The following is a 274300-nucleotide window of genomic DNA, read 5'->3' on the forward strand; positions in this document are numbered from 1 at the left end:
GCATTTAATAAACGTCAATTAAAATTACCTGCGGCAACGTTATGGGTAAATATGTTATTACATGTGACACTCAATTTGATTAATTATTGCATGTAAATGATAGGTTGCTAGCACTTACTATTTATAAAAAAATTGTGGTTTAAAATATTTAAATTTCTCTTGATTTAAATTTGTTGAAGTTAATTAAATTCGACATATTTTACATAAAATTAAACTATAATAATTATTTTTCAGGTTTGATTTTAATATTTAATAAATTAAAAATTTTAACAATTTTTTGAGTGAAAATGGAAAGTGTTTACAACGCGAGGTTACCACCTCTGTCGTCTCACGGCCACAACCCCGCTTCGATTTCAGGGTTGCCAAAACAGTTTGTAAATTCCATGCGCACTTTGTTCGATATCTTGGACGACGAAAATGCCGGACTCGTACCCTTAAGTGAAATAGAAAGAAGATGGAGAGACGACGCCGTGCCAAACCTACCCGGTGTTTTGGACTCTCTGCGCGCAGTGGCGCCACCTGACGGACTGCTGTCTTTTGAAATATTTGTATGGGGTCTCAGGTCGGCATTGGCAAGAGCCAGGCAGTGCCGAGAAATGGGGAAGGTTAATATTAACCACAGTTTTAAGAATGCGCTAAGAATAGACCAAGAGCCGACTGTGTTGCCTCCGTATTATTATCAAAGCCGAGGACCGGAAAAACCAACGCAATTTGGAGCAAAGATCAACAACGTATTTCGACAAAAAGATGCTCATGTTGAAAGTAAGTTAAATATATATTGTAAAATGCAATTATAAGTGTCAGAATATTAAAAAAAAATTTATGTAATTATTTGTTTGTTTAGGCCTTAGAAGTGGTTCCTACAACGTTTCAAAGTACAATCAACGGCAGCCAATGACATGGCAGGACAAAAATGACGTCACGTTTGGTCGTTATCCAATGAGAAATAACAAACAAATACATTTTCAGCCTTCGAACGAAGGGCAGTATCGAAGTCGTTCTAGCGGAAACAGGCCGGGCCACAGAAGGTCAAACAGCGGACCAATCACAACGGCAACAGTAAGTTCATGAACTTATATAAGTTTTCTAAACTGTTTTTAAATAAATGATATATAATAAAAAAAAATTTAATTTAATTAATAGATTCTGCCTAGTCCACAAAAATCATCTTGGCCTCACGACTACAACTCTTACAACAAATATGATGTCAAAATGGGACTTGCCACTAAGTTTGCTGCGGAACGAAGCCCAGAAAATCTCTCCGACAAGGAAAACAAAGACGACAGTATTATTAAAAAGAAGCTGGCAAACGAGGACAGTCTTACTGGCAGTAATATATGCGACAAGTCAATAAATAGTCTCAAATCTGACCCATGCAGCAGCCTTAGCAGCAGCGCATCACCTGTCAGCAGTGTTAGCTCGAACAACCGGTCACGTGAGAAAAATGATGACGTCATGCACGATGACGTAGCGTCTCAGCTATCAAGTAAGAGTGATCTCGACAACGTGACCGCTAATACTTTGTTTATCAACGCTGACAGCAAAAATTCTTTCAACAAACCGATTGGTTTATCAGGAAAATATATTGGCTTAACTGGTACAATGCAGCGAACCAAATCTGCAGGAATTATTACGTCACAATACGGAAGTCTACGTCGACCAGCTATGTCCACTCCAAACACAATGATCACATCTGCATCCGAGAACAACTTTACATCAATAACTTACGACCCAAGAAGGCGGCAAAACGGGGTGAAGTTCCATAAAAAAGAAGGTATATCTTCTGCCCAGAGGCGTCAATACGCAAGCGCTGGAGAGTAAGTACTGATTTAGGAAATATAATTGTGTCTTAAATGTTTGCAATACATTAATTTTTTAGTTTTGTTACGTAGAAGCGGTGATGAGTCTCACAATCGTGTTTTTCAACACTACCGCACATCATCGGGCGAAAGAAAACGATCAGCGGGACAAGAACGCTCCAAAGACCGCGCTGGACCTGACGGATCGGGACGCCGGTGCAACAGCGCATCCCCGCCAGAACTTCCGGTCCAAAAGTCGGCCAGAAGTTCAACAAATCCCGATCTCATCGAGGAAAGAAAAGAGGTGACGCCAAGACCAAAAAGCACAGGACCAGAGAATCAATATGATCCAAGGCAATTGGTCTTGCCACCACCTTCAGCTAGGAAGAATAGCAGAAAGGCTGCCTCGCCTAATGGTAAGTTAACTTTAATATACTAACACTTAAATACCCATAATCACTTCTGTATAATAAATGTTAAGGGAACATTTTACTACCCTGGGGTATATTGTGCAATCGGTTACTTAGTTTTGTTTGGATCTGGATATTAGGGTCATACGGTTTTCAAGAACCGTGACATAAATTTTGGTTGAAAAATTGTTAACATTAAGTTTAAAAGTTCTGGTTTTCTTTCCGGTATGAAATGATAAATGTTGTCTGTTGCATAGTTAGATATTTCTTGTCTTGGGTAATTAAATTTGTTGATAATTACTAAAAGTTATATTTAATTATGTTTTAGGGTTTAACTTTTTTGCTATAGTAAAACGAAATGCACTTAGAAATATTTTAATTTGGCGTTTTTGAATTGTGAAAATCTATTTCGAAAAATTGAAAACTATTTTTCTTAACTTAAACTTTGAACGAATGACGCGGCAGCGGTTCGAGGATAAAGAGAAATGCACATTTTTGTAATAAATACCTGAACGGTTTACACAGTGCGGTAATTACTTATGGCTGGTTTTCTATCGTCTGCTGATACAGACATGATAATGATCACGAGATATTAACAGGTGGCTTCAAAACTTAATTTTCATTACCAGTTTTTACATTTTTAAACATTTGTTTATATTGGGTTTTGACCTAGTACTATCCATGAGCTCTGACTTTATTTAGCTTGTATGTAACGCTTATGATAAGTTATGCTTTTGTAAATGTAACGTATACTTAATTGCCTTGTATTGTTTATTACGAAACACTTTGTAGTGGTTTTTAAGTGATCGGTTGTAACTGTAATAAGATTTGGTTTATGATTTAACGTAGGCAGATATGCCCGACAAATTTTATCGTTATTTCGGATCTTCGTTTTCAGCCTAATATAGATTTGTTATTTAAATATTTGGGAAATACGTGAAATAAAATACATATGATCCGGTCAAAAAAATTTTAAAATCCCTTTTGAAGATTTTTTTGATCTAAGATATGTCTTTTTTATTTGTGCTTAAAAAAATTATATATATATTTAAAATATTATTTTAAAACTGTTTTGGCAATTGTAAAAAAAACATATCTGTCTGCAATTGCAGGATGTAAATCACCTTTCCCGGATGTTTTTGTACTTTTAAATATCAAAGGCTTGATTCATCATCTGTTGTTCAGTTCTAAGTCAAGCAGTTGCGTTATTTTTGAAGCGTTTGCGAAAAAAAACTGTCAAATATCACAACTAAAGTATTTTTTTTTAAAAGTGTTTGCCTATAAACAAGACACCCCATTTTTTTAAGTGTTGTTAAAGTTAAAATTGTGCATTGTTTGTTTGTGCATCAAAGGGAATTTAATGCCAGCAACACACACTTCTCCTTCTGCATAACTTAAATGTTTTGTCCTTTTTCCATGCCCTTATAAACCAAAGCACGGTGGTTTAGGGTAATTTTCCGCATTTTTTAATGTTTATTTCTCCTTCAAAAAAATCTCGTTGAATTTTAATTTGTTTATGTCCGGAATTAGTTGGGATTACTTTATGCGGCGTAAACACTTACTTGAAAAACACAGAAAGGCCATAAACAAATTAACGTATTTAAATACATATGTACTTAAAACTAATTTATTTACCAAACTAGGTTGCTCTTAAAAATTGTAAAATTTACTACATTTTTGGCATTAATTTTGTTGCACGTAGTTTAAAAGTGCATACTGCAAACATACCAATACAGTTTACACATAAAAACTTATAAAAGCATTTTTCTGATATAAAATTTGGTGTTTCTCTTTGATTTGTTAAGAATATTTATACATTGTTGAAAAGCAATACAGACCTGTTTACAAAGTCGTTTTATAATCCCATTATCCCATGTAAACTGTCAACTTAAATTCTGCTAGATAAAAGAGATTTAATGACTTTTCACGCGTAATTTAAGCTGCTTAGTCGAATTTTAATGAACACATTACCAAGTCGATGGCATTTCGTTTTAAAGTCAAACAGCGTACTTTACAAGTTTTGTTTATTTTTGTGTTGTTGTTTAATTTGTACGGGACATGTATTGAGAAGTTTTAATTAATAATTACTTTGCAACTGTTGTTTTTAAATGGATTCTATTCCAAGAAAGTTGTGGTTTCGTAGATTAAAATATTTATAATACATTTTTCTGTACAATAATTTATTATAAAAAAACTTTTTTTTCAATTTTCGTTATTGATTTTAGGTCTACAGAAATCGAGTGAGTACCGTGACCCTGCTAACCCTGCCACATACGCCACCATGGGAAGGAGGAAGAGTGGTAACAGCAAGAGAAGAGACCCACGACGCCACACAGTGGCAAACGGAATCGATTACAACTTGGTAAAAAATAAAAATTATGCACATTTTTTTACAAATGCTACCGTTTGTTTAATTTTCCTTAATTTAAATATTAATAAAGAAACAAAAACGAATTTTGAAGTAAACTCTTATTTAATATTTCATGTTTAGTATATATACACAAATGTTGTCTTATTGAAAACAGACATTTAATGTATTAGACAGTGTATAAAGAAAACTGGTTTTTAAAAAAATTTAAGTATTTAATTTACCGCCATCTGTTTCACACTTAGTTTTATAATTAAAACCCATTATTACGTCATAGTAAACCAATAATCATATCTATTGTTAAACTGTCCAGACTCTTTATCTAAACACTTGGAAACGCCCATGCTTCCTATTGCATTGTGATAAAACAATCGCGCATTGTTTCGCAACAATTAACTATTACTATTGGTTAACTATATAAGAAAATTTAATTTTGTAGTTTAATTAGTTAAAATAATTTCATTGTAAAAGTTTGTAAAATGGGTAGAAGCGTTATAGAAAATTACTCACTTTTATATGGGCAAGTTGGCATCGATAATGTAGGTTATTACTTTAGAATTTGTTTTCAAGTTTAAATTTGTATTACTTTTTGAAACTTTATATTTTTTTTTTGATAGATTAAATGCATTAAGCAACTCGAGCAAGAAAAGGACGTTATATTGCAAGGTATGGACGCGTTAGATCGGGGTAAAGAATGGTTCACTCGCCGGCTTACCGACGTTCAAGAACGGCAGATGAGGCTTTCAAACGTCGGGGTAAAATCAGAAAGTTTTAGCCCGGAAAACGACCTGGCTTTGTCTCAAAACGAAATTGACAACTTGTTAACTAAAATTTCCAAAATGCAGAGATTAGTTCAGTCGATGACTCAACAAAATCTTGAGGTAGAAAAATAACATATCTTTTTTACACTTACTAAATATAAAAAAAAACAGTAAATACATTTTTAAGTTAGTACCACTTATAAAAACTAAATTTTTATGTTTTTTTAGACATCCCCAGTTTCAAAAAATTCAAATAGAGATTCACCACCAGGTTTCGTATCGGCGCTAAGAGATCAAAATCATATTTTAACAAATGTAAGTAATAACTGAATATTAAACTTAAAACATATTTTAAAACAGTTCGAATTGTTAATTTTAATTTATTGTATTGAATATTTAAAATGTATTTTATTTTATTTTTAAACAATTTTTTTTTAATTTTTTTAATTAATTTTTTATTAAAATTTTTTTAGGAGGTTTCCCGCCAAACCGACCAAATTAGTCAACTAGAACGCGAGAAATCTGTTCTAGTTCAGCAATTATTCCAAGCAAAAGCTGAAGCCCAATGTGTTGACGGTCAGGTCAATACCTCGATTTTTATCTAAAGTTCAAACATTTTATTACTTTTATCTAAAATTAGTTACGTACAAGTGTTATATAAAAGGCATAAAAACAATTAGAAAACGCCACACTTTTTTATTATTTTATCTACTTTACCTAAAGCCATTAAATTTAAAAAGAAAAGGACATTATTTTTTGTTATGTCATAAGGATATGAAAAATATAGTAGGTAACTTTATTTTTATGGTTATTATTTTATTGTGATGTTTTTTTTTTTAAATCATCAATAGTTTAAAATCATATGTAAGCGTGCTGATTTATTTGCCATAATTTGATAAAAAAAATACAAAAATCATTTAAATAAATTTTATTGCTTATCTTACTTTTCTATTATTCTATCTCTTTTGATGTTTTTTTCCAAGTTTAGTGACATGCTGTATATTATAATTAAGTGTTGTTGCTATTCTACTTTTTTTTCTTTAATATTTTTAAATTTCTTGTTGTGGTTTGAGTTTTTGAGCAAATATAAATTAAACACGATTTTGTGCTTTATTGAAATTTCCAGCAATATTTAATGACCATTTCCATATAGCTATTTAAACTAAGAAGGATGTAGCATGTAGTAATGGTTAAATTAAGACAATTTGGTATTAAAATTTAACAAATAAAACTATTGCTTAATTGAAATAGCACAGACCACAAATGTAAGGATTATTTTTAACATCGGACCTTAATTTTTTATATTTAAAATTACGGTTTGAGAATGGGGGCCTCCCACTTAACGGAGGCCTCTGGACAGATCTTGAACTGTTTTATTTTGGTTTAAATTAAGTTAAATAATCAAATTTAGTTAGTAGAAAAATTGAAGTTTAGTGATTTAAGAAAATTAAGTATTTCGTTCGTGGTGTGTTTAAGCTTTGATTTTCGGTGGAAGTGTAGATGTTTAGATATTCTGAGTTTTTTTGCCTTGTCACGTGAAAATATTTTGTTTAGTTTTAATACGCTTGGAAATATGTTTATGTGTAAATTATTGTTTAGTTAAGCTTTAGTTTTGTGCTGAAGAATGGACTTTAAAAATTAATTTATTAATGTAAATGTGTTTTTAAACATGTTAAAAATCAAAAATGCTAACCAATTTGTGGTAACACTATACAAAACTAATTATTAAGTTCTAAACAGCATTGGCTAAAAAGTAGCCTAAATTCTTTTACACTATTCAATACAACTTTATATAACACGTTTACACAGCCAAGGTAGGGTAGTTATAAAACCAAATTCTTGTTTTTAAAACGAATTGTCCTGAGGTTTAACTTAGGCAGTAAAATGCGACGACTTGGTTTTAACACAACACGCTTAAGGTTAAATTTGTATAAAAAAGGCATCAGCTGTGTTTGAGAAATAACGTTGTTTTGCCTTTATATTGTACTAGTGTTATTTGTAAATTGTTTTATTGAGACTAAGATGCATAAACTCCTTATATTAAACTTGTAAGAAAATTCTTTATTAGTTTTTAGAATTTATAAACATTTCCAATTTATAGCAAAAACTCAATTCATTTTAAATTTTTAATTTTGTTTCAGAAATGTATTAACCAAATGTATATTGACATGATGAAGAAGTGAAGGATTACACAAATTTATTCCGGGAAACGCAGTAGAAGCAAACAAATATATAAACAATGATGGTAAGTTACGCGATTTTTATTTTTCTAAATTAAATTTTTCTGTTCTAGTTATTGCATGAAAATGTAATGTATATGTTACAGTTTTTTAACGATTTTTGTCATGTGTACTGTTAGAAAATTGTTTTACCCTTGTGCACTTTTAGTGTTCATTTTTTAAATATTTGTTTATTTTTTTTGCCAATAAATGTCTACAAAAGTTACGCATTCTATTTTAAAACGATTATATCTTGAAGATTTTTTACCTCAAATTAATAAATACAATTAGTCAAATGATAATAATAAAACAGTTAAATATATTAATTGTGTAGTTTTGCATTCAACTTTGTAATATTTAACGTGATTATTACATAGTATTGTATAAAGCATGGCATTAAAAGTAACAGTGTTTTTACGAAACAAATTGGCCATGGATTTTGACCAGTAAAGTCATGTCAATTTTATTGAACACATATAGTTTACTTGGCAAATTTTGAATCGACATTTTGTTGTAGTATAAATATTTTCAATCAACCATTTTCTGTAGAAGCAAATATAGCACAAAATATTCATAATTTATTAGTTTAAATTATGTATTTAGCAAACTTGTACCAAGCTTAATATTATTACACTGATTGATAGGAAATTGATTTACATACTTTGTTCATTTGCAAAGCTGAACTACTACAGTAACTAAAATTAAACACATAATTGAGATAGAAACAAAAAAAATTTTGTTTTGTTATTTTATAGTCATTAATTATTGCACTGGTTAAAGTTGCATAAGTGTAAATCATTAAAAATGAATTACTATCAATAAACAGTATGCAAACCTTTTTATTGCTGGAACTATCAGTTAGAATAAACTTTGATTTATTTGTATATTAGCCATACTTAGCTCTTTCATGATACGGAACTACAGTTGCTGTTGCAATTCCATATTTGATATAGACTTTTTCTTTAAACATTGCAATTCAGATATATTTTAAAACAAAATAATCCTGTTTTAAAATGCTTTTGTAATTTATATGGAATCATTAATTTTTAATAAGATTGAAATCATAAGATTATATAATAGCATATACTTTAACACATTAGGTATCCACATTAAAAAAAACAAATTGGGTAGACATAATTTTTTCTAAGGTTTCTCGATTTTTTTTTTGATTTACTGCATGACGTAAGCGTTTTACCGCATGACGTAAGCAACGTTAAGGGTACACAGGTACATTGGTCACAAAAAAACTAATGCTAACAATAAAAAAAAATTATATCAAAGAATAGTTTTATTATAAAAATATAAGCTGTACCATATACACACATATATATATATATTAATAGTACAAGTTTTTATTTGCTTTTAATGTAATTGACTTTAAACATTCGTGGTTGTAGGGTTTTGTTATGGTCTGTTGTGGTAACGCACCGACAAACAATTTTGAAAGTTGTCCTTTTATAGGAAATTGCGCAAGTATATTAGCCTACCTTCAACACACCTTTACGACTTTGAGCTAGCAGCCTCTGATGACGTGATTCTCATAAATAACACACTGATTAAACATTTTTGTGCGCATAGGTGAATAAAATCTTTAATGATTTGTTTAGTTAGATTAAGAATTTGATATTTTAATTTATTTTTATGCACATTTACCGTTTACTGCGGCCGTACTAAACGGTCGTTAAAAGCAAGTGTAAACTCTATAACTTAAAATCAAATAAAGATTTTCCAAAAATTAAACAAAACAAAATAAAACACACCTTTTCGAATGACTTCATCTAATAAATATAAAGTAAAACTGCTTTTAGTAATGTAGTTGCTGTTCAACAGACGTTCGGGCACATAGGTTATGCAATTTTAAATTAATTTACAATTTAGGTATTTAAAACATAACAAATTTTTTTTGCTTAATTTTAAGCATTTAATTTTTGTTGTTTTATGTTAGGAAGCTAGCGTTAAACATGTAAAAAAAACTTAAAAAAAAAATTTTTAAATAAAATTTTAAACAATTATATTCAGAATTTTTATATATTTTAAATTGAGTTTTGTAGTATAAAAAAAATGAAATTAGTTGTTTTCTTTTTGGTTTTGGTTGGATATACTAATGGGTTCCCTTTTCAATTGCCAATGGACTTTTACAGGGGCGGGGTAAGATTAATTTGTTTATAGAAATTTGTAGATTTTAAATGGCTTCATATTTGGTTGAAAAACAAAACTAAAGGTTTATTAATTTTTTGTCTTTTTAAGATCTTGGATAGAATGATGAATTTTCAACGACCGAGAGAAACTTTTTCAAGCGACCGTAAATATAAATTCTAAGTTTTAAAATAATATAAAAATTTTATAAAGGATTTTTTTTTAGTTTTTAAGTTATATTTTATAGCACTTTGCCCAAATTCTGCAAATTCCGCACCCTTTGAAAAACCCGGCGATTGTGATCATTTTTATCAGGTAATAATTATTAGAAAGTTTTTAATTTCTGTATAAAAGGTTTTTATAGATAAAAATTAAACAATTAAAAAGTGGTAGTTAATAATGGGTGTTTTTTTAACAAAGTGTTCAAATGGTGTCCTTGAAACCAAACCTTGTTCTCCTGGGACTGCATTTAACCCAGCTATTGGAGTTTGTGATTATCCTGAGAATGTTCCTGGTTGTGGTTCCTACGATGGTAAGTAATATTTTATTATAAAGTTTATTGGTAGACATGTGAACTGTTGAAGAAACTTTCTCCCACAGAAACCTTTTCATATGACCGCTAATATTAATTCTAAATTTAAAAAAATAACATTGAGCACTTAAAAAATTTAAATTTAATTTTAAAATTACATTATGTAGCACTCTGTTTGTCAAATGGGGATCCTATAAGTTCCGAACCCTTTGAAAAACCTAACGACTGTGACCATTTTTATCAAGTAATAATTATTCTTTTATTATTATTTTTTGTGTAAAAAAAATAAATCCTTTAAGAATTTTTTTAGTTTTAAAGAAAAAATCCATTAATAAAAAAATTGTAAAAAGTAATTAGTGTTTTTTTTAACAAAGTGTTCAAATGGCGTTCTTGAAACCATGCCTTGTGCTCCTGGAACTGCATTTAACCCAGCTATTGGTGTTTGTGATTGGCCTTACAATGTCCCTGGTTGTGATTCATCAAACCCTTCTTACGATTGTGAGTAATAGTTTGTTTTAAACGTTGAACAAGCTAACTTTATAGTTTACAAATTGTTTACTTTTAAGATCAATGTATGGATGTTCATGGACAGCCTATAAGTACAGGTCCATTCGAAAAAGATGGCAGCTGTGATCAGTTTTACCAGGTTCTACATTATAACAATATTAAACTAGTATTTCAAAATTTTATTATTTGTTAAAATAGTTTTTATTCATCAGTGTTCCAACGGAATTCTTTATACTCACGATTGTGCTGGTGGCACAGTATTTAATCCCTCCATTAATGATTGTGATATGGAGGAAAATGTGCCTTCATGTAGCTTTGGAGGTAGCGGCAGCAGTGTTGGAAATCAAGGCAGTGGTTCCGGCAATGGAGGCTCTGGATCTGAAAGCAGTGGCGCTGAAAGCAGCGGCACTGAGGGTAGTGGTGCAGAGGGCAGCGGTTTTGAAAGCAGTGGCGCTGAAAGCAGCGGCACTGAGGGTAGTGGTGCAGAGGGCAACGGTTTTGAAAGCAGTGGCGCAATCCTTAGTGGTAATTGAAATATGCTTTTAATTAAAAATTGCATTATTTTATTTTAGATACTATCCCGTCTTTGGTCGGCATTTTAATTATCGAAATATGGCTTTTTTAATAATATTTGTCTGCATTAATTTACAAGCGCATTACAAATAGTTGTTTTATTTTTTTTAAATACCTTTACATTGTCAATGCAGTTGTATATATCGCCCACTAAGCGTCATCAAAGATGTAATTAATACGTATAATTTATGTTTATTAACATAATTATTACATTAAAATTGTTGCAGAACTGTGTACTGATGATCAAGGAGGTCTAATATCAAGTGAGCCTTTTGAAAAACCTGGCGATTGTGATCATTTTTATCAGGTATTGTTCTATTTTTAGTGGACCATTACTATATTTAAAAATTATAATTCAAGCTGTTGAAATTAAATGATTTTATGGTTATTTATTGTTTAGTGTTCAAGCGGATTTCTTTATGTAATACCATGTGCTCCAGGATCAGTGTTCAATCCTGACATAAAGGAATGCGATTGGCCCAGTGAGGTACCCGGTTGCGAGGATAAGACAACAACAAGTATTGTTACCACAACCTTGCCAACAACCACGACGGCACCATATTTAACAACTACAAAAGCAAAAACAACAACAACGACGAGTACATTATTTCCTACAACCACAAAAGCAAAAATCACAACGACGACAGCCACACTATTTCCTACAACCACAAAAGCAAAAACAACAACAACGACGAGCACACCATTTCCTACAACCACTAGAGCAAAAACAACAACGACGACAGCCACAACAATTCCTACAACCACAACAATTCCTACAACCACAAGAGCAAAAACATCAACAACAACACCCACACCATTTCCTACAACCACAAAAGCAAAAACAACAACAACGACGAGCACACTATTTCCTACAACCACAAGAAAAAAAACAACAACAACGACAGCGACACCATTTCTCACGACCACAAGAGCAAAAACAACAACGACGACCACACCATTTCCCACAACCACAAAAATAAAAACAACAAAAACGACGACCACACCATTTCCCACGACCACAAGAGCAAAAACAACAACAACGACGACCACACCATTTCCTACAACCATAAGAGCAAAAACAACAACAACCACGACCACACCATTTCCTACAACAATCACGACCACACCATTTACCGATGGAAGTGGTGCGGAGGGCATTGGTTCAGAGAGCAGTGTAGCAGAAACAAGTACTGTTACCACAATATTTGCAACAACTACCACCGCACCAATCCCTACAACCACAGCAGCACCACTTACTACAACAACACCTCTAGGAGTATCACCTATAACAACTACAACTACATTGGCACCTCTACCAACTACTACAATTTCACCACAATGTGCTGATAATGCTGGCAATCCAATAAGTAGTGAACCATTTGAAAAACCTGGAGATTGCGAACATTTCTACCAGGTAAAAATCTATAAAAAAAATCTCGATTTAGCATTAAAAATAATAGGAATCCAATTTCTTCAGATTTTGCACATAATAAATACAGAAAATAAATTATATTTCAAAATTTTAAATAGTGTTCTAATGGCATACTTTACGAAATGCCATGTGCCCCTGGCACAGCCTTTAACCCAGCTATTGAATTTTGTGATTGGCCTAAAAATGTACCTGGTTGTGGTGCAACAACTACAACACAATCAGCGACAACTACAACAACATCCCCATTAGATGGTAAATATTTTACGACGTTTTTAAAAGATTTCCATTTGTTGTGCTAAAATATTTAAATAATTAAAATGTTTTTAACAGATCTTTGCGTAAATAATTCTGGCGATCCAATCAGCAGCGACCCATTTGAAAAACCCCATGATTGTGATCATTTTTATCAGGTACAAAATAAAAAAAATATAAGCACTATAGCTATAATAAATAAGTAAAGTTTTGTTTATTTAATTAAAATTTAAGAGTTTACTTTACACGATCAAATTTTTTTAGTGTTTAAACGGTTATCTTTACACCATGCCATGTGCCCCTGGTACAGCATTTAACCCAGCCATTGGAGTTTGTGATTGGCCTCATAATGTCCCTGATTGTGGTGCAACAACTACTACAAAAGCACTAACAACAACCACACCTAATCCGTATCATGGTAGACATTTTTCTATACAATATACACTAGGTTTTATAAATCTTACATGTAACAAGAATTAAACATCAAGTTTTACAGATGATTGTGTGGATTCGAACGGTAATCCACTAAGCGGAGCTCCTTATGAAAAACCTGGAGATTGTGATCACTTTTATCAGGTCAATTTACTATTTGAAAAAACCTGTTTATCTGTTTTAATAACATATTTTTGTCGTATAAAAAATTAAACAAATTTAGTTTTCTATTTGTTAAAACAGTGCTCAAATGGTGATCGCTACACCATGCCATGTGCTCCTGAAACTGCTTTTAACCCAGCAATCGGAGTTTGTGATTGGCCTTCTAATGTCCCTGGTTGTGGTGCAACAACTACAACGCAAGCAACTACCACAACTACCGCTTCTAATTCTTATCATAGTAAGCAAATTAAGATCAAGTTAAAATGAATTACTAATATTTAAAACCGTATTATTTAAATAATATTGTTTTACAGATGATTGTGTGGATTCGAACGGTAATCCAATAAGCGGAGACCCTTTTGAAAAACCTGGAGATTGTGACCATTTTTATCAGGTCAATTAATATTCGGTTAGCCTATTTTAACAAAATATTTTTATTGTATCTAATATACAATAAATTATATTTTACTTGTAAAAACAGTGCTCAAATGGTGATCGCTACATCATGCCATGTGCTCCTGGAACTGCTTTCAATCCAGCTATAGAAGTTTGTGATTATCCTTACAATGTTCCAGGATGTGGTTCATTGAACGCACCAGGTTTTAAACATTGTTTAACTAAAAACTTATTTGCTTATTTTTTATTTCACAAAATTTGTTGTAAAAGTTTGGTTAAATTTCTAAAAATTGATTTAAGCTTGTAATTTACTTTTAGTTCCGACATGCCAAGATTCAAGTGGCGCTCCGATCTCAACAGGTCCCCTTGAAAAACCTGGAGATTGTGGACACTTCTACCAATGCGGAGCCGGTTAGTATGGAACAACTCTTTGTTTGTTATGTCAATTTATAGCGGGAAAAGTTTCTGATTTTAAATTTTGTTTTAAGGTATCTTGTACACGCTGCAGTGCGCTCCAGGAACAGCATTTAATCCTGCATTAAACGTATGCGACTGGCCGTACAATGTTCCAAACTGTTAGTAGTCCGATTATACAGTTTTTTAATTAACACCATTTAATAACAGATTTTATTAACGATACACAGCGCCAGACAATATCAATTAATTAATACACCATGTTATTATAGTTGATTATTTAACATAGTGGCTGAATAGTTTTCGTTGTGATTTTATTGTTGTACTTGCGGTATAAATATAATTAATTTTTCATCATTTTTTACTTTTATTTTTGTACTTTAACTTATTATAACTTTTTTACATATGTTGTGTCTTGATCGTTAAGATAAAAGTTGTAGAAAGGTTTTAAAAAGCAATTTTGTTTTGGTGAATTGTTAAGTGAAAAATTTAATATTAAAAATGTCCAAATATTGAGTCTCAAAAAGTTAGAGTATTTAGTTAATTTATTTTTATTAATAGGTTTATTGTTAATATAATTTCATAACTATTAGTAAATATTTAAAAAAAGAAGTCAACTGATTTATGCAATTGCTTCATAGCTAAACATAATGTTGTTACTCTAAAATTAATAAAACCTGATTTATGAATTATAAATAATCTGTTTGTTTTAAAGGCCGTGATTAAAATAAATGTTTACCAGACGTTTATGTAAGTTGCTGAGGTTTCTGAAATTTGTTAGTTACAAAAAAGTGAATTAAATGTTGCAATGTCTGTGTTTGGCGACATAAATTAAAATTTGTTAGAAGTATTTATACTTCCGGCAAAAACAAAATACTTAAAAATTTTCACCATTAAATTAATGTGAAAATATTTGTACAAAGGTTATATTTAGAATCACGAATGGTCATTAGGTATTTTACTGCCCAATTCCTTGTTTAAAAGTTATGTCAAATCAGTTCATTATTTTAATACCATGTCCAAAAAATTGTTGAGTAGTAAAAACGCCTATTCTCCCCTTACCAGAATAACTGTATTAGTCCATTCAGCATAAATGTTCACTAATAAAGTTATTTTGAAGGTCGGTTTGTAATGTAAACAACTGTTTACGTGTTTCTCCAAACTTTAACGAGTTAAACTAGTGAACTCAATTACAAATATGTGGTTCAACAATTTATAACCAATTTTAAAACTATTTTTAACTATTACTTTGATCCTATAAAAGTAATTTTAATTTGTAAACAGCGTTTTTAGTAATTTTGTTTTATTCTGAATATATCATGGTATTTACATAATGCAGGGCGTATCGATAAAAGCGTCGACGTACACGTAAGATTTAAATATTAAAACAGTTGTTTACATTAAAAAAAAGATTTCTAAACAAACAGGTATGAAATTATATTAACAATGAACCTATTAAATAAAATAAATTAACTAAATGCTCCTCCCAATATTTGGACATTTCTTAAGGTAGCAGCCTCTGATGACGTGATTCTCAACACACCTTTACGACTTTGAGCTAGCAGCCTTTGATGAGGCGATTCTCATAAATAACACACTGATTAAACATTTTTGTGCCCATAGGTAAATAAAATTTTTAATGATTTGTTTGGTTAGGTTAAGAATTTGGTATTTTAATTTATTTTTGTGCACACTTTACCGTTTACTGCGGCCGTGCTAAACGGTCGTTAAAAGCAAGGGTAAACTCCATAACTCAAAATCAAATAAAGATTTTCCAAAAATTAAACAAAACAAAATAAAACACACCTTTTCGAATGACTTCATTTAATAAATATAAAGTAAAACTGCTTTTAGTAATGTAGTTGCTGTTCAACAGACGTTTGGCACATAGGTTATGGAAATTTAAATTAATTTACAATTTAAGCATTTAAAACATAACAAAGATTTTTTGCTTAGTTTTAAGCATTTAATTTTTGTTGTTTTATGTTTAGTATGCTAGCGTTAAACATGCAAAAAAAACTTAAAAAAAAAGAAATTTTTAAATAAAATTTTAAACAATTATATTCAGAATTTTTATATATTTTAAATTGAGTTTTGTAGTATAAAAAAAATTGAATATACGTCTATGTAACAGTCTAACAAAAAATGAAATTAGTTGTTTTCTTTTTGGTTTTCGTTGGATATACTAATGGGTTTCCTTTTCAATTGCCAATGGAATTTTACAGGGGCGGGGTAAGATTAATTTGTTTATAGAAATTTGTAGATTTTAAATGGCTTCATATTTGGTTGAAAAACAAAACTAAAGGTTTATTAATTTTTTGTCTTTTCAAGATCTTGGATAGAATGATAAATTTTCAACGACCGAGAGAAACTTTTTTAAACGACCGTAAATATAAATTCTAAGTTTTAAAATAATATAAAAATTTTATAAACGATTTTTTTTAGTTTTTAAGTTATATTTTATAGCACTTTGCCCAAATTCTGCAAATTCCGCACCCTTTGAAAAACCTGGCGATTGTGATCATTTTTATCAGGTATTGTTTTATTTTTAAACTAGCGGATCGTTACTGTATTTAAAAATTATAATTCAAGCTGTTGAAATGAAATTATTTTATGGTGATTTATTGTTTAGTGTTCAAGCGGATTTCTTTATGTAATACCATGTGCTCCAGGATCAGTGTTCAATCCTGACATAAAGGAATGCGATTGGCCCAGTGAGGTACCCGGTTGCGAAGATAAGACAACAAAAAGTATTGTTACCACAACCTTGCCAACAACCACGACGACACCATATCCAACAAATACAAAAGCAAAAACAACAACAACGACGAGCAAATCATTTCCTACAATCACAAGAGCAAAAACAACAACAACGACAGCCACACCATTTCCTACAACCACAAAAGCAAAAACAACAACAAGGACGACCACACCATTTCCTACAACCACAGGAGCAAAAACAACAACAAGGACGACCACACCATTTCCTACAACCACAAAAACAACAACAACGACGACCACACCATTTTCTACAACCACAAGAGCAAAAAAAACAACAACGACGAGCACACCATTTCCTACAACCACAAGAGCAAAAACAACAACAACGATGAGCACATCATTTCCTACAAACACAAGAGAAAAAACAACAACAACGACGGGCACACCATTTCCTACAACTACAAAAATAAAAACAACAACAACGACGACCACACCATTTCCTACAACCACAAGAGCAAAAACAACAACAACGACGAGCACATCATTTCCTACAACCACAAGAGCAAAAACAACAACAAAGACGAGCACATCATTTCCTACAACCACAAGGGCAAAAACAACAACAACGACGACCACACTATTTCCTTCAACCACAAGAGCAAAAACAACAACAACGACAGCTACACCATTTCCTACAACCACAAGAGCAAAAACAACAACAACGACGACCACACCATTTCCTACAACCACAAGAGCAAAACAAACAACAACGACGAGCACATCATTTCCTACAACCACAAAAGCAAAAACAACAACAACGACGACTACACCATTTCTTACAACCACAAGAGCAAAAACAACAACAACGACGAGCACATTATTTCCTACAACCACAAGAGCAAAAACAACCACAACGACGGCCACACCATTTCCTACAACCACAAAAATAAAAACAACAACAACGACGACCACATCATTTCCTACAACCACAAGAGCAAAAACAACAACAAGAACGAGCACATTATTTCCTACAACTACAAGAGCAAAAACAACAACAACGACGAGCACATCATTTCCTACAACCACAAAAGCAAAAACAACAACAACGACGACTACACCATTTCTTACAACCACAAGAGCAAAAACAACAACAACGACGAGCGCATCATTTTCTACAACCACAAGAGCAAAAACAACAACAACGACAGCCACACCATTTCCTACAACCACAAAAATAAAAACAACAACAACGACGAGCACGCCATTTCCTTCAACCACAAGAGCAAAAACAACAACAACGACAGCCACACCATATCCTACAACCACAAAAATAAAAACAACAACAACGACGAGCACACCATTTCCTACAACCACAAAAGCAAAAACAACAACAACGACAGCCACACCATTTCCTACAACCACAAAAATAAAAACAACAACAACGACGATCACACCATTTCCTACAACCACAAAAATAAAAACAACAACAACGACAGCCACACCATATCCTACAACCACAAAAATAAAAACAACAACAACGACGACCACATCATTTCCTACAACCACAAGAGCAAAAACAACAACAAGAACGAGCACATTATTTCCTACAACCACAAGAGCAAAAACAACAACAACGACGAGCACATCATTTCCTACAACCACAAAAGCAAAAACAACAACAACAACGACTACACCATTTCTTACAACCACAAGAGCAAAAACAACAACAACGACGACCACATCATTTCCTACAACCACAAGAGCAAAAACAACAACAAGAACGAGCACTTTATTTCCTACAACCACAAGAGCAAAAACAACAACAACGACAGCGACACCATTTCCTACAACCACAAAAATAAAAACAACAACAACGACGATCACACTATTTCCTTTAACCACAAGAGCAAAAACAACAACAACGACGAGCACACCATTTCCTTCAACCACAAGACCAAAAACAACAACAACGACAGCCACACCATTTCCTACAACCACAAGAGCAAAAACAACAACAACGACAACCACACCATTTCCTACAACCACAAGAGCAAAAACAACAACAACGACGAGCACTTTATTTCCTACAACCACAAGAGCAAAAACAACAACAACGACAGCGACACCATTTCCTACAACCACAAAAATAAAAACAACAACAGCGACGAGCACACCATTTCCTACAACCACAAGAGCAAAAACAACAATAACGACGACCACATCATTTCCTACAACCACAAGAGCAAAAACAACAACAAGAACGAGCACATTATTTCCTACAACCACAAAAGCAAAAACAACAACAACGACGAGCACATCATTTCCTACAACCACAAAAGCAAAAACAACAACAACGACGACCACACCATTTCCTACAACCACAAGAGCAAATACAACAACAAGAAAGAGCACATTATTTCCTACAACCACAAAAGCAAAAACAACAACAACGACGAGCACATCATTTCCTACAACCACAAAAGCAAAAACAACAACAACAACGACCACACCATTTCCTACAACCACAAGAGCAAATACAACAACAAGAAAGAGCACATTATTTCCTACAACCACAAAAGCAAAAACAACAACAACGACGAGCACATCATTTCCTACAACCACAAAAGCAAAAACAACAACAACAACGACTACACCATTTCTTACAACCACAAGAGCAAAAACAACAACAACGACGAGCACATCATTTCCTACAACCACAAAAGCAAAAACAACAACAACAACGACTACACCATTTCTTACAACCACAAGAGCAAAAACAACAACAACGACGAGCACATCATTTCCTACAACCACAAAAGCAAAAACAACAACAACGACTACGCCATTTCCTACAACCACAAGAGCAAAAACAACAACAAGAACGAGCACTTTATTTCCTACAACCACAAGAGCAAAAACAACGACGAGCACTTCATTTCCTACAACCACAAGAGCAAAAACAACAACAACGACAGCCACACCATTTCCTACAACCACAAGAGCAAAAACAACAACAACGACAGCCACACCATTTCCTACAACCACAAGAGCAAAAACAACAACAACGACGACCACATCATTTCCTACAACCACAAGAGCAAAAACAACAACAACGACGAGCACATCATTTCCTACAACCACAAGATCAAAAACAACAACAACGACGAGCCCACCATTTCCTATTTCCTACAACCACAAGAGCAGAAACAACAATATTTAATTTTTAATTAATAAGCAAAGGCTAAAAAATACTTCCAAAATAATTTTTTTATACATTTTTCACTTTACCAATATCGATCACTTTAATACGTACAGCAAACAAGACAATATTTAACAGCGACCAAAACGCTATTAAATCATTCAAGTGTAAGAACGCGTTAAACTCCCATTGATCGAGTATTTTATAACAAACAAAAAATAATTAAATAGTATTTAATTAGAGTTAAATTATTTATTTTTATGATATTATTATCATATTAAACCACTAACCAAAATTTGAAAACACAATAACAATCTTTGTTTTATTACAATCTTTAATTTTAATGAACAAACACCTATTAATTAATAATTAGTGACGAAAATAGGAGGTTTGGAACATGATCTTATAACAAACAACATACTAAAATTTCAAAACTTTTAATATACTAGAACAAAAGTTATTTTGAACCAAAAATTTGAATAAGTAAGAATAAAAATAACTAGAATTATTTGATAAATAAAAAATGGTTCGAAATTATTTAAATATTTTTAAAATTAATCTTTATTGTAAATAAAATTATACATAAACATTACTTAATTAAAAATGTTAACTGAACTAATTAATCAAATATTACGTATACCCTTTTTTAATTATTAGACTCAAAAGTTAATTTTTTTCTTTGTTCTGCGCTTAAATAACAATGTCTAATTTTAATTAAATAAACAAGCATTTAAATATGATAAACAAACAAAAATTAATTTTTATTTCGTTTATATGTAACTTATATCATAATATACGATTGCCCAAGATTTAAAAAATTATAACAATTTTAAAATTTTAATAAACAAACACCTATTACTTGGTAATTAGTAATAAAAATTAAAATTTTAATTCATTTTTAAGTTACCAATAGCATGATATACAATTAACCAAAATTTAAAAAATAAATAACAATCTTAAAATTTTAATAAACAAACACCTATTAATTAGTAATAAGTGATAAAAATTAAAATTTTAATTCATTTTTGAGTTCATAATATTATGATATACAATTGACCAAGATTTGAAAAATTAATAACGATTTTTAAATTTTAATAAATAAACAAGCAATTAGTAATTAGTCATAATTAAATTTTGAGAATAAAAAAGATTGGAACACAATATTAATATAAACAACATACTAAAATTTTAAAACTTTATATAAACAAGATCAAAAGTTATTTTAAACCAAAATTCGAATAAGTAAGAAAAATAAAAATAATAATAAAAATGACAATAACAATATGTTTCGAAATCTAAGATTTCGAACCATAATAAATATACGGGCAATAACAATATGTTTCGAAATCTAAGATTTTAAACCATAACTACATTGGCACCTCTACCAACTACTACACTTTCACCACGATGTTCTAGTGGTGAACCATATAAAAAACCTGAAGATTGCGAACATTTCTACCAAGCAAATCTATAAAAAAAATCTAGATTTAGCATTAAAAATACTGGGAATCAAATTTTTAAAATTTTTGCAGATTACTAACAGAGAAAATAGATTATATTTTAAAAATTTTTAACAGTGTTCTGATGGCATACTCCATGTAATACCATGTTCTTCAGAAACTGTTTTAACCCAGCTATTGGAGTCCGTGATTGGCCTTATAATGTCCCTAGTTGTAATGCAACAACTACAACAACAACGTCTACAACGACAACAACATCTCCATTTGATGGTAAATATTTTACAACGTTTTTAAAAATAACCATTTGTTGTGCTAAAATATTTAAATAATTAAAATGTTTTAAACAGATCTTTGCGTAAATAATGCTGGCGATCCAATCAGCAGTTACCCATTTGAAAAGCTCCATGGTTGTGATATTTTTTATCAGGTACAAAATAAAAAAAAATATTAAGCACTAGCTATAATAAATAGGTAAAGTTTTGTTTATTTAATAAAAGTTTAAAAGATTCACTTTATACGATCAATTTTTTTCCCAGGTATTGTAGTTTGTGATTGGCCTCATAATGTTCCTAGATGTAGTGCAACAACTACTACAAAAGCACCAACAACAACCACACCTAATCCGTATCATGGTAGACATTTTCTATACAATATACACTAGGTTTTTTAAATCTTACACACAACAAGAATTAAACATCAAGTTTTACAGATGACTGTGTGGATTCGAACGGTAATTCAACAGGGAACTGCTTTCAATCCAGCTATAGAAGTTTGTGATTATCCTTACAATGTTCCAGGATGTAGTTTATTGAACGCACCAGGTTTTAAACATTGTTTAACTAAAAACTTATTTGCTCCTTTTTTATTTCACAAAACTTGTTGTAAAAGTTTGGTTAAATTTCTAAAAATTAATTTAAGCTTGTAATTTACTTTTAGTTCCGACATGCCAAGATTCCAGTGGCGCTCTGATCTCAACAAGTCCCCTTGAAAAACCTGGAGATTGTGGACACTTCTACAAATACGGAGCAGGTTAGTATGGAACAACTCTTTGTTTGTTGTGTCAATTTATAGTGGAAAAAGTTCCTGATTTTAAATCTTGTTTTAAGGTATCTTGTACACGCTGCAATGCGCTCCAGGAACAGCATTTAATCCTGCATTAAACGTATGCGACTGGCCGTACAATGTTCCAAACTGTTAGTAGTCCGATTATACAGTTTTTTAATTGACACCATTTAATAACAGATATTATTAACGATACACAGCGCCAGACAATATCAATTAATTAATACACCATGGTTATTATAGTTGATTATTTAACATAGTGGCTGAATAGTTTTCGTTGTGATTTTATTGTTGTATTTGCGGTATAAATATAATTAATTTCTGATCATTTTTTTACATTTATTTTTGTACTTTAACTTATTATAACTTTTTTACGTATGTTGTGTCTTTATCATTAGGATAAAAGTTGTAGAAAGGTTTTAAAAAGCAATTTTGTTTTGGTAAATTGTTAAGTGGAAAATTATATATTACGAAATGTCCAAATATTGAGCTTCAAAAAGTTATTGTATTTAGTTAATTTATTTTTATTAATAGGTTAATATAATTCCATAACTATAGTAAATATTTAAAAAAAGTAGTCAACTGATTTATGCAATTGCTTCATAGCTAAACATGATGTTGTTACTTTAAAACTAATAAAACCTGATTTATGAATTATAAATAATCTGTTTGTTTTAAAGGCCGTGATTAAAATAAATGTTTACCAGACGTTTATGAAAGTTGCTGAGGTTTCTAAAATTAGTTAGCTTAAAAAGCTAACGTAAATAGAATGTTGCAATCTCAATGTTTGGCGACATAAATTTAAAACTGTTAGAAGTATTTATACTTCCGGCAAAAACAAAATACTTAACATTTTTCACCATTAAATTAATGTGAAAATATTTGAACAAAGGGTATATTTAGAATCGCGAATGGTCATTAGGTTTTTTTACTGCCCAATTCCTTGTTTAAAAGTCATGTCAAATCAGTTCATTATTTTAATACCATGTCCGAAAAATTGTTCAGTAGTAAAAACGCCTATTCTCCCCTTAGCAAAATAACTGTATTAGTCCATTCAGCATAAATGTTCACTAATAAAGTTATTTTGAAGGTTGGTTTGTAATGTAAACAACTGTTTACGTGTTTCTCCAAACTTTAACGAGTTAAACTAGTGAACTTAATTTACAAATATGTGGTTTAACAATTTATAACCAATTTTAAAACTATTTTTAACTGTTACTTTGATCCTATAAGAGTAATTTTAATTTGTAAACAGCGTTTTTTAGTAATTTTGTTTTATTCTGAAAAAGCGTTGACGTACACGTAAGATTTAAATATCAAAACAACCGCAAAACAGCAAACAAAATTACGTAATCTAATACAAAATTACATATTAACGACAATTACATTTTATTACAGTGTTTTGTGTCAGTTGGCCAATAAAAAAACTATTTAATTATAAGGGGAATCAAACTTGCATTCCTGTTTAATGAAAGAATTAAACATGACTTTAAAAACTTAGTTCGTGACGTCTATCTTTAGTTATTTAAGATGTTGAAATTTACCGAAGTTTGTCATGTTTGAACTAATGTCATTAATTTGTTGTCTCAGGTCGGTTGTTATAACGAAAGTACTCAACCGATCCGCGTTACGCAAACGCTGTTTTATAACCCGGATACGCCCAAAATGAAACATTCTTGCGCTGTAAAGTAAATTTTACAGATCCCAATTTGCAACATGAAAATCTTAAGTAAAATTTCTACTTTGCTTTAATATAGAAACTACGAAACAAATTTTTTGTTCTATAAAAACTTTTGTCATTTCTAACTATTCAAAAAAAATTATTCTTTCCAAAACTGATTACATTACAACATCCTTTGAATCAACAAAAGTATCTATACTTGCTCCGATTTGTTTTGGAAGTATTTTGAATAGATTTGTTAATTCTTTTATGTGTCGGTCAGTCAATAAATATTGATTTAATTAGTCACTAAACTGTTATTGTATGCATAATTAGAAACCATTCAGGAATTAGAAACTAAATATTACCCAAATGTGATCTTCTATTCATTAAGTTTGGTGACGTAATTTTTCATATTGACGTCATAGCATTTTTCAGAATTGTTGATTTTATTATGTATCACAGAGATAAAAAAATCAAAATGGTTATTTTTGGACGACTATAACGCCTAGCCTAATTATTAAAAAATAAAATATTTGTTTTGCAAAGCAATTATCCTGACATGTGATTAAAAAGAATAAATCAACAAAGCAACTTTAAAAAATCTTTGCCTTACAAAAGTGTAAACGTTTTATGATGTCATATGAAGCAAATATTGCGTTTAATTAAACACTTTCTCTTGTTTTTTAATGCACCTTTTATCTTAATGAAATTTACAATGTTGACTGTTACTGTGATACACTTGATACATTTAAAGGTTATGTTTGTTTAGGTTATTCACGCATTTTGTAAATTGACAATTTGACATAAATTTCGCCCTTTTAAACTCTTTTAATAAATCAAGCTTGGTTATTCGCTACCACGTAAACACATACTAAAATAAAATTAGATAATAAATCACATATTTGTTGGATACATTATTTAATTGAGAAAGTAAGTTTTCTAAAAAACATTTTGTGCTTTGAACGAGTTTTGTTATTTTGTATTAGTAATTTACAACCTTTTTTTTTAACAAATATAGGGCGAGGTCGATGTTGTCCCGATGTTATCCTCAATAATAATTTACAGATTCGTCATTACTTGTACTTTACGATCGGGCATTTTATATAAATAAAACCACCTGGGCAAAAGGTTAAAAAAAGTTTAAATTTTATGGCGCAAAGTTACGGTTTAAATTCCTGATTTTATGATTTAACTTATGCACAAAAAATATATATATTTTATATATGTAATATTCGAAAATACAAGTCTCAAAAATTTTAAATTTTTTAAAGCAACACACAAAAACAACGATATTTAGGTTATTGCAAACTTTAAATTAAAAAAACTTGTCAGCATTGTTGAAAGTTCGTTACGCATGCGCCAACGTGTTGATTAGACATTGTATTAGGCAGTAAACTTATTTTGGTAAATTTCGAAATTTCTCGAAAAAGAAATGATTAAACCCAGACAACTTTCTGGTTGTCAACACATTGGCCAATAGCGTACACAGTCAGCGAAATGTGTACCAAGATTTTATATCAAAAGTTACGACTCGAGCAAACAAAAACTCGGGCGCAGTTGGTCATTGAGAATTTCCTATAAACAGTTAGACAAGACGCACGTTCGCTCTAAGCAAACACTCGAATCTCCTATAAATTGGCTACCGCTCGACGATTCACCAATACGAAAAGATACACCAAGACAAGAAGAACCTTTTTAATATAATATTAACTGAACAGGAGAATCAAAAAAGAAAACGTTGCAGTAACGTACCGAAGATGAAACTTGTACTAAGCTTAGCCTTCTTGATTGGAGTTGCTGTTTGCACCCCACTCAGGGAAGAAAATAACGTTCCACAAGTGAGTTGCTTACTAATTTGTTAACAAATTTAACAATTTTTTTTTAGTTTTTAATGAATTTTTTATATTCAAAATATTTATTACTATGTTTTGCAGAGTTTAAACAGAAACAAGCGAGCCGCTTTGGATCGTAAGTATTTCAATTTAATCGTATACCACAAATTAACAAGATCTAATATTAAAATATAATTTTTTTTTAATATATAAAATTTTAAAAATAACGCTTTTGTTTTTGGTTGGAATATAAAATTATTTTTTATAATTTAGCATTATGCCATAACGCCGGCACTCCGATTAGCGGTGCCCCATTTGAAAAACCAGGAGATTGTGATCACTTTTATCAAGTAAGAAAATTTTTTTTTTGAACTAACATGTTAAAAGAAAAAAAAAAAGGATTTTAAAAATAATATTTATTTTTTATAGTGTTCAAACGGTTATCTTTACACCATGCCATGTGCCCCTGGTACAGCATTCAACCCAGCCATTGGGGTTTGTGATTGGCCTCATAATGTTCCTGGTTGTGGCGCAACAACTACAAAACCAGCACCAACAACTACAACAACCGTCAAGCCTTTTGATGGTAAGGCAATTTAATTTGGCTTTATATCATTGGTTGTAAACCATTAAAAATGTTTGCAACTATAGGTTTTTTAGATAACAGAAAAATGTTGCAAAACGCCTTGCGCAGAAATATTTCTTGTAAGGCGTTTGCTTCGCCAAAAGTGCTTTTTCTAAAGTTAACAGTCGCCTTGCAAAGCGTAGTTTAGTAATATTTTAAGATATTAAAATAAAATGAATGCGAAATAAAAGTGAAATGAAACTTTAAGCTAATTCGAAAATTTGTAAATAATTTTAGGTTTATGTTTGGACGCAAATGGCAATCCACAGAGCGGAGATCCATTTGAGAAGCCAGGAGATTGCGACCACTTTTATCAGGTATTGGGTTGATCTGATTACATCATTATAGCTTACATGCTTATAAATACTTTTTTAAATTTTAACCAAATTTAAAAATTTGGCTAAAAATGACCGAGAAACCCTACAGACAAACTTGCACAAATACCAAATTAGTTGCTAATTTATTAAAACCTTAATTTATAATAAATTTTATTGTCCAGTGTTCCAACGGTTATTTACATACAATGCCCTGTGCTGATGGAACCGCCTTCAATCCAGCTATCGGAGTCTGTGATTGGCCACATAAAGTTCCAGGGTGTGGTCCAACCACTACAACACCAGAACCCACAACTACAACAACTGCCGAACCTTTTGATGGTAAGACAAATTGGCTATATAGTATTAATTTAATACTTCTAAAGAGATCGCAGCAATAGGTCTTTTTGCTTACATTTATTGTAGGCCTAAAATTATGCAAAAAAATGTTAAAAAGCGCTTTGCGCAGAAATATTTCCCTTTGGCGCCTGATACCCCAAAAGCGCTTTATCTTAAGTAACCAGTTGCATTTCAAGACGCTCTTAAAGAAAATATTTCGATTTATTTGAACACAATAAGTGCGGATAAAAAAAGAAATGCAGCTTTCGGTAAAAAAATTGTATATTATTTTTAATAATATCAGAATAGCCAAATCGAATATTTGTAAATAAATTTAGATTTATGTTTGGACAATGCTGGAAATCCACAAAGCGGAGATCCATTTGAAAAACCTGGTGATTGCGACCACTTTTATCAGGTATTGGATTAGTCTGATTACATTATTATAACATACTTAAATATCTTTTATTTACCGCAAATCTAGGATTAAGTTTGTTAAAACTGATTTTTCTACAGATAAACCTGTAGAAAAAATAATTTTCTAAATTTTCTAACTTTAAATATAATAAATTTTTAATTGTCCAGTGTTCCAACGGTTATTTACATACAATGCCCTGTGCTGATGGAACCGCCTTTAATCCAGCTATCGGAGTCTGTGATTGGCCACATAAAGTTCCAGGATGTGGTCCAACCACTACGACACCAGAACCCACAACTACCACAACCGCCGAACCCTTTGACGGTAAATTAATTTTTATTTTTATTTACCAGCGCTAACGCACTGCTTTTCGGTTTGCATAAAGTAAACATACGCATAACCAAGGAAAAACTAAATTGTAAGAATCCATTTTTTCTAACCAGATTTGTGTTTGGACAACGCCGGAAACCCTTTTAGCAGTGGCCCGTTTGAAAAACCTGGAGATTGTGATCATTTTTACCAAGTAAAAGACATTAAAAAAAATATCAATTATTATTGTGTTTATGCATGTATTTGTATTAAACATTCTGAAAATACTTTTGTTTGACAAAAGTAACAAATATATTAATAAAATAACAATTTCAATATTTTCTTGTTTTTTAGTGCTCTAACGGCTATCTTCACATCATGCCTTGTGCCGACGGTACAGTTTTTAACCCAGCTATTTCGGTTTGTGATTGGCCAAGAAATGTTCCCGGCTGTGGACCTTCAACAACCCCTGCACCAATAACAACACCAGATGTGACTGTTCCACCATTCGATGGTAAGCATTTACATTGTTTCATAATTAATTTAAAATACGACTATAGTAGAGTTAGTTAATATGGTACAGCAGCACCCCAAAATATATATATATTAAAACGATCATAAAGATTTTTACTGTTATATAAATGCCTGAATATTTTTCAAGTAAGGTTTCAAATGTTATTGACACATCTTTATAATTAAAATTTACACTTTTATTCTTTTTTATTCACAGATTTGTGTGTGGATAATGCGGGTAATCCGGTTAGCGGCGATCCATTTGAAAAACCAGGAGATTGCGACAATTTCTATCAGGTTAATGGCGTCTCTATTATATTTCTATCAATACAAAGAAATATTCCTTATTGTCAATTTTTAACGTTATTTTTCACTTAGTGTTCGAACGGATATCTTCATGACATGCCATGTGCTGATGGAACTGCTTTTAACCCAGCTATTGGAGTCTGTGACTGGCCTCACAATGTTCCTGGGTGTGCCGTAACCGGATCTGGTGCTGAAACAACTACACTTTCTCCTGTTACACCTCCTATATTTGATGGTAATTTGTAAAACAACTTTTACGAAAATAATGAAATTGTGAAATAAATTACCGCAACTGAAATTTTTCTTACACGGGCTATAAGAAATGACTTTTTAGTAATCTTTTTTGTTATTTGTAGCTGAATGTTTGGACGCTAATGGAAATCCAGTTAGCGGTGATCCATTTGAAAAACCAGGCGATTGTGATCACTTTTATCATGTAATGATGTTTTTTTATATTAACATAAATACACACATGACTTTAGACATATACAAAGCGTTACAGCGACATGTCTACGTAATAAAAATACTTATTTCTTAAATTAACAATTTTATATAAATTTAGTGCTCTAACGGATATCTTCACACCATGCCATGTGCTCCCGGAACTGTTTTTAACCCAGCTATTGGAGTTTGTGATTGGCCAAGAAATGTTCCTGGATGTGGAGGAACCGATCCATCAGGTGGATCAGGTGTTGATCCAACTACGCAACCTCCCCTTACAACTCTTCCATTTGATGGTAAAGTTTGTTTCTTATTAAATAAATAAACAAAAAAATACAATATTTAATATAGTTCTAGCAACAAATTGTGTGTTATTTTATTATGGCATATTTATAAAAATAAGAAAAGCTAATCTTCGTTTATTAAAAATCGTAGTATCTGGTATAAATGTTATTTAACAAATCAGTTTTTAATATTTGTAAATAATTTTAGATTTGTGTTTGAACAATGCTGGAAACCCAATTAGCGGTGATCCGTTTGAAAAACCTGGAGATTGTGAACACTTTTATCAGGTAAACATCAATAGGTATAACAAAGCAATCAAGTATGGGTTAAAAAATATTATTTTAATATTTAACTGTTGCCAAAACCAACTTTAAAAAAATGATTTTAAATATAGTGCTCCAATGGATATCTTCACATCATGCCATGTGCTCCCGGAACAGTTTTCAACCCAGCTATTGGAGTTTGCGATCATCCCGAAAATGTGCTTGGATGTGGAGGAACTGTACCTCCTCCAACGGATCCTCCTACTGACCCACCAACACCCCCAAGTTTTGATGGTAAGTTTTGGAAATTAAATTTAAGAGTATAAAAAATATACATGTTAGTCATACATAGGCTACCTTTAATTTATTTTTTGCTAACTAATTTTTTGTATTGCCATCTCAGATGATTGTATCGATGCAAATGGAAACCCGATCAGCGGAGCTCCATTTGAAAAACCTGGAGATTGTGACCACTTTTATCAGGTAAGCTACCAAGTGTCTGTTATAACATTTTATAGTTTTGAAGAGGTTATTTAAATTCTTCTTAATTTATCTTTAGTGCTCAAACGGATATCGCTACACCATGCCATGTGCTCCTGAAACTGTTTTCAACCCAGCTATTGGAGTTTGCGATCATCCCGTTAATGTTCCTGGATGTGGAGGAACTGTGCCACCAACTACGACTGTTCCACCCACCATCCCACCAGCAAAATTAGATCGTAAGTATTAACAGCCATTTAAATATTACCATCTCTCTTATCCAACTGTTGTAGGTTGACAGTTTTTTTTTAAATAGGAACGTACACGTTTGTCGTATTAAAGTAAATTTAATGAATTTGCTTTTTAGCCCAATGCGAGGATGCAAATGGCAATCCAGTTAGCGGATCTCCGTTTGAAAAACCAGGCGATTGTGACCACTTTTACCAGGTAATTTTTTTTGAATATAGTTTTGCCTATAATTATAACTCTTTTTACATTAATGTGTGTAAATGAAAATTGACTTACATTATTAAATGCAATTAACAGTGTTCAAACGGTTATCTTTACACCATGCCTTGTGCTCCAGCCACCGTTTTTAGTCCAGCCATTGGAGTTTGTGATCACCCTTGGAATGTACCATCTTGTTATGCGCCACCACCTGGTAGGTTAAATAGAGAACTTTCTTACCAACGTGCCTAGTTTTGTTACCTTTAGACTTTATTTGTGCATGTCTCTAAAACTTTATTTTAGCAACTTTTTGAACTTTCTTTTGTTGCCAGTATACTAGTATACAACACCTTTCGTTCTTATAGCTGTTTTATCGAACATGTCTTAATAATTTACTTTCTTGCTCTTTGCCTTTTTTCTTTTTTTGGAATGGTTTCAGCAGCCTTGGATAATCTGTTCAAGTTAAGCAAGAGCTGACAGCATGCCATGGATAAATGGAAAGCTATTAAAGGTAGTTAAAGTCTAAAACAAAAACTGCTTCTTGTTTCATCTAAAATATAATTTGTGCTGGTTTAAATCAGTAAATATCCGTAGTACGCAGCATGTCTAATTTGCACAGCTAGATTTAATTTTATGTTAGAAAGCATGCATGTTAAAAAGCACTATTTGTCATGCACTGAAGTTATACATTGTTTTTTATATTCAATTTTCAGATTTTCTAATATATTATGAACCATATCTGTGATATTTATTTTAAGTCATAAAACATCAAAGGTTTTATATGAAACACTTATGAAGTTTTATTATAATAATTCTTTGCCATAGTTTGTCAGAAAATCATCTCTACAACGATTCGTCTTGTAAGTTTTATTGAATATCGAACTTTTATTTAGAGAATGACGACCAAGAATGTACACCACAGTGGAGCACATGGTACAACACACATCATCCCAGTACTGAATTAAGTTCGGGCGACCGTGAAACCATTAAAAAAATCACCGATCTTTTTGGTGATATTTGTTTTACAAACGAACAAGTCATCACTGATGTTCAGTGCGCATGCGCAGCAAATGGGGACAGTTGGTTAACCAGTGGAGATATAATGGTATGTTTTTACCCAGAATATAATAAAATATTTTATTATAACTTTTGGCGTATTCTACACAATAAACAGTTTTTACTAAAAGCTATTAGATTTTTTATATATATTTAAACTTGCTTGCAACTGACTTAATATATTTGATTTTATTATAATGTAATTATTTATGTTATTGATGTGTTTTTAATTTATTTTTAGACTTGCTCAAAAGAGACTGGTTTGGTTTGTGAAAACCGTGATCAAACCAGTGGATATGCTTGCCTTGATTACAAAATTCGATTCCAATGTTCTGCAACATGCAAAGATTCTAACAACGGTCCTACGATCTAACATTTCACACTTCTTTTTTTCTTCTTCTACCTACTTACTTACAAAAAAACTTTTTTTCATTTTATTTTATTTTTGTTTTTTTTATTTGTAGTTCCAACATGTAAAGATGCAAATGGAGGACCTATTTCAACTGGACCTTTAGAAAAACCTGGAGATTGTGGTCACTTCTACCAATGTGGAGCAGGTAATTCTTGTTTATTAAAATAAAATTTGTACCAGAAATATATATTTCATTGAACATTCTTAATATTCTCGTTGTTTTTAGGTATTTTGTACACAATGCCATGCGCTCCCGGAACTGTATTTAATCCAGCATTGAGCGTTTGCGACTGGGCCTACAATGTCCCAGGCTGTTAAATCAAAGTAAGTAATATACTTTTTTTTCGTTAAATAAATTATATATACATAAATATAATAAACATATTAAAAATATTTATTTTATTTGCAGGCATCATTAATACCCCTCACAAGTTCATAAAACACCATTTTCATTTTTGTTTTCGAATTTATTTTTGTGATATAAAAATTCTTTTAATTTGTAAATGAACTATTTATTTTCTATTAATTTACTTGCTCAATATCTATAACTTATTGTTCAACCCCATCAGCAGTAAACGATTAAGAAAAATACATTTAATTGTTTCATTAATTTCTGTTTTGTTTTTGTATAATTGTACTGTGAGCTTTAACTTATTTATGCTATAAACTTACTTTTGTGGTGATATATATGTGTGGCTTGATTTATAAACAGATACTATTTTAAGTAGAATGGCAATTTGCGAATGCCTTTAATCCAAAAAAGCTTATATACCAAGCTAAACTTATATATTCACTAGTTAAAAGTTATGTTTTCATGTTCGTAAAAATGCGCTAAAATTGTTTTTAAAACTGTTTAAATATTTATTGAAGACAAGTTCGGGTAAAGATAACTAATATCAAAAAGGTATATTAACCCCTTTTCATAAAGGTTTGCAAAAAAATCTGTTTACAAAAAAATAAAATAGGTCAACTAAAAGCGTTGTTGCTATTCGTATGCGTTTTCAAGCTACGTTAAGGCAAAAAAAAACGCAAAACGTCTTATTAATACATTTATTTTCGCTCTCATATATATCTAAACTGATGCAAAAAATTAGATAAGACAGTTTTGCTGATGTTAATAGAATAAGTGAGTTTAGGCAATAAGTGCTTATTTTTTTCTATTATGTAATTTACGATGTTGACAGCATTAAATTTAAAAATTTAATGTTAATTATATGACTTTTTACGTTGTACAGATTGCATTTTGTTAAATTTAGCAATTTAGTTAACGAATGATGGCTTGTTATGAAAAAAATAACCCATTAACCACTTCGAAGTGGGTTGAAAGATGCGCCCTGTCTGCTGGGGTATTTTTCATTGCCTTTTAAAAAATAGTTCGATTTGTTAAAACATAATTATTACTTTAATTTATTAACATTAAAGGTTAGGTTATAACATTTAATTAATTAAAATTTTAATGATTTTAATTTAGTTTCCATTAATTGCTCGAGCGTTAATAAAAATATGCCAGAAAATAAAGCGCATCTTTTAACCCACTGCGTAACGGGTATTTTTTTCCACTTTGAAGCGATTAATTGTGACCTAATATCCTGAATCTACAGACTATTTGTACTTGAACCCTTTGCACGATTCTGCGTGGTTATCTATAACCACATAAACAACCATTTTTCTCCATAACGCATAAAAAATTTAAATATAAGCTTTATTGTGACATTTATTATCTTTAAATGCTGTTCTGTTTTTATATAATTGTACTGTGCGCTCAAATTTAAATTATGCTATAAACTTACTGTTGTGACATATGTGTTGATTGATTTATTAACAGATTTGATATAAAGCAGAACATTTATAAGCCCTTAATTAATATAAAGCTTTTATACCAAGCTAAACTTATATATGCACTAGCTAAAGGTAATGTTTTTGTTGGAAAAAATTTAAATTTTAAACTTTAGTCTTAAATAATTTACGCAAAGGAAGTTTTAAAAATTTGATTATCAAAAAATCTTTATGTACACTTAGCCTAAGCCAATTATATTCACCTATTACAAGGCTACGTTTAAGTAAAAAAAAACGTAAAAAAAACAAAATGTTTCTTTGCCTAAAGAGCCTAACTATGTATGTGAGTGCTTTAAAGGCATTTAACTGTGTTTAATTTTGTAGAAGCTTGTGTTTATACACTGTTTTACAGTCTTATCAGTAAACCTTTACATTACATTTTCAGATTACGACTTTACGTTCTTTTAAGTAAGTAAATTAGTAGACTTTTATTGCGGTTCCAGCATTTGCTTTTAGTTATGTTTAAATGGAAAATATATTATTTGTAAGTTAGTTATAAGAGTCTTAGTATAAACATTGAAACACTACTTATCAATTGTAAGTTATGTTTATGCAGATAGCAGATGTATATTTTCATATAGCCCTTGACATGAGTATTCCTAGAAATTAAAAAAGGTAAATTTTATATTTCTTCGTTTTGATCAAAGGTTGTTCTTTATTACGAAATTATAATTTTGTATTTAACTAAGTGTTAGTGGTGTTAAGGTCAAAAGGCTTGGTAGATAATGAGTTTCCATAAATAACCGAGCAATTCAATTTAAACACTTATATATTTTAAAATATGTAATCAAAAGGTAATTAACGACATCTTGTAAGGTTCATATGTAGTTCAAGATGTTTATGCAAAACATAATTTAAAATTCTGATGCCTTATATAAGTACCTTAACGTGGAATGGTTATTACGAAACTTTTGTAGGTTAAGTATTGCGAAACACCATACACAAGATAGATATTACATTTTCCATATATGGTTCGCACCGTCTATAAACTTAATTATGTATTTTCATGCGTTCGGTTTGGTGCACTAATTTTATCATAAGATTAAAGCAGTTAATAATACTATTGTGTTTTCAATGTACATTTAATAACTAGCAACTATTTGGTCTGATATATCACTATGAGCAAAACGCTTTTTTATGAACAACGTTGCATTTTTATTTGACCTACTTTAAATTTTGTTTGACACGTACATATATCAATGATAACCAATCTATAAAAAGATAGTTAAGTGCGAAAACCAATATTCATTAGTTTACGATGAAGCACGCCTATCTATAATCCGGAAGTTGAACTTTTGTAAAGTTTATTCTAAGTCTTAAAAATATAATTTAGAAAAACAATTGATTATAATTAATTTAACATTAGTTCCGACTACTTATTTAAATAGATTGCAAAATCGTCAATTCTCTTTACTTATCTGGTTAACCAAGTTTCCTTAATTTGTTTGCACATCATTAAGTTGTATTTGTTTTGTAATATAGCTTCCTTTAGTTTAATATTGTATATGATTGCACTTTGTTTTTAATTATTTTAATGCAAAAATCTTATTTAAATTACTGGTACGCAAAGCGTTTTGAAATGTTTTATGTTTTTAGGATTTTTGCACTTAAATTTTTTTGCTAAACAAGACACTATAGTTGTATATTTTTCATATTTTTGTAATGGCAAATATGACTAGACAGATATTTAAATCAACAATTAAGCAACTTTTAATTGGTATTAATTAGCTTAGAAAACAACAGACGGAAAAATTTCCACGAACAGACAATTCGTCAAACTTGCTACTTTTGAGGACACTTACAAGAAATGCAAATACCGAAAAACTTTCCCGGTCGAGGGTTTTATCAAAATGACATTACCCAACTGCAAAGTCAACAATCAAGTTGGCTATAAAACGCCAGGCAAATTGAATATAAAATCATTATACGAACTTCAAACTAAGAAAGAAAAGAAGAAAAAGAAGCTTGCAAAAACAAATGAAAAAAGTTATTGCAATTATCGCCTTGGTGGCGGGCATCAGCTTTGCGGTACCAGTCAAAGACAAAAGTTCAGAAGAACAAGTAAGTAATTAAATTAAATTAATTATTTAACAACCTCAATGCCTTACTAATAATAAACGTTTTGTCCAGATTTCTCGCTTTTTAACAAGTCATGGTGGACAGTTAGATCGTAAGTATTTTTAAAAAACAAAAAAAAAATTTTAACGTTCTGATTAATTTTTCTATTTAAAATTTAGACCGGTGTTTTGATTCGAGTGGAAGACCATTAAGCGGAGATCCTTTTGAAAAACCAAACGATTGCGATCATTTCTACCAGGTAAAATGTGTAATATTAGCACACGTAAGATCGCAGTTATTTATCTACTTCAAAACAAGATACAAAATATTTAGGCCTAATAGTTTAGCATTGTAACAAATACTGCATGCTAATTTTTTGATTTTAATTTAGTGTTCCAACGGCTATCTTTACACCATGCCGTGTGCTCCTGGAACTGCCTACAACCCAGCCATCGGAGTTTGTGATTGGCCTTACAATGTTGCTGGATGTGGAGGAGCTGCAACTTCACCTCCAGATCCAATTGTACCTCCAACTGTTGATCGTAAGTTTTTTTTTGTGCTATTAAAAATATCAAAAAATAAACACAATGTTTATTTTATTTGCTTTGTTGTGTAGTTTTGTTCACTAAAAAATATTTACACAAAAATTGCATTGAATTAACAATTACATTCTGGGTTAAGTTATTTTGCTAATAGCTGTAATAAATTAAAAATATTTTGCATTTCTTCAAAGCTGAATGTATTGACAACAATGGCAATCCGTTTGAAAAACCTGGAGATTGCGATCACTTTTATCAGGTATGTTGTAAAACAGTTTACATTATTTTAACTTAGGCAACATACATTAATATACTGCGTTAAAATTTTCACCGCCAACATTACAATATATTTAAAAAATGTTTAAAACTTGAAACAAAAAATAATTTTTGTTGAATATTCAAACTTTAAATTATAAACATATTGTTGATTGCTTCTAGTGTTCCAACGGATATTTATACACAATGCCATGTGCTCCTGGAACTGTATTTAACCCAGACATCGGAGTTTGTGATTGGCCTTACAATGTTCCTGGTTGTGGTGTAACAACTACAACATCAGCTTCTACAACTACTACATCAGCACCAACAACCTCTGACCCAAATGGTAAGAAAATTGCACTAACATTAGTTCATCGTGTCTTGAAACTATTTTTAATTTACTCTGAAAATATGTTTTTAGCTTAAGTTCAAAATGCGTTGGGCCGTTTTAATTTTTGTCAACCTCTTACTTAGGTTTAACGTTTTTTTTAATTTTTGCATAAATATTACGTAACGATTGTTAATACAAACATATATTAATTTAACATTAAATATGGTTACAGTAGAAGAAGAAAATTGCCCTAAGTTAAATATTTTGTTTTGCTTTTAAGAAAATATGATAGTAGCAGTTTATTTCACTTTATTATATATTTGTATATGTATTTTTAGACCTATGTTTAAACGCAACTGGTTATCCAATTAGTACTCCTCCATTTGAAAAACCTGGAGATTGTGACCACTTTTATCAATGCGGAGCAGGTCAGTCATGATAATTAAAACGTCACGACAACCAGATAATTTTTTGGCATTAAACACGATTAAAAATTGAATTGTTTTTAGGTATTTTGTACATTATGCCATGTGCTCCTGGAACTGCTTACAACCCAGCCATCGGAGTTTGTGATTGGCCTTACAATGTTGCTGGATGTGGAGGAGCTGCAACTTCACTTCCAGATCCAACTGTACCTCCAACTATTAATCGTAAGATTTTTTTTTAATTTTAAAAATATTAGAATAATATACACAATGTTTATTTTATCTACATTGTTGTGTAGTTTTGTTAATTAAAATCATTCGTTTAGATCAAAATTACATTCTAGGTTAAGTTATTTTGCTAATTGCTGTCATAAATTAAAATTATTTTGCATAATTTTAAAGCCGAATGTATAGACAATTCTGGCAATCCGTTTGAAAAACCTGGAGATTGCGATCACTTTTATCAAGTATGTTGTAAAACAGTTTACATTATTTTGACTTAGGCTACATTGATATACTACGTTGATATTTTTTACCGCTAACATTACGATATATTTAAAAAATGTTTAAAACTTGACATAAAAAATAGATTATTTGCTGAATATTTAAACATTAAATTATAAACATATTGTTGATTGCTTCTAGTGTTCCAACGGATATTTATACACAATGCCATGTGCTCCTGGAACTGTATTTAATCCGAGCATCGGAGTTTGTGATTGGCCTTACAATGTCCCTGGTTGTGGTGCAACAACTACAACACAAGCAACAACAACTGAAACTCCATTAACTGGAAATCGTAAGATATTTCGATGTTAAGTAAAAATAAATTTGTGTTATTAAAGTTTTTTTAAAACACTTTTTAAACAAAACTACTTATCTATTATATCTGTTTGCTCGCAATAGTGCTTTTGAAAAAAAAAATAAATGCAATGGCTTTCGATTATCAATTACATTTGCTTTGTAGCTTCTCCATGTGTGGGTGAAAATGGCGATCCGATTAGCGGTGATCCATTTGAGAAACCTGGAGATTGTGACCACTTTTATCAATGCGGAGCAGGTCAGTCATGTTTATTAAAACGTCACAACAACCAGATACTTTTTTGACATTAAACACGATTAAAAATTTTAATAATTTTAGGTATTTTATATACAATGCCATGTGCTCCTGGAACTGTATTTAACCCAGACATCGGAGTTTGTGATTGGCCTTACAATGTTCCTGGTTGTGGTGTAACAACTACAACATCAGCTTCTACAACTACTACATCAGCACCAACAACCTCTGACCCAAATGGTAAGAAAATTGCACTAACATTAGTTCATTGTGTCTTGAAACTATTTTTAATTTACTCTGAAAATATGTTTTTAGCTTAAGTTTAAAATGCGTTGGGCCGTTTTAATTTTTGTCAACCTCTTACTTAGGTTTAACGTTTTTTTTAATTTTTGCATAAATATTACGTAACGATTGTTAATACAAACATATATTAGTTTAACATTAAATATGGTTACAGTAGAAATAGAAAATTGCCCTAAGTTAAATATTTTGTTTTGCTTTTAAGAAAATATGATAGTAGCAGTTTATTTCACTTTATTATATATTTGTATATGTATTTTTAGACCTATGTTTAAACGCAACTGGTTATCCAATTAGTACTCCTCCATTTGAAAAACCTGGAGATTGTGACCACTTTTATCAATGCGGAGCAGGTCAGTCATGTTAATTAAAACGTCACGACACACCAGATACTTTTTTGGCATTAAACACGATTAAAAATTGAATTGTTTTTAGGTATTTTGTACATAATGCCATGTGCTCCTGGAACTGCTTACAACCCAGCCATCGGAGTTTGTGATTGGCCTTACAATGTTGCTGGATGTGGAGGAGCTGCAACTTCACCTCCAGATCCAACTGCACCTCCAACTATTAATCGTAAGATTTTTTTTTTAATTTAAAAAATATTAAGATATTATACACAATGTTTATTTTATCTACTTTGGTGTGTAGTTTTTTTTTATTTCAATCATTGACGTTTACATCAAAATTGCATTGAATTAACACTTACATTCTAGGTTAAGTTTTTTTGCTAAATGCTGTAATAAATTAAAAATATTTTGCATTTCTTTAAAGCCGAATGTATAGACAACTCTGGCAATCCGTTTGAAAAACCTGGAGATTGCGATCACTTTTATCAGGTATGTTGTAGAACAGTTTACATTATTTTAACTTGGGCTACATTGATATACTGCGTTGATATTTTTACCGCCAAATTACAATATATTAAAAAATGAATAAAACTTGAAACAAAAAATAATTGGTTTGTTGAATATTTAAACTTTAAATTATAAACATATTGTTGATTGCTTTGCTTCTAGTGTTCCAACGGATATTTATACACAATGCCATGTGCTCCTGGAACTGTATTTAACCCGAGCATCGGAGTTTGTGATTGGCCTTACAATGTCCCTGGTTGTGGTGCAACAACTACAACACAAGCAACAACAACTGAAACTCCATTAACTGGAAATCGTAAGATATTTCGATGTTAAGTAAAAATAAATTTGTGTTATTAAAGTTTTTTTAAAACACTTTTTAAACAAAACTACTTATCTATTATATCTGTTTGCTCGCAATAGTGCTTTTGAAAAAAAAATAAATGCAATGGCTTTCGATTATCAATTACATTTGCTTTGTAGCTTCTCCATGTGTGGGTGAAAATGGCGATCCGATTAGCGGTGATCCATTTGAAAAACCTGGAGATTGTGACCACTTTTATCAATGTGGAGCAGGTTAGTCATGTTTATTAAAACGTCACAACAACCAGATACTTTTTTGACATTAAACACGATTAAAAATTTTAATAATTTTAGGTATTTTATATACAATGCCATGTGCTCCTGGAACTGTATTTAACCCAGACATCGGAGTTTGTGATTGGCCTTACAATGTTCCTGGTTGTGGTGTAACAACTACAACATCAGCTTCTACAACTACTACATCAGCACCAACAACCTCTGACCCAAATGGTAAGAAAATTGCACTAACATTAGTTCATTGTGTCTTGAAACTATTTTTAATTTACTCTGAAAATATGTTTTTAGCTTAAGTTTAAAATGCGTTGGGCCGTTTTAATTTTTGTCAACCTCTTACTTAGGTTTAACGTTTTTTTTTAATTTTTGCATAAATATTACGTAACGTTTGTTAATACAAACTTATATTAGTTTAACATTAAATATGGTTACAGTGGAAATAGAAAATTGCCCTAAGTTAAATATTTTGTTTTGCTTTTAAGAAAATATGATAGTAGCAGTTTATTTCATTTTATTATATATTTGTATATATATTTTTAGACCTATGTTTAAACGCAACTGGTTATCCAATTAGTACTCCTCCATTTGAAAAACCTGGAGATTGTGACCACTTTTATCAATGCGGAGCAGGTCAGTCATGTTAATTAAAACGTCACGACACACCAGATACTTTTTTGGCATTAAATACGATTAAAAATTGAATTGTTTTTAGGTATTTTGTACATAATGCCATGTGCTCCTGGAACTGCTTACAACCCAGCCATTGGAGTTTGTGATTGGCCTTACAATGTTGCTGGATGTGGAGGAGCTGCAACTTTACCTCCAGATCCAACTGCACCTCCAACTATTAATCGTAAGATTTTTTTTTTAATTTAAAAAATATTAAGATATTATACACAATGTTTATTTTATCTACTTTGGTGTGTAGTTTTTTTTTATTTCAATCATTGACGTTTACATCAAAATTGCATTGAATTAACACTTACATTCTAGGTTAAGTTTTTTTGCTAAATGCTGTAATAAATTAAAAATATTTTGCATTTCTTTAAAGCCGAATGTATAGACAACTCTGGCAATCCGTTTGAAAAACCTGGAGATTGCGATCACTTTTATCAGGTATGTTGTAGAACAGTTTACATTATTTTAACTTGGGCTACATTGATATACTGCGTTGATATTTTTACCGCCAAATTACAATATATTAAAAAATGAATAAAACTTGAAACAAAAAATAATTGGTTTGTTGAATATTTAAACTTTAAATTATAAACATATTGTTGATTGCTTTGCTTCTAGTGTTCCAACGGATATTTATACACAATGCCATGTGCTCCTGGAACTGTATTTAACCCGAGCATCGGAGTTTGTGATTGGCCTTACAATGTTCCTGGTTGTGGTGCAACAACTACAACACAAGCAACAACAACTGAAACTCCATTAACTGGAAATCGTAAGATATTTCGATGTTAAGTAAAAATAAATTTGTGTTATTAAAGTTTTTTTAAAACACTTTTTAAACAAAACTACTTATCTGTTATATCTGTTTGCTCGCAATAGTTCTTTTGAAAAAAAAATAAATGCAATGGCTTTCGATTATCAATTACATTTGCTTTGTAGCTTCTCCATGTGTGGGAGAAAATGGCGATCCGATTAGCGGTGATCCATTTGAAAAACCTGGAGATTGTGACCACTTTTATCAATGTGGAGCAGGTTAGTCATGTTTATTAAAACGTCACAACAACCAGATACTTTTTTGACATTAAACACGATTAAAAATTTTAATAATTTTAGGTATTTTATATACAATGCCATGTGCTCCTGGAACTGTATTTAACCCAGACATCGGAGTTTGTGATTGGCCTTACAATGTTCCTGGTTGTGGTGTAACAACTACAACATCAGCTTCTACAACTACTACATCAGCACCAACAACCTCTGACCCAAATGGTAAGAAAATTGCACTAACATTAGTTCATTGTGTCTTGAAACTATTTTTAATTTACTCTGAAAATATGTTTTTAGCTTAAGTTTAAAATGCGTTGGGCCGTTTTAATTTTTGTCAACCTCTTACTTAGGTTTAACGTTTTTTTTAATTTTTGCATAAATATTACGTAACGTTTGTTAATACAAACCTATATTAGTTTAACATTAAATATGGTTACAGTGGAAATAGAAAATTGCCCTAGGTTAAATATTTTGTTTTGCTTTAAAGAAAATATGATAGTAGCAGTTTATTTCATTTTATTATATATTTGTATATATATTTTTAGACCTATGTTTAAACGCAACTGGTTATCCAATTAGTACTCCTCCATTTGAAAAACCTGGAGATTGTGACCACTTTTATCAATGCGGAGCAGGTCAGTCATGTTAATTAAAACGTCACGACACACCAGATACTTTTTTGGCATTAAACACGATTAAAAATTGAATTGTTTTTAGGTATTTTGTACATAATGCCATGTGCTCCTGGAACTGCTTACAACCCAGCCATCGGAGTTTGTGATTGGCCTTACAATGTTGCTGGATGTGGAGGAGCTGCAACTTCACCTCCAGATCCAACTGCACCTCCAACTATTAATCGTAAGATTTTTTTTTAATTTAAAAAATATTAAGATATTATACACAATGTTTATTTTATCTACTTTGGTGTGTAGTTTTTTTTTATTTCAATCATTGACGTTTACATCAAAATTGCATTGAATTAACACTTACATTCTAGGTTAAGTTTTTTTGCTAAATGCTGTAATAAATTAAAAATATTTTGCATTTCTTTAAAGCCGAATGTATAGACAACTCTGGCAATCCGTTTGAAAAACCTGGAGATTGCGATCACTTTTATCAGGTATGTTGTAGAACAGTTTACATTATTTTAACTTGGGCTACATTGATATACTGCGTTGATATTTTTACCGCCAAATTACAATATATTAAAAAATGAATAAAACTTGAAACAAAAAATAATTGGTTTGTTGAATATTTAAACTTTAAATTATAAACATATTGTTGATTGCTTTGCTTCTAGTGTTCCAACGGATATTTATACACAATGCCATGTGCTCCTGGAACTGTATTTAACCCGAGCATCGGAGTTTGTGATTGGCCTTACAATGTCCCTGGTTGTGGTGCAACAACTACAACACAAGCAACAACAACTGAAACTCCATTAACTGGAAATCGTAAGATATTTCGATGTTAAGTAAAAATTTGTGTTATTAAAGTTTTTATTAAAGTTTTTTTAAAACACTTTTTAAACAAAACTACTTATCTATTATATCTGTTTGCTCGCAATAGTGCTTTTGAAAAAAAAATAAATGCAATGGCTTTCGATTATCAATTACATTTGCTTTGTAGCTTCTCCATGTGTGGGTGAAAATGGCGATCCGATTAGCGGTGATCCATTTGAAAAACCTGGAGATTGTGACCACTTTTATCAATGTGGAGCAGGTCAGTCATGTTTATTAAAACGTCACAACAACCAGATACTTTTTTGACATTAAACACGATTAAAAGTTTTAATAATTTTAGGTATTTTATATACAATGCCATGTGCTCCTGGAACTGTATTTAACCCAGACATCGGAGTTTGTGATTGGCCTTACAATGTTCCTGGTTGTGGTGTAACAACTACAACATCAGCTTCTACAACTACTACATCAGCACCAACAACCTCTGACCCAAATGGTAAGAAAATTGCACTAACATTAGTTCATTGTGTCTTGAAACTATTTTTAATTTACTCTGAAAATATGTTTTTAGCTTAAGTTTAAAATGCGTTGGGCCGTTTTAATTTTTGTCAACCTCTTACTTAGGTTTAACGTTTTTTTTAAATTTTGCATAAATATTACGTAACGTTTGTTAATACAAACCTATATTAGTTTAACATTAAATATGGTTACAGTGGAAATAGAAAATTGCCCTAGGTTAAATATTTTGTTTTGCTTTAAAGAAAATATGATAGTAGCAGTTTATTTCATTTTATTATATATTTGTATATATATTTTTAGACCTATGTTTAAACGCAACTGGTTATCCAATTAGTACTCCTCCATTTGAAAAACCTGGAGATTGTGACCACTTTTATCAATGCGGAGCAGGTCAGTCATGTTAATTAAAACGTCACGACACACCAGATACTTTTTTGGCATTAAACACGATTAAAAATTGAATTGTTTTTAGGTATTTTGTACATAATGCCATGTGCTCCTGGAACTGCTTACAACCCAGCCATCGGAGTTTGTGATTGGCCTTACAATGTTGCTGGATGTGGAGGAGCTGCAACTTCACCTCCAGATCCAACTGCACCTCCAACTATTAATCGTAAGATTTTTTTTTAATTTAAAAAATATTAAGATATTATACACAATGTTTATTTTATCTACTTTGGTGTGTAGTTTTTTTTTATTTCAATCATTGACGTTTACATCAAAATTGCATTGAATTAACACTTACATTCTAGGTTAAGTTTTTTTGCTAAATGCTGTAATAAATTAAAAATATTTTGCATTTCTTTAAAGCCGAATGTATAGACAACTCTGGCAATCCGTTTGAAAAACCTGGAGATTGCGATCACTTTTATCAGGTATGTTGTAGAACAGTTTACATTATTTTAACTTGGGCTACATTGATATACTGCGTTGATATTTTTACCGCCAAATTACAATATATTAAAAAATGAATAAAACTTGAAACAAAAAATAATTGGTTTGTTGAATATTTAAACTTTAAATTATAAACATATTGTTGATTGCTTTGCTTCTAGTGTTCCAACGGATATTTATACACAATGCCATGTGCTTCTGGAACTGTATTTAACCCGAGCATCGGAGTTTGTGATTGGCCTTACAATGTCCCTGGTTGTGGTGCAACAACTACAACACAAGCAACAACAACTGAAACTCCATTAACTGGAAATCGTAAGATATTTCGATGTTAAGTAAAAATTTGTGTTATTAAAGTTTTTATTAAAGTTTTTTTAAAACACTTTTTAAACAAAACTACTTATCTATTATATCTGTTTGCTCGCAATAGTGCTTTTGAAAAAAAAATAAATGCAATGGCTTTCGATTATCAATTACATTTGCTTTGTAGCTTCTCCATGTGTGGGTGAAAATGGCGATCCGATTAGCGGTGATCCATTTGAAAAACCTGGAGATTGTGACCACTTTTATCAATGTGGAGCAGGTTAGTCATGTTTATTAAAACGTCACAACAACCAGATACTTTTTTGACATTAAACACGATTAAAAATTTTAATAATTTTAGGTATTTTATATACAATGCCATGTGCTCCTGGAACTGTATTTAGCCCAGACATCGGAGTTTGTGATTGGCCTTACAATGTTCCTGGTTGTGGTGTAACAACTACAACATCAGCTTCTACAACTACTACATCAGCACCAACAACCTCTGACCCAAATGGTAAGAAAATTGCACTAACATTAGTTCATTGTGTCTTGAAACTATTTTTAATTTACTCTGAAAATATGTTTTTAGCTTAAGTTTAAAATGCGTTGGGCCGTTTTAATTTTTGTCAACCTCTTACTTAGGTTTAACGTTTTTTTTAATTTTTGCATAAATATTACGTAACGTTTGTTAATACAAACTTATATTAGTTTAACATTAAATATGGTTACAGTGGAAATAGAAAATTGCCCTAAGTTAAATATTTTGTTTTGCTTTTAAGAAAATATGATAGTAGCAGTTTATTTCATTTTATTATATATTTGTATATATATTTTTAGACCTATGTTTAAACGCAACTGGTTATCCAATTAGTACTCCTCCATTTGAAAAACCTGGAGATTGTGACCACTTCTATCAATGCGGAGCAGGTCAGTCATGTTAATTAAAACGTCACGACACACCAGATACTTTTTTGGCATTAAACACGATTAAAAATTGAATTATTTTTAGGTATTTTGTACATAATGCCATGTGCTCCTGGAACTGCTTACAACCCAGCCATCGGAGTTTGTGATTGGCCTTACAATGTTGCTGGATGTGGAGGAGCTGCAACTTCACCTCCAGATCCAACTGCACCTCCAACTATTAATCGTAAGATTTTTTTTTAATTTAAAAAATATTAAGATATTATACACAATGTTTATTTTATCTACTTTGGTGTGTAGTTTTTTTTTATTTCAATCATTTACGTTTACATCAAAATTGCATTGAATTAACACTTACATTCTAGGTTAAGTTTTTTTGCTAAATGCTGTAATAAATTAAAAATATTTTGCATTTCTTTAAAGCCGAATGTATAGACAACTCTGGCAATCCGTTTGAAAAACCTGGAGATTGCGATCACTTTTATCAGGTATGTTGTAGAACAGTTTACATTATTTTAACTTGGGCTACATTGATATACTGCGTTGATATTTTTACCGCCAAATTACAATATATTAAAAAATGAATAAAACTTGAAACAAAAAATAATTGGTTTGTTGAATATTTAAACTTTAAATTATAAACATATTGTTGATTGCTTTGCTTCTAGTGTTCCAACGGATATTTATACACAATGCCATGTGCTCCTGGAACTGTATTTAACCCGAGCATCGGAGTTTGTGATTGGCCTTACAATGTCCCTGGTTGTGGTGCAACAACTACAACACAAGCAACAACAACTGAAACTCCATTAACTGGAAATCGTAAGATATTTCGATGTTAAGTAAAAATAAATTTGTGTTTTTAAGTTTTTTTAAAACACTTTTTAAACAAAACTACTTATCTATTATATCTGTTTGCTCGCAATAGTGCTTTTGAAAAAAAAATAAATGCAATGGCTTTCGATTATCAATTACATTTGCTTTGTAGCTTCTCCATGTGTGGGTGAAAATGGCGATCCGATTAGCGGTGATCCATTTGAAAAACCTGGAGATTGTGACCACTTTTATCAATGTGGAGCAGGTCAGTCATGTTTATTAAAACGTCACAACAACCAGATACTTTTTTGACATTAAACACGATTAAAAATTTTAATAATTTTAGGTATTTTATATACAATGCCATGTGCTCCTGGAACTGTATTTAACCCAGACATCGGAGTTTGTGATTGGCCTTACAATGTTCCTGGTTGTGGTGTAACAACTACAACATCAGCTTCTACAACTACTACATCAGCACCAACAACCTCTGACCCAAATGGTAAGAAAATTGCACTAACATTAGTTCATTGTGTCTTGAAACTATTTTTAATTTACTCTGAAAATATGTTTTTAGCTTAAGTTTAAAATGCGTTGGGCCGTTTTAATTTTTGTCAACCTCTTACTTAGGTTTAACGTTTTTTTTAATTTTTGCATAAATATTACGTAACGTTTGTTAATACAAACTTATATTAGTTTAACATTAAATATGGTTACAGTGGAAATAGAAAATTGCCCTAAGTTAAATATTTTGTTTTGCTTTTAAGAAAATATGATAGTAGCAGTTTATTTCATTTTATTATATATTTGTATATATATTTTTAGACCTATGTTTAAACGCAACTGGTTATCCAATTAGTACTCCTCCATTTGAAAAACCTGGAGATTGTGACCACTTTTATCAATGCGGAGCAGGTCAGTCATGTTAATTAAAACGTCACGACACACCAGATACTTTTTTGGCATTAAACACGATTAAAAATTGAATTGTTTTTAGGTATTTTGTACATAATGCCATGTGCTCCTGGAACTGCTTACAACCCAGCCATCGGAGTTTGTGATTGGCCTTACAATGTTGCTGGATGTGGAGGAGCTGCAACTTCACCTCCAGATCCAACTGCACCTCCAACTATTAATCGTAAGATTTTTTTTTAATTTAAAAAATATTAAGATATTATAAACAATGTTTATTTTATCTACTTTGGTGTGTAGTTTTTTTTTATTTCAATCATTGACGTTTACATCAAAATTGCATTGAATTAACACTTACATTCTAGGTTAAGTTTTTTTGCTAAATGCTGTAATAAATTAAAAATATTTTGCATTTTTTCAAAGCCGAATGTATAGACAACTCTGGCAATCCGTTTGAAAAACCTGGAGATTGCGATCACTTTTATCAGGTATGTTGTAGAACAGTTTACATTATTTTAACTTAGGCTACATTGATATACTGCGTTGATATTTTTACCGCCAAATTACAATATATTAAAAAATGAATAAAACTTGAAACAAAAGATAATTGGTTTGTTGAATATTTAAACTTTAAATTATAAACATATTGTTGATTGCTTTGCTTCTAGTGTTCCAACGGATATTTATACACAATGCCATGTGCTCCTGGAACTGTATTTAACCCGAGCATCGGAGTTTGTGATTGGCCTTACAATGTCCCTGGTTGTGGTGCAACAACTACAACACAAGCAACAACAACTGAAACTCCGTTAACTGGAAATCGTAAGATATTTCGATGTTAAGTAAAAATAAATTTGTGTTATTAAAGTTTTTTTAAAACACTTTTTAAACAAAACTACTAAATATTATATCTGTTTGCTCGCAATAGTGCTTTTGAAAAAAAAATAAATGCAATGGCTTTCGATTATCAATTACATTTGCTTTGTAGCTTCTCCATGTGTGGGTGAAAATGGCGATCCGATTAGCGGTGATCCATTTGAAAAACCTGGAGATTGTGACCACTTTTATCAATGTGGAGCAGGTTAGTCATGTTTATTAAAACGTCACAACAACCAGATACTTTTTTGACATTAAACACGATTAAAAATTTTAATAATTTTAGGTATTTTATATACAATGCCATGTGCTCCTGGAACTGTATTTAACCCAGACATCGGAGTTTGTGATTGGCCTTACAATGTTCCTGGTTGTGGTGTAACAACTACAACATCAGCTTCTACAACTACTACATCAGCACCAACAACCTCTGACCCAAATGGTAAGAAAATTGCACTAACATTAGTTCATTGTGTCTTGAAACTATTTTTAATTTACTCTGAAAATATGTTTTTAGCTAAGTTTAAAATGCGTTGGGCCGTTTTAATTTTTGTCAACCTCTTACTTAGGTTTAACGTTTTTTTTAATTTTTGCATAAATATTACGTAACGTTTGTTAATACAAACTTATATTAGTTTAACATTAAATATGGTTACAGTGGAAATAGAAAATTGCCCTAAGTTAAATATTTTGTTTTGCTTTTAAGAAAATATGATAGTAGCAGTTTATTTCATTTTATTATATATTTGTATATATATTTTTAGACCTATGTTTAAACGCAACTGGTTATCCAATTAGTACTCCTCCATTTGAAAAACCTGGAGATTGTGACCACTTTTATCAATGCGGAGCAGGTCAGTCATGTTAATTAAAACGTCACGACACACCAGATACTGTTTTGGCATTAAACACGATTAAAAATTGAATTGTTTTTAGGTATTTTGTACATAATGCCATGTGCTCCTGGAACTGCTTACAACCCAGCCATCGGAGTTTGTGATTGGCCTTACAATGTTGCTGGATGTGGAGGAGCTGCAACTTCACCTCCAGATCCAACTGCACCTCCAACTATTAATCGTAAGATTTTTTTTTAATTTAAAAAATATTAAGATATTATAAACAATGTTTATTTTATCTATTTTGGTGTGTAGTTTTTTTTTATTTCAATCATTGACGTTTACATCAAAATTGCATTGAATTAACACTTACATTCTAGGTTAAGTTTTTTTGCTAAATGCTGTGATAAATTAAAAATATTTTGCATTTTTTCAAAGCCGAATGTATAGACAACTCTGGCAATCCGTTTGAAAAACCTGGAGATTGCGATCACTTTTATCAGGTATGTTGTAGAACAGTTTACATTATTTTAACTTGGGCTACATTGATATACTGCGTTGATATTTTTACCGCCAAATTACAATATATTAAAAAATGAATAAAACTTGAAACAAAAAATAATTGGTTTGTTGAATATTTAAACTTTAAATTATAAACATATTGTTGATTGCTTTGCTTCTAGTGTTCCAACGGATATTTATACACAATGCCATGTGCTCCTGGAACTGTATTTAACCCGAGCATCGGAGTTTGTGATTGGCCTTACAATGTCCCTGGTTGTGGTGCAACAACTACAACACAAGCAACAACAACTGAAACTCCATTAACTGGAAATCGTAAGATATTTCGATGTTAAGTAAAAATAAATTTGTGTTATTAAAGTTTTTTTAAAACACTTTTTAAACAAAACTACTTATCTGTTATATCTGTTTGCTCGCAATAGTGCTTTTGAAAAAAAAAATAAATGCAATGGCTTTCGATTATCAATTACATTTGCTTTGTAGCTTCTCCATGTGTGGGTGAAAATGGCGATCCGATTAGCGGTGATCCATTTGAAAAACCTGGAGATTGTGACCACTTTTATCAATGTGGAGCAGGTCAGTCATGTTTATTAAAACGTCACAACAACCAGATACTTTTTTGACATTAAACACGATTAAAAGTTTTAATAATTTTAGGTATTTTATATACAATGCCATGTGCTCCTGGAACTGTATTTAACCCAGACATCGGAGTTTGTGATTGGCCTTACAATGTTCCTGGTTGTGGTGTAACAACTACAACATCAGCTTCTACAACTACTACATCAGCACCAACAACCTCTGACCCAAATGGTAAGAAAATTGCACTAACATTAGTTCATTGTGTATTGAAACTATTTTTAATTTACTCTGAAAATATGTTTTTAGCTTAAGTTTAAAATGCGTTGGGCCGTTTTAATTTTTGTCAACCTCTTACTTAGGTTTAACGTTTTTTTTAATTTTTGCATAAATATTACGTAACGTTTGTTAATACAAACCTATATTAGTTTAACATTAAATATGGTTACAGTGGAAATAGAAAATTGCCCTAGGTTAAATATTTTGTTTTGCTTTTAAGAAAATATGATAGTAGCAGTTTATTTCATTTTATTATATATTTGTATATATATTTTTAGACCTATGTTTAAACGCAACTGGTTATCCAATTAGTACTCCTCCATTTGAAAAACCTGGAGATTGTGACCACTTTTATCAATGCGGAGCAGGTCAGTCATGTTAATTAAAACGTCACGACACACCAGATACTTTTTTGGCATTAAACACGATTAAAAATTGAATTGTTTTTAGGTATTTTGTACATAATGCCATGTGCTCCTGGAACTGCTTACAACCCAGCCATCGGAGTTTGTGATTGGCCTTACAATGTTGCTGGATGTGGAGGAGCTGCAACTTCACCTCCAGATCCAACTGCACCTCCAACTATTAATCGTAAGATTTTTTTTTAATTTAAAAAATATTAAGATATTATACACAATGTTTATTTTATCTACTTTGGTGTGTAGTTTTTTTTTATTTCAATCATTGACGTTTACATCAAAATTGCATTGAATTAACACTTACATTCTAGGTTAAGTTTTTTTGCTAAATGCTGTAATAAATTAAAAATATTTTGCATTTTTTCAAAGCCGAATGTATAGACAACTCTGGCAATCCGTTTGAAAAACCTGGAGATTGCGATCACTTTTATCAGGTATGTTGTAGAACAGTTTACATTATTTTAACTTGGGCTACATTGATATACTGCGTTGATATTTTTACCGCCAAATTACAATATATTAAAAAATGAATAAAACTTGAAACAAAAAATAATTGGTTTGTTGAATATTTAAACTTTAAATTATAAACATATTGTTGATTGCTTTGCTTCTAGTGTTCCAACGGATATTTATACACAATGCCATGTGCTCCTGGAACTGTATTTAACCCGAGCATCGGAGTTTGTGATTGGCCTTACAATGTCCCTGGTTGTGGTGCAACAACTACAACACAAGCAACGACAACTGAAACTCCATTAACTGGAAATCGTAAGATATTTCGATGTTAAGTAAAAATAAATTTGTGTTATTAAAGTTTTTTTAAAACACTTTTTAAACAAAACTACTTATCTGTTATATCTGTTTGCTTGCAATAGTGCTTTTGAAAAAAAAAATGCAATGGCTTTCGATTATCAATTACTTTTGCTTTGTAGTTTCTTCGTGTGTGGGTGAGAATGGCGATCCAATTAGCGGTGATCCATTTGAAAAACCTGGAGATTGTGAACACTTTTATCAATGCGGAGCAGGTTAGCACTGTTTGTTGATATTCTAACTACTAAAATATACCTTTTTTTGGCATCGAACACACTTTATAATTCTATTGTTTTTAGGTATTTTATACACAATGCCATGTGCTCCTGGAACTGTATTTAATCCAGACATCGGTGTATGTGATTGGCTTTACAATGTTCCTGGTTGTGGTGCAACAACTACAACAACAAAAATACCAACATTTACAACAACCTCAGCTGATGACTTTAATGGTAATTATTTTAGCTTAAAAAAATTTGCAAGCTCAATTCCATTAATAAATAATGTGAAAATAACTTGTTTTATAGATGACTGTGTGGATTCGGAGGGTAATCCTATCAGTGGACCTCCTTACGAAAAACCAGGAGATTGTGATTACTTTTATCAGGTAGACTAATTATTTTATCTTTTTTAACTTAATTTGTTCTATTTAACATCTTAAAATTAATTTATTTTTAGTGCTCGAACGGAGAACGTTACACCATGCCATGTGCTCCTGGAACTGTATTTAACCCGAACATTGGAGTTTGTGATTGGCCTTACAATGTTCCTGGTTGTAGTGCAACAATTACAACAACAAAACTACCAACACTTACAACAACCACAGCTAATGATTTTGATGGTCATTATTTTAGTTTGACTAAATATGGTAAAGTGAATTTAAAAATTGTGGTGTTGAAATTATTCGTTTTACAGATGATTGTGTGGATTCGAATGGTTATCCAATCAGTGGACCCCCTTACGAAAAACCTGAAGATTGTGATCACTTTTATCAGGCAAGTCTTCTCAATTTATTAACGTATACTTTAACTGTTTGATGCGACTACGTAAAATTAAATATTTATGAACAGTGTGGAGGTGGTATTCGTTACACGAAGCCATGTGCTCCCGAAACTGTTTTTAACCCAGACATCGGAGTTTGTGATCATCCTTGGAATGTCCCCGGTTGTGGTGCAACAACTACAACAAACATATCAACAACTACAACACCCAAAGCTGATTCTTTTCACGGTAAAAACTTTAGTTTGACATAATATGCCACAGCAAATCTATAAAACAATGATGTTAAAATAATATGTTTTACAGATGACTGTGTGGATTCGAACGGTTATCCCATTAGCGGACCTCCTTACGAAAAACCTGAAGATTGTGATAACTTTTATCAGGTAAGCCACCAAGTGTCTTATATATTGTATACCATTATACACTTATGAAAAAAATTTCTAGATTCTTAAATTATTTTTAGTGCTCAAACGGATACCGTTACACCATGCCATGTGCTCCTGGAACAGTTTTTAACCCAGTTATTGAAGTTTGTGATTGGCCTTATAACGTTCTTGGTTGTGGAGAAACAGCTACTCAGGAACCTCCTGTTACTGTTAATCCGACTCAACCGCAACCAGAAATTAATGGTAATTCGTTTTAAATTCAAACTTTCAGTTTTTGTGTTTTGTTAATATAGCACATTAGTTGCAATACAGTTGAATAAATGTATTTTTATTTCATTAAACTGATATGCAAAACCAAGACTAAACAAGTGGTTTTATTTGCCTGGATTGTAAAATTTAATTTTTTATGCTCGGACTACTGTGCAACCGAGCCAAATATAACCTATACACAAACTTTTTTTAAACACACGTCAGTTTCTCACTCTCTTTTTTCTTTGACAGAAAAATGTCTAGCTAGTATTGGCTTAATGGCATTGGTTTAAACATATGTTTTTTTTTAGAAAACCTCTGCGTAGGCGTAAATGGTGAACCACTTTCGACAGACCCCTTTAAAAAGCCTGGAGATTGCGATAATTTCTATCAATGTGGCGCTGGTTAGTGCATTTTAAATCGTCCTTTTAATTAGTAACAAGCATATATGGAACCTTATTGTAATATGTTTTTTTTTAGGAATCCTGTACATAATGCCATGTGCTCCTGGAACAGCTTTCAACCCCAACCTAAAAGTATGCGACTGGCCCTCCAATGTACCAGGCTGTTAAAAGGCATAAAGTATGTATTCAACTTATTATCTTACTTACATGCATACTGGTTCAATATCTAATTTAGTTTTTAATTTTATTTTGTTTCAGGTTTTCTTGTTATGAACGGATATATTGCAAACCTTTTTTTTTATATAGAAATGATTTTCAACTTCCAATTATTGTATTTATTTTTTTTAATTTTTGGTAATTTATAAAGGTGTTGGTTTAAATAAAATATACGAGGTATACATGTAGTCTAATTTCTAAGCACTGTTTTGGTAAAATTAAATATTTAAAATCCAAAGTTCGTTAGATTTTTTTGGCGAAATTTAAAGTAACACCAAACATCGAAAAAGCTTAATAATTAGGCCAGACTTTTTAAATAACTAACTAATCTCCAAAGAATAACATGCAGCAAGGACTTTGCAGTTTAAAAAAAATAAATGTTTATTAAATAGTGTGTTTATTAAACATTAAGTACAATATGTTTATCAGAAGCCAAACTGAAAATTAAATTATAAGAAAAAAAACAATGCAGTTTACAGCATTAGATTGTTTTTAGACAAAAGTTTGTAAATGAAAATATTGACAAGACTTGAGGATAGCGACCTTTAAAAGTGGGAGAAAGTGCGTCTAAATTTACCCCTACTAGACAGAATTGATCTGTTTTTTTAGTACGATTGCGTAAATAGGATTTAACACGGGTAACTGCAATTGCCGGCGGTTGGTTACTGGTAACTTTTAAATATCGGTTCGTGCGCAGATAAAAAAACAGTAGTCTGAGACATTAAAGGGCTATGTGCGCACGACCTAAATACGAAGTTTAAAAACAAGTTTGAAAGCTTTAAAAACATATGTTACAAATAACATTTAATTTAACAACACGCAAGCAAATAACATCTTACGTAACCAAAGAAGAAAAATAGGTTTTGGTGTATAGAAACGTTACCATTACTTTATATAAAAATAATGTAGAAGTTACTAATTGAGACATCTACTAAAAAGCATGCCGGTTAATTTATTTTTGCATTTTGAAATTTTTCACCTAATTGGGTATGTCAAGTATTTTATCAAGTTGTTTTTATTAATAACAAACTTATTCCAGACCAAATACGTTGAACTGCGTTTATTTAATACAAAAACAACGGATGTTATTTCGCGAGTTTCTTTCATTTTTGGCCACATTTGTCTATGATGCAATTTGCATCATCAGCAGTTTAATCACGTCATTAAATGAGGGGGATTTAATTGAATAAATTTCAAAGCAACTTTGTATGTGTGTGTATGGAGTTTCCGGTAATTCAGACCAGTTGGCAAACGTTGTATAACCAGTGATGCAGTTTTTCCGTTTGAAGCGATAAAAAGCGCAAGGTCGGCATCTTTTCGTCGCAAACTGCGCGTCTGTCTCGGCGCTTTCGTTCCGGGTTCTTAGGCAGGCACTGAACCGCCGTGCTACTCAACAACAAATCGAGCTACAAAATTTCCTTGTTTTGCATTCGAGTGATACATAATCGCATTCGGGCAAAAGTTAAAACACGTGTTTTTAGAGCAAGATACTTCTAAAAAAGTAATGTCGAAATGTTAAGAAAGGCTTGGCATCGTAAAGATAGAGTTTAGCTTGTAATATATTTACGAAAACTACATTGTGCAATATTCAATATAGATTTAAATAATTATTTAATCCTTGAATTTTTAGACTTTTTAAACAGCATACTATTAATAAAAGTCAGGTAACAACGACTTTAGGTTTACTTTCTGCTGTGTTGGGAACGTTAACTTTTCGATATGAAGTTGACCACCCTTGCAGCATGTATTGCTGTATTGACGGCCACAAGCAGCGCAATGCCCATGTCATTTGGCCCATATTACCAACAAGGTAAAAATTATAAAGTTAATAAAATAAAAAAATCGCTATGTACATTAGATATTGGTTTTTATCATTTACTTGCATTAAAAACGCGAAATTACGTTTTATATACATGTATGCTTGTATGTTTAACTTAATGTTTTATTAAAAGGTTATGGGACTTCGGAACCAAGATGCAGAGATAATGGAAATGAGTATAAACCAGGCTCAACGTTTACAAGGGAAAGAGATCAAGCTACTTGTACTTGTTCATTCGAGGATTCAGTAATTAGGGTAAGATGTACTATACCTTTTCGACGGCGCACGGACACTTACAACCCAAGTTACAATATACCAAACAATAACTATAACCAAAGGCAAATTACTCCAGGTACTTTCTATCACATTTTTTTAATGTTTAAAAAAAACAAATCGAAATTAATTTTTTTTAATTTTTGGATTAACTTACTTAAATTGTTAAGGCTCGTGCGTGTACGAGGGACAAACGTACCCGCTTGGTCATAATTGGAGAATGAACGTTAATGGGGTGATGATGGATTGCTCTTGCAATACAACTGGTTATCTTTATTGTAGTTCGAGCACACAAAGGACAACGGTATATTTAAAAATTTGTTTAAGTTTTAAACAACCTAGATTTTGGAATAATTTTAATTCGTGTAATTTTTGTCGGTGATACAGTATTAAAATTTAACCTTTAACTTATAAAGTTAGAGCCATCAAAATTATGCAATATGTCTAGCTCATTTTTTCGCTTGACATAATCTGTATTACAAAACTGCAATAGTATAAGCAAATAAATGATCCGTAAACGCCTTATAACCCTTAACCGACAGCAATTTATCAGTTTGAGTTATTGTAAGTATAAATATAATTAATTTATTGTGCGTACTTTTTGCAATCCGATTTTAATGTTGTGATGTTAACTTGTTTTTATAACTTTTAACAGCACTACCAATCTAGTGTAACGACCGATACAGCAGATATTCAATGCAGGAGCGCAGTTCACAGAATAGGAGAAAGCTTTATAGTCCGACAAGCTGGCGGATATTACTCCTTGTGCGTTTGCAACAATAATTATGCCGCCGATTGTTCAGGTAGTACTGACGTTTGCCTAAATGTAGATACCCGCACGTGTTTTTATATTCATTTTACAGAGTAAATATTCGGATATTAAAGGTCATTTTTATAGAAGATGGTTTGAGTAAAAGGCGTTAATAGAAAATGGCTTATTTTTGGTAAAGTCGGGTTCTGGTTACATAGTTTTAAGTTAAACGTCTATTCGATGGTTTTGGTGATGCTTCAAGTGTTTACTAAACATCATGTTTTACTATATGTATCGCTATGTTCCTGTCGCATCATCATAAAACGTACAAGACTGACAAGTTTTTGCTTATTAGTACAAACTACAACAACCAAAACCAAATTACTTATTTTCTTGTTTTTAGTTCTTACCGACACCAGACAAGACTGCCAGTTTCCCTTTGAAGAAGATGGTCGTTTGTATTCGACTTGCCGGTCACGTGACGGAGTGACGTCATATTGTTTTACAAATAATTTCGGCGGCACAGCAAGGTGTCTAACAACGTTGCAAGGTACTACGACTGTTTAAAACCTCACTTACAATTCGATATACATTAAAATATTCAACAAAAAGTTAGCAAATATTAAAATTTTAATTTTAATCATAATCTGATTTGGTATTTTCGAATTACTGTATACCAATTAAAAAATAATTAAGTTATTGATGACCCCCAGTTTTTCGTTAATTAAAATCTTCATTTTTTCTGTTATAGAAATATTTATCTACCATCAATACGTGGTTACTTACGATGGAACTTCAAACGGGGCCATTTGTCATTTTCCGTTTACTTACGACGGGGTTGTTTATTATGAGTGTGCTACTACTTCGGGTCGAAGAAGGCCCTGGTGTGCAACTACTAACAATTACCAAACCGATCAACGATATGGTTATTGCGAAGGTAAATTTTAAATGATTTAAATTCAAATATCAGTAATTAATTAAAACTTAAAACAAAGAATGTATTTTGTATCTGTTGTTATCCATTTCAAATTTGAAAGGCAGTCGCTAAAATAAGGTGTTAAATTCAACTTAAAATAAATTATTTAAACCATATAGTTATAGTACCTATTAAAATAGTTTTACGTGTTAGCCTTGTTTAAATACTGTATTGGTTTGCGATATGTCGCTTTATTGTGCCGATAAAGAAGAATTAAATGCGCTACTTATTTTAGGGCAGTTTTATCAAAGTGAAACAATTTTCAATCAACAAACTTGCAAAATTATTTACCCTTTCCCGTGTAGTAGTTTTATTACTCGCTTAAAAAAGCATAAACAATCACTATTTACCCATTTTAAAGAACAATCTTCAACAAATTCGGGAAGTACTTCATATTCCCGGGTTTTCAATCAAATCGGAGAGACAGCCAGACTTGAGTGTCGGTATGATGATTCTGTAGCGGGACAACCTGATGTCAAGTGGTACAAGTTGGTGATAGAGACAAATGCCAGACAACTCTTAGGCACATTTGATGCAAGCAGGGGAACTGGAGTAGTGGTAAGTTGTTGTTTGAATTGTTTTTTAAACACTGGATAAAGGTCAGTTGCGGCTATATTTTAAAGCTTAACGTAAATGTAGACGTAAACAAAATAATAACATTTATTTTACATAATTTAGTTGGGTAGGGTATAATTTTAAAATTTTTTTAATAATATAGGTTACAAAAATTTATAATACACCTTATTTTGTCATGGAATTTAATTGAGTTTGATTCTAAAATAATTAGACCAATTCATAGATTTTGAATTTTCATTTAAAATGTGCAAAATCCATTGTTTTATTTTTTTTCCAATTTTAGGCACCCGCAGGCACTCGTTTGTATCAAGGCAGACTTTCGTTGCCAAGTTCACGCTTCTTGGAAATACAAGATATGAAATATGGTGATGCTGGCACTTTTGAATGCGACGTTTCCTATCCTGGCCAAGGCGGTCGCTACGTTCAAGCAGAAACTTCATTGGTTTGTTGTTATGCTTTTTATTTCACTCTAAGTAATAGTATATCGTTCATAAAAAGTTTTTTGTTTGTTTGTTTATGTGCACGTTACATTAAAAGTTTAAACATATTTTTTTAAAAATACTAAGTAACTACATTTTTAAGAAATCATTTTATGTTAAAGATCTTCTTTTTTAGGAGTCTATACCGTCTTTAGCACCTGGCCCTTATAATATTCACTACGAATACTACCCGACAATTCGACAAGTTAAGTTGCTATGGGAAAATCCAGAGACAGATTTTGACAACATAAAAATAAGATACAAAGACGTAAGTTTAACTTAGAAAAAACTTTACTTTATTTTAAAAATTAAGCTAATCTAATAATGGATAATCAACTATGCTGATACACTTTTTATTTTTTTACTAGAATATTTTAAACTTGTTAAAAGTTAATGTAAGTAAGTTTGACGTACAACCTAGTTTAAAACTGTAATTGGTCTGACTTGAGACTCAGTCTTGAGTTGCATTATCTAGTTTTGGATATTATTGCCGAATTATATCAGTTGTGTTATATTATCGGCAAAGGGAGTCGTTTATTAAAGATGCTACGGTATATAGGTAGCAAGGATCAAACTTAGAAACCTATGTTGTAATTGCAGGTTATCCTTACTACTTTAGTAAAATTGCCCAACGTATGTTAAATTCTATTTAAACTATTAATTTTGATTTGAATGTAATTATGCTTATATAACAGGGAAGAAGAATTTACAGAGCAAATCTCGGAGCAAACGCCAAAAGTTTTATTACATCAAGATTAGTACCTGGACGTGAATATACTATATGGGTATATGCTGTCACCGACGGTGTAGACTCACAACCCGCTACATTTACACTTACATTACCTGATATGTCAATTAGTAAGTTCAAACAAATTCAACATGTTTAGTATATAACATAAACAAAATAACTACAATTTTTTTTTAACGTTTAATATTCATAAACTTTTACATTCAGCTAAGAAAACATTTAGCTTTTTACTGCTTTTTAAAAAAGTTAAAAATAAAATAATAAATTCTTTTTTGTTTTGATAAAGGTAATACCCCGGTGTTCGGTCAATCTGGTCAAACGACCCCTTCTGAAGCCCAACCACTTGTTCACATTCCGACAGAAAACCAAATAACCCTCAATTGGATTTCTAATCCTTTCAGTGACGCGCAGACATATCCAACTTGTAAATGCTAATATTTTTTTACATATGTTATTTTTTAATTAGTAAAGTAATCTGTGCTATGAAATACCTATGTTTGTATAACATACATTTTAAGAATCGGTGTTCTGTATGTCTTTTTAACTAAAAGTGTACAAATTTATCTTGAACGTAAACTTAGCGTTGTATCACGATTCTTAGTTATCAATATCATCATCTTTTGCATTTATTTTATTTTAAGCTTGGTTGATCACATATGAAGATGCTATAACAAATGAAATACACACCATTCCTCTTTCTTCATCTGCAAATTCTTACACAATAGAAGAACTCCAACCAGGAAATAGATATCGAATTAAGCTCTTTGCCTTACTTGACGATGCTAGAATTCAAGTACATTTTTTAAATTTGCCAGTAGAATAAAAAAATTAAACATCTTGCGACCTATAGTTAATAAAGAAAAAACTTAACCTTTGTCATAAAGTCGACTTTCCTACTTTAATAAAAAGTTTATTTTTAAAAGTTGTAGCTTACTTTCTTTTATTATACAGGTTGCTTCAACAACTGTTGACACTGAGCACAGACCAATTGAAATTTCAGGAGCGCCTAACATTGATTTTGCTACCCCGCACTCAGTTAGACTAACATGGAACGTTCCAGAAGAACCAGTTAATTATTATGAAGTATCTTACAAGTAAAACATTACCTTTAAATATGAATTTTAACTTGTTGATGAAACAAAAGATCTTGGTGACTTGAAAGCATTTAAGGTGGGATCGGCAGCGTGGTGTAGTGGTAAGACACTTGCTACACCACTATGAGGTCGTTCGTTCAATTCTCACTGCTCTCATGCTGTAGCGCCCTTGAGTAAGGCGCTTTAAACGGTATAAACTCCTGCTGAGCCAGCACTTAATTAGCAGTCTAATTACTGGGCAATTAGACTTTTCAACATCGAGGATAAAGATATATACATAAAAAAAATTAAAACTGGTTTTAGTTGTTTTAAGTTAACATAAATAAAAGTATAGATGTAAAAAGATACTTAAAAATATATTAAAAAAAGATTTTAACTAAGTTTTTTTTTATTAGGGCTTTGGATGGTCTTCCTAACACTCCGCGTACAATAGAAACAGTTAATTTTCCTACTTTTACTTTAAATTACTTGCGACCAAACCAGGCGTATGATATATCAGTAACTCCAATAAGGTAAATTTTCTTAAATAAATTATTTAAGTGTTTTGTTCAATTAATTTATTTAAAAATAATACTTTATGTATTTAAATAAATATACAAACATGATAGTTATACAAAATTAAAAAGAATCAACAAAAAAAATTATTTAAACTTGTGGCAACCTTTTTTCTTATACAGCAATAGTCGTCGTGGCGTTCCATCGACTGTAACAGTCACAACTCCTGGTTCCGATTGGTCTCCTGAAACTCCACAGGGTCTTGTTCTAAATAGCGAGACCCGGAATTCGTTTAGAGTCAGTTGGAACCCTGTTCAACAACCTAACATTAGATACAAGTACGTCAGTTACCAGTTTGTATTACAATTCCAACCTTTAAAGTCATAAAAGGTTTAAACTACACCTACAAATTGCACTCTAAATAAAGAACAATTTTTAACTCAATTTAACTTTAGGTTAACCTATCAGCCTCTAAGTGAAGAAAATATACGGGCTCCAATAGAACGAACCACAACCAGAACCTCGTACACTGCTACCTACCTACAGGGTGGAGTCGAATACATAGTTAAAGTTTACGCAGTTGTTGATAACCACCAAGGAGAACCAGCGGTTGCAACTACTACTACTAGTAAATACATTTTGTTAAAAAAAATTTTAAAAATATGTTTTAAATTAACAAGAATTTTTGTAACTTCTAATCTATGTTACGTTTTTATTTTTTTTAACAACAATAATTTGAGTTATTTTAAAGGAATTTTGATAGTGTTTTTAATAGATATAAACATATTGTTATAACATTAATATTATTTTTTACTTGTTTGCGAATGACTACCAATTAACCTTTAGAAATATTTAAAAATATAAATAACGTTTTTATTTTAGTTGATGAAGTTTGTAGAGTGAACAATGTTTGGTATGGTGCAAACGAGAAATTCTACAAACGAAATCAAGCTGGCTATATGCAAAATTGCACTTGTTTCAAAGCTGTTAACGGTGGAAGATGGAGCTGCGACCCAATAAGTAAAACCAAATTTACAGATTTGTAAACTAATAGGTTAAAAATTAACAAATAGGTTAAAAAAGATTTTTTAGTGTGACGTGGCTGTTCATTAACTTATAAATCTAAAGTTTGTAACAATTGAGAGATGATATACATTATTTCAAAATAAAAAATTAATATTCAATTTTGAGTTTGTATTGCTGAGGGAAGAACATATACAGTCGACCAGACTTGGACACAGACAAGTCCATCTGGATTAGTTTACCAAAACTGTGTTTGTAAATTACAAGGAGCGGACTGTGAGGATGGAGGTATTATTTCAATCTTAAAATAAATGCATATTTTCCTTTGATGAACATCTTATTTTAGCATTAGAGTATTTACATGTTCAATATCAAGTATGAAAAACATTTGCATACTGCTATATTTAATCTTAAAACTAACGTTTGCTTTTTTTTTACAGACCCAGTACCACAACCACAAAGTGGAGTAGCACGTGGTACAGTTGGTTCTTCGTTAGTATTGAGTTGTCCTCATAATTCTGGTCACCTTAGACTGACAGTTAGGTGGTTTAAAGTACATCAGAATCCGCCAAGCACGCCCATATATGTTTATCATGGAGAACTGGCGTCTGGTCATCAGGTATTTTTAATTAACATTCTAGTTTTACACTTTTATTCTAATTTGGTCAACTTTTTTCTTTAAAATTAATTTTGATTGTTAAAAATTCAATGCCACAGGAAACTTCTGCTGGAAACTTACATGGCAGAATGGAAATGTTAGACTCTGAAAATCTCAAGATTGAACCGTTATTAAGCAGTGATGTAGGAACATATGAATGTATTGTTACTTTTCCTAATGACCCAACCCACCCAGTAACTCACCGCACTAGAATATCACTTGTAAGTAAAATAGGTTTAAAAGATGTTTTATTTTAAACATTTTAAGACATTTATTAAGTGGACTTAGTGCAAATTGCGTTTACAAGATCATTTAGTACGATATCAAACCACTAATATTACAAAAATAAGCTAAAGTTATATTTATATTCATTATAAAATAAACGATTTACAGAGTGCTAGGCCTATTGTTCCATCACCTGGCTCAGTTTCGATCCCAGCTAAGCCAAGATTGTTGGAGTCGTCTGACAACACTTTGTATTTAACTTGGGAAGAAGAACCTAGTGGTACCGCAACAGGATACTTGATTCAATATAGGTAGTTACTTAGAAATTTAAATATATCGTAGTTAGCATTTTTTAGAACGAAAAATAATGCACCAACACAAATGCCTATTTTGCAAACTGTTTAGCACTTATACTTTCTTTTTTATGTTTAATACATTTAATACATTTTTAATATTTTTTTGCTGGTAATTGAGGTAATCAAAATGTGTAGTTAAACTTATGTCCTCTTAGGGACATATACGGTGAAAACGGTGATGATGGAGAACGAGTTGTTTATAACACAAGAGTAGAATTGTCAGGACTTCATCCTTCCACTACCTACCGTATTACCATCATTCCTTTAGTGTAAGTAAAAATATATAGTTGTTGGCATACAAATAGCCTTCACAAACTGCTAATTAATACTAGCTCTTAGTCCCTATCCATTATTCTGGGTTTATGTTAGAAATATTTGTTAGAAAATAATTGTTTTGTATTTTACCATATGTATACGTTATAGAGGTGAGCAAAGAGGTGATCCAGTCTCAGTCATTGTTTCAACGAACGACCAACCTGAAGTCACGCCCGAAAATGATCCGGTACCTATTCCGGTCACCACACAGGCACCCGAACCAGCTCCAATAATAGCACCGAGATCTCCACTGTCAGTAAGATTCTATGACAAGCAAAAAACTTCGCTACGTGTCGTCTGGGATGTTCCTTACTACACTGAACCGATTGACCACTTTCTGTTAGTTTTTTACCCTAATATAAACGAATGATTTATTTCGATTTATACTTAAATAAAGGTTTTAAAACATTTTTTTATTTTTAGAGTAACATACAAACCGCAGGGAAGTAATGAGCTTCCAAATGAGGAAGAAACAAATAGACTTCAGCTACCCGTGTATGGACTTGAACCCGGGACCCCGTATTTGTTTACAGTTTCGGCCGTGCGTGATGATTCCCAAAGTGCTCCAGTTAGAGGGGTTGTTACAACAAGTATGTTAAATAAATATTTTTTATGCGAGACACGGCAAACTATTATTAGCAAATAATGACTTATTGAAGTTAAAAAAATGTATCACTTTTTTATTTATTTTATTTAGACCCAGTCGGTAGTATTTTAGTTCAAACCTCAAATAGGGTTCGTCAAGTCGATGGTTCGGATGTAGCACACATGATTTGTAGGTATGATGTAAACACTCCGGGAAACCCTATGGTCACGTGGTACAAAATGACACCAGAGAAAACGGAGATTTTAAGCTTTAATACATCTGCACCCGAAGGCAATCAGGTAACTTGAGAAATAAAAACTTTTTAGAAAAGGTCTTTCAAAAAAAATTACAGAAATCTCTAAATTTAATAACTGATATTTTTTCAATTATAATTTTTAATTTATAATGCTGGTTCTTTCGTTTAGGTTACCATTCCCATTACCGCTGGTGATTTAAGGGACAGGCTCCAAACCACTGCTTCAACACAACTCGTTATTGAAGACTTGAAGTCATCTGACGACGGCACATACTTGTGTGAAGTTGTTTATCCAAGTGGCTTTGGTTCTGGGCAAACTAGAATTGATATAGGAGTTCCTTACCCTGTAAGCATAACCAATGAACAAGTTGTTAAAATGATATTGAATCACGGACTTTCGTTTACAAAATTTTAAACAACAATTTGTATTAATTACATTATTTTCTTCAAGTCTGTTTTAATTAACGAAACTAGTACTTAGTTATTAAAAATAAATTTGACGTTAATATGTTTGGTTATAGCCTGTGATCACATCTCCAAGTGATGGGTCAGAAAATACCAGTTATATTTTGTCATGGAGAGTGGAGCCTTCCCCTAGAACGGATACTTTCCATATAAAAATTCGACGAGTAGGTTTTTTTTGAAAAATTTCTTTTTTTATAATGTATTTAGCCAAAAAATTTTAAGGTGTTTTAAAATAAAACTTGGGATTATTTTAAAAGGCAGTACAAAAATCGTATTTTTTAAACCTTTTTCTTAAATCAAATGTTTACTAATTTTGAAAATAATGTAAATAAGTTGATGTTAAACTTATAGAGGGGATCCACTAAAAAAACCTATTCCGAATTTAACCCACGTGGAAATGCTGGCTCGTTTTTATTTCGAGGTTTGAGACCAGGTAAAACATACGAAGGATCGGTAGCTGCAAGAAACCATAACGGGATGTCTACAGCAACACCTTTTGAATTTACAATTCTTTCATCGGTACAAAAAATATATTGACAAATAATTTTAATTTTTATATTGACGAATAATTTTTTTAAATAATTTTAATTTTGAAATTAGGCAATGGAATGTAGTAGTTAATGCAAAAAAATATACTTGGTTTAAGGTCTTTTAGTTCTATAACAATATAGCTAAAAAAAACTTGTTGCAAAATAGTTTTATGATTTTACCTAACCTACAAATTTTCGATTCACAAGTTTTGTTTACGTCGTATTTAGCTATAAACATTGCCAAGATTAAATGTTTTTGTATTACTTAGGGTGAACCTGATTCACCTACAGGAGTTCGGGTTGTCAGTTCAGAAGGAGGACAAATTGTTTTGGGGATAGATGGACCTCGTGATAAAGTTCAAATTTACCGCGTTCGATATGTTCCAAGTAATAATATCAACAACGTGCCAGAAAAAGTATTCGACTCTTTAAAAATTAATAATAATAATAATAATAATAATTTAAAAAGCAATACGTGTATATTATTAATTTAGACATGTGCTTTAATATGTTTTCATGTATTTCTTTTTTATTTCATTTTTTCTATTTTGTTTTATCAAATTTCTTTTATTGTTTTTGGTCCAACAAGTTTATTTACTTAAATTGGGTAGGCTAAATACTAGTTAATATTTGGAAACCGTTTTTTTAAATTATTATTTTTGCGCTAATTGAATTTAGACGGTCGACACCTCAGGACCAAACAGTGATGTGGTCATTACGGACTTTTTACCAAACACCAAATACAACATGGTAATTACTGCGGTGAACGGAGTAGCGGAATCATCTCCATTAAACGCAAAAATGACAACACCCAGGGTATGTGTATTACCTCTATTCCTTATTACAAACAAGGCTTACTTTTTCAAAAACTTTAATTTATCCTATAAGTAACTCATCTCTGAACAACCAGCCTAAAAACAATTTAAGCCTCTTTTATTTATGTTAAAAAAATAAGAAATATATTTTTTAGGTTGGCTTGTCCAGTGTGAAGTTATCTTTGGTATGACTTGTTCTCTGGTTGAATTTACATAAAACTGTTTAAAAAAACGAAATACTTTAAAATTTGTAATTTAAAATTTGTTAAATTTAAGACACCACCCCCAGCACCAACCGGTATTAGAATAACAGATCTTCAACCAAGAGAAGTATCCTTCGAAGTCGAGGGCCCATCTCGTCGAGTAAATTATTATCTCATTGAATTTAAACCACGAAACGTCAACGAACCTAGAAGGGTGGGTATTAGAATACAAATAAAAACAAGTTATTTATACGTTGCTATTTTATCATTTTTTTATTTGATATATGATGTTATTTTATGATAATAATTCTTCTTTATTTTTACGATAAGATTTCTGAAACTCGACCACGCGAAGTTGTTACAGTATATTTGGAACCGGATACGGAATATGATTTTAGGATTAGAGCTGTAGATACTGCTGGCATACGTTCTCCATCATATTCTCAACCAATTACTACACCAAGGGTAAGTTAAATGTTTTCTATGTTAGATAATAAAAGTCGAAGAAAATTACCCGGTTTTAGTGTAAGTCAATACTATTTGCCATCTTTTTTTACTTGTAAGCCGTTACGTGTGTCAACATATAAATTTTAAAACAGTTAGTTGCTGTAACCAACTGGTATGTTTATGTTAAAAAAAATGTTTGTAATTTCGGTTTTGCAGGAGACCAACCCACCAAATCCTCCTGTTAATTTTGTTCAAGTTTCACCAAGGTCTGACTCGGTAAGGTTAGAGTGGTACGGGAATCCATCTAATGTGGATTATTACACTATACAATATCAAGCTGATGGCGACACCATTTCTAAAGTAAGTTTTAAAAACATTTAGCGGTAAATTTCAGAAAAATCTTTATAATACATTATGCTCATTTTAAATTAGTGTCCGAAAAAAATTACCAACTTTTCATGGTTTTAGACGGTACAAACACCAGGGCTTCAACAAAGTGCTACAATTCCGTCGTTAATACCAGAAACAAATTATAGATTCTCTGTAAGGGCTGTTGGTCCTGGTGGTCATTCTTCACCTATTATTGCAACGACACAGACTTTGGTAAATGAGTGTTTTAAAGCAAAAGGGTCAAACATGTATTTTTAGGGCATATCTTTTAATTTTATTGTACAAAAATAAAGATGTCGATAAATAATTGAATCACAATACTTGTTGTGTTCTTTAATAATAAGATAGTTTTAAAACTTTAACGCAGTCGCCTGCGTCTCGACCCAGCGGAATAGTGCTCGAAAATACAACCCCAGATGAAATAACTTTTGTGGTTGAGGGCCCGACTGATCACGTGGATAATTACGTCATTCGGTATCGACCAATCGGCGAAGAAGATGTAAGACTTTATGCTATAGTTTATTAGATCTTAGTAAAGCGTAGTTTTTTTGGTAAACAGGTTTTTTATAATGTATTTGTTTGGTTATTGTAGTCTAAATTATCTTTAGTTTACGGAGATAGTTCAACCCGACAACGAGATTACCCTGGACAACCTAATTCCTGGTCAGCAATATGAAGTTGAAGTTCATTCTGTATACGGACCCGAAACTTCGAACCCAGTCACTCAAACTTTCTGGACTGAAGATGAAGTAAGAATTTAATTATATTTTTAATACTTGATGAATTCTAAAAGAGCAAGTTTTACATAAAAGCTTTTAATGGATTGGTTTAGTAATAAAACACATAATAATAACGTAAAGTTATAAATCTAAGTTTAAAATGTTGTCATGCAGTATATTTATGCGCTTTTTAAATAATGTAGTTAGCCCATTATTTTTTGTATTGAATGAATGTATATAAATAAATAACAAAAATAAGTTAATATTTGTATAAAAAACATCAACTTTAAATGGTTTAATGTATTAAACAACTTATTACTCCTAGTATTATGGTGGTTACTTTAAAAGCGGTATCAAATTAATATGGATAGATGTTGTAACAAACAATACGTTTTAGCCTATTCCTACTCCACCTACGCGACCAAATGGTATAACTTTACTTTCCCGGTCACCACACCAAGTTGTTTTCCGTGTTGAAGTTGGAAATAATGACGTTGACAACTTTGAAGTTGAATTTACTCCAACAGACGGGGACGATACTCTGCCAACGGTTTGTTATAAAAAAATGTGTTTTTCCTCCTTTTTATTAAAAGATACTATCTAAATTATTGTGATGAAGATACGTATTTTATTTTACGCTTACTTTTTTCTATTGTTATTAGGTTTTTTTATTAACTTGATTAAATTATTCTCATTATGAGCAAAATATGGAAGTTTTAACAATTTTTTTAAAATTATTTTAGTCATTTTCAACTGATGACTCTAATCCTGATATAACGTTGGATTACTTAGAACCATTAACAAGATACAAACTTGAAGTTCAGTCAGTTAAATCTGATCTTAACTCTGTACCGATCGTCACTTACTTTGTTACCGAAAGGGTAGGGGATTTGTTCTGATAATTTACACTTAAATTTGAAATTTTTCTATAATGAATTGTTAATTTTTATCTTATAATACATAAATATTCAAAACTTGATTAATAACTGTTTTTTTTTAATCAGACTTAATGCATATATTCACATATCCCGATTTTAAATTCGTGAATTTTTAAGTTGCCAGATGAAGATGAAACTCCAGTGGAAACAACTTCGGAGGAAACAACAACAACACATAGGATTACCAGGACCACAACGCCGGAAGCAACATCTGATGACATTACTCCAAAAAATTTGCACGTTACAAGTTTGGGGGTAAATGATGTGACACTACAGTGGACTGCTCCAGATAACACTGCCGCTGTGTGGCGCTTTTTTATTCAATTTCGAGACACTGCTTTTGCGGGTTCGCAATATCGGGTAGGGCTAATTAAGTCACCAGTTGCTATATTTCTAATTTTTGTGCGTATCTGTTAAATAAGTCGTTTTATATTTATTCACACAGCAGCGCTATATTTCTGTGGATACTCCCTATACAACCTTGTCAAGGTTACATCCTAACACAAATTACGAGGTGATTCTTGAATCAATTGGAAATGTCGGAGAATCTTCTGACCAAATTACTACAACTTTTACAACGGTATAGCTTTACAACTTTACAAAACAGTTTTAATATATCGTATAACTTTATTTGTGTTTAGTATGTCATTGTAATCATTGTAATCATTATAAGATGAAGTGCTAAACGTGGTTTTAAATAAACTGGCGCTATTAATATGATGTTAACTAATAAACAATCAATGTAAATAGCTTCCTGAGCTAACGACATATACAGCTGACACAAGAGAATCAGCTCCAGTACGTAGAACAACAGAAACAGCTGCTGTAACAACTACAACAACTACTTCATCATCTACTGTAGAAACGACAGCTACAACACCTGCAACATCTACTTCAGCTACAACAATTACGGTGATTCCAAGACGTGCTTCGACTCGTACTCCTAAATTTGAGCCAACTCCAGAATACGAACCTGAACTGGATGCGCCACAACCTTTGACTGGACCTAAGGGCATGTCTGTTGTGCGAAGGGGTAACAAGAAAGCGACAATTAGATGGACACCAGCAGATGAGTCAGATGATGTTGATGGCTATGTTGTCGAGTACAAGTCAACTTTTAATCGTCACGACGCCCCAGAGGTTAGAATGCAAAACTTTTTTTTTTATATTTTAAACAGTTAAACTCTCTGCCAGTTGTTATCAGTAAATTGTATCATGATTTGTATTAATCCATTTTTAGGTAAAAACAATGAGCGGTAATGCATCAATAGTACAGTTGACAGATCTTGTTCCAGGAACTGAATACCAGGTGAAAATTTATGCAATGAGAAATGGGGAGCAATCTGAACCAGATACAGAAACGTTTATGACGCTGGTAATTTATTTACTTTAAGATTTATATTTTTTTTATCTATAAACGTAAGACCTCGTGCGGTGGTGCCAAGTAACTAATTATAGGGCACCAGGACTGTGTTAATTTTTTTCTTGGTATAACAATTAAAGTTGCAGTGAGGACCTTTTACAAACTAATGACGCTTTTAAAATATTTTTTTTAATTAAGCTTAATTCTCCTGGCCGTGTTAGAGCAACGCCGATGGACAACCAGATTGTAGTTAACTGGGACAATCCTGAGGGTCCGAGGACTGGAACTAGATTTGAATACGAAAAGGTAATATATTCGAATTAAACTTATGAATGACAGTATTAAAATTTCGATTTGCAATTTTTTTCAAATAAAAAAGAGCTAGAATAAAAAATTATTTGTAAAATTTAGGATGATGGCCCAACAAGAGAAATTCTACTTTCTCCTGAAAAAGAAAGCTTCATCATCCCAACAAGTGGATCGGGTAACACTTTTACGATTTCCGTTACCGCGCTTGGTAGAACAATTGAAAGCACACCAGCTACACTTACAATTCATACCAGGGATTTCAGTAAGTAACATATTCAAAAAAAACTGTTATTGTTAGGTAATTACTTCAAAAACGGTACTCTTTTTTAAGATTTTTTTTTGTTGATCTCTTTATACTAAATATACAAAGCTAAACTACTAGCTACTTTTTTGTGGATAAAGTTGAATTTTTGATATTTTAGCACCAATTGAAGGGACTCCAGTTACGTTTCATGATGTTACAGACAATACTGCTGAGATTCGATTTGACAACACTAAAGTCGTTTCACCGGAAGGTAAATTTTTTAATATTATATTAAGTTGGTCTAAACATGTAAAACAAATTAACAGTATTGCAAAATCGAAGCATATTTTTAAGTTTTTATTTTAATTTTTTTTTTAGAATAGTTTTAAATACGTTTGTGCCTTTGGATACTTATATACATTAACTAAACAATTTTTTTTTGTTAGGTTGGGTGATAAAAATTCAAGATAAAACTGATGGAATTGTTGGAGAACCAATTAATCTTCCAGTCAGTTCATCTTCTTATCCTTTGAATAACTTATCTCCGGGTCACGATTATACGGTTATTGTAACTAATGCCGATGAAACACAACTAGTAAGTGTCGTTTTAGTATTTTACTTAAAATTAATCAAAAAAGTAATAAAAAATAATTGTAAATTTGATTAAAAAAAACAATCACATTTTAATTCAAAATATTGCATAATTAGATTAACTAAACTTTGCATGCATTTTTTTACTTTTAAATTGGATAAAGTATAATCTAATTTTTAGGTGGGGCAAAGTGACTTTGTGACGAAAGCTGACAAGCCGAAAAATCTTGAAGTTTCCCACGTGTCTCCTGATGACGCAACAATAACGTGGGAAAGCCCCGACGCTCCAATCAACGGATTTGTTATTCAATACAAGTAAACAAATTAAAAAAAAGAAACTTTTTTCTAAAATAGCATTGAAGATAAAAAAAATTGTAAAATTTTATTTAAAACTAATGAAATGTTATAATATTTTGTTTGTTTACAGACCTGTAAATGAAGATCGTGAATTTACAGAGGTTCCGCTTTCAAAATCAGATAATTCTTTTATTCTTTCTAACCTACAACCCTCAACCTTATACGAAGTAAACGTATTTCCTACATACATCGACAACTCAACCAAGTTAGTTATTCGTGTCCAGTCTAAAATTTTAAGCCAAAAATAGCCACTGTTTCAATAATTATTACATGCAATGTCGAAGTGGGTAACTTAAGGTCTGTTAAGTTAAATATACCAATCTTTGTTTTAACAAATATATTGAGCAATGTTGAAGTAAATAAATTAAGGACTGTTAAGGTGTATATAAAACAATGCTTATATTAATCAAATACATCAAATAATGTTTTAATGGCTGTAGAAATCCTGTAAATTTTATATATTTTAAGTAGGTAAAACTTACTTCTACACAAAAACAACCTATAAATACAAAATACCATACTAAAACATACGATTATGTTTTTATGTACTTAGGCGCTATCAGGAGCCTGGCATTTCGGCTGTGCAACATTTTACAACTTTACCAAGAGGAGTTGAACCAACTCCAGGAACCTCTCCCGATACTGCCCCAAATCCTCCTTCTAATATCATATTTAATGAAGTAACTGATAACTCGGCAAGAGCAAGATGGCAACCCTCACCCGATCTGGATGTTTCATTATACGGGTAAACTTGTCTTCACAATAAATTTTTGTAAAAGTTTTTGTTTTAAATGCAAAGGGTTAACAATGTACACTATGTTGCAAAATAAGTTATATGTTTTTGAATTAAATTTTTTTTTGTATATATCTTTATCTTCGATGTGGGAAGGTGGAATGCGTGACCTTAACATAAAGTAACAACTGTTACCCTGACCCAGTCTCGAGTTGCCTGTGGCAGTTTGCAATATTATAGATTATAATTACCCGATAATTATGCTGCTGATTAAGTGCTGGTTCAGCAGAAGTTTATACGGTTTATACGGCCTTACTTAAGGGCGTCACAGCATAAGAGCATGGGGGATTTAACTCGCGACCCTATGAGGTGTAGCCAGTGTTCTTACCATTACACCACGCTTCTGGTTTTTGATTTTAAATGCAAAAAACTGTCGATTTACATCATATTGCAAAACAAGTTATATATTTTATTATTTAAATTGTATTAAAAATAACTTCGTATTTATACAGTTAATATTTGTAGAATTACTCTGCGTGAGGATGAAGGGAATAAATATGTGATGAGCGTCAATCTTCGAAACTCGTTTGCTTCTTTGACAGGTTTAAAACCGAACACACAATATCGCCTCTTTGTTCAATCTATTAGGGATAATAAACGAAGTATTCCAGTGACTGCTAATTTCTACACAGGTAAATTAACTGTCAACAAAATATCGCCAAGTAATTGACTACATGCCTATTTTAATTTAAACTGGATAAACTTTATGTAACCGACAAGTTGTACACTTAAAAAGATATTTTAACCTAAAGTTAAGACTGTAGTTGTTCGCCTTTTAATGAATTTGGTTACAGTTTTAAAGGTATCAGGTAAGATAGGCAATGCTGTCATAGTACATAGCTTTAAGCCTGGCCCTTATAACCACGCTTTATTAGCACAGCTAGTTAAAAGAAACTACGAAACCTATACGTTCTAAAAAAATTAAAAAAAAAACATTAATAAGAAATACGATTTTATTTTAAGGTTCTAACAAACCGGAAAGTGTAGTTATCACCAATGTTACTGATTCATCATTTGATGTTAAATGGACACCAGAAGAGCCTGAAAACCCACTACTCACTGGCTATAAAGTAAGTGTGGTTGAGCAAGACTCCAACAACGAACCTGTTGCTATGGATGTAACACCAGACAACACAGATGTGGTAACTTAAATTTTATTTAAAAAAAATTACTAGAAAAATTTTTATGTCATTTGTATTAATCTTTTTTATATGTAATTTACATTTTTAGATATTTTATTTTTTTTTAATTTTAATTCTTGAATTTTTTTTTTATTCTTTACTGTTCTACTTTAGACTATACAATCACTTCAACCTGGCACGTCATATACAGTCTCTGTGACGTCACTTAGCAACCACATGGAGTTGGAACCGGTTGAGAAAACTGAAACGACCCGACTACCCGCTCCTGGCCGATTGTATTTCAGTGATATTACTCATGAATCGTTTGACGTCGATTGGGATCAACCCAACTCTCAAGTAACAGGTAAAAACGTTACTTTATTGGAATGTTAATGATTAGATTACAGATTAGATCACAATAATATTTATAACACATATAAAATTTGAGGGTGGATAGGGTAAATATGGGTAAAGAAACTTCTTTTTTTGTAATATTTTAATAACGACACTTTTTTGTAATATTTTAATAACAATTTGAAAAGTTGCTATCTTAAAAGCGACTTTTAAAGTTATATTACAAAAATAAATTTTGCATGTTTTTAATTGTTTTCTAATGTTTCAGAATACTTGGTAGAATATGGCAGAGAAGGAACGACCGATTTTAAACGTGAAAACGTTCAGGACGAGACGACCGTGTCTTTGGTTGATCTCGAACCTGGGACCAACTACATCGTTAAAGTTTCTTCCATCTTTCAAAGACGAAGAAGTCATCCAATAACTGATTCGCAAATGACTTTGACTCCAGTTGGTATGTTTAACACTTTAAAATATTTAGTATAATGGACGCCATTTTCTATGATAATATGTTATATATACATATTACAGTTAACGTCCTATTAGCTATTTAGATATTTTATTGCTCATTAGTAAAACTGCATGATCATAATTGTTTTTTAAAGAAATTGCTCAACCAGAAAACGTGGTTGCCTATGAAAGAATGCCGAACAGTATGGTTATTTCATGGGAACCAGATCACCAGAGAGAACATCTGGTTCGAGTTACAGATCAAAACAACACGGTTTGCAATTTTTAAACTAGTACTTGGCATACCAAATTTAAAAAATTTTAGTCATTTAAAAAAATTGCTTGAATTTATTAATTTTAGCCGGTCTTTGATGAGCGAATACCTTCCGATACGAGCGAGGTAGCTGTGTCAAATCTTCTGCCAACAACTGAATATGTGGTTTATGTGGTTGCAGTCAATCCAGATACCTTAGCTAAGAGTCCACCTGTAGTTATACGTCCAAGGGTAAAACAAAATCTAATCTTTATAAGTGCTAAAATTAAAATAAATATTATCGGGTAATTTAAATGTAATGTGATTATAAAATTTACAAGTTTTTACACAACCAAAGTTTCCCACAATTAACATATTTTTAACGGTGTTTATTATTTTTAGACGAAACCACCTCAGCCTCAAAACCTTCACGTAGCCGAGGCTGGTCCACAATTTGTTGTTGTAGAATGGGATTATGTTAATATTGATGGCCAGCCCCATTTAGGTACCATTTTTTACTTCTAAAGATACTTAATTTAAGTTTTATCTGAGCAGTAAATGGAAGTATTAATGCTATTTGAATGTTCATAAAACAGATTTTAGGTAAATCGTATATGCATGCGCTTTGCTAAATAACTATATAACATATCATAGTCTAGCTGCTTGACATATACTGTGTTATAGAATATTATGTTCGTTATGTACCTGAGTTGGGTGGAGAAGAACGAGCAGGTGTTGTGCAAGAGAACGCCGTCGAATTACAAGAACTGGAACCTGACACATTGTACGTGATCACAGTTCAAACCAAAGTCGACAACGATCTAAGCATGGAAACTATACTCACTGTAACGACAGATGACGGTGCGATTTTGTTGATATACCCAATATGTGGTACATCAACTTACCCTATAGGCTATATAACATGTTAAACAACCTGTTTATTTATATTTGGGTGATTTATTTGCAGATTCAGTGATCTACGGATCTCCGCAAGGAATAGAAGTTAATCACGAACCAGAAGAGGGCAGTAACGGGTATTTGGTCACGTGGGAACCGGTTGATGAGTTTGATGGTGGATATGTGGTAATTTGGAAAACAAAACTCACATTCTCTTTCCACTATCTTGTATTTTTCTTAAATATTAAAGTGTTGTTATATGTGTGTAGGTTCGCTATAAACCAACAGATGGTACAAGAGACTACGTAACGCTTGTCACCGAACCAGGAGTTACATCTCAACGTATAACTGGTTTGGAACCTGGAACCGATTACGTTATTGAGGTTGCACCGGAAAGTGAAAATTCTGAGTATTCGTTTGGCGAAAACACATTTTCAACAGGTTTTTTTTGACTTGATTAAATAATTACTTCTATGTTTGTATATGGGCAATATTATACTGCAAGTATTTTTTTTGTGTATAGTCAGTAAATTTTTTTGGTTTTCTTACAGTTGTACCAGCTCCCTACGAAATTTCAGTCACCAACGTTGGTGTAACAGAGGCTGACATTACTTGGGAAGCACCAACGTTATATCCAATAACACATTACCAAGTTTCACTATATCCATCTTCAAGACCTGAAGAAGTAATAAGACATGTAGTTGATGCCAGATCACCTCTATCAGTCAGGCTTACTGGTAAAAACGTTTGCTCTTTTTAATATATAACATTAGGCTGTTGTGCATTTATTATTGTTGTTCAACTGTGGAATAAAACGTATCTCATTAAAAAACATTTGTTTTATAATTCTTTTTTTGTTATAAGATCTTGAACCCGACACGCATTATCAAGTAGAAGTCACTTCAAATATAAATCTGCTGGAAAGCAGTCCAGCAACTGAAGAATTTAGGACAAGTAAGAATATATCTTTAATAATATACCTAATTTCAAGATGCACTGTGTAAAGTTAAAAATATTTATTTAGATATAGAGTTTGGTTGGTTATCTTAAAAGGCTTGATTTTAATTTTTTTAAGTTGTTTTGTTTAATGTAGTCAAATTTAATATTATGATACATTAAATCTTTCCCCGGCACCCTTTTAAATGTAAAAACCCCTTTTTATTTTTGTATAGAAATAGAATTACCTACTAACTTTGATGCACAAATACAACCTGATTCTGTTACAATTACTTGGGATGAACCAGACAGTGAAGACGATTTTTCCTACGAACTCACTTTTCTTGAGGGTGGTCGCAGATTTAAAGTCTTTGCGGATAGACCAGAATACATTTTAAGCAGTAAGTTAGCATTTCAACATTCGTTTTTTTAACAGACATTTAACTAGTTTTTAATTAGTAAACAGTTTTATTTTATCATTTCAACACTTTTTATAAAAAGGTCAACCACTTAAATATCAAGTTTAAAATATAGAATATGATCGACTTGACACTAACATTTAAGTCTATCAAGTCTTATATTTAACACCCGGTTTATTAAATTCATTTTTTTAAAGTTTTCTCTTAAGTAGTTAACTCATAGTTATTTGTGTGATGTTAATCATTAAAAATATAGTTCTTGATGTAAATAATGTCAATTGGACTTAAACTGATAATTCTACATAACACCAGTAGTAAAATTTATTAAATTTTAGATCCACAACCAGACACGCCTTACACTGTTGAAATCGCAGCCATCAATCGTAACAAAAACACAGTGTCGTCTCCGTTAAGTGGTGAATTTTTTGTTCCTGGTCCTGATGATTACGAACCAGAAGGCGATCAACCAGAAGGCGATCAGCCAGAAGGCGACCAGCCAGAGGATGAACCACCCACAACTGCAAGTGAAACCACAGCATCTACAATAACTCACGCGGCTCCAGTGCCCCTCTCAACAACGACTGAAGTTCATCCAGCTCCATTGGACTCGTCTCCAGCCGAAAACGGGGATGTTAGGGTGCGATGGCAGGCGTATTCGGGCCCCGTGCAATATTACAAGGTTGTATACCGAGTGTTGTCGTCAGGAAAAACAAATCAGGTATAAAATGTTTGTAATACCAAAGTGTATTTATATATGCAAAAAAGCTTAATTCGTGCAATTTTGTGGTTTTTATATTTATCTCCGATATGCCTAGTGCTCTGACAACCACATTACGGTATCAGTCTATTAACGCCCAAGAACAATTTATTGATTTTTGTAGGTTGTTATTCCGGCTCATTTGACTAACGTGCTTCTTAATCAATTGCTCCCCGGCAAAGATTACGTGGTTGAGGTCTCAGCTATTTTGCATGACAACAGCGAGAGACAAATTGGCCAACTTACCCTTGAAAGTAAATTGTGACACTTTATAAATATTAAAACTTCTTGTGTTCAAACTGTTTATATATATACTTATCGTTATGCAAAATATATATTTAAGTAACATAAGAGGTTGGGTGGAATGACAATATTAATTTTAATTTTCTTATTAAAGGCGACACAACGCAGAGGGACAGATCTGCGATAATTAATTGGGATCAAACTAACTCTGCCTACAGTCAATATAAAATCGTCGCAACACCATTGGATAATTTACAAGTATATTTTATTGTTTCTTGATTTGTTTTAACAAAATTAAAAGTTAGTAATATTTTTGGATGTTTTTGTTCAAAACAAAATTGCAAGTGCTTTTTAGAGCATCAAAATGAGATTATTTCTAATTGTTTTTACACAATATTTTTTAGTAAGACATGCTAACAATATTTTCTTTTATAGGCTACTGTAAGAACATGGCAACTGCCAGGCACTCAAACTAATGCTGAGCTCACCAATTTGTTTCCCGGAACGAGATATAGTGTGACAGTCGAAGGGTTAAAGAACAACAAATACACTTTGTTAAACGAGTTTTTCATTAAAACAAGTTTGTTATTTAAGTATTGTAATATCAGATTAACTGTTAGTAAAATATTGTGTTCCGAAATCTAAAACTACTATAACTTGAATCTTATAAATATTACCTTGGTATAAATGTAATTTATGTGCTTTATTCAGATGTTGACACACCAACTGATCTAAAAGTAATCAAAACTCAACTCACAACAATATCCTTGTCGTGGAGCAAGCCTCTAGCTAATATCACTGGTTACAAACTGACTTACCAATTAGGTAAATAATGATTATATTATAGTCTTAAATGATTTTAATATTATTAATTTTGAGCATTGACTTTTCTATTCTATGTTGACATGTATATACCTATATTAAAACATAAAATAATTTCAGGCGAAACCGGACCTGAGACTGCATACTTGCCTTCGCCGCTAAAGGACGCTACACGTCACACTTTAAGGACTTTAAGTGAAGGCCAACTGTACATAATAAGACTGTACGCCGATTCACTTGGTAGCGAAAGTGCACCTGCAATAATAAGGGCTGAAACACTTGTCCCACAACCTAGAAGGTATTAAGTAATTGCTTATAATGTTTAGTTATTACATACATTATTTAAAGATTGGAATTTACTAGAGAAAGACAATTTTTTTAATCTTTTCTTTAACCTGTTAAAAATAATTTGTTTAATGGGTTTAATTTTATAAAAACTAAGATACTTTTTTAAAATGTTAGCTCTATGCCTTAAAAATTTAGTAAAACCATAAAAATGTCTCTAAATTGGAAAAAAATTAATAACTTTACAAAACATTACCCTATTTATCTTGTTAACGGGGTTTTATAATTTTAGTTTCCGTACAACTGGTGTTACGGCTAACCTGGCAAACGTCACTTGGATCAAACCAGAAGCTCAAATCACCCATTACACCATAAGAGTGGTAGGCCCGGACGGTATAAATATCAAGGACAACGTTAGATTAGGTTCAATGGCGGATTCTTATCTTATTAGAGATTTGCGTCCAGGTTGGTAAAATAGACTTTCTGCATTTACAGAAATTTTTTTTTTAAATTTTATATTATTCTTACTTTTTGTAATTCAATTTAACTATTGTAAACAGGTACCAAATATTACGTATATTTGACTGCTTGGATGAATTCAGTTGCTTCCCATCCAGCGTATCGAAATGTTAGAACTCCAGCTTCGGTAAGACTTTTAATAATTAGTTTTTTTATTGAAAAATAAGAAATCGTTTAAATGTTTTGCAAAAATTTGTATGATAATTAAATAAGTTTACTAAAATTAAACCATAAAGTAACATTAGTTACTCCGACCCAGTCTCAAGTTGCCTGTGGCAGTTTGGGATATTATATATTATTGCCCGGCAATTGTGCTGCTTTATGTGCTGGCTCAGTAAGAGTTCATACCGTTTATAGCGCTTTACTTAAGGGCGCTACCGCATGAGAGCAGCAGGGATTAAACCAACGACCTCATTTATGTTGAATAAATATAATACGAAGTTTATTTTTATTCAAATATCTTTAACTGCTTTACAGGGAGATCTTTTTAAACTTATAATTTTACTGTAATATAGATTCCACACGTTAGCACCTTGACTTCGGTTGAAACTGAGAGTCATGATGGATTTAGATTATCGTGGAAAGGGAAATCAAAGAAAGTTGAAGGTTGGATTATTGTAGTCGAACCTGAGGACGGAAGTGGATTTCAAAGAGAAATTAAAGTTGATCGATTTACAAAAAGGTAACAATGTTAATAAAAAGGAGCATATAGTGACGATATAAGTTTTTGTAATACTATTTGTTAAATTAAACTTTTTGTATTTATTAAATATTAATTTTTGATTATGTGCATTAAATATTCTTTTACTATAAATAATAATTTTTAATAATGTAACATCGAAAAAACTTTTACACTCGTTGAAAATCTTTTAAATTTATTTTTTGTTTTTAGTTACAATTTAACTGGTCTCCGAGGCGACATTTCATACAAAGTTACAATCTATCCGTACAGTGGTTCTCTACGTGGAACCCCGTCAATAATAACTATTCCAGCTCAACCTGGTTTCAGTGGAGGAAGTTTATTAAGGGTACAAGAACATCGTACCTTTACTTGGCGCCTAAATGTACCAAGCATTTCATCAGACAGCATTACTCTAAATTGGAATCGCCCGTTTGACGACGTCCAAGGTAAATAATTCTAAAATAAAGTATTTAATAAATAAAATTTTGTCCGGTTGTGTGGTGAACCTGTCATGGATTCGACCTAAAAGGTTTGGGGTTCGAACTGCACCAATGTCACACTATTTGCTTTTGAGCCCAGCGTTCACGAATAGCTTAAACACGTCTCAATAGCACACCCTTACTCGACAAAAACATCAAAAACCTATCCCTTTTGAAGTTATGAAAAAAAATATATATATCAAACATCGAAAAAATTATATTAATTTAAATTTTGATTTAGATATATTTTATTAACAAATAATTTTGCACATGCAAAACAATAAAGATAAGTAATGTAATAAATTTGTTCTTCGACTTACAGGTATAGAAAGTTATCATTTACGATACAAGCTCCAAGGTGAACCTGATTCTTCTTACATTGACGTCATACCCCAACCTCAAAATTATGATACAAGCGCAGTTGTATCCGGTCTTCACCCTGGTCAAGCATATACAATACAACTAACAGCAACACGAGGTAAATTAACTGTAAATTATTAGCATCTACATTGAAATAAACTTATTTTTAATTAAGTTTAACTTTAAAAAAGCACGCCCAAAAATGTTTTTGGGGATTTCTAAATTTTTGTATTTGTAAAATGTGTTTAAATACTTTGTATTTTTTTATTCAGTAAAGACCTTCCATGGCAAACATTTTCATTTCATTTTAAACATAAATATCGTATATTGCAAATACAAATCTCGTATAGTAACATATATATATTAATGTATATTATCTTAAATATAGTAAGCGGTCAAGATACATATCGCAACACATTGACTTTAAACGTTACAACTCTTTTACTTCCACCAACAAACTTTTTTGTCGAACTTGGTCGAGGCGAAGCAACATTTAAATGGAATGCACCAATAACGGTATTCTAATATGGCAACTATATTCTCAAATAATTAACCAATTTGCAACCTATAAAAATTTTGATTTAACCCTAATTAACTTTTGCCTATTTTTTGACAGAGTGTGGACAACTACATTTTACAATACAGAGAAATTATTCAAGGAGTTGAGACCGAGTATCAGCAAAAAGAGATATCAGGAACAGCGACAAGCACGACATTGCTAAACCTTAATGAAGGTAAGCAAGAAATATAATGTTAAACTTACTTGAACTATACAAAATTTTAAAACTTTTTCAGACAATCGTTTTTTATTATTTATTCCTTAATAAGATAAATAATACAAACAAAACTTTAATTTTGACCGCCTTATTCGAATATTTGAGAATTTAAAACCTTCGTACAGAATTGTTGTGACATTAAAAAGAAATCTAAAAAATCTAAAATTAAAAAAAAATTTTCACAGGAGCAACGTACGAACTTAGATTTTTTGGTAAGTTGGGAGATATCCAAACACCTGTGGTTTCCATTCAATTTCAAACTCCCGACGCCCCGCCTAATACATGTTACAGCGAAGAAAATGGCCGAACCTATCAAATAGGAGAGGTAATATTATACATTTCTTTTTTACATAAATAAAAACTATTTTTTAGTGATTATAATTTTTTTACTGTTTATGCTTTAAAGTCGGTATTGGTAGCAGGAGTCAACAACCTTTTTTGCAGTGCGAACCTATTTAAAACTAATTTATTTTTTCGCGTACCAGCTTTTAAAAAACCACAAATGTTTACCAATGTTACCAAATTGTTAAGAATAGGTAAGCTAACATCTAAATTCTGTACAGTTTTTGTCCAAAACCCTGTATTAACGGCCCACCGAAAGACCAATTGTAACCTTGCTAGTAGTAGAGTGCACTATATTTAAAAACTATCACGATTTATTATTAAGAGATAAAACAAAGCTATAAAGGTTTAAAATATACGAAATCGTTACAAATCACAAATACATAAAAAACACGTCAGTATACGAAGCACTCTAGTCAGAACTGCCAGAACAAAAGCAAAAACCAAGTCGACCAACGATGTCACGTGACTATAATAATTATCTTGTCTCAAAACGGTACAAAGTGTTACAACGCTGATTACGGTCTGCACCACCACAGCCCAATAAGGCAACCTGCACTATATATCATCAACAAAGTTACAGAATGTAACACCAATAACATTAATTAAAATATATATTTTAACACCAATAACATTAATTAGGTTTAAAGCAATTTATTCTTTTATCAAATGGATGTTTTATTTTGTGAATGTTTTTTTGACAAAATGAGCTTACACGATGAAAACGAAATTAACTTATATTAAAATATATATTTTAAAGTTTATTGCTTTAACATAATGTTGTTTTTAATACAGACTTGGGAAGCAGTAGCTAATAACTTCCGAATGATATGCACATGTGATGGTCCAAACATTTTCTCATGCAACACTGGTGATTGGTGTCAATCAAATGGAAACAGTTACAGAAAAGGTGAAACTTGGCCACTAGAATATGAGAACAACAAGAAAGAACACTGCGAATGTAATGGAAGAGAAGGATTTACCTGTTACTTCAGATGTAAGTGTTGTTTTATTTTTTTATATGTAAGTACATGGTTTTATATTTTTAAAACCATAAAAAAATGTAAGTTTGATTTAAAATAATTTATCTTACCTAATAGTTTTAATAAATGACATGATATATTATAGCCTAGATTAGGTCAATTAGTATTGTTATTTATTTACTTGTTTACAGCTTGCCTTGACGAAAATGTTTGGCATGATAGTGAAAAAGTTTGGTATTCTGAATCTACAAGCATGATGTGTGAGTGTGTGTGCTCAACCAACGTTTTAGTGAATTGTGAAACAAGATGTTCGTCTGTAAGTCCTTTGGTAAGTACAAGAAAATATATTTTGAATTAGCTAATATTTACGTATGTTATGCCTTTAAGACATTAATACTATTATAATCACAACAAAATATGTTTTACAGTACGTAAAGAAGAATAGTTTCTGAACTTGTTTACTAGGTTTATTGAATTTTCTATACACTTAGTGACCAAACCTTATTTATAAATCATATTTTCTTGTTTTTAGCAATTTGAACGAGCACGAAGGGGCAGTAGAGGGGACGAATAACGTTCAAGCGAAAAGTAGTTAATACCAAACCGAGCCATTTTTGTAGTATATCTAGTGATGTAAAGCTTATTTTTTTTAATAATTATACAGCATAATGTTTGTATATTCTTTTGTAAATGCCGCATATTCTTAACTTTGTAGCTAATTTTTCAATATTTGTATTTTCTGTTATTTTGATATTAAAGCTTTTAATGACAAAAAGAATATACAAATTACGTGAATTAAAAAGTTTGTTTATTTTAAACATTATATTAAAAAAATTTTAAATCTTTAGCGCAACTTATTCATAATAACACCTTCGATTTAACTTAATCTTTTGCTAGCTTTTAGCATTTTTGTAATCAGTTGATTGCGTTAATTGCCTTAAGGTTTTAACCACAGCAAACCAGTTAGTACTCTAGCTTAAACTTTACATACAGTACGATGTAAAGCCTGGTTGTGTTTTACAGCTAAAACTAAGTTTGGTTTTATAATATATAGGTAAAAACTGTATTAAAGTGATATATATATAAACAAGTGTTTGTGTTATTAACTCGGAATATAACGTACTTACAACGTAAAGGAATTACATATACTTGCAAAAGAAATGGATTGTAAAGTGGAAATAAATGGATAAAACATAAAAGTAAAGTGAAAATGCCATCCTAGGCAACTGCAGTGTTAAGGTAAGTTTTCTTATATATTGCTTGCAAAAGATTGCTATCGGTATAAGGAAACACTTTTAAACATGTTTTTAAGTGAAGAGAATTAGCCTGTTTACGTTCTTTTTAATGTGGTAATAAAAGATATAATGTGTAGACAACGATACTGTTTTAAGTTGAACGCACGGAGTGTGCCAGCTTAGGTTTGTGTCGTATTTGATTTGATAAGTTTTAACTTTTAACAACTCATAAATTCAACATGTAAGTTTTGGTAATGTGATTTAATTATATTACCACACTACACTAGGTCAAAAGTTAAAATGTAAGTCACTTAGTTAGAAAAAAGTCGTTGTTTGCAATATATATGTCAGGTTTATTGGGTTATGAAATTTAATTATTTTAATACATAACATAAAAACGTGTTTGATATATCAATAAATATTTTACTATACTAATAACCACATGATTAAACAGGGTTTGTCATTCTGTACAAAGTTCGAGAAAATAAATTCTTTAAAACAAAGGCGGTAATGGTAATGTGTATTAAAATGAAATATACAAAATATTATAAAATGCAATACAAAAAATAACACTCAAAACATTACAACATATTGTATTCATAATTTAATTCTTATGCAAATTATTTATGATAAACTATATAAAATATAAAATGAAAAATTCACATTAAAAAGTGTTGCAATCTGTTATTAAAAGCTGTGAATTTTTTATTGGTATTAAAATTTCGTGCTGTCAATACTCTTTTTCTCATCACGTATTTCATCATATTCATGATTTTCTTTCTTCTCTTCTACATCTCCGTTTTTCTCTTTACTCTCTTCATACGGTGGCAGGGCACTAACCCCATCCACGTTAACGTAACAAGGGTTGTTTTTACCTTCTGTTATTGCCATAGTCGTGATGCCATTTAGGCCTGTAGAATTAACTATAAATAAACCCGTTCCTTATATTTGCTTAGCTATAAAACTAACATATTTATTATAAAGCTCGTTTAATAAACGAACTGTTTTTTTATTAATAAGAAATTTTAGGCTTTTTTAGACTTTTTAAACATACCTTGGTTTTTTCTGTTTTTGTACCAAACAGAAAACTTATAGGAACCACCAAAAAGCATTATCCACATAGCCTAAAATAACATAAATAGTTTGCTTTAATTAAGGTACCAAAACAATACGTTTTAAAAAATAATTTAATAAAAATCTAATTTTTTTACCTGGAACACAAAATAGATAATCGGAAACAAAAGGATTTGGCCAGTTTCAGCTCTAGTAAATTGGGAGAGTTGAATAATTCCAATAGCTAGCTGTGTATTTTGAATTCCTATCTCAAACGAAATGGTTCGCCTCTGTCTGTGTCTGAGATAGAGTCGAGGATATAGAGAAACCGCGGACGAAATTCCTGTAACAAAGCTGGTTTAAAATAATATTTTATCCACATTGGCTTTTTTGAAGATGTCACTGCAATAGTATTACACAAAAAAAATTATATTTACCGTAACCAAACACTATCCCGATAAAGGGTAAAATCACAGCACACGCGTACTGCGATGTAGATAATCGTATTACGTCTCGGTAACTGTACAACGATAAAATCGCAATCACAATAATAGACACAATCCCAAATACAGACAAAACCTGTAAAAAGTGTGTAGTATAAATCTTTAATTCTTTATTAATAATTATACGCTATAATTTACCTTTACCTTATCTAATATACACGCATGTTAAAAAAATTGAAGTATATTTTTACATTTTACCTTTAAAATCATATTTGCAGCTCTAGGGAATTTTGATCTAATAAAAATACCCACACCGATCGGAAGAATAAAAGCAGCTAGTGTTATTCCTGTAACAACACACATTCTATATTTACTAAATATTAATCAAGTTGAATAATATACACGATATAATATAAATTTTGTGGCATGTTTAAAATTTTACCTATAATATTAAATGGGACGCTCAGGGAAAGATCAAACGCGGATTGAAAAATGAAAAGTATAAGAGGTAGCATGCCCAGAGCTAAAATGCTTGATGCCGTTGTCATTGTTATACTAAAAATATTTACAGGCAATAAAAAAAAAAAAACTTGGTTTAAATTTTTTTTTCTATTTACTTTAGTAGATGCTGCTAAATAAGCGTTAATTGTAGATGTTTGCTTTTGCTTTAGGTATTGAAAACTAATTGAATTAATTTAACATGTAATATTCTTTATTGAGAACCTTAAATTCATGTCACCCTCCAATATATGAGATGCTAGATTGGAAACAGAGCCTCCGGGACAAGATCCCATTATAAGTAAGCCCAAAGTCTGTACGTCGTTCATGTTAAAAATAGTAGCAAGCACAAAAGCAGCGACAGGCATAACAACTGGTAAAAAATTAGTTTTGTTATTATGTTTTTATGATGATGATAACATTGAAAAGTTTGCTTAGCAGTTTGAATTTTTTAATGTTTTATAACTTTTAGAAATTTTTTTTATAACGCATTCTATTTTAATATGGCTAATACATATTCTGATTCTGCATATATGTGTTTTCAGTCAATTATTTTCTTAAACCTCAATACCCTTTTCCGAAATAAAAAAAATATAAATTTAATTTTTTTTTGTAATTTACGTTTAATGTTTGTACTTACTAAACTGACTAACTACCCCCACCACAACTCCGGTTGGTTTTTTAACATGTTTTGCCACCTCTTTTAGTTCAACCGCACATCCCATACCCACCATCGCTATAGCAATAACCGCAGTTGTAAGATAAGTTAAAATCCCCTGGAGAACGGTTTGCTGGGGTACCTGGGGTACCATGGGGGAAGTTGTGTTCATAAACATCTCAGTTGAATAATCTCCGCTCATTTTGAGATTTTTTACAGAAAAATTTAAAGGTAATTTTTTTATATAATCTATAATTTTTTGTACTAAAAAAGTTTTTAATTTTGTACTAGAAAATTTTAACAATTTCTGCGCAAAATTCACTCATTTAAGGCAAGTCCTTTTTCTTGTAATGTAGTATACGAAAGTAAATATAATATAAACATTGACTACGTATAAAATATATAAAAAATGAAATATTAATATCATATTTTTACAACTTAGTCATATTTCATACGTATAATAACTATTAAACGTCCTTCGGCACCCAAAACTTTCAATAGAGCATAAAAAATTAAACTTTCAATATTTATAGAAAGAACTTTGGGGTTTTTAATATCTTATATCTTTTCATTTTTTTACGGTTTGAAATTTAACGATTGTTTGACTTGTGGAGTTTTAAATTCATATTCATGTGATAGCACCTCTGCGAAATATTTTAATATTTTATAACAGCTTTTAATGGGGTTCAATGGCCGTTAGAATTATCCTAATCAAATATACAAAAATAGTTTATTTAGGCCTACGTCAGGCGATATGAAATTTAATATTTTACAACGCAAATTTTTTATTAAACTACTTTTATCAACTTAAAATTTTACTGCTACCGTTTGAAGCAAAACTAATCTGTTAATATGCGTAATTATTCTATTTGGTTTTAAACTATTTTATTTGTAGTTTCGTAAACTATAAAGTTTTGACCTTACCTAATTTTAGGTTTATTGAGGAGAAAAAAATTATATATTTTTTTATTTTAATAATAAAATACGTAAATCCTTTAAATAATTTTTTTTAAGTAGAATAAATCAAACATTGCCACAAACCGCTGTAAAATGTTTTAACAGTGTGCTTATGGGTCATTAATATTTAACATTCAATAAAACTTACGTTGCATAATTTTATGCTCTAATAAAAGACTTGCAGCCGTTGTTAAAAGATTTTTTTCAATTAAAATCTCATAAATACGACTAATTTCATTTCATCTTTTTTATTACAATGGCAGTGCCTTTAGCAAAATATAATTTTTTATAGTTTTTCGTAATATTCTCTTTAAAAAATGACTGTTAAAAACATGAAAGCAAATTTTGAATAAAAACATATTTTAACACGAATTATAACAATCATAAATTCCAATTAAAAAGAGATTGGTAATGTAATAAACTGTTATACAAACATTTATCTTACATATGCAAATAAAATATTTAGACAAAATTACATACTACAGTGTTCTACTCAAAAACTAAAAATTTTATTCTCATATTATAAGTTTACAAAATAATCTGTGTAAAAACATTTAAAAAATTTAAACACTTTAACCAAATCCTTTTTTTATTATATAGTTAGTACTTATGTAAATTCAACAACATAATTTATTTACTTGAATCTTTTTGAAAGTTCAGAGTTTGACTTTTGTCATGGTAGTATAGTGCAAAAAACAAATACATGGGCAAGTTATATGCGTGAACTAACCAAATTAAATGTGTTAAGGTTTTTGAGGTACTTTAATACTTTATTGAAATAATAAACAACTACTTAAACCATTTAAAAAAACACTAATATTTAAAACAGTTAAAACAGTTAGTTTCAAATTGCTAATATACAAAAAAGTTATAATTTTTTTTTTAAATGTGTGTCAAGAAAAAAACAATTTTGAAAATACGTAATAGAACAAAAATTATAGGGATTTTATAAATATGATTCAAAATATTAGATTTCGAAACATATTGTTATTTTAATTATTTTTATTATGTTTCGAAATCTTAGATTTCCAAACACATTTTTATTGTCATTATTATTATTATTATGGTTCGAAACACTTGTTTAATAAACCGTTCTTAAACAGTCTGTACGCATTTTGCTAAATAAAATTTTTGTGTATTTGTTAGTAATTTTTTATTCAAAAACTGGTGATTTCAAGTGTTTAAACTTACAAAATTTTTCAGATAAAAAAAAAAAAGGAATGGGAACCACGTTTAAGTCGTTGGAAAATGAAAGTCTTCCTACTTGAATAACGTACGAGCAAAACGTACGACAACCAGTCTGCATCAATAAAAGACTAAGCAAAACTTGTAATTATATTGTTTTATTAAAATTAATTTGGTCACAAGGGGACTATTAATAAAAATTTTCATAAATTTTAATATCTTTAAATTTTTTTTATAAAAACTGTAATTTTATAATTTGCAATTCTCGATTTACAACACAAGTTATGTAAATTAAATATTGGAAATTTTTTGTTATAATAATATGAATACCTGTTAATATATATAGGTGAACAATATTTAAGATAAAATTGTAACACTTTTTTGCACTCATACTGTTTAAATTAATTAAAACTTGGATTGTTCAAAAATTAATTTTAAAAATTAATTAAAATTAACTTTGTTTAAGTGTATTTATTATACTGGCTTATTTAGTTTCATGGCGTTCAGCGAGTAATTGTAAAAATTATCGAATTTTTTGTTAAGACATAACCCCTAGGCTTTTTTACTTTTCGTCATTTCATTACTTCTTCTCAATCAAACGAGAAGTTATTTTGTTTCTTTATTTTAAAATAAAAATAGGTTATCTCCTTAATTAGTATTTTGTGTAAACAATTGTGTTTTCCTTAGTTTAAGTTCTTTACTGAATAGGTAGTATAAAGTAGGAAGTTTAATTTTAATATTTGTAAGCTTTAACAAACTAGTTGTTCCTTTAACAAAACTAATCAAACATTGGTTATTAGAATAGTTATTAAAAAGCAAATTTATTTATGCTATTAAAAAGTTTAGCAAATTGTTGTATCTTGAATGTTATTTAGGCCAATAAAAATATTTTTGAAATAAACTGAAATCGAACTTTGGGAATTCGATCGAAAATCGAGAGTACTAAAATTTAAGCCAAGAGGGTGGATGATTAAAAATTACATTATTGAAACTACATCATGTTTTCAAAAAAATAATAAAACCAAAAAACTTTTTTTATAATTAACAACAATATTAAGCTTAAAGATTATAGTTTTTACTTTGTTTCAATAAAATTAAAAGGCTAAAAGTGTCAATAATACAATAACAATAACTCAATACCATATTTCCAACTTTTTTTACCAATCGAACAAAAACATAATTGATTACAAAGCCATATGACATAGCCTAAATAATAATATACAAAATAAATATACGCACAAATTTTTCTTCTACTAAAACTTTTTGTGAAATAATCAATCTTGTTAGGCCAATGCGCCTTTAATAAAATATAATATTTTAAATTTTAAGATTTCATCAATTTTTATTAAAAGTGTCTTAACTTTTATGAATATTAATTTTTTTTTTAAATATTTTGTAAACAGGTTAAATGAGACGGTGCAGTTCTAACAGAAAACTTATTTTTTGATTTAAAATTTTTTATTTTTTAAAAAAAATTTATATGCAATAGCATTGGCCAGAAATATCACGTGACCTAATTAAACCCAAAATAAAAATTTGCTGTAAGTTTCGTTTTACTCAAAAATTTTTGCGAAATGTTTTATCTTGAATGTTAGTTAGGCCAATGCGCGTCTAATAAAATACAAAATTTTAGGTTTTAAGATTTCATAAATTTTTAATAAAAGTTTCATAACTTTTATGAATATTAATATTTTCGAAAAATATTTTGTAAACACGGTAATTAGACCTGTGCGGTTCTAACACAACAATTATTTTTCGATTTAAAATTTTTAATTTTTTTTCAAAAAATTTGTATGCAATATCATTGGCCAAAAATATCACGTGACCTAATTAAACCCAAAATAAAAATTACCTCAAACTTGTGTTTTACTGATAATTTTCGCGAAATGTTTTATCTTGAATGTTAGTTAGGCCAATGCGCGTCTAATAAAATACAAAATTTTAGGTTTTGAGATTTCATAAATTTTTAATAAAAGTTTCATTTTTTGTGAATATTAATATTTTCGAAAAATATTTTGTAAACACGGTAAATGGACCTGTGCGGTTCTAACACAACAATTATTTTTCGATTTAAAATTTTTAATTTTTTTTCAAAAAATTTGTATGCAATATCATTGGCCAAAAATATCACGTGACCTGATTAAACCCAAAATAAAAATTTCCTCAAACTTTTGTTTTACCAAAAATTTTCGCGAAATGTTTTATCTTGAATGTTAGTTAGGCCAATGCGCGTCTAATAAATTACAAAATTTTAGGTTTTGAGATTTCATAGATTTTTAATAAAAGTTTCATAACTTTTAGGAATATTAATATTTTTGAAAAATATTATGTAAACACGGTAATTGAACCTGTGCAGTTCTAACACAACAATTATTTTTCGATTTAAAATTTGTTATTTTTTAAAAAAAAATTTGTATGCAATATCATTGGCCAAAAATATCACGTGACCTAATTAAACCCAAAATAAAAATTACCTCAAACTTTTGTTTTACTGAAAATTTTCGCGAAATGTTTTATCTTGAATGTTAGTTAGGCCAATGCGCGTCTAATAAAATACAAAATTTTAGGTTTTGAGATTTCATAAATTTTTAATAAAAGTTTCATAACTTTTATGAATATTAATATTTTCGAAAAATATTTTGTAAACACGGTAATTGGACCTGTGCGGTTCTAACACAACAATTATTTTTCGATTTAAAATTTTTAATTTTGTTTCAAAAAATTTGTATGCAATATTATTGGCCAAAAATATCACGTGACCTAATTAAACCCAAAATAAAAATTACCTCAAACTTTTGTTTTACTGAAAATTTTCGCGAAATGTTTTATCTTGAATGTTAGTTAGGCCAATGTGCGTCTAATAAAATACAAAATTTTAGGTTTTGAGATTTCATAAATTTTTAATAAAAGTTTCATTTTTTGTGAATATTAATATTTTCGAAAAATATTTTGTAAACACGGTAATTGGACCTGGGCGGTTTTAACACAACAATTATTTTTCGATTTAAACTTTTTTATTTTTTTAAAAAAAATTTGTATGCAATATTATTGGCCAAAAATATCACGTGACCTAATTAAACCCAAAATAGAAATTACCTTAAACTTTTGTTTTACTGAAAATTTTCGCGAAATGTTTTATCTTGAATGTTAGTTAGGCCAATGTGCGTCTAATAAAATATAAAATTTTAGGTTTTGAGATTTCATAAATTTTTAATAAAAGTTTCCTAACTTTTATGAATATTAATATTTTTTTTAAATATTTTGTAAACACGGTAATTGGACCTGTGCGGTTCTAACACAACAATTATTTTTCGATTTAAAATTTTTTATTTTTTTAAAAAAAATTTGTATGCAATATTATTGGCCAAAAATATCACGTGACCTAATTAAACCCAAAATAAAAATTACATCAAACTTTTGTTTTACTGAAAATTTTCGCAAAATCTTTTATCTTGAATGTTAGTTAGGCCAATGTGCGTCTAATAAAATACAAAATTTTAGGTTTTGAGATTTCATAAATTTTTAATAAAAGTTTCATAACTTTTATGAATATTAATATTTTCGAAAAATATTTTGTAAACACGGTAATTGGACCTGTGCGGTTCTAACACAACAATTATTTTTCGATTTAAAATTTTTTATTTTTTAAAAAAAAATTTGTATGCAATATCATTGGCCAAAATAATCACGTGACCTAATTAAACCCAAAATAAAAATTACCTCAAACTTTTGTTTTACTGAAAATTTTCGCGAAATGTTTTATCTTGAATGTTAGTTAGGCCAATGCGCGTCTAATAAAATACAAAATTTTACGTTTTGAGATTTCATAAATTTTTAATAAAAGTTTCATAACTTTTATGAATATTAATATTTTCAAAAAATATCATGTAAACACGGTAATTGGACCTGTGCGGTTCCAACACAACAATTATTTTTCGATTTAAAATTTTTTATTTTTTAAAAAAAAATTTGTATGCAATATCATTGGTCAAAAATATCACGTGACCTAATTAAACCCAAAATAAAAATTACCTCAAACTTTTGTTCTACTCAAAATTTTTGCAAAATGTTTTATCTTGAATGTTAGTTAGGCCAATGCGCGCTTAATTAAATATAAAATTTCAGATTTTGAGATTTCATAAATTTTTAATAAAAGTTTCATAACTTTTATGAATATTAATATTTTCGAAAAATATTTTGTAAACACGGTAATTGGACCTGTGCAGTTCTAACACAACAATTATTTTTCGATTTAAAAATTTTTATTTTTTTTTTAAAAAATTTGTATGCAATATCATTGGCCAAAAACATCACGTGACCTAATTAAACCCAAAATAAAAATTACCTCAAACTTTTGTTTTACTGAAAATTTTCGCGAAATGTTTTATCTTGAATGTTAGTTAGGCCAATGCGCGTCTAATAAAATACAAAATTTTAGGTTTTGAGATTTCATAAATTTTTAATAAAAGTTTCATAACTTTTATGAATATTAATATTTTCGAAAAATATTTTGTAAACACGGTAATTGGACCTGTGCGGTTCCAACACAACAATTATTTTTCGATTTAAAATTTTTTATTTTTTTAAAAAAAATTTGTATGCAATATCATTGGCCAAAAATATCACGTGACCTAATTAAACCCAAAATAAAAATTACCTCAAACTTTTGTTCTACTCAAAATTTTTGCAAAATGTTTTATCTTGAATGTTAGTTAGGCCAATGCGCGCTTAATTAAATATAAAATTTCAGATTTTGAGATTTCATAAATTTTTAATAAAAGTTTCATAACTTTTATGAATATTAATATTTTTGAAAAATATTTTGTAAACACGGTAATTGGACCTGTGCAGTTCTAACACAACAATTATTTTTCGATTTAAAAATTTTTATTTTTTTTTTAAAAAATTTGTATGCAATATCATTGGCCAAAAACATCACGTGACCTAATTAAACCCAAAATAAAAATTACCTCAAACTTTTGTTTTACTGAAAATTTTCGCGAAATGTTTTATTTTGAATGTTAGTTAGGCCAATGCGCGTCTAATAAAATACAAAATTTTAGGTTTTGAGATTTCATAAATTTTTAATAAAAGTTTCATAACTTTTATGAATATTAATATTTTCGAAAAATATTTTGTAAACACGGTAATTGGACCTGTGCGGTTCCAACACAACAATTATTTTTCGATTTAAAATTTTTTATTTTTTTAAAAAAAATTTGTATGCAATATCATTGGCCAAAAATATCACGTGACCTAATTAAACCCAAAATAAAAATTCTTTCAAACTTTTGTTCTACTCAAAATTTTTGCAAAATGTTTTATCTTGAATGTTAGTTAGGCCAATGCGCGCCTAATTAAATATAAAATTTCAGATTTTGAGATTTTATAAATTTTTAATAAAAGTTTCATAACTTTTATGAATATTAAGATTTTCGAAAAATATTTTGTAAACACGGTAATTGGACCTGTGCGGTTCTAACACAACAATTATTTTTCGATTTAAAATTTTTTATTTTTTTTCAAAAAATTTGTATGCAATATCATTGGCCAAAAATATCACGTGACCTAATTAAACACAAAATAAAAATTACCTCAAACTTTTGTTTTACTAAAAATTTTCGCGAAATGTTTTATCTTGAATGTTAGTAAGGCCAATGCGCGTCTAATAAAATACAAAATTTTAGGTTTTGAGATTTCATAAATTTTTAATAAAAGTTTCATAACTTTTATAAATATTAATATTTTCGAAAAATATTTTATAAACACGGTAATTGGACCTGTGCGGTTCTAACACAACAATTATTTTTCGATTTAAAATTTTTTATTTTTTCTCAAAAAATTTGTATGCAATATCATTGGCCAAAAATACCACGTGACCTAATTAAACCCAAAATAAAAATTACCTCAAACTTTTGTTTTACTGAAAATTTTCGCGAAATGTTTTGTCTTGAATGTTAGTTAGGCCAATGTGCGTCTAATAAAATACAAAATTTTAGGTTTTGAGATTTCATAAATTTTTAATAAAAGTTTCATAACTTTTATGAATATTAATATTCTCGAAAAATATTTTGTAAACACGGTAATTGATCCAGTGCGGTTCTAACACAACAATTATTTTTCGATTTAAAATTTTTAATTTTTTTTCAAAAAATTTGTATGCAATATCATTGGCCAAAAATACCACGTGACCTAATTAAACCCAAAATAAAAATTACCTCAAACTTTTGTTTTACTGAAAATTTTCGCGAAATGTTTTGTCTTGAATGTTAGTAAGGCCAATGCGCGTCTAATAAAATACAAAATTTTAGGTTTTGAGATTTCATAAATTTTTAATAAAAGTTTCATAACTTTTATAAATATTAATATTTTCGAAAAATATTTTATAAACACGGTAATTGGACCTGTGCGGTTCTAACACAACAATTATTTTTCGATTTAAAATTTTTTATTTTTTCTCAAAAAATTTGTATGCAATATCATTGGCCAAAAATACCACGTGACCTAATTAAACCCAAAATAAAAATTACCTCAAACTTTTGTTTTACTGAAAATTTTCGCGAAATGTTTTGTCTTGAATGTTAGTTAGGCCAATGTGCGTCTAATAAAATACAAAATTTTAGGTTTTGAGATTTCATAAATTTTTAATAAAAGTTTCATAACTTTTATGAATATTAATATTCTCGAAAAATATTTTGTAAACACGGTAATTGATCCAGTGCGGTTCTAACACAACAATTATTTTTCGATTTAAAATTTTTAATTTTTTTTCAAAAAATTTGTATGCAATATCATTGGCCAAAAATACCACGTGACCTAATTAAACCCAAAATAAAAATTACCTCAAACTTTTGTTTTACTGAAAATTTTCGCGAAATGTTTTGTCTTGAATGTTAGTTAGGCCAATGCGCGTCTAATAAAATACAAAATTTTAGGTTTTGAGATTTCATAAATTTTTAATAAAAGTTTCATAACTTTTATGAATATTAATATTCTCGAAAAATATTTAGTAAACACGGTAATTGATCCTGTGCGGTTCTAACACAACAATTATTTTTCGATTTAAAATTTGTTATTTTTTTTCAAAAAATTTGTATGCAATATCATTGGCCAAAAATATCACTCACGTGACCTAATTAAACCCAAAATAAAAATTATCTCAAACTTTTGTTCTACTCAAAATGTTTGCAAAATGTTTATCTTGAATGTTAGTTAGGCCAATGCGCGCCTAATTAAATATAAAATTTCAGATTTTGGGATTTCATAAATTTTTAATAAAAGTTTCATAACTTTTATGAATATTAATATTTTCGAAAAATATTTTGTAAACACGGTAATTGGACCTGTGCGGTTCTAACACAACAATTATTTTTCGATTTAAAATTTGTTATTTTTTTTCAAAAAATTTGTATGCAATATCATTGGCCAAAAATATCACGTGACCTAATTAAACCCAAAATAAAAATTATCTCAAACTTTTGTTCTACTCAAAATGTTTGCAAAATGTTTTATCTTGAATGTTAGTTAGGCCAATGCGCGCCTAATTAAATATAAAATTTCAGATTTTGAGATTTCATAAATTTTTAATAAAAGTTTCATAACTTTTATGAATATTAATATTTTCGAAAAATATTTTGTAAACACGGTAATTGGACCTGTGCGGTTCTAACACAACAATTATTTTTCGATTTAAAATTTTTTATTTTTTTTTAAAAAATTTGTATGCAATCTCATTGGCCAAAAATATCACGTGACCTAATTAAACCCAAAATAAAAATTATCTCAAACTTTTGTTCTACTCAAAAATTTTGCAAAATGTTTTATCTTGAATGTTAGTTAGGCCAATGCGCGTGTAATAAAATACAAAATTTTAGGTTTTGAAATTTCATCAATTTTTAATAAAAGTGTCATAACTTTTATGAATATTAATATTTTCAAAAAATATTTTGTAAACACGTTTATTGGACCAGTGCAGTTCCTACAGAACAATTATTTTTCGATTTAAAATTTTTTAATTTTTTTCAAAAAATTTGTATTCAATAGCATTGGCCAAAAATATCACGTGACCTAATTAAACCCAGAATGAAAATTTGCTGTAACTTTTGTTTTACAGAAAATTTTTGCGAAATGTTTTATCTAGAATGTTAGTTAGGCCAATGCTCGTTTAATAAAATATAAAATTTTAGGTTTTGACATTTGTGCAAATATTAATAAAAGTGTCATAACTTCTACATATATTAAAATTTTGGAAAAATATTTTGAGAATAAGTTGTTTAGATTACTGCGCGTTTAATGGTCTAGTCAAAATTTAAATCTAAATTTTTTTTTTTTTTTTTGAAGAAAAGTTGACCCAATATTTATGTACCTATGACGTCATAAGCCCATATATAGCGAGTATATAAAATTGCTGTAACTTTTGTTATACTTTACTTTTTTGAAAAATGTTTTATCTAAGCTTAGTTAGGCCAAAACGAATCGAATAAAATGTTTATTTTTCTATTTTGAATTTTGTGCAAATATTAATAAAAGTGTCATAACTTCTACATATATTAAACTTTTAAAAAAATATTTTGAGAATAAGTTGTTTAGACTACTGCGCGTTTAATGGTCAAGTCAAAATTTAAACCTAAATTTTCTAATATAATATAAAATTTAATAAAATAAAAATTTTAGGTTTTGAGATTTCATCAATTTTTAATAAAAGTGTCATAACTTTTATGAATATTAATGTTTTTAAAAAATATTTTGTAAACACGTTAATTGGACCTGTGCAGTTTTAACAGAACATTTATTTTTCGATTTAAAATTTTTTATCTTTTTTAAAAAAATTATATGCAATATCATTGGCCAAAAATATCACGTGACCTAATTAAACCCAGAATAAAAATTAGCTGAAACTTTTGTTTTACTTAAAATTTTTGCAAAATGTTTTATCTTAAATATTAGTTAGGCCAATGCGCGTCTAATAAAATATAAATTTTAGGTTTTGAGATTTCATAAATTTTTAATAAAAGTTTCATAACTTTTATGAATATTAATATTTTCAAAAAATATTTTGTAAACACGTTAATTGGACCCGTGCGGTTCCAACAGAACAATTATTTTTCGATTTAAAATTTTTTATTTTTTTTAAAAAAATTTGTATTCATGGCCAAAAATATCACGTGACCTAATTAAACCCAGAATAAAAATTAGTTCAAACTTGTGTTTTACTGAAAATTTTTGCAAAATGTTTTATCTTGAATGTTTGTTAGGCCAATGCTCGTCTAATAAAATATAAAATTTTAGGTTTTGAGACTTCATCAATTTTTAATAAAAGTGTCATAACTTTTATGAATGTTAATGTTTTTAAAAAATATTTTGTAAACACGTTAATTGGACCTGTGCAGTTTTAACAGAACATTTATTTTTCGATTTAAAATTTTTTATCTTTTTCAAAAAATTTATATGCAATATCATTGGCCAAAAATATCACGTGTCATAATTAAACCCAGAATAAAAATTAGCTGAAACTTTTGTTTTACTTAAAATTTTTGCGAAATGTTTATCTTAAATATTAGTTAGGCCAATGCGCGTCTAATAAAATATTAAATTTTAGGTTTTGATATTTCATCAATTTTTAATAAAAGTTTCATAACTTTTATGAATATTAATATTTAAAAAAAAAATATTTTGTAAACAGGTTAATTGAGACTGTGCAGTTCTAACAGAACATTTATTTTTCAATTTAAAATTTTTTTTTAATATTTATATGCAATATCATTGGTCAAAAATATCATGTGACCTAATTAAACCCAGAATAAAAATTAGCTGAAACTTGTGTTTTATTAAAAATTTTTGCAAAATGTTTTATCTTGAATGTTAGTTAGGCCAATGCGCATCTAAAATAATATAAAATTTTAGGTTTTGAAATTTCATCAATTTTTGTTAAAAGTAAATAAAAAAAAAACAGAATAAAAATTAGCTCAAACTTGTGTTTTACTAAAAATTTTTGCAAAACGTTTTATCTTGAATGTTTGTTAGGCCAATGCGCGTCTAATAAAACATAAAATTTTAGGTTTTGAGATTTCATTTTATAAAAAAAGGTGTTTAATAAAAGTGTCATAACTTTTATAAATATTAATATTTTTGAAAAATATTTTGTAAACACGTTAATTGGACCCGTGCAGTTCTACCAGAGCAATTATATTTGGATTTAAAAATTTTATTTTTTTCAATAAATGTATATGCAATATCCTATTTAACATTTATGACACTTTTATTAAAAATTGATGAAATCTCAAAACCTAAACTAGATTTATTTGATAAATAAAAAATGGTTCGAAATTATTTGATTATTTTTAAACTTATTCTTTATTGGGAAGAAATTTATGCATAAACATTACTTAATTAAAAATATTACCTAAACTAATTAAACAAATATTACGTATACCTTTTTTAATTATTAGACTAAACAATTAAATTTTTTTCATTATTCTGCGCTTTAATAACAATACCTAATTTTTATTAAATAAACAAGCTATTAAATATGATAAACATACAAAAATTAATATTATAACTTGTTTTTATTTAACTAATATCATGATATACAATTGACCAACATTTAAAAAAATAAAAACAACCTTTAAATTTTAATAAACAAATACTTATTACTTGGTAATTAGTGATAAAATTTAAAATTTTATTTAATTTTTGAGTTACCAATATCATGATATAGAATTGACCAGATTTAAAAAATTAATAACAATCTTTAAATTTTAATCAATAAACACCTATTAATTAGTAATTAGTGATAAAAATTAAAATTTTAATTCATTTTTGAGTTACTAATATCATGACAAACAATTGACCAAGATTTAAAAAAATAATAACAACCTTTAAATTTTAATAAACAAACACATATTACTTGGTAATTAGTGATAAAAATTAAAATTTTAATTCATTTTTGAGTTACCAATATCATGATATACAATTGACCAAAATTTAAAAACCTGGCAACGATCTTTAAATTTTAATAAACAAACAACTATTAATTAGTAATTAGTGATAATTCAATTTTGAAAATAGAAGAATCAGAAAACTTTATTATGACAAACAACATACTAAAAATTTAAAACTTTTAAAGTACTAGAACAAAAGTTATTTTGAACCAAAATTCGGACTAGTAAGAAGAAAAACAATAATAATAAATATAACTAGATTTATTTGATAAATAAAAAATGGTTCGAAATTATTTGATTATTTTTAAAATTATTCTTTATTGGAAATAAATTTATGCATAAACATTACTTAATTAAAAATATTACCTGAACTAATTAAACAAATATTACGTTTACCTTTTTTTAATTATTAGACTAAAAAATTAAATTTTTTTCATTATTCTGCGCTTTAATAACAATCCCTTATTTTTATTAAATAAACAAGCTATTAAATATGTAAAACATACAAAAATTAATTTTTTAACTTGTTTTTATTTAACTAATATCATGATATACAATTGGCCAAGATTTAAAAAAATAAAAACAACCTTTAAATTTTAATAAACAAATAAATATTACTTGGTAATTAATGATAAAAATTAAAATTTTAATTCATTTTTGAGTTACCAATATCATGATATTCAATTGACCAAAATTTGAAAACCTAACAACAATCTTTAAATTTTAATAAACAAACACCTATTAATTAGTAATAAAAATTAAATTTTTAATTCATTTTTAAGTTATAAATATCTTAATATATAACTGACCAAAATTTTAAAACCCTGATAACGATCTTTAAATTTTAATAAACAAACACCTATTAATTAGCAATTAGTGATAATTCAATTTTGAAAATAGGAGAATCAGAAAACTTTATAATGACAAAACAACATACTAAAATTTTAAAACCTTTAAAGTACTAGAACAAAAGTTATTTTGAACCAAAATTCGGACTAGTAAGAATAAAAATAATAATAATAACTATATTTATTTGATAAATAAAAAATAGTTCGAAATTATTTGAATATTTTTAAAATTAATCTTTATTGTAAATGAAATTATACATAAACATAACTTAATTAAAAATATTAACTGAACTAATTAATCAAATATTACGTATACCTTTTTTTAATTATTAGACTAAAAAATTAAATTTTTTTCTTTGTTCTGCGCTTAAATAACAATCCTTAATTTTTATTAAATAAACAAGCATTTAAATATGATAAACATACAAAATTTAATTTTTTAATTCGTTTATATGTAACTCATATCATAATATACGATTGACCAAGATTTAACAAAATAATAACAATTTTTAAATTTTAATAAACAAACACCTATTATTTGGTAATTAGTAATAAAAATTAAAATTTTAATTCATTTTTGAGTTACCAATATCATGATATACAATTAACCAAAATTTAAAAAATAAATAACAATCTTTAAATTTTAAAAAACAAACACCTATTAATTCGTAATTAGTGATAAAAACTAAAATTTTAATTCATTTTTGAGTTACTAATATTATGATCTACAATTGACCAAGATTTGAAGAATTAATAACGATCTTTAAATTTTAATAAATAAACAAGCAATTAGTAATTAATAATAATTAAATTTTGAGACCAAATTTCAGATGAGTAAGAAAAATAAAAATAATAATAAAACTAACAATAACAATATGTTTCGAAATCTAAGATTTCAAACCATAATAAAATAAATATAATGACAATAACAATATGTTTCAAAATCTAAGATTTCGAACCATAATGACAATAACAATATGTTTCGAAATCTAAGATTTCGAACCATAATTATTACATTTTATTAGACGCGCATTGGCCTGACAAACATTCAAAAAAAAACATTTTTCAATAATTTTCAGTAGAACTAAGGTTTCAGCTAATTTTTATTTTTGATTTAATTAGGTTACCATTAGATTGGTTCTATCCAACTATCTTTTATATTAATTTTGTTAAAGGAACAGCTAGTTTGTCAAATCTTACAAATATTAAAATTCAATTTCTTACTTTATGCTACCTATTTAGTAAAAAACTTAAACTAAGAACAACACAGTTGTTTACACAAAATAAGTGTCACAATTTTATCTTAAATATTGTTTATTTATATATATTAACAGGTATTCATATTATTATAACAAAAATTTTGCAAAATATAATTTAAATAACTCGTGTTGTAAATCGAGAATTGCAAATTATAAAAGTACAGATTTAAAAAAAAAATTAAAAGATATTAAAATTTATAAAAATTTCTATTAATGGTCCCCTTGTGACCAAATTAATTTTAATAAAACAATATAATTACAAGTTTTGCTTAGTCTTTTATTGAAGCAGACTGGTTGTCGTACGTTTTGCTTTCTTCGTAAGTAGGAGGACTTTCATTTTCCAACGACTTAAACGTGGTTCCCATTTCATTTTCGGTTTCTTTTTGATCTGAGCAATTTTGTAAATTTAAACGCTTGAAGTCACCATTTTTTGAATAAAAAAATTACTAACAAATACACAAAAATTTTATATAGCAAAATGCGTACAGACTGTTTAAGTACAGTTCTTTAAACAAGTGTATATTAACACTTAAGTACCTCCACTTGAAACCGATTCCTCGTCGGCTTTTTTAAACTTGGAATCATAAATTCGATAACCTGCTATGAAAACAATTGCCCAGAACACCTGTACCAAAAATATAAGTAAATTAAAAAAAATTCGGATACTGCAAAATTATGTGAAAAAAGAATTGGACAAAAATAATAGTAATTTCTTATAAACTAGATTTTGTATATTGAAACAAAAAAATCGTTTAAGTTACACTACCTATAAAAACTTAAAGTTAAATTTCACGATACAAGAGTAGTTATGGAATTCAGTTAATAAAACATTTTAACCTGTGATAAGGCATACAAGAGTGGAACTAAGATCATTTGCGCAGTTTGTTCCAAAGTAAACATCGAAAGAATGATGACCGATGCGCAAAGCTGAGTATTTTGAATTCCTGTCTCCATAGAAACTGTCCTACGTTGATAGTGACGTAAATACCATGGTCGGTACATGGACACCAGAGACGAAATACCTGAAAATAAATTAGCTTTTTACCGCCACCTTTCAATCAAAAATACAATGGCAAAAAATAAATCAGGCGAATAGAAAAAAATATTTTATGTGTTATGTACGTTACCATATCCCAAAATCATTCCTACAATGGGCAAAAGCAAAGCAGAAAAGATTTGTTCAACAGTTATAACCCAAGCTCCGCCGTAGGTTGCTATTGAAATCACAGCTACAGCTGATATAACAATAACTCCACCAATTGAACAAACCTAACAAACATTAAAAAGATTTTTATTGCCATTTTAAAGGCCGATGTTTGCTTTAGTTGAAACAAATTTACGAAAGTTTATTCAGTTATTAGATTATATATCGATTGAATTTATTAAATAAACATACTTTCAATACAGTTTTTGCCTTGTTAGGAAACTTGTATCTTATAAAAACCCCAATTCCGATTGGAATTATTAATGTTGCCAGGGTTATTGCTAAAACGTAAAAATACATAAAATTGTTTAATATACAGGTTTAAATATGTTTATCCTATAAAAGTAAAAAAGTAGTATGTAATGTGTAAACTTTTTTTTTACAAATAAAGTTGAGTATATTAACTTACAGCTAAAACACCTATAAAAATATACTAACTTTTGAAATTATAGTTTTGTTTTACCTAAAGTGTCAAATGGGACTTGGAGTTCTTCGTTAAAAGATTGGCTGTACAAAAACAATAGTAAAGGCATCATTCCTAATGCCAGAATACTAGAACATGTCGTCATTGCAATACTACAAAAAATAGTAATTTTTGGTCATCATTGCACTAGTTTACGAAAAAATTGGTGTATTTACGTATAAGTTCTGTTAAAATATCAATTACAAATAAGTTAAAATTAAAACACAAAAATCATGTATAAAAATAGAGAATCTCAAATAAAATTAAAGTTGTATAAAATAATGATTTAGCAAATAAAATGCGTACCTTAAATCCATGTCCCCCTGCATCCAGTATGTGGCAACATTGGAGCTAGAGCCACCAGGACAAGTTGCTTGTATGAGTAACGCCAAAGCTTCAGGGTCAGGCAGTGAAAATGCTAAGCTTAGTAGATATGCCAATAAGGGCATAATACCTAATAACAACAATTGATATATAATACAAATAACAACATATTTAAAACTGTGCAAAATCAGCACAAATATAATTACCGAATTGACAAATAAATCCAGTCAGAATTCCATTGGGTCTTTTAAGGTGTTTCTTAACTTTTCCCAGCTGTACTGCACAGCCCATTCCCATCATTATAACAGCAAGTAAAAGTCCTATTAATACGTTAAGAATTGTGCTTAAAGCATTGGCCTCTTGGAAACTAAGACCTTCTGTTGTGGATCCATTTACGGTTCCAGGTTCGGTCATAACTGTGGTGGGCATTTTGATTAGTTTCTACACGTCTAGAATCTTCAAAAATATATAATTTTTTTGTATACATTAAAATTGTAATTTTGTTTAACTTTTTATTGGATTATGCATATTTTTTGTAAATAAAAGCAAAAAAAAAACTAACAATGCTTTTTGTTGCAAACTTCAAACAGTTACACCACTGCAAAAATATAAAATCTTTAAACAAGCGTGAAGCAATATTCCGCACATGTTTAATTAAACAAAATTTTTGCAAACAAGTTTAAAAAAAAAATACTTTTAATGTTTTTGCACACTTTAGCTGGTAATTTTTTTTTTGGACCTAATACCTTTAATATTACTGCGTTCAATTATTTTTGAAATTTTACAATTTGTCAGAACCTTATTTACCCGTTTTCTGACAAATTAACTTTTATAACATTTACTGAAAGCAAACTCAAATATTTATTGAAAAAATGAAAATATATATGTTTGGTGAACTTAACTTTAAAAAATCACACAAACTCGAAAAACATTTTTCATAGCGTTTTTAACAAGCCTACTATATCATCAATTAAACCACTTAACTGCCCTACTAAATGTCGATTGAGTTACTTAGTTCTAAGCTTCTAGGTATTTAATACTAAATAAACCGCGGGTTTGTTAAAATAGTAAAACCTTTCAAAAAAATGTCATTAAATTTTTAATGGTTTGATTGATGCAATTAAGTTCTTGGGTTTGGAGAACGTGGTTTGGAATGAATTCCAAATGAAAGATAAACATAAAACAGAATTGTTAAAAGAAAATAAAAGAAAGTGTGCCTATAAAAATGATTTGTAACACCTTAAGATTTTCTAAAAATGTTAAATTTTGTGTAACATTTGTTTAAAACAACCGACAACCAAATATTTTATAGCAAATAAAACGTGTTACTTTATTTAGAATATAACCGTTACTTTATTTTTATACAAGCCTCTTTATATTTTAATCAAATAAAATATTTTTATCTAAACTAATGAACATTAATTGGCGGTTTTTGCATGGCACTATCGCATAAAATGAAATAAAATTTCAAAACGAGAAATTTAAATTTTTTATTACTTTCACAGCCGCCCATAAAACTAAGTTATTAAAACTGCAAATATTAACCTAGGTAGTTAATTTTACGATTTAACGTCATAGGTAGCCTGCACGCGATTTACTTAAAAAATGCTTAGTGTCAGAATACCTTTTTTTAACAAATGTTTTTCGTTGAAAATTAGGTTAATAACGACCCTTCCTAGTACAAAAATATGTTTATTACTCACGAACGGTCATTTGATAAAACTTTTTTACTTTTACTTTAACATTTCGACATTTTAATTAATTTACTAGATTTATAAAAAGTAATAAATTTCGTATAATCTACAAAAATTATTTTAACTATTTTTGAGTAAATCATAAAATCCTTGAAAAATAAATAAAGTTAAGGAAAGAAATAAAAAAGTGCATTACCGTTACATCTATAAAAACTATCTTAGTAACTCATTTAGTGTTGTCGTAAAAAAACACAAATGTTGGTGCATAAAATATTTATAAATGAAATGTAGTTGTAAAAAAAAACAAAAGTGACAACTCCACGTCTATTAAAATTCAGTTACCTTATTTTATACTGTTTAACCAATTTTATCGTTTGGTTATTTTATTTTCTCGTTCTAAAGTTCTTTTTTCGTGTCGCATTTTGTCTCTCTCGCATTTTTCAGCTTTCATCTCTGCAATCAAATCCGGGGTAGCAACCAAACTAGTTGGTCTGTCTTCAATAATATGGTGTGTTCGTATTGGTGCGTCATTAAATAAACCAAAGTTTAAACCACTTAACAGGTCACGTGGTCCAAATGAATCTCTACCAGAGACTTCTTCTCCTTCTTCGATGTTAGTCTCAGTGTTTTGTGCGATTTCTTGAAATAACTCATTTAAATTGCTTGTCTCAGGACCTTTTATGTAAAATGTTAAAACTTTAGTGTTATGTAAAAATTAAATTAGTAAGCATTACATGTAATATCTTATTAAATTTTTTGCAATAAGTTCGATCATTTTTTATATTTTTATAGTGCACTTAGCAAGTTTGATTAACAAAGTATCCTTAACAAAATAAAACTACATAAAAATATTAAAGTTGAAAATCGCGCATTGACATTTAAATTACTAAATTTTTGTAGTATTTATTTTCTTAATTAAAAGTGACTCTGTGTATGTAACAATCTTACTTGCACATATTTCATTAAAGTCTGGACAACAATCGTTAAAATTCTGACAGTTGTTATCACAACTACATTGTCCAGTATTACATCTTGAATCTGTGCATTCCGACAACGACCTTCTTTTGCATTGTGGAAAGCCCGGAAAACTGGTAAGACAAGAGGAACCTAAAAAATAAAAAAAATATAAGACAAAACCTTATGCTTACAAAACTATATTTAAATAAAAAAAATTGTTTTTTTTTTTAATTTAGAACTAGTTTAAAAAATATACAAAAAACCCACTAAAATTTTTAGAGTGTGGAAGCTCAAAAATGTTGCAGTAATTGATTTGACAACACGAGAAACAAACTCCGTTAGTTTGATCGCAATTCTGGTTTGATCGCTGTAGCGAATCGCAGGCACGTGACTGCTCGCAACGTTTTGAAATTCTTTTTCTCCCTTGTCTTACGCGAACTTCAGTAACACAGGATCTCTATAAAAAAAATCATGTTCTGTAAAACCCCAGTAGCCAAGGTAAAATTTAAATATTGTAACCGATATAATTAACAAACATTTTGATATTTGTCAATAAAAAATAATTGCCTGATTAGGTTGGCATTCTTCTATAGTACCAACTCGATTACAATCCACGTTAGAAAAAGCATCAGTACAAACAAAACAACGCAAAAAGGGTAGCCCACCGCCACGAGGTAATATTTTGTCATATTCGCCACCAGTAGCGCCACCATACGGGTCTTCGTTTCTAATATTTTCTGGCAGTACGCCTGCAAAAATGACAAATGTTTAACTACTTCAACATATTAGTTTTTTATTTAAAAAATCTTTAACTTTTAAGATACATAACACCAGTTAAACTGACATTCTGCCTACTATAAAATAAGTTGCAAATTATAAATTACCCGAAGAAAGGGGAAATTTTAAACCAAATTTATCAATAAGGGGGCGCGGATTTTGATGGAATGGGAAATGAAGAAACGAAAAATAAAGGAACGGAAAATGAATTAACCGAAAAAAACGAAAAATGCGGAAACGAAAAATGCGGGAACGAAAAATAAAGAAAACGGAAAATAAAAAAACAGAAATTAACGAAAAGTGAAAAATAGTTGAGGCGGAATCTTAAAAAAATAAAAACGCGGACATTCCGTTGACTGTCATGCGTAATCATACAAAACTTAAAAAACCTTTACAAATCAAATTTTCTTACCAACACACACAGCTTGATAATCATCACAACAATCATTATTTTCCCCACATGAAGCATCACAGTGACAACCAAGAAACCTTCCACTCTCGCTTAAAAACCCATTTCGTTCATTCCACCAAATTGCTCGACATAACGGAAAAAATTGAATACACGACCTATCTTTTTAAATAAAAAAAATTCATCGTGTCCAATGTCTCTTTATAAAGAGGTAGATATATTAAATATCACAAAAAAGTTAGTTTATTTGAAATAAAATGAACTATTTGGAAACTGTTATTTAATATATAATTACAACTTATCAAAACTACGAAACTAAAAAAGATAAAAAGTCCAAAGGTGTATAATAAAAACAACCTACTTCTTTGAGTTATGGAAGGTAGTTCCGCCAAATTACATCTGTCGAAATTACAACAAGAATGACAAACTGAATTTTCGGAGCCCGTGTTACATCTTGTTGTTGGTGGAGACGTTCGTGGCCATCTTAAATTAGCGGTATTATGTTCAGCTTGTACCGTACATGATTCCATTTGCATGCAACCTTTACTTATACTGTATATACCTCCATGCTTGCGAACCTCTGTATAACATGATGCCTAAATAAAGATTGTAGTAGGTATATCTGATCACAAAGTAACCAAATCAAGATTTAAATCAAATATATCTGCCTAAACGTGTTGATCATTTGGATGGGTTACTCCTAAGTATGCAACAAATTAAAACTTTTCTGTGGCAAAGTTGTGGCTTTGAGTAGCAGTATGTCGTTCGTGTGGTTGATTTACCGAATTGGTATGATATTAGATAAAAAAAAAATTTGTAACGGTTGTATATGTATCTATTATGCTATGCATTTATAGCCCAAAATGTATAATTCTTTGAATATTTCAAAAATTTAAAAAAATGTGAAGTAAATCCTATGTCACGAAACTTTGCGTAATGTTAAAACTGAAACAAATGACAATGACTATATCTGATTGAAATCATGCAGATCATGGCAATATGAACAAAGAGATTACAATAAATAATCTAAAAATCTAATTACGATTACCGAAAATTAAAAACGTAAGTTTTACACTATAAATAAATAATTACTTATATCATTGTTGTCAAGTAGCATTAACCTACCTGTTCCCACGAGAATTTACACATTCTTATTTAGGCAATTATTTTTATAACATAACCTTACTTTGTAAATATTAAAAATATATTGGGTGATTATTAAGGTGTAACTTGTACATTTAAAAAGAGAATTTCTTTATTTGTCATTGTCGTCCGGTAATGCAATTTGTCATCGCAGACCGAAATATTTTTGATTTTCTCATCAACAAGAAAATAACATTACCAAAAACGGACATTGTAAAATTAAAAAGTCGACAATGATAATTAGAATTTTAAATCCATGTTATAGGAGGCAGTACCCAATTACATGCTAGTATATAATTTATCAACACTTATTTTTTAATATTTTTGTAAAAAAATTATCCGTCAAAATGTTCATGTAGGTTATGATAAGATATCGTCTGATCAGTTATGTCAAAAATGAATCATCTATCGTACACCTTTTTACCTATATAATTCTTTGTTAAAAATTACATGGTATATTTTGCGTGGGTGTTTTGTAGTTAAAGACAAAAGATCACATTTTTGGCGAATCATAAAAATTTTCACAAAATCGTAAAAAAAAATATTTTCAAAATTCTAAAAATAGAATTTTAATTTTTTAAATGTTACAATATTTTTAATATTTTACTTAACCTTATTTTTGAATTAAATTATTGACGTGCCATTAGGTAATGAACGAAATTTGTTTACAATAAACAAATAATTAAGTGTTTCAATATATAAAATTAGTAAAAAAAACTTGTATAAAAATGTTTTTTCGATTTGTTTTAAAAAAAACACAAAAAAATTTAATGATAGATAAATTTACACAACAGCACAGCATTAAATTTTAAAATAAATTGTTACCACATCTAACCTGATTAGTTATACACGTTTGAACCCTTCCAGATAAGTTACATTCGTGATTACTATTAACACCATCACATACAACGCATTCTAGGCCTACAAAATATCATTTTAAATTTAACTTCAATTTTTGTAGTCATTAATCATTGTATAAATGAAACTTTATTGACAAAGACAATTAAAAATTAGCATTGCTTTTTTTAATAGACGTAAACAATTAATAGACGTAAACAAAGCTAACATAATAAGTTACAATCAGTTGTTACTATTAGCGTTTTATTAGTTTACATAACTTACATTTTGCAACCGGTAAACAGCTTATTACTATCCAAATTCCAAATAAATATAAGCTTATATTGGTAACGCCATCCTGTTTTAAATTGCAATGTTTTGACATAAACCTTGCAAAGATGGCAGCTTTGGCCATATTCTGGTAGTCGCAACAGCTTGATAAACTAACTTGTTACTGGCACACGTCCTTTGCTGTTTTGGAATTTAATCTCACTATCGCTTCTCGCAACTTAAATACCCGAGGCTCATCGGTTAATCGACGAAAAAATGACAAAACCGGCTGAGTGGCCTATAACAGCTTATGGCTTCTTTTACTTAATTATAGTTAGATTCTTATTGTTGCTAGGTCAATTGCAGGCTAAGATAAATTCTTAGATATTGATTTGATTTGACAAGTTCACATGCGTTTATAGAAGAAGAGTTTTTATGCTCAAGGTCGATTAAGAAAATTTTGGCACGTGCTTCTATTTCAAATATTCTAGACGATTCGACAGATAAAACTTTCTCTAGTTCCGTCGTTAAACCGGTTCTCAGGTTCAACATTATTTCTAATATTGTCAACGTTAAGCCGCAGCGCAGGATTGATGTAGTGTATTACATATTATCTTTTTATCTTGTATAGCAATATTTTTACTCAACATAATGCAATTGTGTTTTTATATATTTTATTATTACAATGAATACACTATTAAATATCAGGATGTCTTAGTTCCCAATTAGAGCTAAAAATTTTATTATTTTATACCAACTCGCATTCATATAAAATATATTTTTAATACAGACAATTTTTTAAACATTTTGTCGCCTTTAACTGTTACAGTTTTTTTTATACTTAAATTAAAACAACAAAGCTATTTAATTGTTTGTATTCAGTCTATTTTTAAACAGCGGAATTGATTAAAAACGTATTAATTAAATTTAGTTAATCCCATGCTTAAAACGCTATTAAAATACAATACTATGCAGATATTTAAAAACACTATTATTTTTTAAAGATTTGCCCTGATTAGTTATTTTACGTGTTCACCCATTAAATTTGTTTAAAAATTGTATAGAAAAATAAAAATTAACTTTAGTGATTAAAATGTATATAAAAATGCTTAAACGTATATTTTAAATAATCAAATTTATTATCTTGTCTTAGTTTTGTGAAAAGAATGCCATTGAGCCCGATTACAGCTTGTTAGTACTTACAATACACTTACGTACTTTAAACGGACTCACCGACTAAAAATTTTAAGAAATTTTATACAGCGAGACTTTAAGAGATAAAACATATTATCAATTTATAGCTCATAGGTAGCATAAGGAATAGTTTCAAAAAAGTTAAGTTCATGTGAATTATTTTAACAATGGTAAATTTTATATAGTTTCAAAAAAGTTAAGTTCATGTGAATTATTTTAAAAATGGTAAATTTTATATTAAAACGTGCTTACCATAACAATAGCTTAGACTTTTAATGACGTCATATTTTAATCGCACGAAAATAAATAATTCTCGTTTGAATACAACACGTTCATATACATTTGCTTAGCATTAGTCTTACAACTAAAGTTTTGCTTTTAACGTAATTTCCGGTTTTGTTACTCCTACTATTATATGACGTAAAAACCAAATGAATTTAATAATGCCTTAGGCAAACAAACACACCGTCGTTATGTGTATGTAACAGTATTAAAAAGTTAATACAATGTATATCAAGACAAGACTATATGTAGGTTTATATGTTTTACGATATTTATTTAGAATGCAGATAAGTTTGTTATCATATATATGCACTAAAACACAAGTTACTTTTTATAATAGCAGTTGGCATTTTTTTATAAGAGCAGTTTGCATTTTAAATACTAAATTTTAAAAAATAGGCAATACACTAGTAGCTCGTATCAACATAGTTTAAAGCATTTAAAAAATATCCAAATACTTAATATTAAGTGAAGAAAGCGCTTAAACAAAAAGGTTATTAAGTTGACAGTTTTTAGTAAAATATTACATTTAGAATAAAATTTGCATTAAATTTTAACAATTAACAATTGTTTAATAATGGCCACCGTGGCCCCACAAGCTCAAGTGGTCATTATGCAAAACCCTTCGGTTAGAACTTCAGACCTGGCAAAAATTCGTCAAATCAGGAAAACCTTAAGAGGGTTGGCAGTAAGTAAAATATAATTTAAAATCATAATAAGGGTTAGTGTGCACAAATCCCAAGAAAATTGGTTTTGGTAAAACTTCTGTTTTACCTTTTTTGCTTAAAATATATGCTGAATTCAGGCCATTAAAGGTGGAGCCATTAACCGCCTCGAAGGTGGAGCCATTAACCGCTTCGAAGTGGGTTGGAAGATGCGCTTCGTCTGCTGGGGTATTTTCATTAAGACTTGAAGCAAACTAATCGGGTGACTTATTTCAGATAGCTGAGGTCGTACTTGCATCCATAATTGTTCTTTTTGAGATTGTTGTTATAGCTGATATCAATCGACCCCGTTACTCTTATCCATTTGGTTACCGATACCGTAGATCTGGTTATACAACTGGTGAAGGAATATGGGGTGGAATTTGTGTAAGTAGTAAAAGTAAATGTTTATTCTTCAAGCATTCGAAATAATCGTTTCCCTAGAGTACCTCATTTCCCACAGGAAATTATCAAAACAAATTGAAGTTGTTTTATAAAAAAACGTAAAAAAAACTTAAAATTTGTATTTTAATGTTTTTTTACTTTACCTTGAAGTGTTGGTTATTCAAGTTTTTGTTGTTAAAGGTTGAGGCGAATTAAGTTAACCGTAAACGCCGGACTCAAAGGCGATTAGTGTAACATTGGTGCGGCTCAAACCCGAAACTATTCGGCTTGTAGTCAGCTACCACGGCCGGTATACTATGCTACCTGACGCCATTATAATCGTTTGCACTAAATAAATTTTATTTATTATATTTGTTTTGTGTTTTTTTAGATTCTTATTTCTGGAGCACTGGGTATAGCCGCTGGCGGAAAAAGGATCAGCTCATGCTTAGTAAATACCTAAAATTAATGTTTACTAAGTTGTTTAAGTATGTTTAAAGTAACAGCAGCGTGATTAAATTAGACTATTTTAAATTATAGGTCAACTGGCATATGGCGTTCAGTATTTTAGGTAGCATATTTGCAACAAGTACATTTGCACTGTCTATCACATTTGGAATAATCAGTGTAAGTGATCAAAAAAATTCCAACTACAAACTTGCCTAATTTTTCTATAACAACATTTAATCATTTACTAATTCGTTAAGGAAAGCGAATTTTTCTCTGGGTTTCAATATACGACGTCTGTGTTATCGTGCTTTTGCATTCCCTTGTGCATTACAAGTGCAAGCTACTGTTGTTATCTGAATACCTCTGTCGGATTGGCTTGCTGTTGTAGCACTTGTACAACTACAGATAACGTATCTAAAATGTTGTTTATACTCTATAAAACAACTAAGCTTATGTCAAATTAATAAATATATAACGATTGTCGATTTTGTATAAACGCTTGGTTATGACAAAATAAGAAACAAAATATAACATTTTTTGTTTTCTTAGCATGTTTATAGCGCACAAAATGGACAAAGAAACATCGTATCTTACGCTACAAATAACGCAACGGCAATGCCACAACAACAACAACAACAACAACAGCCACAACAAGTGTTTGTTCAGGGTAAGCAACTATTTAAAACATATTTAAATATTTTTTTATATAATTTATAATTACATAAGATTTTATAACGTAGTACAAAGATGCAAGTGACAAATAAGTAATGTTAAACAAAATATAAATAATTTGTATCTTACGAAATTTCTTAAGGTATGCCTGCTGTTTATCCAAATACAGTTATGCACCAAACAAATCCACAAGCTCAAGTACAATATGTTATGCAACCGCAACAACAAATGCCATTCGTTCAAACGCAACAGCCGGTAATGTACATTCAACAGCAACCAACCACTTCAACAATGGTCCACCCTGCAACAAACAATGAAGGTGCAACAAATAATTTGGCTCAACAAAAACAACAAGAGGCCAGTCAGCAAGAAAACGCAACAGCCACAAATAATGCACCCCCTTCTTATTTCTCTGAGTAAAGTAGCTTTAAGTTTGTAAATAGCAGCTACTGAATATTATTAGCATATGTAAAATGCTTTTACATATTAAAAATGTACATTTAATCAAAACAAACTGTTTACTACTTTGCTTGTGTCAAACGTTTTTAACGTATGAAATATATAGCATTGTGCAATATTCATACAAATATAATCATTGCCAAGACATTTTGTTATGATATTTAAAGGACAAGTTTACAAAAGTTTGACCAAAAGTAACCTATAAGCCATTTCCGGCAAGTTACACTCACTCACACAAAGAAAGGTAACAGTGCAGCTACTGTTATAACAAACTTTCGAAAAGTTTCGAAAGAGTTCTATGTTATAACTAAATTAGTTTTAAACTACCTACTAATAAATTAAGAAAATTTACTAAGATAAGTGTTGTCATATTTGCATTTAAGTTCAGATATCTACAAACTTAAACTAGCAAAATTAAATATTGGCTTTTATTATGTCACATTAGCATGAGGTAATTTAAAAAATTTGTAATTTTTTAGTCATGTTTCACATTTCGCTAACTAAAATAAACTAAAAAATATTAATAATGAAAACAGAAGTTACTGAAATACCATCAGCAGAACGCAGCGCCAAGATAAAAGTAATCATATTAAAGCTAGCAGTGAGTTATGGCCACTTTCTTAATATTTTTTTACCAGTTTTATTAACCACAGCTATAGAAAAATATTCTGGTTAGGCCATTTTTTTTGTATATATCTTTATTCTCGATGTAGAAAGGTCGAATGCCCGACCTAAACATAGAGTAACAAAAGTTACTCCTGTAGCTTATTTTGGATAAATCCACATAAGCTAACCTTTCATTTTATAAACAAACAGTTTTTGATGTTGATTTGGAATGAAATTTTTATTTATTTGCTGTCAAGCTTTGGCGTATTTTTCCTCCCTATTTTAACAATGAGTTTCAATGCTTTTAACTATAACCTGTTTATCGAATTTGCGGGTTATTTAACAACTTCTTCACATGGAAACTCTAACCTCGTTTCTCTAGTATTGAATTATTTTTCCAACGATTCATTTCTGCTTTTTATTAAGTGCAAATGTTCGTTTTAAAAACAGTTAGGCGATTTCGTTTTACTTAACGGATGCCACTTAATAAACATGGATTTAGACATTACTTAAATTCAGAGTTTATTTCCGTAAGATTTAGCCAGAATTTTATATTCTTGTATCAACTAACCACTAAAGAATGTTATTAATAATTAAAATTAATAATTCGCTACACTCCGACCAAGTCTCGAGTTGCCTGTGGCCGTTTGGGATATTATGGAGAGTAAAATTTCCCGATAATTACGCTGCTGATCAAGTGCTGGTTCAGCAGGAGTTCATACCATTTAAGGGCGCTACAGCATTAGATCAATGGGTGACCTATTGTGCAACCACTCAATTATTTATGTAACCTTACATTCACCTAATAATTTTTTTTTTAAATACTTGAAAACCACCAAAATAGGCTAACATTATTTTTTAATTAATTAGTTGTTTTTTATATTAGGTCATAGAAGTTATCTTTGGACTAATATCTGTGGTTATTGGCGTTATTTTACTGACATTTAAAAGAACAAGTGGTCCTCACGAGTTCGGGTTTAACACAACTTTAGGAGAAGGACTTTGGTGTGGTGTTTGGGTATCTTCTTGATTTATGTGTTGTAATAAAACAAATAGGCTACCTAATACTTGCATCGTTTTAACAGGTTGTTATTGCTGGAGGACTTGGTGTTGTGGTTACCAAAACAAAAACTTTAAAACTTTTCCTGATATATTCTCATATCGGTTTTCATATTTTCGGAGCAATGACGTCAGCAGTGTTGTTTGGATTTTCCATTTTGTTTGGTATGTTTTTCTACGTAAGTATTTTATTTATACAACAGTTTGTAGGGTAATAATTGTCGGGTACATATAAATAAATATACCTTTCGTGATTAACAAGCCTTGGCATTTTATAGGACGTAAGGGGGCTACATTTTGCAACAACTGCAATATCAAGTTTAACATTTATAATCTGTATACTGAGTGCATGGCTTAGCAGTGGGTTTTATTCAATATGTGATTTTTGCGGAAATTATAAAAGTATTGTCTTGCCAGATTAAGTTAGTACCATACTATATCTTACTGTATGTTTAAACATTTTATGTGTGAGCTAAACACAAATAACATAAAGGCTGTGGACATTCACATGTTTTGCAAATTGTTAATAACATGTCAAAATCAAATAAGAAAAAAATTCATCAATTAAAAACCCAAAGAAAGAAATTAGCACCAATAGAGTGCAAAAGACTTTGCTTTTGTAGAAATAAAAAACTGATATTTTTTTTGTAAATCAGTTTGTACTTAGAAAATAAACTAGCCTTGTAAAGGAATAATAACAACAGTGTTTTTAGCTTCCTTTTTACACCACCATCGACCTAATTTATGTTCTTGTCCAACCGCAGCAAACAAAAATTTTCCACTTGGCGAAAAACGTAAATCGTTTATAAAACCACAAACTGGTACCTTAAATAAAGGCTCCATTTTAATAAACTTATTACTACATTGCCAGATCCGAATAAAGCCATCATAAGAGCCAGTAGCAACTAAATCAGAGTTAATAAATGATGTAACAGATGTTATCCAGGTCGAACCATCCTCATTTGAGTGAGCATTTTTAATGGTGACGATTGGTCTTTTTTTCTGAAGACTCCACACACAAACTGAACCATCATCTGACCCAGAGACCATATGCTCTTCGTTGATCAAGCGTAATGCATCTATGGTCCCTCCCGGACCATTGAACACCAGTTGTGACTCATCGACTATTTTCCATATTCGTATCTTAAAACATAGAAAATATAAAATACACTGACAAAGTAAAAATTACAAATATTAAATAAAAAGTTAAAAATATTTAAATAAAATTACAAATATTAAACAAAACAGCCTCATATATTTACAAAAACAAAAAAAAATTTAAAATTTTTCACCGTCCCATCCCTGCCTCCAGAAGTTGCGCATCTCTCTCGGTTCATTGAATCACAAGACTGTATCCCATCTTGGTGTCCGTACAAAGTTTCCACGTAACCCATCGCATCCAAGTCCCACACCTTCACTGTTCTATCATGACTACTACTGTACAGCTGGTGAGAATTTAAACGAAATGTTAGACCCGATACTGTACCTCGATGTCCTACAAACCTGTGGATGTGTTGTAGTTTATCAGGATCCCACACATGGATAACCTTATCCAAACCGCCTGATACAAGGAATTTAACATCAGTGGTGAGGGCGAGGGTTAAAATATGGGCGTCATGTGTTTGCTTGGACTTCAATTTCTTTCCACCTTTAACAGTTGCCAGTTTTTTCAAAGTGATAAAGTCCCACTTGATGATAGAGCAATCTTTTGATGCAGTGAAAAATGAAGATTCAGTAGAGGACACTACAACACAGGTTACACTTAATCGATGGCCCTTTAAATAGCGAATGGAGTCGGGTTCTGGCGAAATACATTTTTGTGCAACTTTTTTCTGGAGACGGCCGGCTTCTTCTAAAACATCATTTGCAAGCTTTTCTCCGACTCCTTCTCCATCTTCTAATGCATTCAATTCATCGAGATATTGTTTTGTCAACCTCAATCTCTTCTCCTGTGCAGTTTCATCTTCATCTGATGAGTTCTCCTCAATATATTTGTCTTCTTGTTCTCCACCTGAATCACTGGAGATCTCAACATCCTTAAGATCTTGTTTGTGAGCTTTTGATTGACTTAACAACAATGTGTCAACTTTTCGTTTTTTAGTGCGTATTGTCATATTTTATATATAAGATTTTTACTTTAATCTAAATACAAAATTAACAGAAATGAATTTAAAAAAATAAGTAAATATAAATGAACACAATCAAATAATAAGATGAAGGATACTTTTGTTAATAACAAAGGTTCACAAGAGAAAACTATGTAGGACAACATTTAAATTAAAAAAGCAATAAGCTACAAAAAAAAATAATTTAAATAAGTTTTTAACAGTTTCTTTAATGCATCATGTAATCAAATATAAATGTTAGAAAAATTATTTTGTTTAATATAATCACTTCCATGTTCTTCATATTCCTGTTTAGTAAACCATTGTTTGGTAATATCACTGTTATTTACCCAGCTTGCTGCTCCTTTCCATGTATCTAATAAGGGATCTTTAGCCATGACAACATCAATTTGTGATTTAAATGGTCTTACTTCTTGCAGGTAACTTATAATTCGGTCTTTAAAACCTGAGGTTTTTGTGTTACCTCCAGTGAGAAATACATTATTAGCTAAAGCTTGTTGTGTATCATTATCATATTGTTTTAGGGTAGTTTCTATCGCTTCTGTTAATCCCATTTGATTATACCCAACCAAAGCTGGTTGAAATAAGATCTCAGGTACTTGGAATTGTTCTATACCAAACTCAACTGTGGATTCATCAATTTCTGGGTACATGTTATAGTGATCAGCAATTTGTTTTCTGGTATCATCAATTTTTTGTTCTAACTCTTCATGTAATGCTTTTAATGCTGGCATGCTTTGCCAAGTTTCATTATCAGTCAGTTGTAATAAAACATCAGGTGTCTCTTCACCAACTTCTAACACACATTCGGTTTCATAAAGACGATGTTCAAGCTGCTTAAGTTGTTTTTCAAGGCTAAGTTGGGTGCTTTTAAACAAATCAGTCTTTATCTTGTCTATAGCTTCAGATTCTTTAAACATGAGTTTTATCGAGTTTTTTTGTGCATAGCTCTTACATTTCCATTTGTTAATTTTTTCTTCAAAGTTTGCACGGATTTTGGCGAATTTAAATTTAACTTCTTCCATTTTTGTTAGAGTTATTTCTGACAACATTTTTGGGTGCTTCAATTGTAAGATTCTCTGTAAATATGCACTGCAATTATACCCTCCCAAATTTATCCGACGACAGTTCTGATAATCAGGCAAACCGTTAATAATGGGAAGAACATGGGTTGTTTGAAATCCAGATGAAACAATCAAACCAGTTTTAGTATTATTCAGGTTATGTGTGTAGCTAAATAAACAATCAACACCATATATTAAGCTCGGAATACCATAAGCCTCAAATAAAAGCTCTGACATATTATTTCGGCAAGCCAAGGGATTGGCAATGGACTCTGTCATAACTACTGGATGATCTACAATACCATCACTGGTAATACCAAGATGCCTAAAACAATAATCAAATAAAGTTTCCTGGACAGAGTAGTTGACAACAACATTAAAATCAAATGGACTTCTTAGCAGCCATCGCACACTTTCAAGATCCTTGATTTCATTTCCAACTAGTACATCCCATCCTTTGTCTTTTTTGTTGCTTCGATTTTTAGCGATAATGTTTTTGTATACAAGATCGGGCATAAGTGATGTAGCCCAACCACCACGGCATTCAGAAGAACCGTTGTCAATAATTATAGGAGTTTGATTGGATGCTAGTTCATCCGTGTATTCACACACAATTTGATCGTGCATTACAGAATTGTTTTTAGAAAATGTAAACATCATTAAAAAATACAAAATTAAAAATTTGCAGTCAGCTTGTTAAAAACTTTAACTTATTACAATGCCTGAAAATTCTTATAGCGTTCAGCCAACGCTCGTTTTATCTGTATTTGTGCTTGGAGGGATTTCAAAATTGCCTCCTGTTCTTCTTTTGTGTTGTCAATCCCTTCTGCTTCTTCAACTTCTTGTTTGCAAACCTTTATTTTCTCCTTCAAAGCGATGATCTTGTGATTAAGACTGTCAATTCCACGGCCAGCTTCCAGCAAGCTTAATATTTCGTGAATGTCTTGCAACAAAGCTATTTCCAGCGTTGATTTTACTTCTTCATTATTCATATTTAAATTTTAATAAAACCTAGGTTCCTAAAAGTAATTAAGTTTGTCAGTAACATCAAGTGACACTTATTTTTTTAAACATACCCTATTTATTTAGTAGTTAAAAAAGCCCTATAAACTTCTTAAACAACAAACCACACGTGCTAACCAAAATTTCGATATAGTATACTAAACAATTCGGCTCCGTAAACTCACCACTTAAAACCAATATATTACAACTTCACACGTCAACAACTTTGTTCTTTTGTTGTTGTTTACAAGTTTCTGAAACCCTAATTTTTAAAAAAGTATTGTTTTGAATGATTTGTACACTTGTGCTTATATTTATTATATGTACAAACAGTTTGGACATGAATTTATGTTTTTTGCAGTTACTTTGTTTGTTAATTAGCTCAGTAAACAGTTCTACAAGTTTGAGTTTGTCGTTTTTGCTGATGTTACAGTTTATAACGTTTATTAAAGCGTGTCTGTTTGTAATAGAAAAGTAAAAGGTAAATAACAATAACTAATATTTATTAGTATAGTTATACAATATAGGTGATCGTGATAGCAATTTAATTTTTTCACGAGGGTGAAGTAACTAAAAATGGAAAAGCGAAAAACAGCAATGTCTGGCAATGGCGTTCAGGAAAAAAAACAGAAAAAGAACGAACCTAAGGAGCTGGACGTCAACACCAAATTTTATTACCTTAAGAACCCCCAAGAACCACATCCTGATGTATACACCAAAGCACCCCCACCCCCACTTGAGAAAAAAGATGGACAACTTACCGATGAACAACTAGCCCAATATTTTGACAAGGTAATCATTAAAGTTAATTTATTAAATGTTTTTTAAACAATAAAAGTCATAAATTTTTAAGTTATATTGCAACTTCAATGTATAAATTAAAATTAACAACTTTAAATTTTATAAACACAATATAATTTTAAAATATCAAATGTATTATATATACATATTTACTTATTATTTTAATATTATATGCCATTTGTAGTTAAATTATGTAACGTTTAAAACATATTGAGCAAAGTAATATGTTTCATATCATTTCCTACTATTATTAACAATTACAAACCTTAATAACTGTGTTATAAAGCAGTTGATATTTAATTAATAATATTATTAAATTTATTTTAGGGATTTCTTATGCTTGATGATTTTATGACCACCAAAAAGTTAAATGCTGCCAGAGATGCAATTGACAAATTGGTTGATGATACTGCAAACAAACTTTTTAGAGCTGGAAAGATTAAAAGTAAATTACTCAATATTTAAATTAAATATTAACTTTTTTTCTTAAAAATTTTTCTTAGATTAAAAAAGTTAGTTAACCTTTTATAAATATTTTTTTCTTAGATAAACATGAAGACAAGAACTTTTTTAACCGTTTAACTCATCTTGAAAAGGAGTTCAAAGGTACAGCAATTTTAATGCACAAGGATGGAGAATTGCCAGAAGCATTTCAAGAAATTTGGTCTGATGATAGACTTCTGAATGTTATTGAACAGCTGATTGGGCCCGATATTGCTGGTCACCCAGTTTGGAACTTAAGATCAAAGGTGCAGGTTTTATTTTTGTAATATTTTAATGAAATTTATCTATTATTGTTTTTCGATAATTATTCAAACTTTATTATAATCTAAAAAATCTCAAATTATATAAAAAATCATTTTTTTAGACACCACACAATGAACAGCTTACAGTGCCCTGGCATCAAGGTAATTTTATACAGCTTACTGCTTTGTTAATCAAATTTTGCAACCTTGTTTAATTGCCACACTTATCTACAGACAATGCCTACCTAGAGCCATGCAGTTTGGAAACACTTCAAGTTACTGCCTGGATTCCATTGGTTAATGCAAATCTGGTTAATGGGTGTATGCAGGTAGCTAGTGGTGGGCATCGCAAAGGTAAAACACTAAAGCATACATGTTGTGCTGGAGGTACGTGGTATGTTGAAATGGACCCCAAAGAGATGCCAAAGGAGTTGGGTGTTGATTTAGAGAAGGATGTTATCACATGTGAGGTGCCTTATGGTTCTGTGCTCTTGTTGAACAACTCTATACCACATCAGAGGTAACTAAATATTTTACAAAAAAACAAAAAAAATTTTGGTAATTTAAAATTTTACCTAATTAAATATTTTTGGTACAAATACTCTGTATGAACATTTTTTTCTCTAAAGCTTGGAAAATCGCTCGGACATTATTCGCTGGAGTCTTGACTTGCGCTGGCAACGACCTGACAAGGAAAATGGTTTTTATGGTTTAAAGAAAAATGTGCTCATGAGAACCAGTAAAGATCCAAACTACAAAATTGATTGGACAGATATGGCGGAAATTAATCGTAGCAAGGAACAAATGAAAGGCCTGGTAAGTTAATTTAAAGGAAAATGAGTTTGTAAAAAAATTGTTAAAATAAAATATTAAAAAAAATTTTATGAATTAATTTGAAAATACAGGAAGAAGACAATGAGGACTTTGGGACCGAAATATGTGGTCCTTGGATGAAAAGATGGGATATAGTCCATCATAATCGCCATACCGAAATGATGGACAAACAAACAGAAGAAACCAACTACCATAAATCTTAAATAAAATATGCTAACCTAATAATTACAAATGAATTAAATGCATTATTTAAGACTTTAGTTTTTTGTAATTTTAAAATAGTTGACATCTTTTAGAAATTTATATTAAAAAGTTCATTTTAGTTAAGCAATGTTACTGTTGAAATTATTTTCCCTTTACTTTTTGCCTAATATTAATGCAGTGCGTATACATTAATAAATAATGCTTAGCTTGCTATTCTGTTAATGATTGCTGTGTACCTATTTTTGTACATATCCATAGTGTTTGATTAACATTATATCATATAAATCATAATATATTCTAGTGTATAATAAATTTGACTTAAATTTTAAATGATTTTATTTTAAAGTTTTTTAATGGTTTTTTCTTTGGTGTAATTTATTATGCAAAGCAGTAGTTTTTAACATTTTTAGCTTCAAATATTGAAAATAAATAACCTGATGTACATATGAAAATTGAGCTTATTTTTATTTTATCACCAATTATAGTTTGGTAGGGTTGAAAATTAAATAATAACCACAAATGGGAAGATATTTTTTAAGTCCTTGCTTTAAAATTTAAAAATCTTGGTTTACGATTTTGCTGTTTAATAGTCCATTACCCTATATTTCTACATTGAATAATAGTGGGAGAGACGAAATACAAAACATAAAGATGGCAATAATATCTGATAGAATGTTACTATATTAACATGCTATTCGTTCCATTGCCTACATTTTTCACGTAAAGTAATTAAGTTGTGTTAAAGTCAATATAGGCCCGTACTAATGTAAAAATGCAACGCACACTTTTATACCGCAATATTTGTTCACTAAATATGTTGTTTTTAAGCAATCAACATTTGCACAACAGCGCGTATTCAACCTTGCATAACCTACACTTCGAATTAACGCTTGACTAGCTGAGTTCAAAATAATGGCTGACAGTAAAAGTGTGTCTGAATGGTTAAAAACACAAAATTCAGATCAATGGAAATCCAAGTTTGAGGAAGAAGGATACTTGGTACGTTATGTTTTATAAAAAGTAGCTTTAAATGTAATATAACGAAATCAACACAGCCTTAATAAAGGTGTTTATAGGTAGTTAAAAATTTGCTTTTCAAAACTGAACTAAAGTATTACCAAGACATTTACGACAAGCTTCTATGCGGTGATATTGACACCTCTTTTCACAGACAAGATCTCGGATCTCATACAGATCGTAAGGTAGGTCAAGTTACAATAACTTTGATTAGACAGTTCAATGCTAAAATATTATTATTAATGTGTACAGGTAGATGACAAGGAAAATATATGCCAGATTATGTGGCCTTCTTATTATTTTAAGAACCTGATTAATAAACCCTTACATCAAAGAGCATTAAAAATTTCACAAATCATTCTGGGGGATGATGTTGCTATGGATTTTGACATGCTTCTCTCCAAGGTATATTTTTTGTTTGATAAATTAATAATTTATAGTTAACTTATAGCATTTGTTATATACATTAACAAACGTGCTATTACCTTAGGCTATTACGAAAATGTAAACATATCTACAAATATAATATAAGTAAATAAAAAAAAACAAGTAAATAAAAATTATGTTTAGGCTCCGCATACAGATACTAGTACGCCAATGCACCAAGACGAAAGCTATTGGCCAGACATGCCGGACAAACGAGCAGTTTCTGTATGGGTCGCCATGGATGACGCCACGGAGGATAACGGCTGCATGTGGTTTTCACCAAAGTCGCACAAAGAGGAAACTATTAGACCACATCGCCAAGCAAAGGACGGGCATCACGTTAAGTGCTGTGATGGCGAAGAGGTGATTTTGTTAAGGCGTGTATGACTGTGATAGGGTTTTTGTTTATTTACATAAAAAATACGTAATAGCCTACCTGACAACGCAAATAGGTCAGAAAAGTAATAATCCACATATAAAAACCAGCAAACTTCGTTATTACTTTACCAAGGTTATGCTATTTAATATACCAGAGCGAATTTGTATCGGGTCCTATTCCAGCTGGTTCATGTACTTTACATCACGGAAGAACTGTTCATTATACAAGAGGAAACTCGACTGACAAAAATAGAAGAGCATTTATTGTAAACTTTAGGCCAGCATCGATGGTTGAATGGGAAAGAAATCACAATTTTGATCATGGAAAGGAAAATGTAAACTAAACATAGAGATAATAGACTTGTATAACACAAAAGCTTTCCTATTATAATTTTAACTATAGCCTACAGAATAAATAGTAGAAAAATCTTCAATAATTTATTTTTAGATGGATTTTGATACAAAAACCGAAGATTTGCAATAAAATAAAAAACCGTAAATTTAGTAATTGTTTATAAGTAGTAGAAAAATATTTATTTTATCTTTTTAAATTTCTTTTAATAATTTTTTTTGTTGAAAGAAGTAAAACTACATGAATTTATTTTACGTATACAAATAAACTTGATTATTGAAAAATTAAATATAAATGATTTTTAAATGTACATAATAGATATAAAATAAAAATTAATTAGTACAAGAATTATTTGTATTGCGTAATTACTTATAATTCTTAGTTGAAGAAATGTGTAATGTATTAAAAATAACTTGGCACAAAATTGAGACAAAATACATATAGCCATAGTAGATTAAATAATTAATCATTATCATAGAAATAACAGGACGCGATATCGTAAATGTTTGTACAATGTTATTTACAAGAAACAACAATTTACCTGTCATAAATTTTATGTGAAAATCACCTTAATTTTCAGTAAAACGAAAGTTTATAATTAAAATTAGGTTTCTTTTAATTTCGATATGTAAGAAGGCGATAAAAGTCCGGCCAGCGGACTATTAATAAATGACGTCATCGGTGACGTAGGGGAAAGAGAAGATGGTGGAAAAGCGAAGGGGAAATTCGGGGGTAGTATCCCGGAAAGTTTCATGGTCGAAAGCGGGAAAGAAGACGATAAAATCGCCGCCAAAGCTGCAGGGGAATACATGGGGTATCCGGTTGGATAAAAAGACGGATAAACGTTGGTGCCGGATGACGCGGAGCGGCCTTTAAATAAACTCAGCGCGTTTTCCGCATCCGTTTTTGTTGACTCCTCTTCGTTTAAAAGATCCACGCGGTTTTTGATATCACTTGACGAATCTTTCTCTCGCAACTGCAACGTTAAAAGTATAAAAATCCGGGTAATTTTTGATATTTTTGATATCGTTTTTTTTTTAATGTATTGAAATTTGTGTTTACCTTTGATGTAATAATGTAATCTGGATTTGGAGCTGGTACTACGTCACAGTCAGTTAAATGTTGTAATCCTCCAAATTTGCTTAATTTCTCCGATTTTCTCCATTTCGCTCTACGATTTTGAAACCAAATCTAATAAAAAAATTAAAATAAATTAACAAATTTTTCTTAATATAAAAACATATTTTAGTATCATAGTTTACAAATGACGTCACCAACCTGAATCCTTGCTTCCGGAAGACTAATCTGGGATGCAAGTTTATCTCTAGTTCCAATGTCCGGATAATGAGTCAACTGGAAGACTTTTTCCAACTCGCTGATTTGAAGGGGATCAAATGTTGTCCTTGATCTCCTTTTTCCTTTCTGGGACGCTTGCACGAGCGACAATGGCCTGCATGACGTCATTAATGAGTTTTCCATTATTGTGTTGTTAAAACTTGTAAAAATTTTCTTTTTTTAATTTTGAACTCTTTTAAAAGTTAATGCAAGCGTTTAAAATTTGGTGTAATAATACACCTTGCTTTAAATAAAATTAACAACTCAGGTAAATCTCTAGACTAAGGTTCTGTTTAATTAACCTTGTTAAAATCAATTTGGATAAAGTTTATTCTCTAATATATTTTCTGTTTAATGGTTTAAAAATTAAATATTTTCTGCAATATTCCTAAAAGGCTTACCTTACTTTCTAAGGTAACTATCTGCAAACGGCGAACAAAAATTCCTTCGTTTTATTCCAACATAATATGTCACGTGACCACAAAACCGTAAATCACTTGATATTATTACATCACAATAAACAGTTTATGATCTCATAATGATTTTCTGGTAAGCAAACAATGAAACAGAGTGACACTGCGGCTTTCGTTCTGATATTTATAAAAGCTGATTGGAGCTAAATATTAAAATCAAAGTGTTTGCATTCTAATAAATAAATCTAATCTAGAGTCATTTCTATATTTATGCGCTTTAACAAGAAAAAACAAATACCCTATATAGTATATAAAGGTTGTATAGGACTATATATAGTAGATGATTGACATTCGAAAACACATTTTTTACCTAAAAATTGTTTTATTTTTTTCGAAAAATTTAATTAAACTTAAATTTTGATTTGAAATGGGCAAGATATGATTTAATGAAATTTTTTCAACGAATCCGCTACAAATCGCCTTATTTCATTTGTGTGTTCAGGCAATCATGATATATAGGCCCACCCAGTTACCGGGAAACTGTATATTATATTATGTACGTCCTTTAATTCAATTAGCAATTTGTTTGCTAATGGCGCAAATAGCCATAAATAATAAACTGATAATAAAATAGTAAACAAAAACTAATTTTAATGTTAATATATCAAACTTCAAACAGAATGAATAAAGCAATTAAGTTTTTTTTGATATATTGAGTCAAAAATTTTAATTGTTTTTTAAGTAAAGAAACAGAACTATTTTTGTACACAACACACTAATAAATATATAATTTGCTTACCTCAACTTTCCATCTTGATGTTGTGTAAGCTATATCCCATAATTCTTTTTCGTTATTTATTTCCATTTAAATAAACATTAGCAAAACATTATAAACTTAAACTATCTAATAGTATTAATATTTAAAAGGTTAAAATATAATTTATCTTGTATTAAATACAGTTATGTATAGCTTTACAACACAAAACCAAATTCAACAACTTTTTTGTTAACTAAAGAGAAAAAAAAACAAGTGCAGTTTTGCCTTCTTAAAATATGGTTTAAGATTTAGGCAAAATAATTAAGGCAAGCATAAACATAAAACAAATGACCAAATTTGATTATCAAAACGTTGCCCAAATATCTTTTAAAACATTTCTACATTTAGTAAGGTCAATTAACTGGTATATTTAAGCGCAATAATTTAAAAAAATTTTATGGTCAAACAATAAATTGTATTTATTTATATAATATAGAAAAATATAACTTAAAACTGAAAGTATATAATATAGGTGTTAATTGTCATAAAAATTATTTGATTTATGATTTAATAAGCAAAAATTAATAAATTAACATCAAAAAAATGTTAATTTATATCTTAATAAATATAGGTGTATAAAAATATAGCACGTGGGTCTATCGAAACTTTGTCACATGTTTAGTTAATTTAAATATTTTTATACAATTTCCAACTAACCTTATTGTTGTTTTAATAAAGAAATTAAATCACTCGCTTACGACTTTTATTTGACATGTTTAGTGTCAGTCATTTATGTCAAAACAAATCCAGGCTTAGGCACGGGACGCCTAAATAATTAAGCACACAAACAGGTTTACCAGTAAATTACATTGTTTAACTGCCTACCACTAAAACTTCAAGATATCCAAATAACAATTTCGACATTTTACTACTTTCTGAGTTTGCTTAGGCCGTTGTTTTACCAAAAAGCTTGCATTTACGAGTGTCGTTAATGTAATTATTGCGTGGTGAATGGCTTATTTATGAGGCTATTAAAAAGTAAATTTAATTAGTACAAACATGTCGCTAATACAGAGAAAGACAAAGTTAACCTTGTTCGTTGTTTATTTATGTCAAAATATGTGATCAAACGAGATTATGACCTTATGGTTTTACGACGCAGATTGGTTTAAAATTTCAATAACATTTACAAGTCAGAAACAGGTTCAACGACCCGTTATGACAAATAAATAGCACAAATTGTTGTGCATAGAGGTTGCAAAACTTATTCTTTTTTTTGATTTGTAAATAAAGGTATGAAAGTGTTTATTAGACAATTTTACTCGTTAAATACTGCAAAATTTAGCCAAATGCTGCCATATATTTTTCATCAAAATCGTGGCAAGATGCACGTATTCAATATTTTTTTGTACAACTAACAGTGGGCTATTAGTTTTTAGTTAAAAAATACAATATCATAGTGTGTTTATTTTATTACAAAAACATCATCATACAAAAATAAAAAACTTAAACAACATTTAGATTTGAATTATCATTTATTTTGTTCGCCGCCGTTCCTTTTTTGATTAACCATTCTTTTTCCGAATCGCTGTAACAAATTAAATAAAATTACTAAGCTTTTGACAGATAAGTATTATAACGAATGTAAAGGTATTAGTTTTAAGTTTTACCTGTTATTATAATGATATGATTTATTCCTTGGTACACACAGCTCACTTCTATAATAACAGTTGTAAGTAATCCAAAAGATAACCGCCAACAGACTTATGATAACAACGATGTACACGACGATTGGTGCAGCGATATCAAAAATCATAATTTCTTTCTCTAGTCCTGGTTTAAAAACAAATAATATTTAATTTGGGTAATATAAATGATGTATTACTAAACAAAGATATATAACATAGGCTCGCATAATATTAGGCTTTGAAAACTGAATACTTGCTCTTACCTTGGAATTTTGAGTGCAATAAATTTGTTGAATTCATGTTACGTAAAACCGAAAAATCTTAATGATTTTTAAAATGTTTATTAATAAAAGTTTGCTGTTCTCAAACCTGAAGTTACTAAAACAATTTTGAACTTCTCTATTGTACAACGATCTTGCCAAAGGTTCCTATTTTAAAACAAAATCTAATTGTTTATATTAATTTAACAAATAGCTATAGATTTGAATAAACTGGTACCCTTTTTTTATGTAACACTTACCTCTTTTTTTCAAGGCTAGCAGCTGACACCTTTAGCGTAAATATGTTATTGTTTACCTGCTATCTAAAATGGGGCCAAATCATGTGGTGCTGAACAACAATTTTTTTTAGAGGTAACTAGCAAAGTCTACCTGATAATTGTTACCAGACTATTTAGATAATTGCCCAACAAAACATTATTTAATTGTTAATATCAGATCACAACATTACTTTAAAGGATTAAATTTAAACTAACAAATACGTTTTATAGATCCTAGAATTTTAATAAAAAATTAGATTATTTAAAAAGCAGACCTTAATTAAGCACAAAAAAACGAACTGTTTTATAGGTATAACTTTACGTAAATTGAATTTCTTGGTTGCTTATTTGTTCAGTTCAATCAAATTTAAAAGCTTTTATATTATTGAAAAAAAAATGAACAAAAAAACCTCGAAATAAACAACAGTTGACTCTTTTTTTTCACAAAATAAAAAGCAAAATATCACAACAAAATGCCATTGTTACTTTATTCGCAGAGGTATACGAAATTGAATGGAAAAATAAGATACGTAAAAAAATTGAGGTATATTCCAAAAAGTGGAAGTCGCAATAACTGTATATCAATCTAGAGCAGATTACAACGTTTTGTTGGGTACGAAGCGACCGGGACGAAGCGGCCACAAGACGAAAGATATGTACAAGGAGAGACAAGCGGTAAAAAAAGTCAAGTCGTCTTTTGTTATGGGGAAATTGAGGGCGTTGCAGTCGGATTAGCAGATGGCTAGTCTTGTTGATATTCGGTGAAATCATAAATCAGAATGAATGAGAGGTAGATTTAACTATATGTTAAGTCGCGTAATCAGTATAGTGGATATATAACACGTGTTTTATACGAAATCATGAATTCAAATTTATTAAAATGTACCAGTCAGTTGGGGGAGTTTTTCGGTGGTTTGAGATTAGCGGGTAAATTATAAGAGGTATGCTAAATTCGGTAAACGACCTAATAATCGTAAAGTGTGTTTTTCTTTCGTCGGGAAAAGTACTTTTTCCTGTCTTTTAATTATAAGCAGTGCGAGTGCAACGACGTTACGTTATACCCTTTATCTAGCGAAAAGTACCTGAGAAATGACAGAAAAAGCGAAGCTATGTACAAAAATAAAAAAACAACATCATTTTTAAGACAATATCGACCCAGTTGGCGGACTGCCTTAAAGTGATAACTTCGCTGGCAAAAAAAGGCCAGCTAAAATGTTTGGTATTTGCGCACTACAAATGTACTTATAAGTCACCGCACGCAGCAAACGAGTACCCAGCAAACACAGATGTTTGAGGTAGATTATACATAATAGAAATATAAGATTCAAGACAACGTCATTAATAAAAAAAAAACGGCTAGAAACGACTTCAAAGTTTTAACAAGTCGAAATAGAGAGAACATGATTAACAACAACAAAGAAACAACTTTAGTCTTGTAGAAAACCAGAACAAAATACGGAGTGGTATCGTAAAATTCGATTAAAACACACACACAGAGAGAAAACGAGGTAGATTTGCGGCAACAAAATAACATCGCAAATACGGAACTGCATATTCCCACGTGAGAAAAATTAAATTGTTAGCGCCATCTTGCAGCTTGTCCCGGTGGAAAATAATAAAGTCACGCGCCAGCTCCAAAAATTCTCCTAAAATCGTCGTAATTTTTAAATGTGCGATCGAAAAAACGCTACAGCGGATAAATTTGTTAAAAAATATATTACGCAGTTTTAAATTAAGGGTTGTAACCTAATTGCGTGTTTTTAAGTCAATGTCGTAACCGATATGTGACGTATTGCCGATATAATTGGAGCGCAGGTAGCATATACGTAAACAGCGAAAAAAAAAACACAATATGCGAGATTAAAAAGTGTCGATAATTAGAATAAGAATAAAAAGAATTTGAGGTACTAGTGTGTGTCGAATACAAAAAAAATATCACCAAAACAAATCTACTACGAGAAAAAAAAACGACAAAAAAAAACGCGAGTGGAAAAAATTTGTTGTCAATTAAAATAGATTGAGGTCATGGAAAAATAACAGGCGAGGTTTTGTGGGTTATATTGTTTTAAATGAACGAAAAAGAAATGTGGAGGGAAAATATCAAAATCGTAAGTTTTGTTATTTCACCTAAAAAAAAAAATTTTAAATTTTGATGCACCCCCTCCCAAATAATGTTTAAAAAGGGACAATGTGTGTATAGCACGATGTTAGATGAAACTTTAACAGTTTGAACTTTAGCTTGAAACTTCGTGGAAAAGAAACATAGAATCATGGAACATATTCTTCTTATTTTTAATCATTAAAAATCCTAAAAATTTCCGATGACGAAAAATCCGATGTTGGAGTTATCTAACGCGTACAAAAAAAAGAGAACTTCGAAACAGTGCTAAAAGAAAAATGGAGTATAGAGGTCCTGTGGTCACACGTCGATCTTGAACCCGCCGTATTTGTCGCTCCACAATGACGTCATTTCCTCTACGAGCTTGGACGGGGACGACGAGAAATCGCCCGAAAATAATTTTTCGTCGCTCGCATTCGGCGACTCTGACGAGTAATCCGACGTATTGGACGACGTTGAACTATTCAAGGGGCGGACCCCGTTGCCTAACGGCCGCTTTTGATTGGTCGCATGGTCATTAACGTCACCATGACAAGGCGTGAACACGTGTTGATGGTATTTGTTTATCCCGTTAGGTGGCGACAGGGGAAATGTTTTTTCAAGAAGGGGTTCATCTTCGCAAATTTTCTCTAAATTTTTAGGATTTAAAAAAAAAATCGTAAACAATAAACTACAAAAATAAATATGAAAAATATAATTAAAACAACAATTAGGTTTAATTTTTACCTAAAGACTTTGAGTTTGAGGTGGACGGAGATTCCTGATTGGAACAATTCATACTTGATGACATCGACGATCCTGCTTCTAATTAAAAGCAAAAACACAAAATTTTTACAAACACAGAAAATATTTTTATATAGTACAGTAACAAAGTTTAAAAAACTCCTTGCAGATTAATTTGCCTTTTATAAATACTTCACACAAGGTTTGTATACAAAAAAGAAGTGTAAAAATTTAATTTTTATATGTACCTATTGGATCCGAATCAAGTTCTGAAGTGGTTTTAGAAGGTGAGAGGTAGTCGTACATATGTCGAGGTATAGGGACCGACAATAATATACCATTCTATAAAAAAATAGTTATTCAATTGGTAATTAAAAAAAATGGTATTTAATGGCCATTTTAAAATAAATGGTTATTTTATAGTTATTTTACAAAAAGAGTTATTCAATTGGTAATTAAAAAAAATGGTATTTAATGGCCATTTTTAAAATAAATGGTTATTTTATGGTCATTTAGCAAAAATAGTTATTGTATGGTCATTTAAAATAGTATTTTATGGTCATTTTCAGAAATATGGTAATTCTTCTTTATTAAAAAAACTGGTCTTTTATTATTATTTAAGAAATGGTTTACTAAATAAATGGTTATTTTCTAGTTACCCAAAATAGGGTATTTTACAATCATTTAAAAATAGTTGGTGGTTCTCAAAATAGATTATGTTATCATTGTTTAGTAAATAAATACCTGGTGAGCATGTTTACTCTCTCCTTGTTTTATTAGTTTCCCCTTCTCCTTGTTAAATAAAATACTGATAACACTATCTGCTTGTTTCTGTAGTGTTGCACTTTTACTTCTTTTTAAATTTCTAAAAAAATAAAGTTTTAAAAAGTCACAAATTAAAAAAAAAGTGTAAAAAATGGTTTTTCTATAATGTTTGAAGTTAAATATTACTGTGTTATAGAAGGTCTGTGATGATAACCATTCATATGTTGAACTCCATTTACTCCATTTCCATTTAAATAAGTTTGATGGTAACCATTTTGCTGCAAAATATTAAAAAAAAATTAAATCAAAAAAAAAATAAATAATATTCTTTTAAAATGTTATTAAAAATTTTTAAATTCTTTTACGAAAAACCTTTATTTATGGAAACTAATTATAAACTTACATTTACTTCATTTAATTCACTTAAAAGTGGTTCAGTGACATGACCATTAAATATCGAACCATTCTTCAATGGTCTTTTATCAAGTTGTTTAGGTCTTACACCATTTTGTGGAACATCAAGGGACAAACATATCCCAGAATCTCTATTGTTGGTGTACATTCTGTTTAAAAAAACAACAAAAAAATCATTAAGCAAAAACAAGAAAATTATAGTAAAAAATTTAGTTTTAAATTAAATAAAAAACATTTATATATTAAATTTGGGAATGATATCATTTTTCCATATATTTTTTAAATTAAAATTCTATGTTTAATTTAAATTAATAAGTACCTGGATCCATTTTGTTTGGAGTTGCATTTTTTTAGATTATTTGCTGATCTTTTACACCAAGAACACTTAATCGTGTCAAACCTCCTAAATTAAAAAATAAATAAATAAAAAAGTTTTCAACTACAAACTGTTAAAATCATAAAAATGTAGTAAAACATTACAAAATTTTAATTTTTATATGTGTGAGTAATATTTTATATGTGTGAGTAATATTTAAAAAAGCAATATCAATAACCCAGGCTTCCACTACCATTGCCAATACACATATCATATTACAAAAATTCCTGGTAAAAAACATATGAAAATATTGACTATGAAAAGACAAATCCAATTAAACGACGTCCCACACATACCTGGTACAACAACAACAACATATCATCAAAACTGCAAGAAAAATCATGAAAATAACAATAGAGCATCCTAAAATAACTGAGAGCACTATCGAGTTGTCTGTTGGGGAAATAATAACTGTAGCCAGGGTAGTTGTAGCATTACCGGCAGCTATATTGTCTAAACAAGAAAAATGTTATTTTAAAATACAAAAATAAAACACGAGTAGTTAGTTAATGGATAAAGTTTAAAAAATAAATTACCTAATGGACATGATGATTTGAATTCTCGTGGAGGTGTTAAAAAAGTCCGCATAGAGAAACTACCAGTTCCATATTTATTAACAGCAGCCACGCTTACAAAGTGATTAACACCAGGTTTTATGCAGGTGATGTTAACATAAAAATCTAAAAAAAAATTGACATAAACATTTAAAAATCTAATTTTAATAAAAATATTATTTTTTTGGCATACGTAGCCCACTTACAAAAAAACCCACTTTTTATAGTAAACAGTGAAAATAATGATTTAAAAGGTATTACGCATTTTTTTTTATTGAGAGTTAACATATAATCATGTGTTTTTTTTAATCTATGTCAAAGCAGATACGTGACATGTTGTTATTTTTAAAGCCATTTGTAAAAGTCCTTTTATTTTTATTTAGACCTATTTGTACTTAAATTATAACAATAAATTACCAGAAGAATTCTTTATAGTTGTTTGATTGTCTTGTTTAACAATATACTGTGTTATTTTTCCATTTGGTTTAATAGGTGGAGTCCAAGAAACAAGTATAAAAGAAGCATAACCTGTTTCCTTTAATATTGGTGGACCCGAAGGTGCTATAAAAAAATAAATTGTAAAAATTAAACACAAAAAAAAAATTTTAACAAATCTTAAATAATTTTTATATTTATTTTGACCAATGCCATTATATAATTAGGCTAAAATCCTATAGTTTATTCATGATTAAATAAATAAAAAAGCTTAGTAGGTTTTATATAGGCTAGGAAAATGGCACCGAATAAGTCCTTTCGCATTAAAAGGCATTTGGCCAAAAAACAAAACCAGAATCGACTATGGGTTCGGATTGTAAGCTTTTCTTCAACTGCAATAGAAAAATTTAATTTTATAAAAATAAATTAGTTACCAGCGCCTTTTGTTCTTCTTGATACACCTTTACTATAAGGTGACATTGCCCTTATTTCATTGACCTGTCCAGCTTTAAAAACTGCTTTTACAACTATTTCATATTTCGAGTACAATTTTAAACCAGTGAGTAGCAAGGACGTGGTTGTGCTACAAAAAAAGAATGACATTTTTACAAAACAAGCAGCATAACAATGATAAAATATGGCTTAAAAAACAATAATTTTAAAGCAATACAATTTTGTCAAAATTTTTAAAAAAATCACTGAATTTCTTATAGTAAATAACTAAATGTAAAATAATTTACCTGTTAATATACTGTGCAGGAGCAGAAGATTGATCTTGTATGGTATAACGTACAATATAGTATTGTACAGGTTGATCGGAATACCATTCTGGTTCGTAAACCCATTCTACTTTAATAGAATGTTGCCCAACAGTCTCAGCAAAAGTTATTTCAGGAAGACTTTCATTGGAATAACCTAAAAAAAAACATTTTTATAAATATTTTTTAATAAAATGTATTTTTTTAATGGACAAATTCTGTTAATTTATATATATTTTTTAGATATATATTTATCCTCGATATAGAAAGGTCGACTTTACGTCCTAAACATAGAGTAACATCATTTACCCCGACCAAGTCTCAAGCTGGCTTAGGCGGTTTGGGATATTATAGTTTATACCGTTAATAGCGCCTTACTCAAGGGCAGTTTAATACCGGCAGCGTGGTGTAGTGGTAAAAACACTTGCTACACCACACTTGAGGTAGTGGGTTTAATACCCACTGATCTTATACTGTAGCGCCCTTGAGTAAGGCACTATAAACGGTACGAACTCCAGCACTTAATCAGCAGCATAATTATCAGGCAATTATAATCTATAATATCCCTGCCACAGGCAACTCGAGACTGGGTCGGAGTAACTGATGTCACTCAGGGGTTTAAGTTTGTTAAAATTTTTTGTTAACATTTATCTGTATACCATATGTTAATTTATTTTGCATATAGTCTACATGATTTATTAAAATTTAAATTGTGTATAATCTTACTTCCTGGAAAAACAGCTGTGGTTGAATTAAGACATGTTATATCTCCATTTGAATAAACCAAAACTCTTATACCATACATTTCAGTAACATCTGAATAAAAAATCAAAAATAAATTATGTTCAAAAAAATCCTAATTTTAACAATGTTAGTTTTAATCCGAAGCCTTAAGCATAATTTAGTTGTTTTTAAAAAAAAAAAATTAATACTATTTAACAAGTTTAGTAAAAGAGCAAAAAATAGCAACAAAAAAAAACTGTTTGAAAATACAAAACTTACCTAAATTTTCAATAAGCATTGTTTTTTTCATTGTTAAAGACGTATTATAAAGAATAACATTGTTTATATCATATAGCAAAACATTGAATGACATGTTTAGAAAAGGAGAATTTAAATCCCAAGTTATTCCAAGTGCTTTGTTCACAAATTTTGCATTTATTACAAAATTATTGGCATCTAAAAAATATAAAAATACTCATAGTAAAGTAAAATAATTTTTCTTAATCTAAAACAACTGTAAAAAAACTGTTTTTTTTTATCTCATAAGTAAACAGTTTATTTATAGCACAGCATTTTAATCCTTTTTATTTTTAAAATAAAACTAATTAATTTAACTTTTTAACATTGGTATCCAAAAACTTAAAGTTTAATTTTAAGTTATAGATTTCAGGTCATTTTTTCAACTTAGTTAGTTACCAAAACATAAATAAAAAAAATGTTGATAAAAAATAACAAAAATAATTTTTAAATGATGTCTACCTGCACTACAGCTTTTATTTTCCCCAATTTTCAGAGTATCAAAAGAATAACCCTCAAAAGATTCAAAAGAATCGAGAGAAACTACCCCTTTTCTTGTTGCTGCCAGTATTTGAACCGCATAAAAAGTGTCCGGAATTAAGTTATCCAGTTTAGTAAAAACAAATTGATTTTCCTTCATTTCGTTTGTAACACGGACTTCTATAGATTGATCTGTATTGGCTGGCCCATACATAACCTAAAATATAAAAGAAAAATTAATATAAACTATATGAGAATACAATTTACTGCATTTAAATATACTAAAATTCTTGTAAATACAAATTATCATAATTAAACTTAAAAAAAAAAGTTTTTTCCAACTTTTTTAAACGTGAACCCTTGTCTAATATAACGTGTTTTTTAAGTATAAACTATTTCCAAGCATGTTAAATTAAAAATATTACACTTATTACATTACCTTGTAATACAAAATCCTTCCACAACTTTCAGAAGAAGGTAAAGGATTCCAATAAAGTAGCACACTGGTTTGTTTTAAACATAATTCATATGTCTTGATGGTAGCTGGATTTACTTGCTTTGAAGGAACTAAAGAATTAAAAAAATTGTTACTAGGTTGCGATAAAGAGCATATATACATGAAAATTGAAAAAATTTTGTAACTTTTTCCATTTTAGTAATACTTATATTTTAAATTTTTTATTTCATTTTTGCTTATTTTTGGACTTTTTTTAAATTTAAGTTAATGTTTTTAAAATTTTATTTTGTAAAAAAAATAATGAAAAACAAGATTAGCAAATGACTACAAGCCTAAACTTATTTTGTTTTGTTCAATGTTCGTTTTTCTTAAAGGTTTTACTACATTCATTTAAAAGATTATCATCAATTTTTAATTACAGAGAAAAAGGGCATAAGAGTTTTTGGTATTTTTTTATGAATCACATTTTTTAACAGCATAGTTTAATTAAAAAAACTTAACATTTAAAAAAAAAAGGAAATTTGTCTAGAAAAATCGAAGGGTACACCTTATTGTTTAATTTAAAAAAGGTGGTTTTTAACAAAAATTGTTTTTTTAATTGTAAGAACTCAAAATACCAACTAATATTACCAAAACTGAACACCATTTATCCAAAAACTATATTTTGTTATAAAAACTTTGTTATAAAAACTAACTTTAGGTCCTTTTATAGCAAAATATTACTTACTACATTCATCTGTTCGAAATATTAAAGGCTTAGTTTCCAATGAGAGTATTGGCTTTATCGTATTTATAACAGGTAAGTATGTTTGAATAGATATACTATATCTAGTATAAGGTGATAGATGTTTAATAGTTGTAGAACACCAATTTTTCTTGCATTCACTTTGAAAGGCTTGGTGTTTAAAATACCCTGAAAATAATAAATATAGAAGTTTATATTTTATAAATTTCGTTTAATAATATTTTTCTTCATTTGTTGTAATACATTTTTGCATGAGAAGCCAATAAAAAAACATAAGCTTTAGACACTGTTTGTATTACAAGTATGGTGTTGTTTAAAATTTTTTGTTTTTATACTTTTTGTAGTAAAACTTAAATCGAATGCGTCTTCAGTATAATTTATAGCACATACCACTAGAGTTCTGATATAAAACAAGATAGAAAGTTGAATTCGGTCGAACTCCTGCTGACCATCTTAATGTAACATCAGTATCATCAACTTTTACAATGGAAACATTCTGAGGACCAACATAATATTCACCTGAAAAAATAAATTTAAAAAAATTTTAATCAAGAAATAGTAAAGATGGAAAAACAAATCAAATTAAAGTTAAGGCATATGAGGGCAAATGGGTTTATTAGTATCAAGTGGTTAAAAACATCAATCACTTCTGGTTTTGTGGTAAAGAAACATTGTAACAAATGTTTTCTAAATTATAATACATTTAAAGTTTAACTTTAATATATCTAAATTATCTTTATTATTTATTCCTAAATTTTAGCTAGGCAGGCACTTTATTATTTATTCCTAAATTTTAACTATGTTTAAAATTTTTATTATTTCACAAAATTAATATTTAAATTAAATGTAGTTTACCAGCAGGAAAGTTAAAGTTGACAGTCTGAACAGCGGTGCCCAACTTATTTTGAGCGAAACATTGATATTTTCCTCTGTTCTCAACACTAAAATGAATTATTTTAAGCTCCAAATTTTTCCCATGCCTCCTCACTTTTATTTTACCTTCACTTTCTTTAAGTTTAACTGCAAAAATTTAAATTATAAAATAATTAGAATAAATAAATATGATTTTTAAATAGAAAAGTAAAGGAAAATAGAAAATAGAAAGTAAAGGGTATTTTTTATAGTTTTTTACAGTTAATAAAATATTTAAAATGTTGCTGTTTAATAATGTATTATTTTAAGTATAGGTACTTAACATTCAAAAACAACCAAAAAATGGCCCTAATTTATCTAATAGTTTATATATTTGAATTACTTAAAATAATTGGCATAAGATATTAGGTCTTTTACTACAGTGGCGATTTTTTAAATCTTTTTTTTGATATTGACATAATGTTAATGTTTAACCAAGCAAAATTAATGACCATTAACATACAACATGTTAAATAAATATTATGCTTAACCAAGAGACATATTAAAACTATATAAACCAGTTTTGAGATATAAATCATTTTTTATGACATTTTTCGAATTTTTTTTTTTATTTACCTCCGTCTCTATACCAATCCACAAAAGTTTGAGGTACTCCTGTAGCAGTGCAAGTTACAGCTATATTTTGAGCTAAATTTGAATTTATTTCCTTAAAACTGACTGAAATTTCTGGTAAACCTGTTACAAAATTTTGTTTAGAAATTGACAAACAAATTTTTAATAAACCTATTCAAAATTTTAAATGAATATACTTTAAATTTTCAATAAAATATTATAAATATATGTTATTTGTTATTTTATCCACTTTAAAAAGTTAATGTTGTAACTGAATTATGTATAACCTATTACACCTAATAATTGATAATAAAATAAGAGGAAATTACTAAGTTAATTTTGTTAAAAGTAATTTAGGAAAAATTTATTCGGGACGAAAAATAGAACTTCCTGAGTTTTTTTACCAGGAAAAATAAATACTTGTTTAACTTTTATATTTACTTTGAAAAGTAACTTTTGCAGATTTATGAAAAGGTTGTGCAAGGATATTAACAGTGCAAACATATTCAGCATCATCAAGAAGTGTAGTATTAAACAAATATAAATTCCCATTAATTATTTTCGATGTACAATTGTTGCTACATAATGCTTCACCATCTAAAAAATAACAAACAATAAATATTTAAAATCGAAATTACAGCTAAAGTTTTAATATAACTATAATAAAACTGCAATAGATTTTTAGGTAAAAGTTGAAACTGTTTTAAATTTGCACCAAATTTAATGAAAAAACAGTTTAAAAATAGTTTTATTTATATATAAAAAAAATAATCGTGAAATGAAAATAAATTTTAAAAACAACAACTTTACCTTTTCTTGACCAGGAATAGTTTACAATTGAGTTAGATGTTTGTGCTAAGCATTTAAGGACCACAGTATTGCCAGCTAATACAGTTGTATCTTGAGGTATATTTATCCAAGTTATTTGTTCAGTTTGCTTGTCACCTAATTCTACAAAAATCAATTTTAAAAATTTTTTAAGTAATAATTTACAGTTGATTTACAGTGTGTAATACAATTGATTTTTAAAAATTATAAAAGTTGAAAATTACAAAATAGTTCTTAAAAAATGTTGCTTTTCTTTTAAAATGATAAACTAAAAATTTACACAATTTTACAAAAAAAATTAAAATATTTAATTCCTAAAATAAAAAGTTCACAACTTTATTAAACATAATCTATCTACCTGGTGTAGTAACATGAAGTATGGTAGTAATTGTCGAATTAACACCAGTATTAAGCCATGTAGTTTGGCACATATATTGCCCAGCGTCTTTATCGGATATGTTGTATAATTGCAAAACACCAAAAGGTAAGAAGGACAAGCTGTTAAAAAATAAATATAATTTTATGTCATGCTTTAAATAGGTTATCACCAAAAACTGAAATCATGTTTTTTCAATTTTTTTCGATAAAAATACCTATGAGATAGAGGTAGTTCGATTGCATTTTTTGTCCAGACATAGCTAGCTGGGACATGAGGTTTGGATAAACATTGCAGCTCAATTGTACTTCCGTGTTGAGGGTACAAGTTTGCAGGAATACTGTTAACAGGATAAGCTAAGAAAAAACATTTATTTAAAGTATATTTATTATCGAAAATGTTTAAAATCCTAAAAATTGTTGGCAAAACTTCTGTGACAGTGTAATAAGTTGTGTTATAGATTCTATTTGGTAAATCGATATTAATACCATATAAAATTTTATTATTCAGTATTTTTTTTATAAATTGTTGGTTTTTATTTTTTAAATGTGGGTTTATAAGCTAATTTTTTGCCATATACTTTTTTAAGGTTGTTTTACTTATACTTTGACAGCATATTTCTTAAAATCAATTGTGGCAAATAATTATGTCAGTTTCGATTTAGGGTTAAATACTTTACTGAGTTTATATAATGCTGTGAAATGATTTAAATTGTTGTGAAATCCTGTAAAGTAGAAACAACAAAGGATCAAGGGTCATTAAGAATGAGTTTTCTCAAAAAGAAACCTTTTTATATGAGCCACATTTTTCAGTGTCACTGTACGATTTTTTATTTTATTGTTATTTATTAAAACTTACCTATTATAAATTTAATATTTATTTTTTGACTTTTTGTGATTAAAATATAAAATTTATAAATTTTAACCTTTGCCTTAAAACTCAGATTATTTAGTTTTTTTAAAATAAAAACGTTGATGTAAATTTACTTTTCTTGGGGAATATTTATGTATTTAAAAATTGGTTAATACTTTTGCCAATGTTGTTAACAAATGGTAATTCGACAAAATAGTTAAAATGAATGCCAATACCAGTTCGAAAATTTTTATGGCAAATTCGATGAATTTAAGAATGTTTTTATTGAAGTGTTTTTTAATATTTGAGCTTTTTTTACAAAGCAAATGTCTATTCTACCAAGCGATGAAAATTTGTCCTTGCGATTTTTGGATAATTGTAGGTTCGTTTGAACAGCATAGGAATTCGGCAAAATGTCACAAATTAGTTTCATAAAATCGGTTTGTTCGCCCATAAATGACCAGGCCATTATCCTACTGAAAGCACTATAAAACTTAGCCAAGCGTAAGAAAGAGTCAAAATCCTCCGCAGGCCACTTAAACGCACACGCACTAAAGTATTCAGAACTCGAGCGCGCACATACACTGCCAGCGATTAGGTCTATGTTGTCGTCTTATTTTATTTGCCCGACCGGACAATGGCTTCGAAAAACAACGATTGGAAAAGTCGGATCACGTTACAATTCGCAGGATATTGCAGGAAAACTACTAATCCGAATCGCCTTAGAAAGAAACAGGCTTATCGGTAGAAAGGTATTTATAACCTCGTCGAAATGACCAAGCGCCTTAAATAAAACAGAGTGCTCTTTCCATGCCTTCTCTCTTTGCAGAGCAGACGAGCGAATCGCGTGTTTTTGAGCCACGATGCGATCCGTCACAAAATTCTTCAAGCTAAAAGGCGACGTGACGTCACGCGGTCCTCGCTGACCAATTTTTGGTTGAGGAAAGGGCAGCGAAGCGCGCTAAGGCAAAACCGTACGATCTTTTAAGCGCATTTAATGGCCGAGCTAAAGCTACGGCAGATGGACAACTGCGCAAATGGAGAGAGAACCGCAGTGTTTCTTTCAACTTATTGCGCAAAAAGCTATGCGCCCTTGTTAAGGTAAACAGATCGAAGGCCGCGCAGCTCGATTCGGCATTTCCTAGCGATCGCGGAAAAAAACAAAGCCTCCGTTCTCGCCACAAAAAGAGAAACAGGCATCTCTCTCTTTAAACAAGTGGTTTTACGTAGTCCAGTATCGGGGCCCATCGACTTATCTCTATTTAATAAAAGCAAGCGGAAAAACAAGAGCGGGACCGAGCGAAATGTTTGTAACGTGACTTTCAAGCATCATCGTTATAATGTTGTCGCAAACTTACGGAATTCTGTTTACGCGAAAAACAGAAAGTTTGAGCAACTTTTCGCATCGCATTTTTTGACGTACCATCTTAAACAGCCGCGAATTTAGATTTTATCTGAACTATCGCACCATCTTTCCCATAACACTAAATATTAGGTTTTGATTAACTTTATCGAATGACAATAGCAAAAAAAAATAAAACATTTTTTACAAATAAATTGACGTTTTTGCAACATTAGCAAACGATTAAGATCTAAAAATCACAGAAAATAACGACAGCGCAAAAAATCGGGGTCCAGCAATAAAGTCGATACAAAGTAACTTGCCGTGACAAGCGCGACAAGCAATCTTGTATCTTTAATTGGTCAACCGAGATGCTACCTTGACCAATGACCAGACGATCGGTTCGTTCCTATACTAGTGCATGTGACCAAGAAATACAGCGTGGGGCCATGCGCACTTAGGCTTACCGGAAACCGAATTTGGCCAATTCCCCAGACGATGGACGGGCCATCACTACGCACGTACAATGAGCTTTTTTTAACAACAATTGTAACACATTAGGAGTTTCAATGTATCTGACTTTAATAAAAATAAAAGCCCAGAATTGGATTTTTTACATTAAATTTTGGTTTTTATTTAAAAGGTTATGGTCTCATGGACAATAGCCTAACAATGCCAAAGCGAAAAAAATTTGGTGAAAGAAACATTTTACGCTGTTTTAACAATGTATGAGTAATAATTTCTAAATCCAAAACATATGGCCAGTAAGAACCAAACACAAAGCGTTAAGATTCCTTCTTATCGGGTTATTAAAGTGGGAAATGGAGATGTTGTTTACTGCCCAATACGCGAATGTAGTCCGTATAATAACAGCGAAGTAAAAACAATTTCCTAGAAAGTATTTTGTAATAAGAAACTTCCGTTCGTTCCCTGGAAATTTTTGTCGCAAACCAGTATTAAGCCTATGGTCATTTACACTCCATTTTAAAAATAATTTACAAAAGTGTTTTAAGAAATATTGCAAACACGTGCTACCATTACTACTACTATGTTTGTTAAATAAAGAAAAAAAAATGTTACACGGAAAACAATAATGAAGTATTTTGCTTAAATAGCATTAGAATAACAAAAAAAAATGTAAAATAAGACACTGACTTTTATCTACTTAACGTTATAAATTACTGGTTAATTAAAATTTACAATCTACTCAAATACCATTTTTATAAATTATTTTCTACTTACGTGTTACTGTGATCTTTATAATATTGCTAATGAGGCGTTGTCGGTTGGATGAAATTGTACACTGGTACCAACCGGAATGATCCGGTTTTGAGTCGGAAATATAAAGCGATCCGTTCCTGAGGACCATAGGTCCATTGCTGGGTAAATACTGAGGTTCGTTGCTCCTTGAACTCGGAGTGTTTGCAGAATGAGGTATATTTTCAACATTATTGAGGTCGCGCGCATTCGATGAGGAGCTTAAAAGCGGGGCTCGCAAAATCGGCGAGGACTGAGGCAGGTATGTGGGTGAGCGCTGAGGGTTTGGTACAGACCCGGAGTCGGGACCGGACGCGGTACCGGTCCCCGCGGCGCCAACGGGCAATTGTTGATGTCTTTTGTAGGTAGAGTCAATATTAAGATCATTCTTCCGAACCCAGTTGGTCTGGGAATCGAAAGTTGAGCCGGAGCACGGACTTAGCACCGATTGGCCTTCGAAGACATGAATGTTCGAGGTTGGCTGCGTGACAAAGTGAAGATCTTGCAACGGCTCGACGAATACTTTTTCGTCAGCCAATACCACCGTTATACCTGTAAAATTAAACATATATTTTACCGTTTGTTTACCTAATACTATGGGCCTTTAAAAATATTTAGAAAATTAGTGGTAGGCTAAAGTTTAGTAGTGTTTTTATTTTGCTATAACCTTTTTTAAAATAGAACTGTTATAATGTAATTAATAGTTTCTAGCATAAGTGCTTACTACAAAATAGCTGACCAATATTAAATAAGGTAATAGGTAAAAATCGACAGGTGGAATCCAAAATGTTATCGTCATAACAAATCGAAATCGTCGACAATATTTCCAGAGAAAAGTAACACGAGGGTACATTATAGTATTTGCGCCTCTCTCGCTTTAAAACAGAATAACAACACGTAAAAAAGCCCGCGTGTAGCGAAACGAAAAATACGAAGTCATGGCCCATAACCGATTGAAATGGTGTTGTCTATATAAAATGCATGCATAAATACAGCATGCCATCTGGCATCTAAATTAGTCGAAAACCAAGTTTGCAAAAACACAACAGCACGAAAACGAAAAAGAAGCGCAATTTGTCGCCTACATGTCATTAACGAGCACTGGGCTTAAAAGAAACGAGCCGGAGAAGGTCTTAGGCCAAAGCCCGTGGGGGATTCAAAGCGTCACGGTAGGCATTGCAACGATTAAGTGATATAGGCGAACCAAGAGCAAGTATGTGGCCTGCAGCCCATCAATTATGAATGAGCTGAGAAAGTAATTTATTTCCGTAAACGGGAAAGAATTGGATTAAATTCTAACTCTATCCGTGTCCGAAAACAAAAGCTTTCTCCGATAGATCGAAGCCACTACAATAATGAGTGAGCTAAACAAACAAAGAATACAACCGACAAAGGCACAGGACGCCCCACTGACTAAAATTAGAATAACATCTCTGATTGGGAATGGTTTAATTTAAAGTTCACATAAATTAATTGGCATGCAAATTTATGAAGACTCTTAAACGATACTTTACCAACCCACATATAAGATTGTAAAATAATTGATAAAACCACATAACTTACACCACAAAGTTGCAGATTCAATTTATCTTGAAGAATAAAATAATTGTTAAACAGAGATCTTGATATAAATTTGAAACAAACGCTAAAACGTGATGTTTATATTTTGTGTAAAGCATTTAAATAGCAACATTAATAACATTTTGAAGATTGAGTATTTAAGTCTACTTTTCAAAGAAAAGGATTAAATGTAGTTTTTTTCAACAACTTACCTTAAGCCTTCGGTCTATTGTTTTTAAAACCCCGCATTTAATTTAAGCATATAGAAGGAATTGATATAAAAAAATTAAGTGTGTTTAACAAAATGAATCGTTAAAAATAATAATGTCGGTAAATGTACAACATTCCTAGAATGGTGTTCTTTTGCAGTTTATTTAGGTAAACAGAATGTTTAAGTTAGGCGTGGCAGGATATTTAACATAACTTTATGGACAAACAACTTTCAAGTCAAAGCAAAAAAATTGGCTGTTTGCTAGTTAAATTTCAGATTTTAATTACTGTAATCAAGTATGTGTAAACAGAGTTTAGGTCACTTTTTTGATTAATAACGATATAGTTAGTAAATGCTCTAATTGTCACTTGAGTTTAATCATAATTTAGGTTGTATAACATGGATTTTTATACCGTTTAAAAAATGCCGACGACTTTACAATGCCAGGAAATTACAGTGTCAACCGGGTTTGTTGCATTTTTACTAAAAAAAATCAAACCATACGCCCTTTGAATTAATTTCGCGGAAAACTATTCAATTTGCGAAGTTCTCTAAATCGGCGCTCTTATATTTTCACACTGTTGTTAACCGTAATTGAGAAGAATTCGTTCTAAGAATAAACTACCACTAATGCGCCTTACCAAGACCATAACAATCCCGCAAGCCCATACTACTACGTAGACCACATAGCTGTTTACAACGATACGCAAACTGAACGCGCGCTTGTGGTTGAAGCGCCGAGCTATATGTGTTCAATGGTTTTGGTTTTGCCAACCTCAACCCTTTGCGTAATCATACAACATTAACCACTTAGATACACAAACATAATGGAGTTGAACATTGCGTTATAGCAGTTGTGGTGTATTTATAGAATGGAGCAAAGTGTGGTAGAGTCGGTAAAATAATGTTAGGCTATATATATAATATAATATTAGAATGGGAAAATACTATATTTTTTTAATATTTTAATTTCAAATTTAGAATGGAAATTTAATAAAACATTTTTGTTATTAAACTTTTAAATCCTTAACTTATGAACAGTCCCTAAAATTACCGCTGTGCTCATAATAAAATTGACAAAGAACTCACAACAGGGGTTTGGTGGTACTTTTACAACAAAGAAAATCCAAATCAAATGTGATCTTTAAATCTACTTTATCTATTTATCACATACACAATAATAAAATACTAAAGACAACTATAATATTATAACTGCCCCAAAAGCATTTAAAATACATCACTAAAGTTAGTATTGTAGATTTATATAAAGTGTTATTGTAAAATTATAAGATATGTTTATATTATAGTTAGTATATTTCGGGTGAATAGGACAATTGGGTATTATAGCTAATAGCCTGGACTAGCAGCACTAAATTATAATCACAATGCAAGTAACAACCACTTTTAAAGCACTTGTATGCTTTAAAATACACAACCAAATCATTGATAATTTAAACAACAGGTTAAATATATCAATGTCACATAATATTATATATCAGTAGATAAACTAAACATACATATATCTGTTAACTACAAAATTTTTTGAAACTTTTCTTAGTGGTTACACCTGTATAAACTTTAAACCATTTTCATACATATGGTATATAAATATTAGTTCAATGAAAATATGCTGAATATGCCAAATTCAATGAAAATAAAATTTGACTCCATTAAAATGTTTAAAACTAGGAAACCACCGGTCTACAACAATATGTTTACAAAAGTCCCCTAACTGACATAATTTTGTCAGTTTTGTTTAATAAATTGCATGCAACATTTGTAGCAGATGTTGGTAGCATTTTTAGATGCATAGATATCTGGAATTATATATATGATTTAAAAGACAAAGTGGATAAATGATAACAAGAAAAAAAACAACTAAACCAGAAATGGTAAATGATATATATATAAAAATAGTAATTTTATTGTTATTAACCCATTTAAAATAAACTAGTGTGAAAATCTGCAAAAGACAAAGAGTTGTTAAATGGCAAGAGTACCCACAATAATTTTACTGATTTAATATTTTGCTAATTCTTGAAATATAAATATATTTAACCTAACTTTATTTAATTTTTGTTGTAATAGCTTATACTAAAATACAGCCAGCTAACAAGTATTTTAAAAGAAATGTCAAAAAATTAATATCACTTTCTGTAGAAAAATAGGATTTTGTACAACAAAATTTTTAAATCATTATTTTTAACATTTTACCTTAACAAAAAAATAGTCAACAGAAATTGTTAAATTAAAGAAACAACGCTTTAATGCAGCTAATGCAGCGTTATTAAAATTATACAAAACAGATAAAATTTAAATATTGTTGAACACGACCTGTTTTTTTAGGATGTTTCAATTATTTTGCATTCAAATGTAAACAAAAAAATTATGCTTTCGTGTACTAAATAATTTTACCAACAACCAATGATTTTGATTTGCTGCATTTATGCATAATTTCCATAAGTTATTAATAAATATGGATTAACATTATTTAAAGAAACCTAATACTAAAGTTTAAATATCTCACATAATCATTTATTTGTGTAAATGTTTTTAAAACAATAGGTATAAAACTCAGATAATAAAATTGTTTGATTTTTTCATATAAAGCAAAATTTAACAATTTAACAATATATATTGTCCACCAACTATGTCTGTAAAGTAAGACAGCCACACTTTTCAATAAATCACCTTACTTTTCTTATTTTGTTATGTAACCGTCTAACCATTAGACCATAAGGTTAACGCTATAATAAAGTCAGTAAATGCGTTTTCCGAAATTTTGCTTTTTATTTACTACCTAGTGTTCGTGTAATTTGTTATATCTTTCAATTGCCATAACAACTGTGTACCTATTGTCAATGATTTGTTTCAAATCCGGTTGCAATTACATTAATGGTTAGCGGTTTTATAGTAAATTCCTTACCTGTGCATACACATATAACAGCTACTAGCTGACGAATTGTCGTCTTTAATTTGGTTTTGAAAGTCATGGAAATTGTCTCTTTCTACATCTCCATTCCTTTTAGCATCAATACATTACTAAAAATAATTAGCCTAAGCTATTTACAAAGAACTCGTTTTTAATCGACTGTTTGAACAAAAAATAAAAAGCGCGACCCGACCGCAAATCTTTCTCTATAATATCCGTACTGTCGATAATTGGAAACTTTGTGAGACGGGTTCGCGCATGTGCAAACGTTTTGTTAAAATACGAAAGCTAGTTAGCTTACTACTGGCATCGTGCGGTCGAAAATTTTTGGCTGTTAAGGCCTGTTCACACTACAAGTAACGTTGCGTTACGAAACTTTATGAGTTCTAGGAATTTGGGCACCGAACCTCATGTTTATAGGCAGAACAAATTCCTGCAATGCAAGATAATAACAAAATTAAAATCACCAGTAGAAAGGAAAAAAACCCTACCCATTACCCTTGTTAAGCACAACATTAAACAAAAAGAAATACGAAAAAATAAGTCTAAGAACATAAATAATATCGACAACAGAAAAGAATACATAAAAATAAGGCTAAAAACATAAAAAATATCGACAACAGAAAGAAATACAAAAAAATATGGCTAAGAACACAAATAATATCGACAACAGAAAAGAATATAAAAAAAATATAGCTAAAAACATAAATAATATCAACAACAAAAAAGAATACGTGAAAATAAGGCTAAAAACATGAATAATATCGACAACAAAAAAGAATACGTGAAAGTAAGGCTAAAAACATAAATAATATCGACAACGAGGGGACGCCGAATCTATTGGAAAGAAATTGTTGGAACTGATATAAATGGAAAGGAAATAAATGGAAAGGAAACAAATGGAAACGAAACAAATGGAAACGAAACAAATGGAAACTAATCAAATGGAAACGAAACAATTGAAAAGGAAACAAATGGAAAGGAAACAAATGGAACGGGAACAAATGGAACGGAAACAGTTGGAACGGATTTCAAAAAAGCGGATTTTGACGGATCAATTTTAAGGCGGATTTTTTTTAAATGGAAACAAATTGAAAGAATTTTATAAAAGCCGATTTTAAACACAGTTAAGTTGTTTGACAGGCAAGTAGGATAATAGAATAAGTTTATTATAAAATTAGGGTAAGTATAGGAATTTAAATTAATAAAAATTATAGCTTAAAGTATAATTGTTTTGGTTAATTGGGATCCGTTCCATTAGCTTTTTACCGTTAAACTACTATTTGTCGAAAAAATCCGCTTAATCAAGATCCGTTCCATTTGTTTCCGGTTCGTTAGTTTTTTTCCATTTGTTTCCGTTAATTTTTTTTTCCGCCAAAAAGTTATCCGTCAAAGAGTTCCACTTCATTAAAATCCGATCCATTTGTTTCCGTTCCAATTGTTTCCGTTCCAACTATTTCCGTTCCATTTGTTTCGTTTCCATTTGTTTCGTTTCCATTTATTTCGTTTCCATTTGTTTCGTTTCCATTTGTTTCGTTTCCATCTATTTCGTTTCCATTTGTTTCCGTTCCATCTGTTTCTTTCCATTTATTTCGTTTCCATCTGTTTCTTTCCAACAGTTTCTAGCGCCCCGACAACAAAGCAGATTACGAAAAAACATTGGTAAAAACATAAATAATATTGACAACAGAAAAAAAATACGAAAAAAAGGGCTAAAAACATAAATCATATCGACAACGGAAAAGAATATGTGAAAATATGGCTAAAACATAAATAATATTGACAAAAAAGAACACGTAAAAATAAGGATAAAAACATAAATAATATCGACAACAGAAAGAGGTGGTAGTGGTATTATCGTAATGTGTTAGTGGTATTATCGTAAAGTGGTAGCAACATCATCGAAAAGTGGTAACGGCATTATTTGAAAGTGGTGGCAACATCATCAGAAAGTGGTAGTAACATTATTGGAAAGCGGTAGCAACATCGTCAGAAATTGGTAGCAACATCGTCAGAAAAGTGGTAGCAACATCGTCAGAAAAGTGGTAGCAACATCATCAGGAATTGTCGGAAAGTAGTAGCAGCAGAAATCGAAAGTGGTAGCAACATCGTCGGAAACTGGTAGCAACATCGTCGGAAAGTGGTAACAACATCGTTGGAAAGTGGTAGCAACATCGTCGGAAAGTGGTAGCAACATCGTTGGAAAGTAGTAGCAACATTTTTGGAAAGTGGTGGCAACATCAACAACACCATATACACTATAAAATTTTAAATACTAATAATAATAAAATAATCTACTTTACTCGATTTGTTAAAGAAAAAGATGGCTTCGTCCTAAGGACGCTTTTGACTTGGCTTAAACTCTCAACTTAGCTAAAACATAAAAAATATCCTGAACACTGACTAACTTAAACTTAATGACGGACAAGCCGATACAAGAAGTCAAGTTGTGACGTCAGTTGTGACGTCAGTTGTGACGTCAGTTGTATTCATCCGCAACGCATTATGCTAAAGACGTATGAAGAAATAGTTTCTTAACTAATCAAATTTATGAAAAAAGCTAACAACTTCGTTATCTTACTAAACAATTTAAAATAGAAACCTTCATTAATTTTAAATACTTGACTAAATATTAGCTCTATAAACTTACTATTAAACTGTATACCACATGCTTTAACACAAAACCTAAAAGCGTTTCTCTTAAATTCTGCGCTTCGCATAAATTCGGCGCTGATTACCTGAAACGAATTGCCTGAAAAGTTTGTTTATTAAAAATTAAAGTTTTATATTAAGCATTCAAAATTGAGTATAATGTATTTCATAATACTAGTAATTAAAATACATAATTAAAAAGTTATTTTTATTTTTTTATTGGATTTAAATGTTTGTTTATTTATTAAAAATCAAAAATCGATTTTAGGCATTCAAAACTTTGTCTAATGTATATTCTTATATCAACAACTTAAAACTAGGTTAAAAAAATAATTTTTGTTTGTTAGTTATATTTAATTACTTATTTGTTAACTGAGAAATTAAAGATTGATATTATAAAACATTTAAAATAATTTTGTTTTGAAATTTTCTTAGTCCAATAATTTAATATGATTTTAGTCTAATAACTAAACACGTAATATTATATTTATTAATTCAGTTAATATTCATAATTGAGTAATGTTTATGCATAACTTTATTTATTAATATAAAATAATTTAAAAAATGATCAAATAATTTCGAACCATATTTTATTTATCAAATAAATCTAGTTTTGTTTGTTGTAACAAGTAACAACAAGTTAGTTTTAACCTGCCTGCATACTTTTTTAATGTTCTTTAGTAAAAGTCAACATGTTACTATATATAAAAAAACAATGTATTGTTTGTTACAATTATATTTAAAGTATAAAAACGCATAATAAACAATTTATCGTTTACCGAAAAAAATCGTGTACGTAAAATCTAAAATATTTAATGTACGTAGTTTTAGTATTTACAGCAAATTAAAAAAAAATTTAAAAATATAAGACCAATACAAAATAATGACTAAAATTAAACTGCTTTTCATAGATAGGTTGTGAGAACGTTACGTCTAAGTAACTGTAGATAACTCAACGTTAATGGTGAAATCTTAATATATAACCAAGTTGCATATATGCCAACTATTTTTTGTTTACGCAAAAAAATATAGAAAATAAAAGTTTAAAGTCAAACTTTGAGCTTCATTTAAAATTGTAAATCAACGCAATAATGTAAATATAATAGCTTACTAAAGAAAGAACCAATTTATTAAAGACAATTAAACATACTCACTACGAAGCGTTGAATCTAAGTTAAATAATAATATTAAGCGATTGTCCGTTTCTAACAATTAGAAAGTGAACTTCATTTTAGAGTATCAAAAAAAACTAAACTTATTTTACACATAGTCAGTATTTGAGTTGCTAGCTTGCTGTTGTCGGGGGCGAAATGCACGGTAGCTTTCGCGGAACGAACTCTGCATTCTCCGCACTCCTTTTCCGACTTTTCCTTTGTTCCAGTATTCGTCCTCATCACTCTCGACGTAGCAACTTCCACACATCATCAGCGCTCCTCCGACAATTCCGACCGCCATTGCAGCCCAGCCGAGAAACAAAGAAGTACCAAACACATATTTCGTCGTCTGGTTAAATGAGTCAGCTTGGGCAAGAGCAGATTGAAAAGTATAATCTTGTACAATCTTCAAACAAAAGATGTTTTTGATAAACGTTAGATTTAGCCTGTTTAAGTTAAAATTCAAAGACGAGATAGGTTACAAATATTTAGGCATTTCTAAGCAAAAAGAGGTTAATATATGATGGTAACCTGATGTCCATAGTACGAGACTGCAACTCCGATTGAAAAAGCGGAAAGCATGTAAAAGGCGGCAGCAATCAAAGCAACTCTACTCTTAGTTCTCGGCGAACCTTCCATGCAATTTGTACACTCCATGCCAAAAATAGACAAGATCAAAGCAAATACCAGGAAAGCAACTGCAACCATAGCCAAGCCACGAGCAACCTAACATAAAATTATGACAATTTAAAGGCACGTTTCGACTATATGATATCAAGCATAACGTTTATATTGTAGGTAGACATTAGTACTAGGCTAAACCAGTAGAGTGGAAAACCTACTTTTAAAAATCATTCAAGTAAGTACCGGTGTTTTTTTTTTATTTACCACAAACGTTTATACACAAATAAAAATTCCCAAATATACCTGTAATTGCTGTGGTAGTCCTAGAAAGAAAGCGTCGAAATCATCACATTGCCAATGTCCAGTAGATAAAGTTGTACATCGAATCCATATACCTTAAAAAAAGTGTAAAAAACTTTTATTTGTTATAAAAATGTAACTACACTTTGCTTTTATGAATCAAATATAAAATGTAAGCATTTTAATAATCAATAGTTTAAACTGACTTAAATGTTCATAAATACGACATTCCAAGGCTATACTCGTTAAAATATAAGTAAAAGGGTATTTTGCTACCTCAGAAATCGTTTAAATCTTAGTTTGCATTTTAAATTGTTTTTTGAAAATATTGTTAGTTGATTCACGCCAATTACCTTGTTGTCTTACAACTGATTCAATGACTTCACCCTGAGGATCATTTTTTCTCCATTCCGGCAGAATGACCGCCAGAAGCGTACATATTCCGGCTATCAAGCTTACCACCATTCCAATAATTTGTAAAGCACTATTTGCCATTGTTTAAATTTATAGTTGTTAATATGTTAACGAATACAAAATCTAATCAATTAAAACATTTAAATAGATTTTTATTAAAAGTATCAATTAAATATTAAATTTAAAGCTTCGCTAACTAGCTTAATATTGTTACATTCTTAGACTTTATCATTCAGTACAATGTCAGGTAAAAACAATATTGTTATAATAAATCTTTTATCGATATCAAATTGAAATTGTGTGTTCCTTTATATAACAAAGCTTACTTTTACAATTCAACCAATCTAACTTTAGTATATCGCTTGAATGGTTACATACAAAGAATTTCACAGTACGTCGCCTTTAATAGAATTTATAATTATCTAAACTAAAATCTTTGACGCACAAATGTATACAATTACAAACTTATCGTATAACAAATGGAAAGCATTTATTTGGGTTTGTAATATATTTTCAAGCAGTATATTTTTTTCAAAAAACTATTTTTTTTAATTTAAATAAAAACCTAATTACATCATTTTTCTAAATATATAAATTTAATTTAACCATCAAGTAAGTGCCAAACATTAACAAACTTTAATTTTCCATCGTGAAATACTAAACACATTTATATAAACTAAGTAACCTTAAACTATATTATTACAAAAAGCTTAGTTTTAAAATTTCCCTTAACGTATAGTGCTATACCATAAAGCACAACTACTTATCTTTTGTATGAAGCGTTCAATACAGCTTAAAAACCCCTCTTAACGCTTGAAAACGACTTCGCGATTTCGAATAACATGCTACATCAAACATAACAGCAATATCTCCGCTGATACTAATTAAAATTTTATTGCATTTAATTTTTTTAAACCTTAGTCTTAGATAAACCATTTTTTTAAAATAAAAATATTTAATTTGGAATTAATTCGACCCAACAAAACCCTGCTTAGTATGAATATATGTGATTACTAGATAACCCTTCTTTCAGTATCCTAATAATAAATAAGTTTTAATAAGTAATTTGTTAATATAGGTAATATTTTCTTCAAAGTGTCGACATTTAAACAAATAAGGTAAATCTTTTTTATTCTTATATTTTAAATAAAAACTTTTTCTTCTTCTAAATTAAAACCGAGTTGTTTTAAAAACGGCTAACAGAAATAAAACCTGATGTAATTTTAAACGTACGGTACAATAAAAACAAAATCCTTTTTCAGCCCCATAGCTTGGAGGCGCCCATTCAAGCTTGAGAAATTCTCCTTTGAATTTTGCCAATCATTTTGTTGAGGAACATACGTGATGTAACGCTATGTGGAAACATAAGACCGCGCCTACGCTGTTCTCCATATAAGGATAAATCTGGGGTAATATGATACAAATGAAAAACTTTTATACGTTATACATGCACTCTTTAACTACCGCGCTATTTAAAACTGTATACTTTAATACTGATACTGGTAAGTTCGGTAGAACCTGTTAAGTTGTGTTTTGATAAGGACAAGGAGAAACTATCAACATACAATACATGGTCGGGCATACTCTTTCATTGCGACATACGGCTTGTGTCGGCCGAGTGGTTTCGTTCAGAATGAAAATGAAAACATTACGTCAGTCTTTGGTATCACGTGATGTAACATCTCTAAATTTGTGTGGAAAAAAGTTAACCATATAGCCATAAATTAGAATTAATATTTTAAATATAACAACAACATTTTTTTTAATGTTTTGATTTAAAATAAAACAAAAAATGTTTGGTAAAAGAATTATACAATGATTAAAGTATCCAAATTCACTGTAAATGATCAAGACATCAAAGAGAATTACATGATATTCTATCCCAATATCAAGTTTTTTTAGATTAATGTCGCAATTTAAAATTTTATTTCAAAGTTGTACAGTTTCTTTTATCTTTTTAATAACAAGTTGTTTTTAGCCTTTTTTAAATATATTAAGAGAAAAAATTATTATTAAAGGTATATTTATATACAGAATTGTTTAAAACATGATTTTAACATTAGTATTATACAGAAAAGTAAAATGTTGACAAAATGTAAAATAAAATCGACTTTACTACTGTGTTTGTTAACTATAAAAATCATACAAATAAAAATATTTGAAAAATAATTAAACACTTTTGTAAATGTGCTTTGGTAAGAACGGCAATAAGGGGAAACTTAAGCAAAATATGGCCTTTAAGAATCCAATACATTAACCGGCGCTGTGCTATTTTGCGGGTTTAAACTCTCCTCAGGTGCCATATAAACCACCTTAAACGCCCTTCCTCCTTCTTCTTCGCCTCCATTTAATAGACTTCCAAACATTAGAAGTATACTACTTATAATACATATCACCAAAGTAGCCCAGCCGATATATAAGCATGCTCCATACACTGACTTATCACTAATGCTGTCAAATAAGATAGAATTGCTTTGGTCATTCTTAAATTCCTAAAAAGCAAATGTAAATTTATTTACCAAACGCATTAAAGAGTTTCAGTTGCATTATAAAAAAAAACAGGTTAAATCTATAAACAAAGGTTTTAATTTTTTACAAAATAGTTGTCGAAGTTCTAGTTTGGTACATTTGAATATTGAATTAATTAAGTCGAACGGTTTGACTAAAAACTATGTTTTAAAGCTATAACTTACTTTGTATGCATAGAACGAAACGGCAGCTCCGATAGCAAATCCAGCAGGTAGCCAAAAGACAGCACCTATAACGCCAATGATTTTTCTGGCTAAAGAAAAGTTTTTCATACAAAGCCAACAGTTTAGACTTATAAGCGAAATAACGAAACCTATTACAGCAAATCCAATGGCAACGCAGCATAACCTCCTTACAACCTTTTAAAAACTAACCACCCTTTTGTTATTATGACACATTTCATATTTTACATTTTAAAATACTTTTAATTTCTTAACAATATATTTACAAAGCTAAGTTAACAAGTAAATATAATACCTGTATATGGGGTGGCTGACCAAGAAAAAAATTATTAAAGTTGTCACAAATTTGTAGTCCAGTCGGGTCGATCACACATCTTATCCAAATCCCTTTAAAAAGATAATTTGCGTAAGGCGGGCATCAAATTTTTTTAAATGACATAACTTACCGTTGTGTCGAATGACGCGCTCTAAAATTTCCTCAGACGGATAATTTCTTTGCCATTCCGGGACAAACGTCGTTACTAGAATACCAACTACACCTATGCTCGACAAAATAAAACCAGCAAATTGAAGTACATTATTGATGCTCATGGTTTTGTGATTACCCTTACCTGCTTCTAACAAAAAAATGTAATATAAAGTTAGACTATACTCTGATACTAGTTGTTTGCTAAATCTATTTGCTAAGTCTTAAATTGTTTGGCCCTTTTTATACCACTGTCATTCTGCTAGAATTTTTTTTTTTTTTAATCCTAGCAGAACTCCGCATTTTTCCGCGTAAGTGTATGTTAATATAAATTGGTAAATCGGTAATACAAAAAACTAAACATAATAAATTATATATTGTTACATGAATGTTAATATTATTCTCTTTGTTTATTCCGATGTCGACTCGGATAATAAACCAGGCAATTTTGCAAAATGCAGATTTTGCGGTAGCGCAAATTATCGACCTTTTAAATAATATTAAATAAACAATATTAAAAGTTATATTAAAGTCAAAAAACAATAAAGAAACAAGATTTCGCTCCGACCCAATTAAAAATACTTTCCGACATTTAACATCATATTAAACGAATTAAAAAGAAGGTGTATGTTAATTTTCAAAATAAACAAACTTAGTTTACGCGAACTATTGACCGAAAACTGTTAACAAATATGTCGAAAATTCGGCAAATCTTTTTATTTCCGAGTTATTTTAAAATACTTTCCGACATTATGAAGTTCAAAAAAATTTAATCACAGCTAGGTTCTGCAATTATATAAAAGTTTGCGCAGTTTTAAGTTGCACATTTTGCGTTTCGCTAATTATCGACATTTTAAATACTATAAAAGAAACAATATCCCGCTCCTTTAGGCCAAAAACGAATCCCACTCTCCAGCAGAAACTACTTTCCCCAAAAAATATACGAGCCAAGTTTTATTCATAAATAAGTAATTGTAAATTAAAATTGCAAGCAAAGTTTAAAGCGAAACAACCTTTGTTTGCAAAAGTTATAGTAATTTCAAAAAACAATAAAGAAACAAGATTTCGCTCCGGCCCAATTAAAAATACTTTCCGACATTACGAAATTAAAAAAAAATTAACATCATATTAATTGAATTAAAAAGAAAGTTTATGTTAATTTTCAAAATGAACAAACTTAGTTTACGCTAACTATTGACCGAAAATTGTTAACAAATATGTCGAAAATTCGACAAATCTTTTTATTTCCGAGTTATTTTAAAATACTTTCCGACATTATGAAATTGAAATAAATTTAACACCATATTAAACGAATTAAAAAGAAGGTGTATGTTAATTTTTAAAATGAACAAACTTAGTTTACGCGAACTATTGACCGAAAACTGTTAACAAATATGTCGAAAATTCGGCAAATCTTTTTATTTCCGAGTTATTTTAAAATACTTTCCGACATTATGAAGTTTAAAAAAATTTAATCACAGCTAGGTTCTGCAATTATCTAAAAGTTTGCGCAGTTTTAAGTTGCACATTTTGCGTTTTCGCTTATTATCGACATTTTAAATACTATAAAAGAAACAATATCCCGCTCCTTTAGGCGAAAAACGAATCCCACTCTCCAGCAGAAACTACTTTCCTCAAAAAATATACGAGCCAAGTTTTATTCATAAATAAGTAATTGTAAATTAAAATTGCAAGCAAAGTTTAAAGCGAAACAACCTTTGTTTGCAAAAGTTATAGTAATTTCAAAAAACAATAAAGAAACAAGATTTCGCTCCGACCCAATTAAAAATACTTTCCGACATTATGAAATTAAAAAAAATTTAACATCATATTAATTGAATTAAAAAGAAAGTTTATGTTAATTTTCAAAATGAACAAACTTAGTTTACGCGAACTATTGACCGAAAACTGTTAACAAATATGTCGAAAATTCGACAAATCTTTTTATTTCCGAGTTATTTTAAAATACTTTCCGACATTATGAAGTTGAAATAAATTTAACACCATATTAAACGAATTAAAAAGAAGGTGCATGTTAACTTTTAAAATGAACAAACTTAGTTTACGCGAACCATTGACCGAAAACTGTTAACAAATATGTCGAAAATTCGACAAATCTTTTTATTTCCGAGTTATTTTAAAATACTTTCCGACATTATGAAATTAAAATAAATTTAACACCATATTAAACGAATTAAAAAGAAGATGTATGTTAATTTTTAAAATGAACAAATTTCGTTTACGCGAACTATCGACCGAAAACTGTTAACAAATATGTCGAAAATTCGGCAAATCTTTTTATTTCCGAGTTATTTTAAAATACTTTTCGACATTATGAAGTTCAAAAAAATTTAATCACAGCTAGGTTCTGCAATTATATAAAAGTTTGCGCAGTTTTAAGTTGCACATTTTGCGTTTTCGCTAATTATCGACATTTTAAATACTGTAAAAGAAACAATATCCCGCTCCTTTAGGCCAAAAACGAATCCCACTCTCCAGCAGAAACTACTTTCCCCAAAAAATATACGAGCCAAGTTTTATTCATAAATAAGTAATTGTAAATTAAAATTGCAAGCAAAGTTTAAAGCGAAACAACCTTTGTTTGCAAAAGTTATAGTAATTTCAAAAAACAATAAAGAAACAAGATTTCGCTCCGGCCCAATTAAAAATACTTTCCGACATTACGAAATTAAAAAAAAATTAACATCATATTAATTGAATTAAAAAGAAAGTTTATGTTAATTTTCAAAATGAACAAACTTAGTTTACGCTAACTATTGACCGAAAATTGTTAACAAATATGTCGAAAATTCGACAAATCTTTTTATTTCCGAGTTATTTTAAAATACTTTCCGACATTATGAAGTTTAAAAAAATTTAATCACAGCTAGGTTCTGCAATTATCTAAAAGTTTGCGCAGTTTTAAGTTGCACATTTTGCGTTTTCGCTTATTATCGACATTTTAAATACTATAAAAGAAACAATATCCCGCTCCTTTAGGCGAAAAACGAATCCCACTCTCCAGCAGAAACTACTTTCCTCAAAAAATATACGAGCCAAGTTTTATTCATAAATAAGTAATTGTAAATTAAAATTGCAAGCAAAGTTTAAAGCGAAACAACCTTTGTTTGCAAAAGTTATAGTAATTTCAAAAAACAATAAAGAAACAAGATTTCGCTCCGACCCAATTAAAAATACTTTCCGACATTATGAAATTAAAAAAAATTTAACATCATATTAATTGAATTAAAAAGAAAGTTTATGTTAATTTTCAAAATGAACAAACTTAGTTTACGCGAACTATTGACCGAAAACTGTTAACAAATATGTCGAAAATTCGACAAATCTTTTTATTTCCGAGTTATTTTAAAATACTTTCCGACATTATGAAGTTGAAATAAATTTAACACCATATTAAACGAATTAAAAAGAAGGTGCATGTTAACTTTTAAAATGAACAAACTTAGTTTACGCGAACCATTGACCGAAAACTGTTAACAAATATGTCGAAAATTCGACAAATCTTTTTATTTCCGAGTTATTTTAAAATACTTTCCGACATTATGAAATTAAAATAAATTTAACACCATATTAAACGAATTAAAAAGAAGATGTATGTTAATTTTTAAAATGAACAAATTTCGTTTACGCGAACTATCGACCGAAAACTGTTAACAAATATGTCGAAAATTCGGCAAATCTTTTTATTTCCGAGTTATTTTAAAATACTTTTCGACATTATGAAGTTCAAAAAAATTTAATCACAGCTAGGTTCTGCAATTATATAAAAGTTTGCGCAGTTTTAAGTTGCACATTTTGCGTTTTCGCTAATTATCGACATTTTAAATACTGTAAAAGAAACAATATCCCGCTCCTTTAGGCCAAAAACGAATCCCACTCTCCAGCAGAAACTACTTTCCCCAAAAAATATACGAGCCAAGTTTTATTCATAAATAAGTAATTGTAAATTAAAATTGCAAGCAAAGTTTAAAGCGAAACAACCTTTGTTTGCAAAAGTTATAGTAATTTCAAAAAACAATAAAGAAACAAGATTTCGCTCCGGCCCAATTAAAAATACTTTCCGACATTACGAAATTAAAAAAAAATTAACATCATATTAATTGAATTAAAAAGAAAGTTTATGTTAATTTTCAAAATGAACAAACTTAGTTTACGCTAACTATTGACCGAAAATTGTTAACAAATATGTCGAAAATTCGACAAATCTTTTTATTTCCGAGTTATTTTAAAATACTTTCCGACATTATGAAATTGAAATAAATTTAACACCATATTAAACGAATTAAAAAGAAGGTGTATGTTAATTTTTAAAATGAACAAACTTAGTTTACGCGAACTATTGACCGAAAACTGTTAACAAATATGTCGAAAATTCGGCAAATCTTTTTATTTCCGAGTTATTTTAAAATACTTTCCGACATTATGAAGTTTAAAAAAATTTAACACCATATTAAACGAATTAAAAAGAAGATGTATGTTAATTTTTAAAATGAACAAATTTCGTTTACGCGAACTATCGACCGAAAACTGTTAACAAATATGTCGAAAATTCGGCAAATCTTTTTATTTCCGAGTTATTTTAAAATACTTTTCGACATTATGAAGTTCAAAAAAATTTAATCACAGCTAGGTTCTGCAATTATATAAAAGTTTGCGCAGTTTTAAGTTGCACATTTTGCGTTTTCGCTAATTATCGACATTTTAAATACTGTAAAAGAAACAATATCCCGCTCCTTTAGGCCAAAAACGAATCCCACTCTCCAGCAGAAACTACTTTCCCAAAAAAATATACGAGTCAAGATTTATTCATAAATAAGTAATTGTAAATTAAAATTGCAAGCAAAGTTTAAAGCGAAACAACCTTTGTTTGCAAAAGTTATAGTAATTTCAAAAAACAATAAAGAAACAAGATTTCGCTCCGACCCAATTAAAAATACTTTCCGACATTATGAAATTAAAAAAAAGTTAACATCATATTAACCGAATTAAAAAGAAGGTGTATGTTAATTTTTAAAATGAACAAATTTCGTTTACGCGAACTATCGACCGAAAACTGTTAACAAATATGTCGAAAATTCGACAAATCTTTTTATTTCCGAGTTATTTTTATTTCCGACAACAGACATTTTATGCGAAAATACAAAAATTAAAAATGTTTTTTTTCAGGATTTAGATTTATACAGGTGTTGGGTTGTTTTTACTTTGTTTAAAATTGCGACAAACTTTAATTCTGGCATACAAGCCAATGTATCAATTGCACACTTGCATTTCACAGGTTTATTAAATAGTGACAACATTTGTTGGTTTAATTCAGTTATGCATGCTGTAATGGCAATAGTTGAACCATTTTTCATAACCGAAACCATGATAAATACTATAAATTCAGATTGGCTTAATCTTTTTCAATTAATTCATACAATTAGTTTAAACGATAACGTTGATAATCAATTTCATTTAGAAACCGTAAAAAAAGTTTGTATGAGTTATAATTTTAAATTCGGAAATCAACAGGACGCAAGCGATTTTTTTGTAAAAAATAATGATTTTTGTGACTTGTTAAATTTGATCGGTTGTGACACAGAAATTTTATGTAGTTCGGTTTTAACTTGCGAATCGTGTAATTTGGTTCGTCCCGCAAACTTTCAAATAACCCCTAATATAATGTTAATTCCGATCAACCCTACAATTAAGGATAGTAAATTATCAAGTTATATTTCTAATTATTTTAAAGCAATTAATGAACCCGATAACTGCCAGGAATGCCCTTGCAAAAATATCAATAATTGCAATTTTATTAATACCCCAAGTTTATTAGTAATATCCTTATTTAGAGCAGGCGAGCTGCAAAAAATTCAAACTCCAATTTGTCCCGACAAACATTTAGAATTCTTTAATTCCGATTCTAATACTCAAAAAACTTATAAGTTAAGGTCTGTCGTAGTGCATTTGGGCGCATCTCTTGTTTCTGGTCATTACGTAACTTATAACATTTTGGACAATGGCAAAAATATATATAAATGCGACGACACTGCTGCAACAATAATTAAAACTGTTAATCATGAAACGGCTTACGACGACATTAATAAAAACGGCTATTTATTTTTTTATACGTTAGTTGGTACTACAATACTTGGTGACGATGATAATAGTTGTGATGTTCCCGAGAAAAATGTAATTTTACCCACAGAAAGTCATAAAACAGAAGCGAATAACATTATAAATACTGATCTTAAATCGACCTTAAATAAGCAGGTAGATGGCGGCGACAATTTACTTGGATGTAAAACTTTCGATAATAATGATTTTAGGTCTTTACATAAACTTAAGACTTTCTTTATGGACTTTAGTTACAATTACGTAAAAGATGTTTCTTGGCCAGAAACAAGTAGCCCGTTGTTACAAAATGTACAAAAACAAATTTTAACTATCATAACATTGCCATTTGATAAATCAAAAAACACTGTATATGGTTATCGTCATTCTTTATTTTTAAAGGGTAGAAATTACAAACTTAGTCAACACAATATATTTAGTTGCCCTGTAACTGAAAATATTTATCGCAACTTAACTTTTTTATCAAAAATCAATTTTGTCTGGAACAGCACATAGGGCATTTCACAAAAAAAATCGGTGAATTTGTTATTCCACCCAGAATTCGTTTATTGTTTAAACCATCTATCTTAAATTACAAACATGATCTTTATAATCATCTTTTAAGTTCAAACAATGAATTGGGTTATTGTGAAAATTATGTTAGACAAGTTTTAGATAGTGAAATATTAATATTTTTTTATGCAGTTTTACAAAATAAAACATATACTCAAATTTGTCACGAATGGGGAATTTGTTGCGTAACCTATTGCGACAACCTTGAATCTAGCTGATAGGTGAGCAACATTCAAACTGCTTTTATATGCATTTCTTGAAAAATCAAAGACTTACTGGTCAGGTAAACGTTTATAGTCTGATGTATATACCAAACTGATAAGGGCAACTTAAAACCAGATTTTTTCTATTGAATTAATTCCAAAACAAATTTTCATTTCAGTTTTATATTCTTATTGTATATTTTTTCTCTATAACAATTGCCTCTTATTTAAAACAACTTTTTAATTTACACCCTTCTATTAAATCTATCTATTAATTTAAATATGTGCTATAATTCTATTATTATCTGTCTCTGTTATTTCTATTTTATAATTTTTGTTTTCATTTATCTAAATTTTTTGTAGTAACCGATTGACTTTTTAACTTTTTTGCCACTTTTTAACCACCAACAACAACAATTACTACTATATCTACAAAACACATTTTCATTTTTTATCTTTCTTTTTCTTTTCTTCTTTCCCGGATGAAGAGCAACCCCTTGTCGTGGGATCCGGGCTTTTAAACTAAGATTGCTCAATAATTAACTTTGAAAATTTAATTCCCATGGTATTTAAAAAAAAAAAATTTTGATCGATACCTTACGTTATTTAAATTTGTTCAACTTAAAACTTAATAGTCTTTTATTTCAGTATAGATTAAATATTGTCAGGTTTTTATTAATTTTCTAATGTCGAAAAGTATTTCAAAATAACTCGGAAATAAAAAGATTTGCCGAATTTTTGACATATTTGATATCAGTTTTCGGTCGATAGTTCGCGTAAACTAAGTTTGTTCATTTTAAAAATTAACATACACTTTCTTTTTAACTCGTTTAATATGGTGTTAAATTTATTTCAATTTCATAATGTCGGAAAGTATTTTAAAATAACTCGGAAATAAAAAGATTTGCCGAATTTCCGACATTTTTGTTAACAGTTTTCGGTCAATAGTTCGCGTAAACTAAGTTTGTTCATTTTGAAAATTAACATACACTTTCTTTTTAATTCAATTAATATGATGTTAAATTTTTTTTAATTTCATAATGTCGGAAAGTATTTTTAATTGGGTCGGAGCGAAATTTTGTTTCTTTATTGTTTTTTGAAATTACTATAACTTTTGCAAACGAAGGTTGTTTCGTTTTAAACTTTGCTTGCAATTTAATTTACAATTACTTATTTATGAATAAAATTTGGCTCGTATATTTTTTTGGGAAAGTAGTTTCTGCTGGAGAGTGGGTTTCGTTTTTCGCCTAAAGGAGCGGGATATTGTTTCTTTTATAATATTTAAAATGTCGATAATTAGCGAAAACGCAAAATGTGCAACTTAAAACTGCGCAAACTTTTAGATAATTGCAGAACCTAGCTGTGATTAAATTTTTTTAAACTTCATAATGTCGGAAAGTATTTTAAAATAACTCGGAAATAAAAAGATTTGTCGAATTTTCGACATCTTTGATATCAGTTTTCGGTCGATAGTTCGCGTAAACGAAATTGTTTATTTTAAAAATTAACATACACCTTCTTTTTAATTCGCTTCATATGATGTTAATTTTTTTTTTAATTTCATAATGTCGGTAGTATTTTAATTCGGGTCGGAGCAAAATCTTGTTTCTTTATTGTTTTTTGATTTTACTATAACTTTTGATACTGTTTATTTAACATTATAAAAAATGTCAATAATTTGCGCTAATGCAAAATCTGCATCTTGCGAAATTATTGGTTTAATATCGGAGTCAAAATTGGGATAAACAATGAGAATAACATTAATAGAACAATAATTAATTTATTATTTTTAGTTTTTTGTGTTACCGATTTACCAATTTATATTAACATGCACTTACGCGGAAAAATGCGGAGTTTTGCTAGGATTAAAAAAAAAAAAAAATTCTAGCAGAATGACAGTGGTCTTTTTATAAGGTAATTGCCATGCTATCTCATTCCTTGTGGTAATTCGAACAGGCATCACAAATAGTAATTTAAAGTCTGACATATAACATTAATAACAAAAATATTGTTTAGTATGTTTTGTTCTATTGTACATAGATCCCACAGTCTAACAGTTTGGTTTTAAAAATTGAGTTTTGTAAAATTTCCAAAATTCAAGACTTGAAGGCAAATTTCATTGCTGTAATGTTTAACTTGCATTGCATGAAAACGTCAAAATGTATAATTCTTCTTCAATTAAATTCTTCCCCAATTAAACTAACCTTTTTTAAAATATATTTTTACTGTTAACTTTGTAACTTCAGTTTAAAATCTTATTTCCGCTGATTTCTAACGTTCTGTCTCTGCACAAAACAGTCATGTGGTGCAATATCACATTCCTTTCCGCTACATTCCAAATCATACAATAGAACAAAACAGAAAAAGCTGTTAACGAAAAAAAGCTTAAAAATTCAGTTAAACCACTTAACACAAATTCCATGCAAATAGGGGGATTTTTACCCCGTACACTAAAGAAATCATAAAGAAGCAGGGTTTATGTTTTAATTATACTGAAATTTTCTACTTTGTACAAAATAGTATTATAATTAAAATAAGTTTAAAAAAGTCGTATTTTTGCACAACAAAAGTGTGTTTTTAATTAGACAAGGTAGATTTTAATAACAGAGTAGGGTTATGTTGATAATATTGATAGTCTGTTAAGTTCTGATAAACCTGTTTAGTTATGTTCACAGTACATGGTTGGGCTTACTATTTTATTGCAACATACCGCTTGTTTCGCCTGAGTGATTTTGTTCAAAGTGACAACCCATTACGTCAATCTTTGATGTCTATGGATTTTCGTGTAGGATAAAATTAACCTTTATAAACATTCGTGATCAATTTTTGCAAAAAAAATTTCTTTTTTTATTTTGTTATGGTTAAAATAAAATAAAACATAATTCTGGCTTACTTGTTGATAAAAGAAAAATTTTAAAATCACATTTTTTTAAATATACTATAATATAATTAAAGTATCTAGATCAACTTAAAAGATGTGTTTATCAAAGACAATTTGCCAAAAGATATCATAATATAATATAAAGGTTTTATTGTTTAAGGTCGCAATTTAAAATGTCATTTTAAAAATTTTATTTAACACAAACAGAAAAATTATAAACACTTGAATGTTTGTAAAAAATAATGGTAATGTCAAAATCAGAATAATCTTAATAAAATAACAATTGGAAGAAAATGCAAAATGTAAAAGTAGTAAGGAATAATAAATTGTAACTAACCTGAAGGAACTTGAATTTAAGCACAGTGTTTTATTAAATAAAAAATAAAATCGACCTTACTTGTTTTTAAACTATAAAACCAAACGAATAAAAAAAAATTGAAATGAAAAAAATACAGTTAAACTACTTTCGTAGACTTTAACAAAAAAGCGCATTTTTAAATCTTAAAATCTTGCTTTAAACCGTTCTAAACGTATTCCGTGTTGTATTTCGGTTTGGAATTATGAACAGGTGCTCTATAATGCGGTCTGTAAGGTGCTCTATTATCTTCATCGTCGCTATAACGACTTCCACACACTAACAGTAATCCACCAATGAAGCAAATCACTAAAGTAGCCCAGCCGACGAATAAGCATGCCCCGTATACTTGCTTCTGGCCAATTTCTCCGCTAAACAAGATGAGATCCCTGTTGTAATTTTGAAGAACCTAAATGAATAATATATTTTAATTTATCAAACCAAATAAAATATGTATTTAATTGAAAAAAATTTGCCACTAATGCAACAGTATAAATATGAAAGCAGACCTTTTTTTTCAACGAATTACTTGCTGTTTGTGCTACGTATTTTGTATTAGGTCCATTTGTTATCTTTAGTTTTGACTTTAACTCAGTATCTAGGCTGTTAGTACACTTACTTCATAAGAATAGTACGAAACAGCAGCTCCAATAGCAATTCCACCTAGCATCCAAAATCCACCGCCGATCATAGCTACTCTACTTTTAATATGAGGAGAGTCGTTTAAGCAGGAAGAACACTCCATACCAAGAAGTGAGATAACAAAACCTATCGCACCTAGAACTACTGCAGTACAACATAAACCCCTTGCCACCTTGTAAAAATAAAACACAGAAATGTTAAATTTCAATTGTCAAAAAAGAGTGCAAATCGTCAAAAAAGAGTGTCAAATTTTAAAAAAGCCAAAAAAGAAACCAAGTCTTTTTTAAAAAAGTTAAAAATAAAAATATAATGCTTTTGCCTTTAAAAGGGTTAAGTTTAATACCTGTAGTGATTGTGGTAGACCAATAAAAAAAGCATCAAAATCGTCACATTGCCATTGCCCAGTCGGGTAAGATACACATTTTATCCAAATACCTAAAATAATTTAGATTATAAAAAAAAGAAAAGAGTAATTTAGTGTTTTTAAAATTTACCATAAATATCTAGTAATATTTTTCATATGACGTCACAAAATCTCTTTATATGACGTTACTAACCTTGGTGTCGAATGACGGTCTCCAAAAGCTCGTCAGAAGGATCATTTCTTCGCCATTCAGGCACAAATGTCGTTACTAAAATACAAATCCCGCCTATGCTCGAAACAATAAAACCAACTAACTGAAGTACACTGTTCGTCATGGTTTTGTGAATACCACTAAACGCTTTTAACAAAATATTTTATGGTTAGACAACTATGTGGTTACGACAAATTGGTTATGAAAAAATTGAAAGTTAATGTTCTATTTCTAATGCACAGCTGTAATTTAAATTTCCATAGCAAAAGCGATGCATAAAAATCTGATTTGATCTCATAATATAATTTTTTTCAATTACTACCAAAATTAAACCAACTGCTTTTAATCGATTGTCCAATGTTTTATAGCTTATGTTGTAACTTTAGCTAGTTGTAAAACTTTCTCCAACGTTATTAGAGTCTGACCTTCTGTCTTTTTCACAAAACAATTTATTTCAAGCAATATCACATTTCATTTTATAACATTCCAAACCTCGTAATAGTAGAATACACTGACTGGTTGTTTACTAGAAAAGCCTCTGAAGGCAGCTTGCTTGGCAATACAATTATAACTATGATGTATGTACTATGCTTGCCAAAAATCATATTCACTAATACCCTATTAACGCAATGTATTGGCATTGCGGTTGGCCCATATTTTTTTATTTAATCCAGGCTTATTATTGTATTTCTTTCCTTTTATTTTTAATCACCCGCTGCAAGTACCAAAATATAAATCGCTTATAACAAATAAACCGATGAGTCAAATACCATTTTTTGTATTTTCTTGACTTCTTAAATTCGGAAATTTAATCTAAATTTTCTACCTTTGAATTTTTTTTTATTTTAGGCATGTAATACTATTACAGTTTAAGGTATGTTAGTAGCCTAAGCATAAGAAATCTGTTACAACATATAAAATATGTGATTCGAAATAGCTTAATAAATTATCGATTATTAAATGCGCCGTAAACTAATTGTTGTCGCCACAAATATTCATGTACATTTTATAAGTATTCAGCATAAAAGCGGTATAATAAAAACGGACTAGTTCGCTTTCTCTTGTTAACGCTTTCATATAAACAATACGTTTACAATAGAAGCCTTCAATATAAAGCAAGGAAATAGCGTGAGCTAAAAGGATCAACAGGAGTTAAATGTAGTGTGGGGTTACAACAATACAGCAGTTTAATATTTTGAAACCAATTTTTGGGAACAAAATCAACCTTCGTTTTAAATTAATTTATAAGATTGGGTTTTCAGTTTTGGTTAATGATTGAATTAAATTAGGAATCCACTGTTTCTATGGTAAAGCTATTCTGTGGCTTCATATTTAATACGTACACTGTCTGGAACAGATTAACTTGTTTCACCAATACCCTAAAAAATGTTTTTGTTGTGTAAAAGTTGTTTTAAAAATCTAAACCATGACAAAACTTGTGTGGTATTGCAAAATAACTGGTAAGTTTCAATAACTTGCAAGAGATAGTAGTTTTTAAGTGAAGCCTACATAACTATAAATCTTTAAAAGTCTTCTAAATAAAATAAAAAACTGAACATATTTTTAAAACAAACAACAAACTTAGTTTATTAGCAAATCAGAGACTGCAATCATTTAACAAATTCCGCCAATATAATAGTTTTAAAAAAATGAAAACATTTTCATTTTTCTGAATAAAATACAATATAGGCTACAGATTTTCAGTCGGTTAATGTTACAGTTAAATACGCAATAAAAACAAGTCATGCACTCACAACACGTGAATGAACTTAAAAACATAATTGAAAGAAATTGGTAGATACCCTTATATGTACAATGGCTACGTATCTACAACCTAGGCTAGATGCTAAACAGAAAGGCCAGTTTTTGCCATATAGTCGTGTCTGCAAAACTTAATAAAATTGAAGAATATTTGAAGAGTTCCGCAAGATATATTAAGCAAAAAAATCTGAAAAACTTATGCTTAACAAGTAGTAATTTCTTTTATAAATTTTCAATGTCAAGTTTTTTGGATAAGTTTTAGCAAGAAAGTCTCTGATAAGGTCAGACAGCATATCATATCATTCAATTACTGGAGATTTAGTAAGGCAAGTTTGTACAGAAATGTAAATACAACGACTGGTTTTGTTTAACTACGCCAGCATAGTAGTTTTTACCCAAAGTTGTAGACGCATTTTTTGTTTTTTTAATAACGACCAAAAACTCTGGGTTTTTTCTTTGGGTAGCGTGGACCGTGACGAATGTCTTCCACGTATTTCGGCTCGGTTTCATTCGAACCGTGGCGACGGCAAATGTGACGTTGACAGTTGTATCTGAATCCAGAAATATAACAAGTTATAAAAAAATAATAACTTCTAAATAAGAAAAAAATGTCACTCCACAAGAACAGTACACAATACAACACAATAAGAGGTTGTATTTAAGCAGTGGATACTGAAAAATACCGATTTAAAGCTAAAAAACAAAAAATCAAAGATAATTTGTTACTTACTTGCTGGTAAAGGGAGCCCCACATATTGTACAATGCCAGGGATGAGGAATATTATGTTCGTCCAAATGTTTTTTTAACTCTTCAACATCTTTGGATGTCCTGCGGCATACTCCACACACAAAGTTCTGCAAAAAAATAATCGAAAGGGTTTTTTAAAGAAAATTATGTAAAAGTGTTTAAAATTATATCAAAAAGGCCAAAGTGTTTTGTAAATGTATATAGCATAATATTGTGTACTAACCTTACTAGCGCGATATTTTGCGGATGGTTTTAGAATTAGTTTTGGAGATCTTTTTGACTCTTCCTCTTCCAACTATAAAACAAGTTTGAAATCAATAATCTAAATCAGCTAATAAATTAAAAACCAGAGTCTATACCTACAAAAGAGCTTTTAAAATGACTTATTAAAAACGTTACAAAAATCTTAATTTCCCTTTAACCTTTTTTCTTGACGCCGATCGTCGTCTTGCTTTCCACGGCAAAGCAATTTCAACGTTTCCATTTTCCTGTTTATCCTCTTTCGTTACGCTCACTTCGTCGGTCACTTCGTTGGTAGTAGGCGCTGTTTCATTATTATGAATATTGTCGTCAGCTTGTTCGGTTTTGACATCCTGGATTGTAGGTTCGATTTCTTCGATTGCCTCGTGATTGATTTCCAGATTTTCGTTGTCGATTACTAAGTTTGAGTTTTCTGCTTCCTTCTGTTAATTTAAAGCATATTTTTTTTTTAAATAAACTTCAAAACAAGAAAGATAATAATATCATTTTACCACTAAGTAAATTTTAGTTAGCTATGGTTTCTTTAAGCAGTAATTATTTGATCATACAATAAACGTGTGTAGAATAAATGATATGCATTTGCCAAAATTCGAAATCTCATTTTTAGTATTATTAAAATTGATAAATCCTACTTAAAAATTTACTATATTCTGAGCTGTTTTTTTATTATTTATGAAGTCATGTTTTAGAAACAAATATATTATTTTACCTCAGGTTCTTCAAAGCTGTTATGCTCTACATCTACATCCATTTCTTGCTTTACCTCAATCTTATTTACAGGCGGTTCCACTGCTTTGGTGGGCGTAACGTTGTTGGGTGGGGGTGACCTAGAGTCGGTGGGTGAACTTGAATTTTGAATGGGTGACATTGGGGCCTCGACACGGATGATTAGGTCCGAAACCGTGGTCGTTTTTCGTGAGATGTTATGTTGGTGTTGTAGGTGCCGGGCGGCGTTGTTGCGTTTGGTAAAGCCAACCATACAAACACTGCATTTAAACGCCTGCAAAATCGATTGAAATTAATTAAAATACAAAGACACTAACAATATCAATAAATATAAATTGAGGTGTGGTGGTGTGGCGTAGTGGTGACCGGCAGCGCGGTGTAGTGCTCAGAACAATTGTTTTTACTACATAAAGTCTTGGGTTCGATCCCAACTGCTTTAATGCTGAAACGCCCTTAAGTAAGGCTATAATTGTTGGCCATTTATATTACATAATGTCCCTAACTGCCAAGGAAAACTCGAGACTGGGCCGGGGTAACTGGGCCAGGGTAACTGGCCCTATGTTTGGGTCGTAAATTGATAAAAAAAATTGATAATTAACCTTAAATTTATCTGGAAATCGGTCTGGAGTTACAACCGCTTCTTTTCGAGGTGGAGTAAACAAAGAAGGAGATATAATTGCTACTTGACGACCGGGTGATCCGTGCTCCGTCTCTTCCACAGGATCTTCCGGATCTGCACCATTTAACGGAGACGGAGATGGGTTAAAGGACTTGTTGGGATGAGGCGAAATAGAAGGAGAAGCGTTCCTACTTCGGTACGTAAATGCGTTTTCTATCTTTACCAATATGTCCTAGAAAATTTAAAATTAACATATAAGGTTTTTCACATATAAGGTTTAACTTTAGTAATTTTGGTAATTTTAAATACGTTACCTTGAAGTTAGGATGGTCTTTGGTAATATCATGTAATCTTTGTAGATGTCGTACAAGGTTTGATCTGTTAGCAAATGGAACACTACACAAACCACAGACATACCTCTGTAATCAAAATATTAACAATTTTAAAATTAAAATTTATTTTTTTAAATCATATATTTAATTATTTTGCAAACAAATTTCTAGTAGGAAAAGGTGTTGACAATCACTGTTTTTATATGAGACTATTTCTGGCTTACCTTATTTGAAAAAGGTGAGTTAACGTCAGATGATTGAATAGCTTTTACAGTTTGATCTGCAGCAAAGGGCCGTTCTGTATCGTCACCCTCGACCTTATAAAACATAATTAAAGTAAAAACAAAACTACAGACATACTTAATATATATAAGTAAAATTTTAACAATAAAGAAAAAATTAGAAAACATTTTTTAGTTTTATGATACTTACGTTGTCTTCTCCAGAAATGGCTTTACCAAATTTTTTCTCCTGATCTTCGATTTTGCTCGCTTCCTGAAGAGCAAACTCCTCTTGGTCCTCCAGACTTAGATTCACGATCAAACCGTTTCTGTCCTCCGAACCACGTGGCAAGCCGTGACGTCGATAGGCGTGACGTAATAAGTTGGATCGAGTGGTGAAACGCATGAGACAACGTGAGCACATAAATGGCTAAAAAAATTTATTTAAAAAAATTAAAAACTTAAAAACAAAAAAAAACATAATTTTTAGAGAAATAAAAACTATAAAAAACACATTTGATTTTTTAAAAATAATCGTTTTCGGATAACTTTTTTTTTTTAAATATGATTTTACCTTTAATCCAGTATGGGTCATGATATGCCTTCGCAAAGATGAAGCCCATGGAAAAGATTTGTCACACTTCGGACATTTCCTCGGTTTGTAATGACGTCGGTTGCTCGGAGGTTGTCTCCGCTCCTGATCCTCTTCTGATTACAAAAAAATGGGAGTTAAAAAATACATCAATACAAAAAACCGAAATTTTCGTTTACATTTTTTGTTAATTTTATTGTTAGTTATTAACTAACTGGCTAAAATATTTTTAATGACTTTTTAATGACTTTAGTTTTTTAATATTATTGTTAACGACATAAACATTACCTACCAACTTGAAATATATCTACAAACTTTAATCATAGCAAATTACTTGACGTTTTAGATAAGTTTTAAGTCCTTACATTAAATTATGTAAACATTTTTTCCTGAACTTACCCATAACTTGAAAGCTTGACAATTTTGATCCTGACATTGGTACCATTGTCGGTAAATCATCCCTGTAGTTCGATTTCGAAATTGCTCGAACCAATTCCTCGCTGGCGGGAAACGATTTGTGTTTCGAATAACTAGGTTGGGTGACGTCATGGAAATGTGAATTATCCGTGCCACGTGGGTTGCGTGACGTGTTGGAGTTATTTTCGATAGTTTTGCGAATAAACCTATAATGAAAAAAAATAATATTAATATTTTTACAGATTTGTAAGTTATGTTGTAGCAACCAAAATGTGATATAGAGCCTGTAAAATAAGTTTTGACATAAATTTACTAGTATAAAAAATATGTTATTTTTTGTTATAAAAGTACAACATTTACTTACATGGTTTTTACTTCTCCATTCTCTTTTATTGTATTGGTTGGAATAAACTTCCAAGTCAAAGGTGAAGTTTTATTCATTCTATTTAAACCAATGCCAGATGGAACAGTTTGCTATACAAAAAAAATAATTTATTAGTTTTTATTTTTAAAATTTTAAAAAGAGATTAAAAAAAGTTTTATTTTATTGAAGTAAAGTTACCTAAGTTTTTAAAATTATATTTTATTTATTTTTTGCAACATTACGTTTTGCGCTTTCGAAGGAAAAACCACCATCTGGTACTTTCCCCGGATTCCGTTTCCCGATGACATCATCCGGCTCGAAGTTTGAATCAGTTTGGCTGGATGAGAATTTCCCCTGCTAACATTTCGATTACCTTAAAACAAAACATTTAAATATCAATGAAAACTAATCATAAAATTAAAATATGTTTTTAACATTATTTGTTTTTGTTTTTACTTTCAATCGGAGTAAAATTAGTCTTATAGGAAAAGTCGATAATTTCTTCAACCGAAGCTAAGTCGGTTTTTTGTTGATCTGAAGACTTTACACTCAAGTCTAGTAACTCTGAATCATTATCATAATCCATACTATCACCTAAAAAAAAAATTAAAAAAAAGTTCAAGACCTTTATTATACAATATTATCGTAGAAAATGGGCTTTAAATTAATTAATTTTAAATACAAAAATAATATCAAAAATTAAATTTTTTATTGAAATTTTAATTTTTACCTTTTTCCTCCACAAATTGTTCATTATTTCCTCTTGAAGATGCAGCAAAGTTTCGGAGAGAAAGAGGCAAGGGGGACAACTTCCACTGCTTCCTTGGTGAGGTAACGAGATGATAATCAGCATCCGAAATCTTGTCATCCGGACTTGGAGAGGAAGAGTCACCTAACTGACCATCGGCGAACATCTGCGCAAAGTCCTGGATCGGGGGTTCTTCTAAAAAATATATTTCAATTAAAATTTGGATAAAAGTTTTTTTTTAGTATTTTTCCAATAAAAATAGAGTTAAATAGATCTAAATTTTAAATAAATAAAGAATATAGAATTTTTTTATAAAGAATTGCAAGCTCTTAAAAGGTGTATAACTCCTATTTTTTTAATCTCAACAAAAACAAACTAATCTCAACAAAACAAACCTTCATTTCCTTCTTTATGTATCTCACGAACATGAGTTGTAAGGTCATCAGCTTGAACAAATAGTGCTGGGCAATGCGGGCAATTGAAAAAGTTTCTACTAGGTGGTTTATTTGAGTTACTGATCCTTCGTTTAAGTAACTCGGTAGAAGCTGAGTTAAATAAAGTAACCAAAGCGCTTGATAGGCGACGATTTTCGTCAATTATTTCTTTACCTCCTAAAATAAAATTAAATATTAAACGAAAATAAACAAATTTTTAACAAATACTTTTTTTACAAAATGATTGAATAAAGTTCATAAACGGTTTTACATTTTTTAAATTTATTTACCTTCCATATCGAATGCTTTTAGGACAAGATTAAAGTCAGTTTGTAACATAGAATGTAATTCCGAAGCTGCAACATGAAATGCTTTTAACTTTGCTAATGGTGTTAATTTTCGACCACCACCGTCTGTGGCAGCAACCATTTCTTCTTGAAGTGGTCGTTTTTTAGACACCACCTTTAAAAATGCCCAAATTTTTTTTTACTTTACAATTCATTTATATATATTTTTTTAAATAAAAAAATTTATTCTTCAACTGCTTAATAATACGCTACTTATTTTTTAAGTAATACTAAATTCTTACGTTGTTACAGATAGCACGTGGTACGAAGCTTTGATCACGTGGCTCAAAGCTTTGATTTGATTGGTCCTCATTATTTTCATTAGCAACGCCATCTTAAAAGGTAAAAGAAATTAAAATAAAGGCAATTTCTTACTTTTTATGTAATATTACTATTTAGTCAGTTACAAATTTTCAAATAATTTATATAATTAACGCAGGGTCTTTATTATTTGGATTTTTTTTTAAATAAATTAAAAAAATTGTAATTACCAGATTGGAAACCGGATTGAAGTTGAAGTTTAGCATAAGCGTTCCCAGTCACCCTCACGCACATTACCATCTCGTTCGCCCCCTTGCGGTTCAAAATACCGTGCTTTGTCATCACGTGACGAGTTCCGTTGCTTCGTGAACTGAACGAGGTTTTACATATGCGACATTGAAAACTAAACAAGAAAAAATAAATCATAAATAAACAAAAAAATTAGAAAAATATTGTTGGTAATAATAACCGAACTTTTATTTGATTCGTTGTTTAAACTTTAATGTCTTAATTGTATTTATACAATCGTGAAAATGCTACCGGCAGCAAGGTGTTGTGGTTAAACAGTTGTATTACCTACATGAGGTCCTGGGTTCGATTTCCACTGCTCTCATACTGGGGATAGGAAGGATATAAAAGATATAAACCCCTGTTGAGCCAACACTTAATCAGCAGCTTATAATTAGCGGGCAATTATAATCAATGACATTCCAAATGGCCAAAGGCAATACAAGACTGAGTCGTAGTAACTTATGTTACTTTATGTTAAGGTTGTTAAGTTGACCTTTCCACATCAAGGATAAATAAACGTATAAAAAAAATAAAAATATTACCTGAAAAATTTATCTTGTGAAAAAACAGCAGTGTTTGTGTTATTATTGCTAGAAGGTAGCTGACAATTAAGTTCTCCTGTTCTTGCTTTCTTAAGAAGATCATAATCACACATAACCTAAAACCATGCACCGCAAAAATTAAAATTAAATCTTATTCTTAAAAGTTGGTCGTAGACCAAATGACATTTAATATGCTATTTTCTTCCTACCGAATCCTTTATAGCTGTGTCTGTTTCCACTTCAGTACTATGCCGCTTTCTGATATGTCGTTCACAATTTGCCTTTGTAGTGAAAGCAAGAGTGCATATTTTACAAGAGTAGGGTCGTACTCCGGTATGTGTGCGTTGATGTCTGTGATATCGAAAAATAAAATAACTCATAAAATCTTCCAAAAAAATTTAAAAATAAATAAAAAATTTTTTGTTAAATTCTTGAAGATAAAAACAGTATTTCAAAACAACAAATTTTATGTTTTTACCTCATGATTGTACTCTTCTCAAAGGAAGCATAATTACATAAACGACACCAGTACATTTTGCGCCCGTTGACAGAAGATCGAACACCGATGCCACACATACTAGCTGCCCTGTGACCCCCCACTGCACTAAGAGATGGAAACCTATCTCCACAATATTTGCAAGTGAAATTTCCAGAAGAATCTCGGACGCAATCCTCGGTACCTTTAAACTCTAAAAAAATGTAAAAAAAATTAAAGTTGAGGCGAAAATTTGAAAAAAATATTAGCATAGAGTACTAAAACTGTTTTATGTTTTTTTTTTAAAGTGTTTTAGTTTATTTTAAAAACATTTCATAACTGTTTATTGTAGTTTTAAAAAGACATATTGCCTACACAACTATAAAGACTAAAGCATTTGTAGCAACCATATGAGCTCCCATTTAAATCTTAAAAAAAAACAGAAAAGGAAAAAAGTTGCCTTTTTATTTAATTTTTCGGTTCAAAATCCAGCTTTGCTATAACCAACACTGCTTTTTGGTTTAAATAAAGCTCAACCGAACATTTCACACAAACGTTAAAAAAAATTACCTGATACTTTATTATTTCCATCGGTAGCTGATGACCAAGAGCTCTCATTTCCCTTGTGATCTGTAAAAACAATCTCAGGTAAAAAACGGGAAGTAATAATACTATGTTAAATATTAAGTCGTTAAGTTTAACGTGCCCAAGATTATTAAGAAATCGCTCAGGAATATCAAAAGCAATAGAACATACATTTGATGGGTATTTAAATTTGTTCAAATGCTACAATATAACCAAATATCAAAGACACGGTATGGGAACGTGTTACTATTATGAATGTAATACCACATAAACCCATTCTACTAAAATACTTCATCATTTGGAATCATTGACCAAATAAAACCTACACAGAGATAATACCGTATTAAGTAAATGTAGCCGAATATATATGCACGGCCTCAGCGTAACATAACAACTACTAGCGGTGTGCACTAATTATGTAAAAGAAGTCGCTGTAACATTGACAAGAGATAATTACCAACAAACTAAATCCCACTACTAAATTAACTTTTTTAGAGCAAGTAGTTATCAAAGCGTTGTAAAAATGGGTAATATAGTAAAACAATATTGTTAAAAAGATGTTTGATTTATAATATTACACTACGTGAATATTTTTGTAAATTAGTTACACACAGATGTTCTCGTAGAGCACACGGCCCGCACGCTACAATTACTTTCATTACAGGACTTTGTATTCCACAATATCGTAAAAGCGCATCGAGTGACGATACAGCTCGCACAAAAGCCCCTTGGCAATTTTCCTCTCGGACCCGTCGCGAGCACTCGAAATTTAGGAAGTCCGCCTTCTTTGCGCACGAACTTGTTCGAAATCACTCGCGCGTTACATCACGTGATGCAAGCGAGCAGGAACTGGGTTGGTGAGAGAGGCGGGATCGTGTTTCGCAATAGCGACACAGCCACACTTAACTATTTCGCTTTAAAACATAAGGAGATGTCTGACGTACAGGATTGTATAGGCTTACAGAGGTGATAACACACAAGGCAAGTCCGTAAGGAAGCCTGTACCATTTAACATTTAAAACAGAGTTTTTGTAAGCCTTAAGGGAATTCTGCGCCCCTCGAATCTAAACTATAAGCTTACTAAAAATATACACAAGATCCAATCGTCCTAACACTAGATCCAAACCCTAATGTTGGTATACAAATAATATAATATGCATTAAATACTGGACAATCAAATTTTAAAATGTCTATGCATTGGAAGCACACGGAATGTTTAAGATAAAGCGATGTGGATTTTCCACAACACCAAAATCGTGTTTCCTCAAAGATGAATTGATATGCGATAACAGCAAACAGGTTGATTTGAAAAGAGTTATAACAATAAAGAGGCGTCAGTTACACTAACGATCAGACAACGGGACCAAGTACCAGTGCTTCATTATTATATACCTCTTCAAGATACGGTGTATTTTTATGCAGTTTATCATAATAAGAGGTGCGTTCCGAAAAAAAGGAAACACGAATTAAAAGAAAATCGTTGGCATGCCTAAACTATCAGAAATAAGCACTTTTTGAACTTGAAAACCCACAATCTTTTCGTTATCAGTCACTGTTTTCCAATAACCAATAACCTAAATTGAAGATAATTTTTACTTACTTCCATCCACGAAGTAGTTAGCCTGCTCGAATTTCTTCTCATTCGATCGCTTTCGAACTAGTTTCATTTTTAATGAAGGTCGCCGATTGAGGTTAAATAAATCTAAAAGTAAAAGAGAAATTAAAAACAGATTCTTGCTCTTTTTGTTATGATCTTACGACAAAGATTAACAAAATGATACAAAAGTCGAAGTATAAAATCCCTATCACCAACGCAAGGCTAAAGAATGCGGTGGCGTTCCAACAAAATTACCTTGCTTTATGCTCGTAATGTCGACGGGCTTTTGCGAATCGTTCAGACGAAACCAGCCTGGCACGTTGGTATAAGCCAGCATCGGCGAAGTGCATATCAGCTCGGTTTGCTTCCCATATCCGACAATGGGATTTTTTCTATCCGCACTGTCAGGCACCAAGGCTGTCGCTGTATCTGCGCAAACAAAACGCGTTTTACAGCCGCTCGTTATGTGTGCGAAGTTTGTTTATCCATGGTAAGGTTAGATTTACATCGGCGCGGAGCGGTTCAACTTGCTGACTTTTAGAGGCAGCTTTTTTACAGCGGGATGCTTATTGTGTTGAACACACTAAAAACCTGCGCTTTTACAATATAAATCCCTACTGAATACAAATACATGTGGTAAATAGAGATATATTCTTAATTTTTACCTGCATTAGGCTTGCTGGGTATCAAGCCAAGAATATTCATAAATTTTTTAGAATCCTCCTTTTCAGGTGTCTCATTTTTGTTGATTGTTAATTCAACATCGTCTGGTAATTCGACGATTTTTGGGCGCGATTCTGCGTCGATTTCGTCTTGGTGAAATTTCTCAACGTGAAGGGCTAAAGACTGCAGTGTGGGAAATGACTTAGTACAGGCTTTGCACACGAAAAAGTGGCCCAAATCTTTTTCTGTAAGCCGGCATTTCACGGAACTGCAAATTTCCTGAAAAGATAGCGGAGGTAGAAATAGAAAAAAACGCGAACTAGCCTTTCTTTTATCTTATATTTTGATATCTTTATCTTAACAAAATTGTCCACAGTATTAAATGTTTATTATAATATATTGAACTTACATTAATTGGAATTTATACAATAATTAAAATACATGGGGGCGGATTACACTTTTTTTCAATCCTAGATTTAAAGACTTTCTTTACCAATCAATAAAGCATTTGTAATAAAAATGGTTATGTGTGTATGTGGTTAGGGTGAATTATTTATGTCGTGTAAAAACACTTTGTGTAGTGGGTTAAAAACAGGACGAATTATGATATATATTACTGTTGAAAAGTCACAAGAATTTAAGTCAATTTAATGAATTCTGTGGCCATTATATTTGCGAGTAAACAATAGATAATACTACACTTGTGCGGTTATCTAACAATACCTAAATCATTAAGCTTACCTCGGAGATTAGCGAGAATTTCTTGCATGAAAATTCAACCATGTTTAGCTCACCAAAACCTGTTACAGCGTTTCCTTTTTCAAGCCTCGGTCTTTTCGCTGGCGCAGGTAGGAATTGCTCGACAGGTTGATTGGGCAACGACTTTTCCAAGTGAGCTACCAGCTGATGAGCCACGAATGAGGTGCGAGATTTGAAGGACAGGTTGCATAGCACACACCTAACGTCAATACAACAGAGCGTTAAGTACACGCGTCATCATATTTAATTAACTCGCAATACAGAGTGGACTGTGATCACAAAACCGATCATGCCGCAATAACATTACAACATAAGTACAAGCTATTCTTAAAAATTTTCCCAACCTGGAATATATTTTTGTTTTACAAAATAAATTGGAAAGTTACAAATAGGACTTACGAAAACTCGTGTTATGTATGTGTTTAAATATTGACATATTCGCGCTAGCTGATGATCGCAGTTCAACTTACTTTAACTCGGGTGTTCCGTGAATTTCGACGTGCGTAAGCAGTCCATATTTAGACATAAAGGTCTTGTTGCAAATGGGACAAGTTAGCTCTTCGTCGCTCGATAATTTTCGCCTCTGATTTGCGAGGCTGTTTTGTTGGTAGAAGCCGTCGACGTGGCCTCCTTTTGGTGTTGCGATCGAGGCCGGTATCTTAATGAGGTTTAACGCCTGGTCGCAGTTCTGTGGCGAAGTGCAAAAAGGCGAGTTTAGTCATCTGACATTAGTCGGGCGTGTCAGCTGTTTTTACAGCTCTTATTATTTATGCTCGAGCGAAATGAGATTAACAAAAGCTGTTAAAACGCGCACGCGTTCTTATATGTTAAAAATTAAAACAGTGTATGTACTTGTAACGTTTGAACGAGGCTTTCGGACATTTTTTCTTCCGTTTTCATGATGTTTTTCGCCCTCAACCTCGCTGAAAATCGTCCCTTTTTCATATCATCTGAATCCATGTCTTCCGTCGAGACAGGTGAAGGCGTGTTTTCCCTGTTAACCATATACATTGAATTTTAAATCATAAAAAGGGTAATAAATAACCTTTTTAAAAATTTGGGGATAAAAATCACCTTTTGATATCACTTGAAAGGGTATTCGATTGGTTTAATCCAAACTCTGGTTTATTATTGACTTGTGATCCAACTGAGACACAAAAATAATTGTTAAATATTTTTTTTTTTTAATTATTCTCTTAAAATGCATTAAATCTCACTTGAAAGCATATTGTTGTTATTCACATAGGATGGTATTTGCCCATCTTTTCTGAGAAGATCGTCAAAATTTAAAGGAAACCTGTCAAGGCATACCGTTATTAATTTTCACTTAATTGGGAAGGTAATTAGCCTAAGTAAAATTCTTGTAAATCACATCTACCTCTGCTCGTTTTGGCCAGGAACAGTTAAAGGCCTTGGTGCCATAGCAGCTAAAGACATTAACACGCCATCTGAAAAAAGGGAGAAAAATAATTTAATGAGGCTACTTGTATACCCTTAATTAGATTTCTTCTAAAAAGCAATAAAAATCATAACAAATTAATGTGAGTTCAAGAAAAAATGGTAACAATCAAACTAGAGATTTTGTTTTTGTTTCATACTTATTCCTTTTGGTTTGTTGTTTGGCGTTCTTTTCTCATGCGAGCTGTGATTTATTGGAACTTTTAAAGCTGTGAGCGGCTTACCAAAATCGCCAACAGCAGGCTTAGCACTTAAATCCAAGCCTTCGTTAGTACCTGCGTTATAAATTAAATAATTAATGTCGTAAAAATGTGTAAACATATAACGCAGAAATATATATCGTTTATTTTGTAAGGATCGATCAAAAATAAGTGACGTAGAAAAAAATGCGTGTGTTCGTGATTTGAATTCAGCAGGGGAGTTAATGATACATCAGATTCAGAATGGCCACTTCCTTGATAAGCATGGCTGAAAACACGGTAACGCATACCATGAAGAGAGAAGCGACAACAGTGCTTTTTCAGCGCCAACGCATCGCTTCCTGGCTGTTTAGTCTGGTGGTGGGTACATTCTAGATGTTTGACATCACAGAGAAAACGCGCACAGCGGCGAGTAAATAGGTACGTCTCTACTTCTACATCCAACACAATCCGTTTGAGCCGGTAACGTCACGCAATCTCTCTCTTCGCTTCGTGTTCGCACAAAAGTCGTGCTTAGAGAATTGGAGGCGGTGCGTGTGTGTGCACGCGCGCGCGCGCACAGAAGACCAAACACAGGGATTGGTGCGATGGTATGTGCGCGCGCGTGTGCGTTCTAGAGCATACTGTCGCTCAGATACCGAATGGATTGAATAATATATCGATAAAGCGCACGGCCTTTGCGAATAGCAATCCAGAAGAAAAGGCACAGATTCCCTATAATAAACGCACTTCCTTTGTCGAAAAAACAAAGCCTTTAAAAACCTCAAACATATGGATACAATATAAGACGTTGAGCGTTACATTGATTGAACTGGTAAATACTGTTTTTATACAGGACTATAGCAAGTCAGCGCGATGATGTAGTGTGTTTATTAATCACAAATACGTGCAGCTAATTCATTAAACGACATTTATATTTAGATAACCAGAATAAGATGGAGTAATATATTACCTTCAACTTTACATGGTGCGGATTGTTTACGACGAGACATCCCTTGATTTTTCTTCTACATATATTAGAAATCCGTAAAAATACAGTAAATCCAATTTGTATAAATGTAGACTTCTTTAAGTTAACTTCCTAAGACAACGCCCTCTTTTTCAGTTACTGAAATCTTGTAACAACTCTTAGCGAACTGTAACGATTCTTAGAACTAGTCGTAGCCGTTCCTATGGACGGCTGTCAAAGAAATCTTCTTTGTCCGTTTTTTAGCGTCCTTTAGTGCTTTTAATATACCACACGGGAGCCGGCGGCGTTTACTGTGTTAAGAGACTACAGCCGTGTACTCAACGTCCTCTTCCATCGCCCATTTTTCTCTTTCTCTCTTTTTGTCTCTCTCGCTTGCCGTGCTACACATGGAGAAGATCACATGACCAGCCACTGCACAGTCATCCTTATCATGGAACGTTACGTCATTGTGTGAAACATCCGCAATCGATTGTTTGGCAACGAGTTTATTTTCAGTTCCCTGTTTCCTACACCAAATTCCAAAATATGACAAAATTTAAAGAAACCTTGCCATCCAAGTATGAACGTGTCTAGAGCAAATTGAAATCTTACCCAGTTTTAGTTTTTCCTTTTCTACTTTCAAGTTTTTGTCGACCAACAGAGTGTAAGTTAAGTTACAATGCTTTTTCATGAAATTGTTGTGATTCGATTAGTGTTGCAAATTTAGAAGTTGCAACCCTTTATACTGTTTTGCACAATTGGAATTTCGTTTAATGATTACAGCGATCGTTTAAAACAGCCAATTTTGTTTGGTAGGCAGTCACAAAATAAATTTCGCGTGTTTACTTTTTTGCGACACGCTTGGCTTTTGAATGGAGCTATCGATTGTAAAAGCGAACTTAATTATACGGTTGCAGACGCAATTTAAAGTACTCGTAGTTAAAAAGTCTTAATTTAATTTACACAGGGTTGCCTTTAAAATACTAATCTAATTCGTATTAATAAAACTATTGAGCCACGTAACGTCAGAGCGTAGATGATGAATGATGTTAGTCAGTGCAAATTGCTTCAACAACTAGGCTCTCTGCGTGATGTGATTTGGCACTTGCGATTTACCAAGAAATATGTTGAAGATGATACGTGCATGGACCGTATTATAACCGCTCTTGAAGTTTCACTCAACAGTAACGAAAATAAAAGTAATTATTAGTATTGAAATTTAACCAAAATATGCAAATTGACTGTTAATACTTACCTAATCAGCTGTTATTAAAGGTGTTAAGATAATTTAAAAAGAATTTTATGTACATAAAATGATAACAAATTCCCTATAAACAAGACAAAATATTTTCTAAGCACCTAATAATTTAAAGGTCAATTGCTCTTTTTTTGTATGCCTGCTTCCTTTTTTAATGACAGAAACAGTCAGTGATTTTCTTGCAACTGACAAGTGTGGGGAAATATTGTCAAATTGTCATCACATCATGAGGCATGCTAATAATTACCATGCATCATCTAGTGGATTTGCAACAAAACTGTTTGCTTGTCTTGCTGGTCATGATTGGGTTGTAGAAGAAATCTGCACGAATAATAATTGGAATGACTGCATTAAAGTAAGCATTCAAATATTTTGTTTGTTTTATTGGAAAATGTTTAACCACTTAATCAATGACATAAACAACATTACATATGCAACAACATAATATCTAGTCTTAGTAGTTGCTCTAACTTGGGCTGGTCTGTACGCTTCTTGGTTTTTAACTTTTTATGATACTTTTTTAAAAAAAATGTTTATGTGTTAGATTTATTCAGCAATGTTGAATTGTGGTGAAGAAATGTCACAGTCTTATCAATTTGCTTGGTTATCATCTTTTGTTTCTATAACCTCATGTCGAAGATCATTATTAGCAATCTTGCAAAATGGTGTGTTTTTGTTAATGTTTTTTTATTGACATAATTTTTTATAAATTAGAAGATGAATTTATTAGATGATATTCACTTAATTTCGTTATTTTACAGATTTTAACGTTAATAATGTAGCGGAATTAACTTCATCTTCATCTATATTTGTTCAAAGATGTGCCCATAAGGTTCTTGCTGTCCTGATAAAGCAGTTGTTTATTATTTACCAGGAAACTGAAGTGGTAAGTAGCAAAAAAGTTGTATACAGTTTTGTTATGTCTTAAACTTACTTTGTTTTGTCGGTTTAGTTGCTAGGAAAATGTGCATTTTTGTTGAAAATGCAGTATTATTTTCGTAAGTGCATTTTATGATTACTTATTTGTGCACTGTTTTAATATTATTTTTTATTTTATTTAGAATAAAGATCAGCATGATGTTGCAAAAAAAGTCCTTAGAAATCTATCACTTCATTTAAAAAGTAATTGCTCTACAGAGACATCTCTACAGGTAAATTACAAATAATAAAATTTATTTCAAATTTGCCTAAAAAAATTTTTGAATTTATGATTTTGAATTTTTTTTGAATAGGTAATAGGGGAAAGTATTTCAATTAATTTTAAAGCAGCATACGGGTTTGTTGAACAGTTTTTAAATGATGATAACAAATTATATTTTGAGTCTGCATCAGCTAAAGAAGTCCTATTTAAGCAAGCACAATCTGGAAATCAAAATTTAGTAAATTTTATTGCTAACTTGATGAACAAAACAGACTTTAGGTAGGTTTAGGTATACAGTATATATTTTAAATTGGTTTTATTACAAAAAAGTCTACTTTATTGCCAAAAATAAGGTGTTTTTTATTACCCAATTCCAGGTTGTTTATAAAAATCTATGAAAAAAGTAATTTTTTCATTAAATTTATGAAAATATTTTTAAGCCCATTTTTAAGTTTTAATATTGCATACATATTATTCTATCTGTAAACTATATTGTTAATAATATAATATTTTTAATATAGTAAGAAACTAAAAGAAAACGTCATTTATTTTTCAACAATCTATGATATTGGAGTAAGTGCTTTAATGAACAACATAACCTCTTCTGTAGGATATTCACTTATTGGTCACCTTGCCTTTTATCCTGAGGTATTTTTTTATTTTAAAAGAAATTTTGTAAAAAAGTATTACTTTATGGTGCTATATATCATAAAAGCTATTTTAGGTATTGTTGGTATTTTTTGTAAATGGATTTTGTACAGGAAAAAAAATATTTTTGATTTTTTACTACTAATGTATAGGCTAAAAAGCTTACCAAAAATACAGTTTTTAAATTTCAGAAACGAAAGCGGTGTGTAGAGATAATAATGACTTCATTTCAAGTTGTGTTAATAGAAAAATGTGAAATTGAAAGTAATGAAATATTAACTAAATTGGAGAAACTTTTAATAAATACTTTTACATCACGGAGCAAGTTAACTTCAGTTCTTTGCAACTCAACAAGCACTCTTTGTAAGGTTAATATATAATTATTTATTCTCAAATTTTTTTTCAATTTTGTATTTTTTATTAGTATATTATAATGAAAGTTCGAAAAGTTTTTAATAAGTATATTAACATCTAGCTTTGGAAGGCTGATCTTCTTTTATCTGATGAAAGAGAGTGGGTCATTTCCTTTTTCTTGCAATCTCTCACTTCAATATTTGCGCTCTCATCTACCCAAAATTCTCTTCCACAACTGATACAGAATTGGAAAGTGGCTCTGTCTATCTTGGAATGCTTTGAAAATTGTATTAATGTAACACAATCAGCAGGTAAATTAATAGAATCTTGACTCAAAATCTTTTAATGACAGAAAAATTTTTATGCCATATCATATTTCCGTTGAATTTAGACCATATTTTTTATTATAAATAATTAATTTTTGTGATGTAGAAACTACAAAGTACGTAAATAATTTGACTTCACTTCAGGATGTTCTAGTTCAAATTCTTTCACATACTGATGCTGATCAGTTGGTAAATATGTAATTGTATTTTTTTTGTTTTAAAAATTGGCAATTAAATAAATGTTAATAAAGTATTTTTTTGCAAATTGGTTTTTGTAACTTATTATTAAAATGTTTTTCACGGTTTAAATACTTTGTTTACTAATTTTTTGTCCTTTTTTAGATGGTTAAGAAATGTGGAAATTTGTTAATTAACTTTCTTCGGTTTGAACATGACAACTTAAATAATCAATCAGAATTAATAACTTTAACTTGTCAAGGAATTTCCACTAAATTAATGGATAGAAGGTGGAAAGTCAAAGATTCTGCTCTCGAAATTTTTTCCATTTTGCTTGATTTATTTGAAAAAGGTTAAATTTAGTAAATCGGCTTTAAAAAAGTTTTGAATATATATTTTTTATTTGTAATTAGATCTAAAATGGGGAACTTATCCAAAGAATGTATTGTAGTGAAAAAACTATTATCCAAATTTTTTTTTTAGAAAGTTCTTTCTATTCTTTTCAAAAAATTCTTGAAAAATGCATTATTGATTGTGATATGTTGAACTTAGTTCTCTTATCTTTAAAAGATGAAAATAGTTATGTCAGGGCCTCTGCTTTCAAATGCATACAACTTTTGTACACAAATACAAAGTGTTTTAACAGTGAAAAATGCAAGGTAAGATACTAATGTTTTAAATGAATTTATGTTGATATTATATATATATTTTTTCTATTACAACATTGAAACCTTGGAATTAAACCCAAGACCTTATGTGGTGCTTTAACATCTCCGTTACAATATAAGTAAAACCTAACATTACAATTTTTAGAAAAAAAATTATTTAGAAAAAAATTTACAAATTTTTTTAGGTTGACCTTTTTTCTACCATTTTGAAAATCCTAACAGAGGACACAGAAGCCTTTGCAAGGCGTGCAGCTGTCGTTACACTTTCTTTTTGCATTTGTCACAATAAAAATATTTTAATATTATTTCTGTATCAATTTGTTGACGAAAATATTAATATTGGTAAGCATTTTATAATAAATTTACATTAGTTTGTTTTGTATTTAATTTAAAATAATCTATTTTATTATTTTTTTGTTTTTTTAGTTAATGTAGACGACCCATTGACTGACCTTGATTTGGTAGTTAACCAATCAGCGCTTACCTTAAGAGATCACGTGTTAATAAACGATTTAGACTGGGAAGTGAGGCGTAACGGAGTCAACTTTTTAGAGAAAATTACAAAAATCATAACCAATTCAAATATATTTGACAACAAAACTTATAAAAACCTAACTAAAGAAAAAATTTTTAACAACATTAAAAACATTTTAAAAACGTTGTCGTCTGACTGCGATACAGCTGTCCAAGATAGTGCAACCGACCTGTTACGTCATCTAAACAATGAACATGACGTCACTATCGATTATGACGTCATTCGAAAACTGGATGCTTTCAACTGGGAGTTCGGCAGTTTGTTGGAAGATGTTTTGCACAGACTCAAATCGGATAACCCGATTATTCTATCACATCACTCTCAAACTGATGACAACACAATAAATGATGACGTCATTTTGGATTGCTATTAGGTTTAAAAAATTGTTTTTTCTATCAACATTGCTGATTTTCCAAAATAAATATCGCTTTTCAATATTTTTTTCTGCCATCAATCTTCTTGTGGGCATTGTGCTAAAAGCTATTGATAAAAATGCAGAAAGGCAGTTAAGTAGAGGGGCATACCGGTAATGGTTTCGAGCTGTGGACTTTAAGTCACACTATTGGGCCTTAAGCCCTTCTTTTACGGACCAAAGGGCTTTGGGATCGAGTCGCTTTATTTGCCCTTTACAGATAGAATAAGCCAAAGACTTTCAAAAAAATATCCAAGATTTAGGAAAATTAAAATGCGTTATTTTAAATTTCACTACTTTAATAGTAGGGTATAAGGAAATATTTTTTAATGGCAATGCCTAATTTTAGTTCAGAAATTATTAGAAGTTGATTTGCTGTAAAACGTTTTAGTTTTGGCCTTTAGACTGTAAAGACAATAGTATGCAAATCAAAACATTAATGACTACTTTCACGTAGGCCAAATTTAGTTTCGACATTTTATACGCACGTCGCTTTTTGTAAAGTTCTATTAATTAATAGTAGAGACTATAAATAAATCTGGAAAAAAATTAACTGGGGTTTAAGGGTTATGAAAATTACAAAATTTGTAAGTTATTAATTTTATATTTTTTAAATGATTCAGCGCATTTCGAATTTTTTCCTTAAAAATCTTTTTTTTTATTAAAAACAAACACAGGTTAACATAAGGCCCGACATTAAACTGTTAAACAATAATTTTTAACGTAACTTATATAATTTGTTACAAAATATGCCTTAATTATGTGTATATTTTTTTAGCTTAAATATGGCCATTGGCAAAGATAGTCATATAAGTACATACACAATTCATAGCACGCCTACTTATTAGACCAAACATCTAATATGCTATAATATTTGCTTTTGGAAAACATTGCATAATTTTGCACTAATACTAATTTAAAATCTTTAAGACTGATAAAAACCAATATATAAATATTTTAATTAGATGACACATACCCAAATACTGTATAGCATACTCCGAAAAAGGCAACACACGTTTGTTTATTTATTGCAAGTCAGTAAAGTACGTATAATAGATAGTGGGCCCGGATATCTTAGTCATATCTACCAGCCGTTTTTGCAGCTTATTGCTATGACGTAGCAACTAAAGCTTATAAAGTTATGGCTATTGTATTATCAACTTTCCTAGCAGTTTCGGTAATTTCGTTTACAGAAGGTTATTATGTTGAGATCCGCATAGACTGTAAGTTGTGTTGAATAGTTAAGTTTGTGGTAAGTGTTTAAGGTGTATTTTCAGGCCTTTTTCGGTATACGATGTTATAGGCCACAGTTTAGACAAAAGGAAGTAAAAGCTACACTTTTTTTCAGCATAAGTACTACTAAAAAAAGCAAACAATAACAGATTTCTATCCAACATTTACAGCATAGTTAAAAGTTAGGTATATTTTAATCAACAACACAATGTCTTTATCATCGCTGGGAACGGATAACGAACTGTGTATCAAAAATATAATCGCAAAACCGGGAAACAATAAATGTGCTGAATGCTTTTCGCATGACCCTACCCATGCAAACTTGAGTATTGGTGTTTTTGTGTGCGAAAAATGTTCGAAATATCATCGAAAATTGCGCAAGGGCAACGGAGAAATCGTTGCAATATTGTCAAATAAGTAAGTATTGAAATTTGTTTGGTGTTTAAATTGTGAAGAAATCGATTTTTACTTGTTTGTGAGTTAGCGTTCTTGAAAAGTCCAAAATTTATTTGATGGTGAATAACATAACATCTTTATCAAGTTAATAGAATTGGTTTAAAGATTAATTTATTTCCTGTTTCTTGCCTATAATTAAATTACTTCCATTGAACAAATTGCTTATCCAGATAAAAATTTTATTTCACATTTGTAGTGTTGCCAAATTTTACTCTGCAGTATTATTAAATATTCAGACCAGGTCATGTAAAATTTGATACTTAAAAAACTAAAACCAGGATATGAAATGAGGTTGGATGATGTAACATATTGTGCAACCATTTTTTGCTGAAAATGGTTATACATTATCAGCAACTTTTTTAATTTCTTGACATCATAATAACAAAGAGAAACTAATTAAAATAAGCTGTCAATGCATTTTATGCTGTTCATTTTATATTATTTTTTACATTATAAATAATAACATTAGTTACTATGGTTGTTAGGTGGATGGAAGCCCAGTTAAAATTGTTTGAAGAAAAAGGTAATAAAGTAGTGAACGATGAATATGAAAGTCATCTGCCAATATTTTACCATCGACCAGTTGGTGACGACCCGCCTATTATTAGACGTAAGTTTATTAAACTCCAAGCTTTAGGTTTAAAACTCAACAAAGGCATTTTTTATTTAAAAATTACCAAAACAGTTCATAATGTCAATAAAAACTATATTTAAAGCATTGCAGCATTTGTGATATTGTTGTTTGTATAATAAGCGTAGAATTTACTGTAATATAGATGCAAAATTATTTAGAACACCAAACTATTCACACTATTTTAAGACTTTTACATTGTTCAAAGTACTTTTGACATTTTAAAGCCTTTTTGTTCGTGGTATGAGTAAAAATAAAATGATGTCAAATCAATTTTGTTATAGTGGATTGCTTAAAAAATGTTGACGCTTTGTATACAAAATCAGTGCTGCACTATTTTATAATTAAAAAATATTTTATTTTTCTATACCTTTTTAATTTTGGTAATAGAAAACTATAGCCTATAACATTAAACTTTTTTATTTTATGTTTTGCAGAACAATGGGTAAGAGCAAAATACGACAGGGAAGAATTTAAGTTGGTCTCTCAACAATCTTCCTACAATCAAGGATCAAAAACTGGAGCACTCTTCAAACGACCAAAAGATGGAGAAAAGTAATCTTAATTCAGTAAAATATTTATTAAATTAATTAACATTAGGTTGTTAAGTCAGACTTGTACAATCATTTTTTTTTTAATTATAAATTTTTTTTAATTAGGTTTCGTCGACGAAAATTTGTGTTAAAAGACAGAGAGGGAAGTCTTCAATATTTTATCAAGTACAGCGACAAAACTCCCAAAGATACAATACCTATACGGGTAATATTTTTAAAAGTCGTGTCTTAAACACATTTAACAATTTACCTGTTATTTTTTTATTGTTCTATAAAAAAAAGTGCAAAGTGTAACCATATGTCTTTAGCTACTAACCTATTTGTTTGTTTTGTTTGTTTCTTTTGCTCATACTAAATATTTAAATACTTTGTATTTTAGAGTATTTTTAACGTGTACATGGTACCTGATAAGATTGGCAACGAAAATGGGATGCAAATAACATACGAAAGAGAGGGACAACGAAGAAATATTTATCTATTTGGAGAAGATGGTAAAACTACATCAGGTAAAATCTAAAGTAAAAGCATGCTAAATTTTTACAAGGTCAACTCATATATTTAGTTATCACACAGTTTATGTATTGATTTTTATTTATTAATTAGATTGGTATCATGCTATACGATGTGCAATGGCTAAACACAAGTACAGAAATTTTCCAGCAAGCGAAGTTAAGCGATATCTTAACTCAAAAATTATAAGGGTAAGTTACTTACAAAAAAGTTAATTTAAACAATAGAAGGACATGTACTTTCTACTCGTGAAATTCAACTTTAGCGGTACCCGAAAATTTATAAGGTGGTGGGTTCGATCTCCACTGCTCTCAGGCTGTAGCGCACTAGGGCGCAATAAACGGTATGACTCTTGCTGAGCTAGCACCTAATCAGCAGCATGATTATTAATCAATTAAAATCTATAATATCCAAAACTGCCAAAGGCAACTTGACGCTAAATCGGGGTAACGGTTGTTAAGTCTTGAACGTAAAATTAACCTTCACATTAAGGCTAAAAATATATTTAAAAAAAAAAAAATTTATATTTTAGGAAGGTTGGATGATGAAAACAGGCCCAAAACGACTCGAAAAATTTCGTAAACGTTGGTTTACTTTAGTAGGTACCATGATCTGGTATTATGTCAATCCTCTTGATGCTTATCCGCTTGGTTTTATACCACTTGGCTCAAAAACCTTTGGTTATGGAGTGATTAAAGGATTTCCATATGGAAACAAATTCGAAGGTAAATTTATTGAAAATTTTTATCATTCGAATGCATTAGGCATAATGATATTTATATTACTTTAGTTAAACAAATTAAAATTTAATTTAAAGGATTTGGCATGACAATACACACACCTGAAAGAGTCTATGTATTAAACTGTGACAACACAGAATCAAGAAACAGATGGGTTGATTGTGTAAGCAAGGTAATTAAAAAAAAACATTTTTTAAAGTTAAATTATATTCTATAAGATACGTCAATTAAGGGCTTTAATGTGTTAAGATTAAAGAAAAATTGGAATTTTTTAAAACATTTTTATTAACTACATTAATAATTTTCTTTTATTTGGCATTCAAGTAATGCTATATTTACTCGATTAAAGTTTCTAAACTTGCATATGTAATTAAAATATTATTTTAGGTACTTGAGTCATGCACTGGAATTAAAATAAAGGAAAATTCGAGCAAATTAATAGACAAATCTATGTCGATAAAAGAAGCTCCAGCTCCCAATTTCGAAAAAGTAAAACCAAAACAACAATCTTCAGGTATTTGAAATAATGTTTTTTTCTTTAATTTTAAGTTAACTAAAGTGAAAAAATTTTATTTTATTTAAATGTTTTGTTGTGTTTACAGATTCTGATTCAAACCAGTCTCCTGTTTTTGAAAAGGTAATCCACTCACCTTACTAAAAAAGTCACTTGATATTAATATACAAAAAGCTAATCAGCAATATGACAAGAAACTCTCATAGAGTTGCAATTGTTTCTTTATTCACATAGCTTTAATAAGGTCACTTAATGTTAGCATGTAAAGATAAGTGTTGGTACTGTAACCATTGTGTCTTTACTTTTAGAGTCCTAACAAATCAGGTGAGGAAAATCGATTCCGAAAACCAATTTCGGGTAAAAGTCTGATATCAGCCAAGCACAACGGGACAAAGAAAATAAACAAGCATTTGGAAGGTGAAAATAAACATTTAGAGTTTCGCTTTTAGTCTTATAGTTTTTGTTCACGTAAAATTAAATTATGCATTGCCTTAAGTATTAAATATGTTTTATTAAGGAACAGATTGGCAAGAACCAGATAGTGCTAAAAGTGAATCTTCTTTTACATATAGCTTCGCTTCTGAATTTAAAGGTAAAAATGCATTAATTATTTTGTTTAACTTTATTTTAAAAATATAGTTTTATGTAAAGACAAACAAGTAGCTTTGTCTTAAATTTATAGTATTTTTGTATATTTAAACATCAAAACTGTAATTTTTAATATTGGTTTTTAGCAGTACCTGACTCTACAGAGGCATCAGATCAAATGCCAACTAGTGATTATGGTAATTAGTTAGCACTAAATATTTAAAAAAAAACATATAATATCTTTATTTAAATACAACTATGCTTGTACTTTATACATTAAAAATGGTTATAAAACCAAGAACAGCGGCCAACAATACTGCTCCTATAAGTATACGTTAAAGTTGAGACATTTTATTTATATTACTAACATATGATTTTCACTACAGGGTCTGAGAGTACTTTGCAGCCCAACCAACACAAATCAGCATCAAAGAGATACAGTGATGATTCGACATTTAACGATGATTATAGTGACAGTGAAGTTGTTGTTGTAAGAAAATCTTTTTCTGTTTCTTCTCTCACAGATATGGACTCGGAAGACGACATTATAACAGAGCTACAAGGTAATTTTTTTTTATATGTTTAACGCCCTTAAATGTCTTAACTATTTAACCATTAATTTTAAGTTAAATAACGTTATTTAATATGATAATACAGATGCTAACAGCGGATACTCAAGCTCTAACTCCAACTTGATGGACGCAAAATCCGTCACTCATTATTACGAAAATCACGAGATCAGGACCTCAACACCAGGTGTCGATGCAGAGTATAAGAGTGGAAAAATGACACCGAATAAACCTCCTAGAAAAAATCAAAACGATTCAAGATCCTTGTCGTCTTCTAGAAGCGAAAGGTTGGTAGCTTGTATTTAGTGTTTTAAAGAAGTTAAAGGGTTTATGAATAAATATGTTAACTAAGATGAGACTCTTACTCAAGACATTTGCGACTATGGCCAATAGGTTAATTTAACAACAATCCGTATAGTTTATAAATAAAACAGCATAAATTTTCAATTGTAATTTTTAAAAAAAATTTTAGTCCCGCTTTATTTTTTTCGCCATCACTCAATCAATCAGGAAGTAATCCCATGCTGGGTGACGTCACTGCGAGCGAAGAAGGCGATTTTAATAAAGAAACAAGTGAAAAACTTATAGTCGGTAGGTTTCGTGATAAAATGAATTCATACGGTAATTAACTTCAATAAGAAATTGCTTTCATTTTGCTTCTAACTATTATTCACGAAATCCACAGGAAAGTTTAAGTTTTTTTTTCTTTTCATTTTTGAAAATTTTACCTTTTTACATTTAATTTTTTTTTTGATTTTAGTTCGAAAAGATACGGTTAGAGCAAGTAGTGCATCATCATACACAAATGACCCAGATGAATGGTCGAAAATGAACCTCATATCACCTCGTAGGATTGGTGGGCACGAGGTATGTGGTTTAAGCCTTACATACAACAACAAAAGCCACACATTTCCTCCACTTTATCCAAAACACCGCCTTTTCATTTAACTATTACTAAGTTATAGAAGTACATGTCAATCTATTTAAAGTACAACTTTATTAGCCCTATACATTATTTGTATGTTAGAGACGAACCATCAAAAGAGTTGAGTCAACAAAACCTGACAAGATGCGAGATCGAACAGTAAGTGGGGAGAGTACTGGACCAATATCACCGGGTGAACATAAGGAACTTACACCAAGGCCTATCGACGTAACCGTTTATAATCGTAAGTGATGGTGTAAGATAAGCAGAATAGTGTTGTAATTTTTTGATGTGATTAAAAATACTCACATTTTTTTTAATGTACATATCTAACAATAAAACAAATAAGTCCTCTGTATTTGCAAATACTATATTTTTAAATGCTTTTAGTTTTTTGAAACTTGTATTTTTTGAATTTGTAAAATAATAACAGACATGGAAGAAAAGTTGTGGTTTTTAATGTTCCAAGCTGAGTTAATCTTAGATGATGTTGACAGTTATGTCAGACCATGGGCTGGATCACAAATTTCGGAGGTGAGCTGCCTTTTAAAATTTACCAGGTTTCTATAAAAGTCACCAGCTTAGGCTAACACATCTTTCAAGGTAAATTTACAACTGGTTTACAGACTTACATTTGTGTTACTTAATGCTGTAGGCCCCTGCATCAGTTGGCCCTATACGAATCCCGTCGGAAATCGAGATAGCTGTTATTGATACCGGGCCTGGAGTTTTCCAAATGCAACGAACGACTGGTCCGTTCTATGCTGAACCTGGAGATATTTGGGAGGTTGAGATAGCAAGTGATGATGGAGCGGCACCTGAGATGTTTTACCGTGAGTTAAATTTGATTTTTTAATGATTTTGAAAACAGCATTTAGTTAACCTTAATATTATTACTTGACCACCATTATTTTGCTGTTATAAAAAACAACATTTGATTATTAGATGAGGGTATGTCGACTGGGGACGAAACAATACTTATATATGCCAACGTGAACAATGTAAAGAAATTCGAGATTGCTGTGTTTAAAAGTGGTCGAAAGGTTTTGGGGAGGCGAAATATGAAGCCTGGAGACTCTGCCAGCATCCAGTTAAAGAACTCGATTTATGTGCTGCCTGTAAGCATTATCATAGGTTTAAATATTGCTGAAAAGTATATTAAACTATTATGTTTACACAATGGGTCTATATATAACTTATTTGTAATATGAATAATATTACGTTATTTTCTCGTGGATTAGCTTTTTATGTTTCTATTTAAATTTTTCTTATTTTGACGCTGTAAAATAATGTTTTATTTTAGCATTTGTTGATAATTAAGTTTAATAATAGAATAGGGATTTTATTCTATTATGAAACCGAAAATTACTAGTATTATGAGTTAAATACTTTTTCTATTTTATTAAATATTTTTAGTGTGATCAGGACTCTTATGAGGATCTTGAAGAAGAGGATCTGAGAGCGAGCGAATATCTTCCTAAAGCATCTTGTATTGACATCTCTTACCGCTCATCAAAAATGAAAGTTATTGCTAAGAAAAGAGGAGATAAGATTTTCTTTACAAAGTAATCAAAATAAATCAATTTTCATTTTATTTGTCTGATTTAAATTTTATTACAAAATATTTTTTAACTTTTTTGGAAAAAAAGTTTTTTTTAACAAAAATTGTGTTATTTTTAAAGTATTGGTTATAGTTATATACATAACTTGTTTCTTAAATGTGTTATTATTGTATCTATAATATAGTGATAGATTGCGACAATCAAGACATGGTGCTCACTATAGTCAGGAACAAAAATCTATCAGAAGGGACAAGTAACTTTAACAAACACTTTTTTAAAGTTATTTTTATTGTAGGGGCTTGTTACATACACTTAACTTATTTTCTTGTACATCTTACTCTTTTCTTTTACGTTTTATTGTAAATATTATTATTTATTGTGCATTTAAATTGTTTATAGTTGCTTAACAATTTTTTCAACAAAACAGTAACAGAATTTTGTGTTAATTAATTTTCAAACAAGTGAAATAAGGTCATGTTTTTTATCTCCAATCTAATCCGGGATTGTAATTACTTTGCTCAATAAAGCACAGCGAGGATTTATTTATTGTTTTTTGTTAAAATGAATTTGAGGATTAATCTTGCATAAAAATTGACCAAAGAGATAAGGTCAGTGTCATGCCGGTTTAAACAGCTTAAAAATACAATCAAAATCGTATTAGGTTTAAAATACATATATATTCAATAAAGACCGAAAGAAAATATAAATTTATTTTTTAATATATTTGTTTTTGAGACTCTTGGCAAAAAAAAGAAACTTGGTTACTTGGCACAGTGTTATTGACCTTATCAATATCTTTTTTCTAAGGATTTTAACTTGTTGCGAACTGCAAATAAATAAAGTCGCACCATTTTAAGTTAAGATTTTAACAGATCAATACTACTTACTGCCTTAATCAATATCACGTGACTAATACAATAAAGAGTATCGCAAAGTCGCGCGTTTAGATGTAGTAAGAAAAAGGGAGATTGCTTATAAAAGCAACTAGAAAAATTGTGCAATGCCTATTGTTGCATGTTAAGCAGGTGTAAAGAATAAACTGCCGTAGAAATTAAATGTCTGGTGTGGTTTTTGCGGTTATCGAGTTATATAATGTAACATGTGTATTACCTTTGGCCTACAGAAGGGTGCCTTTGGCCTACAGAAGGGTGATGTTTTAATTGATTATCCACATACGGATGTATGTTGCTTTGCAAGTTTTAAATTAATTTTAGAAATATTTTAGTTTATTCAGATTTTAAATTATACTTTTAACAAAGTTTTCTTTAACAAAATGATGTCAGCATTAAAACCTGCATATGGATTGGGAATGTTGTTTCTTGGTGAGTATTTTTTTAAATCAGTAAGATCTTTAAATCCTAATTTTAAAGTCTAATATTTTAAACCTATGGTTTGTAAAATTACTTTAAGGTTTTCTATGCTGTACTGGATACAGTCTTTTGGCAATTGCAATAAAAGGTCGACCCGATTTGCAAAGGAAGAATAAGTTTTTGATATCACTTGCTATTTCGGACTTCATGATAGTTCTACATGTTTTGGTTTCGACATGGGCAAGCTTTACCGACGAATGGCCGCTTGGATATTATGGATGCCAGGTAAATTTATGTTTATTGAAGTAAAATAAATGTTCTTTTAAATTTGTTAATGTTTTCTATCTTATGTTTTAGCTTGACGCATTTATTGGTATGGGCATGACTTTTGTTAGCCTAGCAACCGTTGCTTGGGTTGCCAGAGACAAATATCTTCGAGTATGCAGACCAAGAAAATGTAAGTTCAAATATTACAGTATTAATTATATATCGATTTATTTTTTTACGTACTAATAAAGATTTCCTTGTTTAGGTGGAGAGGGATATTCTTTCAGTCTTATCATGATTTGGGTGGCTGGAATAATTGGCGGAGTTGCTCCGTTTTTGGGATTTGGAGATTTTGGATTTGAAACTGATGATAAATCCTGGCAAACTGGCTGTCTTCTTACCTTCAAAACAATGACAAAGTAAAAAATTACAAGATAGTTATAAGAAATGATGTAAAATTATTATTATGAATCGTATTTTTTATTTTTACAGCAAATACCGATTTTACATTCTCTTTATTACCCTGTATTGGTTTGTTAAACCTGTGTACACAATCATCTCGTCTTATGTTAAACTTGGCCAGAAATCACCAAGCAAGGTAAGAATACTCAAATTAAAAGTAAGTCGATTATTTTAAATTATAATTTTTTTATATTTTTTTTTAGCTTGTTTACATTGTTCCAATTCAACTGTGTTTGGCTTTCATTCCATATTCCTTGTACGCCTTTGCTTCAATAACCGTCGGAACTGCAATGTTACCTGCATATGCTGTTTCAATTAACAATGTGAGAATTCTATTGCTTATAATATCTTTTTTATAATAGTAAAAAAAAAAGAATAAAAATTGTATATCGTTGTATGTGTTTCATTAGACTTTTGCAAAATGTTTTGTAATTTTTTATACATTTAATATTCTAAACATTTTTTAACTTTGTTTTAATAGTTGGCGGCCAAGATCTTTATTAGTACCAATCCATTTATCTATCTTTTAACCGACTGTGAGCTTCTCGATTCTTTATTAAAAACTGGAGCCGAACCAGCTGCATTAAACAACAACGAAAGGAAGACTGAATAAATATATAGAACTTAAAACTGCTGTTAGTTGTACATTAATTTAAAACTTGTAAATTTTGCTACATGGATAAATTTTTGAAAACACCGTTTAGTATAGTATTGATATTTGTCCTGTGATGTTGTCTATAAATATCTGTTAAATAATTAAATCAAGGATAAACAGTAATAAAATAAAAAGTACCTGATGTCATAATCACGATCTGAAGATAGTCACGTGCGTTTGTTTACTTTTTTGCACGAGGAGAAAATAATCTTTGAAGTTAATATTTTACTTTAAAATTTTATCTAAACGTAATCAGAGGTAAGCAAATATAATCTACCCACAGCAAAATTTATTTCCAAGTAATTAAATGTAGTTATTGCTAAAATAATAAAGTCGTAATAGATGAATTGGGCGTTGGCAATTAAATGGAAGTTCAGAAAAATGTGTTATTTACTGATTTATCAAGATTTTAACTGTTTCTTTTTTTTCTGTTTGTTAATAAGAGAATCCATATTTAAATAATATATATAAAACATTAGCATTAAGGCCACTTAGTATTAATTAAGCAATAAAAGTTTGAAATAATATTCCATAATTTATAGTGCAATATGTTTCTAGAAAATTTTTTTTTGTTAGTGTCTGCATTAAAGTTGTATTTTTATAAATACTAAGAAAAGACAGCAGAACTGACAATATGTCAGCCAAATCAAGCTCCAAAACCAAAGAATTGGCAGCTTCTCTAATATCGTCATCATTTGACAAAGACCCGAAAGTTAAAAATGTTATTTCACTTTCCTTGTCAAATTTTGGCAAAAAACAACCAGAGATTGTGTTAAATGCTGTCCATGATTTTATCATTGACCATTCTAAAATTGATCAAAATCATAAGGTTTTGTTGTTGAGAGTTCTTAACGAAACGCTGCAAGGAACAGACTTGGATATTTCTGTGGAAACTGCAACAAAGTTAATTAACTTAGCATCTGAAAATTTAACCAAATCTAAAGTGAGATTTTAGCATTAAAAGAAAATAACTTTTCTGTTTAAAACAAACCCATTATGATAAAATTTGCAGTTTATTACGGTTCCTACGAAATTAGTTAAAAATAAAATGTAATTTAATTATTTTTGTAGAAAATAATTCCAGATTTGCAGTCAGTTGCAAGTGACATTCTTGTGACACTTGGCATGACCTTTGTCACTGAGGTCATGGAGGAATTGCGAAAGAAATTTGTTCCAGGAATTTTGCCTCATTTTTATGTTGTTCAAACTTTAGGAAAGCTTGCAACTTCAAATGGTAAAAAATTAAAGCTTCCATTCTGCCCAAATTTGTTGTTTTTTTTTTAATTTTATTTTTTTAAGCTTTGTTAACATTTTTTTTAGTCAAGTTTTTGTTGTTTTTTAGTCCCAGGAATGATAAATCACATTAGTGGAATATTAGGCACCACATTACCTTTACTTGGCTTGGCGAAAAATGAAAAAATGAGGTGAAAACTGATATACATATTCTTTTTATTAATAAATACACTAGAGTTTCATGAAATTATTGGTGTAAATTACGGTTTTTAAACTGTTATCTGAATACCCGGATTGTAATTACAACAATATAATGTTGTTCAGGATTGTATTTGCATCAAGTATGGCCAACTTTTGTGAATGTATTCTCGAATATTTATCAAATCAAACAAGACCATCATCCAGTCCTGTCACCCCTTTTAACTCACCAAGCAACCCTGAACCCACAAATACAAGTGAACCTAATGTAACCCAACAGCAACAAGAGAATGGTGGTGAAATTGAACCTCCTGTTTCTCAAGAGTTAAAGCAAGAACAGGGTGGTAATAATCAATCAATTGAAGCCCCACAAGAAGAAATAGTAAATGCTGAAGTAATCGATGATGGAGAAGATAAGAAAGAAAAAGGTGATGCTTTACTTTTAGAACAAGATAAAGATGCTCATCAACAATCTGATCTTACGCATAATGACGGAGGGGACATGATACAACAAAATGAAGAAAATCTCGCAAAGCTTGAAATTGTGTCAGATAACTCTCCAACTATCCAAGATCCTTTAAGTCAAGAACCACCTGGGATTGCTGATGATTCTTCATCAAATACTACTACAGAGGGGGAATACCCAGTGCCCCAGCAAACTCCTGTTAAACCAGAGATTGTAAAAAGTGTCCCGATTATCGAAAAATCAACTTTTTCAAATGAAATTTTTGGTGCTTACAGTGTGTTCTATAATCATTGGTTTGCAAGTAGAGATACAAAGGTAAACATCATTTTTTTAAAGGTCTTGATATTAAATTTCTTTATTTAGGCATTAAATAATATACACTTGTTGATACGCATAACATTTACCTTGTTTTAAGGTTGTAAATGCAGTGATCCCAGCTTTGGGAAAAATGTTTTTACTTTTACAACAAGAAAAAGTTGAGGAACAAGCTCCTAAACTTGTTAGTTCTCTTATTGCACAATACAAAAGGTATTAACATTTTAATTTCATGAAATTTTAAAGAATTATTAGTTTTCCTTGAATAATTGAACACATGTTCCTACGTATAAAAATACAAATATTGCATATTATAATCAGATTGATATTTGCTTTCAGAAATCATTGTGATGTGTTATCTGTTTCCAAATCATTGTGTGACATCATAACTGCTGTAACCAATCATAAAAGCACAATTTTGGAGAACATTTTAGATTACGTAATCACCGCTTTCTACAGTCAGGTAGTAGACCTTATCATTTTAAAAAATTAACTTTTTTTACATGTACTTTCTCCTCCTTATTTAATTTGTATTTGAATGCTTCATAAAAGATTTAAGTAGACTACATTAAAAATATGCCTAACAAATATTGGCAGTCAAATGTTCTTTAATAATGTTTAATGTATACCTATTCAAAGCATTGGTATTTCCATATGTAATAGTGATTAAATTTAATAAATTTATATGTTATTTAGATATTTGGTACCCCAGAAAATGCATCTCCAAATAGTATTAAAAACTACAACGAAGTTTTAAGATGTTTTGGAATGCTGGGTAAAATTTATTTTGTTGTCAATTTAAAAATATAAAAACCATTTATTATATTTAATATTGTGTATATATATAATGGTACAATTTAGCTGTATATATTATTAGTAAATATTTAAACATAGCAAAAACATCCTGTTGCATGAGATTTCCCCCATTATAATTTCGGATACAATATGGTTTAATTTCCCCTTTCATAAAACTACCTTTAATTCTAGTTTAAATGTTAATCTAATGTTATTAATTTTACAAAGCTATCTTCATAAATATTTATTATTTATAGCAACTTGTTATTGTGAAATATTGATTGGGATGATTTTACAAAGAGCTGAATCAAGAGATGAAAAAGTGAGAGCCGGTAACCTGGTTGTTCTTAGACATCTTATTAACTCAAATCGTAAGAAGTTATTCTCTTAAAATAAAATAATTTAATTTAAATAAAAAGAATGATATAATCTACATTTTAGTGATTGGGTTTCATTTTGTATTGTTTTAACAAATTTATTTTGAAAATATTTTCAAAATTGGATCATACTTTTAATTGTATTATGATCCTGAACACAAATTCATCTTGATACTTACATTCTTTAGCTTTAGCAATGGAAAAGAACAAGGATATGGTTGTTATCGGGTTCCTCAAACACTTGAATGAAGCAAGCAATAATGTAAAGCAACAAATGGCAAAGGTGATTAACATAAGTCAATATTTACACTTGCACATTTTAATACAAATGCATATATTTGCACAAAAGGTAATAAACTTTAAAACATTTTCTTTTTTGATGACCATCCTATTTTATATATAAAATTTTTGTAAAAAATCAGTTTATGTTTGTAACTTTTTTAAATCACTGATTTTTGATTTTTACTGATGCAAATGTGTATTATTTATTGTATATATATCTTTCATATTATTATCATTTTGGCATAAACACCCAAATTTACCAAAAAAAATATCTAGTTAATAAATATTTTTTCAAACTATTGCCTCTAATAGTCTATTATTATGTAAAAAAGTGGAGGTCTTATGCTGTTAAGTTGTTTTTACAAAACTAATAACTTCAAAAATATAAGAAAAATTTATTTTTGTTTCAGCTGATTATCTCAATGGCCACACATAACTACCTATCATCAGAAGGTGGTCAGGAATATGTTTATTTTATTGTTCGTCAAAGCAGTTTACCTGATAGACCTCTACTTGGTAAAGAGAAGGGAGTTAGTAATGAACAATTAAGAACAATGTGTGCTGATATTTTGTATCTCATTACATCAACTGTTAATGACATGGACAAGGTATTAATTAACCTTTTTCGATTTATTTTCATTAATTTTTAGGTGATTTTTGTAAAATTTGATGTCTACTCCAATTGTTTAGTTAATGAAAATTTATATATATTTATTATGTAAAAGCTAAATTGGGTAGTTTAATTTTTATTTCTGCTATAAAATGTATTTTACTATTGTTTATTAATTGATTTTATTTTTATTAGATTTTGTGGCCTTACATGTTTGGATTTTTGCTAAACGAATCATTAACTAATTCATTTGGTATTGTGTGTCATTCACTTGCTTACATAGCAGAGAAAAAACGCAAAGAAAATTCCAGTGATTATGTAATTGACTACCACTATCATGGCAAGTATACAAGCATAAAAAAGCTGTTTTTTTTACAAATGTGTTGTTTCGAACAAAATTATTGTCTGGTTTTGATATAAATATAAAGCAGTCAATCTTAAAATAAATTACTCAGGCAAATTTTCAAACAAAAAGTTATCATTATTTTACCTTATTTCTAACTATATGGTCGACATTTTTAATTTCAATATGTATATACTTTCATAGTATTTTACTCTCTTACAAATAACAATAAATTTAATTCATAGTTAACGTTCCCCGCCCTGTAATTTTGGCTTCGAGAATAATTGTCATGCTAGGTCAACCCCTTCATCAGCGTTGTCATAGCAACTCAGTGCTAAGTCTCTTGCAAAACTTGGCTTGTAATTTTGGTGATTCTGTGATTAAACTTTGGGATGAAGAAATACCAAATATTTCACAATTTCTACTGGGTAATTATTTATGTGAATGCATAATATTGTTTGGTAAATATTAGCAAAATGATATATAATGTAACAGAGTATGTATTGATACTGTAAGATCTAAAAGGAAATTAAAAATAGGCAAGTTATGTCAAAATGAAAAAAACTAAAATTTATTAAATATTGGCAAGTAATTTTAGAGTCTATACATTGTATTGGTAGCATTTTATATACATTTTAATTAAGGACAGTATACATAGATAAATTTAGAATTACACAGACCAATGATATTTTAATAAGGTTTTTTTATTATAGAAAACACTCAGGAGAATAAAATCTGGCCACAAAAACCATGGGAAGATATTTTGATTGCTGTAAGTTATCTAAAATAAGAAAAATTGTTTTTTAAAAAATGTAACACTCAATTCAAAATTTCGATTTTTAAAAACTGTCTTTGTAGAATTGTGTTAAGTAAACTTTAATATTTTTCATTTATTTTTTTTACTTAGTTTTTGTCCAAAACCCTCAATGTGTTGAATGATGAAGAAAAGACTTGTGAATTTGGACAAAATATTACAGCACAGTGGCCCATGTATTCATTCTACAACCAGTACAAGGTGAAGAATACATTTTTTTTAATTTTTGAAAAAACTTCCATTTGTTACTACGTAATTAAACAATCTTTTTTATTATTTTAAGTTTTTGTATATATTCATTTTGGAACAATTTTAAATGTGATATTTTTTAGAATTTTTCTTACAAATGTCTTGGTGTGGTACTACGAAAATCTCGAAATGTTGAGTTTGTAAAATCTTATATTCCAACATTGTTTTTGTCAACTGTACACAGCAATCCTGCTGAAAGAGAGGTAAGACCTGATTTCTAAATGTAGTAAAAATCTTTACATGTTATACAATATTTTTAAATATAAAACAAAATTTTACATTTCTAAAAGAACCACTGAATTATTTCTATTTATTTAACAATGGAAATTGATTTAAAAATAGTTGCATTTATCTTTTATAGCCTATATATACTTACTCTTTCATTTAGGGTGTAGCAGTTTGCCTTGGATATTGTGCTTCCACGCATTTAGAACCAACCATGTCCAAATTTCAAGAATTTGTTCAAATGAATATCACCAAAAAGGAGTCATCTTACTTTAATATGTTTAAGGTACTGTTATACTAAAAAAATCTTAAATTAGTGACGTTGCATTTAAAAAAGTGATATTGCCACTCTAAATTTAAATAAAATCTTAGCATTTTTAAGTAATATTAGAAAAAATGTAAATTGTGACCAAAAATTTTATTAATATTTTTTGTTTGTTTTTGGTAGAGAGAAAAAACATTAACAGATATAGAGAATATAAAGGGCACAGTTGCTCTATGTTGTGGTTACATTTCCTTTTTCTCTTCTCCAGAGTTAATTACATCCTGGATTGAAACTGTAATTATTAAAATCCTCTCATCTTTTTTTAAAGGAATCAAGGTATGTTTATAGTCAAAATATATAATTTAAATAAATAAAATAGACACATTTTTTTAAATTTAATTATCCTCTATTTAAAAATTTGTTTAAACAGCCAAATTATTTAGTAACTTTAATTACCGACAATTTCAAGTTGCATTAATTAGATTTTTAATGCTATTATCTGATTATTGCTAATTGTTTTTTTTTTAGCTAGACAGAAGTGAGAAACATAAGGGCGACTTTTTTTTTAAAAATAGGTTCTTATAATGTGTAGTCCTAGCACCTTGAAAACTATGCAACAACAATAGTATTTTAACAAATATCTGGTATGAATTTTTTTTTTAAATTAAAGGACCCGTCAATCAAAGTCGATGTTGCCAATGCAGTAAAGTTAATAGCAGACTCTTTAGACCCAACCCATACAAACTTGACCACTAAAAACAAACCAAGATATGTGTTTGCTGCAAGGGAGGATCTCATCACCAAGCTACTTGTGTACCTAAAAGATGATGGGACAACCATTTTTACTTCATTGAAGGCAGCTATCTGGAGTGCATGTGCTTCTTTAATGTAAGTTTACTATGTGTGTTTTGATTAATTCTAATTGCTTAGTCTTAGACATGGTTTAATATATGACCGATTTAGCTATATTTTAACTTCAGCAAAAATATTGGCAAAAATTAAGTATCAGATAAAGCACCTTACTTTAGGTCATTTTACCTGTGAAGCAGTGGGAATTGAACCTAAAACTTTATGTAATAAAAATCTTTTTTATCCACAGTGCCACAGTATAAAGTCCTATAAAAAACTCAATATAGAAAACTTGCTATTATTAATCACCTTATATTATCTAGTAAACTTGAGCCGCCAATTGGTGACAGGGAGTTAGAGGTATTAATAAAACAATCTGTCAATCACTTTGTAACTGTTAATCATGTGACACCTGTCAATCGGAGTCCTAGTCCAATGGCAAAAGAAGATTTCCTACTCTTGGTAAATATACAAAATTTTTAACAAATTTTAGGTCTTTGCATTTCTGCATATTTTTCGAATTATAATCTTTTAATATTTTTATTTAGAAAAGTAATGCTGATTACTTAGAAAACACATCTACGTCAAGTTTTTATGGTTTGTTGCAAGAAGTTTTAATGAACAAGATCAACACTGGGGGATTGTTTATGATTTTTATGGTAAATAAAAGTAACCTTTTTTTTAAATATATAATAAAATACAATTAAAATATACAATTTTTAATCGGTTTTGTGCTATTCATGATTGTTATATTGAACTGTCTAAAAATTTTTAAAAATGATTTTTTTAGAATTTGGAATCATTTTTAACTTCAGATAAGGATTATGAAAGACTAAATGCTTTAAAAAGTATTAAATCTGTGCTGGTTGTATACCAGAGAATACTTATAGTATGTGAGGTAACTTCTTACAAAACAATAAAAACTTTAATTTTTTGTTTCTGAATTTGTAAAAAGTTTTTAAAAAAACATGTATACACTTTTTTGAAAATAAATTTTTTTGAACGACCTTATTAGTAATAACAATATGATATGGTAAAATGTAGTAAATTTTGTCTATAATAAAACTGAGGTTTTTTAGCTTAATCTTAATTTTTTGCATGCCTAAACATCCTTAGGAAGGCATTTACAGGCAAAAAAATGGCAAAAAAATTTGTCAGTTAAATCTTATTAAAACCTTATGAAGTCTAAGATAAAATGTGATTAAAATGTTATTTATAGATGAACAAAATTTTCCAATATCTTGGATTATACTTGGCCCGGCTTCTACCATGTTGTTGTGATGTGTTGGTCGAAATAAGGCTTGAAGCATTGAGTTGTATTACCAGTCTCTTGGAAATACAAGATAAATACAACGGTAAATTATTAACAAAAAAATTCTTTTAAACTATTAAATTTGCTAAAAGTTATTTTAAATATCATTTAAATTGGAAACATGTTTAAATTTTTTTTCTGTAAACTTTGACTGATTTTTGTTGTTAGGGATTTATCGAAGTGCTGAGGAGACAGAGTTTGAAACATTTGATAAAATTAGCAGTGCAGATTCTCAAGTCATGTATGAAGCTATTAAAGAAATTGCCCAGGTAAAAATTTTAATATAATAATATTATTCTTTACATTATTTTCATACCAAATCAACTGATTTATTATTAGATCTGGTTTTATTCTTTATAGAGTAACTTTATTTTCTTATGAGTACTTTTAAGTTTTTGCTTAAAGTACATCTTTTTTATTTTTAAACTAAAAATGGTTAACTAACTATTTTTTAAAGTCAATCTGTCTTAAAATTCCATCTGAGCTGACTCACTTTTATTCTGGTTCCCTGACAATGTCGCTCTTTGACGCCCTCACCTGGCAACAAACTATGTCAGCTAATGGAGCCTGTTTAGTGCTTAACCATATTTTTGAGACAAGAGGGGCAATGTTTACTAAAAAGGTAACATTTTTGTATTAATGATCTGTTTTTTGTGTAGTTACTTGCTCTTAAGATTTTGGAATATTGCTTATTTTACCATAGGTTCCAGACATTGTAGCAACTCTTGTTGACAAGTTATCTCATTTCTCAACTAATGATAGTGACAAGAACTACACCAAAGAAGGAATGTTCCAACTATTTAACATCCTTGCTAGACATCATCCACAAGCAACTATCCACGCTTTGCTTGGTTTTGCATTGCCCTTTAGCAAGTAAAAAATAAGAATATATTTGTTTAATAATTTTAAAACCTTGTGTAGTAAATTTAGTTTGGGGATTTTAATTTAATTTTTTGTTTATAAAACTTTGTATTTCCCAGTGTTGTTGTACTTTGTTGGGCAAGCATTGGTTCAGGACCAATGAGGGATGTTGTTCTTGACTTTTTACTTGACCAACTTGATAGAAGTTTACCTTATGATGAAGTGTTAAAGAGAAAGGGAAAACCTGATCAATCTTCACATAAAACTGCAGCTCTTACATCATTATCTGTAAGGAATATTAACAAAGTTTAAAGAAATTTAAATTAAATAAAGTTAAACAAAATTTAGAAATAACTTTATTTAATGTAAAATATCAGAACTAATTAAACAACTACTTTACCATGTGGTTACCCTAAAACTAATAAATTTAGGGAAAAAATCTCTATTATGAGAAGTTCTTTTTTAAAAACAAAGTTTAAAATTTTTTATAAATTTGTAAGGCTAAAAATGCATTTATTTTTTCACTAGATCTGTTGTGCTTTAAATGAGGTTTTATCTGCTACACCCAACAACTTATCACATCAGAGAAATAACAATGTTTATCGAATAATAACAATGGCCATTGTTAGGTTGGGAACAATGTTGGATGTGAAGCCAAATTTGAAGCTAGCACTAGATCCCTACCGGTATTTCGTTTAACATTTTATTTATTTAATTTTTAAAGGTTTTTTTAATGTGATGTTTAACTTTTAGTCTATAGTTAAGTTTTAAATTAAAGTGTTTTAATATATTAATCATTTTATTTGGGTCACTTTTATATAAAGTTTTAAAACTTTAATAAAATATCAGCATTAATGTAGAAAAGAACAATCTTTTTTAAAAATTAAAGCTTTTTTTATCACTAAAATTCAGTTAATTTATTAGAAAGGGAAATGTTAAAAGAGGTAATATTTCTTTATTTTTTTTTTTAGTCAATCTGTTGACATGTTGAAGATGGTGTTAATGTTATGTTGTGGAAGAAAAATGTCTTTTCAACTCGACGAAATCGGAGTGTGGAAAACTTTGGAGGAAAAAGATGGAATCGAAACTTTTACAGCTGCTCTGGCTGCAATTGTTACGTAAGTTTTCTAGTTTGAAACTAAAAAGAGATTTTAAATTTGTAGCTGCTCTCTTTTGTTGTGATTAAAAATGTTTAATATTTAAGGTCATTTTGCAAGCATAGACCTGAAGATATTCCATCAATAATATCATCATTAAACAATTATCTTCCAAGCATATATGAGATGCAGAGGATTACTGTGGTATCTTTCTTTGCTCAGGTATGTTAATATTAACAAAAATTAGGCTACTTTGATCCTTTTAATGTATAAAGGGCAAATTTGTATTTTAAACAATTAGTAATTTTTTTTCCTTGAAAACATTAAATTAGTTGGTGAAAGAACCGAGTGGAAGGGATGATGTGTTGTTAGAGATATTAATGAACAGTTTAAGAAGTAGATTAGTTGATCAAGACAATCATGTCAGACAAATTTGCATTAGGGGCTTGTCAAATATCATCTACGCACCTAATGAACAGGTAATCAATTTCTTTAGCTTGATTTAATGCACATCTAAGCATAATGAACTTGCAGTAACTTTAGTTTTAACAAATCTTTAAACATTTAAAGATGGAGAGATATAGTACCAGTGTATTAAGTGCAATGATGGCAGGAATGGATGATAAGAATGATGCTGATGATGCAATCACCTTGGAAGCTATGTCTGGATTGGCCAAGTAAGTTGACAGATATTAAACCGATTCTGTATAAAAAATTTTAATATATGATTGTTATGTTTTTTTTTTAATTTGATTTTTAGGTTTTTGTACAAAGTAGAAAGAACAAACATCCACTCGATTTTCATTAATATTTGTCTTCGGGTTCGACCATGCTTTGAAAAGGTTATTTTTTATTTTTTTTATTTAAATACTATAACATTAAGCCTTATTTTTTTTGGAAATCTTACCACACAATTTATGTTTTTAGGACAATCCTCATGTTAGAGGAGCTGCATTCGAGTTATTTGGGGCTTTAGGAAGGTTTGGAATTGACCAATCAGAAGCCTCCTATAAGGAACAAACACACAGCAATTTTATTTCAATTTTACTACATTTGAATGATGTTGATTCATCTGTTAAAAAGGTAATTTCTACCAATGAAATATAATATGTTAAAATATTTTGACCAAAAATGTTGATGTCTATTTTTGTTTGTCAGTCTTGCAAAATTGCTTTGCGTGAAATTGGTCCAAGACTGGGTTCGGAAAGCGTGAACCAAACTTTTCAGAAGCTTCTTATTGATTCAAGCAATTTGCATTATGGAGAATTCATGAACAATCTTGCTAAAATAATGGTTTAGTTTTTATTTATATATTTCGACAAAATTTTGTAAAAAAAGTTGACAAAATTTTTTTAACTTTTATTATTTTTGTCTTTCTAAAATAGGTTGCTGAATTTCCAAATAAAATAAACTTTTATATCATGGGATGTGTTTCTTATTTTAAAAGTCAATGGCCAACTATAAGATGTAATGCAGCAATGTTTTTGGGTAAGTATAAGCTATTAATTAAATTTAAATAAATAAATGTACGTTAGTTAAATTCTTATATGTTGGTTATATGTTTTAGGATTTTTGATGGCAAATTTAACCTTCAACCTACAAGACTCCATCAATAAAGATCATTCTTGTGCAGGTAAAAATAAAACATAAATATTTTTTACGGGTAAATATAGAACAACTTCTAACAGTGTTTTTTGTTTTAGCACTGATTCAACTTTTAAAAGATCAGTCTCCTGAAGTAAGAAGCAAAGCAGCTGAAGCCATTAGTTTATTGCACCAGTTTTAATAGGAATCATTTCGTTTTCACATTTCAATATTGTACATTTGTTTCGCATGCAACTTGATTGTTCATTGCAGATGAAAGAATATTAATTTTTGTTATTTTTTACGATACAGATTTTAAATATTCTAATAGAGTTGTTAAAATTCATGTATAGCAATGTTAAAAAATATATTTTAGGAAGAAAAATTTAAAATTAAAATATGCATTATAATTACGCTTAAAATCTGTTATGCTGTTGCCTTATTAACCAGATGTTATTTTATTGTTTAACTACATATTCAATTTTCTATATTTTTGTTAATTTTCTTATGCAATGTGCAATATATGATTTTATGTAGCATAGATTTATTATATATTAATATTGCTTTTCCTAATATTATATCTGTTTTATAAATAACAAAAAAATGAATTTTAAAATAATATTAGTCAAAAAATTTATATTAATTAAAAACCCAAAACTAGTAAATAATATCTTATTATGCATTGATAAGAATAAAAACATATTGTGATTCTATTTATGTTGTCTTGTCCCATTCTTCAAGTAGTACTAGACTTCTAAAACTTTTATTCTGATTTTCTATATCACATTTCTACATCTATGCTTTAATATAAACAATAGTAATACAAATTAAGTTGTTTATTACAAAAATGGTGCACAAAAAATATGATCATAACCTGTCGATGTAGTAAATGGTGTTTACAAATGTACGAATAGTAGTCATATACTTTATACAATATATAAAATTTAAGTATAAAAAGGTAAAATATTATTTACATTATATTTTTCAATCGACTTTAATTTTTTTATTACAGATGCATAGTGTTTAATAAAATTAGGTTGTGATTTAAAATTTGATATCATCGACAATTAAATTGGCAAAAATTTTTAATGTTAAGTTTCCACCGTGGCAAATTTATTCCAGAAATTGAATAAAAAAAGTCAATTTCGTTATTTGGTATGCGGAAGCAACAATCGGACAGAATGTTTGGAATTGTGTTTTTTATGTCTTCATTGCTGTAATAAACTAGTGAATAAGTTGATGTGAATTGAAAGCGACTGTTACCAGTTATCATGTTCATGATAATTTGATGTGGACTACCATTATAATCATCATTTATTTTGTGATCGGCAAGCAAAGTTTCAGATGCTCTTCTAAATAAAATTATTTGACAACACGATTATTTTTATAGAACAGGTTGGTAAAATAATTTAAATGGTTATCAGATTTGTTTATGTTTACAATAGATTAAAACAATTTTGGTATTTTTAGTTAAATTAAGGTAGGTGTAATAAAAATGGGTGTTAATGGTCCACATAAGGTAGCTACCACTTTTGCTATAGTTTAATTTAAAATAGTTTAAAAATATACATGTTTAGGTATTTAATATCAATTGCTTTACCTATCAGATTGATGAAAATGCACAACAACAACGTGATCAACTTGTTCTAGTTTATCCACCAACCATTGGTGACCCCCCATACCAGCTATTTCATTTATGCTCCAATGTGTGAAGTAAACAGTATTGCACCGATGCAATAGCTTTGTGGTTAACTGGTCTGTTGATTGCAGATTTTCAGAGGAATCTAAAGGACTGTGAATGACGAGAATTCTTCTTTCTTGCAGGTTTTTAAATATTTCTGCGTTGAAAGTTTAGATAAATGTTTAATAATTTATGTTTAATATTGTTATTACTAAATACAAAACTAATATTAAATATTAATTTATTTTTAATGAAAAAGTGACTAATAAATTTTTTTTCTCCAGAGAAAAATTAAATTTACCTGCCATATTAGTGTTTCCATATTTTACCAACAAGAGTAATATAAAAGCAACAGCCACAACTACAGTAAATCCCACCACCCAGCAAACTGTTTTGATAAAGCTAGAGTTGGTGTTTTTAGGTTTAACGGGTAAAGTCTTTGGTGATGTTGTTGTACTCTTACTAGTTCCCGGCCGACGTTTGCTTGCTATAAAAGTTGTTTAGTTAATTAAGTTATAGTATTTTGAAAAAAGAAATATTCAATTAAGTTGCACAAACATAAAATCAAAAGTCTACCTTCATATTTGCAATTTTCTGTTTCATATACTTCTGCATTTTCACAGCCTGAAAAGATTTAATATTGTTAAGGTAAAGTTGCTTAAATATCAAATACCAACTAAATATTTACACTAAAACACATTTTTTAAAACAAAAAGTTAGGGCCACAAATTTACTTGGTATTAATGTGGGCATTGATGTAGGATTCTTAGGAAAAGTTTCAGCAGGAGGTCTAGGTATGCTTCTTATTGTAACAGAATAGCTAGCACCCGGTTTAAGTAGTAAAGGTTTTTTGTTTACCCCAAAGCACTGATAATTTATTAGGACCTTTAATAAAAAGTTTTTAGGATTAATGTTGCCATATTAAATCCGATTGTATTTTTTTTGTAGAATTTAAGAATTTAAAATAATAATAAATTATAGTAAAGTAAGACTCTTGCTTATATGACAAAGGTATTTACCTTGTTGTAGTGGATCAAATTATTGCCATTTGTTTTGTTTTTTATCTGAATAAGTGTGTCAAAAGTGATCACTCCATTTGGGTTAACAATTATTAAATATCCTTTGTTGTTCTCATCCCCTGATGAGTGACCTGTTGAAATTATTCTAATAAAGTTTTTTTTTAGACATAAATATTCTATTTTACATTCATTTTAAACCAAAAAAAATACCATAATCCCAAAATGTGATATTAAGAGCAATATATTTTTCTCCAGTGGCAGTTTTAAAAACATAATAATTAACTCCTTGATTATAAAACTTGGGTTGATCAGGTGGTTCAATGCCCTCAACATCTTCTACAATATCGCCTTCATCTAAAAAATTTGAAAAAAAAGCAAAGTAATTATACTTAAGAAAATGTTTTAAACCAAGAATTAACAAAAGTCTTAACTGAACAACATTCACAAAATAAAAATATTAGAAGTAATTTTAACTTTTAACTAAATCAAGGTTTTCACTATTCTTAGTTAAATCACCAAATAGCAATTTTTTTTACCCATTATGATAGTGTTGTCATTTGTGCTTAAACATTACTTACCTGCTTCTTGAGCATTACAAATATTGTTGACTCTTAGATTTTCGCTTGTGAAATTGCTCGTTATTTCTTTGTTACATGCATGGTTGCAGTTAAACAAAATGTCAGGTTGGGGTATGTTGTTGACATGATTTTGAACTAATTTCACCAAGCTCAAGATGATAAACAATATGTTGTTCATTTTTACTAAGACTCTAGTCTAATCTTAAGTACATTAAAGTTTTATTTTTGTAATATTCAATTAACTTGTTTAATATAAACATGTTCTAAACTAAGGTTAAATTCAACTGTTTTATCATACACTAAATTTACTACAAAAACAACCTCTAAACCGCCATTAATTGTACAGGGAACACCTTGTTTTGTCCTATGATTAAAAGCTAGCTTAGTTGCCATATAATGGTAAAAGATAAAACAGTTCTTTTCCTTGTAGCTTTAAGGTATCAAGTTTCCTTTTGTTAAATGACTTACAAAGCCTGAACCTGTATAAAGTGACAAACACTTTGGCCAACTCAAACAAAAAAATGCAGTATTTAGGTTAAACTTTGTATTTGTTAATAAAAATATATTATGTTTAATCCAATAAACTATTATGTTTAATCCAATAAACCAATGATTTTTTGTTAATATGGTGTAATTATTCAAAATACAAATATACTTTATAAATCAAACTGCTAAAATATATTTTAATTGCATTACTAATGATTGAAAGCGTTTAGTATGTGTTGGTATAAACATTTGCAAATCAAGTAACAAAAAGATTTGTATTAAAAATATGGCAAGGAATTTAAACAACCTTGCCAAAAAAACAAACATGATTTTCTTTGTGAAGTGAAATTATGTTACATAAAATTTACAACTCAAGAGTAAATAGGGGTTTAACAATGCAAAGATACACAATAAATCTGACCTTTTTTTAAATTTGTAAAATATGGTAACAATCATTTGCTTTTAAACAAAATCATTTCGTTACAAATTTAGCAAGAATTGGTGTACATATGCAATATTAAAAAATAGCTTTTAAAAAAATGTGAATTCGGATACTGCCCTGCTTGTTTGCACAATTATTTATATGAATGATTTTTTTGTTAAAAGTGTAATATTATGTCAGTATTTAAATACTAACAGTTGTATTATATTTCTTATTAGCATTTAGTATCATTTCTTTTAAATTTAACACCTCACAATTACAATTTTTTGTTGGTAATCGACCAACAACATTCACATATACTCTTTTAAAATTTTCCGGTAATAAAAAAGATTTAAACTTTATAAATTCGGTTGGTATTTTAGTATTTTTATTAAAATAAACAAATGTTAATAGGTTTTTGTATTGGAATACATTGTTTTGTATATATTTTAAAGACAATGAAAATCGATCATTGTTCGTTAAGTCTCTGTTTGTTTGTTGTTTACTATAATTAGTAGCACTTGCGGGTGTAAAAACAACAACTATTTTTGTCACTTTATTCTTGTCACCAATATCCATTATATTATCATGTACCCATTTTTGATCAGATAATTCATTTTGACTCCATAGATTAAAATTTGTTGTTATTGTTGGATTTTGTTCATTAAATATTGATGCAAGTTTGTTAGCAGCATCTTTATAATTCTCTTTATTATTTTGGCTTGTCAATATTACAATTCTTTGGCAATCTAAATTAAAAATTAAATATTAATAAAATTTGGATTAACTAAGTATACCTAAAACAGAGTAAATTTACATTATAGCTATATTATAGGTTGTAAAATAAGGCTTGGCCTATTATCTAAATTATATAAACAGTTTTATTAAGCTATGCTTAATTGGAAATCTAAGCAACTAATAATATATTTGGCTCGTAAAATTAAATACCCCTAAAGTATGAAAGGCTATTCAAGTTAAAAAGTATATCCCTTATATTGTTTTGATACTATTCAGGTTAAAAGATCTTTTATATGGCTATTAAAGGCATATATCCCTTGGGTTTTTTTAATATTATTTAGAATAACTTTATATACACAAAGCAATAATTTTGTATTTTTTTTATTCTTAAGATATTAAATGTTTTATTAAAATGTTAATTTTTAGCAAAATGCATAACAAATTTTTTTTACCTTTTTCGTGTGCTTGTAAACAGACAAGTGGAAATTTTTTTAGGATAATAATTCTTTTTTTCTTGATGCCTAAAATAATTTCAATTGTTAGCATCATGTGATTTTTATTTTTCTCTCAAACTGTATTGACAAAGTTAGTCATACTTTAAGTTCTGCTTCAGTGAAGCGTAGACTACAGTTTCGGGAGTTATTTTTACTTTTTAGTCACAATTGGTATTTGTAGCTCAAAATCCTAAAAAGTTATCAAGCAATAATTAATAAATACTTACATATAATGTAGGTTATTGCTATTGTGACAAATAAAAAAATTGAACAGACCACACCAAGTAAAATAGTCTTAAATCCAAATTCTTGTTTTGGTTCATAGTCGTAATAATCATCTCCATAACCTAGTAGTAATAAAAACTATGATTAGTTTTTCGTCTAGATTGCATACAAAACACTAAAGCATTTATTTTTGTAAATGACAAGATAACTTAGATGTACGCAAATTTATTTGCTCATTCCTGTTCTACTTTACATTATAGTTTATTAAACAAGTATTTTTTAGTACTCTAACATACAAAAAAGGATATGAAATATAAAATCAATAAATAAGACTAGGTAATAAAAATAGGAGGATTTCTAAAACAATTTGAATATCGAAAATTCTATATCATGCGTTTTTCAAGGATTACAAAAAAAAGTAAATGCATACTAAATAAACTACCTAAATACCTGATGTGTATAATGGTAAGAGTGGAAAAGTGTATCCTTGAATGATAAACTATATTTAAGTTATGTTAAATTAAGATTAATTGATTTTAAATATAAGCTACTTACCGGAGTTGTCTCTTGTTTCTTCTATATATTGCTGACAAAATTGTTTTTTCTCATACCGTATATCTCGGCAATCTTAAATTTAAAAAAACAAATATTATCTTAAAGAAACAATTGTTATCTTGTTACAGTTGTTTTAAAATGGGTGACATATAAAATAAACATAAAAACTTTGATACATTATTTTATGGTAATTTTATTTTTACCTGGTATAGTAATACTGGTGTTGCATTTTTGTTGGGAACTAGTGTATCTATGATACATTGGGTAAGGCTGTATACAAACATAAACATCTTCTCCTTGTAGCAAATTATCAGTGTAGTTGTAAAAAAATCTAACCTGAAAAACAAAAAATATAATTTTTGTATTTAACAGTGATTAAATTGGTAAGACATATTGGTTAGTAACTTCATTTAATTTTTTTAATATGTCAGTTTTGATTACAATATTTTTTTTATAAATATAACCTGTTTGTTTAGAAGTTTTTTACTTGCAACTTTACAAATATCCTTTTGAAGAATTAGTTGTTGCATAATTTGCACTGTTCCTGAATTGTAACCCACTGACATGTAATACCCTTGTAAACCATCACATATTGTGAGTACTAAAAGTATAATCAGGTTTAGATGATTGTAAACTTAATCAAGATTTTTTTTTAATTAATTCGTATTTTAAATGATATTTTTAAAATCAAAATATAATTTTAGTTGAAGATATAAAACTAGCCAGGAAATATATAAATATTTACTTTAGCAATCTGATAACAATATTTACTTACATGTTTGTTTAATTTTGATTTTTAAGTAGAAACCATCTGTTTCATGAAATTTTATTGTAACATGCCAATCTGTAGGCCCATCTGCTGGCACTTCAGTTTTGTTTCTTTTCATATGATCAATATCTTTTTAAAACACATAGCTTTTTAACAATTTTTTTAGACAAAATGCTAATATTTGTTATAAAATCAACAACATACAGTAAGAAAAACACACTCTTAAATTTTTAGGAATAAAAATAGCTTTGTTACAAAACAAACTTCTTTACCTTTAACAATACATCCCATTTGTTGTCCATCATTGTAAGTGGAAGGGCAATTAACTTTAATTTTTGATGATAGATTCAATGTAAAACATAAAACAAAAATTGCAATAGCAAAAACTTGCATAACTTTCTTATGTTTATTAATAAATATGACCCATTTACCTAATAATTGTTTTGCTTTGTTAACAATAAGCTTTATATTATTACTTAAATGTATATATATACTATGTTATAATTTTCACTTAACAAGACTTCTTTAATATCTTTGAACTGGCTAATTTATTCTAACCCTTTCTCTCCGCGATAATTTCAGGACATACCTTTATGCTTAACTGCACACCTTAAACCTTATATGCCCTACTTCACAAAAACATGTAATTGAGTTATTTTGTTTTTAACAAAAATATTTATAAATCTCCTTTTTTGTGTTCTTTATGGTTGATTAGCCTTGAGCATTCTTTTTTGGGTTGGTCTGCAATATCTTGTAACAATACATTTAAAAACTGTTCTAAAAATCACGAAATAAAAAAAATGATCTATTTATTTATAAAAATATGAAAAATTGATGAGAATGAAAATATTAATAAGTACATATACCACTATGTTAGTACTGTTGTGATATTGAATACTGTGTATTAATGTGCACAAATAACGCGTAATACATTTTTTAGCATGCCATGATAAGTCAAATATAAAAATTGATTGCATATTAAGTAAATTATTTAAAAAAGTGCATTTAAAATGACTAATTATTTTAGTCGAGATGACAAATCAAGAAATAGTACGCCACTTCTTTATAGTACATTTATAACACAAAGCTTCCACCTAGTTGTTTCAAAAAAATTAGGCTTATACATTATCATTTAAAAAATCTAACATTGTGCATTCTGTCAGTGTTATTACATTTGTGTTCTAAAACAATTATCTTGTTTTACATAGCATGTGAGTGTGAAACTTTAAAAAATTTAAAAACAGTATACACAGTATAAAGTTTTTGATTATGTGTAGTTTACAGTCCTCCAAAAACTTTAGAACTAAAACTAACAAAAACAATATGCATTAGTTTTTGTGATTACAAAATATAAATACCTGTCATGCAGTACATAATTATTAGCAAATTAGGGTAAATTTTTAGAGTATATAAACATATATATAATAATTAAATATAAAAAATTCAGGGATGAATGTAGAGGCATTAAGTTAATTTAGTGACCGCAAAATACACATGATCTAAAATTTTACACGATTGTTTCAGTAAGAAGTGGTGTCTCTTCACTATTCTTTTCTTTAATACTCTTTTCAATGGCAGCAAAGGAATTCTTTTGGTGATTAGAAATCCTTGTAGTTCCAATAATGTGTTTGTATGCCTGATAACTAAGATTTTTTAAACTGAAAATTGGTGAGTCAAAGTCCTTTTTAATCTTGGAAAATACATTAGAATCGCTTTCGGGTAAATAGCTTAATACAGTAACTTTTGTAATTTTTTCGGTGGTTTTAAGGTATTTAAGTTTAATCAAAACATTTATGAATTCATTTTCCCAAATCGAATTATTATTGTCATAAAGAGAATAGTCCACAGCAGCTTTTTCCGACAAAATTAAAACAACCTCTGAACACCATGCCAACTCTTCGTATGCCCATAATGTAAAATCCACGTTTTTTTCCCACAAGTTGAAGTGATATTGATTTTCGTTACTTGTATTTTTTAGTATTTTGTCATTACTTAACAAAGTACTTGCAAATAAATTAGCAGCTTCTTTATACTGAAGTGGTAGATCTAGTCTGTTTTCAACAAATATCAGCCTGTTTTTGGATTGCATATCTATTTAATTAAAAAAGTTAAATTAAGTGATTTAAAGTCAAGTTTTTAAGCCAGGGGTCATTCGCTAATTAAACTAATTTGAATATTTATGTTATTATACAGAATTTTTATTGTGGTCATACCCTTTTTGTTTTCAATACATAGCTTTTTCCAGTACTGATGCTTCAGCAGACCAACTAAAACATAATTTCTTTTTAAACATTTGTTATAAAAAAAAAAATTTAAAATTGTTGTTTTTTTTGACACATACTTACGTTTGCACGAAAAAGTTGATATTAGAACACCTAGAACAATGATGCCGGCAATTAGAATCAATGTTATCTTTTTGTACTTGCAACCCTCTAAATACAAAATAAATTAATTATTTAAGGATTTCTTTTTTTAAATAAAAAAAAATTGACAAATAAGTTAAATACATATTCAATAAAAAAATTTGCTTACCTGGATTAACTGTTTCCTCATAATAATCATCTAAAAAAACAATTACATATCATGTATAAAAAAGGGAAAATATTGTATATTAAGTATTTTAAAAAACAAAATAAAATAAGTTCAAATTGCCTTAAATTTATTACCATAATCAATTTTATCTCCTGATGGATAGTAGTCATCTGCATTAAAAAATTAAATAGAATTAAATTTATTTTGAAAATAATATTAAAAATTTTGTATTTTTAGCAAGATTTAAATGTTAACCTTACCATCATCACTAACATCCTTACACCATTTTGTTTCAATCAAACTAGGATCCCTACAACCTAAAAAAAACAAAAATTTATAGTTTTTAACCAAGTATCTATTAAACTGTGGTTGGCAAATTAATTTACAAATAAATACCCAAAATTTCAATATTAATATATATTAAATATGGTAAGGCTGGCTTCTTCACAGCACAATTATAAGATAACTTTTGTTACTTTGAGTTAGGTTTTAAGATTTAAAGTTTATTGATTTGAAAATATATTTTAGATATTAAAAATAACTTGCCTGGTAAACTGTGTTTAACATATAAACTCTCGTCTCTTGTTTCTTGTTGGTAACTTGGTTTGGCTTGAACATTAACAACATAGGTATTTTCAGCTCTAACATAATCATATACACACACATGGAAAACAAAATAAACCTGAATGATAAATTAATAAATGTTAGTTATTTTTACAAATTAGTTGTTTAGTATCAGTGACTTTAATGTAATGAAAGCTGTAACATTAAGAAAATATAAATTTATTATCAGATTATACAGTGAAAGGCAATTTATAGGTAAGGCCTTGAGACATTTTTCATTATTTAATAAGAGGCCTATACTTTTTTAGCCGATTTTAATTTATTTAATGTAGCATTACCTCTGTGTCATCAGAATAAGATTGCTTTTTGTCAAATTCGATGTCAAAAAACAAAGAGTGGCCATAGTTTTGGTCTCTGAATAACATAATTTCATAGAATGTTGTTTCTTTAAACAATGCCACAGCTGTAATCAACATAAATATGAACATTTACACACTTCACAAATAATAAAAAATTTCTAGTCAGGTAAAATATTATTAGAATATATAAAAGTATAAATGATTTAAATGCAAATAATTGTAGCTTTTAAAACAAAATTGATTTTCTAATTTTCTTAGCACTAAAAAGTCTCAAAAATTTTACAGAATTAACATGTTTTTACCAGTTTGTTTCCATGTTATGTTAAGTGTTGGGCCTTCTTTGTCCGGCAATACAAAGTAATTCATTTTAACCTCTTTTGCAACTGGGGCAGGGGTTTTGTCATTTGAAAAGGTGTTTGTAGAAGTTTCTGGACAGACAATAAACAAACAACATTATAACTAAGCGCCAATATTAATTTACTTAGTGTAATAATATTAACATTACATAAATTAACATAGTTAGAACCAATATTTATACAATGACAGTTTCATTGTAAATCATAGAATTAATTTAAAAAAATAAAATATTGATCAACTTTAAGGTATTTAATAAATATAGAAATCATTACTTTTAGCTTTGCACGGCAACTCATTTTCTCCCAACTGTTCTCCACATCTTATTGTGCAAAAGTAGGTGATGTGATTTCCCCTGCTTTCTTGAAAAATGGCCAACCAAAGCAGAACAAGAAATAAACATTTAAGCCAATTCATTTGTTACCTAGTTATCTTATATACTGTCATGCCGTGAACCTATAATAAAACAAAAAAATTACTGTTAAATTAAAACACTTTATAATTTCTGATGGTTTTTATGAAAATGATTGCACAGTGCGATAATTTTTTAAAAACAAATAAAAAAAACAACAGTATATGGCGGTAGCAACAACTAATTGGTAAAAGTAACAAAAATTATTTTACAAAGCTTAAACAAATCAGTCAGGTAGTTATGTTATAATGCATAGAATTGCAACAACTAATTTCGGCAAATAATGATATATGAAGAATTAGAAAAAATTATTATAAAATAGTATTTAAGAGACCTTAAAAATTAGTAATATAAAAAGTATATACAATGTACCAATTTAGTCCAAAATGATAAACAACCTTAGCAGTAATATTAAAACAAACTACACTACCTTAATATAGACAATGGCAAAGAATAGGAATATTTTATGATAATGACGGCAATATAGTGTTCAAAGCAATAAAAATATGTAAAAGGTAGTATTATCTAAATTTCATTGCAATAATTTTAACTAGCATATATTGGCATATAACAAAATTCGGGGTTTATTAGGAATTTTTTGAAATAAATTCTCGAAGATACTTATTTTAAAAAAATAAAGAGTTTAAAGTCAGTTGGTGTTAGACTGTTGATTCACATAATAACGGAGTTAGTTCATAGTTTTTAAATTCATTTTTCAATTTAAATAAGAGAGATTTTTTTCCATTGGAGGAAAGATTATTTTTTCCAATAATACGTTTGTATGCTTGAGCACTATCATTTTCTATACTAAAACTTGGTGATTTTAAGTCCTTTTCTAGTTTCATAAATGCATCACAGGTAGGTTTTAAATAGCTCATAACAGTTACTTGGTTAATTTTTCGGATTATTTTCAGCCTTTTAATTTCTACTAAAATTTTAGTAAAATCGGTACAGGTATTGGTAGGGTGTTCACAATATTGATTATAGTCTCCAACAGCATTTTCTGACAAAATTAATACCACTTCAGAGCAGTCTTCCAAATTTTTATATGACCATAATAAAAAGTTCACACCAGTATTCCACAGGTTGAAGTGTATTTGATGATTATTTTCATTTTTTGATAAAATACTTGCAAACAGGTTGGCAGATTTCTTATAAAAGGATGGTAAATCCAGCCTGTTTTCAATGAGAATTAAAACATTTCTTGCAGTTGAATCTACAAAGAACCACAAAAATCTAAATTTTAAAATAATTTAGACGTTTTTTTTTAATTTTTCAAAAAAAAGAACTAATTATATCAATCAGTTTACTGTGTGTAATACTACTCACTTAAAATTGAACTTACCAAGTGTAGTATCACAGTTTGAAAAGCTGGTTAAGTTATGGGCTTTGCGAAGATTTTCTAAATTTCAAATGATATGTACAATGATGCAATTAGGCCATTATACATATTTACATATTGTTTATTTAAATATTGTTAGCCTAATTTTTTTACTACAACAATATTTAAACCAGTGCCAAGCACCGATATGTTTACAACCTACTTTTGTTAACAAGATAAACTAGCATTAAAATGCATGCTATGGTCAATATAACAGCAACCGGTACCCAAACTTTCCATGATGCAATTTCTTAAAATTAAAATTTTTTTTACAAAGGGTATAAACATTTTAATAATTTTTCCTATATAAATTAAAAGGTAAAAGTGTTTTTTTTTTAAAAGAAACTTAGTTGAAAAATAAGTGATCGAATTAAAGTTCTTATTTTTACCTTTATTAGCAAAGTATCTGTCATAATCTAAAAAAAAAATTGTTAACAATAACCCCCTTCATAAAGTTTATCCACATAGAATATCATAAAAATGTGCAAGTTTATAATATTTTAAAGCAATTAGCTTTAATACTGCTAATTTAAAAATAAAAAAATAAGTTGAGCATATTTAATTAAAAAAAAATGAATGATGAGAAAATAATGAATAATTAGATAAAATATGTAAATTAAACTTACAATTATTTGTAGTATGACTTAAACTTTGAGAAGTTGTGGTAACCATGGGTTTATATTCTACGGAACCATGTATAAAATTTAAAACTATGGTATATTTAAAAGCATAAAATTTTAAAATTACCATATTGTGTAGAGCATTATTCAAACGGTAATGGTTATTAAAACATGAAAAATTAAGCCATTAAAATAAAAAATAATTATAATTCAAAATGAAATTTTTTTTATGCACGATTATGAATTATTTTAAAAAATATAAAAATATGAAAATTTAATGAGTAATTTGATATTATTATGATCTACATACCACCAAGATGTTTAATTTTATAATTTTTTTTAATATATATGATAAGATGTTGCTAATTGTTTTAAGTTACCTGAAAATAAGCATCTGTGGTTATTATATGTTATAATACAAATTTTATATCTTTCATTCTCAGAAATGTACCCATTCAATAACAAATGAAACACAAAATAGACCTGAAAGTTAGTTAAAATACAAAGTATTTCTATAAAATTTAAGTAAGTATTATTAGGTATAAAAAACTACAAATATTTTAAAAATGGTTACAAGTTTTTTGTTTAACCAAACCTTTGTAATATTGGCTTGCATGTTGGTCTTATTAAAAATAACATTGTAACAAATTACAAAATTGTCATTAACTGTTTGTATCTTAATTTTGTACCATTTCGTTTTATTGTGCATAGCTAAAAAAAATAAGTTTTTTTAAATTATAGGTAGAAAATAGTGTTTAATATTAGTGAGAAATATCACAAATAAAAATATTACTACCTGATTGTTTCCATGTAAAGTTAAATGCAATGTCATTAACATCAGGTGCTTGAAAAAATGCTACATTAAAATCTGTTGGTAAGGGTGCAGTTTTGCCATCGCCGGCAACATATTGATTGCAGTCTAGCCCTAAAAACAAATAAAAAATATGAACAAAATCATAAAATTTTCATTTAAACATTTAAATAATTTTAATTTTGAAATAAAGATCAATATTAAGTCAAATTTTGCGTTTAAAATATTTAAAATAATGCATTAAAATAAAAATGTTATTTTAAGTTCTATAGGTATGTCATACAATTTATACCTCCTTCAACAAAACATGGCAATGTGTTGTTTTGATTCTTATTTGAAAATCCTTTACTACAGAAGTGGGTTATACCATTTGCCCAACTTGCTTGGCAACAGGCAAAAGAACAAAGCAAAAATGTTGTTAACTTATTGTTGGTCATCAGTAACCACAAGCCTAAGTTTTCTATAGTACGACAAACAAAAACTAATTAACAAATTGAACTTTTACATATTGCAAAGGCTTGTCTATAAAATAATAAGGCTGATATTACTTGAAAAAAATATAACTTAAAATTTAAATACAGAAAAATCAAAAAGTTTCGTTATAGTAAATAACAAAGGATAATATGTAGAGTTAAAACAGAACAGGTAATTCGCTCTAACATTGATTAAAACGAAAACAGTTTTGGTTTAAAAAGGGTGATCAGAAACATGAAACTAAAAATGCAATGAAAAAAATATTTTACAAAACAACAAAGTTTTCTAATATTTCTACAAAAAAGTTTTACAATTTCTACACTATTTAAACGACTCTCAAAAATCAGTGTTGTATATTGCACACAATCAAAATGTCAGGAACATTGATTTACAAAAAAATAATCATAAAATTGAAGACAAATTTTTTTGAGTTAGTGAACATAAAATTGCAATGTAAATAACTGAGCATACAAATTATACATTAATTAAAGTGTGTAGGCAAAAAGGCTACCACTTATCCTTAAACAGTGTACAAAAAATGACATTTGCATGAAATATGGTGGATAAAAAACATTAAATAAGAAAAAAATTTAATTAAATCAACCTGATAATTTTTGAATATATTCAACCAAAAAAAACACTAAATAAATTGGCTACTTTAATTAGTTTTTTTGATTTAAAGATTAATTTTTCCCTTTTTTAAAGGAGTTTTTTTTCATAGAACGGAAAATCATTAGTTGATGTAAAGAATTTAAACTGCATCATCCTGGCAGTAGTAACTAGTATGGTTTTCAAATTCAGCTGGGTTATAACTGCCAGTTGAATAGTCACTGCTAGTCATTGAAAATCCAGTCGTTCTTGTGCTACCATTTGATTCTAAAGACGAATAAGCATCACCCTCTACATTTATAGGAACTATGTTGTTTAAATAGAAATCAGTTGTTCTAGTACTAGTGCTGGTAATAGATGCATTATCTTTGAATGGTATGGTCTCTATGTTGTAAGAATTTCTTTGTTGGTGTACAATTACAGTATGGGATATGTTGTTGTTATCATTCTTAGATTTAGCAATAAGGGTATCTGATTCATTTTTTAATGTTTGAATAGGAAAGTTATATATTTCCAGTATGTTGTTTTTTAGGTTGGCAACCGCATTAGCAAATTTAGGATCAATTTCTTGTCCACAAATGTTCTTATAAAAGGCATTAAATTTGCTGGAAAGATCATACACCTTACAGCCTATTTGTAAGTAGTCATCAAAAATATTCTTCTTGTCCTCGAAGTAAACTAGCATACACTTTTTGCCATATTTATAATGGTTACTTTTAAGGTGATTTGCAGCAATTGAAAATGGGTCAGGATGTTCTTTGCCACGGCGGCTGTTAATTTTACCTACAGGAGTACAGACCAAAACCACGTAGCTGCATTTATCCATTTGTTCTTTTGTCCAGCGAAAAGGCTCGTCAATTATATCACAACTTTGCCATAGGTTACATACAACATTTATGCCGCTATTACTTAGCAATGTTGCAAGCTTGTTAGTTGTATGGTTGTTTGGATCATCAGGCTTTCCCTTAAAGGTACTCACAAGTAATAAGACTTTGTTATCAGAATCTAAAAAATACAGAACTAGTTGGTGTGCAATTTTTTACAGCACTAGGAATTAACAAAATAAAAAGTTACTTTTAATAAAAAACAATTGTAAATTTTTTTTATTACTATTTTGTGATAAATTACCCAATGGCTGGTTAAATGTGTTACTGGTACTTGTTGAGCATAGTTGATTTTGTCTTTTCCGTATTTCTAAATTCAAAATTGCAATGTTATTTTCAAAACAAACTGACCTTGAATTGTTTTTTTGTTATAAAAAATGATTACTTACAAGGGGCTTTGTAATTGTCAGACTTTTGTGATAAAAATAAGTTTTCCATGTAAGTGCTTTATTATAAACTTATTAACTTTAACTGCTGTTTACAATGAGTCAAAAAGCAAAGATATTATAACTCATATATTACAGTTTAGTTAATGATTAGTAAGTTCTCTTAAATGTTACATCGGCTATAAAACTTTACTAGAAACATTTTTTTTAGAAATGTCAAAGTTGCAATAAATATTAAAAAGTAACCCTAAATTTTTTTACTTACTTTTTCTTTTGTGTTGTATGTATAATATAGACATGACAATTGCAACCATAATTATAAGAACAGCAACCACTACTGCAACCATAATTATAAGAACAGCAACCACTATGTTAACTTATTGTTGGTCATCAGTAACCACAAGCCTAAGTTTTCTATAGTACGACAAACAAAAACTAATTAACAAATTGAACTTTTACATATTGCAAAGGCTTGTCTATAAAATAATAAGGCTGATATTACTTGAAAAAAATATAACTTAAAATTTAAATACAGAAAAATCAAAAAGTTTCGTTATAGTAAATAACAAAGGATAATATGTAGAGTTAAAACAGAACAGGTAATTCGCTCTAACATTGATTAAAACGAAAACAGTTTTGGTTTAAAAAGGGTGATCAGAAACATGAAACTAAAAATGCAATGAAAAAAATATTTTACAAAACAACAAAGTTTTCTAATATTTCTACAAAAAAGTTTTACAATTTCTACACTATTTAAACGACTCTCAAAAATCAGTGTTGTATATTGCACACAATCAAAATGTCAGGAACATTGATTTACAAAAAAATAATCATAAAATTGAAGACAAATTTTTTTGAGTTAGTGAACATAAAATTGCAATGTAAATAACTGAGCATACAAATTATACATTAATTAAAGTGTGTAGGCAAAAAGGCTACCACTTATCCTTAAACAGTGTACAAAAAATGACATTTGCATGAAATATGGTGGATAAAAAACATTAAATAAGAAAAAAATTTAATTAAATCAACCTGATAATTTTTGAATATATTCAACCAAAAAAAACACTAAATAAATTGGCTACTTTAATTAGTTTTTTTGATTTAAAGATTAATTTTTCCCTTTTTTAAAGGAGTTTTTTTTCATAGAACGGAAAATCATTAGTTGATGTAAAGAATTTAAACTGCATCATCCTGGCAGTAGTAACTAGTATGGTTTTCAAATTCAGCTGGGTTATAACTGCCAGTTGAATAGTCACTGCTAGTCATTGAAAATCCAGTCGTTCTTGTGCTACCATTTGATTCTAAAGACGAATAAGCATCACCCTCTACATTTATAGGAACTATGTTGTTTAAATAGAAATCAGTTGTTCTAGTACTAGTGCTGGTAATAGATGCATTATCTTTGAATGGTATGGTCTCTATGTTGTAAGAATTTCTTTGTTGGTGTACAATTACAGTATGGGATATGTTGTTGTTATCATTCTTAGATTTAGCAATAAGGGTATCTGATTCATTTTTTAATGTTTGAATAGGAAAGTTATATATTTCCAGTATGTTGTTTTTTAGGTTGGCAACCGCATTAGCAAATTTAGGATCAATTTCTTGTCCACAAATGTTCTTATAAAAGGCATTAAATTTGCTGGAAAGATCATACACCTTACAGCCTATTTGTAAGTAGTCATCAAAAATATTCTTCTTGTCCTCGAAGTAAACTAGCATACACTTTTTGCCATATTTATAATGGTTACTTTTAAGGTGATTTGCAGCAATTGAAAATGGGTCAGGATGTTCTTTGCCACGGCGGCTGTTAATTTTACCTACAGGAGTACAGACCAAAACCACGTAGCTGCATTTATCCATTTGTTCTTTTGTCCAGCGAAAAGGCTCGTCAATTATATCACAACTTTGCCATAGGTTACATACAACATTTATGCCGCTATTACTTAGCAATGTTGCAAGCTTGTTAGTTGTATGGTTGTTTGGATCATCAGGCTTTCCCTTAAAGGTACTCACAAGTAATAAGACTTTGTTATCAGAATCTAAAAAATACAGAACTAGTTGGTGTGCAATTTTTTACAGCACTAGGAATTAACAAAATAAAAAGTTACTTTTAATAAAAAACAATTGTAAATTTTTTTTATTACTATTTTGTGATAAATTACCCAATGGCTGGTTAAATGTGTTACTGGTACTTGTTGAGCATAGTTGATTTTGTCTTTTCCGTATTTCTAAATTCAAAATTGCAATGTTATTTTCAAAACAAACTGACCTTGAATTGTTTTTTTGTTATAAAAAATGATTACTTACAAGGGGCTTTGTAATTGTCAGACTTTTGTGATAAAAATAAGTTTTCCATGTAAGTGCTTTATTATAAACTTATTAACTTTAACTGCTGTTTACAATGAGTCAAAAAGCAAAGATATTTTATAACTCATATATTACAGTTTAGTTAATGATTAGTAAGTTCTCTTAAATGTTACATCGGCTATAAAACTTTACTAGAAACATTTTTTTTAGAAATGTCAAAGTTGCAATAAATATTAAAAAGTAACCCTAAATTTTTTTACTTACTTTTTCTTTTGTGTTGTATGTATAATATAGACATGACAATTGCAACCATAATTATAAGAACAGCAACCACTATGCTCACAGTCATTACAGTGTAACCATTATCATCTAAATTACAAAATAAATTTATTTAACCGAAAATCAACACGATTTTCAGAAAGTAAATAATTTGCAATAATAGGCTATGTTATTTATATTTTTTATTATTAAATTATCAGTTTGATTATGTGCATTTTCTTGCAAGTGTGTGTTTTTCTACTTTTAACTTACTATTGTTTTTACCATTGCCAGTGTCAGTACTGTATGAATAATATTCTGCACCTAAAATGATTATAATCAAACTTATAATAAAAAGTTATTCAAGTTTTAGGATTATAATTTTTAGTTCACAGAAAATGAGTTTCACTTACCGTTCTTATAATCTTCTTCATTTTCAACAAAATATTTTTCGTCGCTACAGGCTTGTGTTTCGCCTATATCTTTATAATCACAATCTGGTAGGAAAATTGTATAAATTAGATGCCTAAGGGTTGAATTTTAAATTGAAAGTTACTCAATTTAACCATGTTATACTTATACAATTTAATGGCACAAAACTGGCATGAAAATTGTATCATTTAAATTTTAAATATCAAGCACAAAATTCTAACTAAAGTTAAAATATTGTTGATAACCTGGTATCCTAATTGAAGTAGAAACTCCCTGTGATTTTGTATGTTCCTGATATATTGGCATTGCATGAAGATCCAAAACATAAGTTTTGCCAAGCTCTATGTTTAAACTATCATTTTGGCCATAGCAATTGTAGGTAAAAATTATCTTCTGGCAAAAAAAAAAACGCAGCTTTTGATTAAAGAGATACTAACCTAATATTTCCATATAACATGTTTTATAGACAACTTGGACACCTATTTAAAATTTAGAGCACACAAATTTTAGTTTTTATTACTGGTATATTAAACTTCCATGTAAAATTTGTTCTTTTTTTAACATACTTTTTCATTTAAATTCGAACTTGTTATCAATGCTTTATTGCTAAAATAAAATATCAGCTTTACAGTTCCAATTGCTCCACTAGTATAAACGGAAATTAAATATCCGTCTACATGTTTATTGAAATTGTTCACTGTAAAAAAATTAAAATAAACTTCTTGATAAAACAAAAAAATTGATTTATTTTATATGCAAAAAAATTCTTTTTTTTTTTTTGCTTATTTAAATACCTTAAAAACATTTTCTATTTAATAGCCTATCTTCAATTTTTTAAATCAATCATCTTTAAACAAATTTGTATTTTACCTGATTGTGACCATGTCATGCTAAGAGCAAGGTGTTTAGTGCCATCTGATCTGCTGTACATGTAATAAGATACGTTTTCCCATTCAGGTTTAGGAGCCGTGACTTCCTCAAGTTTAGGCCAGGGCATTTTTAAAGTTGCTAGTCAAAAAAAACTGAAGGTTAAATATTAAGGATTTGAGTACAACTGTATGATAACATATTGATAGGCAAGTGCAATTTCACAATACAAAATTCAAATGATTTTAAACAAACATTGTTTTTGTATATTGTTATCTCTAACTTGGGGAGGTAGACTTTACACCCAAACATGGGGTTACTTATGTCACCCCAGCCCAGTGTTAATGAGAAGCCTTTGGCAGTTTTTGATATTAAGTATATTTCCAAATATTAAACTTTCCAATTAATTTTTGGGTGTGACTTACTAAAGTGTGCAATGACATAAAAGTAGTGGAACTAAACAAAAGACATTATGTTGCAAAGCCAAGTGTTTTAAAATAAGTGACAATTTTAAAAATTACAAAAACACTTACTTGAAACTTTACACTGATCATTTGATGTCCCATTGTTAATAATTTCTTTGTTGCTGATTTCAAGACAGTTTTGATTGCAAAAAATAATGTTATTTTGTCCATAACTAAACCCAAACCAGATCACAACCAAATACAATCCTCGTAACATTCTTCTATTTCACATGTCTTACCATTTTGACTACAGTCTGGCAGTTCTTGAAACAAAACTTAATTTTAATTCCAGGAAGTTATTCTGATACAAACCTACGTAAGATATTATAAAATTAGAACCAATAGGAAATTGGGGAAATGTGGGGGTTATGCCGCCAACTAATATTGCTATTTTTAGGGATAAAATTAAATATCAACAAATATTATGTATATACAAACTAAGGTTATTTCGTTATAATATTTTTCTTACTTTTTTTAAAACAATACAAATTAGGTAGTTGTAACTTACACACTGGTACTATGTATTGCCAAAACTTTTATTTTTTTAACAAAATGGCATAGAATTGATAATACTACGCTTTGGTTATTAATTATGCTGATTTTCGTTATTAATTATGCTGATTTCTGCCTATATAAACAATTAGACAATCACGTTTTTCAACAGAACCTAATGAAAACTGTTCTCTTTATAAACGCAAAAGAATAGACTATAGTCAGATAGTTGTCCTGTTAGTATTAACAAATAAAGTTTCCTAAAAAATTAATATAACATGTTAAACTAAAACCATCTTTTTTTAATCTGTTAATATACAAACAAAACTTGTTTTGTAAATATATATCATACATTAGTTATTAAGTTAAATTGTTGAAATGACTGTATTGCGATATATAACCTTTCATATTAAGAATATAAAGTGCAAGCTGCTGTAACAGATAACTTGATCATTTAACTTCTTAATGTAATTGAACTTTCAATTTATTTAAGTTATTTCAACCGGAAGTCAGGAATTCCCCTACTCTAAAACCGAAGAAATATGTTGTTTTACGGTTTCGGTTATATCATCACGTGCCTGCTTCAATAGCCTGTACAAAAAATCGCCCTGGCGAAATTAATATTTGTAGGCCTGTGACTATGTCTAAAGGAACAGATTTATCATTCCAACGTTTTTACATTACACAAAACGTGCATTATACAATTTCACAAAGTCGTGTCGTCTCAAATAACGTATACAAAAGCTTACTTTCAATTAAATACAACATTGCATCATACGTTATTTAATAAAATCCAGCACCTTTAAGTTTTTATACTATACAATGTCTTATTTAAATTTAAAAACTTACTTAATTTCTGTCATAACCAACGAACAAAACTATAGAATAGCAATGGTACTCAAAGTAAATAAATACTGCTTTATAACTAAAGGCGAACCATGCCTTTCATAAGTTCCTGTCAAAAAATATTTTCTTTGGGTAAAATGTTAAGGTTTTTATTTAAAAAAGTCTGTACAAAAAAAAGAATAAACTATTTTTATTACAAACCGCTTTCTATACAGAACTTCACGTAGCAATTAAACATACAACTACACCTAAACATGTTCGACCTACCGAGACCATAGGTATTGTTATCCGCTGAATAAAGAAATAATATATCTGCTGTACGCCAAACGTTCAATCCTAAAACAAACACAAAATAGCATAGTGAGATTTATTGAAATAACGAAATTAAACAAATAAAACGATAACAAAATCAAACATAACATCGAAAAATTAGCGTGTGGAGTAAATTAATTAAATATTTATTTTAGGATTTGTTCGTTACGTTTAATCCATATAAAGGGGGGCAATTTTCGGGAGTCTCAGATAAGCTGGAATCTGTTGTTTTATCCACTTGGGTTGTTTTTTGGGGGGCGTCCATTATATTAACAACATCTTTAAGAAGACTTTTAACAGCCAATGAATCATCCAAATTTGTTTTCAACGCTAAATCAGTAACGTGTTCGCACATTTTTTGGTAATTAAAAGTGGAGGCTTGATTATAGTGCCTGACTGCCACATTGCGTCGAATAGTTTGGCAAACTTCCTCGCCACGTTCGACAATTTCTTTTGGAATGCCAGCTAAAAGCGCCACGTGCGATGCGTAACTTTTACCGCTGACACCGTCCTTAAGTTGATAAAGAAAAACAGTTTCGCTTTCACTTGAGTGTATTGTGTCCATGGTCTGATAGCGCACAAGTGGTGAGCTTGGTAGCAGGCTTTGTCGGACCAAGGAGTGAAAATGTGTAGCGCATACAACCATAGGTGAATTCTCTGACAATCCAATCCAATGTGATAGACACGATGCCAGTAAAGATACGCCGTCGACGGTCGCTGTGCCTTTTCCAAATTCGTCAATTAAAACCAAAGATTTATTATCCGACCCGTTAATAGCCAGCGACATTTGTTCAAGATCAACAGCAAATGTCGACATATCATTTGAAATAGATTCTTGACTTCGAATTCGGGTGTAAATTCTGTTTCGAAGACCAAATGACGCGCTTACAGCGGGAACAAATGAGCCAATTTGTGCCATGAATACAATTAACCCTACCTGTTTAAGATAAACACTTTTTCCACTTGCATTTGGTCCTGTCATTATTTTTATCAAGCCGTGTTCAGCTTCAAATTGAACATCATTAGGTACAAAGGCAGATACGGTGTGCTCCTGCAAAGGATGTCGACCGCCAATAACGCGTATCTCATCTGAGTTTCTAATAATTGGTCTTACGTAGTTCAAATCCTTGGCCACATCGGCAAAAGCTAGAATACAATCTAATTCAGCTACGTATTTCATAACATCCATTAAAATTGAGGAGTTATCGTATATTTCATCTTGAAGGCGATTGGCTATAACGACTTGCTGATAGTCGATGTCTTCTAGTATATCTCCGTAGGTTTCGTCCAGTTCTTGAGTCGCGGGAGTTTTATAATACAATGTTGAATTAGAGTCGGCTACAAACTGCATTCCAGGTATTGCAAAATCATTGGCATACTTCATTGCCTCAGTTTTAGGCGTAAATACTAGATAACCAATGTGGCGCATATACACGATTTGGCATGAGGAAATGTATTCGCCATATTTGGCTAAATCTTGGTTCGCAATATTAGCAAGAATACTAGGTAACCTAGCATATGTCTCACGCATTTTGTCTAGGATTTCTGAAACACCTGGCTTGACAACAAACATGTTTTCACGTTTGCTAGCTTCCATATCCATGATATTGATAATGCTATTTGGAATCCTGACCAATTCTTGAGTAAAAGTACGAACAATCAATTCGAAAATTGCTGGCATTTCAGAACGCTGCGGCAAAAAAGCTACTGAGCGGCATATGTCAGCAATTCTAAGAGCACTTTGCGAGGTTCGACAAATGGCACGCCAGTCCAAAACCGACAGTTTTGATGTTTTCATTCGACCCAGCATATGGGAAACATTTTTAATGTATTTTAGACATTCCTTTAACGATTTTGCTATTTCATCGTTTTGTGGGTCCACAAAATAGCTAACAGCATCTAAACGTTCATTTAACTTTCCAATGTCACACATAGGCCTGTAAAACCAACTTCTAAGCAGTTTATCGCCCATTCTAGTTGTTGTTCTATTTAAAATAGCAAACAAACTAAACCCTTCTTTCGACCCTATATTCATAGCAGAGGGGTGACTGACTCTTTGAAATATTTGAAGGGCATTGTAGGTTACTTTATCTAGATGCAAAATATGTTTTAAATTAAAAGTTTGAAACCCAGCTATTGGCGTTTGGACTTCATCACCTTCTAGTTCAACACCAATCCGTTTTTTCTCTAAATACCTGAGCAGTCCACCTGCAGCACGCACCGTGCCTATACAATCAAATGGCACTGTTGCCGACAAGTACATTTCTCTTTCAAGGTTTGTATAATGGTCAGGTACAGAGGGTAAGTTTACTGAAATAATTTTGTGTTTACTTGTTTCAAACCGGTATTCGATACTAGACAATATCTCAAGGGTACAACCCTGAACATCGTCATTCGATTGATCTTGCGAGGTCGAATGTGATGGTAATTGACTATCACTTGCATTGCTGCTTTCACCAGTCGTTACAAGTTGAGTTAAAGCATCTACAAAACGTTCGTCTTGCCTAGCACTGGTTATAACAGCACAAGGTTTTAATTCTCCAAGAAGGTTGGTTGTTAGAGGAAATTCTGTTGATTCTTCAGTGTCCGCTAAAAGATAGATTATAGAACTTGAACTATCGTAATAAGCAGCACCAAGCCTACCGCTATACCAAACCAAACTGAGGTAAATAGATTCTTTTTGCTCCTCATCTATATTACGTTGGCGATGAATATCGCTTTCTGTAAGTTTGTCGGGGTTGTCTTCCATATTATGTATATTATTAAAAACAGATTTGTTTAATAAAAGTTGTTTAATAAACAATTTTTGTTGTTGTGGTTATGGAAAATATTATTTAAGAGTATGCTATAATAATTAGTGTTGCCAAGTTATTGATTTTAAAGCAAAATATATTTTAAGCGAACCATGTTTTATTAAAAATTTTAATTTTATAGTCTTAGTTATACATAAGATAGCTGTACAGTAAAGTTTATTAATTTTAACAATTCTTGTACTCCGAAAATCTGTAAGTTTAGTTGTTCAAGACGTTATAGTAATATTTATTTTTGGCAACGCTGAATAAAATTCACAAAAACGGAAACCTTGCACGTGTTACGCAATGTGTTAAGAAAGTTGAAATAAAGCAAGTTAGTAGAAATGCAAATTTCTAGGAATATTCTGACAATAGGTAATAGCTTTTAAGGTTTTGTTGTATTATTTTATTAATTGAAATGTAATTATTAATATTAAAATAAATGGTTTAATCGTTGGAAGTATTTTTATTATTGAGATTTGACCGCATTATTGTTTACACGTTTATTGTAAAAGATTTTTTGAGTAAGTCTGTAGAAGAAAATTGGGAAAACTAAGAACTATTTCGACCATGCTAGTTTAAATCTTTAAAAAAATTAATGATTGTTGTGACATGATATCATGTTAAATTTTTTTACTATTGGGAAACTTTAATTAAATCCTGTCAGCCTGTCCACTAAACATAACGATTTATTTTAAACAGTTAGGTTAATTTAGTAAAAATTATAAGTAGTGTGTTAAAAATATGTCTGATTCAAATACTCGTATTGCCATTGTCAGTTCAGACAAGTGCAAACCAAAAAGATGTCGACAAGAATGTAAAAAGTCATGTCCGGTTGTCAGAATGGGAAAACTCTGTATTGAAGTAACACCAACTTCAAAAATGGCTTGGATATCGGAGGAGTTATGTATTGGTTGTGGTATTTGTGTAAAAAAATGTCCCTTTGAAGCGATTTCGATTATTAATTTGCCCAGCAACTTAGTGAAGGATACAACTCACAGATATAGTGCAAATTCCTTTAAACTTCATCGGTTGCCAATGCCAAGATCAGGTGAAGTTTTAGGTTTGGTTGGTACAAATGGGATTGGTAAATCTACTGCCCTTAAAATCCTAGCTGGAAAGCAAAAACCAAATTTAGGCCGCTTTGACGATCCTCCAGATTGGCAAGAAATTTTAAATTATTTCCGAGGTTCTGAGCTGCAGAATTACTTCACGAAAATCTTGGAGGATAATTTAAAAGCTGTTATTAAACCTCAATATGTTGACCAAATTCCAAAGGCAGTTAAAGGCACAGTACAACAAATGTTGGACAAAAAAGATGACACTGGTAAGCAAGAATACTTTTGCAATATGCTTGATTTAAATCATATTCTAAATCGAAACATAGAAGATTTATCTGGAGGGGAGTTACAGCGATTCGCAATTGCAGTGGTTTGTGTTCAAAAAGCTGACATTTACATGTTTGATGAACCATCCTCATATCTTGATGTTAAGCAGCGATTAAATGCTGCTTTGGCTATTCGAAGTTTGCTGGAGTCAGACAATTATGTTATAGTAGTTGAACACGATTTGAGTGTACTAGACTATTTGTCTGATTTTATTTGCTGTCTCTATGGTGTTCCTGGTGCATATGGTGTTGTTACTATGCCATCATCAGTACGAGAAGGGATTAATATATTTTTAGATGGATTTGTTCCTTCTGAAAATTTGAGATTCCGGGAGACATCTCTGGTTTTTAAGGTTTCGGAGACAGCAGAAGCTGAGGAAGAAGTAAAAAAGATGTGTCGTTACGGCTACGGCAACATGACAAAGAAACTAGGGGATTTCCATCTTACGATTTTTTCGGGCGAATTTACAGATTCTGAAATTATTGTAATGCTGGGGGAAAATGGAACAGGAAAAACAACATTTATTCGAATGCTTGCTGGTAAACTTGCTCCAGACAGTGGAGACAAAGTGCCGACCTTAAACATAAGTTACAAACCTCAAAAAATCAGTCCCAAATCTACCGGTACAGTTCGACAACTGCTGCATGAAAAAATAAGAAATTCCTACGTCCATCCACAGTTTATAACCGACGTTATGAAGCCATTGCTTATTGATGCCATTATCGATCAGGAGATTCAAAATTTGTCTGGTGGTGAATTGCAGAGGGTTGCTCTTACACTTTGCCTTGGGAAACCAGCTGATGTGTATTTGATTGATGAACCTTCAGCCTACTTGGATTCAGAACAACGTATTGTTGCAGCTAAGGTATTTTCAAACTACTTTAATGCGTATTATGTTTATAAATTTAAAAAATAAATATAAAAAAATATTTTTTGTAATATTACCTTTTTTCTAGGTAATTAAAAGATTTATTCTTCATGCCAAGAAGACAGCATTTGTAGTGGAGCACGATTTCATTATGGCAACCTACCTGGCCGATCGCGTTATCGTATTTAGTGGCCAACCTTCTATTGACACCACAGCAAACACACCACAAGCTTTACTTACAGGAATGAACACTTTCTTGAAATCTTTAGAAATTACATTCCGTCGAGATCCTAATAATTACCGTCCTAGGATTAATAAAATGAACTCGGTAAAGGATTCGTCACAAAAGAAATCGGGCCAATACTTTTTCTTAGAAGATTAATTTTTTTTGGTTTGTTGTTATGGAGTTTCTTACAAAGTTTAAATCAGTGTGGAAATATGTTTACTTGTTGTATGTTTTGCCAGAAAAAAGGCAATTTTTAAATTTTAGTCATAATTTTGTCTTTATATTTATTGGGATTCAAATTTACTGCATCCAGTTAAAGCCTGATTAGTAAAAGAAAATTATTCCACTTGTCTATTTCATGGCTCACAGTTATATTTTCTAAGGGTTTATTTTATTTTAAAGTTTTGTTAATTATATAGTTAAGCAAAAGCAAAGAGAATTATATTTGTTGTTATATTGAATTGGGCCATTTGGTGAAAGTTTATAATTTGGTGATACCTCGTAAAGTTAAGTTCCTTTAATGTGTATTGGTCATTTTATGTGTTAAAACAGATAAGCTCTGTAAATTTATTTAATAACTGTACAATGTATTTACAAAATTTTGTACAACAATTTGTATCTAGTAAAAATATATTTTTAAATACCTAACATCCTAATTTGCAGTCATACACATTAAGCAAAATTAAAATGCTTTATAAAATAGTATTGATATTTATTATATATAGGATAAAATGCTGCCTTAAATTTCAAAATATCTAAATTGTGTACCACGATATTTAAACTTTATTTAATGCTTTCTGTTTAGAATAATTGTTTAAAATTAATTTAAAACTTTCATTATGGCAGAAATAAAAGCCAGGATTGAGGTGGATACAAAAGTGAATGATTTGTTGGAGTTACATCCAGCTTTAGTTTTAACTGAAGGTGGAAGGGTAATATTTCTAAAACCTTTAAAATATATATCAGTGTAAAAAAACATATTAATAATTTATAATGAATGGACATGTAACTTACAAAAAAATAGTTTTGGTATTTTAAAATATAAAATAAAAATTAGGTTAAATTTACAATTAATAAACTTTATTCAGGTTCGTTGTACTTTAACAAACCATGAGATGCTAGCACAAGAAAAAGCAATCACACAACATATAACTGGAAAAAAATACAGAAGGTTGACAAAAGATTTGGAAAAAAGTTTCGATTTTAACCAATTTCCCCACATTGTTCCAAGCACAAAAAAAGGCCATGAGTAAGTTAAAATAAATATAAAAATCAGTTTTAATTTGGTAGTAATAAAAGTATAACTTATTTCTTATTCTATTTTTTTAGAAACCATATGTTTTGCCAACTGACCCTTAAACACCTTAATAGAATTCCCCAACATTTACTTCAACATGTAAATGGGAAGAAATATTTAAAAGCAAGGGTTAGATGTAGGTTTGTTTTTATACTTGGTCATATTTTATTAACTGGTTTAGAAAGTTTTCAAGTAGCATTTTTCTTTTTTTAGGGGATGAATGTCAAGTAAGTGGTTTGCCATTTGTGCCCACTCCTCTACTAAATCGAACACCAAAAAGCAAAGGTGGAGAAGTAAAGTCAGGTAATTAACGATCGTTCATTTTTTAATAATATATTTTAGTGACATTTATTTTTTTTTAATCTAAAACAACTGCTTTGTATTTACAGAGGTTGGAATTAAACGTGATGGAGAAGAAAATGGAACTGATGTTAATGAAAGTGATGATGAATATGAGTCTTTCGATGAAGGAGAAGTTTCAGATGCTGACAGTTTCTCTGATTTATATCCCGGTAATATTTTCTACAAAAATTTTTTCTTTGTTTTAATAGCAAAAAATAATAAAAAATTTTCTCCTAGCCGAATACTTCCAACGTTTACAAATATCTGAACAAGAAGAAAAAGAAACAAAAATGGAAATAAAAAAGAAGCCTAAAAAGAAAACAACCAAAAAACAAAAACTTTCTGATCTCAAATCTAATAAAAAATTGGTAACAAAGCGAAAAACTGTCACAAAATCGCAAGAAGTAGTTACAAAACGACCTAAAATTAATAAGAAATCAAAGAAGCCACAACTTCTAACTTTTGGATGATTTTTTTTCAATTATATTTAATAAACAGGTGTCGGTATACTTTGCGTTATTTTTAAAGTATTTCTATACACATATTTTAAGCCACTCCCTGTGTTATACCAGAGATTATGTTTTATATTTAAACTAAGCTAACACCTTTTTAAATATCTTGACTTTTTTTAAAAGAACGTGGACATGATGTAGATGGAATAAAAATAATGTATTTAGTAAAATGTAGAATCACAATTAATATCAAAAATATATTATTCATGACAAGGAATTATAAATTGAGTCTAATAACAATAATTCAATCAAAAACATTAATGATAATATAACATATCTAAATAGTATTGCACAAAAAGGTAATCAAGATTGGCTAATAGATGAAATTTGTTCTCTCAGTTCAGAAAGTGAATCAAGTAAAGTGTCGAGGGCTTCTTTACTAAAGGTAACTTCTTTAGATTTTCCTTCTGATGTCTAAAAAGAAATACAATTTTGTTATATATACATTTTATTTAAACAAACTACTTTATTCTTACTTTTAACTGCACAACACATTTAGGAGGGTGTGCAGTATTCTCATTTTCCAATTTCCATTCAAAGTCAACTAATTTTGGCAGGCTTACTAAGAAAAAAATGTACATGTCATAGTTAATAACTAACACAAAATTTTGATGTAGTGTAAATAAAAAGTTTTACATACCCTGATCTGATAACACAGTTGATCTCCATTTAGGGTAATTTTCGACAATTATGCCTGCTAACAAGTCACTTAGATTTGAATGAAAGTCAGAAGGGAAATAACTTTTCACGGATTCAACTTCATTATAACCTTTAAAATAAAAAGCTTTTACTTTAAGCTGTAAGATGCAAATTACAAGGACATTATCTAAATTACAAATACAGAAAATTGGAATTCTATTAGTCCAAACTATTCAAGAGTAAATGAAGAAAAACACAACTTCAACTTGAGTCGGCAGCGTGGTGTAGTGGTAAGAACACTTGCTACACCACCATGAGGTCGTGGGTTCAATCCCCATTGATCTCATGCTGTAGCGCCCTCGAGTAAGGCGATATAAACGGTGTGAACTCCTGCTGAGCCAGCACTTAATCAGCAGCATAATTACTGGGCAATTATAATCTCTATAATATTCCAAACCACCACAGGCAACTTGAGACTGGTTCGGAGTAACTGATGTTACTCTATGTTTAAGTCGCGCATTCGACTTTCCCACATCGGATAAATATATATACAAAAAAAAAAAAAACTATTAAAGATATACCATTGTAAACCGAATGTCGTAACAGTTGCTCCAGCGACAAATAAAAATCAGTTGCTTCACTATCATTTAAATCCAATACAGATTTAATTGTATTCATTAACGTTTTCTTATTTGTTATGTTCAAGTTGAAAATAACTTCATTACACAAACTTACAACTTTCTTTTTAGAGGAACACTGTATAAAGCAAAAAAAAAGTGTTACAAAACTAATTTTATTTTAAAATATAAAAATTATATTTTAAAAAAGAAGTACATTAACCAAATAATTAAATTATGCCTGAATTAAATACTTAACATAACGCTTACCTTCAACAAATGTAAAAGATTATCCAAGTTCGGTTTAGATTCCATTTTCCTGTTTTTAAAAATAAACTGCAGACTTGTTTACAAGTTTTGGCACACTGTAAAAGGCGGAGTGGTTGTGCAGAGTGCGGAGTGTTTTGATTTTTTTTAATTATTATTTTTTTAAATTTTTTATTGACGTCACTTATGGTGACCTCATCAGAATGTTACGTTGTTACGATGATAGGATAAGGTTAACAAACGGAAATGACGTCATAACCCCGGTGTGGCACATTTTTATTGCCACATTCCCAAAGTAAATTTAATTTGCAATCGGATAAGGCTAGACAGAAGTTGGCACAAAGGGGACAAAGGAATTAACGGGGGCATTATATGACGAAATTACGTATTTCGATTATCAGTTTTTGGGCGGAAATGACGTCATAACCCATGTGTGCCACATTTTTATTGCCCCATTTCTAAAGTAAATTTAATTTGCAATCGAATAATGCTATCTAGAAGTTGGCACAAAGGGGACAAAGGGATTAACGGGGCAATATATGACGAAATTATGTAATTCGATTATCAGTGTTTGGGCGGTAATGACGTCATAACCCCTGTGTGCCACATTTTTATTGCCCAGTTCCAAAAGTAAATTTAGTTTGCATTCGTACATTTGTTTTTCATACGTTAAAAAACTTCTATATCATAAGTTACAGTCGCTTATAGTTATGTACACTATATTATGCTTAACTCTTAATTTTATTCCAATTTTTAACTTTTGATATTTTAAATATTACGCTAGGTTAAAACGCAAAAATGGATTAAAATTTTTGAATTCAAAGGCTTCAACAGTATTATCTATTTTACTTAATTTTAATAAAGTTTTTTAACAGAACATTATAGTTTAAAAATTGAAAAAAAACTATACTTTTATTGGGGGAAACACTAATTTTTAAACATTTTTTTTTCTATTTGTCACGTAGTATCGTTATCAGTAAAAGGTGCGAAATTGGCCCCTTTTGGAAGTGTTTTTTCGCTTTTTACTGATAACATGAGCAAAATTTTCCATTTTGTTAGTGATTTATTAATTTTTTAGGATTGTTAATAAAAAATATTAATCTATATTTACCGAAGCCTGTAAAGAAATAAGAAGACAAGTAATATATCAATAAATGAAAATACTTCAATAAGGTGAGTTAATTTCGTAAAAAAATAATAAAATATATAAAAAATATATTTATTAAAAATATAAAAATATATTTTTTTTTTGAAGTAATCGAAAAGTTAAATCATGGACAAACGTCGATTTAAAAAATTGTTGTTTTCACAAATTAAATTTTTTAACCAGCTACATACATGACAGATATACTTTTATATTTATATTTCTAAAAATTATTATATATTTAACATTTTGTTATTCAAAAGATCTTTAAAACATGATTGGATTATCAGGACCTGGACTGAGATGATTGATCTGCATACACTTTTTAACAACTAACAAATGTGGTAGGGACATAGTCTGGAAAATAGGGCAGTCACGACATGATCTGGCGTGATTGTGATTGTACTGATACAGGTACTCAAATTTTAATTGTCTCTCGGTTTTGCTACAAATACTGGAACAATTTAAACGTTCTTCACCAATCTACCGATAGTTGGTCATCGTTACATCGTCGGGCCAATCTACCGATAGTTGGCCACCGTCGCATCTTGCAATAACTGGACCTACAAACCGTACTGTAACTTTAGCGCCAGTTTAGCGATCTAGCTGGTCTTGTAACGTAACTTTTAATTAAACCGTGTAAGTGTTTTGCCGTATTACAATACAAGTATTACTGTTACTGTCTTGTCGTTTATAAATAAAACTTAAACAAAATACCAAACCTGATAATAATAATAAAAATAGAGTCGGTAAACGGAGTCGAGTCACAATAAACAATTAAACCAAATAAACAATCAAAATAAGTATAACAATAAATCTAGTAACTCTACACCAATAACTTAAAAGTAAGCACCTTTGCCTAAAACTTTGAAATAGGCACTTCTATGTATAACTTCGTGGCAGGCCCTTTAACCTTAAAGTAGGCACTTGTATCTATGACTTTGAGGTAGGCACTCTTACCTATAACTTAGAGGTAGGCACTTTTATCTATAACTATGAAGTAAGCCCTTTAACTTAGAGGTAGGCACTTGTATCTGTAACTTTAATGTAGACACTTTTACCTTTAACTTAGAGGTAAGCACTTGTATCTATAACTTTATGGTAGGCACTTTTATCTATAACATAGAAGAAGGGATGTGTAAGTTTATCTTAGAGGTAGGTAGTTTCACCTGTAATTAGAGGTAGGCATTTTTACATATACCACAGAAGTAGGAACTTTTTCCAATAACTTAGAGGTAGGCACTTTAACCCCTAACTCAGAGGGTAGGAACTTTTACCTATTCTTTAGAGGTAGGCACTTTTACCAATATCTCAAAGGGCGGGCACTTTTACCAATAACTCATAGGTAGGCGCTCTTACCAATAACTCAGAAGTAAACAATTTTATCCATAACTCAAGAGAATTAATGCTCCCGTTGACCCCTTTATCCCCCTTGTGCCAACTTCTAGTTAGCTTCATTCGGTTGCAAATCAAATTTAGTTTAAGGACAGGGCAATAAAAATGTGGCACACCGCGGTTATGACATCATTTCCGCCAAAAAAATTTAAAAAAAACTGCTTCGTATAGTTTCTCTACATTTTAAGTCTCACTCTTGGTTATATAAAACCTTTATACCCTAAACATCTTAAAATAACATTTTGATGACGTCACCACAGCAACTAGTGACGTCATTAAAGAAATACTGCACTCTGCTCATGCGCTTCACCTTTTACATAGGCCAAAAACACTCTGTACAAGCACTTCGCCTTTTACATAAGCCCACAAGTTTTTTGTTTAAAAGGGTATTAGCAAGTGGTTTTGGTATGGGATTTTTCTATTACCCATGGTAAGAGAGTTCGACTTCAAAGTGTTTTATTTTCTATTTGTGGTTTTTGATTATAAATTTGAACAAATAACATTTTACAAATCTTTCTTAAATGTTGAAGAAATTTACTTAAATTGCACAGATTAAATAAACCAAGCGTTTCGCAGTTGTCCATCATAAACAAAAAATAAAACGTTGTTCCTGTTTGAAAGATCTTAAGTTGGTTATAACCCTTGTTTATTGACACACGTTACGTCATTTTTTTTAATCGGCAAGTTTTGGTAAGCAATACTTAAATAAATGTAGCTTACTTATAGAATTAGCCAACGTAAAATCATTTTTATAACAAATTGCAACTTAAGCAGCTTACTGCACGTGTTTTTGATTGTTGCAAAATTAAATTGATTTGCGTATTTTAAATACCAGCAGCATGGTGTAGTTGGTAGTAGTAACTGGTAAGAACACTTACTACACCACAAGGTCGTGGGTTAAATCCCCACTGCTCTCATGCTGTAGCGCGCTCGAGTAATAAAATCGCTATAAAATCCTGCTGAGTCAGCAATTAATCAGTGGCAAAATTACCTGGCAATTATAATCTCTATAGTATCCAAAACTGCCACGAGGCAACTCGAGACTGGGTTGTAGTAACTGACTGATGTTACTCTATGTTTAGGTTGCGCATTCGACCTTTCCACATCTAGGATAAAGATATATATATACGAAAAAAAAAAGATAATTTATTATTATTTAAAATTAAATTTAAAAAATAGGAATTTTATTTTCATTAGACAGTTAGAGGTTAGGTAACTATGCAATGGCAGTTTGTATTGGTATCATAGCGAAAGAGAACTACCCTTTGTTTATTCGTTGTGCACCAAACTGTCAAGAAGAAGAGAAATATCATTTCACAGTTCACACCTCACTTGACGTGATTGAAGAAAAATTAGCCAGTGTTGGAAAACCTGCATCTATAACCTCTTCACCCCAGGATTTAAGAGAATTTTATCTCGGTCAATTATATCCAGCAGAAGATTATCGAGCGTACGGCTACGTTACCAACACTAAGATTAAATTTGTGATAGTTGTTGAGGCTTCTAACACCACCATAAGGGATAACGATATCCGTACAATCTTTAGACGTCTTCATAGTGCTTTTACTGAGGTTGTTTGTAATCCTTTTTACCATTACGGTGACCCTATAACTTCTAAATCATTTGAGAAGTTAATTTCTTCGGTACTAGTTGACGAAACAAAGAAGGAGAATCCATTTGCGTAAAAATCATTTATAAATTATGAACATTCCCCAAAATTTTATAAAAAAAAGTTTTAAATTTTATAAAACTGGGTTTTGTGGAATAATATTGAAAAGACATTTTTTTCACACAAATTACTATCCCAAAACTTTAAAAATTAAAACTAATTCTTCAGGATCATCATCAAATGGTCAATTTGCATTGCATGCAGCAGCTTTTCTTGTTTATTGTTCCTCATCAATTCTAGAAGATGGAAAAACACCAAGTTCTTCTGAAATTTTAAAAACTGGTGGATTACTCTTACAATATTCACAAGAAGCAAATAATTACGAAATCTATAAAATTTTAAAAACTTTAAAATTATGGAATAAATCTTCCAGAAATGCAGTTCTTAATTTTCGACATTCTTTAGGTTGGACTCCTCTTATGGTTGCTTCTATTAATGGAAATCATAAATTAGTAGAACAACTCCTGGAGAATGGGGCGGATCCAAATCTTGGTGATCAGTATTATCCAAAACAAAGAGATTCAACAATGTATAGGGATGAGGAGTTTTGTGAACGTTTAAACCCAAGGATCGACTTTCGAGGCTTCACTGCCCTTCATTACGCAGTGTTAGCTGATTCAAAGTTAATTATTGCAACTTTGCTAAAACATGGTGCTGATCCATTGCAGAAAAACAACAAGGGGCATATTGCTGATGAATATCTTTATGACAATGCTAAGGATTTAAAAAAAATTTTGGAAAAAGCAAAAGTAAAAACCAAAGAACAAAAATCCCTTATGGAGGCAAAGGAGAGAGCTTTGTATCCGCTAGAGCGTAGACTTAAAGAAAATATTATTGGACAGACTAACGCTATTTCTAAAGTTGCTTCGGCAATAAGAAGAAAACAGAATGGCTGGTACGATGAAGATCACCCTTTGGTGTTCCTATTTTTAGGTTCATCTGGAATCGGGAAAACTGAATTAGCAAAACAACTGGCTAACTATCTACACAAAAATAACAAAAAGGGTTTCATAAGATTAGATATGTCGGAGTTTCAGGAAAAGCATGAAGTTGCAAAGTTGATTGGTTCGCCACCTGGTTATATTGGATATGACCAAGGTGGACAACTTACCAAACAATTAAAAGCCCAACCCAATGCTGTGGTTCTTTTTGACGAGGTTGACAAAGCACATCCTGATGTTTTAACAGTGCTTTTGCAGCTTTTTGATGAAGGACGGTTGACAGATGGGCAGGGTAGAACTGTCGAATGCAAGGATGCTGTATTTGTAATGACTTCAAACTTAGCTGCTGATGAGATAGCTGAATATGGAGCTCAGTTACGACAAGAAGCTAAAGATGAACGAAAAAAAAAATTATCATCAAAGGAAACTAAGAAAACATTTGAAGATCAAGAGCAAGCAATTGTATCCCGAACATTTAAAGAACAAGTAGTAAGACCGATTTTAAAAAGGCATTTTGGCCGGGATGAGTTTCTTGGGCGTATCAATGAGTTTGTATACTTTCTTCCATTCTCTGACGAAGAACTAATTAAATTAGTAGAAAGGGAACTAACAATGTGGGCACTCCATGCTAAGAAAAAACACAACATTATTTTAAAGTGGGAGATACCTGAGGTCCCCACTATTTTAGCTGGCGGGTACAACATACATTATGGAGCTCGCTCTATTAAATACGAAGTAGATCGACGAGTTGTTTCTCTACTAGCCATAGCTCATGAACAAGGTTTGCTTAAAAGTGGTTGTTCTGTTACAATACAAAACTCGAGTAATAGTGATTACGATTTAACGAATGGATCCAAATTGCAACTCGAAATAATTGATAAAAATCAAGAGAAAACAATTTTTGATGAAAAGGAAATTGCGAATGTTTGGAAACTGAAGTCACAAGACACTTTAAGCTAAAATTTTTGTTTGTAAATGTTAAATTTTATTGTATTTATGTATATATATTTAAATTATTAAAAGTATAATATTATGAAATTAATAATTAAATTTTAAAAACACTTTATGGTTTTGTTACATAAATGTCATTAATTTTAGTAGAATATACTTTAATTTAATTTTTCTCATTACAAAACTAAAACAAAAATTAAAACATTGAAATGTTTTGCTGATCTACATAATCTTTTTTTATTTATCATTTTAGATTATTAAAGATAAAATTTGCTTCATAATATGTTTGAGTGTGAAAACACTTGGGAAGAAGAAGATAGCCTACCAAGTTTATCAGATGCTCTGTTTGGAAATTCTAAGCCAGCAAAAATAATTAAAAATGCATTAAAAGAAGCACAATCCAATGAACAAACTGAAGTAAAATTGACCCGAAAACAGTGGAAAACTAGACAGAAAAACAAACGTCGAGCTAAAAAACGAAATGAGCAAAATACTATTATAACATCATCTACTGAAGAATCCATATCTACCAATCCTGTGGAATTAAAAAAGAATAATTTGAACCTAAAGCCTGATTTAAATTTTGTTGTAAATAACCCTGAAAATAATACTATTCTGACTAAAGAACCAAACACAAATTTAAGTGTTAATAAAAGTATTAACATAGAGACTAAAGTTGAACCGAGTAAACCAAAAATATCACATCAACAAGCGCTAAAACGTAAGAGATTGCAAGCCTTATTATCAACAGAAAACCAAACCAATCAGAATCCTACTCAAACAAATACTTTTAAAAAACCTAAGCAGACAGAGATCAACAAAAATGAAGAGTTACGGGAATCTAACAAGAATGGAAAGCCTGTAAAGCCTGAATCCATTGTCAAACTAAAGGACAATAACAATTTAACAGGCAAACTTACTACCAAACTTCATGGCTCAAGATTTCGTTTCATTAACGAGCAGGTGAAAAAAATTATAAATACATCACAGCATAGCTTTTTATTACCACTTAACAGTAAATAAAATCTAAAACAAACAATCTACATAATATCCTTTATATTTTAATGAAAAAGTAAAGCTATAACATTTACCTTGTTTGCTTTATTTAGATGTATAGTTGTCCAAGCAAAGATACAATTAAGTTATTAAATGATGACCCAGAATCTTTTAACATTTATCACAAAGGGTACTTAGCACAAGTTTCAAAGTGGCCAATTAAACCACTGGATGTCATTATCAAATGGATTAAAGCACGGTAAGAATAATGTAAGAAAAAAAATGTGACTATAGACATTTGAAATTATATAAACTTTGCAAATAGTTCTAGTTTTTAAGAGAATCTTTTTATACTAATAAAACGTTTTTTGTTTAGTTCCTCTAAACTTGTAGTTGCTGATTTTGGATGTGGGGAAGCATTCTTGGCACAGAGTGTTAAGAACAAAGTTCATTCTTTTGATTTAGTGGCTCTTAATGATCATGTCACTGTTGCTGATATTAGCAATGTAAGTAAAATATTAATACCTTTTTAAGCAAACAAAGGTTAAAATCCGTGTAATATTTTTGAAAACAAATAAATTATTACTTTCGTTAACCAAATTATAGTCAAAATGTATTTCAATCTTAGCGTAATTGTTTTTTAAGTTTATAAACATTGCTATAGTTTATTCTACGTAGAGTCCTTACATTAAAACTGTTTTGTTTAATGTTTTAAGGTTCCATTAGAGAATGGGGTTGTTGATGTTGTGGTGTTTTGCTTGTCTTTGATGGGAACAAACATGGCTGACTTTATCTACGAAGCAAACAGAGTTTTAAAACAAAGGTAATTACTAAAAATAATAAAATATGTAAATTAGATATAATTAAAATAAATTTATTCTGTTTGGTTGATTTTTAGAGGTGTTTTAAAGATAGCTGAGGTGGAAAGTCGATTTAATGGGCATAAACGATTCGTCAATGACATTAAAAGATTTGGGTTCAGTCTCTTAAAAAAGGTAAAAACAACTAAATAAAGAATGCATTAGCAAAACAAATCACATTCGTAACTTTTAATCAATTTTATTTAGGATACAAGTAACAATTATTTTCACACTTTCGATTTTCTTAAAACCAAAAATGTTGGGAAAGATGGCAGTGGACAAGGCTGTGAATTTGCTCAACTTCAATTAAAACCTTGTTTGTATAAGAAAAGATAATACAATTAAACCTGGTAACAACATGTCCTAAATAAGCCTAACGTAAAGTACAAAAAATTTTCACCTATTTCAGTAGAGTAATATTTAGGTAGCCTTCAAGTGTGTTTACTCAGTAAGCTATGTATTTGGATTTTTTATTAAGGACTTAAAAATAAATAAAATACTTTTATTTATTAAAAAACAACAAAGTGCATAATAAATTGAACACAAACTACACTACAGTGTACATTAAAGTGCTTGATGAAGATATTAAAACTAAAAATTACTTCAACGATGGCTTTATTTATAAAAAATGAATTTAATTTAACGAAAATTATTAAAACACTGATTTAAAAACAATAAAATGGTCGGACATTCATAATTTTTATGGGATGGCTTATAAATATATAAATGGCTATAAATTATTATATTTTGAACACAAAAACATAAATTAATTCTACGATAATCTACTTGGCTACAGACTTCTTTTTCTGGCCTCCATCATGACGAGGAGTTTTATCTGATACTGATTGCTTGTCAGCTCGTTTTGCAGGTGCAGCTCCTTGGTAGGAAGAGGACACATTTTGCTCCTTTTTAGCCACACTCCTCATCACCTTTACCTTTAACTCGTTCTGCGTCAAAGGACGATCAAAATCTACTGATTCCTCACCTGAATCTGCTCCATCATCATCACGATCATCTTCGGTAGATGGAGGAGTAATCTGGATGGGAGCGATGACTGGAGGAGCTGCTGGTCCTCCAAGAAGTGCAGCTGCTGCAATCGGAGGGGTGCCAGGAGCACCTTCGGGTTTACTATCAAGCTCACGAAGTTGCAAGTATGCATGAATTTGTAGCAGCTCGTTTGTCTTCTGTTCAATGATCCCCAGGTATTGCATCATGTTGTTTTCATTTACGGTATCGTTGTCTCCAAGCATGTCAGCAATCGCTGAACGATCACAGTTGATTTTACCAAAAACGGACTCGATTCCTGCCTTAAGTTGATCTAGAATCTTGTCAGTGGCTTTCAATTGTCTAAAAAAAAATTATTAATAAATTGTTATTTTATTTGAAGTACATGAAAACTATTGTAGTTATCTTACTTGTCTGATAAATCTGCTTCCTTAGTGGTTAGTTTTAATCGATCCTCCAAACCACGAAGAATGTTCTGTCTTCCTACTTGATGCTGAATGCCTTCCTCCTTAAATTTCTCAATGTTTCCTTTCACATCTTCAATTTGCTCTTGTGTGAGCTCTAGTTCGTTGTTCAACTCGTTGACATAGTTGAACAAGGCAAAGTTTTTATCTTCGGTTTCGATGAATCGGCTCACTAAGAAATGAATGTCACTCTCTCCTGTGACCTGTTGTATTTCCTCGAAAGCTTTTTGGTAGGTCTCCATAGTCTCTTCTGCTGTTCTCTCGGCTTTGTCTTCCTCCCCTGCTCTTCTCTTTGCTGCCTCTTCTTCTTCGAGTTCACTACGCTCTTGGGATTTCATATTCATAAAGGACTTGAGTTTAGCGTCGTGATCAATAATTCTCATCAACTCTTTGTACTCCATGTTGTACTGGGAGAGATCCTTTTCATTTCTTTCCTTTAATGCCATCATCTTTGCTTGTGCATCATCTCGTTGATCATAAGCCTTAAAAATTAAATAATGTAAATTAAGCGGTTAGTCTGATAAATATTTTATTAGTAAGTACTAAAAAAAAACTTTACATTAGGTTTATATAATTACCTGTGTGGACTGTTCAATGATTTCACCCATAACACGTTTTTGTTCATTAAGTTCCTTGGTGAGTTTCTTATGCAACCCATCAAATACTGCTCTTTGGGACCTTAAATGATCAATTTCCTCCCTTAACTTTGAGTTACTGGTCAACATCTTATTGAACTCAATTGTGGCTTTGTCAAGGCGATTTTCAAGAACTCGAATTTGCTTTTGAGTGCCGACATGACGCAAGTGACTAGAGTGTACACCACCCATTCCACGATGTTGCTGGTTGATTTCTTGCTCCTTCTTCCGGATTGTGGCATTAAGCTGCTTGATAGCTTCTGATTCTTCCTTGATCATATTCTCATAAGCATCTTGCTCAGCCAGGAGGCTGGAAAGTTGCTCAATGTTGTTCGAATCTTTCTTGGTGTTTTGAGAAGATTGTGCCAACAGTAAATTGGTTTTGATTTCTTCACGTTCTTCCTGTTAAATTAAAGTTTGTTGGTAAGCAGGCCATTACACACTTAAAATATAATTTACAATACATAAGTAAATCCCTAATAAAAACATACATTTCGAACTAAATCACCCAGCTGTTTGTTTAATTCTTTAACAATGTAAATAGTTTTATTCTTAATTTAGACCAAAAAAATTAATTAAACCAACTTGTAAAGCAGCAATTTGTGATCTTTGTCGCCTAATAATGTTTTGTGATTCTTCGCAGTATGCTTTACGATCACCTTCCATTATTCGATATTGCCGCTGTAATTTTGCCAATTCTGCTTCAGCCAAACCGTCCATTTCTTGATCTGAAGATTCAGATCGACGACTTGCAGCTCTCTGCATCTTGCTTTCTTTTTTGTATTTGGCACTAAATAATTGAATTGATCTAAATTTTATAATAACTTTAGCATTTATAAACCATTGTTAGTTGCTACGTTTTCATAGAAATGCGATTTCATTTGTTAAAAAAAATATGGTTAAATAAAGAAATATTTTCTTTTGCGTAGTTAAATAATAATCCATTTCATTTAGTAAGATTGCTTGCCTTTTTAAAGGTATACTTAAATCTAACAAGTTGTTTACCTACCTTAAATAATATAAGAAGTATCCAGGTAATAGCAGAAACTCGAACTACTACAAAACAGATTTTGTAAACTGTGAGATATACCGGTTGTCTGTGACAACCAAATTTAACGAAGCGTAAATACAACTACAAAGAAAGAAAAATTAATATATTTCTTAAAAAAAACATAGATATTACATTACACTGTATGAAAAAACATAATGGTTTCTTACGAATTAAATTTTTGATACTATAGAAGAAGGGAATTGACTGTATTTGATAAAAAATATTTGAATATTTATAATATGCAAAATATTCTTTCACAGCTTCTTGACGTCATATAAAATATTTTTCGTAGCATTATATATTAGATAACGTAAAACGTTGTAACGTAATATCAATGGTTTTATAATACCCTATATCGTGTTATACCAAAAATTTTATAATTTATATTAGAGTGAACGGTTATTAATAATGTATAAAGCCCTAATTAAAGCGGATTTCTTTTATGATTATAAAGCTTAAAAAATCGATTATGTAATCCAAAAAAAAAACTTCAACGTTTTCGTAGAAAAACAAATGCCTGAGCAATAACCGTACATAGCACACATGTGGTTATATTGAAAAAAATTATTTTGACCAAATAATTTACTTTATTTTCAATACGCACAATTTTTATAGAATACATGGTATAATTATTTAAAAACAAAAAAAATAGTCAAAGCTTTTATTTTGGGTGCAAAACTTATTTTAATGAACTCTCAAGCCTAACAAACCTAATAAGCCATGATTTGTTATCTGTGAAAAAGTTCACGGATGTTTAATTTTAAACAAACAAATATCTTTAGATTGTCCCCGCAGGTTATGTGTGATTGACAGGTTTATCTTGCCTTTTAGCAATTACTGGTTAATGGATTTTTATACTTTTTACTTTACATTAAAGTCATATTTACACTAAGCAATATATCACCATGCAGAATAGCAAAAAAACGATAAGTTTAACTACACACATCAATTTACATTAACTGTAAAAAGAAAAATGAAATCTAAAAATAATTTGATAATTTTCGTAATAAAATTAGTCTTTTTGTTGCGAACCACTAAACATTTTAAGTGATTGTAGTGCTATGGACTTTTTTCTTGTTGATTGTGAATGCTTATTACTTTCCGTATTACCAAACGGCCAGAATCGAGTTTTGAAATCTCCAAACGACGAAATGACAGCAACAACGTTAATTGTGTTATCGTAACTCGAAGTTATTCCAATAAAAATAGTTGATGCTCCACGTGGCCTTACGTATTTTGCAATCATGAACAATAAATCCGTGATAATACAAACAACAGTGCTAATCGACAATCTTCTTATTGTGTCACTCATTTTAGTTTGACGTAATTGGGTAGTGGATACCAAACAAATAGGAACTATTACTAAACCGAGCAGCAACAAATCAAAAAAAGCTGACATGCCAAAAAAGGCTGAAGACGCGATAAAAAGAAACCTAAAAAACTGACGCTGGCCTTTCCCGACAATACATCCAGATGGCGAGGATTGAAACTTTGTAAATGCAAGTTGAACTCCAGTAAGCGAAACCTGGAAACAAATTATTCCAATCAAAACGATTACGCTACATACTTGGAATTTTTTTCGTGGTATTGAACTTAAGGATTTGTTTGCATATATTGCATGTTGTCTTATCCAAAGAATAGCGTAAGGAAGTATTCGACTAACAGAATTTAAAATAATAGAAATGATAACAAAAACGTTGCAAATTTCATCCGACATGTGACCAGCTCTTAACTCCATTTGAAACCAGGCTGCTCTTACAAACAAAATCAAAGTCGATAAACTACAAAGATGATTGGTGACGCGCAGTTTTTTGCTTCCAAATTTTACCTGGTAAACAACAGTAACTACTGCAAGCAAAAGATCAATTACAACCACAATGCCAGCTAAAACTTCGTCCACAAGTCGATTTCTTGCTGTAAATTTTTTTATAAAGGTAGCATTAGTAGTTTTTATGTCAAACAATGAAGAATCTGTTGTATAATTTTCCATTGTTTTAAATAAATCTAATCGGTGTAACGTTGAAATTTTCTACTTGGCTAATGTTTTGGAATTTATGTGCTACAACACACTTTTTCTAACCTTTATCGCGATGTTACACCGTCGACCGTCAATGTGGTAATGTTGGTAATTGCTTGATAGAGATACAATCTTAATCCACACAAAATGATTTAACAAAATAAATTTACAGATAGGGTGAAGACAACATGAAGACAAGAAAACACTGCTTACGTTACTTATTGCCATACATAGAATTGATTTAAAAACACCAAACAAACTTAGAAAACATCGGATTGGCAGGTTTTAGTAGGATAATTTTTGAATGGGTTTATTCCGGAGATGAATTTTTAAAAAGAGTAGTAAGTGAAAATACGGATTTTTTTCTTGCGGTTTCGTTTGGATTTCTTGCTTTATCACTTTTTGCCAAAAATGGCCAAAATCGTGTTCTGTAGTCAGCAAACGACGCAATTACAGCAGCGATGTTTATCGTATTATCAAAACACTTACATAGTCCGTTGAATATGATGGACGCACCTACCGGACGAACATATTGGGTCGACACAAAAAGTAAATCTGTGACAACACATACTGTTGTACAAATAAATAATCTCCGAACAGTTTGTTTTAATCGACGTTCTCTTAACTGAACCGATGATACAAGAAATATTGGACATAATACTAATCCCAGTAAAAGTACATTAAATAGAGTTGACATTGCGAAAAATATCGGCGACACGATAAACAAAAACTTGAGGAATTTTTTATGTTCTAATCCAATCACGCATCCTGTTGGCGACGTAACGAAGCGAGTGAAGACCAAATGAACTGCCAACAACGAAAATTGAAACAAGATTATTCCAAGTAGAACAACAATGCTAAACGCTAAGATTTTTTTCCTTGGGATCCTGGTTAATAATTTGTTTTGATACAAGGAGTGCTGTCTTATCCATAGGATCACATAAGGAAACAATCTGCTCCAAGCGTTTAGATTTAGAGAAACTATAATAAACGCGTTACAAATTTCGTCAGATAAGTTTCCAGCTCTTAGTTCAACTTGAAACCATGCACTTCTAGCTAATATAACTAGAACACCAAAGGTACAAAAGTAATTTGTCACCCGAAGTCCTTTATTTCCGAATCTTGATTGGTAAACAATCGCTACAACCGCTAAAATCAAGTCAATTCCTGTTACAACACCAGCTAAAACTTCATCGGTTATTCTGTTTCTTTCGTGTTTTGTACTAACCATTGATGTTTCATTATCAGTCATCACAAAATATGAGTCGGTCATATTTTCCATTTTACTTTAGATCTATTTGTTTTGCATTGCTTATACACAAGTCGACATACCTCTCTATTTTTTCCCTTTTTAAACTCAACACAAGCTAATGATACGTGTTATTAAATTTTAAACGTAATGAATAAGCCAGCGTTTAATATTTTTAATAAAAAGTATAAGAATGTCGAGCCTGTTAAAAAAAGGCAGAACTAATCTTACAGGATTTTATCTTCGGAAATCAAAAACATAAGATTGTACTTAGGCTTTAAATTGATAATAAAACAAATATTTAAAAGTATTGCTAATATATTTTTTATAGAATTATTATATTACGTAAATAAAAATATAATTTAATACCAAATTTATCACTAATATTCAAATGTAAAAACAAATTACTTAAAAAAAAAAGTAATTGAGATTATTTTATAAACAATAAATAAACCACCATTTGTTGATAAACATATATATCTGAATGATATATTTTTTTGTGTATTTGTTTGGGGATAACTAATATAAAGTGGTGGCGCAGCGTAGCCATGTCTACTGTGCACGCTTTTCTATCGCAGACAGCAAAAAAATTACTGAAGTGTTTGCAAATTTTAGCGAAAGAAATCTTTGTTCTGTAGCGCAATATTGTTTTATATTTTACATCTTTTTATTTGTTTATATTTTTTGTTTAGTATTTATTTGATATGTAGTGTTTTGGCGGTTTATTAAAGAAACAACATAGCCAGATAGCGGTTATTTAAAAAAAACATATTTTTATGTCTTTTTAAATTTGTTAAAAATGGCTTCGTATGAAATAAAACAAAACTGGAAATCAAACACTCTAAACAGTGAAAATGCTAGACAGGGAACAAACTCTAATGTATTAAAATTTCAGGTAAGTTTAATGCCTTATAAATAAAGTTAAAACAGTTTGTATTAACAAATAAAGAGATAATAGTTTTTGTATACAAATTATTCAACATCAACCAAAACTTGTTTTTATGCAAGCAAAGAGTTTATCTGGTAAATCTAACTGAAACCAAATAAAATTAAACTCAGGACTCTTTGTATTTATGCATGTTAGTTAGGACTTTAGCTTTCTTACCTGGCTTTGATTCTTACTGCTTTTAAGTTCACTTACTACACCACCATAAGGTCATGGGTTCAATTCCCACTGCTTTCATGCTGCAGCGCCCCTGAGTAATGCGAATAAACAGTATATACTCTTGCTGAGCCAAGTTGATGCACTCTTGTATATCATCCCACTATCAGTCTTTTTTGACCAAAATAATTTTTTGGTTATTAAATAGGAAACTTTTTAACTTTGCGGTAAAAAATAACCCTATAAAAGTGATTAAACTATAGAATCTTCACATTTTGCTATTTTGTAGAAATCCATGAAAGAAATCCTATCAAGAGAAGACCAGAAAGAAGTTACCCACATACTTGGTTGTTATCACAGTAATCGTAATATTTATTATCTTGCTCAATCATTAAAGTCTGTTTTAGACACTCCAAAAAAGAAAACTATAATACCTTTGCTACGACAGGTAAATTATCTCAAAAAAAGCTAACATTTTTTTTGAAGGTGTTTATATTATATATATACGAGAAAATTATAAACACAAGGAAGTTATTTAAAAAAGAAAGTTATAATCATAAAGCCTATCAGATAAAATTAAGCATTAAATATAAATGTAAATTAATAAAATTTTGCAGTGATTTTTAAAAAGGGTATATATATGATACTTTAGTAAACACGCTAGCATAAAAATAAATAAATAAAAAATCTTGAAATTAGGTGATTCCTAAAAGTGAAAGACCAGGGTTTGATCAGTTCACCTGTGAGGAGACTTTTGTAAGTCGTCGATCTTTAAGTCGACACAGCACTTTATCTCACATACAAACTGAAGATTCTGGCATTGGACATGAGTAAGAGACTTAAATATAAAAATCAAAAATTAGCAATTAAATACATAATTTTTTTTCCTTTTAATTTATGTGTACCTTGTGTTATTTGTTTTTAAGTACAAACAGTGCAATGCAGAGGGTTAATATTATAACCAGAGATGAAGGAATTTTAACATCAAATGAATCCCTTGATAGACGGCCATCTCGAGCTTCCAGCATGTCTGACTTAACAAGGTTAAATTTTCTATAACTACTCGAGTTTAATTTAAACATTTTTTGTTGTTTTCAATTTTAATTTGATTCTGTATTTACAGACCTAGGTATTAATTTACTAAAATTTTTAATTTTTTAATTTTATTTTAATGTATTAAAATTATGTTGATAAAAAAGGCTTATATGAAATCATAATTTATTATAAAATTTTTTTTTTAAGTTTAAAACTTTTAAATTTGTTTCGGTAGTGGTAGTAGTCAAGAAAAACCCAGAAAAAGATTTCCTTCTGGTTCATTTGGATCTGCAGTTCGTCGTCGCGTGAAAGCCGTTCTTGCACGACGAGGTTCATTTTCAAGTCCCAAACTTAAGTCTTCGGATCGTCGGCGACATAATTCTGAAACACAACTTAATTTTATGGGAAGAAACAACAGTTTGGACAAAAAGTACAGAAAAAAAAGTTTTTGTTGCATTTTATTAGAGTTGTTTCAGTATTTATATTATATATACCTAGTTGTTAGTGCTTTTTAAAAAATATTAAATAGGGCTTGGTAAGGTTTCGCTAAAATAAATGTTTTTTTAATTGTAAGAGCGTTTAAAAAAATTAATTTTGATTTAAACCCTATATTACAGGTGCAACTCTGTCACAGAAACACCCACTCATCAGAGAGGTGTGGTACAAATTAACTTACAACATGGTCTACATAGAAGAAATGGGCTTGGATTTCTTATTGGAGGTGGAACTGAATATAACACTGGTAAATTGAATTTATTATATACTTAGTTTAACTATTTATGCATCAATTAATGTAGTTCGTTTTATAACCAAAGCAACAATGATTTAAATTTGCTAGTATATATATTTATATGAATATAAGTATAACCAGATTGTAATTAAATTTTGTGTTACACTTTGTTTCTGGTAGCTTTAAACTTAATATGTTAGTCTTATTTATATAAATTTTGCCAATATAAACTTTTAAATTTTGAAAATGTCATTTAATTGTGTGTTGCCATTTAAAATCATGAAACTAATGTATATACTTTTATTTAATTAGAATATAAGTACTTTCATAGTAAAAACCTGGTTTATTTTTAGAAATATTTGTGTCTCATGTTGAACCTGGTTCAGTGAGTGATTTAGCTGGTTTGTGTCAGGGTGATGTAATTGTTCGAATCAACGATATTCCAATTCAATCTGGTGTCTCTCAAGAAACAACTGCTGCCGTGAGTTTGTTAAAAATAAGATGTTTAAATGGTATATATATATATTATTTTTTAATATTTTTAAATTAGGTAGATCAATTTATTATTGTTTACAATTTAATGAATTTTTTTTAATTTATTGGAAAAAAATATGCTCATTTTGTTTGATTTTTAAATGAATTTGTTAAAATACAGCATAAAGTCTTGTAAAGCTATTTTAAAATTAAAGAGAAAAATTTATAAGAATTATTGATATGTGCAATGTATATACAAGTTTAACAAGTGGCTTTACTGGTATTAAATATTCATGATCAATTTTTAAGATGCACATGTTGCATGATATAATACAGTTTGTTTTATAATTCTACATTTTTTTAATATGTCGAATTTTTGAGAAATAAATGAAGTTAATTAAAGAAAATAATTGTTGTTCAAAAAAAATAATTTCATAAAAAAATTTATTTTTTCTTAAATAAAATTGTTAATATTGTTATTTCTTATGTTGATAATTGCTTAAATTACTGTAGGCTTTTAAGAGTATGATTGATCCTAATTTAATTATGTTTATCCCATTCTACTTTAAAAAGGTTTTTGTTTTAGTACCATGTTCAGTGTGTAGTGGTCAAATGTTCTTTAAAACTCTTATAAAAGTTTTTTGAATAGTTACCCAAATTCAGTCTTTTTAATGGGGCTTCACACTCAATGGTACTCAAGTATAATTAAGCTTTAGTATGTAATGCTTTAAAATGTACAAAACAGAACTATTTTTATTGTACTATACTCTAATCTCAAAAACTTTACAAATAGTTTGTAATCCAGCAATTATTTAAAATTCATTGGCATAAAATATTGTGTTAATTGTGTAAAGTGATGTTTTAAATGATGTTTTTATGTTTTTTTTAAATATGATTGATTTTGAAAACCAAAAAGCTAAGAAAATGGTTTAAAAAGCATTTTCTCAAGTATATTTAGACATTATATAAAGATGTTTTGACAATTCCCAACTCAGTTTTAAACTAGTTTAAATAACAATTGTAACAAATCACATAAGATAAATAATTTATATTTCAGATTTTACAATCCTCCAACAAGCTTACATTATTTGTAAGACCATGTCCCCCAAATACACCAACCAGACAACCAACTTCACAAAGCCATAAAAATTTTCTATGGACCGATACTCATGGTCGACAAGTTTCACCTCCAGATGGTGTTATACCTGATGATAATTATTCGAAGACTGTGCTTGACAATAATCGAAGTAATTTTCACCCATTGTCAAAGGGGGAAAGAAAGGTAACAATTTTAAAATAAAAACCACTTTTTGTAAAATAATCTGGTAAAATCACAGTTACTAATACTTTTTCCAGGGATTTAAAATTTTTTTCTGGATTTAGTAAACTTACAGTTGTTTTTAAGGTGACCTTGACAGTGAAACCTGGTCAGAATTTGGGTTTAATGATAAGAGGAGGTTCCGAATATGGACTTGGAATTTTTGTAACTGGTGTTGATGAATTATCTGCAGCTGAAAATGCTGGTTTAAAGGTAATATTATTACCTGAAATACAGTATTTTTTAATGACCAAAGTGCATACTTTTTTTTTAAACTGATAAAATAATTTATAGATTGGTGATCAGATCCTAGAAATTAATAATATACGAGTTGAAAATTTGTCGCATTCTGAAGCTGTTTCTATCATAAGATCAAGTCAACTTCTGATGATGACTGTTCGTCATGATGGAAGAATTCCTCAGGTACTTTTCTTTACTTTATGTAGGCTCTTAAATTGGCTTCACCAAACCTTATAAAACATTAAAAAAAAGGTGCAATTGGAAAATAAAATTTTGTGTTCAAGACATTTAAATAATTTGTGTTTAATATATAATAATAGCTTAATATTTCTAGAATAATATTTTTTTGTTCAAGAATATGGCAATTTACTTTTTTTCAAATGATATTGAAATAATTATCCGATTTTTAATTATCATTATGTATAGGGCCAAGGTCACCTGTCACACAAATTATTAGATGACAGAGTTTCTCTGCATAGTAGTGCAAAGAAAAAATCTCAACACTCCCAATCTAATGGAGTAAAAGTAAAAAACAGAGTTGTTTTTAATAAATCTAAATTTTTTTATTAGCAATTACATTAAAAAGTATCATTTGCATTGTTAAAAGCAGAATTATTTTTCCAATTATCGTTTTTTTAGGTTTTTAAATATCAATTTTAGTAGTAAATTTAAAAGTCATAAAAACAAAATAAAAAAAAAATAATTTTTAGATTTTCTGGTATAAATTTTTACAGAATGCTTACCAACGCCGAATGATGAACTCACATCAAGAAATTCTTCCCAACATGCTTTCTCCAAGATCACAAAAATCAGCCAAGTTATCCTCCACAATGTCTACTTTGGAGGAAGCCTTGCTTGCCACATCTATTTGGATGACACTCAATGATGGAGAAAGAAGATCGGTGAGATATTATGTGAAGGAGTATGCAAGTGGGCATGTCACTCCTGATGCTTTGGTATTGGCTTTGTCGCAAATACTTGATGACCATGAAAAGGTATTTAAAAACATGTTACTTAAATAAAATTTATTTTAAAAACATCATTTAAAAAATTGTTGGCGACTATTATTAAGCTTTAAAATTGATTTAGGTTTCTTATTATATTTTCTGTATAAAGTTTTTGTTGGAATAACATTATCGAAATAAAATAATGACATAAGTTTAATATTTTATGTTTTTGTTCAAGTTTTCGTTGATGTCAGCTGTGCGAACCTGTATCTTAGAAGGTGACTTGGATCGATTTGATGTTTTAGTTTTAAGAAGAGAAGTTGAATCATTAAGAAATCGCCACCAAACTGATTCCAGTCACAGCACAGCATCTTTCCAAAGCAACAACAACAGTTTCCCTACTGAAATTAAAATTGAAAGTGCTTCGATTTCCACAAATGGTAGCAGTGATGCAGGTGCTTGTTCTGAGAATAAATTTCAGTCTACTCCTAATGGTTCTTTTCAGGCTTTACCGGTTAAAAATGAATTGACTTTGTCTCCTGTAAGTTTACCACCACCACCACCTATAAAAGCACCAACGCCGCCTGTCAAGCCAAAACGATCATCAATGCGAATCAAAAAACCTCATGTACAAAGGTATAATGCCCAAGTTCATGAAAATCCTGATATACATGTTTCAACATCTAATGAACAAAACTATAACAACAAAGGAACCACACGTTCAATTAACTTTGTAAATACTAGTTGGGATAGTAGCCTGGAAAGGCCGTCTAGTCCCTTTAGCAAAGCTATTGAAAAACACAGAGCCACTCATTCAGGACGTATAAAACTTGGTCCGAAATCTACTCACCCAAGTTTACAATCTGATGATTTTTTTGTTGACCCAAAAAGAGAAAACAAAATTGAACATCAAAGAATAAATATTGAGCCAGTTAAGTATACAAGTTTTATCCAAAAACGTGACGAAGAGTCAATTGCCACATCTCACCTCTATACCTCTTCATCTGACATTTCAAATGATTTTCCTCCACCTCCCTTAGCCATGACGTCATCCTCTTCTACAAGTTCAATCAGTGAGGCTTCTCCCCCTGTTCCACTTCCTAGTAAGATCAGTTTACGTCTCAACTCATTTGGATCGTCACTTAATAATAAAATTTGCACTGGAAATAAGATGAGTCAATACTCTGTGAAAGCTGATATACATCAACAACCAAGGTATGTGAATATGTTAAAATGTAAAGCACTTTATTTTGTATTGTTATTTGTTTAAACTTTAACTATGTTTGCATTTCATTTTACAGCACAAAAGCATTGAAATTTACAAGTAATGAAAAATCGAAACTTGAGGTATAAATTATTAGCTTTAATTAGGAATAGATTAAAGAAATGGTATACCTATATCCTGTATAGGTATTTATAAAATAATGCTTATTTGTTATTTTTGTTAATTTAGAAATCCACAAATTTCCTGAGAGAGAAATTTAATCTTGATGAGCCTACAAGCCCAATGTTGAATGACGTAGATAATAAACCTCACAGATGCCTCAGCAAGGATGTTGAAACCCAAAAAGTTGTAATATTTAGAATGGCACCCAGTTTAGGTTTAACTATAGAAGGTGGTGCAGGGACTAAACAACCACTTCCAAAAGTTATCCATGTCAAGGTATGACTGGAATGTCTTGTAAAATTTTAAAATGGCATAATAGGCTTACTGGAATCCTCTTAATAATGTTTTACTATATACAGCCTGGTAGCTGTGCTCAAATGTGTGGAAGGGTCAAAAAAGGTCATGTCCTTCACAAGGTTAATGGGAGATCACTGCATGGTTTAAAGCATGAAGATGCTGTGCGAGAAATTGCTTTTGCTTTTAAACAATCTGGTAGAGATTCAATAGAACTAGAGCTTAGCGGACCTTATTTTTAAAACACATGACTTTTTACGAACTGACTTATTAAACTTAAATGAATAAGCTATAGCTGTTTTTAATTAGTTAAAATTTTTATATATTTTGGTAGAAGGTAGTAAAGAATTATGTTTTGTTTCTTGGGCATATGTATTGTAGTTTTTTAAACTTTGTTTTGTTATTTTTAATGTTTTTGTGTAACTTTTAACCTCTAAAAAGTTGTCATTTGACAACATTGAAGCACAATCATATTTTACCTATACTCTTGCAATATTTTAACTGTTCCAAAAGGCTGCCTACAAAAAGTGTTATCCTATCATTGTAAGTTCTTTAATTTTTTTATTGGTTATTAGTGTTTAAATTCAAGTGTTATGTTAAATCATATCTGTACTGTGATAAACATTAATTTTTTTATTGCTGTGAACATTTACCCACACAATTTTGAAAGCACATCTAGCTGTACTTTTTTTATTTTACTTTTATCGATAAATGTATAGTATTTTTTTATATAGAAATAAGTGTAATTTGGTGATGGAAAAGCTTAATTTTATACAGTTCCTTTGCGTGTTTTGATTGTACAAATTGTAAATAAACTGTTTAGAACCACAAAATTGCTTTTAAATCTTTTTATAAATAAATTGAGGCTGAGAAAGTTATATAATTAATTTTGTTATAAAAATTGCTCTAATTTAAGTCGATACTGTCGCCATGATTTATTTTTAAGAAAAAGATTTTAAAAACTTTGGTAACGTTGTTTATTTATCCTCAATCGGAACCGGAATTGGCAAACTTGTTGACAGATTGAGTCAGGTCGTGGTTGTGGTACTGGTAACGGTAACAATCGGTTAGTCTTGGTATTTGTTACAAAAATATATTTTGTAGGGCGTGTTTGTTTTTAAACAGTTTGTAATTTGAAATCTATTAAATTCCTTAAGAGGGGATGGTGTCCAGCGCGGACAAAATGGATTCAAACGAACAAACACCTGTGCAGAGAAGAAATCCTCCTGGGACCAAATCTCAGGTAAAGTTACGTTAACGATTTTCTTATTTTTATATGTATCTGACAAGTTTTTTTAACATAAATTATTAGTGTTGGCTACTATACTGTGTTCAATATGTGTTTTGTTGTGACATATTTTCTGTTTTTTAATGTATATTTTAAAATATTTGTGACCCTTTTTTTTGTTCTTACGTTTGTTGTGTAGGATTTTTACAAATGGCCGGAACAGAATTTTGACGAGATGGACAGCACTTTGGCAGTTCTTCAATACATCCAACAAACTATTAGAAGAGATTTTACAGCCACCGAACTTATCTTAACAATTCCTCCAGGCCAAGATGAAGGTGTTTGGAAATATGAACACTTAAGGTGAGTTTCATTTTTTTTTTTATTCTTACTTTAGTGAAACTGTATTTTGTTTCTTAACTTTTATACAAATTGATAACAGAAATTAGCATTTTAATTTTGTAACTTTGAAAACAATCGATAAACTAGTAAAATGATGTTGTTAGCTATATATATTTAAAAAAAAATATTATTTTAATTTGTGTTTTTTACATAATCAAATTTGTTTTATGTATAAACCATAAAGTATATATGTGTATACAATTTTATGTATACTAACTTTAACCAATAATGTCTTGTAAATTGTATCAGTTCATATTTACCATATATAGTACTTATATTTTAAAGTGTTTTTTTTATATACAATACCTAACATAAAAGTTTTTCTTATATAAAACAGCAGTATATACTTAAATTGATTTTGTTTTATTAAAAAGGCAATTCTGCATGGAACTTAATGGTCTTGCAGTTAAACTTCAGACTGAATGTACACCAAAAACATGCACGCAAATGACAGCTACAGAACAATGGATATTTTTGTGTGCTGCTCATAAAACACCAAAAGAATGTCCGGCTATTGACTACACAAGACACACGTTAGATGGGGCTGCTTGTCTATTAAATAGCAACAAATATTTTCCAAGCCGGTATGAATTTATTTCCTGTTAAAAATATTGTCTCTAAATAGGTGTTTTTATATATGTTGCATATACTGCTATTTTTTATGTATCCTTGCCTGCTTTCTAACTTTTGTTATTAATAGGGTCAGTATTAAGGAATCATCAGTAGCAAAATTGGGTTCAGTGTGCAGAAGAGTTTATAGAATTTTCTCCCATGCTTATTACCATCATCGACATATATTTGATGAAGCAGAGGTACTTATTACTTTACACTTATAATTTATTACATTGGAATTTTGATAACCAAAATTTCAAAAAATTGTAATCGATGGTATTTAAACTGTAATAAAATTAATATTTTCTGTAATTACCTAGAATGAGACTTACTTGTGTCGTCGATTTACTGAATTTGTTATCAAATACAACCTAATGTCCCAAGACAATCTCATTGTGCCCATACTAGAAGAAACAGCCTCAAATAACACTTCAAACAATAACTCAACTATTGAAAACATGTTGCCAGCCCATTTTCATGTTGCCTCAAAGCCCGATACCTCTTCTGGTAATCAGTGAGATTTTAACCCTTAAAATAAAACACTTTTAAAACTATTTTATGTATTATTTAAATCAAATGATATTATGTTATTGCAATGCATTTGATTTGTTTTTAAAACTAACTTGTCGGAGTTCGGTGTAGTGGTCAGAACACCGGATTTTACTACATGAAGTCAAAGGTTTGATCTTCACTGTTCTGTTTTGAGTAAGGCGCTATAAACGATATAAGCTCCGCAGAGCAATCACTTAATCAGCAGCTCAAATATCGGGTAATTATAATATATGATATCCCAAACTGCCAAAGACAACTTGAACTTGGGTCAAGGTAACTGATATTACTTTATGTTTTGGTCGTGAAATCGACCTTTCCAAATTGAGGATAAAAAAAGTTATTTCGAGTTTGTTTTATAATAACATTTTTAGGGATCGCAAGTTTTCTCAGCTTGCCCGAGGGAGTTGTTCCAGACTTTAGCGATGGAGTTGAAGATAGTTCGGAGGAGGGAACACTAGATGTTGATGGAGCTACAACTTTGGACGATGACTTCTCGTTTGCTGGTGACTTTGGCACTTTAAAACCCATGAAATCATCTTCTGTAGATGCTCCGGAAGAAAACACAGAAGAGGCAATGAACAATACTGCTATTTTTGTGGAAAATTCTGCTCCCGAGAATCTAGCACAGAGTAAAGAAAATGAAGAAACTCAACAGAACAAAGAAACTTAAAAAATCATTTTTATTAACCTGAAATATCCTAAAAAAAGATTATTTTTAGATTTAGAAATTATAGTGATTTATTGTCATAAAAAATGATTTTTAAGGTTTGACAATTATTACCTTATATTTATTTAACCCAATTTTAAGTATGGTATGCTTATTATCACTTGCTTTGTTATAAATTTTGTTTTGTTGTAAGATAAGGTTTAGGTTGCTTATAGTATTATAAAGAATATGTAGTTTTACTTCTATTTGTTTATTATAATCTGATTTTTGTATTGTTGTTTACTCTTTTTGGTATTATGTATTCGAGAAATTGGAAAGATAAAAAAACAGTCACCTTGATCATATATTTTTTATATTTGATTATTTTAGTTAATTAGTTTGATCCAAATACATGCCACCAATCATTTATCAAAAGAAAATTAACCTATGGTAATTTTGTCTTATCAAGTTATAAAATTTTAAGCAATTGTTATTCGTTTGTAAGTTAAATATGTATTGGTAAATAAACGATTTATTAGAAGCTTGTAAATTTACTATGTAAGAAGATGCTATAGGAAGTTACTGTTTATATTAGTTTTGATGAACAATAAAATACATAGGGTTACATATATAACGATTTGTTAGTAAATGATATACTAATATCTTTATTGTGTTTTTTTACAAATTGATTGTTTTTTTAATGTTAAACTTTCAAGTTGTATTACAAATCTCTTTTTCTAACAATTTCGATAATTACATATATTTCGAGGATAAATAACCGCTACATTTATGTGTAAACAATATTGTTGTAGCAACTTTAGTGCTATTTTTTATTAAGTTTTGAGTGTTTGTAATCACTCGGCAAGTGCTGTTTTGGGGGTTATAAACGGCAAATTATTATTGTTTCTAATTATTACAACGTTCCCAAAATGCACAGAAGAAGAAACAACCAAGCTAAATATGACAGGTAAATTTTTATAAATTTTGTCATCAAAAAATACCTAAAAACTGTCTGACGATACTACACTTTTAATTCGAGTTTTGCTTGTTGGTTTATTTGTTTAATCGCTTTAGAAAATATTTAAATGGTAAAATGATTATTTTTAATGCTAGCTTCTTCACATTTTTTTGTGTTATAAAACTATAATGTTTTTAAAGTTACTTAATTAGTAGTAGCATTATTGTAATTAAATGTTTTTTTTAGCTCAAGTCAATGTGATGAAATAAGATTTCCGAATGCTCGGCCAGCATGGAAAGATGATAAAATCGATAAATTATCTGTTTCTCCACAATCTGACTACATTGTCACCCATGTCAACCAAACAGCTGATTTGGAAGTAAGTATTGTCAGATTATAAACTTATTAAATATTTTCTAAAATTAAAGTTGTTTAATTGTAATTTATGGTAAAATTTAATTCTACCTTAATATTTGTAAACAGTTTTAAGTACAGCTAGTGAAAATTAATCGAATTTAAAGGCACACCTTCAACATGAGCATACTTTCAACCAAAATATTTTTTAAAAATGATCAATCTTTGTAAATTATTTTTAGCGTGCCAAACAATTTACTGCAGTCCCCAGTAAAGGCCAAACTTCAGCAGAATGGCTACTAAACCACAGCATCGAATATCAAAAAATAACTTTAAAAGATTTACTGCAAAAGGGAAGACAAGTAAAGTAAGATTAAAAACAAAAAGTTTAAACATTTTTCATATTACATACTTTAATAAATATAAATATTTGGTTTTTATATAGAAAAGCTGGGGAAGGACGTCACTTAGTTTTTGATTCAACTGCAATCACAGAAATCGAATTTAAACTAAACATGTAAGTACATCAGTTATTTTTATATTAACGAATTTAATTAAATGTTTGTACTGATTTTTTAAGGTCAATTGAAAGTTATCATAAAAGAGTTAAGTGGTTGCTGGAAGGAAGCAAAAAGGTAAATTTTACTGTTTTTTACTCTTTAAATTATTAAAAAGACATCATTTGTACTGACATAAATTCTAATTAAAAGTTATTCTTTATAAAGGTATATTTTTAACTATTTCTAAATTTTAACAAATTTGTTTTTAGTTGTTTGGTTTGGTGAAAGGTGAAAGGGTTGGTGTGTTGATTGATTCCTCAGACGCAAATACAGGATTTGGTCGCTTGCAAGCTTTTCAACAATCTTTACTGGTATGTTTTTAGAGAAAATTCAAATTAAACTTTAAATATTGTAATTTTTTAATTTTTTTTTATTAAATTAACTTGGTAGGCTATTATTTTAAGTGCTTTGACTAATTTTAAATAAATTTTCAAGCATTTAATTGATGAACAACTGAAGTTTAAGAAGTCCCTATACTTCTTAAGATTTGGAACCGACACTGAAAATTTGTGGAACAACCCAAGAGACATTAATTTGAGGACGTAAGTTGCAAGTTTGATTATTTCAATGTCAAATACCTAAAAATATACAATCATACAATTGTATTTATACAATTTAAAGATCCTAATTATAGAGTGAGAAGATAAATTTCAATTAGTAAATTTACTAATAATTTTTTTTTTATTTATACATTTTGTTTGTTTAGGGTAATAATATATTTTGTTTGTAGATTGGAGGAAGCAAAAGATTTTGTCCGTGGTTTGCATCCTTCAGGAGGCTGCAACTTACTTCAAGCTTTTAAGAAAATATTAAAAATCAAAAAACTTAATTCCATAGTTATCATTCTTGGTAATTGGTAAGTAGTTTCTAATATTCCTATTTTTAAAAGTCATAGTTCAAATTTCATAATTTTTTTTGCTTTAGTCCTGACCAGACATCTACAGTTCTGTTTGATTACGTCCAGCAATGTTTATTGGGTCGTGATTTACCCATTCATGCAGTTGCATATGACACAAGTAATCACATGACTCACCAAACATTAGAGAAATTAGCTGAACATTCCAATGGAAGGTATCACTGTTTTAATTCTTCTGATGATCGTGAAGTTTACAAGGTGAGTTCAGATTATGAATAAAGTCTTAATACTTATTAGAGTATAACTGATTTCTAGTGAACGACTTGTTTTATTTCTACAATCTTTAACAAGTTATATAGTAACCTATGCAAGATTTAATTACTTTATTAAACATGTCATTATTCTTTAGTCTTTTATGTAATTTTTGTTTGTTATTTTTTTAGAGTTTTGACATTCAGTTATTGCTAAAAGAAGCCCAGCGTTGTGTTGATGTTATTTCAAAAATAAAACAAATGAGAACAGGAATGCTTGGAGATGCTTTAATCAGTATTGAAAATGAAGTAAATTCTTATCTTTTTATTGTCACACAAATGTTACTTAATAACCAAATTTTTTCAGTTATTTTTAATTTATTTTTTTTTTTATAAAAGTAACATCATATTTTTTTATATAGATTGCATTAGAAGTAGACAACCTTTCTGCTGCAAGGTTCTTACCAAGACCCCCAAACCACAACAAACCATTAAGTATCGAAACACCTAACTTTCACCCATTAACCTCAGCTGAGTGGTTAGCTAACAATGAATTAAGGGCGCAAGATCTTA

General features: G+C 29.9%; 42 protein-coding genes across 60 annotated transcripts in view; 20 read left to right on the top strand and 22 right to left on the bottom strand.

Annotated features, from left to right (window-relative positions):
- Positions 1-243: 243 nt before the first annotated feature.
- On the top strand, positions 244-6122 carry LOC145742900 (uncharacterized). The gene is made up of 8 exons (XM_082560740.1): positions 244-762; positions 845-1059; positions 1144-1817; positions 1893-2215; positions 4435-4571; positions 5195-5458; positions 5567-5653; positions 5812-6122. Exons 1-8 carry the CDS (start codon positions 288-290, stop codon positions 5941-5943), a joined length of 2307 nt encoding a protein of 768 aa, XP_082416866.1. The 5' UTR covers positions 244-287; the 3' UTR covers positions 5944-6122.
- Positions 6123-10608: 4486 nt separating this feature from the next.
- On the top strand, positions 10609-14559 carry LOC145742323 (uncharacterized). The gene is made up of 14 exons (XM_082560105.1): positions 10609-10723; positions 10792-10871; positions 10945-11257; positions 11533-11612; positions 11706-12719; positions 12836-12989; positions 13068-13147; positions 13254-13399; positions 13478-13565; positions 13665-13821; positions 13898-13977; positions 14065-14182; positions 14298-14390; positions 14468-14559. Exons 1-14 carry the CDS (start codon positions 10624-10626, stop codon positions 14557-14559), a joined length of 2595 nt encoding a protein of 864 aa, XP_082416231.1. The 5' UTR covers positions 10609-10623.
- A 13407-nt stretch (positions 14560-27966) lies between these two features.
- LOC145741198 (uncharacterized) lies at positions 27967-55113 on the top strand. Its single transcript, XM_082558742.1, is given in 83 exon segments — positions 27967-28026; positions 28194-28350; positions 28470-28549; positions 28690-28849; positions 29066-29145; positions 29227-29389; positions 29511-29590; positions 29717-29891; positions 30088-30167; positions 30275-30437; positions 30547-30626; positions 30703-30862; positions 30991-31070; positions 31170-31284; positions 32591-32683; positions 32765-32884; positions 36612-36691; positions 36824-36974; positions 37166-37230; positions 37410-37575; positions 37899-37988; positions 38070-38210; positions 38388-38452; positions 38631-38784; positions 38953-39045; positions 39127-39282; positions 39606-39695; positions 39778-39918; positions 40117-40181; positions 40362-40515; positions 40683-40775; positions 40857-41012; positions 41337-41426; positions 41509-41649; positions 41848-41912; positions 42093-42246; positions 42414-42506; positions 42588-42743; positions 43067-43156; positions 43239-43379; positions 43577-43641; positions 43822-43975; positions 44151-44243; positions 44325-44480; positions 44804-44893; positions 44976-45116; positions 45314-45378; positions 45559-45712; positions 45888-45980; positions 46062-46217; positions 46541-46630; positions 46713-46853; positions 47051-47115; positions 47296-47449; positions 47616-47708; positions 47790-47945; positions 48269-48358; positions 48441-48581; positions 48779-48843; positions 49024-49177; positions 49344-49436; positions 49518-49673; positions 49996-50085; positions 50168-50308; positions 50506-50570; positions 50751-50904; positions 51073-51165; positions 51247-51402; positions 51726-51815; positions 51898-52038; positions 52236-52300; positions 52481-52634; positions 52799-52891; positions 52976-53128; positions 53204-53283; positions 53355-53517; positions 53592-53671; positions 53747-53906; positions 53982-54061; positions 54142-54307; positions 54625-54717; positions 54794-54895; positions 54976-55113. Coding segments are annotated over 81 exon segments (9426 nt in total). The 5' UTR covers positions 27967-28026; positions 28194-28217; the 3' UTR covers positions 54886-54895; positions 54976-55113.
- A 1454-nt stretch (positions 55114-56567) lies between these two features.
- On the top strand, positions 56568-88527 carry LOC145741197 (tenascin-X-like). 4 transcript variants are annotated; one of them, XR_014280925.1, is made up of 81 exons: positions 56568-56743; positions 56886-57104; positions 57196-57329; positions 57681-57828; positions 58180-58326; positions 58528-58713; positions 59114-59310; positions 59612-59770; positions 59944-60075; positions 60503-60665; positions 60842-60979; positions 61197-61348; positions 61507-61649; positions 62045-62161; positions 62327-62482; positions 62600-62772; positions 63027-63164; positions 63336-63455; positions 63608-63786; positions 63885-64046; positions 64219-64361; positions 64562-64675; positions 64830-65060; positions 65145-65311; positions 65419-65606; positions 65733-65909; positions 66085-66192; positions 66380-66547; positions 66828-66974; positions 67237-67374; positions 67650-67790; positions 67907-68041; positions 68240-68383; positions 68492-68626; positions 68781-68912; positions 69022-69162; positions 69530-69682; positions 69876-70013; positions 70188-70430; positions 70516-70650; positions 70821-71210; positions 71311-71445; positions 71632-71739; positions 71845-72004; positions 72165-72257; positions 72433-72581; positions 72759-72892; positions 73005-73139; positions 73488-73679; positions 74193-74359; positions 74691-74869; positions 75023-75212; positions 75471-75656; positions 75808-75926; positions 76014-76157; positions 76308-76410; positions 76590-76766; positions 76873-76988; positions 77072-77243; positions 77354-77539; positions 77667-77756; positions 77975-78139; positions 78493-78875; positions 79039-79168; positions 79312-79415; positions 79593-79737; positions 79869-79982; positions 80100-80277; positions 80557-80729; positions 80825-80910; positions 81299-81465; positions 81676-81911; positions 82267-82422; positions 82693-82820; positions 82921-83038; positions 83266-83405; positions 84218-84419; positions 84597-84733; positions 84938-85644; positions 86868-88010; positions 88342-88523. XR_014280925.1 is itself a non-coding variant. In XM_082558741.1 (79 exons), exons 1-79 carry the CDS (start codon positions 56653-56655, stop codon positions 84977-84979), a joined length of 12261 nt encoding a protein of 4086 aa, XP_082414867.1. In that variant the 5' UTR covers positions 56568-56652; the 3' UTR covers positions 84980-88523. The 4 variants fall into 4 exon arrangements, 1 of the variants encoding a protein (XP_082414867.1); XR_014280926.1 differs by having other exon boundaries at positions 84938-88010; positions 88342-88527; XR_014280927.1 differs by having other exon boundaries at positions 70519-70650; positions 84938-88010.
- Positions 86355-88494, bottom strand: LOC145742324 (ileal sodium/bile acid cotransporter-like). The gene is made up of 8 exons (XM_082560106.1): positions 88275-88494; positions 87860-88007; positions 87579-87691; positions 87395-87483; positions 87131-87272; positions 86852-87036; positions 86695-86764; positions 86355-86551 (listed from the first exon to the last, which is right to left on the bottom strand). The coding sequence occupies exons 1-8, from the start codon at positions 88492-88494 to the stop codon at positions 86355-86357; spliced, it is 1164 nt and encodes a 387-aa protein (XP_082416232.1).
- A 15223-nt stretch (positions 88528-103750) lies between the features above and the next one.
- Positions 103751-105901, bottom strand: LOC145742326 (ileal sodium/bile acid cotransporter-like). Its single transcript, XM_082560107.1, has 8 exons — positions 105679-105901; positions 105455-105602; positions 105149-105261; positions 104878-104966; positions 104609-104750; positions 104319-104503; positions 104019-104106; positions 103751-103869 (listed from the first exon to the last, which is right to left on the bottom strand). Exons 1-8 carry the CDS (start codon positions 105899-105901, stop codon positions 103751-103753), a joined length of 1107 nt encoding a protein of 368 aa, XP_082416233.1.
- Positions 105902-107333: 1432 nt separating this feature from the next.
- LOC145743317 (uncharacterized) lies at positions 107334-111737 on the bottom strand. The gene is made up of 8 exons (XM_082561253.1): positions 111575-111737; positions 111288-111373; positions 109671-109905; positions 109313-109471; positions 108691-108872; positions 108391-108580; positions 108115-108273; positions 107334-107841 (listed from the first exon to the last, which is right to left on the bottom strand). Exons 1-8 carry the CDS (start codon positions 111702-111704, stop codon positions 107534-107536), a joined length of 1449 nt encoding a protein of 482 aa, XP_082417379.1. The 5' UTR covers positions 111705-111737; the 3' UTR covers positions 107334-107533.
- A 1508-nt stretch (positions 111738-113245) lies between these two features.
- On the top strand, positions 113246-115838 carry LOC145743294 (uncharacterized). The gene is made up of 7 exons (XM_082561221.1): positions 113246-113723; positions 113977-114126; positions 114515-114574; positions 114664-114750; positions 114831-114983; positions 115123-115240; positions 115388-115838. Exons 1-7 carry the CDS (start codon positions 113613-113615, stop codon positions 115663-115665), a joined length of 957 nt encoding a protein of 318 aa, XP_082417347.1. The 5' UTR covers positions 113246-113612; the 3' UTR covers positions 115666-115838.
- Positions 115839-115989: 151 nt separating this feature from the next.
- Positions 115990-118061, top strand: LOC145741419 (uncharacterized). Of its 3 annotated transcripts, none has more exons than XR_014280933.1 (4): positions 115990-116155; positions 117197-117328; positions 117396-117548; positions 117648-118061. XR_014280933.1 is itself a non-coding variant. In XM_082559010.1 (4 exons), the coding sequence occupies exons 1-4, from the start codon at positions 116231-116233 to the stop codon at positions 117789-117791; spliced, it is 504 nt and encodes a 167-aa protein (XP_082415136.1). In that variant the 5' UTR covers positions 116160-116230; the 3' UTR covers positions 117792-118061. The 3 variants fall into 3 exon arrangements, 2 of the variants coding, with proteins under 2 accessions (XP_082415136.1, XP_082415137.1); XM_082559010.1 differs by lacking the exon at positions 115990-116155 and adding an exon at positions 116160-116305; XM_082559011.1 differs by lacking the exon at positions 115990-116155 and adding an exon at positions 116160-116305 and having other exon boundaries at positions 117396-117534.
- On the bottom strand, positions 117554-119506 carry LOC145741418 (U3 small nucleolar RNA-interacting protein 2-like). The gene is made up of 2 exons (XM_082559009.1): positions 118662-119506; positions 117554-118512 (listed from the first exon to the last, which is right to left on the bottom strand). The coding sequence occupies exons 1-2, from the start codon at positions 119481-119483 to the stop codon at positions 118045-118047; spliced, it is 1290 nt and encodes a 429-aa protein (XP_082415135.1). The 5' UTR covers positions 119484-119506; the 3' UTR covers positions 117554-118044.
- Positions 119507-119511: 5 nt separating this feature from the next.
- LOC145741417 (actin-related protein 5-like) lies at positions 119512-121219 on the bottom strand. The gene has a single exon (XM_082559008.1). The coding sequence runs from the start codon at positions 121217-121219 to the stop codon at positions 119720-119722; it is 1500 nt and encodes a 499-aa protein (XP_082415134.1). The 3' UTR covers positions 119512-119719.
- A 46-nt stretch (positions 121220-121265) lies between these two features.
- Positions 121266-121574, bottom strand: LOC145741420 (uncharacterized). Its single transcript, XM_082559012.1, has one exon. It carries the CDS (start codon positions 121549-121551, stop codon positions 121273-121275), a length of 279 nt encoding a protein of 92 aa, XP_082415138.1. The 5' UTR covers positions 121552-121574; the 3' UTR covers positions 121266-121272.
- A 336-nt stretch (positions 121575-121910) lies between these two features.
- LOC145741737 (uncharacterized) lies at positions 121911-124592 on the top strand. The gene is made up of 7 exons (XM_082559380.1): positions 121911-122353; positions 122690-122807; positions 122909-123111; positions 123231-123270; positions 123343-123628; positions 123738-123924; positions 124014-124592. Exons 1-7 carry the CDS (start codon positions 122138-122140, stop codon positions 124143-124145), a joined length of 1182 nt encoding a protein of 393 aa, XP_082415506.1. The 5' UTR covers positions 121911-122137; the 3' UTR covers positions 124146-124592.
- Positions 124593-125033: 441 nt separating this feature from the next.
- LOC145743236 (phytanoyl-CoA dioxygenase domain-containing protein 1-like) lies at positions 125034-126597 on the top strand. Of its 2 annotated transcripts, none has more exons than XR_014281000.1 (6): positions 125034-125145; positions 125223-125348; positions 125416-125568; positions 125734-125952; positions 126101-126302; positions 126416-126597. XR_014281000.1 is itself a non-coding variant. In XM_082561154.1 (6 exons), exons 1-6 carry the CDS (start codon positions 125059-125061, stop codon positions 126449-126451), a joined length of 801 nt encoding a protein of 266 aa, XP_082417280.1. In that variant the 5' UTR covers positions 125034-125058; the 3' UTR covers positions 126452-126597. The 2 variants fall into 2 exon arrangements, 1 of the variants encoding a protein (XP_082417280.1); XM_082561154.1 differs by having other exon boundaries at positions 126123-126302.
- A 326-nt stretch (positions 126598-126923) lies between these two features.
- On the bottom strand, positions 126924-127798 carry LOC145742327 (uncharacterized). Its single transcript, XM_082560108.1, has 3 exons — positions 127598-127798; positions 127382-127510; positions 126924-127295 (listed from the first exon to the last, which is right to left on the bottom strand). Exons 1-3 carry the CDS (start codon positions 127796-127798, stop codon positions 126924-126926), a joined length of 702 nt encoding a protein of 233 aa, XP_082416234.1.
- A 3733-nt stretch (positions 127799-131531) lies between these two features.
- LOC145741993 (protogenin B-like) lies at positions 131532-150870 on the bottom strand. Its single transcript, XM_082559717.1, has 26 exons — positions 150734-150870; positions 146022-146588; positions 142803-142941; positions 142568-142707; positions 142192-142332; positions 141823-141978; positions 141385-141504; positions 140752-140916; positions 140287-140415; positions 139879-140064; positions 139134-139261; positions 138677-138911; positions 138197-138373; positions 137921-138010; positions 137177-137351; positions 136871-137019; positions 136419-136562; positions 135984-136127; positions 135744-135900; positions 135391-135474; positions 135061-135220; positions 134844-134935; positions 134637-134757; positions 134141-134234; positions 133896-133973; positions 131532-133798 (listed from the first exon to the last, which is right to left on the bottom strand). Exons 1-26 carry the CDS (start codon positions 150798-150800, stop codon positions 133470-133472), a joined length of 4167 nt encoding a protein of 1388 aa, XP_082415843.1. The 5' UTR covers positions 150801-150870; the 3' UTR covers positions 131532-133469.
- A 3241-nt stretch (positions 150871-154111) lies between these two features.
- On the bottom strand, positions 154112-156329 carry LOC145742942 (claudin-1-like). The gene is made up of 4 exons (XM_082560786.1): positions 155823-156329; positions 155473-155564; positions 155077-155271; positions 154112-154951 (listed from the first exon to the last, which is right to left on the bottom strand). Exons 1-4 carry the CDS (start codon positions 155962-155964, stop codon positions 154652-154654), a joined length of 729 nt encoding a protein of 242 aa, XP_082416912.1. The 5' UTR covers positions 155965-156329; the 3' UTR covers positions 154112-154651.
- Positions 156330-157429: 1100 nt separating this feature from the next.
- On the bottom strand, positions 157430-159772 carry LOC145742944 (claudin-14-like). 3 transcript variants are annotated; one of them, XR_014280973.1, is made up of 5 exons: positions 159041-159772; positions 158890-158981; positions 158577-158641; positions 158196-158375; positions 157430-157567 (listed from the first exon to the last, which is right to left on the bottom strand). XR_014280973.1 is itself a non-coding variant. In XM_082560790.1 (4 exons), exons 1-4 carry the CDS (start codon positions 159183-159185, stop codon positions 158276-158278), a joined length of 402 nt encoding a protein of 133 aa, XP_082416916.1. In that variant the 5' UTR covers positions 159186-159772; the 3' UTR covers positions 157867-158275. The 3 variants fall into 3 exon arrangements, 2 of the variants coding, with proteins under 2 accessions (XP_082416916.1, XP_082416915.1); XM_082560790.1 differs by lacking the exon at positions 157430-157567 and having other exon boundaries at positions 157867-158375; XM_082560789.1 differs by lacking the exon at positions 157430-157567 and having other exon boundaries at positions 158241-158375; positions 158577-158781.
- Positions 159773-168930: 9158 nt separating this feature from the next.
- LOC145742943 (claudin-1-like) lies at positions 168931-170774 on the bottom strand. Its single transcript, XM_082560788.1, has 4 exons — positions 170386-170774; positions 170172-170263; positions 169806-170000; positions 168931-169595 (listed from the first exon to the last, which is right to left on the bottom strand). The coding sequence occupies exons 1-4, from the start codon at positions 170525-170527 to the stop codon at positions 169356-169358; spliced, it is 669 nt and encodes a 222-aa protein (XP_082416914.1). The 5' UTR covers positions 170528-170774; the 3' UTR covers positions 168931-169355.
- A 1056-nt stretch (positions 170775-171830) lies between these two features.
- On the bottom strand, positions 171831-186078 carry LOC145742772 (uncharacterized). Of its 2 annotated transcripts, none has more exons than XM_082560568.1 (34): positions 185757-186078; positions 184745-184879; positions 184525-184594; positions 184364-184443; positions 184221-184293; positions 183999-184140; positions 183617-183834; positions 183129-183345; positions 182390-182666; positions 181980-182153; positions 181728-181829; positions 180113-180172; positions 179546-179756; positions 179277-179418; positions 179068-179183; positions 178465-178637; positions 178216-178307; positions 177917-178088; positions 177588-177803; positions 177175-177384; positions 176901-177038; positions 176687-176817; positions 176445-176554; positions 176063-176286; positions 175646-175779; positions 175283-175501; positions 175075-175167; positions 174833-174937; positions 174499-174750; positions 173883-174173; positions 173335-173595; positions 173136-173207; positions 172895-173019; positions 171831-172715 (listed from the first exon to the last, which is right to left on the bottom strand). In XM_082560568.1, exons 1-34 carry the CDS (start codon positions 185794-185796, stop codon positions 172589-172591), a joined length of 5202 nt encoding a protein of 1733 aa, XP_082416694.1. In that variant the 5' UTR covers positions 185797-186078; the 3' UTR covers positions 171831-172588. The 2 variants fall into 2 exon arrangements, with proteins under 2 accessions (XP_082416694.1, XP_082416693.1); XM_082560567.1 differs by having other exon boundaries at positions 177175-177387.
- Positions 186079-186259: 181 nt separating this feature from the next.
- LOC145742328 (uncharacterized) lies at positions 186260-191233 on the top strand. Its single transcript, XM_082560109.1, has 14 exons — positions 186260-186952; positions 187173-187366; positions 187556-187676; positions 187773-187897; positions 188073-188162; positions 188244-188431; positions 188674-188800; positions 188992-189168; positions 189276-189465; positions 189587-189669; positions 189823-190009; positions 190141-190316; positions 190511-190667; positions 190752-191233. Exons 1-14 carry the CDS (start codon positions 186790-186792, stop codon positions 191231-191233), a joined length of 2460 nt encoding a protein of 819 aa, XP_082416235.1. The 5' UTR covers positions 186260-186789.
- A 1447-nt stretch (positions 191234-192680) lies between these two features.
- On the top strand, positions 192681-200090 carry LOC145741810 (uncharacterized). 4 transcript variants are annotated; one of them, XM_082559469.1, is made up of 23 exons: positions 192681-192922; positions 193447-193571; positions 194030-194147; positions 194252-194351; positions 194526-194652; positions 194750-194847; positions 195189-195381; positions 195474-195568; positions 195784-195910; positions 195999-196033; positions 196219-196327; positions 196428-196502; positions 196645-196695; positions 196885-197061; positions 197156-197354; positions 197540-197658; positions 197828-197934; positions 198095-198236; positions 198426-198526; positions 198648-198825; positions 198938-199110; positions 199409-199557; positions 199739-200090. In XM_082559469.1, exons 1-23 carry the CDS (start codon positions 192714-192716, stop codon positions 199809-199811), a joined length of 2880 nt encoding a protein of 959 aa, XP_082415595.1. In that variant the 5' UTR covers positions 192681-192713; the 3' UTR covers positions 199812-200090. The 4 variants fall into 4 exon arrangements, with proteins under 4 accessions (XP_082415595.1, XP_082415596.1, XP_082415597.1 ...); XM_082559470.1 differs by having other exon boundaries at positions 196648-196695; XM_082559471.1 differs by having other exon boundaries at positions 196434-196502.
- A 737-nt stretch (positions 200091-200827) lies between these two features.
- On the top strand, positions 200828-202329 carry LOC145742329 (violet-sensitive opsin-like). Its single transcript, XM_082560111.1, has 7 exons — positions 200828-200876; positions 200965-201149; positions 201222-201321; positions 201397-201550; positions 201624-201729; positions 201797-201916; positions 202075-202329. Exons 1-7 carry the CDS (start codon positions 200828-200830, stop codon positions 202204-202206), a joined length of 846 nt encoding a protein of 281 aa, XP_082416237.1. The 3' UTR covers positions 202207-202329.
- A 414-nt stretch (positions 202330-202743) lies between these two features.
- LOC145741515 (maestro heat-like repeat-containing protein family member 1) lies at positions 202744-214574 on the top strand. Of its 2 annotated transcripts, none has more exons than XM_082559110.1 (37): positions 202744-203191; positions 203320-203482; positions 203591-203672; positions 203806-204460; positions 204561-204673; positions 204800-204923; positions 205157-205235; positions 205513-205626; positions 205821-205915; positions 206325-206522; positions 206720-206864; positions 207113-207295; positions 207581-207639; positions 207775-207882; positions 208014-208133; positions 208319-208441; positions 208604-208756; positions 209091-209308; positions 209593-209731; positions 209818-209928; positions 210060-210167; positions 210489-210624; positions 210750-210850; positions 211039-211203; positions 211285-211454; positions 211562-211730; positions 211971-212128; positions 212414-212560; positions 212647-212761; positions 212872-213018; positions 213110-213216; positions 213300-213381; positions 213467-213622; positions 213698-213832; positions 213925-214027; positions 214107-214172; positions 214243-214574. In XM_082559110.1, exons 1-37 carry the CDS (start codon positions 202883-202885, stop codon positions 214323-214325), a joined length of 5439 nt encoding a protein of 1812 aa, XP_082415236.1. In that variant the 5' UTR covers positions 202744-202882; the 3' UTR covers positions 214326-214574. The 2 variants fall into 2 exon arrangements, with proteins under 2 accessions (XP_082415236.1, XP_082415237.1); XM_082559111.1 differs by having other exon boundaries at positions 205827-205915.
- Positions 214575-214977: 403 nt separating this feature from the next.
- LOC145743022 (uncharacterized) lies at positions 214978-217753 on the bottom strand. Its single transcript, XM_082560879.1, has 8 exons — positions 217402-217753; positions 217034-217177; positions 216824-216954; positions 216539-216689; positions 216381-216428; positions 216106-216291; positions 215724-215961; positions 214978-215475 (listed from the first exon to the last, which is right to left on the bottom strand). Exons 1-8 carry the CDS (start codon positions 217577-217579, stop codon positions 215181-215183), a joined length of 1371 nt encoding a protein of 456 aa, XP_082417005.1. The 5' UTR covers positions 217580-217753; the 3' UTR covers positions 214978-215180.
- Positions 217754-217958: 205 nt separating this feature from the next.
- On the bottom strand, positions 217959-221699 carry LOC145742846 (uncharacterized). 2 transcript variants are annotated; one of them, XM_082560668.1, is made up of 9 exons: positions 221362-221699; positions 221096-221218; positions 220785-220921; positions 220524-220656; positions 220321-220392; positions 220216-220251; positions 219768-219887; positions 219499-219567; positions 217959-219057 (listed from the first exon to the last, which is right to left on the bottom strand). In XM_082560668.1, the coding sequence occupies exons 1-9, from the start codon at positions 221480-221482 to the stop codon at positions 218513-218515; spliced, it is 1356 nt and encodes a 451-aa protein (XP_082416794.1). In that variant the 5' UTR covers positions 221483-221699; the 3' UTR covers positions 217959-218512. The 2 variants fall into 2 exon arrangements, with proteins under 2 accessions (XP_082416794.1, XP_082416795.1); XM_082560669.1 differs by lacking the exon at positions 220216-220251 and having other exon boundaries at positions 217962-219057; positions 221362-221696.
- A 196-nt stretch (positions 221700-221895) lies between these two features.
- Positions 221896-225361, bottom strand: LOC145741679 (uncharacterized). The gene is made up of 10 exons (XM_082559309.1): positions 225174-225361; positions 224847-224972; positions 224524-224648; positions 224168-224303; positions 223882-223938; positions 223756-223791; positions 223622-223651; positions 223435-223521; positions 223303-223356; positions 221896-223180 (listed from the first exon to the last, which is right to left on the bottom strand). The coding sequence occupies exons 1-10, from the start codon at positions 225313-225315 to the stop codon at positions 222597-222599; spliced, it is 1377 nt and encodes a 458-aa protein (XP_082415435.1). The 5' UTR covers positions 225316-225361; the 3' UTR covers positions 221896-222596.
- Positions 225362-225969: 608 nt separating this feature from the next.
- LOC145741680 (uncharacterized) lies at positions 225970-228585 on the bottom strand. The gene is made up of 9 exons (XM_082559310.1): positions 228415-228585; positions 228108-228236; positions 227907-228022; positions 227692-227794; positions 227318-227374; positions 227081-227107; positions 226855-226941; positions 226656-226712; positions 225970-226526 (listed from the first exon to the last, which is right to left on the bottom strand). The coding sequence occupies exons 1-9, from the start codon at positions 228557-228559 to the stop codon at positions 225970-225972; spliced, it is 1278 nt and encodes a 425-aa protein (XP_082415436.1). The 5' UTR covers positions 228560-228585.
- A 762-nt stretch (positions 228586-229347) lies between these two features.
- Positions 229348-230929, bottom strand: LOC145741682 (uncharacterized). The gene is made up of 3 exons (XM_082559311.1): positions 230741-230929; positions 230334-230399; positions 229348-230210 (listed from the first exon to the last, which is right to left on the bottom strand). The coding sequence occupies exons 1-3, from the start codon at positions 230820-230822 to the stop codon at positions 229348-229350; spliced, it is 1011 nt and encodes a 336-aa protein (XP_082415437.1). The 5' UTR covers positions 230823-230929.
- Positions 230930-230955: 26 nt separating this feature from the next.
- On the bottom strand, positions 230956-236243 carry LOC145741678 (uncharacterized). 4 transcript variants are annotated; one of them, XM_082559306.1, is made up of 10 exons: positions 236148-236243; positions 234876-235069; positions 234346-234483; positions 234042-234172; positions 233721-233868; positions 233457-233540; positions 233317-233367; positions 233050-233154; positions 232641-232706; positions 230957-232517 (listed from the first exon to the last, which is right to left on the bottom strand). In XM_082559306.1, exons 2-10 carry the CDS (start codon positions 235021-235023, stop codon positions 231655-231657), a joined length of 1734 nt encoding a protein of 577 aa, XP_082415432.1. In that variant the 5' UTR covers positions 235024-235069; positions 236148-236243; the 3' UTR covers positions 230957-231654. The 4 variants fall into 4 exon arrangements, with proteins under 4 accessions (XP_082415433.1, XP_082415432.1, XP_082415431.1 ...); XM_082559307.1 differs by lacking the exon at positions 236148-236243 and having other exon boundaries at positions 230956-232517; positions 233329-233367; positions 234876-235149; XM_082559305.1 differs by lacking the exon at positions 236148-236243 and having other exon boundaries at positions 234876-235149.
- Positions 236244-236607: 364 nt separating this feature from the next.
- LOC145742330 (mutS protein homolog 5-like) lies at positions 236608-239205 on the bottom strand. Its single transcript, XM_082560112.1, has one exon. It carries the CDS (start codon positions 239203-239205, stop codon positions 236608-236610), a length of 2598 nt encoding a protein of 865 aa, XP_082416238.1.
- Positions 239206-239955: 750 nt separating this feature from the next.
- Positions 239956-241892, top strand: LOC145743906 (ATP-binding cassette sub-family E member 1-like). Its single transcript, XM_082561970.1, has 2 exons — positions 239956-241501; positions 241593-241892. Exons 1-2 carry the CDS (start codon positions 239993-239995, stop codon positions 241884-241886), a joined length of 1803 nt encoding a protein of 600 aa, XP_082418096.1. The 5' UTR covers positions 239956-239992; the 3' UTR covers positions 241887-241892.
- A 642-nt stretch (positions 241893-242534) lies between these two features.
- On the top strand, positions 242535-244070 carry LOC145743907 (surfeit locus protein 2-like). The gene is made up of 6 exons (XM_082561971.1): positions 242535-242662; positions 242819-242979; positions 243060-243163; positions 243241-243330; positions 243417-243539; positions 243607-244070. The coding sequence occupies exons 1-6, from the start codon at positions 242570-242572 to the stop codon at positions 243837-243839; spliced, it is 804 nt and encodes a 267-aa protein (XP_082418097.1). The 5' UTR covers positions 242535-242569; the 3' UTR covers positions 243840-244070.
- Positions 244020-245634, bottom strand: LOC145743908 (COMM domain-containing protein 9-like). Its single transcript, XM_082561972.1, has 5 exons — positions 245408-245634; positions 245102-245276; positions 244522-244650; positions 244358-244443; positions 244020-244295 (listed from the first exon to the last, which is right to left on the bottom strand). The coding sequence occupies exons 1-5, from the start codon at positions 245450-245452 to the stop codon at positions 244185-244187; spliced, it is 546 nt and encodes a 181-aa protein (XP_082418098.1). The 5' UTR covers positions 245453-245634; the 3' UTR covers positions 244020-244184.
- Positions 245635-249144: 3510 nt separating this feature from the next.
- LOC145741189 (trafficking protein particle complex subunit 2-like protein) lies at positions 249145-249628 on the top strand. Its single transcript, XM_082558731.1, has one exon. The coding sequence runs from the start codon at positions 249167-249169 to the stop codon at positions 249626-249628; it is 462 nt and encodes a 153-aa protein (XP_082414857.1). The 5' UTR covers positions 249145-249166.
- Positions 249629-249644: 16 nt separating this feature from the next.
- On the top strand, positions 249645-251712 carry LOC145741188 (mitochondrial disaggregase-like). The gene has a single exon (XM_082558729.1). It carries the CDS (start codon positions 249645-249647, stop codon positions 251511-251513), a length of 1869 nt encoding a protein of 622 aa, XP_082414855.1. The 3' UTR covers positions 251514-251712.
- A 49-nt stretch (positions 251713-251761) lies between these two features.
- Positions 251762-253932, top strand: LOC145743938 (uncharacterized). The gene is made up of 6 exons (XM_082562013.1): positions 251762-252467; positions 252614-252759; positions 252877-253006; positions 253217-253323; positions 253399-253495; positions 253568-253932. Exons 1-6 carry the CDS (start codon positions 251787-251789, stop codon positions 253694-253696), a joined length of 1290 nt encoding a protein of 429 aa, XP_082418139.1. The 5' UTR covers positions 251762-251786; the 3' UTR covers positions 253697-253932.
- LOC145743937 (coiled-coil domain-containing protein 63-like) lies at positions 253795-256601 on the bottom strand. Of its 2 annotated transcripts, none has more exons than XM_082562011.1 (5): positions 256474-256601; positions 256050-256272; positions 255408-255866; positions 254776-255311; positions 253795-254707 (listed from the first exon to the last, which is right to left on the bottom strand). In XM_082562011.1, the coding sequence occupies exons 2-5, from the start codon at positions 256227-256229 to the stop codon at positions 254143-254145; spliced, it is 1740 nt and encodes a 579-aa protein (XP_082418137.1). In that variant the 5' UTR covers positions 256230-256272; positions 256474-256601; the 3' UTR covers positions 253795-254142. The 2 variants fall into 2 exon arrangements, with proteins under 2 accessions (XP_082418137.1, XP_082418138.1); XM_082562012.1 differs by having other exon boundaries at positions 256050-256254; positions 256474-256532.
- Positions 256602-257216: 615 nt separating this feature from the next.
- LOC145743393 (uncharacterized) lies at positions 257217-258518 on the bottom strand. Its single transcript, XM_082561340.1, has one exon. It carries the CDS (start codon positions 258503-258505, stop codon positions 257528-257530), a length of 978 nt encoding a protein of 325 aa, XP_082417466.1. The 5' UTR covers positions 258506-258518; the 3' UTR covers positions 257217-257527.
- Positions 258519-260489: 1971 nt separating this feature from the next.
- Positions 260490-268131, top strand: LOC145742724 (whirlin-like). Its single transcript, XM_082560510.1, has 16 exons — positions 260490-260676; positions 261173-261331; positions 261583-261713; positions 261810-261926; positions 262154-262348; positions 262536-262660; positions 263002-263129; positions 264180-264404; positions 264528-264653; positions 264735-264863; positions 265107-265205; positions 265415-265675; positions 265866-266842; positions 266929-266974; positions 267081-267290; positions 267374-268131. Exons 1-16 carry the CDS (start codon positions 260581-260583, stop codon positions 267548-267550), a joined length of 3201 nt encoding a protein of 1066 aa, XP_082416636.1. The 5' UTR covers positions 260490-260580; the 3' UTR covers positions 267551-268131.
- A 218-nt stretch (positions 268132-268349) lies between these two features.
- Positions 268350-271108, top strand: LOC145741652 (MOB-like protein phocein). The gene is made up of 6 exons (XM_082559270.1): positions 268350-268551; positions 268736-268899; positions 269313-269522; positions 269639-269750; positions 269871-270057; positions 270474-271108. Exons 1-6 carry the CDS (start codon positions 268471-268473, stop codon positions 270770-270772), a joined length of 1053 nt encoding a protein of 350 aa, XP_082415396.1. The 5' UTR covers positions 268350-268470; the 3' UTR covers positions 270773-271108.
- Positions 271109-271606: 498 nt separating this feature from the next.
- Positions 271607-274300, top strand: part of LOC145741553 (von Willebrand factor A domain-containing protein 3A-like) — an 8172-nt gene continuing 5478 nt past the window's right edge. Inside the window, exons 1-11 of the mRNA XM_082559154.1 lie at positions 271607-271715; positions 271953-272085; positions 272303-272427; positions 272506-272577; positions 272641-272695; positions 272830-272931; positions 273056-273162; positions 273351-273476; positions 273545-273734; positions 273920-274036; positions 274150-274300. The exon at positions 274150-274300 is cut by the window's right edge and continues 11 nt beyond it. Of these exons, the coding sequence (XP_082415280.1) occupies positions 271678-271715; positions 271953-272085; positions 272303-272427; positions 272506-272577; positions 272641-272695; positions 272830-272931; positions 273056-273162; positions 273351-273476; positions 273545-273734; positions 273920-274036; positions 274150-274300 (1216 nt within the window). The 5' untranslated portion in view covers positions 271607-271677. The remainder of the gene's footprint in view (positions 271716-271952; positions 272086-272302; positions 272428-272505; positions 272578-272640; positions 272696-272829; positions 272932-273055; positions 273163-273350; positions 273477-273544; positions 273735-273919; positions 274037-274149) is intronic.

This window comes from Corella eumyota, chromosome 2 (assembly GCF_963082875.1).
Source record: "Corella eumyota chromosome 2, kaCorEumy4.1, whole genome shotgun sequence".
NCBI lineage: Eukaryota > Metazoa > Chordata > Ascidiacea > Phlebobranchia > Corellidae > Corella > Corella eumyota.

Excerpts from the sequence above, each read along its gene's own strand:
- LOC145742900 (XM_082560740.1), top strand. The coding sequence starts at position 288 with ATGGAAAGTGTTTACAACGCGAGGTTACCACCTCTGTCGTCTCACGGC. Across the intron at positions 763-844 it reads AAAAGATGCTCATGTTGAAA|GCCTTAGAAGTGGTTCCTAC; the intron begins GTAAGTTAAATA and ends TTGTTTGTTTAG. Across the intron at positions 2,216-4,434 it reads AAAGGCTGCCTCGCCTAATG|GTCTACAGAAATCGAGTGAG; the intron begins GTAAGTTAACTT and ends TATTGATTTTAG.
- LOC145742323 (XM_082560105.1), top strand. The coding sequence starts at position 10,624 with ATGCCTTGTGCTCCTGGAACTGCATTTAACCCAGCTATTGGTGTTTGT. Across the intron at positions 13,566-13,664 it reads ATTGTGATCACTTTTATCAG|TGCTCAAATGGTGATCGCTA; the intron begins GTCAATTTACTA and ends TTGTTAAAACAG. Across the intron at positions 13,822-13,897 it reads CGCTTCTAATTCTTATCATA|ATGATTGTGTGGATTCGAAC; the intron begins GTAAGCAAATTA and ends ATTGTTTTACAG.
- LOC145741197 (XM_082558741.1), top strand. The coding sequence starts at position 56,653 with ATGAAGTTGACCACCCTTGCAGCATGTATTGCTGTATTGACGGCCACA. Across the intron at positions 62,162-62,326 it reads ATATCAGTAACTCCAATAAG|CAATAGTCGTCGTGGCGTTC; the intron begins GTAAATTTTCTT and ends TTTCTTATACAG. Across the intron at positions 68,913-69,021 it reads GACCAATCGGCGAAGAAGAT|TTTACGGAGATAGTTCAACC; the intron begins GTAAGACTTTAT and ends AATTATCTTTAG.
- LOC145742324 (XM_082560106.1), bottom strand. The coding sequence starts at position 88,494 with ATGAGCGGAGATTATTCAACTGAGATGTTTATGAACACAACTTCCCCC. Across the intron at positions 87,692-87,859 it reads GAGGGTGACATGAATTTAAG|TATAACAATGACAACGGCAT; the intron begins GTTCTCAATAAA and ends AAATATTTTTAG. Across the intron at positions 87,273-87,394 it reads CTGCAAATATGATTTTAAAG|GTTTTGTCTGTATTTGGGAT; the intron begins GTAAAATGTAAA and ends CACTTTTTACAG.
- LOC145742326 (XM_082560107.1), bottom strand. The coding sequence starts at position 105,901 with ATGCCCACCACAGTTATGACCGAACCTGGAACCGTAAATGGATCCACA. Across the intron at positions 105,603-105,678 it reads TGGATTTATTTGTCAATTCG|GTATTATGCCCTTATTGGCA; the intron begins GTAATTATATTT and ends TGTTGTTATTAG. Across the intron at positions 104,751-104,877 it reads AGGCAAAAACTGTATTGAAA|GTTTGTTCAATTGGTGGAGT; the intron begins GTATGTTTATTT and ends AATGTTTGTTAG.
- LOC145743317 (XM_082561253.1), bottom strand. The coding sequence starts at position 111,704 with ATGGCCAAAGCTGCCATCTTTGCAAGGTTTATGTCAAAACATTGCAAT. Across the intron at positions 108,274-108,390 it reads TCCACACTCTAAAAATTTTA|GTTCCTCTTGTCTTACCAGT; the intron begins GTGGGTTTTTTG and ends TTTATTTTTTAG. Across the intron at positions 107,842-108,114 it reads CTTTAATGAAATATGTGCAA|GTCCTGAGACAAGCAATTTA; the intron begins GTAAGATTGTTA and ends TTTACATAAAAG.
- LOC145743294 (XM_082561221.1), top strand. The coding sequence starts at position 113,613 with ATGGCCACCGTGGCCCCACAAGCTCAAGTGGTCATTATGCAAAACCCT. Across the intron at positions 114,575-114,663 it reads AAAGGATCAGCTCATGCTTA|GTCAACTGGCATATGGCGTT; the intron begins GTAAATACCTAA and ends TTTAAATTATAG. Across the intron at positions 114,984-115,122 it reads CTTGTACAACTACAGATAAC|CATGTTTATAGCGCACAAAA; the intron begins GTATCTAAAATG and ends TTGTTTTCTTAG.
- LOC145741419 (XM_082559010.1), top strand. The coding sequence starts at position 116,231 with ATGAAAACAGAAGTTACTGAAATACCATCAGCAGAACGCAGCGCCAAG. Across the intron at positions 117,329-117,395 it reads GACTTTGGTGTGGTGTTTGG|GTTGTTATTGCTGGAGGACT; the intron begins GTATCTTCTTGA and ends TCGTTTTAACAG. Across the intron at positions 117,549-117,647 it reads TGTTTGGTATGTTTTTCTAC|GACGTAAGGGGGCTACATTT; the intron begins GTAAGTATTTTA and ends GGCATTTTATAG.
- LOC145741418 (XM_082559009.1), bottom strand. The coding sequence starts at position 119,483 with ATGACAATACGCACTAAAAAACGAAAAGTTGACACATTGTTGTTAAGT. Across the intron at positions 118,513-118,661 it reads CTGGAGGCAGGGATGGGACG|ATACGAATATGGAAAATAGT; the intron begins GTGAAAAATTTT and ends CTATGTTTTAAG.
- LOC145741417 (XM_082559008.1), bottom strand. The coding sequence starts at position 121,219 with ATGATGTTTACATTTTCTAAAAACAATTCTGTAATGCACGATCAAATT.
- LOC145741420 (XM_082559012.1), bottom strand. The coding sequence starts at position 121,551 with ATGAATAATGAAGAAGTAAAATCAACGCTGGAAATAGCTTTGTTGCAA.
- LOC145741737 (XM_082559380.1), top strand. The coding sequence starts at position 122,138 with ATGGAAAAGCGAAAAACAGCAATGTCTGGCAATGGCGTTCAGGAAAAA. Across the intron at positions 122,354-122,689 it reads TAGCCCAATATTTTGACAAG|GGATTTCTTATGCTTGATGA; the intron begins GTAATCATTAAA and ends AATTTATTTTAG. Across the intron at positions 123,629-123,737 it reads AACTCTATACCACATCAGAG|CTTGGAAAATCGCTCGGACA; the intron begins GTAACTAAATAT and ends TTTTCTCTAAAG.
- LOC145743236 (XM_082561154.1), top strand. The coding sequence starts at position 125,059 with ATGGCTGACAGTAAAAGTGTGTCTGAATGGTTAAAAACACAAAATTCA. Across the intron at positions 125,146-125,222 it reads TTGAGGAAGAAGGATACTTG|GTAGTTAAAAATTTGCTTTT; the intron begins GTACGTTATGTT and ends AGGTGTTTATAG. Across the intron at positions 125,953-126,122 it reads AGTGCTGTGATGGCGAAGAG|AGCGAATTTGTATCGGGTCC; the intron begins GTGATTTTGTTA and ends TTAATATACCAG.
- LOC145742327 (XM_082560108.1), bottom strand. The coding sequence starts at position 127,798 with ATGGAAAACTCATTAATGACGTCATGCAGGCCATTGTCGCTCGTGCAA. Across the intron at positions 127,511-127,597 it reads TTCCGGAAGCAAGGATTCAG|ATTTGGTTTCAAAATCGTAG; the intron begins GTTGGTGACGTC and ends TTTTTTTATTAG. Across the intron at positions 127,296-127,381 it reads ATTACATTATTACATCAAAG|TTGCGAGAGAAAGATTCGTC; the intron begins GTAAACACAAAT and ends TTAACGTTGCAG.
- LOC145741993 (XM_082559717.1), bottom strand. The coding sequence starts at position 150,800 with ATGACTTTCAAAACCAAATTAAAGACGACAATTCGTCAGCTAGTAGCT. Across the intron at positions 138,912-139,133 it reads GAAGGATTTTGTATTACAAG|GTTATGTATGGGCCAGCCAA; the intron begins GTAATGTAATAA and ends TTTATATTTTAG. Across the intron at positions 136,128-136,418 it reads AACTATAAAGAATTCTTCTG|ATTTTTATGTTAACATCACC; the intron begins GTAATTTATTGT and ends ATTTTTTTTTAG.
- LOC145742942 (XM_082560786.1), bottom strand. The coding sequence starts at position 155,964 with ATGGCAAATAGTGCTTTACAAATTATTGGAATGGTGGTAAGCTTGATA. Across the intron at positions 155,565-155,822 it reads ATCAGTTGTAAGACAACAAG|GTATATGGATTCGATGTACA; the intron begins GTAATTGGCGTG and ends ACTTTTTTTAAG. Across the intron at positions 155,272-155,472 it reads GACTACCACAGCAATTACAG|GTTGCTCGTGGCTTGGCTAT; the intron begins GTATATTTGGGA and ends ATTTTATGTTAG.
- LOC145742944 (XM_082560789.1), bottom strand. The coding sequence starts at position 159,185 with ATGAGCATCAATAATGTACTTCAATTTGCTGGTTTTATTTTGTCGAGC. Across the intron at positions 158,982-159,040 it reads GCGCGTCATTCGACACAACG|GGATTTGGATAAGATGTGTG; the intron begins GTAAGTTATGTC and ends ATCTTTTTAAAG. Across the intron at positions 158,782-158,889 it reads GTCAGCCACCCCATATACAG|TTTTTAAAAGGTTGTAAGGA; the intron begins GTATTATATTTA and ends AAGGGTGGTTAG.
- LOC145742943 (XM_082560788.1), bottom strand. The coding sequence starts at position 170,527 with ATGACGAACAGTGTACTTCAGTTAGTTGGTTTTATTGTTTCGAGCATA. Across the intron at positions 170,001-170,171 it reads GTCTACCACAATCACTACAG|GTGGCAAGGGGTTTATGTTG; the intron begins GTATTAAACTTA and ends TATTTTTACAAG. Across the intron at positions 169,596-169,805 it reads TTTCGTACTATTCTTATGAA|GTTCTTCAAAATTACAACAG; the intron begins GTAAGTGTACTA and ends TTATTCATTTAG.
- LOC145742772 (XM_082560567.1), bottom strand. The coding sequence starts at position 185,796 with ATGTCTCGTCGTAAACAATCCGCACCATGTAAAGTTGAAG. Across the intron at positions 174,174-174,498 it reads GATTTCCAGATAAATTTAAG|GCGTTTAAATGCAGTGTTTG; the intron begins GTTAATTATCAA and ends TCGATTTTGCAG. Across the intron at positions 173,208-173,334 it reads GATCGGCGTCAAGAAAAAAG|TTGGAAGAGGAAGAGTCAAA; the intron begins GTTAAAGGGAAA and ends CTTGTTTTATAG.
- LOC145742328 (XM_082560109.1), top strand. The coding sequence starts at position 186,790 with ATGATGAATGATGTTAGTCAGTGCAAATTGCTTCAACAACTAGGCTCT. Across the intron at positions 188,432-188,673 it reads ATGAACAAAACAGACTTTAG|TAAGAAACTAAAAGAAAACG; the intron begins GTAGGTTTAGGT and ends TTTTTAATATAG. Across the intron at positions 190,010-190,140 it reads GCTTGATTTATTTGAAAAAG|AAAGTTCTTTCTATTCTTTT; the intron begins GTTAAATTTAGT and ends TTTTTTTTTTAG.
- LOC145741810 (XM_082559469.1), top strand. The coding sequence starts at position 192,714 with ATGTCTTTATCATCGCTGGGAACGGATAACGAACTGTGTATCAAAAAT. Across the intron at positions 197,355-197,539 it reads TCGTCTTCTAGAAGCGAAAG|TCCCGCTTTATTTTTTTCGC; the intron begins GTTGGTAGCTTG and ends AAAAAATTTTAG. Across the intron at positions 198,527-198,647 it reads CTGGATCACAAATTTCGGAG|GCCCCTGCATCAGTTGGCCC; the intron begins GTGAGCTGCCTT and ends TTAATGCTGTAG.
- LOC145742329 (XM_082560111.1), top strand. The coding sequence starts at position 200,828 with ATGATGTCAGCATTAAAACCTGCATATGGATTGGGAATGTTGTTTCTT. Across the intron at positions 201,150-201,221 it reads TTGGATATTATGGATGCCAG|CTTGACGCATTTATTGGTAT; the intron begins GTAAATTTATGT and ends CTTATGTTTTAG. Across the intron at positions 201,917-202,074 it reads ATGCTGTTTCAATTAACAAT|TTGGCGGCCAAGATCTTTAT; the intron begins GTGAGAATTCTA and ends TTGTTTTAATAG.
- LOC145741515 (XM_082559110.1), top strand. The coding sequence starts at position 202,883 with ATGTCAGCCAAATCAAGCTCCAAAACCAAAGAATTGGCAGCTTCTCTA. Across the intron at positions 204,924-205,156 it reads TCACCGCTTTCTACAGTCAG|ATATTTGGTACCCCAGAAAA; the intron begins GTAGTAGACCTT and ends TATGTTATTTAG. Across the intron at positions 207,883-208,013 it reads CATTCTACAACCAGTACAAG|AATTTTTCTTACAAATGTCT; the intron begins GTGAAGAATACA and ends GATATTTTTTAG.
- LOC145743022 (XM_082560879.1), bottom strand. The coding sequence starts at position 217,579 with ATGAACAACATATTGTTTATCATCTTGAGCTTGGTGAAATTAGTTCAA. Across the intron at positions 216,955-217,033 it reads TATCACATTTTGGGATTATG|GTCACTCATCAGGGGATGAG; the intron begins GTATTTTTTTTG and ends TAATTTCAACAG. Across the intron at positions 216,690-216,823 it reads ATTTGATCCACTACAACAAG|GTCCTAATAAATTATCAGTG; the intron begins GTAAATACCTTT and ends TTTTTATTAAAG.
- LOC145742846 (XM_082560668.1), bottom strand. The coding sequence starts at position 221,482 with ATGCAAGTTTTTGCTATTGCAATTTTTGTTTTATGTTTTACATTGAAT. Across the intron at positions 220,922-221,095 it reads AATCAAAATTAAACAAACAT|TACTCACAATATGTGATGGT; the intron begins GTAAGTAAATAT and ends TTATACTTTTAG. Across the intron at positions 219,568-219,767 it reads AGCAATAACCTACATTATAT|GCATCAAGAAAAAAAGAATT; the intron begins GTAAGTATTTAT and ends AAATTATTTTAG.
- LOC145741679 (XM_082559309.1), bottom strand. The coding sequence starts at position 225,315 with ATGAATTGGCTTAAATGTTTATTTCTTGTTCTGCTTTGGTTGGCCATT. Across the intron at positions 224,973-225,173 it reads GTTGCCGTGCAAAGCTAAAA|AAACTTCTACAAACACCTTT; the intron begins GTAATGATTTCT and ends TTGTCTGTCCAG. Across the intron at positions 223,522-223,621 it reads TGAGGAAACAGTTAATCCAG|AGGGTTGCAAGTACAAAAAG; the intron begins GTAAGCAAATTT and ends TTTTGTATTTAG.
- LOC145741680 (XM_082559310.1), bottom strand. The coding sequence starts at position 228,559 with ATGACCAACAATAAGTTAACAACATTTTTGCTTTGTTCTTTTGCCTGT. Across the intron at positions 227,108-227,317 it reads AAGTCATACTACAAATAATT|ATTATGACAGATACTTTGCT; the intron begins GTAAGTTTAATT and ends TTTTTTTTTTAG. Across the intron at positions 226,527-226,655 it reads AAACTGTGATACTACACTTG|ATTCAACTGCAAGAAATGTT; the intron begins GTAAGTTCAATT and ends GGTTCTTTGTAG.
- LOC145741682 (XM_082559311.1), bottom strand. The coding sequence starts at position 230,822 with ATGGTTGCAGTAGTGGTTGCTGTTCTTATAATTATGGTTGCAATTGTC. Across the intron at positions 230,400-230,740 it reads CATACAACACAAAAGAAAAA|AAATACGGAAAAGACAAAAT; the intron begins GTAAGTAAAAAA and ends TTTTGAATTTAG. Across the intron at positions 230,211-230,333 it reads CACATTTAACCAGCCATTGG|ATTCTGATAACAAAGTCTTA; the intron begins GTAATTTATCAC and ends TGTATTTTTTAG.
- LOC145741678 (XM_082559306.1), bottom strand. The coding sequence starts at position 235,023 with ATGTTACGAGGATTGTATTTGGTTGTGATCTGGTTTGGGTTTAGTTAT. Across the intron at positions 234,484-234,875 it reads TGATCAGTGTAAAGTTTCAA|CAACTTTAAAAATGCCCTGG; the intron begins GTAAGTGTTTTT and ends TTTTTTGACTAG. Across the intron at positions 233,155-233,316 it reads TGGCAATGGTAAAAACAATA|ATGATAATGGTTACACTGTA; the intron begins GTAAGTTAAAAG and ends TTTGTAATTTAG.
- LOC145742330 (XM_082560112.1), bottom strand. The coding sequence starts at position 239,205 with ATGGAAGACAACCCCGACAAACTTACAGAAAGCGATATTCATCGCCAA.
- LOC145743906 (XM_082561970.1), top strand. The coding sequence starts at position 239,993 with ATGTCTGATTCAAATACTCGTATTGCCATTGTCAGTTCAGACAAGTGC. Across the intron at positions 241,502-241,592 it reads AACGTATTGTTGCAGCTAAG|GTAATTAAAAGATTTATTCT; the intron begins GTATTTTCAAAC and ends CCTTTTTTCTAG.
- LOC145743907 (XM_082561971.1), top strand. The coding sequence starts at position 242,570 with ATGGCAGAAATAAAAGCCAGGATTGAGGTGGATACAAAAGTGAATGAT. Across the intron at positions 242,980-243,059 it reads AGCACAAAAAAAGGCCATGA|AAACCATATGTTTTGCCAAC; the intron begins GTAAGTTAAAAT and ends CTATTTTTTTAG. Across the intron at positions 243,540-243,606 it reads TTTCTCTGATTTATATCCCG|CCGAATACTTCCAACGTTTA; the intron begins GTAATATTTTCT and ends ATTTTCTCCTAG.
- LOC145743908 (XM_082561972.1), bottom strand. The coding sequence starts at position 245,452 with ATGGAATCTAAACCGAACTTGGATAATCTTTTACATTTGTTGAAG. Across the intron at positions 245,277-245,407 it reads ATCTTTTACATTTGTTGAAG|TGTTCCTCTAAAAAGAAAGT; the intron begins GTAAGCGTTATG and ends TGCTTTATACAG. Across the intron at positions 244,651-245,101 it reads ACGACATTCGGTTTACAATG|GTTATAATGAAGTTGAATCC; the intron begins GTATATCTTTAA and ends TTTATTTTAAAG.
- LOC145741189 (XM_082558731.1), top strand. The coding sequence starts at position 249,167 with ATGGCAGTTTGTATTGGTATCATAGCGAAAGAGAACTACCCTTTGTTT.
- LOC145741188 (XM_082558729.1), top strand. The coding sequence starts at position 249,645 with ATGAACATTCCCCAAAATTTTATAAAAAAAAGTTTTAAATTTTATAAA.
- LOC145743938 (XM_082562013.1), top strand. The coding sequence starts at position 251,787 with ATGTTTGAGTGTGAAAACACTTGGGAAGAAGAAGATAGCCTACCAAGT. Across the intron at positions 252,760-252,876 it reads ATCAAATGGATTAAAGCACG|TTCCTCTAAACTTGTAGTTG; the intron begins GTAAGAATAATG and ends TTTTTTGTTTAG. Across the intron at positions 253,324-253,398 it reads AACAGAGTTTTAAAACAAAG|AGGTGTTTTAAAGATAGCTG; the intron begins GTAATTACTAAA and ends GTTGATTTTTAG.
- LOC145743937 (XM_082562011.1), bottom strand. The coding sequence starts at position 256,229 with ATGCAGAGAGCTGCAAGTCGTCGATCTGAATCTTCAGATCAAGAAATG. Across the intron at positions 255,312-255,407 it reads TCATTGAACAGTCCACACAG|GCTTATGATCAACGAGATGA; the intron begins GTAATTATATAA and ends TTAATTTTTAAG. Across the intron at positions 254,708-254,775 it reads GAAGCAGATTTATCAGACAA|ACAATTGAAAGCCACTGACA; the intron begins GTAAGATAACTA and ends ATTTTTTTTTAG.
- LOC145743393 (XM_082561340.1), bottom strand. The coding sequence starts at position 258,505 with ATGGAAAATTATACAACAGATTCTTCATTGTTTGACATAAAAACTACT.
- LOC145742724 (XM_082560510.1), top strand. The coding sequence starts at position 260,581 with ATGGCTTCGTATGAAATAAAACAAAACTGGAAATCAAACACTCTAAAC. Across the intron at positions 263,130-264,179 it reads CTCAAGAAACAACTGCTGCC|ATTTTACAATCCTCCAACAA; the intron begins GTGAGTTTGTTA and ends TTTATATTTCAG. Across the intron at positions 264,405-264,527 it reads TGTCAAAGGGGGAAAGAAAG|GTGACCTTGACAGTGAAACC; the intron begins GTAACAATTTTA and ends GTTGTTTTTAAG.
- LOC145741652 (XM_082559270.1), top strand. The coding sequence starts at position 268,471 with ATGGTGTCCAGCGCGGACAAAATGGATTCAAACGAACAAACACCTGTG. Across the intron at positions 268,552-268,735 it reads CTCCTGGGACCAAATCTCAG|GATTTTTACAAATGGCCGGA; the intron begins GTAAAGTTACGT and ends TTTGTTGTGTAG. Across the intron at positions 268,900-269,312 it reads TGGAAATATGAACACTTAAG|GCAATTCTGCATGGAACTTA; the intron begins GTGAGTTTCATT and ends TTTATTAAAAAG.